At 35.9% G+C, this 251,691-nt stretch overlaps 3 protein-coding genes, 1 long non-coding RNA gene and 10 other non-coding genes across 14 annotated transcripts; 3 read left to right on the forward strand and 11 right to left on the reverse strand.

Annotated features, from left to right (window-relative positions):
• Positions 1 to 2,385: 2,385 nt before the first annotated feature.
• Positions 2,386 to 2,458, reverse strand: trnav-cac (transfer RNA valine (anticodon CAC)). The gene has a single exon. It is a non-coding gene; the product is annotated as a tRNA-Val (tRNA).
• Positions 2,459 to 3,519: 1,061 nt separating this feature from the next.
• trnav-aac (transfer RNA valine (anticodon AAC)) lies at positions 3,520 to 3,592 on the reverse strand. Its single transcript has one exon. It is a non-coding gene; the product is annotated as a tRNA-Val (tRNA).
• Positions 3,593 to 7,489: 3,897 nt separating this feature from the next.
• Positions 7,490 to 7,562, reverse strand: trnav-aac (transfer RNA valine (anticodon AAC)). The gene has a single exon. It is a non-coding gene; the product is annotated as a tRNA-Val (tRNA).
• Positions 7,563 to 7,906: 344 nt separating this feature from the next.
• On the reverse strand, positions 7,907 to 7,979 carry trnav-cac (transfer RNA valine (anticodon CAC)). Its single transcript has one exon. It is a non-coding gene; the product is annotated as a tRNA-Val (tRNA).
• A 515-nt stretch (positions 7,980 to 8,494) lies between these two features.
• trnav-cac (transfer RNA valine (anticodon CAC)) lies at positions 8,495 to 8,567 on the reverse strand. Its single transcript has one exon. It is a non-coding gene; the product is annotated as a tRNA-Val (tRNA).
• A 1,107-nt stretch (positions 8,568 to 9,674) lies between these two features.
• Positions 9,675 to 9,747, reverse strand: trnav-aac (transfer RNA valine (anticodon AAC)). The gene has a single exon. It is a non-coding gene; the product is annotated as a tRNA-Val (tRNA).
• A 344-nt stretch (positions 9,748 to 10,091) lies between these two features.
• Positions 10,092 to 10,164, reverse strand: trnav-cac (transfer RNA valine (anticodon CAC)). Its single transcript has one exon. It is a non-coding gene; the product is annotated as a tRNA-Val (tRNA).
• Positions 10,165 to 12,092: 1,928 nt separating this feature from the next.
• On the reverse strand, positions 12,093 to 12,165 carry trnav-aac (transfer RNA valine (anticodon AAC)). Its single transcript has one exon. It is a non-coding gene; the product is annotated as a tRNA-Val (tRNA).
• Positions 12,166 to 12,515: 350 nt separating this feature from the next.
• On the reverse strand, positions 12,516 to 12,588 carry trnav-cac (transfer RNA valine (anticodon CAC)). The gene has a single exon. It is a non-coding gene; the product is annotated as a tRNA-Val (tRNA).
• A 1,354-nt stretch (positions 12,589 to 13,942) lies between these two features.
• Positions 13,943 to 14,015, forward strand: trnav-aac (transfer RNA valine (anticodon AAC)). The gene has a single exon. It is a non-coding gene; the product is annotated as a tRNA-Val (tRNA).
• Positions 14,016 to 21,549: 7,534 nt separating this feature from the next.
• LOC141293278 (uncharacterized) lies at positions 21,550 to 28,658 on the forward strand. Its single transcript, XR_012340699.1, has 3 exons — positions 21,550 to 21,614; positions 21,877 to 21,904; positions 24,809 to 28,658. It is a non-coding gene; the product is annotated as an uncharacterized lncRNA (long non-coding RNA).
• Positions 28,659 to 29,001: 343 nt separating this feature from the next.
• Positions 29,002 to 62,164, reverse strand: adamts9 (ADAM metallopeptidase with thrombospondin type 1 motif, 9). The gene is made up of 28 exons (XM_073825306.1): positions 62,068 to 62,164; positions 61,055 to 61,437; positions 58,750 to 58,909; positions 57,240 to 57,529; positions 56,416 to 56,499; positions 56,171 to 56,295; positions 55,821 to 55,861; positions 54,764 to 54,869; positions 52,371 to 52,517; positions 51,956 to 52,097; positions 51,593 to 51,697; positions 49,576 to 49,721; positions 49,098 to 49,279; positions 47,528 to 47,664; positions 47,289 to 47,406; positions 47,027 to 47,122; positions 44,798 to 44,964; positions 44,549 to 44,678; positions 44,192 to 44,318; positions 43,064 to 43,274; positions 42,560 to 42,721; positions 42,257 to 42,418; positions 39,773 to 39,892; positions 36,735 to 36,842; positions 36,457 to 36,624; positions 33,220 to 33,495; positions 31,402 to 31,563; positions 29,002 to 29,780 (listed from the first exon to the last, which is right to left on the reverse strand). The coding sequence occupies exons 1-28, from the start codon at positions 62,162 to 62,164 to the stop codon at positions 29,592 to 29,594; spliced, it is 4,341 nt and encodes a 1,446-aa protein (XP_073681407.1). The 3' UTR covers positions 29,002 to 29,591.
• A 51,320-nt stretch (positions 62,165 to 113,484) lies between these two features.
• rhol (rhodopsin, like) lies at positions 113,485 to 116,283 on the forward strand. Its single transcript, XM_073826110.1, has one exon. It carries the CDS (start codon positions 113,528 to 113,530, stop codon positions 114,590 to 114,592), a length of 1,065 nt encoding a protein of 354 aa, XP_073682211.1. The 5' UTR covers positions 113,485 to 113,527; the 3' UTR covers positions 114,593 to 116,283.
• Positions 116,284 to 117,486: 1,203 nt separating this feature from the next.
• magi1b (membrane associated guanylate kinase, WW and PDZ domain containing 1b) lies at positions 117,487 to 243,017 on the reverse strand. The gene is made up of 23 exons (XM_073825504.1): positions 243,005 to 243,017; positions 242,113 to 242,229; positions 197,129 to 197,248; positions 193,245 to 193,451; positions 188,930 to 189,146; positions 185,038 to 185,120; positions 184,365 to 184,400; positions 177,328 to 177,385; positions 176,444 to 176,547; positions 173,442 to 173,558; positions 171,128 to 171,313; positions 170,409 to 171,044; positions 154,304 to 154,335; positions 150,253 to 150,496; positions 146,020 to 146,111; positions 143,835 to 144,027; positions 141,210 to 141,512; positions 137,096 to 137,299; positions 131,610 to 131,703; positions 128,577 to 128,664; positions 128,035 to 128,178; positions 125,539 to 125,677; positions 117,487 to 119,347 (listed from the first exon to the last, which is right to left on the reverse strand). The coding sequence occupies exons 1-23, from the start codon at positions 243,015 to 243,017 to the stop codon at positions 118,140 to 118,142; spliced, it is 4,635 nt and encodes a 1,544-aa protein (XP_073681605.1). The 3' UTR covers positions 117,487 to 118,139.
• Between the last annotated feature and the right edge of the window lie 8,674 nt (positions 243,018 to 251,691).

Raw genomic sequence — 251,691 nt, forward strand, 5'->3', positions numbered from 1 at the left:
AATGAAAGCCATGACATAATCCTCAATTGTCTGCTCACCCTGCTTGAGAAGCATGATCTGCACCGTGGGATTCATGCTGGAACCGAATGACACCATAAAGCCGCTGGATCCTTACTTGGCGAAGTCTTCTGTCACATGGAGAGTCAGACTGAGACGTTCGGATCCATTTGCAGCATTTATTGAGATGTGTCAACAGGCAAGTGTAAACACCAGAAAACAGGAACAACATAGGTAATCCGGGAAACAGTTCAATACTCAAGCAATGGTCGCAATGGCAGGCAGCAGGAATCAATAACGGGGTACACAGTCCAGAATCATACACGGGAAATCCAACACAGAAAGAAACGCTCAGAATTACGACCATAGGGAAACAATAAGACTTAGCAAGGTGGCTGTGTGTGTCTTTGGCTTAAATGCATGTGGGAAAATGTGAAACAGGTGTGTGCAGCAATCAGCTCAGTGGAAAACGAGGAACAGCTGTGTGCAGTGATTGGTGCAGTGGCTTATGGGGATTGCAGTCCAGAATGTGTAGTGCAAGAGTTCATGATGAGAAGACAGACCAGATACATGACACAAAGTATGTGACTAATATCTCACTAATTTTATGTTTTATTGTAATTTAATTTCATGTTTCATGATTTAGTTTTGGTTCCTGAGCTATTTTTAGTGAGGTGCTTATTTCAAATAGCTGCTAGGACACATTTCAAAACCAGGCTAAAACATGTAACTTGACAAAAAACTTGACACATTCTTGAGCTAAATCTTTCTTGAACTTGTTTCTGAAACCCTATCAAATAAACTCCCAGTTTAAAGAACTATATTCAATTAAGTTCTCATGTAAAATAACTGGTTGTTTCCGCGACCTTTCGCGTGTGAGGCGAACGTGATAACCACTACACTACGGAAACCTCGATACCATGATTTCTTGTCATTTGGGAAAATCCTGCAACATTACAGGTAAGCATTCTTCACCAATGTTACGAGCCCCTGCTCTTTCTCTCTTTGTTTCTGTCCTGAGTGCAGCTACTAATTGGATGGGGCGGAGACTAGCACACACACACCTGAAGCCTCTGCCTATTTAAGAGCTGCTGGTGGCACTTCAATGGCGGCTTGCCCTGGGAACTCTGTTTTGTGTTTGATTTTGGGTTTTGTTTTCCTTATTTTCTTTTGTAAAGGATGGTGAGTGATTGTTTGTTTAGTTATAACAGAGTACATAGAAAGCATAGGTAAATGAGCTGACCCGGAAGACTTTTGTTGTGTTTAATTTCTTTCTCGGGAGATAGGAAGTTTTTCTTAAGTCTTCAGTAAGTTGTAGTCTAAATTAGTTAGCTCACCAATCCTCATTTAGGATGTAAGTTCAAGTGCATTCCCTTTTGTTTTCTGTTTTGGTCATAGTCTCTTACTTTTAAAATAAAATGTTTAACTTTTTGCTCTGGCCACTGTTGTTTTTGTTGTTTTAGAATGGCTCTTATGTTGGTCCCTAAATGGGTTGTTGTAACCAATTTTAAAACTTTTTTGGCAGATAGCTGCAATGAAATTTTACTAGACATTTTAAGAAAAATGTAGCTGTGAGAATTTGTTTTGAACTATAAACTCATTTGATCTAAAATATTTACTTAAGAAGTATCCTCTAAATTTTACATTTATATTTAAATAATTCCCATTTTTGAACAGAGAATTCAAACTTAATTTTTTTTAAATTCATGAACGAAAACATTTTGTAATATGATTTTGATGACAATTTTCCATGTTAATGCAATGTCTGATTTTAAAATGTCTTTCAAAGGATGAATTTTGAGATTTAAAATTTTCAACTGATATATCATTTCTTATGATTTCTAAAGTGTAATAGGGAAAAAGGCAACAAAGAAGTCTGTTTGTGAATTCATTGCACTTTAAAAATGTTTAAAAATATTTGAGAATTTCAACAATTTAATGACGTAGATTTCCCATGTTCATGTAAGTGTTTTATTGTGATTTAGTTTCAAGTTTCATGATTTAGTTTTGGTTCCTGAGCTATTTTTAGTGAGGTGCTCATTTCAAATAGCTGCTAGGACCCGTTTCAAAACCTGGCGAAAACATGTAACTTTTTTTGAAAAGCAAACCAATTCAGTTTACCCAAACCAATTCATCAAGTGAAAAGACACATTGTTGAGATGAATCTTTCTTGAACTTGTTTCTGAGACCCTGAGAAATTCACGTATTGTTAAATATTGAAATATAACCTTGATGTAAATAATTGAGGTCAAATAAGTTTCAGGTCAAAAATTCTCATGGCTAAGTCTTTGTTGAAGTGTCTAGTAGAACTTGTTTGTGAAATCCTGTCAAATATACTCGCTGTTTGAAGAACTATATTCAATTACATGCTCATTTAAAATAACTTGCTGTTTCCGCCCGGTTTCGAACCGGGGACCTTTCGCGTGTGAGGCAAACGTGATAACCACTACACTACGGAAACCTCGATACCATATTTTCTTGTCATTTGGGAAAATCCTACAACATTACATGTAAGCGGTCCTCAGCAATTTTAACAAATTCTTGTCAAATAGCTGCAATTAAGTTTTACTAGACATTTTAAGAAAAATGTATCTGTGAGAATTTATTTTGAACTAAAAACTCATTTGACCGAAAATATTTACTTAAGAAGCACCCTTTAAAATTGTACATTTACAATGCTGTACATTTCAATAATTAAACAACATGCTCACATTTTTGATATGCAGGTAAATAAATACAATATTTTATTTTATATTGTTTATACTGTATTTATATTGTATATTGTTATTTTGTCACATGCAAAATGGTTAAAAATATCTGAGTTACACATTACAAATAAGTGCGTCTCACCAATTTGACAAGAATAGATTAGCTTGAAGTACCCTCTAAAAATGTAACATATGTTTAAACAATTTAATGACGTGGATTTCCCATGTTCATGTAAGTGTTTTACTGTGATTTAGTTTCATGAACTCACAAACCGCCTGCAGTTCCTGAGCTATTTTTAGTGAGGTGTTCATTTCAAACAGACTACTACTTTGCCCTGGGAGAGGATTTGCCAAGTACCCAAACCAATTTAGTAAGAGATAAGACACATTTTCCCCAAATCTCTGTAGTATGAACTTTTTGCCATAAAGAAGCGATTCGGTCCCACTTTACATTAGGTCGCCTTAACTACTATGTACTTACATTTAAATTAATCATTTGGTACAATGTACTTATTGTGTACATACATGTTTTTACATTGTACTTATATATTTTTTAAAACCTATATGTAATTACATTTGTAATTAATTTCTGTAATTACCACTGTTGAACCATGCCTTACACCCTAACCCACCCTTAAACCTACCCATACCACCAAACCTATCCCTAACCTTACCCATATCCCACCTTAATAGAAGCAAAAGTGTTTTGCAATGCAATATGACCACATTAAGTACATTGTACTTATTTTTTGATGTAAGTACATAATAGTTAAGGCCACCTAATATAAAGTGTGACCAGCGATTCTAAAAACTTTGTTTCCGCCCGGTCTCGAACCGGGGACCTTTCGCGTGTTAGGCGAACGTGATAACCACTACACTACGGAAACACCTCTTACAGCCTTTGACACTCCCCTTGGAAGGGAGCTTTGAAGAACTCAACAAGGCTCACAAAAATGAAACATTTGTAGTAGTAAAGAAAATATTTTATTTGTTTACTTGCACGTCATGTGACTATTGGAGAAATTTGAACATGTGAAATTCACATATTGTTAAATATTGAAATATTACCTTAAAAGTTTAGAGGGTACTTGAAGTAAATATTTGAGTTCAAATGAGTTTTGGGTGAAAACTTCTTATGGCTAAATCTTTCTTGAACTTGATTCTGAAACCCTGTCAAATAAACTCACAGTTTAAAGAACTATATTCAATTAGGTGCTCATTTAAAAAGTCAAATATTGTTTCCGCCCGGTTTCGAACCAGGGACCTTTCGCGTGGCAGCCGAAAATAGTTAAGCTTAACTTCCCTTAACTTTTCCCATTCATTCTCTATGGTAGTGCTTACTGTATTGTATATACATTATCATTTATATATTGTATCATTTAAATTGTATGTACATTATCGTTTAAAACAATTTTAACAGTGTAATGTGATATAATTATATTGTAATTAATATACATGCGCGCACACACACACACACACACACACACACACACACACACACATTACATTTAAACTGTAATACATTTCTTTAAAAATAATTTTAAAAATGTGTGTGCCATTTAATGGTATGAATTATAATGTGTATAAAACATTTTTACATTTTATATATACATTTTATATTACTTTGTTTAGATACATACACACACACATATTTTATGCAATTAAAATAATAAATATTAAATAATAACACCAATTTATGATGATGCTGAAGACTAAAGTAATAATGCTGAGAATTAAGTTTTCTACCACAGAAATAAATTACAAAACATTTCAAATATATTCAAATCTAAAACAGTTGCATATATATATCCTTATAAATATAATGTTACAATACTACTATGTACATAGTATTGTAATATTATATATATTAGGGCTGGGCGATTCTTTCGATTTTTTCGATTAATTCGAATTTACGTTTTAAGACGATTTAATTTTTTATTAAATCGAGGTATCGCGATTTTTTAATAAAAATATTAGATACATTGTAATTGCACCAATGGCAGAATAATTAAGAGGCGACCACATGATGGCGCGCCTAACTAACCGCTGTATTCAGAACGGAAAACAAATAACGCGTTCTGGTAAAATAGCGCGAGTCACTAAGTGGACATGATTAGCTTGCTAGCAAGTTAGCCTGTTATATTACATACAATTTCACTTATCACATAAACAGAGTAGAGAGGTGATTGAAGACAATAGCGAATTATTTGCATATCGAGTGCGGCCAGCATATTTGTATTTGCGCTGAGTGGAGCTTCAAAGGTTTCTATGTGTTTTGCACATTGACTAATGTATCTCAAGTGTAGAGAGAGTGTAAATAAGAGACTGAATGGGCAGTAGCTTCGTTTATTATAATAGAGCTTTGTGAGATTGCGAACTAAGATGAGTGACAGCTTTTAATCATTTTTAAGGGAGTTTGTAAACGAGATATTATAACAGTTAAATAAACAAGAAGTTATTATTAAGTGACTTACATTGTCTGACTATAACACTATTGCCTGATTTTGCTCTATTTTGTCGTCAAAAGTAATCTGAAACAAGTCACAGCTGAGCCGCAGCGCATCTCCACTCAAACACAGCGTGTTTCGTTTATGAATGAATGTGCGTTTTTAAATGAATCTAGTGAAATGATTCAATTTCCTGTTCATTAAGAGTCACTTGCTTTATTCTTGAATGAACCATCCGTTCAAACGAATCAAATGAATATGATTCAGTAATTAAATCAGTGTCTTACCACCACCTGCTGGCAGATCGTTTCAGGTATTTAAATCATTTAATATTTCTGTGTTCAAAATTGTATATTTTTGTATACGATATAAGTGCAAGAGAAAAGCATGGAAATAGATATTTTCCTCCCGTCTCATATTTATTTGTCTTACAAACATTTACTGTGTCTGGTATGATAAGAATGGGGCCTGGTGGAAAGCGATCACTGATGCAGTTGCAATGTATACTGCAAAATATATGGTGCTCATATATATTGTGGAAAAGCTGGGGTTTCTTTACATGCTAAAAGTAGTAGGGGGAAAAAATCGATTTAAATCGTAAATCGGTTTTTTTGTGAAAAAAATCGGGGATTTTATTTTTAGGCCATATCGCCCAGCCCTAATATATATATATATATATATATATATATATATATATATATATATATATACTGTGAATTTTAAAATACACTTGATATATTTTATTTCAATCTATATTTCAGGAATGGTTATTTGATGCATGCTCTGAAGACCCATCCTCCCATAGTACAGGCCACCAAAAGCCAAAACTATTGCACCTTAACATCACACAAGGCACTGTGACAGTAAAGGATCCAAAGACAGAAACATTTCTACCAGATTCAGGTAAATAAATTATTCATAAATGTCTCATGTATGTGCACACAAAGGCACATTTTTTTTAGCAAATTTATTAATATTTTAAGCAAATATTTTATTTCTGTTAATCTGTAGAACTGCTGAGCACAACACCTTTGCTCATGGCTGCCTCTCTCCGTGCAGCTTGCACCTCGACCCATCAAAATGTGATATTATTATTTATTTTAAAGTACACTACCAGTCAAAAGTTTTTGATTTTTAATGTTTTTTTTTAAAGAAGTCACTTTTGCTCAGCAAGCCTGCATTTATTTGATCCAAGTTACAGTAAAAGCAGTTCAATTTTGATATATTTCTATTTTTTACCATTTAAAATAACTGTTTTTGATTTAAAAAATATTTTAAAATGTAATTTATTCCTGTGATTTCAAGGTTTCTTTGATGAATATAAAGTTCATTAGAACAGCATTTATCTGAAATAGAAATCTTGTAACATTATAATGTCTTTATTATCATTTATTATATTATTTTGATCAATGTAAATCATCCTTGCTAGATAAAAGTATTTATTTCTATAATTTATTTCAATACCACAGGAATAAACTGCATTTTAAATATATTCAAATAGAAAGTAGTTATTTTAAATAGTAAAAATATTTCACAATACTAGTGCATTTGTTGTATTTGGGATCAAATATTATATAGATAGATAGATAGATAGATAGATAGATAGATAGATAGATAGATAGATAGATAGATAGATAGATAGATAGATAGATAGATTCAACAACAACAATAATTTTGCATTTTATTATATTTGTTGTTGTGGTTTATTCTATAAGTATTTAAGTATATTTATTTAATTATTATATATTTTGGTTAGTACTATACTGTACTAATGACCTTTTTTTTTTTTTTTTATTAGGGCCGGGACTCGATTAAAAAAATTAATCTAATTAATTAGAGGCTTTGTAATTAATTAATCGAAATTAATCGCATTTTAATTGCATATATACACATTACAAACAAGTGCTTCTCACTAATTTGACACTTTTAGCAGATACCTACAGTAAAGCTCTACTAGACATTTTAAGAAACAAGCCGAAAGCAGTTGTTTTGAAAACTAAAACTCATTTGACCAAACAGATTAGCTTAAAGTACCCTCTAAAAATGTAAGATATTTGAACAATTTAATGCCATGGATTTCCCATGTTAATGTAAGTGTTTTATTGTGATTTAGTTTCAAGTTTCATGATTTAGTTTTAGTATCTGAGCTATTTTTAGTGAGGTGCTCATTTCAATAGCTGCTAGGTCCCGTTTCAAAACCAGGTGAAAACATGTAACTTTTTTTGAAAAGCAAACCAATTCAGTTTACCCAAACTAAGTCATCAAGAGAAAAGACATATTTTCCCCAAATCTCTGTAATGCAAACTTTTTGCCCGAAAGAAGCGATTCTAAAAACTTTGTTTCCGCCCGGTCTCGAACCGGGGACCTTTCGCGTGTTAGGCGAACGTGATAACCACTACACTACGGAAACACTTCTTACAGCCTTTTTCACTGCCCTGGTGGGGATCTTTGAGGAACTCAACAGGGTTCACAAAAATAAAACAATTATAGTATTAAAGAAAATATTTTGTTTACTTGCATGTCATGTGACTAATGGCGAACACTAGAGAAATGTAAACGTGAAATTCACATATTGTTACATATTGAAATATAACCTTGATGTAAATAATTGAGGTCAAATAAGTTTCAGGTCAAAGCTTCTCATGGCTAAGTCTTTGTTGAAGTGTCTAGTAGAACTTGTTTCTGAAATCCTGGCAAATAAACTCGCTGTTTGAAGAACTATATTCAATTACGTGCTCATTTAAAATAACTTGCTGTTTCCGCCCGGTTTCGAACCGGGGACCTTTCGCGTGTGAGGCGAACGTGATAACCACTACACTACGGAAACCTTGGTACCATGCCTTCTTGTCATTTGGGAAAATCCTACAACATTACAGGTAAGCATTCTTCACCAATTTTAAAACTTTTTTGGCAGATAGCTGCAATGAAATTTTACTAGACATTTTAAGAAAAATGTAGCTGTGAGAATTTGTTTTTAACGTTTTAACGTTTTAAGAACATTTTAACGACGTGGACTTCCCATGTTCATGTAAGTGTTTTATTGTGATTTAGTTTCATGTTTCATGATTTAGTTTTGGTTCCTGAGCTATTTTTAGTGAGGTGCTCATTTCAAATAGCTGCTAGGACCCATTTCAAAACCAGGCGAAAACATGTAACTTTTTTTGAAAAGCAAACCAATTCAGTTTACCCAAACCAATTCATCAAGTGAAAAGACACATTGTTGAGATAAATCTTTCTTGAACTTGTTTCTGAGACCCTGAGAAATTCACGTATTGTTAAATATTGAAATATAACCTTGATGTAAATAATTATTCAATTACGTGCTCATTTAAAATAACTTGCTGTTTCCGCCCGGTTTCGAACCGGGGACCTTTCGCATGTGAGGCGAACGTGATAACCACTACACTACGGAAACACCTCTTACAGCCTTTTTCACTGCCCTGGTGGGGATATATATATATACACACACACACACACACACACACACACACACACACACACACACACACACACACACACACACAGACACAGACACACACACACACACACACACACACACACACACACACACACACACACACACACACACATATGTGCACACAAAAGCACATTTTTTTTAGCAAATTTATTAATATTTTAAGCAAATATTTTATTTCTGTTAATCTGTAGAACTGCTGAGCACAATACCTTTGCTCATGGCTGCCTCTCTCCGTGCAGCTTGCACCTCGACCCATCAAAATGGGATATAATTATTTACTTTAAAGTACACTACCAGTCAAAAGTTTTTGATTTTTAATGTTTTTTTTAAAGAAGTCACTTTTGCTCAGCAAGCCTGCATTTATTTGATCCAAGTTACAGTAAAAGCAGTTCAATTTTGATATATTTCTATTTTTTACCATTTAAAATAACTGTTTTTGATTTAAAAAATATTTTAAAATGTAATTTATTCCTGTGATTTCAAGGTTTCTTTGATGAATATAAAGTTCATTAGAACAGCATTTATCTGAAATAGAAATCTTGTAACATTATAATGTCTTTATTATCATTTATTATATTATTTTGATCAATGTAAATCATCCTTGCTAGATAAAAGTATTTATTTCTATAATTTATTTCAATACCACAGGAATAAACTGCATTTTAAATATATTCAAATAGAAAGTAGTTATTTTAAATAGTAAAAATATTTCACAATACTACTGCATTTGTTGTATTTCGGATCAAATATTATATATAGATATTTGAAGAGTTTAATGATGTGGATTTCCCATGTTCATGTAAGTCTTTTATTGTGATTTAGTTTCAAGTTTCATGATTTAGTTTTAGTATCTGAGCCATTTTTAGTGAGGTGCTCATTTCAAATAGCTGCTAGGTCCCGTTTCAAAACCAGTTGAAAACGTAAATTTTTTGAAAAGCAAACCAATTCAGTTTACCCAAACTAATTCATCAAGAGAAAAGACATATTTTCCCCAAATCTCTGTAATGCAAACTTTTTGCCCCAAAGAAGCGATTCGAAAAACTTTGTTTCCGCCCGGTCTCGAACCGGGGACCTTTCGCGTGTTAGGCGAACGTGATAACCACTACACTACGGAAACACCTCTTACAGCCTTTTTCACTGCCCTGGTGGGGAGCTTTGAGAAACTCAACAGGGTTCACAAAAATAAAACAATTATAGTATTAAAGAAAATATTTTGTTTACTTGCATGTCATGTGACTAATGGCTAACACTAGAGAAATGTAAACGTGAAATTCACATATTGTTACATATTGAAATATAACCTTGATGTAAATAATTGAGGTCAAATAAGTTTCAGGTCAAAACTTCTCATGGCTAAGTCTTTGTTGAAGTGTCTAGTAGAACTTGTTTCTGAAATCCTGGCAAATAAACTCGCTGTTTGAAGAACTAAATTCAACTAGGTGCTCATGTAAAATAATTTGCTGTTTCCGCCCGGTTTCGAACCGGGGACCTTTCGCGTGTGAGGCGAACGTGATAACCACTACACTACGGAAACCTTGATACCATGCCTTCTTGTCATTTGGGAAAATCCTGCAACATTACAGGTAAGCGTTCCTCATTAATTTAAAAAAAATTTTGGCAGATAGCTGCAATGAAATTTTACTAGACATTTTAAGAAAAATGTAGCTGTGAGAATTTGTTTTGAACTATAAACTCATTTGATCTAAAATATTTACTTAAGAAGTATCCTCTAAATTTTACATTTATATTTAAATAATTCCCATTTTTGAACAAAGAATTAAAACTTATTTTTTTTAATTTATGAACGAAAACATTTTGTAATATGATTTTGATGACAATTTTCCATGTTAATGCAATGTCTGATTTTAAAATGTCTTTCAAAGGATGAATTTTGAGATTTAAAATGTTCAACTGATATATCATTTCTTATGATTTCTAAAGTGTAATAGGGAAAAAGGCAACAAGGAAGTCTGTTTGTGAATTCATTGCACTTTAAAAATGTTTAAAAATATTTGAGAATTTCAACAATTTAATGACGTGGATTTCCCATGTTCATGTAAGTGTTTTATTGTGATTTAGTTTTGGTTCCTGAGCTATTTTTAGTGAGGTGCTCATTTCAAATAGCTGCTAGGACCCGTTTCAAAACCAGGCGAAAACATGTAACTTTTTTTGAAAAGCAAACCAATTCAGTTTACCCAAACCAATTCATCAAGAGAAAAGACACATTGAGTACGTTTACATGGACAACAATATTCCGATTTTAACGCGATTAAGTCAATACTCTGATTAAGAAGCAACCATGTAAACTGATATTTTTGATTAATTTAATCCGACTAAAGTCATAATCTGAGTAAACACAAATCGAATTAAGACAGGTGGAGTATTCCTATTTTAGTCGCATTATGGAAGACATGTACACACCTTAATCAGACTATTCCCCTTGTGTAGGACTTTTTGCCACATTTTGTGACAGGATACACACTAATGCTGCGTTCCAGGCAGGTTTTTGAGCTCGTAAATCACGTGTTCAAACCACGACTCAGGACTTTGTAGCGTTCCAGGCAAGCCACGCCAAGCATTTATTATTTTTATAGTATTAATAATTTGATTGCAACGTTATATTGTCCTAAACTCTATTTTTCCACCGTGTGCCACTAAAAACCGCACCCCTACAGGCTTTATTGTTGTTTCTCGGGCTATGTCACGTCAGAACTCGGAACTGGGAGTACGTCGTTGATCTAGTACGAGTTCACGGGTGGGAATTCACGGGTTTGAGTGCCGTTCCAGTGCACTTTCACGGGTAGAAGTTTGGAAAAACACGGGTAACGGGTTGTCTGGAACGCGGCATAATGCTCTCAGTTGGTCGCGCTTTGGTTTCATTTTTATTTATTTATTTTTTGCTACAACATGGGCTTAATCAATGCTCATTGCTGATAAATAGCCTAGTTTGTTATCATAATTTTTAGTTTTATGGAAACGTTTTTAACATTCAACCCCCTTTTTCATTAGTATTATTTGTAAGTATTTATTTTAATTTTGTGAACGGGATTTCCTCTATTGGAATGTCTTAGGATGCTTTTTACTTTTACTTTCAAATTCATGATCTTGGTTTTGCTTGCATATATAAGGCTACACCTATCAATTTTAAGATTAAAACAAATTCTTAAAAGATGGATTTGTTATTTTTAATTAAACAGCATAACAAAATAAATTAAAACTAGCTTATATAGCATTTATTAACAAAAACTAATAAGACGAGGCATGGACTCCATCACATGCTGTTATATGCTCATTTCAAATAGCTGCTAGGACCCATTTCAAAACCAGGCGAAAACATGTAACTTTTTTTGAAAAGCAAACCAATTCAGTTTACCCAAACTAATTCATCAAGAGAAAAGACATATTTTCCCCAAATCTCTGTAATGCAAACTTTTTGCCCCAAAGAAGCGATTCTAAAAACTTTGTTTCCGCCCGGTCTCGAACCGGGGACCTTTCGCGTGTTAGGCGAACGTGATAACCACTACACTACGGAAACACCTCTTACAGCCTTTTTCACTCCCCTGGTGGGGATCTTTGAGAAACTCAACAGGGTTCACAAAAATAAAACAATTATAGTATTAAAGAAAATATTTTGTTTACTTGCATGTCATGTGACTAATGGCTAACACTAGAGAAATGTAAACGTGAAATTCACATATTGTTACATATTGAAATATAACCTTGTAAATAATGTAAATAATTGAGGTCAAATAAGTTTCAGGTCAAAACTTCTCATGGCTAAGTCTTTGTTGAAGTGTCTAGTAGAACTTGTTTCTGAAATCCTGGCAAATAAACTCGCTGTTTGAAGAACTAAATTCAACTAGGTGCTCATGTAAAATAATTTGCTGTTTCCGCCCGGTTTCGAACCGGGGACCTTTCGCGTGTGAGGCGAACGTGATAACCACTACACTACGGAAACCTTGATACCATGCCTTCTTGTCATTTGGGAAAATCCTGCAACATTACAGGTAAGCGTTCCTCATTAATTTAAAAAAAATTTTGGCAGAAAGCTGCAATGAAGTTTTTACTAGACATTTTAAGAAAAATGTAGCTGTGAGAATTTGTTTTTAACTATAAACTCATTTGACCTAAATTATTTACTTAAGAAGTATCCTCTAAATTTTACATTTATATTTCTATAATTCCCATTTTTGAACAGAATTCAAACTTTTTTTTTTTACTTCATGAACTAAAACATTTTGTAATATGATTTATGACAATTGTCCATGTTAATGCAATGTCTGATTTTAAAATGACATCTGACTCGACATCTGTCTAAACCAACTTAGCAATAAGAGACACATTGTCTCCACACTTCTGTAACACTTCTTCTGTAGCCATTTTGCCCCAAAGAACCAAATCTAAAAATGTTGTTTCCACTCGGTTTCAAGCCAGTATATTTACAATATTTAATTTTATATTGTTTTATTTTGTGAGTTACACACATAGGACGTAGTGTCCGTGATGTCACCCGTAGGTTTCTAAAGAGTATTTTTGAAGCCCAAAGTGGGCGGAGCCAGCCATTGCCATCATGGCAGCACGTCACAAAGCATTACTCCTGAATAATCGAAAATGGGCAGAGTCAGGACGTGGGTGGATCTGGTCGCTAAAACCACATCCGCTTAGCTCGACAGTGGTGACAGCAGCGACAATCCACCTGTCACTCAAGTGGTCACGCTTCTAACTATGCAGAACTTTAAGGCTTAATATAATTTAAACAGATGAGTTATAAAAAAAAAATAAAAAAAAAACCCATTCACAGTTGTCATGAAGGGCAAAATTAGCTATATAGACCAAAACCACTTTTTGTACCAGGCTGTAAACATAATTATTTCTACTGTAAAGTTGGCCATTTGAACATGGGGTGTCTATGGGTTTGACTCCCTTTTGGAGTCAGTCTCTAGCGGCCAGTCAATGAATTGCAGTTTAAGTCACTTCTATGTTGGTTTCATGAGAGAGACAGGAAGGTTCCCGCTTGGTTACACATAAGTGCTTCCCACCAATTTGAGACTTTTGGCAGATATCTACAATAAAGTTCTACTAGATATTTTTAAGAAAGAAGCCGTATGAAGTTATTTTGACCTACAACTCATTTAACCTGTTAAATTTGCTTGATGTACCCTCTACAAATTAAGATAACAGTTCAACAATTTAACAATGTGGATTTCCTTTTCATGTTCATGTAAGTGTATTTTGATTTAGTTTCATGAACTCACAAACTGCTTGCATTTCCCCCACACACACCCAGGGCAGTGAAACGGAAAACAGCAGGTGTTTCCGTAGTGTAGTGGTTATCACGTTCGCCTAACACGCGAAAGGTCCCCGGTTCGAGACCGGGCGGAAACAAGGATTTTAGAATTGCTTCTTTAGACCTATTTATATGCTAATTGTTTCTCATGGTGATTTTTTTCAACATTTGCAGTGGCTATTCAGTGATTTTATTGCTGTCCAATTCCAAAACTTGTTTTGTAAATCAGCCAAGCACTGTTACTGTAACTGTTGAGCTTCACGGTAATGTGCATGCACTTAAAATATGGACACTTTCACGTGAACCAGAAGTTGGTACCTTTTTTACATCAGTATTGTGGCGTATTTAAGTATTTTGGGATCCACCAAAAGTTTAAAATTGGTGTGGAGTGCTGTTTATCACATAAGATTTTCTAAAAAATAAAAAAATAACATGAAGGTTTCCACAGTGTAATGGTTATCACGTTCACTTCACATTTTGTGTTTGCAAAAATGGTTAAACAACTCTTAACTTTTCCCATTCATTTTCTATGGTAGTGCTTACAAATACAGATGCAATATATTTTTGCCCACACAGATTTCAAGGCGCTGTTTCATCATTTCCCTGGCAGGGTGTTTAAGTACCACACAGTCATTTGTCAATCATTTACTGTGGAGCAAAGGACAGTCTGTCTGTGTTTGTCTTATCAGATTGCCACAGACATTCCTTGCACAAGCTTAAGTGTAAAGATAATGTTACACATTTAATATTTATTTAATTTTTTGTTAGTTTAATTTAGAGAAATAAAATGCAGCTTCATTTTCTCTACCTTTTGAAATTATGGACACTTTGCTTGTTTGTAGTTTTTAGGTTAACTGTTCTGACTATTTAAATGTTATCTTGCTCGCTTTTGTAAAACATTTTAATTTGTTCAATATTTACTAAAATACAAAAAAGTTAAAGTTTACAAAAAAGTTAGTTTAATAGTAACAATTAACTTTTTAAAAGTATTATATGTATTTACGAACCTAAGCAAGATAAAATATAAATTTACATATTGAAAATATGACAAATGTTACTAAACCAAGTTACCAAAACTTATTACAGTTTAAAATAATTGTGTTTTATATTACTATATTTTAAAATATAATTTATTCCTCTGATGCAAAGCTGAATTTTGAAATTATTATCAATGTTGGAAAAAGTTGTGCTGCTTAATATTTTTTGGGGGAATCTGTGATTCTTTTTTTTTCAGGATTGCTGCTGAATAAAATGTTAAAAAGAATAGAATTTACTCAAAATATAAATCTTTTCTAACAATATAAGTATTTGCTATCACCTTTTTTTCAATTTACCACATCCTTGCTGAATAAAAGTATTAATTTCTTTCAAAAAAGAAATAAGAAAAATGTACTGACCCCAAACTTTTAAATGGTATTATATATTGTTGTATTGGTCTATTTTAAATAAATGCTGTTCTTTTCAACTTTTTATTTGTTAAAGAATCACAGGTTCCAACAAAATATTAAGCAGCACAACTGTTTTCAACACTGATAATAAATCAGCATATTAGAATGATTTCTGAAGAATCATGTGACACTAAAGACTGGAGTAATGATGCTGAAAATTCAGCTTTGTATCACAGGAATAAATTACATTTTAAAATATATTCACATAGAAAACAGTTATTTTAAATTGATATAATATTTCACAATATTAATTTTTTTCTGTATTTGTGATCAAATAAATGCAGCCTTGATGTGCATAAGAAATGTCTTTAAAAAACATTAAAAACTAACTGATCCCAAACTTGAGTGTGTGTGTGTGTGTGTATGTGTAGGTGTATATATATATATATATATATATATATATATATATATATATATATATATATATATATATATATAGGTATAGACTATATGGGTAGCAATTAAACAGTAAGGAACTTTATTTTAATTAACTGTGCTGCTGCTGCTACAACTAATTCTTGTTACTCACAAGAAGAACTGATGCAGGATTTCCGTTCTTCAGGTTTGGAGGAGGAGGGACATTTTTCAGAAACATCACCCTCTGCTGATATACACTGGACTTGTCTTTCTGTCCAACCACTTCCACAGCTTGCAGAGCACTAATATGCAAAAAGGAGATATATGTGCAAACATCTATTTTAAACAGACATTATGGTTTGGTAAAAACATTTAGTAATTTATTAGAATTTTAAATATTGTATAATTATTCAGTTATGTATATATTAAGTCTTAAATTCAGCAAAACTGCATATCAACTTTTTCTTTTTTTAATCAAAAACTTTTTCTTATAAAAAATTACATATTTTAATTGCAGCCTGGACATTCTTGAAATATGCACATTTTAAAAGACAAATTCAGATCATGAATAATTACTTTAATAAACTCACAGGCCCCCATATACCCACTCTCCAAGTGTGTGGGGAGGGACAAAGCAGCCGAAAGCATGGCAAGATGTCCTCAGGAGGGGCGCCGGGGCAGTCTAATGAAGAGTTAAGACTGTACTCATAATTATCAATCCCAGCGTGAACCTCACTGCAGGACACCAACCTTCTCTGATATCCCTGACCGCAGGTGACTGAGCACTAAAATGGAAAACAGCCTTGATAGAAACAAAACCAAATCCACAGTCTAAAAATTTTAATTATCTTTGCCATTAGTGAATCATAAATGCACACTTTACAAATTGCATATATTAATTTGTTTAATAGTTATTCAAGATTTAAACCATCTTTTGGCACAGAACTTCAATTGTCAAATTATTTACAAATTAAATTTTTAAATAATTTTCTTCTCACCTCTGACCATTCTCCTGTAATCCAGATAAACTCACAGGGTTGTAAATTACAATGTTCCTTATCAGCCGGTTTTCTCTGGTTCATGCAGTACGTCTCATGCACCTCATCTTCATCCTTGTCCAAACACACAACTGCTCGAAACTTGTACCCAGAACCGCATGTTTTGCTGCACTAAAGTTAAGGAAATCCAGAAAAGAGTGCACCGATTTCAAACAACAGGATAACGAAATTACATTACAATTTAAGGGTTTTATGCGTGCACCTCTTTGAAAACTACTACTGAGATACACTTTGTATTTCGGTAGAGTTCAGCTTTAGCTATGAATATAATTCAGGGGTGCACATAGTGGTCCGCAGGTCCGCATGCACGACCAAAATAAGAAAATGCACCTTGTAAACAAGTTCAGAGCGCGCATTTGCGTACCGATATGGTTGCAGCTGTTAATGTACAATTACCATTTTAGATCGACAAACTTTAATACTGCATAATTTCTATTCGAACTAAAAGCATAACTTTAGGCTATTCGCTGCCGTTTTGCAAAAACGTGACATTTCATTCACTGACGCTTTTCACTGAACGCTCTTTAGCTCGTATACCGAAGGCCGTGCGCGTCCGCGATTCCGCTCACCTTTCGCATTACGTACCTCCCGGCAACCCGCCAAAATAAAAGCTTGCTAATTTAAGTTTGAAGTTTTATTTTTAAAGGATTACTCCAGAACAAAAAATTACAGATAATGTACTCACCCCCTTGTCATCCAAGATGCCCATGTCTTTCTTCTTCAGTCGTAAAGAAATTATGTTTTTTGAGGAAAACATTTCAGGATGTCTCTCCATATAATTAATTTGTATGTTGCCAAGTTTGAACTTCCAAAATGCAGATTAAACGGAACTACAAAGACCTCTAAACGACGCCAGCCGAGAAAGAAGGGACTTATCTAGCGAAACGATCGGTTATTTTCAAAACAAATTGACCATTTATATCATTTTAACCTTAAATGCTCGTCTTGTCTTGTCTCTGCAATGCGCATGCTTAGTCTGTGTAATCTGGGTCAATTAGGGTATGTCGAAAAACTCCCATCTCGTTTTCGTCTTTAATTTAATCATCCTACAACGCTGTTTTACCTTTTTTGCAAAGGGCGTTTTATGTTCTTTGTATGTTCACTTTTTAAACACTGGGTCGGTACTTTTGCAGTGATGTAGGATGATTTTGAAGTTGGGGGAGAAAACGAGATGGGAGTTTTTCCGACCCCTAACTGTATTGACCCGGATCACACAGACTACGCATGCGCGCATAGCAGAAACAAGACAAGATGAGCATTTGAGTTTGAAAAATACATAAATTGTCAATTTGTCTCGAAAATAACCGGTCGTTTCGCTAGATAAGACCCTTCTTCCTCGGCTGGGATTGTTTAGAGCCCTTTAAAGCTGCATTTAAACTGCATTTTGGAAGTTCAAACTTGGGGGCACAATACATATCCATTATATGGAGAGAAATCCTGAAATATTTTCCTTAAAAAACATAATTTCTTTACGACTGAAGAAAGAAAGACATGGACATTTTGAATGACAAGGGGGTGAGTACAATATCTGTACATTTTTGTTCTGAAAGTGAACGAATCCTTTTAAGTTTTCTGTAAAATAATTGTATTTTTATATAATATTCCCTTTTTATTTTACAACATAATACTACTACAACACTTTATTATTTTGTTTATTATTTTATATTAAAAAAACTAAATAAATAGAGTCCAATTATATTATTGTCACTATTATTAATTTTATATTTTATTATATTTGATGGGTCACACTATATGTAGAGTCCAATGATATTATTATCACTATTATTAATTTTATATTTAATTATATTTAATGGGTCCAATGATATTATAATCTCCAGGTACTCTTATGAGAACCAGGCTAAAAAACTTATGTGCACCTTAAAATATAATGTATGATGACTGCAAACCCAGGTTGGAATCCCCACTATAGGGTTAACTTCAAATGCAGAGAAAGTAAAGAAAGTGGGAAGCGAGGTACCTGTTTCTGGGAATCCTGTCATATGCTGTAAATTTTTGACAGTGAGCAGCACCAAGCTTTGTGCGAGGCAACTTGGCCCCTCAAGCATCCGACAGGCAAAGTGAGCTACTCTAATAGGCTCCAGCTGCCTGTGTCTGGTGTGAAGGGGGGAGAAGTGGAGGTGTTCTCCAGAGCAGTGCACTCAACTAATTACACTTCTTTTAAGTGCTTTGATTCCATGCTGCTAGATGACCCAGATATGAGGTTTACGGAACAGTTTTTGTTGTCTGAAAAGTTTTTCTGTAGACCAGTGCTTCTCAACCTTTTTGACTCAAAGAACCCCCAACTGTCCAACACAATATTCAAAGGCCCCTTTTTTAGAGGTTTTTATGAAAAGTTATACTTAGATATTTTAGCAGTTCTCTGTGTGTGATTGTGTGATACAAACTCGCAATTCTGCCTTTTTTCTCACAGTTGTGAATTTATATCTTGCAATTCTTATATTTTTTTAGAATTACATGATACAAACTTTTTTCTGAGAATTACATGCTACAAACTCGCAATTCTGACTTTTTTAAAATTATAAAATATAAAGTCAGAATTACGAGATATAAAGTCAGAATCGTGAGTGATAAAGTCGAAATTGCAGGATATAAACTCGCAATTCTGACTTTTTTCCTTGCAATTACAAGTTTATATTTCGCAAATCTGACTTTTTTTTTATTACGTGATACAAACTTGCAATTCTGACTTTTTTCTCAGAATTGTGAGTTATAAAATCAGAATTGCGAAATATAAAGTCAGAATTATGGGATATAAACTCGCAATTCTGACTTTTTTTCTTGCAATCGCAAGTTTATATATTGCAATTCTGATTCTTTTTAGAATTATGTGATACAAACTCGCAATTCTGACTTTTTTTTCTCAGAAATGCGAGTTATGAAGTCAGAATTGTGAGTTATAAAGTCAGAATTGTGAGTCATAAAATCAGAATAGTAAGATATAAAGTCAAAATTATGGGATATAAACTCGCAATTCGGACTTTTTTTCTTGCAATCGCAAGTTTATATATTGCGATTCTGATTCTTTTTAGAATTATGTGATACAAACTCACAATTCTGACTTTTTTTCTCAGAAATGCGAGTTATGAAGTCAGAATTGGGAGTTATAAAGTCATAATTGCAGGATATATAAACTCGCAATTGTGACTTTCTTTCTTATAATCACAAGTTTATATCTCACAATTCTGATTCTTTTTTTAGAATTGCATGATACAAACTCGCAATTCTGACATTTTTCTCAGAATTGTGAGTTATAAAATCAGAATTGCGAAATATAAAGTCAGAATTATGGGATATAAACTCGCAATTCTGACTTTTTTTTTCTTGCAATCGCAAGTTTATATATTGCAATTCTGATTCTTTTTAGAATTTTGTGATACAAACTCGCAATTCTGACTTTTTTTCTCAGAAATGCGAGTTATCAAGTCAGAATTGGGAGTTATAAAGTAAGAATTGCGAGTCATAAAATCAGAATAGCAAGATATAAAGTCAGAATTATGGGATATAAACTCGCAATTCTGACTTTTTTTCTTGCAATCGCAAGTTTATATATTGCAATTCTGATTATATCCCCCCTGAATTGTGGGATATAAACTCACAATTCTGACTTTTTATAATTACATCATACAAACTTGCAATTCTGACTTTTTTATTTTTAGAATTGTGAGATATAAACCTCCAATTGCGAGTTATAAAGTCAGAATTTCTAGATATAAAGTCAGAATTGCAGGATATAAACTTGCAATTCTGATTTTCTTTCTCGCAATTGCAAGTTTATATCTCACAATTCTGACATTTATTTTTGCAATTCAGACTTTTTTCGGAGAATTCCGATACTTTTCTTTTTAAGAACAAGCATTTGCGAGAGTATACCCTGCAATTCTGACTTTTTTCTTCCAATCGCAAGTTTGTATCTTGCAAATCAGATTTTTTTTTTGGAATTATGTGATACAAACTTGCAATTCTGACTTTTTTCTCAGAATTGTGAGTTGATATAACTTTGCAATTGCAAGAAAAAAAGTCAGAATTGCAAGTTTATATCTCACAATTCTCTTTTTTTTTTTTGTTGGTAGAATTACGTGATACAAACTTGCAATTCTGACTTTTTTCTCAGAATTAATTTTTTTCTCAATTCTGAGAAAAAAAGTCAGAATTGTAAGATAAAACAATCACAATTCATTCAGTGGAAGAAACCATTGTATCTAAAAGTATTCAAAAAAGTGCCTTAATTACTAGCCAAGTTCAACAAAACGGCACCAACAGAACTAGTAGACAAATGTTCTATGTGCATGCTTTTTGCTTTTATCATGATTTTTTTTCTGAAATCATCGTGGAGAAAATTTAAAGGCATAATTTGCCCCAAAAGGGATAGTTTTGGTTACCACTGACTTCCATTTTATGGACAGAAATTTATTTTCTGTTCCACAGTAGAAAGAACAGCCATACATGTTAAATTATGACAGAATTTTCATTTTTAGGTGAACTATCCCTTTAAAGAAAAAAAAAATACTTCTAAAACCAAAGACAGTGGTCACTATTGTGCTCTATTACAGTTTTCCCATACAATCTCTGAGATGCATTCTTATGCTTATGCACACTAATTTCACTCTCACATATTCACCTCTTTCCAGTCTCCTTTGTCCCACCTGTAGTGGGAGACACAATCAGTGACCCGACAAGGCTGGGTAGAGGGCGGGCGAATAAGTCGGGTACATTTAGACTCCTGCGTCTTGCGCTCGTCACCACTGACACAGGAAACCTCACGATGCTGCAGTCCATTTCCACACGATGATGAACACTATGGAGAACGACACAGGTGGGTTAATGGAGCTCATCAATTCTACATTTGTGTTTTCTGTTTACATACTTTAAGTCTTAACAAATCACAGCTGCTCTCTAGTTTGTTCAGATAGTAATTACTTCCACTGAACGTCATAAATCAAAATGTGATGACAGGTACGGATGGGATTACAATGAAGAGAATAAAGCTAGTATGTGAAGGGGTTTGAACAATCTTGCTCTGTTAAATCTCAAAAAAGTGATGTTGTACCTGAATGTTTTGAGTATTTGTTTTTCAGCTGGGGTCACTGGAAAACCAAGGATGAGGTAAAAATGAACTAATGTCTGTGGAATGCTTATTCTATTGTGTTTAACAGACAAAGTTGTGTAAACGTGATGTTTGGTGGGTTTTCCACAGCATGAATGCCATCCACATGCTTTTACTGTATCATTAAGTCTGCTTGTGGTAAACACAGAAGATGAATTTGAAATTTAGCCAAAATATAAGTGCAATCGAATGAAATGATACTGAGATTTGCATAATATCAGTATCTCCATTGGCTCTCCATTCATTTACATGGGTTTAAATATTGGTCATGGTGTGTAGATCATGCTGGGTTTGTTCATGTGTTTGGTTGTTGATTGAAATAACAGGCAGAGATCTTCTGTGTATTGAAGTAATTTTCATAGAAAAAAGAGATTTTGAGTGCTATGTGTATCCCATTGGGAAATATATTAAAACAGTGAGTGGACTCTGAGCACATCTTACACTCTAAATGTGTTTGCATTTGGAGAAACAGAACAATATTCTATATTCTAATATATTTGGTTTTGGTGGGGCAGTGCTCAAATGAATGAGCAAATGAGTAAGTATGCATAAATGAATGTGTAAAGTGAAGAATAAATAAGGGCTTTAATGGTTTTCTAACTCTGTGAAATTGGGACATGCTGTGCAATACAAATACACATATTTTTCTGCATATCTGCTTTCCTTCTCTTCAATTATTTACTACGCAGTCTGCTCATGTAAATCTCTAAATCTTGCTGCTTCTGATGATCTAGAATCAAAAGTTTGGTTTCATTTTTTTAAAGAAATGAATACCTTCATCCAACAAGGATGCATTACAGTATATTGATCAGAAGTGACAGGTTAGGTTTTATATTCTCACAAAATATTTCTATTTTGAAAAAAATGTTGTTGTTTTGAACTTGTTTTTAAAGATTCCTAAAAAGAAATGTATAAAGGTTTACACAAAAATATTAAGCAGCACAACTGTCCACAGCATTAATATTAAGATTAATATATGAATTAAAGGGATTAATTTTACTCATTTCAATATTAATATATAATCATATTATTCGACAGATTAAACTCAGTTACAAAGTCCAATAATGAGGGAGAAAAAAAAGGATATTTTCTCAAAAATAACTCACATTTTTGTGTTATAAATTCAGAATTGCAAGAAATAAACCTGCAATTCTGATTTCATTTATATTATTTATGAACTCACAATTTTGAAGTGCTAGTTTGTATCATGCAATTCTGACTTTATTTTTCTCAGAATTGTGACTTTGCAAGTTTATATTTTGCAATTTTGAGTTTTTTTTTTTTTTGAGGTCTTATCTTGCAATTCTGACTTTCTCACTTCTGACTTTTTTTCTCAGAATTGAGAGATAAGTCAGAAGTTTGAGTTTGTTTAATGCAATTCTGATTTTATTTCTCATAAATGTGACTTTTTTCTCAGAAATGTAAGTTTGTTTATCAGTATTGTGAGTTTATTTTGCAATTTTGAGTTTTTTTTTCTTGCAATTTTAAGTTTATATCTCGCAATTCTGAGGAAAAAAAAGTTTGTATACTGCAATTCAGATTTTTTGAGTTTATTTATCAGAATTGTGACTTTATTTCGAAATTTATATATTTTTTCTCACAATTTTGAGTTTTGTTCTCGCAATTTTCAGGTTGTATCTCGCTATTCTGATAAAAAAAAGTGCTGAGAAATTCAGATTTTCTCACTTCTGACTTTTTACTTGCAATTGTGAGTTTATGTCACTCAATTCTGAGAAAAAGTCAGAAGTGTGAGTTTGTATAATGCAATTCTGATTTTATTTCTCATAAATGTGACTTTTTTCTCAAAAAATATGAGGTTATTTCTCAGAATTGTGAGTTTATTTCGCAATTTTAAGTTTATGTCACTCAATTCTGAGAAAAAAAGTCAAAAATGCAAGTTTGTATAATGTGAAATGTGAGTTAATTTCTCAGAATTGTAAGAAATTGTGACTTCAATTTTGAGTTTATTTTCTTGCAATTTTAAGTTTATATCTCGCGTAAACTAGTTTGTATAATGCAATTCTGATTTTATTCCTCAGAAGTGTTTACTCATCAGAATTGTGACTTCATTTAGAAATTTTGAGGTTTTTTTCCCCTCACAATTTTTTTTTCTCGCAATTTTTTTCCACTATTCTGATAAAAAATTAGTCAAGTGACAAGAAATTCTGACTTTCTCACTTCTGACTTTTTTTTGTGAGTTTATATCACTCAGTTCTGAGAAAAAGTCATAAGCGTGAGTTTGTATAATGCAATTCTGATTATATTTCTCAGAAATGTGACTTTTTTTTTCTCAGAAATGTTTCGCAATTTTGAGATTATGTCACTTAATTCTAAGAAAAAAGGTCAAAAATGCAAGTTTGTAATATGCAATCCTGATTTTAATCTCAGAAATGTGAGTTTATTTATCAAAATTGTGACTTTATTTTGCAATTTTGAGGTCTTTTTTTCTCTCAATTTAAATTTTTTTCCTGGACAATTCTGAGAAAAAAGTCTGAATTGTGAGTTTATTTATATTTTACTGTATATAAACTTGCAACTCTGACTTTTTTTTTTTTTTTTTACAATTTCAACTTTATATCATGCAATTCTGAGAAAAAAGTCAAAAGTGTGAGTTTGTATAATGCAATTCTGACTTTATTTCGCAATTTTGAGTTTCATTCTCGCAATTTTGATTTTATATCTCGCAATTCTGATAAAGAAAGTCAGAAGTGCGCGTTTGTATCAAGCAGTTCTGAGAAAAAAACTCAGAATTGCAAGTTTATTTATATTATATATAAACTCACAATTCTGACTTTCTCACTTCTGACTTTTTTTTCCGCAATTTCGAGTTTCTATCACTAAATTTTGAGAAAACACACACACAGTGTAATATATAATAAAGTATGAGTTTTACCTCTCCCCAGCTTCCCGTCTTCCACTTCGGGCACCTCCCGCCTCTGCAACGCCTTTGCTTTTGTGGGAGGGGCAGGTGCAGACAGTTCTCTTCTGGGATTGGCTGCCCCGAGTGACTGACACAAGTCACATTACGGTACTTGTATCCTCTCCCACAGGACGCAGAGCACTGCAAAAAGGGGGGAAAAAGCTACAGTGAAATCCAACCGCTTGATAAACACAAGCTTAATTAGTGTATCATTTGAGGTGATTATGTTTGATTACGAACTGATTATGTGAATTTATGGGCATGTCAAAGTAAACAAAAGAACAGATCAATCCTGTGGTAATCATTGTAATTATGTTCAAATTTATTACCATTTTGACAGCACATCATGTTATGTGGAGAATTAGCATATGGACATTTACAGTGTAACATACTGACAACATAATACATGATATACAAATATTATTTACAGTATCAAAAGCGAAAGAAAGTGTCTTTGAATTACAATGAATGGCAGTCGCTACATCTGCTTGCTGAGCTGAAGAAACAGTGACATTTTCTGGCACCAGCCAATGAAGGGAAAAGAGAGAAAAAGGCTTCCCTAGACCCCAGGATGGAAGAGGAACGGATAATCAAAGGGCCCCATAGAGCGAGGATGGATATGATGCGACAAGTCCGAAGTTGAACGAGTCCATTCCCAGCATGCATTCACCAAATACAGGAACTAAGAGAACACAAACTCCCCAATTGGATAATGTGTTCCTGGGGATACTTTTTCAAGCAAGTCTAGCAAGTCACTGTGTCACAGTTGTATATAAAGTGATGGAATTCACGTGGAAAACAGAACAAAAAAGCCTTGGGCATTTGGGTTAACATTCATATATATATATTTGATTTTACAAATATTTACAGTACCAAAATATATACAGTTGGTTCAAATGAATACATATTATACAAAAGCGCCAGCAAAATAACAGAAAATCACAGAGAAAAAATATACAAAATACACATTTATCTTAAAAGCAAGACCTCCATGTACCATTGTTTAATAACTAATACAAATCCATAGATATCGATTCATAATAAATCATACACTTGATTACTCTGCTTTAGAATTTTACAGTGTGAAAATGTGGAATTTTATGCAAGTGTAAAAGATGCATACTTAGTTTTGTTGATATGAAACGTCAATAAAGATCTAATTATTGACATCTGAAAAGGTTTTTACAAATGTGTGAATATTTAGGGGCCATATCAATCATTTAGTTTGTTTTCATATGGCAAGACATGTATTTCAGTCGCAGTTAAAGTGAGGAATGCTGCTATACTGTTTACAGAATTTATGTACCTTGCTAAATGAATGCACCACTGATTTAATGAGCGCAAATGACTAAATTTTACACTTAAAAGGATTCCAATGTAGGGTCATTTACTTAAAAATTCCCTTGATCTAAAAACCACCCACAATCCTGAAATGCAGAAGCTTTGCATCCTAGAGTGAACTGTTTTGACATTTCATCAAATTCACAATCGAAAACATTCAAATGATAACTGTATATATGATATTTTTTTTTTGTCGTCAAAAATGTACATCTGTATATTTGTGATAATTATACAAATATTCCAATGCAATCAAAAACCATAAAAGTGTAACTGGCACTCCTCAGTTCATTGATCAGATTAAACCCACTTTTTTTGGCTGTTTGGACCAATTGCCTTGTTTTCCTTTCAAATGTTGCCATAAAAGCTCAGTCCAGGCATTGCAACGTACTTGGCCACGTGCCTCACTACATTCCAACGTGAGGACTTCCAAGTATCAAACTGCACACAGATATCCAGGCCGCAGAGGCCTCCATGTAATGTGGGGCCATCGCCCTTGCGGTTCATTTTTCCCATAAGAATAAAACTCTTTCTGAGAAGTGCGTCCATTCTGATTAGAAGGCTGGTAAAGACCTTCCGACAGATCAAAGGCCATCCTTGGCCCCCCATGACCTTGTCATTGTTATTTTGATGTATGCTCAGTCGGTTGACTGTGACCATATCACCGCCATCAGGGCTGGTTAATATCCTGTGCTGTCCAAAAGGAAATAGACAGCGGTTGTAGACTTCGTCTACAGGTGAGGTGAGTGAGCACCAAAAAAGATCCCAATTTATGGTTCATACAGATGTTCAATACTCAGACGAGAAATGAAATAAAGCAGCAGGATAATACAAAAGAAGTTACACAGAATTAGTTTGACATCATGAAACAGATATGCTCAGTGATTTTGTACCTTCTTTGATTCATTTCATATTGAGAACATATGCTCTTAAATGCTCTTTGAAAACCCCCCGGTTAACATTCAAAGTCATTTTCTTTCTAGACTAATTCACAAATCAACTAGTATTGTTAATTCCAAAACCTTGCCTACTTTTTCAAACCATATTATTATAATAATATAAAAAGAAATGAAAAAGAAAAGCTTGTTTAATTTGACCATCATCATCAACAGGTTCAAACAAATATACACAAACATATGGCAGCAGAAATAAATACAAATACATACAATAATATACAGAAATGTTCATGCACACCTTCATCAATACTGCCATTTGATTGAAACCGGTTCATTTTCAGTCTGGTTACATTAACAGACCATGTCGTGAAAGGGAATAGCACCATAGACACTAGCACCATGGTGTCTTTGTAAAAAAAATAATATTAAATTGTATAAATACAGTGCTGTGAAAAAGTAAGTAGGCCCCGTGAAAAGTATAGTTCTTAGGATGTTAATAGATAAAATCAATTATAATGTAATAAACAGACATTTTATGATTTTTTTGCGTTGGGAAACTTTTTTACATCACTGTATGTTTCTTTAAATCAAAAGTTCAAAAGTTTACATACACCTTGTTAATTATTTTACCAAAATAGGAGGGATCCTATTTTGAAAGATGTTTACATATAATCCACGAGAAGAAATAATACTTGAATTTATAAAAATTGAATTTTGTTTTTTTGGTTTAGTGGTAGTTGTTCATGAGTCCCTTGTTTGTCCTGAACAGTTAAACTGCTCGCTGTTCTTCAGAAAAGTCCTTCAGGTCCCACAAATTCTTTGTTTTGTTTTTTTACATTCTTGTGTATTTGACACACATTTATTTCATATGCAACTATTACAGCAGGTTCAAACGCTCACTGATGCTCCAGAAGGAAAGACGATGCATTAAGAGCTGGGGGTGAAAACTTTTGAACAGAACGAAGATGTGTACATTTTTCTTATTTTGCCTAAATATCATATTTTTATCATTTATCACTGCCCTTCAGAAGCTACAGAAGATACTTACATGTTTCCCAGAAGACAAAATAAGTTAAATTTACCCTGATATTCAAATTCCAAAAGTTTTCACCCCCCGGCTCTTAATGCATAATGTTTCCTTCTGAAGCATCAGTGAGCGTTTGAACCTTCTGTAATAGTTGTATATGAGTCATTGTCATGCAGAGATTGTTAGAAAAGGTTCAAATACACAGAAATGCTGAAAAACTAAAGAATTTGTGGAACCTGAAGGATTTTTTCCTGAAGAACAGCAGGCAGTTTAACTGTTCAGGACAAACAAGGAACTCATGAACAACTATCACTAAACAAACAAAAAACACAGCTGTGTATCATTCAGGTAACAACACAGTATTAAGAATCAAGTGTATGTAAACATTTGAATGGTAAAATAATTAACATTTTGCAGATTCTGCAAGGTGTATGTAAACTTTTGACCTTAACTGAATATACTATTATATCCATTAAAGGTTAGAGATCAAATTAAGCATTTAATGGTTGCTTATGGATGTTTTTAGGATAGCTTAGCATTATTATCACTATCCACAAATATAAAAAATGGATGGAAGACATATGTGGGGCTCTTCTTTAAGAATGAGGTAGACATAAGTAACTGGCCAACAAGCAAACTGACAAAAAAAAAAAAAAAAAAAAAAACTGGCCTTCCCTGGGTCTGAGGGAATGCAATGAGGAATTTTACACACTAGACTAAAACATGTTTTTGTTGCTTTATACAAAAAATACTGATTTTGTAAATAACCTAGATCATGTTACAATTGCAAATCAACAGACATAAAATGACACAAAACTACATTTGATTTCAGATTACATCACAACTTTTATATTTACTTAAAAATGTACTTCTGTTACCTTAAATATACAAAAATATAGCAACTATACACAGATTTTCACATAAAGTCTCCCTTGTACTGAAAAAGCACCATCATAAATTTATAAAAGGTCAATGGCTAGCTCATGTGAGGTATGGTTGAAATGAGAAATGAATTATGAGATAGTTTCAATATAATAAAGTAAACTGCTGTGGCCAGATGTTTCAGCTCTGTAGTGGAGCAATACAAGCGTTGCTGCCCTTGTATTCTAAATAATATATACAACTGTACTGTGTTTTGAACACAAGCCACAACAAAGGGCGTCACAATGATTTGTATTTATCCAAAGTACAGCTGCATTTGCAAAAGAAACCTAACATAGAAAATTAAACGGGGAAAAAATAGCATTCAAACCAAAACACATCGACCAAAAGAGATGCTCACTTTTTCAGTCAGGAAATAGAACTCTACAACAATATTTAACTGCATGTTTGGTAGATCTTTAAGTGCAACCGAAACTCGTTAAGAAGCAGCAAACGTTAAACCCAGCTATTTGCTTTCTCAAAGATCAAACCATCTGAGTTTCAGTTTTTCTTCATGTCTTGAGTGTAAAGAAACAACGCGTGGTGTGAGAATGAGAACTTATGAAGGGAAAAAGTTAAAATAGTTACGAGCGTACCGAGCTCCATTGGTCTGTGCTCCAGTGAGGGTTAATAGAGCAGGACTGAGTATTGCACTGTTCTCGGTCGGGTGGTTTGTCAAGAATTTCACAGCTCAGATCGTTAAAGCGCTCCCCGTTGGGCCGCTGACAAGCGACCAACCGGGTCTTTATCCCTCCTCCGCAGGATTTTGAACACTAGGGAGGCAGAAACAGAGTATGGGTGAGAGAAAAGAAAGAGTGAAAGTCTTGTTTCATTAACAGATTTCATTTTTCTGAAAGTACATTTTTAAAAGACGGCTTGGAGCACATATATGACGTCTAATTTTCATAGTGTTGACACTTCTAAAACATCATTCAAATAGACAAAATAAGATATTTTGGCCTATCTTACTCAAATCCCTTTGTACTTTTCTCTGAACAGCAAACACATGATCCTTCATACTCATTCTAATATGCTGATTTGGTGCTCAAGAGGCATTTCTTATGATCAATGTTGGAAACTGTTGTGCTGCTTAATATTTTTGTGGAAATAGAAAGTTTGGTGAATAGAAAGTTCAAAGAACATATTTGAAATAGATACAGTTGAGGTCAAAAGTTTACATACACCTTGCGGAATCTGCAAAATGTTAATTATTTTACCAAAATAAAAGGGATCATACAAAATGCATCTTATTTTTTATTTAGTATAGACCTGAATAAGATATTTCACATAAAAGACGTTTACATATAGTCCACACAATAAAAAATATTAGTTTATTAGTTAAATTAATTAAAATGACCCTGTTCAAAAGTTTACATACGCTTGATTCTTAATACTGTGTTGTTACCTGAATGATCCACAGCTGTGGTTTGTTTTTTTGTTTAGCAATAGTTGTTCATGAGTCCCTTGTTTGTCCTGAACAGTTAAACTGCCCGCTGTTTTTCAAAAAAAAACTTCAGGTCCCACAAATTCTTTGTTTTTTCTTTTAACACTCAGGACAACTGAGGGACTGCAACTATTACAGAAGGTTTAAACACTTACTGATGTAAGACCCTGGGGGTGAAAACTTATGAACAGAATGAAGATGTGTACATTTTTATCATTTTGCCCAAATATCATATTTTTTGCCCAGCTCTTAATGCATTATGTTTGAACCTTCAGTAATAGTTACATATGAGTCCCTCAGTTGTCTTCAGTGTGAAAAGATGGATCTCAAATCATACAGTCATTGTTGGCAAGGGATCAAAAACACAAAAATGCTAAAAAAAAAAAAACACTAAACTACTCTAAACTAAAGGACTCATGAACAACTATCACTAAACAAAACAAAAACAGCTGTGGATCATTCAGGTAAGAACACAGTATTAAGAATCAAGTGTATGTAAACTTGTAAACTGGTTATTTCTTGTGTACTATATGTAAACGTCTTTTATGTGAACTAAATAAAACTAATTAAAATCCCTCTTATTTTGGTAAAACAATTAACATTTTGCAGATTCTACAAGGTGTATGTAAACTTTTGACTTCAGCTGTATCTTTTGTAACATTATGCATGTCTTTTCTATCACTTTTAGTCATTTTAATGTGTTTTTAATAATAAATAAATATAATAATATATAATATAAAAAATAAAATAACATAAAATAAAAAAATGTCAATGATAAATTTATAAAATAATTCATTTTTAAAATATATAATTCACCAGAGAGTAAAACTAGGTGGTATGATAATATTGGAAGCAATATTTTTAAAAAATAATATTATAATAATATTTTCTATTGGTTTGTATCCACCAAAAAATCAAATCAAATCAAATAACAATTCAGCCCATCTTACCTCACCCCAGCTGCCATAGAACCACTGAGGGCAGGGGCCAGACTCACAAGAGCGTTGCTCGATGGGTTGAGTGCTTTCATCACAGCTGCTGGCAGGGTAGCCGTTCTCATCCTGACACACCACCACACGCCTCTGGAATCCTCCGGCACAGGTACTTGAACACTGAGAGATGTGAAAGAGAAACAGAAGCTACATAATGAGAGAAAGGCCACACAAGCACATTCTCAATAGACCAATTTCACATCCCATTAGCCTTGACAGAAAATATACATCAATGCATAAACACTAATCAACACTGACTCCTTTGATGAGAAAGATTATGACTGAGAATCAAGAAGCAGGTATTTCCATGTTGTTTGTCCTGTTTGCTATTTTAATATGTTTTCAAATGTAATTTATTCCTGTGATGGCAAAGTTGAATTTTCAGCAGCCATTACTCCAGTCTTCAGTGTCACATGATCCTTCAGAAATCATTCTAAATTGCCCCAACTTCTATAGATAGATAAATAAATACATAAATAGATAGTAGGGCTGGGTAAAAATATTGATTTCTCTTATTTACCAAAACGATATTGGTTCTTAAATCCCATGAATCAATCAGTCTAGGCTGTTTTCAGTTAATGAAAGGAACATTGTAGAGCGCCACCCATCCAATAAATAGCAATAAGCTTTGTGCTTTGTTACTTTTGATATGATTTCAAATTCTGTCAATTTTATTGCAATATTCAAACAATAAATGCCGTTTTGGCGCTGTTTAGTGTGAACTGTAGCTCCTCAGTTTAAAAGAAGCAACACTTGAACTGATCGTCTCTCCCGCTTTTTTAGTTTCAGCACGAAATAAACAAAGACGAGCGTCTGAAGGTATGTTAAAAGAAAGAGTACCAACTTACTGTAATCCACATCCTGTCACATGTAATTGCTCAATCAGTGTTTCAACCGCGAAAAGATGTCAATATAACAGCTTGTAAACAATATGTCAAATTTACCTCAGAAAAAACATTGATGGCCATGAACTTGTTAGTCAGCTAGAAAAATTAACTCTAGATATTAGCATATTACTAAATGTATACACCAATTGGAGTACAAATATAGTCAAAATATAATTATGCAATTGTGAAGTTAGTATTAGAACTTTATTTTGATAAAAACTTGTTTGTAATTTAAGTGTTTGTTCATTTTAAACTTCAGTATTATAGTAATGTAGCACCAACAGACTTTCATGTATATTTTACAGCATTAGTTAAGAGATGTTTATCCTTGAGAAAATTTGCCATGTTCTGTACCTGATATATACCCAAAATAATCAATATTTAATCAAACTGAATCAGAATTGAATCGAATTGCAAGCTTGTGAATCAAAATCTAATCGAATTGTGAAATTTGTGTCAAAACCCAGCCCAGATAGATAGATAGAGAGATGAATGATAGATGAACGGAATGTGATATTGCAATCATTCAATTCCTCAATTTTTCACTTGGAAGGACGCAAACTATATATAGCCATAAAGGAAGCACTTTTCGAAAGGTCTCCAAAAACCTACTTTAAGACAAAAAGGAAGAGCTTCCCAAATACTGCACAATATTTAGCTGTTCTTTGAATTCTACAGACTATTTAAAGCACGGATATCATGAAGGAAACAGCAGCATTTATCAGAAAGAGGAAATGCTCCTGTTTGGATGACTTAGAGACTTTATGTACTGGCGAGATCAACACCTTAGATGTCATTCTGTTCCTGGGTCTGTAACAGGACTAGTATTTGATGTAAAACATATATCTGAGACATGCAATGACATGATCACTTTTAGAGGTAGACTTACCGCTCCCCATGGTCCAGTCCTCCATTGATGCGACTGGGGTCTGCCAGCTCTGTTACGGTCAGTTCGTCCGGCGGGAACTGTTTTTTTTCGAGAATCAGAGTTAGGTAAAAAACCCCCATGGTCGCTGGAGCGAGACGGACACTGGGGCATGGCACACTCCTGCTCTGTTGCTGGTTGATCATCTGGGTCACACTCACTCAGGTCCACAACTTGATCGCTGATGTTCATGCACACTACTTGCCGCGTAGTCGTACCCTGACCACAGGATACGGAGCACTGTAAATACAGACAGATACAAACACCCACACACATGATTATACAGAAAACACACTGAATAATAACACCTTATATTAGGAAGATAACCTACAACACTTAATTTGAGGCTTAATTTAAAAGCTAAAAAGCAGGAGGACGTTGGGTAAAGCAATCCAGTTACTCTTTAGTAATTCTTGTCTTCCTGTATAAATGTGAGCAGTAGGCCCACCGAACCCCATCTGCACACAAAATGAACTCTCATCAGTTTCCAATTACAACTGAGCTCTAAACACCAGAATGAGAGCAGAATGATCAAGGTCAGTAGTCTAGGATGTTAGGCTGCAGAACAGCTGTGAATGAAAATACAAATACTTGCGCAGTGTTGAAAGAATGCTGGCTAACACAGTGGCATGTTAATATTGCACATATATACTTTGGGGTCCAAATGTCTGAGACCAAAAAATTGAAACTTGAAAATAAACAAAATATTTAAAGATTTTGAAATATGTATGTATGCATGTATAAATTAATTGTATAAATGTGCAATTTTAAACTATGCTGGATAAAATAATCAGCAGGTTCAGTTTTCAACACCTTATAAAATATTTATGCTAATAATACATTTAAAAAATGCATAAATGAAATAAAATAAACTTAAAAAAGGTATATTTTATAATAAAATAAAACGTAATTAAAAAATAAAATAGTTAATAAAAAAGATAAAATAAAATGGTATATTTTATAATAAAACAAAAATTAATAAATAAAAGATAGTTTCATAAAATTAAATTAAATAAAAAATAATAATAATAAATAAATAAATAAATAAAGGTATATTTTAATCACTGCAGTCCATTCCAAAACCTAGTTTGGCAAATAAAATAAAATAAAATAAAATAACTACTAAAATAATATAAAATAAATAAAAAAGTATATTTTATTTACCACAGTACAATCCAGGACCTAGTTAGGCTAATAAAATAAAAAGGTATATTTTAAAGTAAAATAAAAATAAATAAAAAATAAAATAGTTAGGCTAATACAATAAAATAAAAAAGATATTTTCATAGTAATTAAATAGTTTAAAATAAAAAGGTATATTTTACAGTAAAAATAATAATAATTATTAATTAAATAATAATAATTAGGCTAATAAAATAAAAAATGTAATTAATTAAAATAACATAAATTAAAACTAAAATAAAATAAAAAGGTATATTTTATTTACTGCAGTCCATTCCGAAACCTAGTTAGGAAAAAATAAAAAGGTATATTTAATTGATTTAACTGAGCACAGTCCAGTCCAGAATCTAGTTAGACTACTAAAATAAAATAAAACAAAACAAAATAAAATAAAATAAATAAAAAGTATATTTTATTTACCACAGTCCATTCCAGAACCTAGTTAGGCAAATAAAATAAAATAATTAGGCTAATAAAGTAAAAAAAGTAATTGATTAAAATAACATTAATAAAAAAAATAAAAAAAAAGGTATATTTTATTTACTGCAGTCCGTTCCAAAACCTAGTTAGGAAAAAATAACAAATAAAATAAAATAAAAAGGTATATTTCATTTACCGCAGTCCAGTCCAGAATCTAGTTAGACTACTAAAATAAAATAAAATAAATAAAAACATAATCAATAAAAAAAGTATATTTTATGCACCACAGTCCATTCCAGAACCTAGTTAGGCAAATAAAATAAAATAAAATAAAATAAAGTAAAATAAAATAAAATAAAATAAAATAAAATAAAATAAAATAAAAAAGTATATTTTATGTACCACAGTCCAATTCAGAACCTAGTTAGGCAAATAAAATAAAATAAAATAAAATAAAAAAGTATATTTTATGTACCACAGTCCATTCCAGAACCTAGTTAGGCAAATAAAATAAAATAAAATAAAATAAAATAAAATAAAATAAAATAAAATAAAATAAAATAATAAAATAAAATAAAATAAAATAAAATAAAATAAAATAAAATAAAATAAAATAAAATAAAAAAGTATATTTTATGTACCACAGTCCAATTCAGAACCTAGTTAGGCAAATAAAATAAAATAAAATAAAATAAAATAAAATAAAATAAAATAAAATAAAATAAAATAAAATAAAATAAAATAATAAAATAAAATAAAATAAAATAAAATAAAATAAAATAAAATAAAATAAAAAAGTATATTTTATGTACCACAGTCCATTCCAGAACCTAGTTAGGAAAATAAAATAAAATAAAATAAAATAAAATAAAATAAAATAAAATAAAATAGTATATTTTATGTACCACAGTCCATTCCAGAACCTAGTTAGGCAAATAAAATAAAATAAAATATAATAAAATAAAACAAAAAAGTATATTTTATGTACCACAGTCCATTCCAGAACCTAGTTAGGCAAATAAAATAAAATAAAATAAAATAAAATAAAATAAATTAAAATAAAATAAAATAAAATAAAATAAAATAAAATAAAATAAAATAAAATAAAATAAAATAAAATAAAATAAAATAAAATAAAATAAAATAAAATAAGTATATTTTATGTACCACAGTCCATTCCAGAATCTAGTTAGGCAAATAAAATAAAATAAAATAAAATAAAATAAAATAAAATAAAATAAAATAAAATAAAATAAAATAAAATAAAATAAAATAAAATAAAATAAAATAAAAGTATATTTTATTTACTGCAGTCCATTCCAGAACCTAGTTAGGCATAAAATAAAATAAGTATATTTTATGTACCACAGTCCATTCCAGAATCTAGTTAGGCAAATAAAATAAAATAAAATAAAATAAAATAAAATAAAATAAAATAAAATAAAATAAAATAAAATAAAATAAAATAAAATAAAATAAAATAAAATAAAATAAAATAAAATAAAATAAAATAAAATAAGTATATTTTATGTACCACAGTCCATTCCAGAATCTAGTTAGGCAAAAAAAAAAAAAAAAAAAAGGTATATTTTTATTTACCGCAGTCCATTCCAGAACCTTCCACTGTCCACATGCCACTGTGGAGCAAACCTCACTAGCAGGTGGTTTAGGAAGATGGGAGCAGGCTGATTCCTCTGCTACTCCACCCTGCTGGTCACGGCAACTGACGTAGCGCATCCTGGTGCCCTTTCCACAGGTGGCGCTGCACTGTTATAAAGAACAACCATTTTAGAACACAGATCTATAGATCCTACCACAGCATCTAACAGAATAACTACTAACAGTAATTCATACACATCACATTATCAATAACATACCTGTGTCCAAGATCCAAAGCGCCACTGTGTTTTATGCCCAGGATGTGACATCACTTTGGTCTCCGGAGCAACAGGATGAGTGACAGGGCACTGTGAGAGTTCACAGTCCTATGGAAGTGGAAGGAAGTGGGAAAGGACAATCAATTTTCAGTAATGAAGATCCGTGACTCTAGGGGTGAGGCCGGTAGGGCTTCATGGCTGGAGCCAGTGTGCTTGATTTATGCTTGACTGGCTGGAATCACTTGTTCCGGGTCACTGCGCCTTACAGCAAATAGAGGATTTAAAACCAGGGGGCCTCCCGCTTTCTCGTTCTGTCTGCTGTATCCCTCCTTTCGGTTCCTGACTCTCTCACACTCCTGCCTACCTCCACTTATTCCCCATCGGTTTCTGCCTTCGCCAATCATTTTATAAGTCTCTTTGAATTGCTTGACTCTGATTGGTCAATCACTGCATTCTGTGGTCAACTTACTTGTTTTTCACTAAATGAAACTAAATAATTCCAACTCAATCAAAATTTTACTTTGGTAAGTAGCTGTGTAATATGTGGGATAATGTACAGTCATCATATTATCGTCGAAAAAACTCCTTCAGGGTGATACAAGATCCTTCCACTTTGCGTCTGGGATTATTTAGCGATAATCCGGCTGACTGTACAATATCCCTTATTTATTAAATTCTTTTCTCTTACAGTGTATATTACAGTATACGTCTTTTGTGTACATTCTTAGACTTTTATCAACCTGGTAGGCTTGATGGTGGGAAAAGTGTCTCTTTCTTTCATCTCCTAAAAGCCTTGTGAAAACGAAGCTCTATAAAACCAATGCCTCAGGAAAGTTCATAAAATACTCTGTGAAACGCAGCATTCAGCCACTCCAGCTCTGCAGCACAATTACGCTGGGGGAGGGGGAATGGGGTAAATGTAATTTTGCAGGTATGTGAAGATTGTTAAGTAGATAAAATCAAGTTCCAGATGAGTGCAAATGAATTTAAATAACTACTAAATATAAACCTGTAGTGGAACTATATAGACATAAGCATAACAGTTCAACCTAAAAAAAAACTACACATGCAAACACGCAAATACACTATGAGTCAAAAGTTTTTGAACAGTTCGATTTTTAATGTTTTTTAAAGAAATCTGGTCTGCTCATCAAGCCTGCATTTATTTGATACAAAGTACAGCAAAAACAGTAACATTTAGAAATATTTTTATTATTTAAAAAAACTGTTTTCTATTTGAATATATTTTAAAATGTAATTTATTCCTGTGATTTCAAAGCTGAATTTTTAGCATCATTACTCCAGTCACAATATTCCAATTTGCTGTTTAAAAAAAACATTTATTATTATTATGTTGAAAACAGCTGAGTAGAATTTTTTCAGGTTTTTTTGATGAAGAGAAAGTTATCTAAAATAGAAATCTTTTGCGACATTATAAATGTCTTTATCATCACTTTTGTTCAATTTAAAGCATCCTTTCTAAATATAAATATTCATTTCTATAACTTCTTACCCAAAAAGAAATTAAAAAAATATACTCCAAGCGCTTGAATGGTATATTGTGTATAATATCACAAAAGCTTTTTATTTCAGATAAAACCTGGAAAACCATTTTTGGATTGTTTTATTAATCAAAGACTCCAGAAAAAATGTACTCAATTGTTTTAAATATTGATAATAATAATAATAATAAATGTTTCTTGAACAACAAATCAGCATATTAAAATGATTTCATGTGATCAAGGATCATGTGACACTAAAGACTGCAGTAATGATACTGAAACTGTAGCTTTGATCACAGAAAAAAAAAACATTTTAAAATATATTTAAATAGAAAGCAGTTATTTTAAATAGTAAAAATATTTCAAAATGTTACTGTTTTTGCTGTGCCTTGAATCAAATAAATGGAGGCTTGGTGACTAGAAGACAAATCTTACTGTTCAAAAACTTTTGACAGGTAGTGTACAGGGTTTCCACACTAGTGGGATCAGTGTATTTCTTTATTCTGTCCAGTCGTTTATGATTGCTAGTCAAGGATAAAAAAAAAGAAAAAAAAGAATTCAGATTAATTATCATTAATATAAATAATAAATCACTTTGTGTTTTGGTTCACTGATTGACTGATTTGCTTACAAAAAGTATAAAAACATCACTAAAACTATTCTTTCAAACTATGAGAATTATTACCATAAAATATTATATAATATATAATAATATTATAGCAATTGTCATGACATTTACAGCCCAAAAAAGCACAAATATAAAATGTCCTGATATTTTCTTATGTTCCAAACTGTGGGAATCCTCTTTAAGGTTCATTTCCTAATGACCTGATGCAGCATGTGTTTGTGTGTCTGTGTGTGACCCATGCTTTTCCTTCAGACAAGGCCTTATTGAGTGCAGGTGATAAATATGCTGGGTGGGAAACTTCCTTTCTGCCTTTCAGGCTGTACATGCACTTTCTTTTCTCTTTGCCACTTTCTCGTTCTCGGATGGTGTAAAACTACTAAATAATACATGACAACACCGCTCTTCAAATGACTGCATAGTTACCTCCAAAAATGACAAAGTAAATTAATAACAATGCAAACAAATCAAATTAAAGAAATAGTTCACCCAAAAATTAAAATTTAATCATGAATTATTTATAATTGATTGTTGTTAATTACCTTTGTCCATCTTCGGAACACAAATTATGATCTTTTTGATGAAATCCGAGAGCTTTCTGACCCTGAATAGACAGGAACACAACTGACATGTTCAAGGCCCAGAAAGGTAGAAAGGACATTGTGGTTCTAATGAACTATTTTAACGATTTCCTTACTACCTTTCTGGGCATTGAACAATGGTAGTTGCATTGCTGTCTATGGAGGGTCAGAAAGCTTTTTGATTTCATCAAAAATACTTAATTTGTCTTCGGAAGATGAGCAAAGGTCTTACGGGTTTGGAACAACATGAGGGTGATTAATTAATGTCAGACTTTACATTTTTAAGTGAACTATCCCTTTAATTGTGAATGTTAGACATCAAGCTCCTACCTGAGTGTCGGTTGGACGTGTTGCTGCATTGCATTCAGAGTCGTCCATGACAGAGCCGTATGAGCCAACCACGCACTTCACAGCTCTCATCTGATAGCCAGGGCCACATGTGGTGGTACACTACACACACAAATAAAAGGAAGGTCAGTTAGGGACAGTATCTTATTTAATGTTACACAGCAATGCCTGTGATTTACCCAAGAGAATAAGTTGAAATTTAAGACTGTAAACTATTCGCCTGCTGGCATCAGTCCAGCACTGATGTGATAAGCACCTGCAAGGGCAACCTGGGACGTGGGCCGGTAATTTGTCCACCTTTCTCCTTTTCTTTATCTCTTTTCCTCATCGCTGACTTGCCTGCAACAAGGTCAAGCTCGTGTGGCAGCATTTGCAGCTAGATCGCATATGCTTCAGTAAAGCACCTCAAACATGAATTTATCATGATTGCTTAATCTATGCAAGAGTGATGTCTAATCTCTATCATACTTTAGGACTTAAAGATAGTTTGCCCACACAAATGCTACAAATTGTTTGATTCCCCTCTGGGAGATCTCTGGAAAAACACTATTTGCTTTTCTGAAGACAGCCATAAACTGCTCAAGTGGATAGAAAACAGATTATCCACGAATGGACGGTATTCACATGGTTTAAGAATGAAGTTTTAAGAATGAAGATGAATTTTGTAACTAAAAGCTTAAAAACAATTTTGTATGATTGGCAATGGGCTAAAAAAAGACTTAATTATATCCAATACTTGGAAATTACTTGATTTACCTTTATTTTATTTTCAACTAAAAGCTGTTCTTTCAAACTTTCCATTCATCTAAGAATCCTGAGTCTCTACAAAAAAATAAGCAACTGTTTTCAACATTAATAATGATCATAATCATAAATATTTCTTAAGCACAAAATCAGCATGTTAGAATAATTTCTCAAGGGTCGTGTGACACTGAAGAGTGAAGAGTAATGATTCAGAGTTGACATTATGAAATTAATTACACTTTTAAATATATTAAAATAGAAAACTGTTACTTTAAATTGTAATACATTTTCATAATATTAGTGTTTTAACTATTTTTGGTCAAATAAATGTAGCTTTCGTCAAACAAAATGTTAAAAATCTTGCCGATCCCAAACTTTTGAATGGTAGTGTATATACAGTTAAGATCAAAGGTTTACAGAATCTGCAAAATGTTAATTATTTTATCAAAACAATAGGGTTCATACAAAATTATTTTTTTTCGTGTAGTACTGACCTGAATAAGATATTTCACCTAAAAGATGTTTACATATAGTCCACAAGATAAAATAAAAGTTAAATGTATAAAAATTACCCCAATCAAAAGTTTACATACACTTGATTCTTAATACTGTTTTTACCTGAATGATCCAAAGTTGTGTTTTTTTTGTTTAGTGATAGTTGTTCATGAGTCCCTTGTTTGTCCTGAACTGCCTGCTGTTCTTCAAAAAAACAATGACTGTATGATTTTGAGATCCATCTTTTCACACTGAGGACAACTGAGGGACTCATATGCAACTATTACAAAAGTTTAAAACGCTCACTGATGCTCCAGAAGGGAAAAACGATTCATTAAGAGCCGGGGAGTGAAAACTTTTGAACAGGATGAAGATGTGTACACTTTTCTTATTTTGCCTAAATATCATATTTTTTTCATTTAGTGCTGCCCTTCAGAAGCTACAGAGGATACTTACATGTTTCCCAGAAGACAAAATAAGTTAAATTTACCCTGATCTTCAAATTCAATTTTTATAAATTCAACTATTATTTTCTATTGTGGACTATATGCCACATCTTTTATGTGAAATATCTTATTCAGGTCAGTACTAAATAAAAAATAACATGTATTTTGTATGATCCCTCTTATTTTGGTAAAATAATTAACATTTTGTAGATTATGCAGGGTGTTTGTAAACTTTTGGCCTCAACTGTATTACTTCTTTAATATTCAACAACGGTTATTATTTAAATCAGAATGAAAAATAAAAAATCTGTTGATAATCGTCTTTGCAAAGCCAGTACAAGATCAAAAAATGGCGCATTCACACATACTTTTTTCTCTAAGATTTTTCAGACTTTTTTTGGCCTTGAATTTTGAAAAGTAAATGAAACACACTTTCAATACTTCTCAAGGATCCACAGACCTCATAAACAGCATAGTTATGTTTGTTTAGGATGTGTTCCAGATCGGCACAAAAGTACCAAATGCTGTTCTTTGTCTACTCCCTAACCTTGTTCAGTTTTTGTGCTCGACTTCCACCCACACCGCAGCTGTGATAATCTGTTTACAATATCTGACTGCACTGACTCCTGGAAATGACACTGCATTCATCACTATACACTCGAATTTTCATTTTACAGGCATAAGCATCAAATATACTTCATATAACACCTGACACACCTAAACATGACATGTTTCAAAATAATGTTTTATTCGCAGCAATGAAATAAGTAGTTTTTCTCACCTGTCCCCAGGGTCCCACCTGCCAGGATGCACATTCTTGCTGTTGGCAGGCTTGTACCGAATCTGGTTTGGACGAGTCACAGAAACGGTCATCCAAACGCTCCTCTCCAAACTGACACCAAGTCTGGCGGTGCTTATAGCCCTTGCCACACGTGACTAAACACTGCCAAATGAATTCCAAATTAGCATTAGGATAAGTCATTATGGACGATTCCTACTTTGAAGGTTTAAGAATAGTCTGTATAAACCCAAATTAAATTTGATGCTGCCCATGTTTTCAAGGGATGCAACGGTCGGTGTTTACCTCAGACCAGTCTCCAGTTTTCCACTGAGGACACTGGAAGTCATTACAAGGTTGGACTGTGAGCTTTTCTTGTGGGTTGCACTTGCTTTCGTCATCAGCTTCTGCTGACTTTCCACATACCGCACTCCTACGACGTGTTCCTCCTCCACAGCTCCTGGAGCACTAGATAACCAAGAAGAAAATCCTCATTGTAAGTCATATGTCAAATATATACAGTCCACATTCTTCCAAGTACATCAGTTTATTTCTGTCATGACAACTCTAGGAAGATTTTAGCATGGTAATAGATATGCCAATGTTGATTGCTGTTATAGCATATATGATAACCTATAGAAGATCTATACAGGTGGAGCTGGGGAGGTGGAGGGTTTTAGAGGAACTAGTAAATGCTAACTAGGCATTAAAATGTAAAGCAACAAGCTCATTGGCTGCACCATCTAGAGTTTCATGACAGAACTTGGCAGTTAACAAGAGCTGATTTGAGACCAAGGAGGTTTTTTGCACCTCAGTCCAGGAGGAGTACTCCCATCCACCAGGGTTGCAGTCTCCATGGCACACCTCCTTGTCTTCCGGTTTGCGCTGGCTGCTGCAATACCGGTCGTCAACCTTCTGGGTTTTCCCATCTAACCTGCTCTGTTTGATGCAGTAAATGTACAAAGTCCGGAAGCCCAGACCACATGTTGCTGTACACTCGCTTTTGCGAACAACCTGCCACCTGAAAAATGAAGAACTGGTTAAAACCATGGTTAAAGTTAAAGCCTTATTTCTAGTTTCATCACAAAATAAATAAATCAATCAAAATATATGTAAACTATCATTCAAAAGTTTAGGGTCTGTAAGATTGTTTACTGTTTTTTAAAGAAGCCTCTTATGCCCATCAAGGCTGCATTTATTTGATTAAAAAATACAGTAAAACCAGTAATATTATAGAACATTATATATATTTTTTATAACAATATATATGCCTTAAAGTAATAGTTCACCCAAGAAATACCCCATGATTTACTCGCCCTCAAGCCCTCCAAGATGTATATGACTTTCTTCTTTCAGACGAATACATTTGGAGTTACATAAAAAAATGTCCTGGCTCTTTAAAGCTTTATAATGGCAGTGAATGGGTGTTGAGATTTTAAAGTCCAATAAAGTGTATCCATTCATCATAAAAAGTACTCCACATGGCTCCCAGGGGTTAATAAAGGCCTTCTGAAGTGAATCGATGCATTTGTGTTAGAAAAATATCAATATTTAAAACTTTATTAACCGTAATTTTTAGCTTCCGCTAACTGCCGTATGCGTGTTCATCAAAACACCCGCGTTCCAGTGGATGATGTAGGATGTAGGCGTACCGCAAGTTCCGGTGAGAGTATGTGGAGCACTTTAATGATGGATGGATGCACTTTATTGAACTTTAACAGCCATTCACTGTCATTATAAAGCTCGGAAGAGCCAGGACATTTTTTAATATAACTCTGATCATATTCGTCTGAAAGAAGAAAGTCATATAGCCCTTTACCTGCCAATTTAGAACAATTTATTGTGCTGTCTAACTCCAAACTTTTAAACTTTGTTAGTGTATATTTTGGTTAAATAAGACACTAAAAGTTTCTAAAACTAGTGAATGTGGACATGTACCTGAGTTCACAGTCTGTGTTGCATGGCTCAGAGATCACAGCTGGTTTGGGAGAGCCATGGCACCGTTGATCAGACACCACCACTCGATCCGACTCACGACTGCACAGGATCTTCCTCTTGCGCTCTCCTGATGCACACAACAAACAGCACAAGAAATACACAAGTTCAAACACGTGTTTGTGATCTAGACAAAGAAAGAAGAAACAAAGTTCCTCATTGCATTCTCCAAATTTCTAAGAAACACTGAACTGGACGACCCCGCCAGCATTAAACGTCTGGTTCAAGTTTACCAAATTCTAAACTGACGTTCCTGGCAAATGCTTCACAAAAAATATTTGTTGCTTCTCTCACACCCACCTTGGCACAAAAGACTGCAATCCTGCCACGGGCCGTACGCATCCCAGAAAAACTGCTGAGGTTTGTCCTCTATGGGAATGTTGTAGGAATACCTGACGTCAGGGTTGTAGAGGTTACCTACGGATAGCACCTAGTTGGAAAAGATCACATATAGACCAAAAGTATGATGTTACAGAGAGTTTTAAAAATATTGACACATTGTTAAACTGTAAGATTTTACAATGTAAGGGTTAATTGAAGCAATATTACCTGGATAATAATCTCCTCGTCAATGCGGTCAGTGCAGTTGATTCTCTCAACAACATGGTCAGAGCCACTGTATTCAATAACAGCATTCCCTACTCTGACTTCCCTTTTAAACATACTGACCACAAAATCTCCATTGAGCAAATATTCTCCACGGCTGTTGGACAAGGCTGCAAAACAAAAATGAAACAACACGCATGCTTTATTTTTTTGTATGTTCAAGCACAAAAAGCAAATATATATTCAGGCACGCCACAGGATTAACAACTGAATAGCGTCCATTTGTTTTAAACACAAATCCATCTCACTACAAGACCTGCATGACCTAAAGAATAAAACATTTTCATTTACAATCAGATTTAGCAACAGTCAGGGCAGATTAGGCTAATCGGGGTAAAGAAATCCAGTATTCCGTGAAGAGGCCACGTCTTGCTCTACTGAAGTCAGTATGCTCCAAAAATGCACACTAATGTGATTATGTAGCTAATTTCCTGAGTTAGTTTCCTCACTACTTCACACATTACACCGGCCAACCCTTGTTCCCTGTACATAAACACACACAAATGTGCCAAGTACAGATAGGCATGCAGAGATATCAACAAACACACAAGCATAGCTCAGTAATTTGCTGAGAACAGCGCATATTTCCATAGGTTTGTAGAGTTCAGGAGCATTAACACAAAAAATGTTTATAAAAACATTTGCAAAAGGCTCTTGCAAAAAATCTTTACATGAGCTCACCTATGGCACATCAAACGCAAAGACATAGGATTCATATTAAATTAGAATTTTTTGTAGGGTTTCCAAGTTCATGTTTTTTCCACGGAATTAGGCTACTTATTAACTGTTGCCATTTGCTGATTTTTTCCCCGTTGGTTGAAGGTTTGATTGAAATGCTTGTATTGAAATATTTAGCATTCTACCTTTCTAATAACAAAACTGCGCTAGACGTTGAGTTTTGTGAATAGTAGGAAGCCGTTAAACTCTGTTTATGATCAATGTGTGTAACAGTGATCGTAAAGTGGTATTTTAGTTATGGAAATTACATATTTTTACTTTTGGTATTTGTGATATGGTCATTGCTCTACTTTTTTGCCAGGTATATGTGAGATTTGTAACAAACACCTGGCAACCCTGACTGTTCATGATTAATATGCAAATCAAATTGCCTTTTGACAATTGTCAATTTTAGAATGAATGATAAAAAAATCTGAATTATAGCACGCTCTATAGACTCCTGACAACAATATTACATTTTTACCAGGGATGCACAATATTTTGGTGCCATATTGTTGTCTGTTGATTTACGATTATTAAAATTTTACATTTTAAAATTATTAAAATGTTATTATATTAAATTATTATTAAATTATATGCTCATTTGGCATTACTTTTGCCAACATTTAATGTTCCTTTAAAGTTAATCTTTAAATACTTTAAAATTCAATATTATCCTAAAATCAAATCCTAGAATGAATATCCATTTTTCATACTTTACATTATAATGTTGTATGATGCACTTGTAGCATTAGGAATTTGATAGATTTGAAAATTTTATTTAAAAAAATACACAGGATTTTAGGTTTTATTTTTATTTAATTAGGCAAAATAGTATATAATTTTAAAGGAGGAGCTCACTTCCAGAACAAAAATTTACAGATAATTTACTCACCCCATCCAAGATGTCCATGTCTTTCTTTCTTCAGTCGTAAAGAAATTATGTTTCTTGAGGAAAACATTTCAGGATTTCTGTAAATATAGTGGACTTCTATGGTGCCCGTGAGTTTAAACTTCCAAAATGCAGTTTAAATGCAGCTTCAAAGGGCTCTAAATGATCCCAGCTAAAGAAGAAGGGCCTTATCTTACGTCATTTATTATATTATAATATATTTTTTAGAAAATAACAAATCGTTTCACTAGATAAGAAAGCTGCATTTAAACTGCACTTTGGAAGTTCAAACTTGTGGGCACCATAGAAGTCCACTATATGGACAGAAATCATAAAAACATAATTTCTTTACGACTGAAGAAAGAAAGACATGAACATCTTGGATGACAAGAGGGTGAGTAAATCATCTGTAAATTTTTGTTCTGAAAGTGAACTTCTCTTTTGATTTAATATAAATAAAATTATTTAAATTCTCTGAACTACTATTGAACTACAACTGAAAAAAACAAAAAAACAAATCATATGCTATTGTATTTAACCTCTATTATAATTTCTAGCCTTACCGAGGTAGTTGTCGTCCTCTGGTTTTCCTGAGTAGCTGTGTTGCCTCACATCTATGTTAGTAGCACCACTGGGTATTCGCACCACAACATTGTAACCTGAAAAAGCAGAAATCAATAAAATATTCCTATTATAGAGTATATATAATTGTTCTTTTAGTCTGTAATTGGGCTGAAGTGCATGCAACTAAAATGAATCCAGCTAAATTTGAATTAGGCTACAATGGGTTACTTCGAATAACATCAAACAAACATGGCAACTAACCATAATGCACTATGTTGAACGTTCCTGCCACAGTCTTGCAAGATGAGTTATCTCCACCACACACTCCACACTTATCTCTCCTGGCCTTGGAGTTCAACACGTGGTCGCATCCTGCTTGCTGCAGAAACAGAATGTGGAATTAATTGACTTGAACAGGATTATACAGGACTTTTGTTTTAGATTATGCAGGATATTTATTGATTTCAAGTGTATTTTCACAGACACACAAATGCACCCACCCTGCACAGGCCCTGCACACAGATGTCGTTGGTGTCAGGCCCACACTGCGTGCCATCAGTAACTCTGTCCCTGAGTTGGTAGTAAGCTGTACTGCCCGCCACACGACAGAATAGCTTACAGCGATCCTTCATCAGAACTACAGCAAACAGAGCCATGAGAAAGAGTTATTACAGTCTCACTTCAGCCTTACTGTATTTAGGTCATAATATGATAATACATTTCTCATCACAGCTATTCGCCATTGTACTACACAATTACCAGGGTAATTAAAATATAATTATGTTTGGTAATTTGATTTTGAAAGTATGGAGCGTTTGGAATTATTGAATCCATCATGTCTTAAATCATAAGGGAATTCTGGAGAATTGTTTAATATGGGTTATACATACTGAAAGCAATTTTATACTGGTTTAACAATAAATTTAAACTGAAACAATTAAGAAACTTATTCTATAGGGACATCCTCAACAAATACTAAGGGCATATGTGATCCAAGACCACAAAACCTGTCGTAAGTAGCATATGTATATTTGTAGCAACAGCCAACAATACACTGTATGGGTCAAAATTGCAAATGTTTCTTTTATGCCAGAAACCATTAGGATATTAAGTAAAGATCATGTTCCATGAAGATATTTTGTAAATTACCTAACATTAATATATCAAAACTTAAGTTTTGATTAGTAATATGCATTGCTAAGAACTTAATTTAGACAACTTTAAAGGCAATTTTCTCAATATATCCTCAGATTCCAGATTTTCAAATAGTATTTTGGCCAAATAGTGTCCTATCCTAACAAACCATACATCAATGGAAAGCATATTTATTCAGCTTTCAGATGATTTATAAATATGAATTTAAAAAATTTACCCTTATGGCTGGTTTTGTGGTCCAGGGTCACATATGAGTAGAAACTACTGTCACACATGAAGTGAGAAATCTGCAATGTTATTTTTGTATTATTTATATATTATTAAAGTATGTATTAATAATTATAAATAGCTTTTCTTTTCAGTTTTTTGTCATTCGTAGAATTTTTTAAAATATCTCTATTTATTATTGTTTATTTGCAAGTTGTTTAGGTGGAACACAAAATTATTAGGTGAAGATTCTTCAAGTGGCTCTTAAAATGATGTTTTTTATGCTCCCAAATGACAACAAAGCACCATAAATGTAGCTAAAACTACTTGTGAACATTAAAGGTTTGTGTGAGGGACAGACCAAGTCATTACTTAGTAAAAATCATCTTTTTTGGTGAGCTTTTAAATCAAAAACTGTTATTGTTCGATCACTGAATCTTTCAAATGATTCGGTTTTAACTTTTAAAGTCAGACTGAATGATTCGTTTACAAATCACATTTTGCAACAGAGTCATGACTGCTTTTTTTTATCATTTTTGAAGGTTAACAGACATCTATGATCTTTCATTGTTTGAAAAAGGCCTGCATAAATATTTTTCAAAACCTATTATTTGTGTTCCACAAAATAAAGTCATAAGGGTTTGAAATGACATCAAAAATTCACATTTGAATTCGTGCCATTTGTAATCATTGGACTAAATCCCTTACTTCCGCTATACTTTGGCACCCAGCGGACATTTGGAGGTAGACCATTGATGTTGAAGTGCCGCCCATCAAAGCTGGCACACTGTTCCTCCCTGAAGTCTTTCTTTTGCTTGGAGCATGGCTCAGAGTTACAGGAACGGAATTTCATTCTGCGTCCAACGCAATACTTCCCCCCATTCCTGGGCCTAAAAGTCATTAAAAACACAAACACATATTCACTTTGAGAAAAAGTAACTATAATTGGTTACTATAAATCCTTTCTTAGAAAGTGCTCTGTTTTCGTGATGACGTTTGTGTCTGACTGCAATTTAAATAGAGCAAAACCTGCTGTCTACCCATGTGCGTTAAGTACGCAGTCTCTTTTGAAGAATATTCTACTTCAGGATGGCTGTGCTGCTGTCATTTGTCAAGGAACATTGAGAAACCTGGTGCCAATTCACAGGCCAGTGAGGATGCAAGACTACAAAGAGCGGCAGCTTACACGGGTCGGTTGCACTCGCGCACAGCGATCTTGATTCCCCCTCCGCAGGTCCTTGAGCATGTGCCAAAGGGGCTCCAGACGCCCCAGGCCCCCTCTACTGGAACAGATTCATGCTCTTTATGGATGCACAGGCCATGTTTACAATGCTGCAAGCAAGGAGCAAACACAGAATAGATGAGATCATTGCAGAATCAGTCAACGCAGCCTGTTTGTTATAAAGTCCACCAACTAGACAAGGAATGATGTTGATACACAGACAGCATGACAAATTAAAATGTGTTTTGATTAACTCAAAACCCTTGTCAAGCATCTATTTTAATTTCACTAACTTTTTAGTAAACTCAAATGACAAAATGACAATTATCAAGATTTCTACATTGTTTTCTTAATCTTAAGACCCCTAAATACTTCAAGTGAAATTGAAGAATGAACTGTTGTGATGCCTTTCAAACAATCAGGCTAAAAGTAAGTTTGTTTCAGGAATTAAAAACAGCTTGCCAAAGCGAACTTTCCAGGAAAAGTCCATGGCGATTAAACGAACTGCTTTATAGCAGAAATTAAATTTGTAATTCTTAATTAAAGTCACACTTCCTTTTACCCCTCAGAGAAGAACAACGCTGTTAGTACATTGTTTCAGTGCAATGAACTTGAAGCGAATGGAGCAAAGCGCCAACCTACAGCACTATTCCGCATCAAACTGCACATAGGTCAAGCTTCGTGATGCAATGCTCAAATGTAAAACAGTTTTACCCAATGATTACCAGACAATCCGCATATCATGGGTGGTCCCAGTGTGAAAATCAAAACAAGCTGCAAGAGACCTTCCTGTGCATATCTAGATACATCAAGCTGCATGATACCACACCGAAAGCATATGATTTTCAGAGAAAAACAATGCATGGCAGCAATTCAATGTTGAGATAGCTAGCAACCATGATTCTATCTGCAACGCTTTTCAGATGTAGGTCATGAGGGATGCATTGCCATTCACAAACACTAACACTACGCAAGTCTGACTTGAGTTCACAATCTGGGAAAAATTGTAAAATGGAGAAAGGGGCAAAACCATATATCAGCGAGGACAAGTGTCACTGTGGAAGTGATTTGGTCGCTATTTGGAGGAAATATGTGTTTGAAGTTACACTGATGAATCTGCTTTTAATCGGCTTTACAACTGTAAAAAACTTCTATTGGACCTACATAAAACTAATCGCATATTGTACAGCAAACTCTCCACAAGCAACCAGCCAAGTGTATCATTGCTTCATAACAGAAAACACTACGTAAATCTCTTTAAAGGAACAGTTCATCCGAAAACCTCACCCTCATGTCATTTAAAGGGAGCATTGGATGCAAAATTCACTTTTACATAGTGTTTGCATATAATGTGTCTTAGCAACCAACCTACAATGATAAAAATCCATTCACATTGTTTTTTTAATCCCCACAAAGCCTAAACAGTCTCAATTTTCAAGCCGTTTTGATTTTTTCGAGCAGTATGACGTCATATTGCTCAGGCCCCGCCCACTACCACTGACAGACCATCCCGTATTAACATATCTCCGCCCTCAGCCGGTTGTACATTGTCCGCCATGTACTCCACGCTCGAGCCGCTGTAGTGACAACAATGTCTCGTAAGCAATGCAGGTGTTTTGTATTTGAATGTAAAAGTGAACTTAAGAGTCTTAATTTTCTCCCGACATAAGAGCCACTGAGGACACAGTGGATTACTTTTGTGTTTGATGGTAATGTGCCACCGAATACACAAAAAAATGGAAGAAGCAGTAGCTCATTATCATTTAAAGAAACATGCACTAAAACGGCTTGCTGTGAACAGCTGTTTTTGATAAGGTAAAAATAATGTCTTTTTACACAAACCATTAAGGAATTTTAACCAAAGCATGTTGCAGATATTTCATCAAGAACCTAAAGAATCATACCAACTTTGATATATTGGAGTTTGTTAGGGTCTAAAAAAAAACAAAGCCCAATGACATTTTTCTAAACATGTGCTTGCCTTTCCTGGAGAACACTCCGTCCCGTCGGCCCATGGCATGTGTTGCGTCCGGCAGCCACGCTGGACTCCTTCTGGACTGGTGCACCACAACCTTCTGCACTGTGTCTGCACAACATCCAAACGCTTACAGTTAGCTTAAACAACTCTTAAACACTCACATACAAAATCTGTACTGTCGTCTGTTTTTTCTGCACACGTAGCACACTTTGAATGTCACTTTGATATTACTAACAACTGTACTACAGAGTCTCCTCGTGGTTTTTTATTAAAAACATATCCATAAATAATGTTAGACAGCAGATAATACACAGTAGAAGATGTCCATGTCAGTATGTTGTGCAATTCCCTGAGGGATCTTCTCACCATATATGGGCACACCTGTGTCCCAGGCCCAAATATCAGCTCACATTGTTTATTGACGCTGTATATCTGTCCAGGCGATTGCTGGGACAAACTGTATGGCCTAGAAAACGGCTCATCGAGCAAGCACTCGCCATACCCTGTACTAATGAGAAATGATAAACAAATGAGTCAAAGAAAAACAAAACAAACAAGACACAAACAACAGAAATGTACTTAGCAAATGACAGAAGACAAAAAAATGAATCTGGTCCATTTGCTACAGATGACATTGTTTCCATCTCAATTGAGAATGTTTAGAAGAAAACAAATGAATGTTGACGCTAGACATGTTGGGCTCAACATCAAGAGTTCAAGCCAACATCACAGGTTGAATAACATCCTGTCACTGTATGGAGTGTCAAAGGGGTTTACATACTCGAGGAACTCTGTGATGTATTTCCGACTACATTTGGACCACATCCAAGGGTTGGTGTAATAGTTGAGAGTAGGGGCCATCACATGTTGCTGGTTCTTGACTCCGTCCTCCTTGCATTTGTTACTGTCATCGTGAGGCATGTTGAACCTGAGGACATGATTGAAAACACACGTTTTTATGACCCAAACTAGGAATTATCACATTTGTACCACAATCCTACTACTTTTTGTTTTGCCGAAAAAGGGAACAAAAAGAATTTTATAGAACATTTTACAAGAAAATACTATTTCAGTCTTTCTACTCAAAAAGTTCACATTAAATTCACTGTATTTCTTGATGTTTCTTTGTAATTATTGTGAGTTTTATTAGCAGCCTTTAAGTGAAAACTGTTTCAAAGCCACTATTTTTCAGTGAAAGCCAGTAGTGAGAACTAATGACAGTCATATATTTGGCAAGCTGATTAATTCATTGATTAATAGGCGAAATGACCAATCATAATGCCAAATCTGCCATGTTTGTCTAACAAACAACCCAGACAGGTGGGTACATTAACATTGGTGGACTTAAACTTGAAAATGGTGTGTATTTACATCTTTCCGCGATTTAAACAAGATACATTCTGATGTTCACTCATATTGGAGATACTCTGATGTAAACAACAGTATGTTTTGCATGACTAATATACAACTGAATACGTTATTCTGCTAATTTATTCTGTTTAAACCACTGAAAAAATGTGTGGAAGCTACTAAATCACATAGAAAAAGATTAGTACGCAGGAAAGGGCGCAATATTTTGACAAACTTTAGTTAATAGGTGGTAAAGATACATACAAGCAGTATTAATTAAGATATTAGCCTAATATTTCACCTACCTGACTGGAAATAATAAGAACAAACATGAATGCTGTCAAGATTTTTGCCCTGGAAATCCTGGTTCAGTTCAACGTCTTATGCGGTCTTCTACCTGATTTGTTATAACTTTTGGCAGTCTATAGTACTCCAAATGTTTTTCCAGGTCTAATCGATTAGTACAGCCCAAAACTTAACAATAATTGACCATTTTCAGCAGCAATAATCAGCTACATTTGCGAGTTTTGTTCAGTTCAGTGGCATTATTTACGTTCTATGCTGCCAATATGGCCGACTGATGACGTGTCGTGAAAACACTCCATAACTAGTAAAGAGGAAGAGATGCCACAAAATGGTATTTATTGTTTGAATTTCTTCGAAAATGACACATTTAAAAGCTGAGATGTTGTTTCATACCTAAAGTAACCTGCTCTGTCTTGTCTGTCGGCGTATTTTCAGTTTCCACTTTGCTTCGCGAGAGAGCTCATTTCAGTTCAGTAGCAGTTTTTTCATTTGTAATCAATAAATTGTATTATTTATATCAGCATTATATAGACAATTTGTCACCCTGCTCTCTAGATATTGCCAGCAATACTGGCAATGGCAATATTAAAAAACCTATATCAGTTGGCCACCAGTAAGGAAAGTAATAATCCCATGAGCAGCAGCACATATTAGATTCTGGGATGGCCATGGGGAGAAAGGTGGTACGCGCTGCATAGCACTGTACGGCACCAGACTAAATCCCCACTCAAGCGCACGGCACTGATGTCACCACCTGCCACCGGATAAGAATGGAATTCAAATAGGGAGATGATTTAAAGGAGGTAATTTCCATATGACTGTACATGCAAACTTAGGTGTAGATGCATTCGCTAAAATTGTGGCATAAACGTAGCCTTTAAATGAAGATTTTCACCAAGCTATGGCTGCAATAGGTACAAAGAGATACTGAAAGAATGTTTTTTTCTGTACTTGACCATCATGAGATTACTCATGATGTGCCATGACATCAATTAATTAGATAATTCACCTTCATGACTCTATTAAGCTAAAAACCCAAAGCTTATCTGAGTCACTTCTGCAGTGATAAACAGAAGACCTTGAGAAGTTTCATATCAGACACAGACACTGTTATCCAGCTGTACAAAAGGCAGTGACATCTTCCCAAAACACACCAAAATAAAAGAAACACATCCCTCCCAAAAAAATAGAAAAACGGCAGTGGAGAGGTCTGAGAAACTTGCAGACTGGTGGACCTTGAACAAGTGAAAAACATTGTGAAAACATTTTAAAAAAGCAGTACTTCAAAAAATAGTAAATAAAAGATTTAAAGACAACTTAGTTCTGGGTAGAATAAAAGCACCTCTCAAGTACAGCCAGAAAATGTAACAGGCCAAATTGTTTTGAGACACTTCAGCCACACTTTAAACTTAAAAATGCATGACTGTCATTGTGCTACATAGCAAAAAATCTACTCAAGCGGCTTTTATTTTAAAAGAGGAAAGTGTGCACACATTTATGAAGTGAAACAGTACTCACACATGGCCAAGCTCATGAGCGATGGTGAAAGCAGTACTGAGTCCATTATCCTCATTAATACTGCAACTTCTGTAGGGATCACAAACTGTACCCAGCTCAGCAAGACCTGAAAGTGCATGAGGGAACACAGTGGTTATAGTCCAAACTAAGGATGCAACGATATCAAAAGCTAACGATAGGATAATAACTTGATATGTCCATGATGCAATATTTATTGAGATATTTAAAAAAAAAGACATTTTGTACATTTTAAAGTTACATTTTCCTATCTAATGCACTTTGAGAGTTCAAAATTAAGAGCTCCTAATTTCCTAATTTCTACACTTGAAAGAGATATTTTGAAATTGGACTGCAGTAATGTTTTAATTGCATTTAAACCGCTAGCTGTCAGCAATTCAAACTGCACTTTTAAGCTTTTATTTTGACGGAAACGACAGTAGAGCTTTTATTTTGACGGAAAACTCCAGCTTCAGTGAAAACAGGCAGAAATGCTGTAATCTTCTGTCATAAAAATATAACATAACTGGTGGCCGTTGAGTTCCCAAATGTGCTAAACTCACATGCAATAAACGGATTCACTGCATTCACTGTAAACTGAGCCGTTCTGAGGCGCGGAAAACACCGGATTACAAGCTGATCGCCTGAATGAAGTGCGCGCTTCACTTTGAAACGCGGAGCGAAAACAGACTTGATAAAGGGATTAAGCCATATTGTGCTCGGTTTTAATTTGTTTGACAGATACTGTGCCAAAGCATAATGGCCCAAAAAACAACTTTTTTAAAAAACCTTTTATGTTAGAATAAGAAGTTTAAATATATTTTAAAAACTACACCTTTTGCTCGGAAGACCTATCGTTTCATAAAGTCATGTGACCACGATGATATCAAGATATCATAGTTTTGCTATCGCGATACCACAATATTGATAATACCATTACATCCCTAGTCAAAACTGAAAAAATATTAATCATAACTGCTGTTATTCTCATCACTGCCATCAACATCATTCTCATTGTCAACTTCATACAGCACACTTTTCAAACACAAAGATGATTTACCTAAAGTGTCACACTTGTCCCGTGCTCGACAGATGTCCTGCCTAAAAACAAAAAAAGGATAAGGTTTTACAAATTTGGATACCCTCTTATCTTGCATTTGTGTCTATGCTGTCCATTGCTTTCTTCTTTTTGCACTCATAGCCTTGAAAACCATAAATAATCACTTTGTTACTCAAATCATTTTGATTTCATTTTCAACAGATTTTTGAAATCATACTGCAGAAGGTAGACACAAAACATCACACGACTACACTTATCATTTGTTTTGCATTCTACAACACCTATGAGCTATTAAAACTAGGTAAAGAAATATCCAAAATCGAAACCACCCCTTAAAAAATTGCTCTTACCTTGTGATTAGGATGGCAGTGTCGTGATGTGAGTGATGGTTGTCATCCGGATGGTTCTGGCTTTGCTGCCATATGCAGAAATTTTTCAAACTGGCTTGTGCATTGAAAGAGATAGTGGGACCGTCCTATAGAAGAACAGAGATGAGAACATTTGAATACATTTAGCCATATGGAAATAATTAAAGCTTAACTGTAAATGCGTAAGTACACTGTAAAAGCATTAATTACCACACTATAACTCTTACCAGCTCATTCTTTATGATGACCAACTTCACAATAACAATGTTAATCAGGTTTCCAATGCTGGGATCCTTATAGATGGAGGAAACCTAAGTGAGAGAACACAGACAATTGGAATTCATTATCAGAGCTTCTAATTACTTTATGACAGGGGTCTCAAACTACTGGTTTGAGGGCGTTTCAGCTGTTATTACATTATACACTACTGTTTAAAACTATCAGTAAAATTGTAAGATGGTATACTTTTGATTTGTAAGGATGCAATACATTGATCAAAAGTGACAGTAAAGATATTTACAGTGTTACAGAAATACAAAAATATTAAGCAGCACAACCGTTTTCACCGCTGATAATAATAAATGTTTCTTAAGCACCACATCAGTATATTACAATGATTTCTGAAGGACCATGTGACAAAACAGTTGTTTAAAATTTAAATATTACTTCACAATTATACTGTTTTTACTGTATTTTGATCAAATATGCAGCTTTGGAGACCTTGTTGAACACGTGACATTAACCTCAGCTGTTGAAAAAATGTTTCTTGGCCATTGAGAACTAGCTTGTGCTGCCAGATCCTGCTGAGAATGCAGCCTTTGCCAAGATCAAAATATAGGTCATCTAACCTCCCTGTGAGCTCCAGCGAAAAAGCATGTAAAGCATGCAGCCCATGCAACATACCTGATTTTATTTGTTTTATATTCACATTCATCAAACCTGTCATCTGACACTTTCACCTCATGCTAATGATCTGTCCTGTAAGAGCACCTAAGGCAACGGACACAAACCCATCAAACCAGGAGACTGTCATTAACTGGGCGGAACTTACGATGGACATCAGTGTAAGAATGTAGTGCTGGAGGTTGCTTCCATGATGTTCCACCATCTTGCTGTCTGCCACAACCATGACTTCAACAAAACGGGGGTAGGAGAGGAAACGCTTTGATCTCCGGTGTGGCTTGGAGTCACTGCTTTCATTAGCGGAGTTGTGCTTGTTTTCTGAGGAGGGGAAGGGGGCAGAGAAGAGCCTGGAATTAAGAGTCTCCAGGTCGGACAACATGCTCAAGGGCGACTTTCTCTTCAGTCTGTTCTTGTGTCTTTGGTGTGGCTCTTTATGTCCTGTATTGAAAGAGGAAAACAATACATGTTAATGAAAGAATTATGCATCCAAGAAGGGTTCATCATGATCTATATTAGATGATAATATGGACTGTAGACAGGTGAGCTTCCATAAAAGTGAACCCATCAGCATATTAGAATGATTTCTGAAGGATCATGTGATACTGAAGACTGTAGTAAGGCCTGCTTAAGAATCCCAAGAATCTATTTTAAATCGTAATAATATTACAGTTTAACTGTATTTTAATAATAAATGCAGCCTTGGTGAGCATACAGACTTATGCTCAAACGTTATGGAATGGAAGCTTTATTGTAAACCTGGCAACCTGGTGTAAAAGTAAAAGTTGCATAATGGCTTCTCAACTATGGACAGTCGAAGCTTAGGTCACAATAGACGTTTATAAAGCTTCATTATGATTACAACTTAAATGCAATAACAGGATAGTCTTAATTTCCCCAAGCCTTAAATAGCACAAAAACGCAACACAACCCAGATCTTATACTCAGCGTCAAACAATGGGTATTGATTTTGCACAAAAACTGCTTTGCAATGGGAATTAAAATTAATTCCACTAGACAAAAAGAAAGCCACAATGGATTTAAAATAAGTTTTTCTTCCAGCACATTTGGGGGCCAAATGTTTCCTTGACATAACACAAATCCAAAGGAGTAGTTTAAAAAAGAAAGCTGGCGTTGAGTGCTATTGATAAGCATTAGCCCAGTGCACATTTATTTTTGTAACACTGAATTTACAAACACTTGAAACTGGCATTACTTCACTACAATGCATGTCACCACGTGGCTTTCATGGTATTGGGCCTCTTGAGTTTCCTTATCTTCAGGCCACAGGAAGTGCAAGAGTCAACAGGATTTTGTGGCAGTAAACTAAGACTGGAATGATACCAAGAACTTCCAAAATGATTTTTCCTGTTCCACTGACTTCTACTCAATGACATTTGAAAATAGAAAAGCAAAGGATGTAAAAGATACCACGAATAGCACTATGAGCATTTGAACGTCAATGATAGCATGTCCGTTTCCGTGCCTAGAGGCATTGTGCTGTGCTTATATTCATAATCGTATTTAGATTTACAGATTTAGAACTGGTTAAGATAGCTATACCATTTGCAGAACTATACAGAAGCAATGTGGTAAATGTGTGTAACTTTTCTAACCTCAAAACTTTTCCACTCAAAAGGTAGGTAACATGTTCTGCTTACCTGAAGTTTCACATGTAGTCGAATCATCGACAGTCTTTTTTGAGGCATCTCTTCTGTAGACGACATGAGGTTTGATGTGTTCTTCTTCGTAATGTTGATCACTGTAGCTATGAAGTGGCTCTACAAAGAACTCCCCTTCTTGTGACCTGAAAGTGCCAAGCTAAAACAATAAAACAACAATGTTTAAATTGGTCCGTGGCCAGTGAAGTCTATGCACACATTCGGTGTGTGACTGTAAATTGCCCTTACAACTTCCCCTAAGATTTTATTTACGTACAAATCCTAAGTGGCTGATGGAGTGATAAAGTAAACATACATCGCATGCATATCAGTGCACTAGCCTCTGGGGGGTAATGAATGCAGAATGTTGTTGATAACTATCAGAACATTCTGCTACACTTACAAAGCATAAAGTTATGAAATGTGAATTTCCTCAAAGCCAGCGAGAAGCACATTGGTAAATGCTGGCCTTATCTTCAAAAAGAAACATATTGAACAGGTTTGAGGCCGGTTATTATATTAGAGATAACAGACTTTAGACAAACTGTTTGTATACACCTGAGTATGAAGGGATACAAACCGCCATCACAAACAAGCCTGACTAATTTACTAAACATTGCCTGAGATTCTGCGTAAGAATACATGTGCAATAAATTTAACACTAAAATACCAGGCTACAGGCACTCTGTGCTAATGGGGGTGGCTCCATAGTGTTATTTAGGCAGGTAATCCAAACAAAATAGGTTCAAACCTGAGAGGAGCAATAAATGAATCATGTTGTGTCAGAATTTTTCCAGTTTCTTCAATATGTAGGTTAAAATGGAATAAAAGGTAAACATTAAATGTTTTCAATATTTTAGACTGATATATTCAGCTCAGTTCATATGTTCAGAGCAAACTTGACTGCAAATATCAGATTTATTGAAAAGACGGGTAATTAGGGACACAGATGCTTCCATATTTCAGTACATTCGATAAAAGCCTACAGCTCTCATGATTGCACATTTAAAACTTCTAATGCTTTCTGACAATATGTAACCCTGGACCACAAAACCAATCATAAGTGGCTTGGGTATATTTGTAGCAATAGTCAACAATACATTGTATGTGTCAAAAATTTTCTTTTATGACAAAAATCATTAGGATATCTAGTAAAGATCATGTTCCGTGAAGATATTTTGTAAATTTTCTATTGTACCTATATATATAAACTTAATTTTTAATAAGTAATATGCATTGCAAACAACTTTATTTGGACAACTTTAAAGGCGATTTTCTCTATATTTTGATTTTTCTTTGCACCCTCAGATTCCAGATTTTCAAATAGTTGTATCTCTGCCAAAATTGTCCTATGTTGACAAACCATACATCAATGAAAAACTTATTTATTCAGCTGATGTATAAATCTCAATATCAAAAAAACAGTGGTCCAGTGTTACATAATTTAAAATATGCAGGCCTAACTAATAGGTTTATTGGAGTTTGTGTCATCCATCGACATTCAGTCAGATATATTGCAAGTATTTGATTACTGCAGATGTTTTCCTAGCAACAAGTTTGGAGCAATCCTGATAGTGTGAAATTAATTTGTCCCTGTCTGCAGACTATGAAAAGCAGTCAGTCAAATCACAAATGTTACTAGAACTGAGACAATCTTCAGACTGTGTACAAGTTAAGTTTTAATTAAGCAGGCTAAAGCATGTTCAGATTCATTTTTGTAGGGTTTAATGGAAGTGTAAGTTATAGGTTTATAAATAACTGAATCATGGCTGCATGCAACAAACTGTATTTAAAAGTTTTAGACTTTGTGTGTCAAAAACCATGTGACAGAAATAGGTTTTGAATAGGCTCTTTAAAACAAATGATTCGAAAGAACCGATTCACTAGTTCCCATGACTGCTTTTGATCTGTGAGAAACGACGTTACATGGCGCGAACTCACGTTCACATCAACAGATGACATCTGAGTCCCATATATGGAGTGACATTGACGTCAGCACACTACTGCTGCTTATGCTACTGATAAGTGTGCGTCACCCTTTAATTCACACAGCGTAATTTTGTACGATCACAGACTTAATATGTTGAAAAAATACTTTCTAAGTGATCTGCCTCAAAATCGGTTCGCATGTATCCGACTAACTTGCGCCAAAGTTCTTTTTAAGTGTGTGAGCAATTATGTAATCGCATACGAAAGAACTGAAGTTCATAACATTTGGGAAGTTTCAAAATGTTTACTGCAATCTGTGTCGGATTAATTATAATTAAGATGATTGTTATTAATAATAAACATGTATTAGACTCACCAAACCGGAGCAGAGGCTGATTACTGCGGTGTGCTCCTGCCCAGCGTTCACATGTCCTTTATAAAAGCAGTGCTGATACTCCGTGTCCTCCTCCTCCCCCTCTTCTGAATTATGACCTTCACTGGATGCTCCGAGTATCGTGACAGTGTAAACTGGCGCAATAAATCCCGACTCCAGTGTAAGATTAAGGTAATAGTCCTGCCCAAAGGCAGATATTTGATAATAGACGTGCGGAGAGGTCCAATGATGGGAGATGTTGCCGGTTACTGGGTCGGTACTCCGCTTTCTCCTCTTGAAGTGCACGCCCGTTGGCAGTTTGTCACCGGCTTCATTCACTCTGGTCGGAGTTACAATCTCATACGAGCCAAACTGCGGTAATTTCGCTGTGGACGAAAACACAGAATAAATCGTAAAATCCAGAAAAAAAATTATATTCTATAAATATCGTTTGCGGTGCAATAAAGTAGCTTTTGTAACTTTTTGTGACTATGTAACAAGTGAGTAACAGGGTTGACAGTTTAACAATTTAATTTGACATTTCAAGAGAGCGAAACTTCACTTCATAGAAAATTTGTTTAAATACCTGCTTTTTAATTAACAATAATCATGGTAACAGGGTTGACACTTCAAGATCGTTACCTACAGCTAAACATCAAACAAAGTGATGAAAAAGAGAAGACTGGGGTGTTTACTCTAAAAAAAATCGTTACTAAAAATAAGTAAACATTGTGGTAACAGGATGGATGAATAACCTAGAAACACAACTTTTCTTTAATAATTCATTATGTCAGCCTAGACTACATGCAAAAATTGTTCAGAAAATCTTCATCAAAATAGTTGCTAACAGAGTTTTTCCACAAAACAAATCAGCTGTCAGTCAGTTAGTGTTACTCGAAGACTCTCCATACAGCGCGCTACGAGCTCTGAAGCAAGCAAGGAAAAGTCATTCATTCTCCGCGCCTCAAGGTACTGAGTTGAATGAGAGAGTAAAAGATCACGAAAAGAGCCCGTACCTTTCTCTGAACCTCGCGGTCTCCCTGCTGAAGCTAGTGCATTCATAAAGTCAGAGAGTAATACTAAAAAACTTAGTCCCCAGAAGAACAAAACCATGATTGTCCACGTTAAGAAAAATGAATGCAAGCAATCCCGAATTCAGTATTCCGCTGTTCCTTGAAGCCGCGCTCATCCGGGGGTTTCTGCCGTAAGGTTGCCACATCCAAAGCGTTTCTCCTCTACTTCATAGAAGTGACTTCCATGTCGCTAACAAGCGCTCGGTCGGAGCTCTCGGTTTGCATGCATAATACTAGAAAGGGGGTCGATGCAACTGTGGTGGTCTCCAGTTTGCTGATTACTTAGCCGAGACTTGGGCGTACTCTTAAGAGACACCCCTCTCTCAGAAAGCCACTCCTGCCATATGTGTCGCTAATGTAGCGTGCAGACTAAACTTCATTTTAAAATCACTGAACATGTTACTCATAATGCTCAATCACACGTGCATTATGTTCTCGTTCCTACTTCAGATTGTGCAGTTTAACTGTATGTACATTCAGATAGTTCAGCCTCTCTCTCTAGTAAGATGAGCTAGTTCTTAGTCAAATTGATGTTTACATTAAACGAACAACCTTGAGTCAATAAATAAGTAGTAAACTTAGACATTAGAATATGAATATGACATGAACCTACTGAGGTTTCTCTAGGAAAACTCTTGTGTATGGTAGTTTAAATCTTCTTAGTCTATTTTTTAGCATTTGTGTCTGTACCAACACCTGTGTCCCAGCAATGTGCATTTATATGACTGATAAGTGTTTTTCAGTGGCCAATGCCACTGATACTAGTTATTAGGCAGCAGGGTGGCCGAATATGCTAAGTTTACTAAAATATACGTTAATAACAAATGTTACTTCGCACTCTAATAGCTAACTATACAAGAATTTTAAGAATACTTTGATGAGCTGATTTTTAAATCACTGCATGTTCAGTATAAACATCTTGGGTCGGTACACATTGCTTCTTAAAGCCACAAACTCTTCCAGAAGTATTCTGTATTTACAGGTACATTATCTTCTCTGAAGTGACTATAAACCCGCCACTTCATGGGATTCATTGGGTTTTAGATTTGGACAGAGCAAAGTGGTCTACAAACAGTTTTACATTAGGTTTAGATGAAAAGAGTTTGAGATTCTATCTGTAAAAAGTCCTAGAGTGAATATGGATTTTACTGTGCACCGGGCTATAAGGATCCTGAATTGAAAGTATGAATGAGAGAGAGGCTGACTGTAGCGTGTTGGACTTGCAAACGTGTAACAAGGGTGACCTCAAGTCAGTGTAAACTTCACTTCCTCTTGGCTTTGATGAGTAGATAAGAACTAGAAAGCTTGAATGGATGCTGAAAGTTGGCTCGAGTGTTCAAAGAAGGGTCAAGATGAGTCACTGAATGTCCCTGCACCACTGCTGAACTTTACCTCACAATCAACTGGCAATCAGACGTATGTCTAAATTCCCAAGTTCTACACAAATTTACTTCTTCTTTCAAGCTTGATTTTTTTAACGGCGTAATATCCATCGCCAGGCTTCAAAAGAATTTCATTAGGTTCACTGAAGCAGAAGTTTGTGAATTCTCAAGAGAAAAAAAATGGGTTGAGAGAAGTACTTGCAGTTATGATCCAATAAAATAAAGGTTGATAATAGATTGCACACATACTGTACACACATTTGGATTTTTATGCTGGATAAATTCAACAAAAAGTATATAAGGTTGCAATTATGAGAAACAAATAAAAAATTCTGATACATAAAGTCACACTTTCAAAAAACAAATGATAAGAAACAAAACACTGTGTGATTTTAGGGATATAAAGGTGTAATTCTGAGAAACAAATTCACAATTGTCAGATATAAAGTCGCACTTACAAGTAACAAAGTAGCAATTACGAGAAACAACAAAACAATTTTGAAAAACAAATCCGCGATTGTCAGATTTAAAGTCGGACTTTATGGAAAAAAAAGTGGCAATTACAAGAAACAACAAACCATTGTGAGATATTAAGTCCCATTTGTTGGATATAAAGTTGCAGTCATTTGCAACTCATGTGACATGAACCAACCAATCAGCTTCATCCTTTCCATTAATAACATTGAAAGCAACAGATTGTCTGTATGATAGTGTGGTAAAGTTAGTTTTAGTTTCGATATTCGCCGTACTGGTTTCATTTGCCACTGTTCAAAGATATCACTATCACGATTAGTTTGAACAATTATATAGACATGAAAAAAAAATATTTTAAAACTGTTGTATTGCAAACTTAAACTGGAGAAAGCTTTGATGCGCTATCGCAGCGCTTGATGTATAAGGGTGTAAGGGACCATCTGACAATTCCACCGACTAGATTAAAACGTCTAATGTATTTCAATTAAAATGACGGAGATCGACACTTCTTGACTGACAAGACGGCTGCGAGCGGAAACTCAAACAGTGTAAGTGAGTTGTTCAAAACCTTTCTTTTTAGTAAACTCTGTGTACACAAACAATGTTCTCAATGCTCGAGTTCATGTGTAGAGACCCAGACGATACTTCGAGCAAAGTTTCATGGTGTGTCGAGCCTTCTTAGTGTTGTAAAAATATCGATTTTGATAAGCTCAAAGTTATGCCCTTAGTATTCCCGTTCACCGGCCATTGACCACAAAACGAAATCACGGTCAATCTCAAAAACGGCTCGTTTGTCGTAATTATGCTTTTAGATATAAGTTTGTCTCTTTTACAGTAAAAAAAACAGCCCAGGTTGCATTTTGGTAATAGTTACCCTTTAAGTCTTATAACTAGAAATAGCCTATGCTACAACCTTTGGAACATTAATAAAACCTTCAGTATTTATTTATTTATTTATTTATTTTTTTGAGCAAAATATGTGCTGTGTGCGTAGAGTAAGGAGATATTGGCAAAATCTCACCTGTAGTAAGTCAGTCTGGACACCTACAGCCTTTATGAACAGCCTTTTACGTACAGTAGATTTTATGAACATTGTGTAGTGTACATATATGAAGGAATACATTGGCAAAATCACACCTGTAGTAAACCATTAAAAGTAATACAATCTTTACAGTTTAACAATGTGCATTTCAATGTTAAATTTTTTTTTAAATTAAAATACATTAGACGTTTTAATCCAGTCGAAGGAATTGTCAGACGGTCTCTTACACATCAAAAGCTGCGAAAGAAATTTCCTGCTACAATACACCTGGGCAGTTTTGAAATATTTTTTTCATGTTTATATAAATTGGTTGCATATTATTAAAACTAATGTGATAGTGATATCTTTGAGCAGTGGTAAGCGAAAGTAATCCAGTGAATATCGAAACTAAAACTAACTTTACCACGCTATCATAAATGTGGCTGTTAACACGCACAATGCACATTTCCATTACATATTTGTGTAAAACTTTGGCAAATTTTTATACATTTTTAGCTGTGTTTACATTACCCTTTAAATTGCTTGAAACTGCGAATTGAAAATATGCTTAATGAAGACGCGCCTATAGTGTTACTGAGTTCTGACCAGTGGGTAGAATCCCTCGGTATAAATTATTCACTAGCTGGTTTAAGAAATTTCTTAAATTTCTTCCTCCCCTGACATGCTCTTGCGTATTATGAACACGCAGAATCTGGGGTGGAGGAGTGGACGGAGCGGGCGCAGGGTTAGGCGCAATCATGAATTAGCTATTCATGTGGTGCACCGTCATGATTTTTGGCTAATGCAGGGCACTACTGAATCATGCGCATGTGGATTTAGGAGTGGATATACGGAAAGGCACCTGATAAAGTGGGTATACGCGTATACCTATGTATACCCTGCACTACACCACTAGTTCTGAAGTATCCAATTATTGCATGGTCAAATCAATGAACCTCATTCCAATACATAAAGCGTCAGCGCTCTGGCTGTATAGGCTAATGGTCCGTGTGCTTTATCGTTCATTCATTATTCTATTTTGGAATGAAAGATGAAATTTAAAAAAGGGTGCAGCTTAGTTTTTTGTTTAAAAGAAAAAAAGCAGAAATGGCTGTATTTTGTTTTCCAAATGTATTGTTGTCATCAAATAATAGTATTAGAAAATTGGACGCATTTCCGATCGTTTTTTAATTTGTAATATTTATTTGTACATTTATTGTATTTCATTTGACTGATCCTATCTTTACCCGGAAGTAAATTACACCGTCGTGCGGGTATCAGTGATGCGCGGGTTGATCCGAAATGAGCGGGTGCCCGCGGTCACCCGCGGTTACGAGTCATCCAAAAATATTTTTAATGATATTTGGGTCGCGGTCGGTCGGGTCGTTTGAAATATAGATGCCAATTAAACCTTTGTAATTTATATAGTAGGCTACTAGACACACTTTTCTATGAAATACATAGACCTACACTTTATTGGCTGAATAATATTTACCTTTTGAATGTTGAGCGTTATTAACTGTTGAATAAATGCTGACGCGGGACAAAATGCCCGATTTCCCAACACGTTGAACTGAGCAATACTATTGTACCATTTTAATAGGCTACTTCTAAACGCATATAGCTCAGTAATGTCAGCTTTATGTATTTTCAGAGAGGGGATGGGATTTTTGTTGGGAAAGTCAGGGGAGTGAGAGACGCACACTTCAATTAGACTGGATAAACACATGCAGCATCAATCGTTAAGAAAATGGTATTCCTAATAAATGTCTCGAATATTTTGATTATGTCCAATGCTTCTCTTTCTTTTTGGAATTATTAGACACATTTCACTATGTCTTTTCAAATGCCTAGGTATGTTTAATTTCCTTAATTATAAAATTCAGCACTATTTTTTAACGTTTATTCAAGCAATAATATATAAATTATCTCATGTATATGCTTGTTTAAAACCAGGGATGAATTTCCGAATAAAAACGGTGTTTTTTCTTTACATTTCCAGAGAGCGAAACGAACGAAATTAAGCATTACTTAATAAATTCAAGGCACTATTGCAAAGTTGTGATTGCGAGAAATCATGAATTACAGTCACATTTTCTCATTTATGAGAATTTTGAGATTGAAGAAATAGTCCAGTTTGAGATATAGACATTTACATTTATTCATTTAGGAGAATTTAATTGCAATTATTTTTTTACTCTAAGACGAAAACAGGCTTCCAGAGCAATGCAACATGTTACACTCATTATCATGTTTTTTTTAATGTTGATCTCAGATAAAAACATTTTTAGACATTTTTAGGCCATACCCTCCTGCCACAGTGGTCTTTGGACTGTGCACTTGGTCATGTTTTTTTTCTCCAGAATAAATTCCCACAATCTTGCATTACAAAAATCTTTCTTGGGAACTATCTCAAAATAGAAAAGGGGCTGATTTCTAGGTATCGAAATATGCCTATATCAGCCACTCGATTTACATCTAGTGCTTAGAATTGCTGCATCTTGCATTACCCTGGAGAAAAATGTGTGCGTTTTGTTGTAATAAACTTTTAAATATCAAATGCATTGCCAGGTCAGAGTGCTGACTGTGCTAAAATGAACATGGACACTTTCCAAGATCTAGAGCAGCTGCTTGGGGTCTTTTCCAAATCCAAGCACTCTACAAATTTTATACTGTTCCATGGAATGGGAACACTAGAGATTAAGCAAAGCAGGGATCCATCAAGATTTGCAAACAGAGATTAGACACAAGAGATGAAACTTGTTAAGGTTGGAAAGACCTTTTCCATGCCACTTCGTAACAAAGCCCATCTGTGTTCCTAAAACTTCTCTGCTCTTTCAAAACGTTGTTTGTTTAGATGTGCTTTTGACCAAGAATGGCTGCGTTGAATCATTCTCATTGTGTAATGTTTGAGAGAGCATTTTACATATGGTATCACTGCTGTGACACTGACCATGGCGAGTACTTGGAAAAACGTGTGGGATTGGGCATCCAGATAGAGACAAACTTTGATTAATATGAAATGTGACAGATGGTTTAAGAAAAGTGGTTATATTGTTGATCTGAGCCTTCATGGCATTGCATTACGGCTGCCTGACCCATCTCCTCACATATCTTCTCGTGTCAAACATAAGGACAACATGGTGACCTAATCACTCTCAGCTGTGAGAGAAATTGAAAAAGATAACTCAATGCCCAAACTGCTTAAGCCTGCACGCTGATATGAAGCAGCTGGATGAAAAGAGAGAGAAGGAGGGGGAGCAAATGAATGAGGACCCATACCATTATCACTTGTCATGTCAGGAGAACTATTTTCTTTAGCTACACCTTGTGTTTTACCAAACATTTAGTATCTTCATGAAGGACGACACATGCAGAGAGTCACTGATAAAGGGCACATAATGACATCACTATCTGCATTGTGTGTTGTTATACTGAATGTAATGTTCTATCAGTACAGTCTTCATTTCCTTCTGGCATGTTCATATCTCATTATTACAATTTTTGCATTCATGCAAATGAACAAACCACTTCTTAGGGAAATATGGTCTTTGAAATATACAAGTAGCCGGAACTGAATATTATTAATTAACAACATATAGCCTACTTAAAGGAGAAGTTCACTTCCACAATAAAAATTTACAGATCATTTACTCACCCCCTTGTCATGCAAGATGTTAATGTCTTTCTTTCTTCAGCCGTAAAGAAATTATGTTTTTTGAGGAAAACATTTCAGGATTTCTCTCCATATAGTGGACTTCTATGGTGCCCACAAGTTTGAACTTCCAAAATGCAGTTTAAATGCAGCTTCAAATGTCTCTAAACGATCCCAGCTGAGGAAGAAGGGTCTTATCTAGCGAAAAGAGAAGTGGAAGACGATAAGGGTAGGTCGAAAAACTCATCCTACATCGACGCAGTACCAACCAAGAGTTTACAATGTGAACGTGCAAAGAGGATCAAACAGCATTTACAAAAAAAGGTAAAATGGCGCTGTAGGTCGTTTTTGAAGTTGGAGTAGAAAATTATATGAGAGTTTTCCTACATATCCTAACTGTCTTGAACCGGAATACACATGCAGAGCTAGACAAGATGAGCATTTGAGGTTAAAAAGTATATAAATTGCAATTTTTAAAAAAAATAACAGATTGTTTTGCTAAATAAGACCCTTCTTCCTCAGCTGGGATCGTTTAGAGCCCTTTGAAGCTGTATGTAAACTGCATTTTGGAAGTTCAAACTCGGGGGCACCATAGAAGTCCACTATATGGAGAGAAATCCTGAAATGTTTTCCTCCAAAAACATCATTTTCGCCACTGTGTCTATTTTTACAACCCGCCCCGCCCTGCACCCGCAACCATTAAATAGACATACTATGCATTGTAATGCAAATAAAAACAGCTTTTTTTTTTAGCCCGAAAGTGCTTGGAAACATCGCCCTTTAAACTGGCAACAACATACTGTACGATTGTGAATATGAACCATAAATCAAATCATATTAATAACAAGATAATCAGTGGTGTAACATTAGTGGTGCCGGAAGAAAAGTGGGTCTATACGCTTCATTTATGAATATCGTTTTGAACTTTCTATTTGAACGCATTCGTTTACTGGATCCTTGGACTGAAAGGTTTACAGGTTCACTGGTTTAAGGAAGCTCTGATCATAAAAATCTGCTTCTTTTTATTTGTAAGGTATTGTTTTCGTTATTATGTACTGTTTAAAATGACTAGGGTGCGGGAGACGCAGCGGGCGCACACGCATCAGGTGCAATCACCAAATACATTTCAAAGCAAGCCGGCGCCACGGTCCTGACTGCATCATTGCTGTCTTTATTGTGTGTTTTTAGCGAATATTTACATTCATTCACATATGACTGGATGTGGTTGACTGTCATGATTTTGGCTAATGCAGGATAATGCGCATCAGAGGAGATATAAATACGCATAGCACCAGGCCTGCAAAGCCGAATGAGCGTTCGCTTGATACGCTTGTGGCTGGCAGCGGGAGCTGCTTGGCGCTTTCGTGACGTGACGTGACGATAACCTTATTAAAGAACTTAATAAAATAGATAAATAGATATTCCCAAATATGTAATATAGGCTATAGGGAATTGCACGCAACATACATAGATTTTTTTAATTTATTTTGTTTTTAATGACCCGCCCCAACCCGCCCCGCAAATAAAGTGACAATTTCTTTACCCCCCCAACCCGACCCGCGGGTAATGAGACGACCCGCGCATCACTAGTAGACACGCATCGCAGAACTAGTGCAAGACGAGCATTTGTGGTTAAAATGTTGATCATTAAAAGTTTTTTTTTAGAAAATGTCAGATCATTTAGATAAGACCCTTATTTCATAGCTGGGATTGTATCGAGCCCTTGGAAGCTGCATTGAAATTGCAATTTGGACCTTCAACCCATTGATCCCCATTGAAGTCCACTATATGAAGAAAAATCTAAGAATGTTGTCCTCAAAAACCTTAATTTCTTTTTGATTGAAGAAAGAAAGACATGAACATTTTGAATAACAATTTGTGTTCAGGAGTGAAATAATCCTTTAATATAGAGGTAGGGCTCAGTTCAGGGGTTAGTTGCATTACTATAGTAAGCACATATAACGTGTAACAACGAGATCTGTGGCACACCATTGATTGCCAAAAAAAAAAAAAAAATCTGATTCGTACTTCATTTTCATGTTACAGTGAGTTATGCCAGCTCCTGCGTCAGCAGCACCACATGCATGCATCATGATATTCTCATGAAGACAAGTCGAGAACTGACACATAAGAAAATAAGTTGTCGAATAAAGTTGTTAATTTTGTTTTCTTTGCTCACAAAAAGTATTCACTGAGAACCACTGAAGTCACATGGACTATTTTTATGATGTCCTTACTACCTTTCTGGGCCTTAAACGTGTCAGTTGAGCTGTTGTCTGTGAAGAAAAGCTCAGAAAGCTCTTAGATTTGATCTAAATATATCTTAATTTGTGTTTCGAAGACGAACAAAGGTCTTTCTGATTTGGAACAAGATGAGGGTGAATAATTAACATTGTAAACTTGTCATGACAGCATAAAAATGTCATTTTGTGACAGTAAAAACATCTTAACATACACATAGGTTATGTCTTATGGCTAAACAGTGAGTATTTTCATATTTATAAATTGGTTTAAGAAGTGCCTCAATGTAAAAGAAAACAAGCTTACCTTGTATTGCATATTCCTTTAATCACAGTTTCTGAGAAGCCAATCAGATTATGCCTCCCCATTTTTTACACACAGAAAAATGCTTTCTCAAAACTGTACATCTTTACATCAAAGCCGTGTGCCTGTAGGAAGAGGAACCATGGGGAAATATGCTTGCCCTCTCCAGATGCAGTGGCCTGGCCTTTTGTCATATCATATATAGCTTAGAATTCTGGGTCACAAACTCCATTCTCTGGTTGTCACTGGGATGAGAATGGCCAGGCCAGAGTCCCGCTGGCAGGAGCTTGGAGAGCCGGGACTCACTGTGACTTCAGCCCCTCAGTGTCTGACAGGATCGCAGCGGTGTGCACTGGGGCCCCCGCTGGAGAAAAACAGCAGCCCAAATTACCTCTACGCTCCTGTGTGAACGTGGGCATTCACTGAAAAAAGACGAAAGGGTGGGGGGGAGCTTGAGATTCTGAAAGATCTGAAGAAAGAGTGAGAGAGACATGCTGAGTGAAATACTCTAGATTTATTACAAAAACTGCACCTTTCCAAAATGATACTTTAAGAATGCAGTCAAATGGACAACCTGGCTGAGCTTCAAGACATCATCAGTGATAATGATCATAAGCCTTCACTTTTCATTCTTTACAGACAGCATAAATTATAACTTGGCTGACTGAAACATGAGTGGATTATTCATCTTTTGTGAAATCGTGCAGAGGCAGTGCTTCTAATCACTATGATTGACAGCTTTTCAGTCTAAAACATCAGAAGCTGTTGTTGTGTGTCAGATGATCCAACAATCATAAATAGAAAGTTTGACAAACTTGAGAGAAACTAATTTATAATATCAGCGTGGCTCCTGGCACTATCTGAGTTAACTTGCCTCATTCATTTGCATCCACAACTGAAACAATTGCTATTACCTTAAAGCTTATGCTGTTTTTTGACAAGACCAAGAAAGATTTTAAGAGCATTAAATAAACCGAAAATGCCAAAACTTGGAATTTGCAGCAATGACATACTGGCCACTGATTGTCTTTTGTGTATGTTTCAGTTGTGAACTGGATGGCTGGAGAAGTACAGGAAATATCATATGACAACAAGCTGAAATTCCTATACTTGTATACCCTGAAACGCTCATTCCTCAGGAAACGGCAAGCAAAGCACAGCACTTTATTAAACAGCAAATCCTTTGAGGCCAAAAACATTATATGAAGCTCTAAATAACCTGTGTTTTTATAGTGTAAGCTGTGTCAGGTATAAAAGGAATGTTGCTCTGATTAAAAGAAGCAGAAGAGGGAGGATGTTATGCCCCAAAATTACTATTAGCATAATAAACTGCAATCAATCATACACCCCTACAGTCTCACCAGGAAACAAAGAGAGCCTACAGATAAAAAAAAAAAAACATGCTTTTAAGAATGGCACAATCATAAAGTCTAGAGAAAGAGTGCAAGATGCAGCAAGCTGAGTGTGCTTATAAATGCTGAATTTCAGAAGGAATGATCCGTGAAGTTCATATGTCAAAGGTCAGCATGCTGTGAGAGTCAACAGTGGCCAGAGGTTTAGAAACAAGTTACTACCACACTTTTTGCAGCATCTAGAACATAGTATATTGTTTCATCCATGGCAAAAAAAATGTATTTTAGAGCAACAATACTTCCAAGTCTGTTTCTCACATTTTCAACAACCTTCTAATTTTATTGAGAACTTTCACTGTTTGTATCACTGCGCTTGTCTTAAAGGGTTAGTTTACCCAAAAATGAAAATTCAATCATTAATTACTCACCCTCATGTCGTTCCAAGCCCGTAAGATCTTCGTTTATCTTCGGAACACAAATTAATATATTATTGATGAAATCCAAGAGCTTTCCACCCAAGGGTATCACCATGGTCAAGATCCAGAAAAGTCGTAAGGACATTGTTAAAATAGTCCATGTGACATCAGTGGTTCAATCATAATTTTAAGAAGCTACGAGAATACTTTTTGTGCACAAAGAAAACAAAAATAATGAATTTATTCAACAATTCTTCTCCTGCCTTGACCGTGGTAGTACCCTTGCTGTCTATGGAGGCTCAGATAGCTCTCAGATTTCATCAAAAATATTTTAATTTGTTCATTCTGTCCTAAAACGACCTGTTTTTAAGAGGCGGGTTCTTTAAAGGGATAGTTCACCCAAAAATGTTTATCTGCTTACGCCCAGGGCATCCGAGATGTAGGTGATGTTGTTTCTTCAGTAGAACACAAACAAAGACTTTTAACTCAAACCGTTGCAGTCTGTCAGTCACATAATGGAAGTCAATTGGACCCACAGCTTTGAGAGTTAAAAAAACACACAAATTAAACCCTGCGGCATGTGACGATACATTGAGGTCTTAAAGGTCCCATATTATCAAAATCGAAATTTCCTGGCTTTTTTCATGATAACTGAGGTCTAGGGGCTATGTAACTACCATATGAGTTTCAAAACAGTCAATCCACAGTAAACTGCACACAGCCTGGTTAAAGTAGCTGTTTCTTTTCACAAGCCGCTGTGACTTCCGTACAGATGTGACGTCCGATCTACTCAGTCACCGCCTTCAGTCACCACCCCGAAAGCCAACCACCGTCCCACCCTCCTTTTGTCAAACCCAGACAATATTGTGTCCATAACATTGCTAAGCAACAACAACACGAAAACAAGTCGAGAAAACCCTGTTCAGAACAACGTGAATATAAGAGACCAGAGGCACGTCAACTTCAGCCTCTTTCACACAGCGATTCCGGTAAATACACGGATAATGTTTCCCATGATTTGTTCCGGAGTTGTTTGATTTGGTTCATTCACAGTTGTTTTCCGGAATCTGTGCGTGCTTTACACACAACCCATAAAGACGTGACGTTTGGATGTGAGATGTAATGCGACGCTTACATTTCACTAAACTGAAACTAACCTGAACAATCTGTGCTTCAGAGCTGATAGTGAGGAGCTCCCTGATCGCCGCTTCATTCCACTTTGCATGTATTTTTTCGTTGTGAAGAGTCGCATGATAACGTGCATCATCACTACAACACTGCCTTTATGGTTCTGGCTTTTGTTCACACAGCGCTCGTTCCCGTAATTTTCCAGAATCAGCGCGCATTGTGAAAGGGGCTTTACTAAAGCAACAGTTATGTAGCTTACTGCATTCGGTGTTTGAAAAAGAAAAAACATTAATGATCATTCTGAAATATCCTGTTGAGTATCAGCAGGCTAGGCTCTCTCTATGGCTCTGGGCTCGGCTAAAGCATACATGACCGTAGTTAACTGTGGTTGGCCTGGCTGTGCGTCACTCAGAAAACAACAGGCCAATCAGAAGAGAGGCTCATGAATATTAATTAGATGGGCCAAAATCGACCTGTTTTTGACAGAGCTCCTAAAAAAGGAGCTGTAAAAATATATACTGAGATGGATTTTGGCACTTACACCGCAAATATATATTCTTAAGGACATCAACAACTAAAATAAACCTCCAGAAATGTGTACAATATGGGACCTTTAACACACAAAACAATTGGTCTGTGCAAGAAACTGAACAGTATTTATATCATTTTTTACCTCTGATCCACTGCAATGTCCAACTGTCCTGAGCGCATTCACAACAGCCGGCGCATAGCGAAGAGCAAGCAACCATCACTTCAGTCGATCAGGCTTAAAAGTTGGGAGTCTGTGAAAAGTCAACACTCCCGGATGAGTTCGCAAATGCAAATGTAATCTTTTAGTTTTTAACTGGCTTTAATGTCTTGCTCTGGAGGCAGTGTTTATGCCATCATTTGTGCTCTTGTGACGTCACATGCCACCTCAGATCCAAACGAGCAATTTTTAGAGCTTGTTTAAATAAATGTGTTGTTTATAATATGGATGTTTTAATGGTACAAAGACCTCTTTATATGTCAAAAGATCAAGGCAAATTTTATCATGATCATGACCCCTTTAAGTTCATTGACCTGTTGTATAAAACCAGTATTCCACTTTTAATGGAGTAACTGAGGTAAAGCATTCATTAAGACTGCAATAACCCAATATGGCAAGAATGCTTTTGTTTCAAGACAAAGGGATTTTTCCCTCCTAATTTGTTGTTACAGTCATTGCCCAACAAAGAGCACAGTTTAGGCATGTTGCATTCATGTGGCTATGTACCTATTCATTATTAGACTCCGCATCTGGCCTGAAGAAATTGTTTTGGACAGGTAATTATCAACGATCAGGCAAAGGAGAAATTCCACAAACAATGCTGTTCTAATGAGGCTTTGAAAACTTGGCAGGAAATCAAAGAGCAAATAGTTGCTTACCCCATAATTCAGATGACCCACCTAGTTCTTAAATAGTTCCTTAATAAATTCAGTCCTAAAGGTTTGCTGCTCATACACCATGATGCAAATCTTAGAAAAACAGCTTAAAAACCTTAAATTAAAGGCAGATTCTCTCTTGCAGCACACCGCATATATGAGACATCCTATATTCCCTCAATTTTATTTCAGCTTTATTTTAACTCTTTTACAAGGGTATGCTGGTGTTCCCCCTTTGTAGTTTGCACACCAAATGCTATGCCAAATCCCTTCTGGGCTTGCGGTTTCCTGCGACTATCCATCTGTACAAGCTCTGCAATGTACTCAAAAGGAAAGCAAAGATGAACTGATGTAAATTTGAGCTGCAACGATACGTTCTCCCATGGGCGTTTTACTTGATTGGGCTGCATGTCAGCCTCTGTGCATAATATCTTATCACATGCAATCATATTTTACTCTGTCTGAAGTCACAGAAAAACGTCATTTTGTGTCTTTAGAGAGGTAAAATGTTGCATAAGACAATCCCAACTACCCTAATGACCTACTTATCTTTGTTGGAAGGAGGGGACAGAAAATGAGAGGAGCGGTGAGCTCAACGGAAGCTACTGTAACTGATAAAAACATGAAAAGGAAACGTTCTGTTTTATTACTTGCTGCTATCAAAGCTGCACAGAGGAAGTTGTAGGATCTCATGGTCACAAAGAGTAGTCTTGATGGTTGGCTCTTTAACTATTTCAATTACAGTGACATGACCTAGAAAGGAGGAACAGCAATGAAACATAACATCATAACCGATACATATTTGCTTCTATAAGTCTTTCAACTAGATGTTGGATCACAGTTCAGGCACTGATGTTGGGTAAACTGGCTTGCAGTCAGCATTTGGGTTCACCCTGAAGGTGTGGAGTGGGGTTCAAGTGTGGGCTTTCAGCTGGCAAGCCAAGGTCTTTCAGATCAAACCACACAAAAGGCCCCATTCAACTAAAATGTTTGTCTAATGGGATTGTTTGGTTGTATGCTTGATTTTACGCACCTGTTAGTAATGAGTGTAGCTGGAAAAGCCCAAACCGTTAATTAGCATGGAGTGTTTACATACAGATGCCACAGAGGGGTATCGTCTTATTTCGAAGCAAATGAATTGCATTCGATGGAAGATCAGAGCAATGTAGAGTCTTCTTGTATGTCAAAATACTTATCCTAGATAATTGCGGTCATTTTGTTAATAAGTCAGTATACTAACTAGCTGCACATGCTTAAAGAGTTAGATAGATTTGACCAGCCTTGCTGTTTATGCATGCTGTGAAAGAGACAATGATGATTGTAAATGTCAGCCTTTGAACTCTGAATAGCCATTTCCGCATCAAGAACGCTGCACGTAAAAAGCTTGGTTTTTCTTCCTAAATTACATACCCCATCATTTTGTTATTCTAAATCTAAATTAAGAATTTATTTGAAAGCCACAGCAAAACAATCCCAGTTGAGAAGGAAAATAGCCTGAAATGTTTTGTAATGTAACTTTCCTTCCCATATATTCCTGCCTGGAAATAATGAGAAAGGGAAATTCATAAAAGTGTATAAATAAATGAAAAACATAAACTCTCTATTCATCAATAAATTTATCATGTTTTCTACAAAAACATTACAAAACCTTAAAGGGACTTCTATGGCTTAATATAATGTAAAAGATGTCTCTTACTGAAATATGTTGTAGAAAACCCATTAAAGATTTACATTATTTTAAAAATCAACATCATTTTATACATATTTTGGACTATGGGGGGCGCCATTATTTCGATGACGTGAAATAATTGCACTCTGTGAGCTACTGGTGCTGTCTGTTGCTATTTTTACCACAACACAACAATGGATATAAGTGTAGGCTTAAACCAAATGTCATACCATCGATTTTTTTCCCCCACAAAGAGTCTAAACACCCCAGGATATCGAGTGAAATCCGTGCTGAGAAACTCCCTCAGTGTCCTTGGCCTCATGACAAGTGTTGGCATGTTTACATCCTACCAGGATGGTATCTAGCATTTCCTGTCTCTGCCATTTGTAAGCTCTTTCAGTAGCTGTGGTCAACTAAAAGCCTTAAAGGCATTAGGGCTAAAGTGGAGAGAACAAAGACGCAGGTCTTTAGGAAGTTTTATTCATCCACAGGCATCTTCCAATTCTTTTCCCCTCTTCTTATCGCTAAAAAAGAAGTGAAAACTTATATCGCTTCTCTTGTTGTCCTTCGACCGAAAATTACAAACAAAAACCACACAATAGCTGCGTTTCCATTACAGATTTGCGCAAAACTTTGGTGCTATTTTATAAACGTTGATTAAAAAGTATTGCGAAATGACAGCGTTTCCATTAACCGATGTTATGCGACTGAAACGTAATTTCTTTCCTTTCGCGAAAAGTCATGGCAACGTATTTTTGTGGGATTCTGTGTAGATGCGGAAAAAAAAACATTTCCATTGCTGTTTTGTGTAATAGTCATTTTCGAATTCCCTGAAAAACCGCCTCACGCATTTTTTTGCAATATATGGGAGTTTTTACGCAACTGCCGTGTTTCCATTAGGCGTATTTTCAATTCAATTTCAATTTGAGTAATTTAAAGGATAATGGAAACGCAGATACTGTGGCATCATATCAGTATTTTATTTTCTGAGTTGTGTTGCAGTAAAAATAGCAACAGGTAGCACCAGTAGCTCACCTAATGCAGCCATTTCACATCATCAAAAATAATGGCGCCCTCCATAGTCCAAAATATGTATAAAATGATCTTTCATGGGTCAACTGCAATTGCTGTTTTCCTTTTGCACATGCAGTCTCCACAAAAAAGTGCTCAATATTTATCCTTCACAATCAGGATCATCATTATCATTGATGTTTATAGAACAGATTGGGATGTGATTTCCTAATGGGACTGTGACTACCACCCTCCCATCCTGCCGAATGAATGAGAGTCTAATGGGAGATTACAACAAACTCTGCAAACTTTCCAATTTTCGCTCATTACTTTTTGGCAGCGCTGCTTTGGTACTGTAGCGAGTGATTCTCAGTAGGTCATGAAGTGCATGTTTAATCTTGAGGGACTTCCAGATGTGCGACTGAGCTCTCGAGGAAGCAGCTTTAGATGTTTACAACTATTTGACTACTTTTTCATCTCATCCCCCAACATTTAAAATGTATATAAATATCATCCCAATGGTTTGAAAAAGTTGATCTTTGTGGTTTGTTTAAATAAACATACTAAATTAAAGCATGCAGTCCTTGAGACATACCTGAAGTCTCTTGCTGTCTGAATACTCAAATACTGCCAAGACACCAACACAGTTTTTATGAGAGCTGTTTTCCAAGAGCTTTTTAAATATAATGTACTGTGATCACTACCATTCGTGCAATTTTCAGTGAAACAAAGCTTTTTAGCAGTTTGGTCAAAGCATGGCTTTGTGCCTCATAAAATGTGAGCTGGGTAATAGTTATAGAGAAAAGAAAAGTGCATCATAAATAAAACAGAATTTGACCCATTTAACCTCTTTTAAACACACTGTTTCTTATTTTTCAAACAGAACAATCAAAAGCATCTGGCTGAGCACATTTCTGTAACCCTACAGAAAGCCAACCCGACTGTAACCTTTACAGAAGAGAAGGAAAAAGATAAGTGCTTAGTTCACAATCTCACAAAACAGTGTGTAATGTTGGCCTTGGACCAACTGCTCAAATTATCATCGTGTTGAAGAGAATCAACAAAACTGCTCTGAAATCAATATAAGACGGTAACGGTCCAAAATATGATTTGATACACCATATGCAGAGGTTCCAGATGAGAATTTCATAACATACAGTTCTTTGTGAGTCTGTACAGGCTTATCCATTACTACACTTGATTATGACATCAGCCTTTTCTCTTTAAGTATAAAGAGAGCTGATATACTGTGTCAACTTGCAGTCTAGACATGTTACAGTAAAAACACATGGCACAACAAGCACATCACAGATACACTGTACATTTCAATAGTCAGCTTAATGTTTTGTTTTTACAGCCATTTTTGCTAATTATGATCACCACAGTTGATCAGGGAGTATAAATTAAAAATTAATTTGCTCTTTTGATCCCCTGGTTCTGCAAAAAACAGTGGTTTCAGCTCAATTAAAAAGATATTTTGGTTTAAGGAGTCAGTGATAGTCTTGCACTTTTCAGAGATGTTAAAACAACTATATTGATTCATTATATTTATAAAAAAAAAAAAAAAGTTTTATTCCAGTCAACAAATTTTGCAATTATGCATTGCGGAGACTGACACGGAAGAGAAGAAATTGTTAAATAAATTCATTATTTTTGTTTTCTTTGTGCACAAAAAGTATTCCCATTGTAAAAAGTTTTTACCAGTTTCAACTTAAAAACTTAAGTTTAGCAGCTGCCTTAAGATTTTAAGTTAAATCAACTTAAGCCATTTAAATTTACAAGTTATATCAACTAATTTTTATTGTAATAAGTTAAAATGACTTAAGCCATTTAAATTTACAAGTTATATCAACTAATTTTTATTGTAATAAGTTAAAATGACTTGTGGTTTTAAGCTGATTTAACTTAAAAACTTAAGGCAGCTGCTGCTGTTGAATCTGGTGAAAACTTTTTACAGTGTAGCTTTTAAAATTATGGTTGACCACTAATGTCACATTAACTATTTTAGTAATGTACGTACTATCTTTCTGGGCTTTGAACCTGGTAGTTGTATTGCTGTCTATGGAGGGTCAAAAAGCTCTTGGATTTCATTGAAAATATCTTAATTTGTGTTTTGAAGATGAACGGAGGTCTTACATGTTTGGAACGACAAGAGGGTGAGTAATTAAAGACAGAATTTTCATTTTTGGGTGAACTATTTCTTTAACATGAGAAATAGTGAAAGTTTTCTGTCATAAAACATTTTTTTTTTAGCAATTAATGCTTTAATTTTCCTGTGTGCTACTATGACTCTACACTACATAAACTTCAATTAGCTGTGTTTTTTTTTCATTTTCCTAGGAACTATAATTTTAATGACGAGAAGCAATTAGTTTTACAGTAGTCCTCTACCCTATATACAGTACACCCATGCTGTTCATCTACTTTCTCACGGCAAAGGATGTGCGGAAGTTGTATGGCCTCCTGGGATCGAGTTATGTTAACATTTGGGTGCATCACATCAGTTTTTTGTTTGCTCATTACAGTAGCTCACAGATTTTTTGGTAGTAATCGGTTTTTAAGTAGTAATCAGTTATCATTTCAGGTTATTCAGGCAGAATCATGATTTTATTGAGCCATCAAAAGCAATTAAAAAATTATGCAGCACAGTGATGGTTGAGTCAACAAAAATTTACTCCATAATGTGTTTCTGAATGATTTATGCATTCCAGCATTAATGAAATGCAGATGTTCTGTATTTCATTCTCAATATCATAGAGAGGGGCTAAGAAGGAACAAAGAAAAACATTTTTAGATGCTATCTTCACCTTGATAGCCTAGCCCTCGCTAGATACGCAGCATACCGCACACAAATCTCAGCGCACCAGCACCTCATTTTGAACTTCAGATCAGATACAGACACTTCAAACAAAAATAGTATACTGAAGCACAGATATTTTGTCTCCATAATGAATCCCTCCTGTAGTGCCATTTAAAAATGTTGCTTTTATATCTATAATATATGCAGCTGTTGGGAAAGGAACTGTAAAATAAATAAATACATCAAATAAGTTACAATTTACAAAATTGTATCCACTTTTTTCTTGCTGTAAGACTGGGTGCGGCAATTTGTAAATTTTATGGGTTTTGCTCATCCACGTCCAGCTATTTTTATCTGTACAAAACAGCTTGTTTTGCTGCTTGATATTGCAAATTGGTGTGTCTTGCTATATTATTTTAATGTATTATCTCAATTATGAGCACACTGGTTTGTAGTGCAAACAGTTTTACCATTTACTGCATGTTGTTATTCTTCTCGCTATTTTCCTATAGTGGCTAATGAACCAGAAGTTTCACCAAACATACTTCTGCGTGGATAGAGGATATGTAAGGAATAATTGACAACAGGCCGTTGAATTTTTAGAAAGTAATGCACACCTGAGGTGGTGATTTTGCAGTGTCTCTATAGAGGGTTTGCACTTACATCACAGTTTGGTCAGTTACCCAGATGCGCGGCCATATTGGAGATACTCAAATGTAAAAAATAGCATGGATTGCGTGATTAATGTACTACTGAATATGTTGTTCTGCTAATTTATGCTGTGGAAAAATGTGTGGAAACTGCTAAATCATATAGAGAAGGACTGGAATGGGTGCAATGTTTTGACAAACTAAAGTTAATAGATGGTAAAGACATATACGAGCAGTATTAATTAAGATATAGCCTAATATTTCACCTGACTAGATATGATAAGAACAAACACAAATGTTGTCAAGATTAGAATGCAAAATGTTTCAATACAAGCATTTCAGTCAAATGTAATTTATGCAAAATTTCAAACCTTTAAACCATGGGAGATGATCAACATTCTGCAAAAGTTTAAATTCAGCTCAATTCTGTGGAAAAAATGAGGATTTGGCAACCCTACATCCAATACAAGCTGCATTCAAAGCGATTCAAATACTCTGCATATTGATAGAGACTCCCTAATGTGTGAAAATTATATTCAATATTACAATGTTATGGGAGCGAGATTAAGAAAAAAGTCCTGCACAAGACTTTAAAACAAAATGCACAAAATAAATAGTGACTGCAGAAAGCAAAAGCTGGATCCTGCATTTGAGGCAGTTTAGAAATCCCGGCTGGACACATTTTTTAGGTCCAAAAAGAGAACATGTATGGGGAAAAGAGAATGGTCACCCTAGAATAGTGCAGCCCAAAACATGACAATAATTGACCATTTTCTCTCATTTTCTATTTTCATTCTCTGTGTGTGTGTGTGTGTGTGTGTGTGTGTGTGTGTGTGTGTGTGTGTGTTTGTACAATGTTTGTATGTTTATGAGGGAGACAGCGTGGAGAAAGTGAGTACGCTATATGCTTTTCGTAAATAATAAAATTTAATTTTGTGGAAAAACATGAAAATAAATAGATTTTTTTTATCTTCGCTGCTGACCAGGTGGCTGGTCTTAGCTGGTTTAAGTTTGAAGTAGCTGGTTGTTTCAGCTGTTCTCCCAGCCTGACCAGCTAAGACCAGTTATGGAAGTGGCCAAAACCCTTCTGAAACCAGCCTGCTGACCAGCTAAGACCAGCCTGAATGACAAACTAAAACCAACCAACCAGCTTGTTTTTAGCTGGGTTTTTTTTCAGTAGGGTTGTTATTTGCTTGGTCAGTGTCTTGTGGGTTTTGGTTGTTTTGCTGTTGTAAATAGACTAACATGAAATCATTGGCGAAGTGATATGAACATGTAATGTGGTCAAGATTTGCCTGGAACTGCCTACTGAAAAGAATTGCACACCTTAGAACATTCGTCAGCCAGTCAGATTAAAACATTTAACAGCCCTGTATCCACTTTATTTTTCAATGTGGAAGTAAGCTGTTTTCTGGTAATGTGTTAGACTTTTGGTTCATAAGCCGCCGTAAAGACAATAACAAAGAGAAAAACAAAGTGCAGTAAATGATAAAACTCTTTCACTATATTCGAGGAAACAAATTATTTAACATTTAGGCCCAGTACAAAAATGGTAAAAATGTTTGTACTACTGTGTTCATAATTAAAAGAACACATTAAAAAAAAAAATGGTAAGGCACACCAGTTTGCAATATCAAGCAGCAAAACAGGCTGTTTTAACAGCTGGAAGTGAATGAGACCGGAAGCCAGACACATTAAATTTACAAATGGCTGTGCCCGCTCTTAAGGGGAAAAATAAAGTGGATAGTATAGCCTACATAAAATACAAATTGTTCTTCACAGTAGCTATAAAAATGGGTGTTTATACAGAAAAAAAAATATAGCTGAATTTATATTTTAGGAACAGAATCTTATTTACATGACCTTCAGAACCTTCTCTAGAGCTAAATAACATCAAAATATAAATTACTGCAAGTCTGGAATGCCCTTTTTTTCTTAAGCATATCATGCAGCATGCAGTTTTATGCACTTGTTTAATTGAAATCACTCTTCAGAGTGTCTTTAGATGAACAAAATGTTCCACAATGAGTGTGGAGGAGTGCATTTTATGGCTTGAAAACCGCCTTAGAGCCATTTGACATATTCTTCTTCATCTTGTTTTGTAATTAGGAGTTTTAATTAGAAGCCACCCTTAATTCTTAATCTCATAGCGTGTGACCACAGCCCTCAAACACTCAGACATCCAAACAGGCCTGGAATTCTGTTGTATGTGAAGGAATCATCAACTTCTCATTCACTGCAACAGATAATCTGTCTGCAACACCCAAAGCGGTCTCAAGACAAGAACTTTCGGGAAATATCAGATTACCAGTCGTGCTAAAACCATTACAGTCTATTTTAGTGGGTCACGGTGAATAAACATTCAGGAACTGCTTTAGAGACTGAGAAAGCAGCGTGAAACGATACAGCCTGATGAATAAAGTAGGGAAATTTGAATAAACGGATGTGTTCGCATACTGATCGGTTCCTCGCAATGTGTTCTTGATACGGATGCATTATTAATTCTTCCTTCCTGCCGTTTCCCGTTCTCTGCTCGCATTGTGTGAAAGTTTTCCCGATCAGCAGGGCTCGGCCCACAGGAGTGCATTAAGGTGGCGATGCAGTGAGTGTTCAACAGCGCTGGCTCAGGTTCAAGGCTGGCTGCCTGGGTCATTTTGAGTGTTGGTTAACCAATTTAAAAGAGCTGACATGCAGAAGGTTCAAAAAGCCTTTGCTGTGGGACTTGCTGACTTTCTAAAAAGTAAGACTTTTTTAAAACCCACTTCTCCAGGTGTATTTCCTGTCACTGTATGGGGCATGTTGAGTTTCCATGGCATCTTAAAAAGCTTGCACAGCACTAGTTCCTAAACGATAAGAAGCCACATACCAGTTTTCTTGAGAATTCAACGAATACTTTTGGTTCTTTTTGGAAGGCCACAGCAATACCAGAGCTGTCTCAAGAGATCAGATCTTTCTGAAACTATCAACTAAATAAGAAACTTTTCTTTGAATTCACAATCAAAATTGAAGAAATGCCTTAACAGTCACTTTGCATCATATTACCCTTTGCTAGGTTTTGATAAAGCGTTTTATGTCACTGTAAGACGGTTTAGAGGTGGTTGTTTTTGCTCGATTTGGGAGAAAATAATACCTCATCACACACAAGTGAGAACTGCAGAATTCATCGACTACATTGTGGCAGGAAAGATGAGGAATAACGGCATGTTTGCGGTAAGAGCAATTTTTCTCCATGCAAAATTGGTAAAAGATGGTTAACAGAATGCGCGTGTTCCTGTGCAGAAGGGTGATGTCAGAACGCAGCCACATTTCATGTCAAAAAGCGGTTAATCAAAAGAAGTGACACACATACACAAGTGTATAACATTCAGCAGAGTGGGAGACAAACCACAAACAAAACCGCTGAAAAGACAGTCACACTTTTACACACTAGACTACGTGTCCAAACGTGAGGCCAGATTATTCCCTGTGGCAAACACTAGAAATAATGGCTCAGATTTATGGATGAAGTGAAGACAGAATGGAAGAAAGGAGAAAGGAGGAGTCAAAATTTAGTGTCACATCATGTGTTTAGCATGTGTGATTTTTCCCCAAACCAATTATTTCCAAAGAAATAAGTCATACAGTTTTAGAACAACATAAGGGTGATTTATAAGCAGTTTATATTGCAGTATCCCTTTAAGCACAAACTCCATCCATCAGCCAATTCTAATTATTTCATTGGTCAGGCTGTGACTGGTCACCCCCATGTCACCCAAGATGTTCATGTCTTTCTTTCTTTAGTCGAAAAGAAATTAAGGTTTATGAGGAAAACATTCTAGGTTTTTTTCTTCCATATAGTGGACTTCAATGGCGATCAACAGCTTGAAGGTACAAATTACATTTCAATGCAGCTTCAAAGTGCTCGTTTCCATCTTAAAATCCATCTCATTTTCTCCTCCAACTTCAAAATCTTCTGACAGTTGTTTTACCTTTTCTTGTAAAGGGCATTTGACTTTCTTTGCATGTTCGCTTTGTAAACACAGGGTCGGTACTTCCACCTATGTCATGCATGACCGTTCCACCATGACTGCATAATGCTTAAGTCGAGCAAGTGCAAGATGCTACCTGATCTCATGACGAAAACGTACCTGTGGGAACTTTTTTACAGTAGTCTCTCTCGGCCATAGGACCTGCAAAGCTGCTCATCGCATCGCATGGCGTTGCGTTCTTCTACTGAGGTAAATTCTGGCTTATTCCTTTCAGCGCATCTTCTTCCAGAAACGGAAGTAGCTGAGATGAACTTGATGAATGTTCACATTTGTTTATGGAGATGATGTGGGAGTTTACCTACATGTCCACGTGTCTCACGTGGATGTTTAAAATTTGAAAAGCGGAGCCGCTCGTGGCCATGATTATATTAAAGATGAGTTTAGATGGGGAAAAACTGGAGCTTGTATTGGTATCATATGGATTACTTTATCGGAGAATATTTGTTTTCGACGTGACTTACTTATTAAGTAATTATATTTCTTATGTCTGTAAAGTAGGTATTTGCTGAGATTCAGGCTGTTTTATTTACGTGTCTGTGAAGAGAGGTGACAAAGACCAAGACGGCAGAGAGCACACCGTGTTTATTTTCTTTATTTTACAAAAGTACAATGTTTTGTTGTTATTATGACTATACACAAAGATAAGTAGAGCCTTCGCAGTTTCAAACGATACATTATTCTTATGTGGGATTTTTTCATGTCTGTGGGTTGAAGCAACCCCAATAATGTGATATTTAGCCCCTGGAAGGTGTCTCTCACACTGTCCCACAGCGACATTAAAATAGTGTAGATTAGTGTACAATGTTTAATTCATTTAACATATTTAATATTGGGGGAATCCAAGTTATTCGACATATTTTAACTTATTTTTTAAGTAACACAATAGTTCCCCTGGTAATTAGTTACTTTTATGATGATGTAACTCAGTTACTAACTCAGTTACTATTTGTAAGTAACTGAGAGTCAGTAAAACAGTGAACACTTGTAATAGTTTTCGTACACAGCTATGATTACAGCTCCATATGTTCCGCTTTCCAGATGTAACGCTGGCACAGAATTGGACTAAGGATGCGAAATACTTGGGTATGAATCCTGTGGAAAACATGACTCACGATGAAAGAGCTGAAAGATCGAAAAACAAGCTTGCTTGCGATTGCGTTTTTACGTCACATTCCCTTTTGTTTCGACTATTGGGGAGGTTTTGGTGTAGCTCAGATGGTACGTTATTTGAAAACATCATGGAGCATTAGAGTTATAGCGCCACTCAATGGACATATCAAGTTGGAACTGCGGTGACACATACAAAACCAACGTCACATAAAACGTACCATATGTATGTTCATCTGTTCTGGAGAAAATTTTCAAAAAGTTTAAAAAGTGGTTAAGTATATACAATTTTATTTTATTTTTTAGAAAATGACCGACCATTTCGCTAGATAAGACCCTTTTTCCTTAGCTGGGATCGTGTACAGCCATTTGAAGCTGCTTTAAAACTGCAATTTGGACCCGTTCATCCCCATTAAAGTCCACTATATGGAGAAAAATCCTGGAATGTTTTCCTCAAAAACCTTAATTTTTTTTCTTTTCCATCTTAGATGACATGGGGGTGAGTAAATTATCAGGAAATTTTAATTCTGGAGTGAACTAATGCTTTAACAGGTGCTTGTGTGATTATGTTAACAAATGAAATCTGCTGCAGGGCAGGGTTTGCATTTATCTTACTGAGAAAAATAAATCACACATTTAACATGGACCAAACAGACACAAACCAACAGAAAGCAAAATCCCAGATATGCATGCATTTCAACTGGGGTAAAGGTACACTTGTGAAAAGATGCCCATGGAGAACCGAAATGAGTAGAGTAGCTCACATTTAAGTCCACTCTTAATTTCACTTGCATCTAAAATCCCCCAAAAAATACTGACTTGCAAAATGTCTGCCTTGATATTTTCAAAAGCTTCTTGAGGCTGATGTATGTCATTCAACACCTCTAAATGATGTTCTTTGTTAAGAATGATGAGAATGAGGTTGTCTAAGAGCTTCAAGTAGAGTTTCTATGTATGTGTGTGTGTGATACGCACTGTGGGCCTCCAACAGCTGGTACCACTGAGGTGGCAAGCACTTGGAATATGTCACTGGCATCTGTCAGTATGTGACAACGTCTCTGGTAAATCCTACAAACAGATGTTTACCTCAACTTTTAGTCACATACTGAAAAATTAACCACATTTCATTATTCCATGACGTTGTGGAATATTAACTCTTTGCTGACATAATCAGTTCTAAACAACTTACAGAGTCATACAAGCATATTCTAGAAAAAAAATCTATTCAGCTCTACTCATACAGACTGTGTCTGTAAAGATTCCCTTTTAATTTGAACATAAATATTAAGAAATGAAACTGCACCAGTGCTATGGTAATATTAGTATAAAGCTGAGTGTGTGTGTCTCTCAGACCTCGATAGCAGTGTGATATTGCTTCTCTGTGGTTGCATCTGTGTGGTAAGTAGACGATTATTTCCAAAAATCTTTGAAGAAAAAACAGGAGACAGATGGAGAGAGAAAGACAGAGAGTGAGGGGGATGAAAAGAAGCAAATGAAACTGATAAGAGTAGCCAGATGCCCCACAGGGAATTTCAAAATAGTAATTCTGTTCCAAAACCTAGTGAGCTGCACCTACTAGCTCATAGTTATCACTCATAAGTGATTTGACGTGCTCTACATAGCATGTCACACAAATAGCACTGCACACTGGAGACTCAGTTGACAGTTGTTTACAGCAAAGTTTGATGATGGCATTTTGCTAACGACACTGATAAAGTACACAATGATACTTAAGCAAATCCACCGCAAACAAAAAATACTGAGTAAAACAAACTATTTTTAAACTATACTTTTAAATAGTAAACTACTGAACTAACCCAATCAAGGCTTATTGGGAAAATGTGACTTGGCATTCTGGCATTTATTCGAAATTACGATTCCCCTTCGAAAGGTAACTCTCGTTGCGTCATCATTTTTGACGACTGCTAATGGGGTAACTCCTGTTTACTCCGATACTGAAGCCTGATTTGTTAACGTTTGTGAAGTTGCACAAACCAATGGCACTTTCACCCGCCAGAAAGGGCGGAGCTGACTGCTTTATAGGTCAGCGAAAAGCACCATATCATCAGAATCTTCTCCTTCAGCGACGAGACCATCTCTTCGCTGACTCTGCTGCAAGAAGCCGAAGCCGAGGAAGAAGCTAAGAAGCTTACCTGCTGCCCGCTCAGCGCTCTGCCGTCCCGCCGTGGAACTCGCCACCTGCAGTGGACTCCGCCTCCCCTGCGGCTATCCGGCCAGGACCGAAAGAGCAAATTTGAGCAAATTTCCAAGCACGTTGTTGCAAATGTCGCTTCGCGAGTGTGGCTCATGCAAAGAGCCTTTGCATGAAATGGACGGTCACAGCGAGTGTGTCGCCTGTCTGGGGATTTCCCATGCGGAGGCTGCGCTCGTTGAGGCTTCATGTTCTCATTGCGAGGACATGCACCTCTCCCGTCTTCGCTCGCGGATCGCCTTTTTCCGAAAAGGCGATCCCCCTCGCCATGTTCTCCCGCCTCTCTCTCCACGAAGGAAGAAGCAGCGGAACAGTGGGTCTTCTCTTCACAGTGCGAGTGATGTGACATCGGCGCGGCGCCCACGCCCTTCGGCAGTTTTCGGCAGGGCAGAGGTCGACCTCTTCGCCTCCGAAGACAACTATCACTGCCCAATCTATTTTTCAAAAGCACGGGATGCTCTGGCCCACGATTGGCCCAACACCCGTCTGTATGCTTTTCCCCCAATCGCCCTGCTACCCCAGGTTATCAGGCGAGTCAGGGAGACGAGAGCCCTTAAAGGGGCCCCCTTTGAACCGCTCGCTTCGATCGGCTTAAGGGCCCTGACGTTGAAAACCGCTCTGCTTTTGGCCCTAGCGTCGGTCAAAAGAGTGACTTGCAAGCCCTGTCTGCCAGCGCTGCATGTCTCGAGTTTGGGCCTAATGACTGCAAAGTCATTCTTCAGCCACGCAGTGGCTATGTACCGAATGTGCTCTCAACACCGTTTAGAGCTCAGGTCATTTCCCTTCTGGCCCTCCCTACTGCGGACGGCGAACAGGGTCCCAACCTGCTGTGTCCTGTCAGGACACTCAGGGTCTACTTTGAGCGTTCTGCGTCTTTCAGACAATCAGAGCAGCTCTTTGTATGCTTTGGAGGTCGCTCTAAAGGGCTGCCAGTTACAAAGCAAGGATTGTCACTATGGATTGTTGACGCTATAGCCTTAGCTTATGCTTCGGCTGATGTACAGTGCCCTATCGGGGTGAAGGCCCACTCCACTAGAGGGATGGCCTATGCCTGGGCGTGGTCTAGCGGAATTTCTATTGGGTAGATCTGTGCGGCCGCTGGCTGGTCGTCGCCATCTACCTTTATTAGATTTTACCTTATCTCAGGGAACCGAGGTTACGTGAGTAACCGGAGCGTTTTGTTGCTTCTTGCATGTTTTGTGACACTTCCAAAGTGAAATTATGAATGTGACTCTTGCAACATTTTTATGTTGGTCGTAGTATGTAATACACCAACGCTAACACTATCCAATATGTAAACAAAAGCAAACATGAGCTAAAACGCATTTGCTAAAGCAACATTTTTGTTTGCTTCTTCAACTCTGAACTGTTTTATCATGACTCATTTCACTGGAGTTGTATCTGAGCGTTTCTCATCACAAGTGCAACGCTGTACCAGGTCAGTAAGTTTACTACGTCAAACAGCCATATACATGTGGAGGTGGTTATGTGATGCAGACGTCAAGTGTATTAGTTTACAAATCTTGCATTACAGGAAATTACATTTTGAGGTCATAACATAGTATTGGGCAAGAAATTGTACAAAAATGAGTCTTTGTTAATTGGATCAGCCTCCTAATCATAATTTGTATGAACATGAATAAAAGTTGTTGCTGTTTTACTACCATTTCCACTGTATACTGCAATGAACTGTACATATAGGTAGTTTTATATAAAAAAAGTAGGTAGAGGCATGTTTTTCAATTAGTTTTATTAAAGGGGGTATGGAAGCCAATTTCTGCAAATTAAAAAAAAAAAAAGGTAACTGCAACTTTATATTTTACAATTCTGACTTTTATCTTGCAATTGTAAGTTTACATCTCGCAATTTTGACCTTTTTTATCAGAATTGCATGATACAAACTTGCAATTCTGACTTTTTGTCTCAGAATTGTGATATAAACTTGCATATCTGAGAAATGAAGTCAGAATTGAATATAACCTTGCCATTGCAAATTATAAAGTCAGAATTGTGAGATGTAAACTCGCAATTCTGAGAAATGAAGTCAGATTTGCAAAACAATTGTTATTTATATAAAAAAGTCTGAATTGTTTATATAAAAAAACTCACAATTGCGAGAAATAAAGTCAGAATTGTGAGATAAAAACGCAATTCTGACGTTCTCTCCCAAATGCGAGTTTGTATCTCGTTATTCTGACTTTTTTCTCAGAATTGTTAGATAAAAACTTGTTATAAAGTCCAATTTTGAGGGGGGAAAAACTTATGTGTTATGAGAATCGTGAGTTTATATCTCACAATTCCAACTTAAAAACTTGCAATTGGGTGTTATAAACTCTTAGATTCTTAGAAATTCTTAGAAAAAAAGTCAGAATTACAAGTTTATTTCTCCGAATTGCGAATATGTTTCGCAATTCTGACTTTATAACTCGCAATTGCGAGTTTATATCTCACAATTTTTAGAAAAATGTCACAATTACAAGTTTATTTCTCCTAATTGTGAATATGTTTTGCAGTTATAACTCGCAATTGCAAGCTTATATCTCACAATTCTTAGAAAAAAGTCCAAATTACAAGTTTTTTTTTTCTCCGAATTGCAAATCTGTCTTGCAATTCTGTCTTTATAACTCGCAATTGTGAGTTTATATCTCACAATTCTTAGAAAAAAGTCAGAATTGCGAGTTTATTTTTCCGAATTGTGAGTTTGTTTCGCAATTCTGACTATAACTAGCAATTGCGAATTTATATCGCAATGAGAAATGAAGTCAGAACTGCAATACAAACTTGCAATTACTATTTATATAAAAAAGTCAGAATTGTTTTTTACAAAAAAGTCAGAATTGTGTGATAAAAACTCACAATTGCGAGAAATAAAGTCAGTATTGTGTGATAAAAACTTGCAATTCTGACTTTCTCAAATGCAAGTTTGTATCTTGCAATTCTGACTTTTTTTCTCAGAATTGTGAGATATAAACTCGCAATTGGTAGTTCTAAAGTCCAATTTTGAGGGGGAAAAACATATATGTTATGAGAATTGTGAGTTTATATGTCACAATTCCGACTTATAAAATTGCAGTTGGGTGTCATAAAGTCAGAACTGCAAGAAAAACTCTTATATTCTTAGAAGATAAAGTTTATTTCTCCGAATTGTGAGTTTGTCTCGCAATTCTGACTTTATAACTCACAATTGCGAGTTTATATCTCACAATTCTTAGAAAAAAGTCATAAATGCAAGTTTATTTCTCCGAATTGCGAGTCTGTCTTGCAATTCTGACTTTATAACTCGCAATTGCGAGTTTATATCTCACAATTCTTAGAAAAAATTCATAAATGCAAGTTTATTTCTCCGAATCGTGAGTATGTTTCGTAATTCTGACTATTAATCGCAATTGCGAGTTTATATCTCATAATTCTTAGGAAAAAAGTCAAAATTACGAGTTTATTTCTCCGAACTTCCAGTCTGTCTTGCAAAAAAATTCATAAATGCAAGTTTATTTCTCCGAATCGTGAGTATGTTTCGCAATTCTGACTATAACTCACAATTGCAAATTTATATCTCACAATTTTTAGAAAAAAAGTCAAAATTGTGAGAAAAAAATTGTAAGAATTGTGAGGAAAAAAGTCGCAACTACCTTTTTTTATTTTTTATTCAGTGGCAGAAGCAGACTTCCATAGGGAGGACTTAAGGCCTGTTTACACCAAGGATGATAACTTTAAACATAACGATAAAGATATAGTTCTAAAAATCATTCTCAGATTGATCATTCTCTTTCAGATTGATATTTTTTTTAGCTGATGAACGATAAAAACATTTGAAACCAAATCAGAATTAATCGTGGTTTAACAAGCTCGAAAATGTATAGCGGCAGATGCGTGTGTGCTTAAACATACAATATCGTCCTCTGGTGTGGACACTAATATAGTTGTCTTTAATAGTTATCATTCTTGGTGAGAACAGGCCTTTATTCTGCTATATTATGCATGGCACATTCTCCTATTCATAGTAATGAGAGAATTACAATGCATTCAGGGATTGCCGTCTCTGAGAAAGATACATGCAGTGCTGCTTAATGAGGCGTTTTCAAGCAGTTACGGTTGTATAAGTGACAAACAAAGTTGAATAAAGCTCAACTTCATTCAAATGTGCAGTGATATGACATGGTGACCATCTACACGAGTGCAAACAATGATCTGATACACAAGTGCACCTGATAGCAAGAATAACTACTAGCAAACAACAGCACAGCATATAGGCAGCACACTATGTTTTGGAACAGAGTGATAGTTTCCACTTGACATTGTATATATAGTACTACATATGAAGAATAGCAGTACCATACTGTGCACCACCTGTAATGTCAGAGTATTCTCTGTAACATAAACTATCTTCTGCCTCTTTGAGATGGCCTTTCCAGCTGGGCTGGCATATCTGTCTCCACTCAGTTCTATGCTCACACACACAAACAGTCATATGTCTGTGCTATTCACTCCATCGTACAGGCTGATAGTACTAACATTTAGGGAATGTGCTTTTACAACAACAGTCTCCCACTTACCTAATGGCAAAGAAGGAACAGTTGAGCAACGTCTCTTCGCATACCCTCTTTTTTCGTTCATCCTTTTCTTCTCAGTCTCCCTCCTATGACAGCCCTACAACCAGAGGAGATAATTGTAGAAGATGACATGCAGAACATGCAGGTGTTTGGAGGAATTCACAGAAAAAGTATCATTGAAAATAAGTAAACAAGCCCTTTCTGGCTCTTTTTATCTAGTTGTAAAAGTCTCATATTACCTACCGACATCTTCAGAATCAAGTTGACGATGAGGAGAATGTGAAGAAGATAAGAGAAACATGCCTATTCAAAGCTTTATGGGCGGTTATCTTATAATCTTTGGTAATGTTTAAAGTGGTTTGTGGTGAACTACAACAGTCTGGAAGACAATCCTTCAGGCTATGCAGATCACTTTGAGACACTCATCATGACACCTACCCTCTTATAAAACCTCAAACACAAGCTCACACACAGACCACAACGCAAAACAGACATTCCAGCTAATTATCCGCAAAAAGCCACTGTCTCACATTTCCTTAAATGCAACAGCAAAACTATTGAAAATGACTCGCTAGAGTTTACTGTTACTAGAGCTTGGCTGTATTTGAATAGACTTTTTCTAGAGTATAAAGACCAAGTTTGTTCAAGAGATTAAGCACTTGTGCATATGAGTAGCACAGACCTCCCACGCTACATTAATGTGAGTGTATTCATTTTTAATATTCCTCAGACACTCTGAAATTATCATGTCTGTTGTTGTTTTTATACAGCATATGTTCTGGTGCAGTTTTGTCACAATTGCCACTCTACAGCAAATCTCTCTATGAACTCATAATAATTCCTTTGGGTGCGATTCAGATTTTTAAAAAACGCCACATGTCGAACTTGGTTTGGGATAGAAAAACATTTTCTGAAACAGAATGCAATCTGTTCAGAAATATTGCATTGAGTCGTGCCTGTTCTTAAAGGAGTAGTTCACTTCCAGAACAAAGATACAGATAATTTACTCACCCCCTTGTCATCCAAGATGTTCATGTCTTTCTTTCTTCAGTTGATAAGAAATTATGTTTCTTGAGGGAAACATTTCAGGATTTCTCTCCATATAATGGACTTCGATAGTGCCCCCAAGTTTGAACTTCCAAAACGTAGTTTAAATGCAGCTTCAAAGGGCCCTAAATGATCCCAGTCGAGAAAGAAGGGTCTTATCTAGCGAAACGATCTGTCATTTTTGAAACAAAATGACAATTTATATTCCTTTTAACCTCAAATGCTCATCTTGTCTAGCCCTGTGTGTACTTCTGTGTATTCTGGTTCAAGACAGTTACGGTATATCGAAAAATTCCCATCTCGTTTTTTTCCCAACTTCAAAATCATCCTACATTGCTGCAGAAGTACCAACCCAGTGTTTACAAAGTGTGCATCGCAGAGACGAGACAAGACGAGCATTTGAGATTAAAAAGTATAGAAATTGTCAATTTGTTTTCAAAAATGACAGATCATTTTGCTAGATAAGTCCCTTCTTCCTCGGCTGGGATGGTTTAGATACATACAGTCAAGCCCGAAATTATTATTATTATTATTATTATTATTATTATTATACCCTTGGCAAATTCTGACTTAAAGTTACTTTTATTCAACCAGCAAAGTTTTTTTTTTTATTAGAAATGACACCCTATCATCTCCCAGAAGATAATAAGACGGTGTACAAGAGGCATCATTGTGAAAACAATTATTACTCATCTTTTATTTACATTTGAACAAAAAGTGGCATGTCCAAAATTATTCATACCCTTCTCAATAATCAATAGAAAAGCCTTTATTGGCTATTACAGGAATCAAACACTTCCTTTAATTGCTGACCAGCTTTTTCCACTGGTATTTTTGCCCATTCATCTTTAGCGATGAGCTCCAACTCTTTCAGGTTGGAGGGTCTCCTTGCCATCACCCTGATCTTTAGCTCCCTCCACAGATTCTCAATTGGATTTAGGTCAGGGCTCTGGCTGGGCCACTGCAAAACATTAATATTTTTGTCTGCTAACCATTTCTTCACCACTTTTGCTGTGTGTTTTGAGTCGTTGTCGTGCTGAAATGCTGAAAAAGTTTCTCTGCAGACTGCCTGATGTTGTTGTTGAGAATTTTGATGTGTTGCTCCTTTTTCATGGTGCCGTTTACGGTGATTAGGTTCCCTGGTCCACCATGATTGACAGTGGGATGGTGTTCTTAGGGTTGAAGGCTTCTCCTTTTTTACGCCAAATGAAGGCTACATCACTGTGGCCAATCAATTCAATTTTTGTTTCATCTGACCATAAAACAGAAGACCTGAAGTCTTCTTCTTTGTCCAGATGAGCATTTGCAAAGGCCAAGCAGGCTTTTGTGTGCCTTATCTGGAGAAGTGGTGTCCTCCTTGGTCTGCGTCCGTGGAACCCAGCGGTGTGCAGTGTTCATTGGACTGTCTGCCTTGAGATGTTTCCACCAGCAGAGCCCAGATTCATCAGGATGGCCTTGGTGGTGATCCTTGGATTCTTTTTTTACCTCTCTCACTATCCTCCTGGCCAGCACAGGTGCCACTTTTGGCTTCTGACCACGTCCTCTGAGATTTTTTACGTTGCGGAACTTCTTGTATTTTTTAATAATACTTTGCACTGTAGCCACTGGAACTTCAAAACATTTAGATATGGTCTTATAGCTCTTTCCTGACTTGTGAGCAGCCACAATGTACAGCCGCAGGTCCTCAGTGAGCTCCTTTGTCTTAGCCATGACTGTCCACAAACCAACAGCAGAGAGCTTTCTGTTTTTCACCTGTTGAGTTGATTAAAACAGCTGTTCCCAATGAATCAGAATAATTAGGATGCTTTAGAACAGCTTGGACTATTTGGAATGGTATAGAACTTTGGATTTTCCCATAGACTGTGACAGTCTGCAAAGGGTATGAATAATTTTGGACATGCCACTTTTTGTTCAAATGAGAGAAATATGAGAGAAAATATGAATTCTGTGAACAAGTGACCGATTTCAGCCACAGCTTCAGCATGTATTTATAGTGTAGGGGGACAGGACTCCGGATTCTAGAGAGCATTTGATTGGACAGAAACTTTGATGAGAAGCTGAAGTGCAGGGTGATATCATCAAAATCGTTGACCGATATTGACAGAAGTTAGGGACTGTAAGTTTTGAATGCTTATATCTTGTAAATGCAAATTTTGTCATTGTTTTGACACACACTAGCTTATAACTTTAAGGCTAACATATTCATACTAAAAGCCAAAAAACTTCCATTTTGACTTCATGGGGGCTTTAAACTGGGGCTGGGACTTTTCAACATAAACTTTTAGCAAAACATTACACACAAAGCTGATATTACGGTAATTCTCCTCAGACTTTATGGTCGCAAGATTTGGAAAAGTGAGTTGTGATTTATGCAACCTCATCTCAAGCCCCGTTATTCTGTCCTGCCCGAACTCCTCCCTTCACATCCCTTTCCTTTGCCATCGTCCTCCTCTCTGTTCGCTGGTCAGTTCCAAACACACTCAGTAACTGCAGACGTCACTGCGCTCATACGCATGCACAGAGATATGAGAGGACAACGTCATCGGGCTCTTCGGCATCTGGGAAACGACGTAGCTTGAGTGTTCTTACGAGGCACAGCTATAACTCTGATGAAACGACGTGGATTTTACAATAATCTGCATGGCGTCAGTTTAAAAGAACATTTGTTCACTAAAGAGGTATTTTATGGTAGTTATGTACTTCTGTGCAGTGTTACGTTGGTGAGGTAACAGTAACACTGAAACCATTGCACAAAGTAGTAGTAAACAGAATGTAGTAGCAAAACAACAATATAACACTGCCAGTTTAACTGCTTAGAAATTACACAACCAGTCAAAAGTTTTTGAACAGTGAGATTTTAATTGTTTTTTATTTAGCAAGGATGCTTTAAATTGATCAAAAGTGATAAAGACATTTATAATGTTACAAAATATTTCTATTTCAGATAAATGCTGTTCTTCATCAAAGAAACCTGAAAAAATGTTACAAAAAATTTCAACATAATAATAATAATAAATGTTTTTGAGCAGAAAATCAAAATATTAGAATGTTTTCTGAAGAATCATGTGACTAAAGTAATGGTGCTTTGAAATCACAGGAATAAATTACATTTTAAAATATATTCAAATAAAAAACTTTTATTTTAAATAGTAAAAATATTTCAAAAGTTTTCTGTTTTTGCTGTACTGGATTAAATAAATGCAGGCTTGGCGAGCAAAAGAGACTTTTTAAAAAAACATAAAAAAAATCTCACAGTTCAAAAACTTTTGACTGGTAGTGTACACACTGTTTAAAATATTGGAGTCGGAATAATATATTATATTTTTAAACATTTTTTCCCAAGCAAAAATGAACAATAACATAAAAATATTATAAAGTAAATTATATACATGTACATTTTCACTATATTATATTTATATTTTTTGCCATTATAATTTTTATTTTTTATTTTAATTGCATTTAAATTGTAATTACATTTTACAATATTATTGTTTTTAGTGTATTTTAGGTCAAATAAATGCAGCCATCACTACCACATATGACCACTACATGCAGAATTTTTTTTTACAGTACTAATATATATATATATATATTTAAATTACAAACATTATCCCCGTTTCACAGACAAGGCTTAAGCCTAATCCTAGACTAAAATGTAAATCTGAGCCGTTTCAACTGAAAGAAACTTGCACTGACCATTGACTAATCTTAAAATATATCAGTGCCTTTGTTTTGTCTCAAGACACATCGGTAATGTTTTTTTCTAAGCAAGTTTATAAAAAATTACTTAAATGTCCTAATTGAACTATGGCCTAATCCTGGCTTATTCTAAGCCCTGTCTGTGAAACCGGGCCTATAAGTATCATATTTGAGCAGAGGGTTGTTAAGTATTTGCTGTTGTAGAATAAAACCTCCCCCCCCCCCCTTTTTTTTAATGAAAATGTTTGCAATAAACTAATACTTTTGCAATCATGCAAATGCAAAAATAAACAAGTAGCCTATTAATAAATTAAATGCATGTACAAAATGCAGTTTTAGTCCCACTTTATTTTAGGTGGCCTCAACTACTATGTACTTATATCCAAATTAATTCAAATGATTTGATACAATGCATGCCTTCACATTGTACTTATATTTAAAAAAATACCTGTAATTAATTTCTGTTTTCGTTTATAATTACACTGTTAACTCATCCCTTACACCCTAACCCACTCGTAAACCTATCCAAACCACCAAACCTGTCCCTAATCTTACCCGTATCCCACTTCAACAGCAGCAAATGTGTTTTACAATACAGTCTGAACAATAAGTACATTGTACTTATTTTTTTAAGTATGTACATTGTATTCAAGGTCATCTAATATAAATTGGGACCACAGTTTTTTCTATTACAGCTCACCTGGTAAAAACTCTTCACAAAACTACTTCACCAAATAAAAAATGTTTTATAAAAGTTTGAATTCAATATTTCATACAAAACACTGAGTCACAGACAATGAAACATGTTACAACCATCCCTGGCCTTCCCTATATTACAGTAGTTCACAATTTTTGGCTTTACTCCTGAAATCATAGCTAGTCTACTCAGAAATGCTCTGTGTATTTTGGCCAAGGTTTGTGTGTATTAGCAAGTGTGTAATCGTTCTATTTTTTGCTCTCACAGCAGGCGTGCTGAATGAGATCTGCTGCTTGTCCCGAGAGACACAAGCAGTGGCCTTTGTTCTACAAGGCAGCTGAGCATGCTCACTTGGTTTTTCCCACAGAACTGGGCCGCTTCAGCACTCAAAACATTCGCACCGACTCCCCTCCCTTAGTGTGCAACGTCAGAAGCAAGTAGCCCTGTCACTTCCTTCTGTCAACCCAACCTATTATTGTTCAGGACATCCTGTGAACACCTCCATATCTAGCATCCTTTCCTACTTCTTAGATGGTTTAACAACGTGTCGGAAGGCCATGAATGGGATGTGACAGTGCCATCTTAACGTAAGTGACCCCACCTTGGTTTCATTGTGCAGGCCTTTCCATACGCCTCTCCCAGCAGTCTAGCATTGTCATATCGGAGATGTAATCATCCTGGGAGGATGCGACCTCCTCCCTACTAGTACTCCTTACTGTAATAGCTGAAACATAAAGCAGATTCATTAACTGAAACATGTAGACGAGCTTTGAGATGAATTTGTGGAAGGAAGTCCAGGCGGACGACGAGAAGAGAAAGATCCGAAAGGGAGAGACAAGCTGCCTTGCCAAATGTCCCGAAGCAGGAAAGGAGAGAAGCTGACCAAGTTTGATAGTGTTGAAGAAGATTAGATCAAGGGATGGAGCACAGAAATGCTGCGTCTTCTGGAAGATATTTCCTTTCCAAAAATGTTATCTTCGCCTTTTAAAGCTTGTGTGAAGACACCTACCTCTTTGAAAAAAACGTACTAAGCTGGTTGATAACATCCCTTTGATATCCGACTTTCAAACGCATGCTGTCGCAGATCTACAAAGATAAATGTGTGTTAAAGAACATTTACAGTGAGATCCAAATGTATGAGAGCATACTGAAAATCTAGGATTTTATTTACAATTAAACCTGGAAAGGTTGAATCACTGATGTTATTATTTTAACAATGTTCTTACTACTTTTCTGGGCCTGGAATGTGGTAGTTGCTTTGCTGTCTATGCAGGGTCAGAAAGCTCTTGGATTTCATCAAAAAATATCTTAATTTGTGTTCCGAAGATGAACAAAGGTCTTATGGGTTTGGAACCCATTTGGGGTTTGTGTCATGGAACGACATGAGGGTAATTAATGACAGAATTTTAATTTCTGGGTGAACTATCTCTTTAATATTTTGTGATTCACTTTGTAGCTGGAGTTTATAACTCCTAAACAAAGACTTCTTTAAAAAAAGAAAAGTTACTTCTGGAATCAAGGCCGTTGAAGGGAATTTTTGCACTCTAAGGAAATTCTGTTGAGTCAGTTGTAACTCTGAACAATACCTTTACCACACTGCCTAACTGCACAGTGAAATTAATTTATTATTGATAAGTTGTTTGTAAATGACAATGATAATGTCCCTGGAAGTAAGAATTCAGCTGACACCAGTATCTCCTGTGGACATCTTATGTAACTTATCTAATGACAGTCTCCAGATATCATTTTTGTTCTTCACTGCCAAGACGTTTTAGTCTGTTCTGCTCATATTTGCTCGCTTATCACTTGTTTTGAGTCCAAACACTCTGTCACTGTTTTACTGCGACTGATTAATCAACATTAGGGAGACCAGTTTAAATGACCCCTACAGGCAGGCCAGTGTTACAAATGAACTGTACAGTGAAAGCAGTCTGTCTGATGAATCTAGTGGAGGAGTGAGACTGTTCATATGCAAGGATTCACAGCAGACTCCAGGCTTGTAGCTCTTTTATCAACTTGACATCTAACACAAAGGCTGGCATAGCGCTTCTAGTTAATAGATTCCAGCTAAGGCAAGGTTACAGCTTGGATTAAAGTTACATGTAGTCAATCCAAACTGAATTTGAATGACTATAAAAAATCCATATTGTTATCTTTTTAACAACATCTCAGTCTAATTTAATTATGCCTACACTATAGTGAGTCAAAATGATCAATTTTTCTTTTATGCCAAAAATCATTAGGATATTAAGTAAAGATCATATTCCACATTCTATTTTGTAAATTTCCTACCATAAATATATCAAAACTTAATTTTTGATTAGTAATATGCATTACTAAGAACTTCATTTGGACAACTTTAAAGTTGATTTTTTTCAATATTTTGATTTTTTTTTGCCCCCTCAGATTGTAGATTTTCAAATAGTTGTATCTCAGGCCATACTGTCCCATCCTAACAAACCATACATCAATAGGTTGTTTGCACACAATTGCTGTGGCACGAAATGCAGCTGGAGAGCAGGAAGTAATTTTTCTCCATATGAATCAATAGCAGAAACTTAAAATGCCTATGTTTTGTGTTGTTTATAGGCACTCAAAATCGGTCAAACTGTGAAACCACACAGAGCTTTTGTCATGGTGTGAAAATCTGCTGTTCGTAACGGGCAAAAGGCAAGAAATTGACTGAAAAGCGCAGGAAAAAGTGGCTTGTAAACCTCCGTCTGCGGCCAGGAGGAGAGCCGGATAATGTGTGTGCAAATGGTTAAGAAAAGATATAATAATATGTTAAGATATTAATAAAGAAATATCTAAATAGATACAGGGTGAGACAGTGAGAATTTACTCAATGCTAAACGCCACATGTAGACACAATGTATATTTGTTTCGAGAGCTTAACGGTTATTGCAATAAATTGAAGTAAGTGACAGCTTTTTAGTGACTATAAATGAAAGGGCTACTTGCTCGCTTTCTGAGCTATAATCAGTTCCGAATTTGAATAAAAGTTTTGGTTTATGTGCGTGACTACAAAAGCAGAACGGATGAGATGGAGGAAAGTCTGTACTGTACTGGTTTAGATGCTATTACAAAAGGTATAAACAGAAAAATAACGAAATATGTTGGATGCGATCGTTATGTTATAAGGACGATTTTTTCAACCAAATTGAAATAGTTGCCTGCCATCAGGGCTGTTAATATAAGCTCAATAAGCCTGATTGCAAACAATTTCGAAAGTGATTCCCACATTTATATGAAGGATGCAGGATATGTCACTCCTGAAACTACTGCTGTACAGGGTTTTAGGCTATTGGTCCTGTTAGCAGCACCTAAAGCGAGCAAATATCACTTCCACAGTCAGTAAAAAGCTGTCACTGACTTCAATTTATCGCAATCTCATAAGACTTTGTTGTAATCAATCGCAAATATGTCTTATTTACATCATGTCTACATGTGGTATTTCTACATGAATTCTCACTGTCTCACCATGTATCTATTTATATATTTGCTTATATCTTAATAATATCTTTTATTAACCATTCGCACACACAAGCATTATCCGTAGACGCAGGTTTACAAGCCACTTTTCTCTGCGTTTTTCAGTCAATTTCTTGCGTTTTCCTCCTTATGAACAGCAAATTTTCACGCAGATACAAAATGAAATTTCTAGGTTTGACCAATTTCCATAAACAACTCAAAACATAGGCATTTCGAGTTTCTGCTAGTGATTCCTATGGAGAAAAATCACTTCCTGCTCTCCAGCTGCATTTCGCACGTCATTAGAACCACGTGGTTGTAAACAACCTATGGATAGCTTATTTATTCAGCTTTCAAATGATGCATAAATCTCAGTTTCGAAAAATTGACCTTTATGACTGGTTTTGTGGTCCAGGGTCAAATATATTATATAGCATATCTATATATATGCTGTACTGTAAATCTTATGTTTATTTATTTAGTTTTTGTGTATTAATATCAACCTCTAACCACATCTGACTGCATGGAGAATGACAAAAATGCAGTGATCTCAGATCATTAAGAAACGACATTTACCAGGCCCACAGATCTCACTCCAAAAATTAAAAAGCATTCCTAAATCCCTCTAAGCTAAGGAAGCCATTGTAAATAGACTGTGGAGACAAGCTGTTTCACTCTGAACTAATTATCCAAACTCAAATTTGCTGGAGTACGCTTGTTTGGAACACCTTACCAAAGGTCTGCACATTCTGTACTTCTTGTGTGCAGTTTATTAAATATCATGGCTAATGTAATTGTACGCTTTTTAAAAAGAAATTATTACACTTATGTCAGTTACGTAGATACACGGCCATATTGGTGATACTCAGATGTAAATATTTTGACAAACTAAGTTAATAGGTGGTAAAGATACGTATGAGTAGTATTAATTAAGATATTAGCCTAATTTTTCACCTACCTGACTGGAAATGATAAGAACAACATTCTTGCCCTTGAAATGCTGGTTCAGTTTGGCCAACCACAAACGCCTTTTGTTCCTCAGACAGTTTTTTTTGCACTCTTCTCCTTGATTTGTTGTTTTTTTCTGGTCTGAAAGATTAGTACAGCCCAAAACATGACAATAATGGACTATTTTCAGCAGCAATAATCAACATGCGAGTTTCGTTCGGTTCAGTGGCATTGTTTACGCTCAGTGACGCCAATATGGCCGATTGATGACGTATTTTTCTCTCGTATTGATCTCGTATTTATCTCCTTTAGGAGTTTCATAGTACAAGTCATTTCCTTTCTGAACAAGGGATTCGGATTTGGGAACATCCGTAATTTACACTGTTAAATGATTTCTGTTTTAAAAAAAAAAAGGCTGTTCTTTTGAGCTCTCTACTTATCAAAGAAACATTATAATGTTTTCAACATTAATAATCATAAAAAAATGCTTCTCAAGCACAAAATCAGCATATTAGAATGATTTCAGAAGGAGCGTGACAGTAAAGACTGGAGTAATGATGCTGAAAATTCAGTTTTGCCATCACAGGAATAAATTATATTTTAAAACAGAAAACAGTTTTGTAATGTAATAATATTTCATAATATGTTTTTACTGTGTTAAAAAAAAAAAAATCACCCAACCCAAAACTTTTGAACCGCAGTGTAATCAGCTCCATTTAACTGATTTCACCATGTTTGCATACATTATGCAGATTTTCTCTATCAGATCAGAAACTACACAATAAGTCTGTAGACTCAATCTAGGCCTGCTCATCACCTAAAGCAATTTTGACAGAAATGGATGTCAGATGGCTCAAGTCCTGGTTGGATTTGATTGCTGTTTCAAAATGGGCAAATGTGTTTCTGATACGTTGGTATTTCTCAACTGTATACAACTGAGGGCCCTCCAGCAGTAGGCATCTGTCTCATTTGTGTATTTTCCTTGGCATAGGACAGCTTGAGTCGCAATTGTGTTCCATAACCCCATGGTGCTTTTTTCAGCTTTCTGGACTTAAACTTGTGTAATTCTACAAACAACATGTTGCAACCACAATTATTTCATGTCAGCATTTCACTCATTTTTGTTTGTCTTACAGTATGAGTGAATACAGACAGAGAAAAAAAATCAAATTGAATAGATTTCAGTTAGCCTACAGTTTTCAACCTTCAATAACTACAAATTTGGCTTAGTGATGATTCTTTCTGGAACATTCCAGAACATTGTGGGACTAGAACAATTTTGAGAACATATCAGTCTTTTTTTCTGTCAAAACTGGACTTTATTTCTTGCAATTGTATGTTTATATCTCACAATACTGGGGGAAAAAAGTCAGAAAAAAGTCGCATTTGCGAGAAAACAAAATCAAAATTGCGACCTTATTTCTGGCAATTTTAAGTTTGTCACGCAATTCTGAGAAAAAGGTCAGAATTGTACATTTTTATCTCGCAATTCTGACTTTATAACTCACAATTGTGAGTTTATGTCACACAATTCTGAGTAAAAAAATCTGAATTGTAAGATTATATGTCGCAATTCTGACTTTATTTCTCGCAACTGTAAGTTTATATCAAGCAATTCTGAGAAAAGGTCAGAATTGTACATTTATTTTTCGCAATTGTGAGTTTATATCACGCAATTCTGTGAAAAAAGGTCAAAATTGTACATTTATATCTTGCAATTCTAACATTATAACTCGCAATTTTGAGTTTATATCAAGCAATTCTGAGAAAAAGGTCAGAATTGTAAGTTTATATCTCGCAATTGTGAGTTTATATCACAACCTGAGAAAAGAAAGTAAAAATTGTCAGTTTATATCTCGGAATTCTGACTTTAACTCACAAATGTGAGTTTTTATCACAATTCTTAGACAAAAATTCAGAACTGTAAGTTTATCTGTCGCAATTCTGACTTTATAACTTGTAATTGCGAGTTCTTATCTTGCAATTCTGTCTTTATAACTTGCAATTGTGAGTTTATATCACACAATTCTGTGAAAAATTAAAAAAGCATGTAACAAAATTGCAGCCAATATATATACAGTCAAGCCCGAAATTATTCATACCCCTGGCAAATTCTGACTTAAAGTTACTTTTATTCAACTAGCACATTTTTTTTTTGACCGGAAATGACACAGGCTTCTCCCAAAAGATAATATGGCGATGTAAAAGAGGCATCATTGTGGAAAAAAATATTTCTCAGCTTTTATTTACATTTGAACAAAAAGTGGCATGTCCAAAATTATTCATACCCTTTGCAGACTGTCACAGTCTATGGGAAAATCCAAAGTTCTATACCATTCCAAATAGTCCAAGCCATAATCTAAAGCATCCTAATTACCCTGATTTATTGGGAACAGCTGTTTTAATCAACTCAACAGGTGAAAAACAGAAGCTCTCTGCTGTTGGTTTGTGGACAGTCATGGCTAAGACAAAGGAGCTCACTGAGGACCTGCGGCTGTGCGTTGTGGCTGCTCACAAGTCAAAAAGAGGTAAAAAAGAATCCAAGGATCACCACCAAGGCCATCCTGATGAATCTGGGCTCTGCTGGTGGAACATCTCAAGGCAGACAGTCTAGCAGACACTGCACACCGCTGGGTTCAAAAACATTTTAATCGGTTTATCATTAGATTAACAGCTTGGAATATACGCTACTTTGACGAGAAACACAGGAGACCGGAAACGCAAAGCATTCTTATTCAAGTGTGAAAAAAAAAAAATACCAGTGACATGCAAAAAGCAGGTTAGCAATTATAAGAAGTGTTTGATTGCTGTAATAGCCAATAAAGGCTTTTCTATTGATTATTAAGAAGGGTATGAATAAGTTTGGACATGCCACTTTTTGTTCAAATGTAAATAAAAGATGAGTAATATTTTTTCCACAAAGATGCCTCTTGTACACCATTGTATTATCTTTTGGGAGAAGCCTGTGTCATTTCCGGTCAAAAAAAAAAAAAAAAAAAAAACTTTCTGGTGGTTGAATAATAAAAGTAACTTTAAGTCAGAATTTGCCAGGGGTATGAATAATTTCGGGCTTGACTGTATATGTATATGTATATGTATATGTATATGTGTGTGTGTGTGTGTGTGTGTGTGTGTGTGTGTGTGTGTGCGTGTGTGTGTGTGTGTGAATGAATACTATAATAATAATATATAAATAATACTAAAAAAAAATTAAAAGATGTTAAATTAAAACATAATAAAATGGGATGTTTGTTCAGATGATGCCTAATTCTGTAGGAATCAAATTACTTGACTGCTGTCATTTGTCACTGATATCAATTAGATAATGAAAACATTTCATTAGGCAAAAACTTGGAAAACCTTAAAAACTTCTAAGAAATGTTTTTGAGCTCCACTGTGGCGAGAGACAGAAACAACCCAGACAAATTGAGCAACTGGACAAGAAGAGCAATTGTCAGACTAAGAGGTCAGTTGCAACACTAACAGAGTTTCAGCGCTCTCTGGCTGAAACTGGAGAGACTATCCAGACACCAGTAGTTTCTTCAACACTGCTCTATGGGAGAGTGACTAGATGGAACCTGAAACCCTTCAAAAGAAAATACTGTAGCCTGACAACACTCAAGCTGACCTAAAAGCCAAATGTTATGTCTGGCACAAACCTGACACAAGTACCAGTAGTGGGGACATCAAGTGTGACAGAAACATATTCTGGAAATACATTTCAGCGGGAAGAAGTGGAAAGTTGTCATAAGCAGCAAACATTTCTTTTCAATCTAACTTATGATTCATTTCCACCAAGACAGTAATCCAATGCACATTATGTCCACATTTGAAAGGTCATGTGTTATGTGGAATCAGATCTAAATTGTTAAAATTGGAACTACCTGGAACAAATTACAGATGGATGGATGGTATATACATAATTACACTGTATCCAAATAAAGAAATGCCAAGGAAATAACTTTTAGTATTTATAAAAAAGTAACATTTTTGTTAAAAACAGAAGTACCAAAAGCATGTGGATAACTGTGGATATGAATATGAATGAATAAATGAATAGACTGAGAAATCCTCCTATATGGTTTACGTGTCAAACAAACAGCCTGTTATCATCAGTAAGCACAAAAAGCTTTTGATCATGACGTATTAATAACAGAATAATGTACAGTCCTGCAAGGTTTTTATCCAGAGAACCAGTACTAAAAGAGATAAGACTGCTGTTTAAGACACAGGAAGCTCTGCTGATGTGAGAAGACCTTTGTTTGGTCTTTCTGTGTCACAGGCACAGATAATTTAATACACCACTGGAATAAAATAATTCAACTCCCCAAGCCAGATCTCTTGTCAAAGTCAAGAAACCGATGCTATTAAGCAGCCAGTCCTTCAAAAGCTCCTGGAGAGTGAAGGATTGATGTTTGAGAAAATACTGCATTCATTTCAAAGAAATGCGCAGCTTTAAAAGAAAGCACAGTGGTTCACGCTTCACTTTTACAGTTTTAGGAGAGAGCGGGGTGATTTGACCACGCATTTTTTGAGTTTTTTATTTTACTAAACCTGTTTTTTTTTTTGTTCAAGGACTCATGCTTTTTGAGTCTGAACAATTAAAGACAAATCTGAAAAAATATCATCCGTGTTTGTGCTTTAGGGAGTTATATTGAGTTATATTATGGGGCTGTACTGTTGCATGATGTTAGCTCTAAATTGCTGCATACAAGCTGGTGGAAGTGGGGTCATTTGAGCCAAAAGTCCTGGGGTAAGTTGATTATAAAATCTGTGATTGTGATTATAAAATATTCTTTTACTGTAATTCTATGGGATATTTCATTAATTTTAGACTAAACATTTAAGATTGTATTCTTTGTTTTGAACTAGATTTTGTTCTAAAATATTTAAGCCTTGTTTATTAAATTTGGCCTTCGAAATTGTGAAATGTATCTTTATAATAAAACTTTTAAATTATCCATTCCATGCTATTGTCCAAACCTTTATCCTTATCAGTGTCGTACGGAGCTGGATCCTAATCCAATGTCTTGAGCCACAGGTGGGGAAACTCCTTGGATGGATGTCCAGTCCATCACAATGCTTACACATGGATTTTAAGTATCGTTTTATTGAATTTCTCCTCCTTTGATATAAAATAGCATGAGGTGAAAATGTTTTACATCAGCATACTCAGTGGCACAATTTAAAGGGGTCATCGGATGCCCATTTTCCACAAGTTCATATGATTCTTTAGGGTCTTAATGAAAAGTCTCTAATATACTTTGGTTAAAAATTTTCAATAGTAGTGTAAAAAAACACCCTTTTACCTTGTCAAAATCAGCTCTGCAAAATTTCAGCTCATTTTAAGACATGGCCCCTTTAAATGCCACCGAGCTTTGCTCGGCCCGCCCCTCTCTGGGACTATGCTTACTTTAGCCGCATTTAGCTGCATTTAGCCGCGTTTATCGGCGAAACTTGCCAACAAGCACATTATTAAGAAAGGCCATTTGCAAAGATGCATAAAAACCCTTATACTCACTTCTGCTGTGGGTGAAGCTGCATCACGAATGATTCACATGAACATAGATGCATATGTAGATCGGGATTGGCACTTTCCATTTAAAAACGAAAGTAAAGTTAAACCTCTGAGTCTTCAGCGGTTTAGATGTCGGTAGTAAATGACTACTGCTATGTTCATTATTACATCCAACAACAGAACATCTCAATCGCTCAATTAGAGTCTTCTCTGCACCTGAGTCACACAATGGCAATTGTATTTGGACTGTTTCAGCTCGGTGAGGGCGGGTCTAAGGTAAGACACTAATGTCAATCAAATGTGTTTCGTCACAACGACAAGAAGCTAAGAATGACCTGATTTTAAAAAGGGGATATTACTTTTAAAGATAAAAAAATACCACTGTGCGGATTTTTATCATTGTAGGGTGGTTGTGTACACAAACTACCAACACACATTAATGTTCAAACATGTAAAAGTTAGTTTTGCACCCGATGACCCCCTTTAAAGGGTTACCCCACCCCAAAATGCATTTTTGTCAATAATCACTTACTTCCATGTCGTCCCAAACCCGTAAAAGCTTCGTTCGTCTTCGGAAAACAAATTAAGATATTTCTGATGCAGCTCTCCGATCCTCTCATAGACAGCAATGTAATTAACACGATCAATGTCAACAAAAAAACTAAAATAACGACTTTATTCAACAATTTGTCTCCTCCGTGTCATCCTAGCTCCATTTTGGAGCGTATCCGTTGAACACAAACAGCGTACGCTGTTCAGTGTCGGCTGCGTCACACGGATACGCTGTTTACGTCGTTTACGCTTTGATTTGAACGGAAACAGCGTATCCGTGTAACGCAGCTGAGGGTGACGCGGATGAGACGAATTGTTAAATAAAGTCGTTATTTTTGTTTTCTTTGCGTACAAAAAGTATTCTTGTAGCTTCGTAAAATTACGGTTGAACCACTTATGTCATATAGATCATTTTACCGATCTCCTTGCAACGTTTCTGGACCGTGTTGATTACATTGCTGTCTATGAGAGGGTCCGAGAGCTGTCAGAATGCATAAAACATTTCTTAATTTGTGTTCCGAAGACGAACGAAGCTTTTACGGGATTGTAACGACATGGGGGTAAGTAATTAACACAAAATTTTCATTTTGGGGTGGAGTAACCCTTTAACTCCACGTGGCTCAACTTACCCTCTCCCTAGGCGCAATTTACCAAGGGACACAATTTTGAGCCAAGCGACAACTTTTTTTTTTTTTCTAAAGCCATATCTTGAAAGCAGTTTATTTTAGATCCAAAGCGATTATTTCTGTACTTTTTTACGTACATATTTAAGTTGGACCCATTACTGTCATGTGTTCACTTTAAGTAAAAACTGACTCCCCTACTTGCATTTGGAATATAAGTGCATGTACAAGTGCTCATCCAGTATTATATCTAAAATGGCATAAACTGACATAAATTCAGCTAATTAGAAACAGATAGAAATGGATAAAATATGACTACTAAAGCATATGGAATGATACAGTATTAAATCTAAGCAAAACAAAAACGTAATCTTACAATGCGACATTGTCTTGGCGCATCCTTCTTTGAAATCATAAATCCAAGTGTTTAATTATACCAGTTTAGAAATGTGACCGTATTAAATTGCATAATGATAGAGTTCATGACAAATTTACAGACTTCTGGGTTGAAGGGTTTCTTCACACTGCTGCAGGGTTGTGTGTCAGCAGTAGAGGGCGTGTCTACATTGTGCCAAAGGGGGACGTCTATAGGCTCCCATTGTTTTCCATTACACTAAAGCACTGTAGCTCATTACACTAAATATATCATTGCTGTAGTCTGTAAAACTGCCTGTTTTGTTCATACTTTAAATTATGTAGCTATAACAAAGACTAAAGGGACTTTGGCTATAAGTAACATTAATAGAAAAGTCATTATAGTCAATATTTAACATGATGATTTCAACTGGTTGCTGGATTTAAATGATGTTCATTACTAACTAAAATAAATAAGTAAACAAAATTGATGGAATTGCTGTTGTAAAGAAATTGCTATTTGAGATATTCACCACAAGATGGCGCGTGGGAAGTTGTTGACCAAGAAACGAGAGGGCTCATGCTGTCTCCTGACGTTTAACCTTTTTTCAGTCTCATCTTTTCATCGCTGTTGATGTAACATCATGTTTTCCTTGACTCTTCATGAAAAAGACATTAAAACATTTAAAAATATAAGCGTATTTTAAATTACTTTTTGGTTGAAATGAATTATAGCTTGTCTATGTCTCCAGTGCTGAATACCAAGTAGAACCATACTAGTTTTGTTCAATCAAATAATAATAATAATAATAAAAAATGAAACATCAGACATTACATCATTCTGGTCTACTGTTTTAAAAATTCATACATGCCTAAGCATCATTCATAAAAATATGCTATATGTAGTTATATATAAATTATAATTTAAAATCATCCCAACAGTCTACAAAGGCTAATGGTTAAAGAACAACTACAATTTGTTCAAGGCAATCTTGAAGTAAACTGAAGAAGAAAACTGTAAAAATAATAATAAATAAATAAATAATACTATATCATAAATAATATCTATATTTACTATATCAAGGTTCTTCGAGTTTTTATAACAATTTTATGTATTAGTGTTTTGGATTTTAGTGGATAATACATTAAGGTATGTTAGGATGGGTCCAAGGCTAGGGTCAAACTGTAATTGTTAGCGTTTAAGTTATAAAACATAAATCAAATCAAAAATCTGATTAAAGGAATAGTTCACTCTCCCAGCAAAAAAAAAAAAAAAAAAAAAAAAATCCTGATAATTTACTCACCCCCATGGCATCCAAGATGTTCATGTCTTTCTTTCTTCATTCAAAAAGAAATTAAGGTTTTTGGGGAAAACATTCCAGGATTTTTCTCAATATAGTGGACTTCAGTATGGATCAACGGGTTGAAGGTCCAAATTGCAGTTTCAATGCAGCTTCAAAGGGCTCTACATGATCCCAGCCAAGAAATATGGGTCTTATCTAGCAAAATTATCGGTTGTTTTCTAATTGTAAAATAAAAATGTAAATACTTTTTTAACCACAAATGCTCATCTTGCAATAGCTTGACTTCACACATTGAAAAGATCACATGTGTTGGACCTTCCATTTATCCCCATTTAAGTCCACTATATGGAGAAAAATCCTGGAATGTTTTCCTCAAAAACCTTAATTTCTTTTCGACTGAACTGAAGAAAGAAAGTTGAAGTCAAAAGTTTACATCGACCTTGCAGAATAAGAGGGATCATGCAAAATGCTTGTTATTGTTTATTTAGGACTGACCAGAATAAGATATTTCACATAAAATACGTTTACATATAGTCCACAAGATAAAATAATGGTTGAATTTATAAAAATGACCCGTTCAAAAGTTTACATACACTTGATTCTTAATATTGTGTTGTTACCTGAATGATCCACAGCTGTGTTTTTTTCTTTTTTTTTTGTTCAGTGATAGTTGTTCATGAGTCCCTAAACAGTCCTAAACAGTTAAACTGTCTGCTGTTCTTCAGAAAAATCCTTCAGGTCCCACAAATTCTTTGTTTTTTTAGCATTTTTGTGTATTTAAACTCTTTCCAGCAATGACTGTATGATTTTGAGATTAATCTTTTCACACCGAGGACAACTGAGGGACTCTTACTCTTACTATTACAGAAGGTTCAAACGCTCACTGATTCTCCAGAAGGAAACACGATGTATTAAGAATTTGAAGATCAGGGAAAATTTTACTTATTTTGTCTTCTGGGGAACATGTAAATGTCTTCTGTAGCTTCTGAAGGGCAGTACTAAATGGAGAAAAAAAAAAAAAAAAAAAGATATTTAGGCAAAATAAGAAAAATGCACACATCCTTATTCCGTTCAAAAGTTTACACCCCTGGTTCTTGATGCACAGTTTTTCCTTCTGAAGCATCAGTGAATGTTTGAACTTTCTGTAACCTTCACAAAATCATACAGTCATTGTTGGAAAGAGTTTAAATACACAGAAATGCGGAAAAAAACAAAGAATTTGTGGGACCTGAAGGATTTTTCTGAAGAACAGCAGGCAGTTTAACTTTTTAGGAAAAACAAGGGAATCATGAACAACTATCACTAAAAAAAAACAGTTGTGGATCATTCAGGTAGCAACACAGTATTAAGAATCAAGTTTGTGTAAACTTTTGAACAGGTTAATTTCACTTGTGGACTATATGTAAACATCTTTTATGTGAAATTGGTCAAATAATTAACATTTTGCAAATTCTGCAAGGTGTATGAAAACTTTTGACTTCAAGTAGATATTTTAAAGATGACACATACTAAATAAGGAGACAACGTGAGGTGTGTTGCTTTAGAAACCAGAATACATTGCTCTACACACCAGCTGATCTGTTTAACCCAACTGATGCAGACAGATTTAATCCAGATAACCTGAAGTGTAGGTCAGTGATTATAATAAGCATTGCCTGAACCACAATTCTGCTGACCAGTCATATGCTAATCTATAATCTGTCTTTTAAAGGCACCCAAGCGGAGTGTGCTCAATTTCCCAGACCAAACAAACCGACAACAAGGGGTGGAGAAACCAACTTTTCATCATGAATGGCACAGAGGGACCAGACTTTTACATTCCCATGTCCAATGTGACTGGCGTGGTGCGCAGCCCTTATGAATACCCACAATACTACCTGGCCTCACCGCTGGCATTCTACTGCGTCGCCGCATACATGTTCTTCCTCATCGTGACCTGCATTCCCGTCAACGGCCTCACGTTGTACGTGACCATTGAAAACAAAAAGCTGCGAACCCCCCTGAACTACATCCTTTTGAATTTAGCTGTGGCTGACCTCTTTATGGTGTTTGGTGGATTCACGACTACCTTCTACACCTCCTTACATGGATATTTCGTGCTGGGACGTGCCGGCTGCAACCTGGAGGGTCTCTTCGCTACTCTAGGTGGTGAGATTGCGCTCTGGTCTCTGGTTGTCTTGGCAGTTGAGAGATGGGTGGTTGTCTGCAAGCCCTTCACCAAATTTCGCTTCACGCAACTCCACGCCACCTTCGGTGTCGCTATTTCTTGGACAATGGCCTGTTCATGCGCCATACCGCCCCTCCTCGGATGGTCCCGCTACATTCCAGAGGGCCTGCAGTGTTCGTGCGGAGTGGACTATTACACGTTGAATCCTGAGACTGAGAATGAGTCTTTTGTGATCTACATGTTCGTCGTGCACTTTTCAATCCCTCTCACTATCATTTCTTTCTGCTACGGCCGTCTGCTTTGCACTGTCAAGGTCGCAGCCGCCCAGCAGCAAGAATCGGAGACAACCCAGAGGGCAGAGCGAGAAGTTACTCGAATGGTAGTCCTCATGGTCATTGCTTTCCTCATATGTTGGCTACCCTACGCCAGCGTCGCCTGGTATATCTTCACCCACCAGGGGAGTCAGTTCAGCCCCATTTTTATGACCATCCCAGCTTTTTTCGCCAAGAGCTCGGCACTCTATAACCCGCTCATTTACGTCTTCATGAATAAGCAGTTCCGTCACTCCATGATGCTAATACTGTGCTGTGGAAAAGATCCTTTCCATGATGAGGAGGAAGGAAGTTCCACCTCGAAGTCCAAGACGGAGACATCATCTGTCTCCAGCTCTGAATCTTCTGCCTGAGGGTCATCCTCTAGGCTATTTGCGGAATAAACAGTTCAGCTGTCTGCAAACTATGACAGCTACTTCCCTGTATGGACATATGGAAAATTCTGGCATGGCAGATAAAATTGTATACTAATATTTCAGCGGACAGACATTTCAGTACAGGTCAGATTGTGGATGGGAATATAAAATATATTAATATTATTACAATTATTATTATTATGTGACAAGAACAGCACTTTATTACTACTTCCAATTCTATTCATACTTGAGATTCTATATATATTTGAGTGCAGATTTTATTTTATTTTTGATTTAAAAAAATCCTTTATTAAGGATAGGGCTGGGTTTTGACACAAATTTCACGATTCGATTTTATTATGCTTTACAAGCTTGTAAATCGATTTGATTAAGTTTGATCAGTTATTTTGGATATATATCAGGAACAGTACACTGGACGTTTTCTCAAAGAAAAAAAATCTAATGCAGTAAAATATACAGTCAGTTGATACTTCATTACTATAAGTTAAAATGATAATACTAAACTAAGCTAAAAGTAGGAATATAGAAGAAATATAAACATTTAAATGGTGCCTGTCATAAAAGCTTGACGGATTTATTTAAACTTAAATATAAAGAACAGTAAAAATTATAATGAATATGTTATATGGTGCACATATATAGCAAAATGCTCCTCCCAGAGCTTACTAACGAGTTTATGGCCACCTAATGTTTTTTTTTTTATAAGGTAAATGTGACCTTACCTGACATTGTTTACAAGCCATTATATTGAGGTCTTAACGTGGTTGAAACACCGAATGAGCGATTACATCAGACAGAGTATGGATTTCGGTAAGTTGTACTCTTTCTTTTAACATATCTTTGGGTGTTTATTCAAGTTTATTTCGTGCTGTAACTGTATCAAAGCGGGAGGAGACGATCATTTGAGGTGTGCGGCTCTTAAACTGAGGCACTACAGCGATCTGTCACTCCTCATTAAACAGCGCCAGAACGATATTTATTCTTTTAATATTGGACTAAAATGAACAGAATTTGAAATCTGAGACTTTATTTCATATTAAAATTAACAAACCACAAAGCTTATTGCAATTTATTGGATGGAAGGCTCGCTACAATATTTTGGTCATTTACTGAAAACAGGCTCGTCTTTCGATTCTTGGGATTTAAGAATTTTAAGATAGTTTAGTAAAAATGAGAATCAATTCAAATCGAGAAATGGATATTTTTTACCCAGCCCCTTACGGTTTCTGCAAAAAATAAGCAGCACAAATTAACATTGATATCAGCATATTGATTTCTGAAGGATCGTGTGATGATGAAAATTCAGCTTTGACATCACATGAATAAATTACATTTTAAAACATATTAAAACTGTATAACTTAGTTTAATTTAGAATAATCTAGTTTCGTGAATTTGAGCAGAATAAAAACGCTACATACCGCCAATGTACTAGGTATATTAAGTAACATTATAGCTGAATATTGATTGTTGCAAAAATGTATCCGCAATGTTACCTTATACCAGCTGCAAGAGAATGTGCTAAATAGGATTGAGATAAATACAAGGGTATTCAATGAATGAAACAAAGAATCACTTTTTTATTAAATGTAACTGACTGCCAAATACAACTACAAACAAACTCACTGCCTGTCATGTTAGCAAGGAAAATTAAACATTTAAAGTTCAATCAATGTTTCCTTGATTTGTATTGCCGTTTTAAGGTTTTTGCACTATGCTCTCTGGAAACAAATGCCTATGAAACTCTGTAAAAATGACCTTGAGGTAACTATAGCAACCTAGAAACCTCCTACCCTCCCCCTGATGTACAGCAGAATAAAAATTCAAACCTGCATAAACAGAAGTAAAAGGCACAGGCGCTAGCCTAAGATAGATAGATAGATAGATAGATAGAAGTACTGTAGTGCACAGTACATTGGTTTTTGTTCGGATCTGGATGTTGGGAAGTCAGCATACTTTTTCACGGCAGGAAAGCAACAGTGTCTGTAGCTTACGTCACTCCAATGCTTTTTTCATTCTCCAAAATGTAGGCCTTCTATTCTTGGATGCAGCAGTGGGACTAAAATGAGGTCAAAATAACAGCCATTCATACCAGGTAGCTCAACTAACACTGTCATTCCAGGAATGAATCAACTACTTTTATTTCGTGCCAGATATTAGAGAGCTGTCAGTCGCACGTTGTTCTTCCGCAGAGTCACCTTTTCATGTGTTAAAATCATGAGTTCCACCTTTTCAATAGATTTCTGTAGACCAAATTGTACAAGCATTAGCTAAACAGTTTTAACCCCCAGATTTTGTTGTGCAAAGCTGAAAGTTGAATAAAAATGCATAAGGATAAAGGTCCTCAAAACACTTATCTTGGCCAGGAGTGTTTATTCTTATTCTATAAACTTATGTTGTTGAAGCAAGGACATACTAATTCCCTCTGATCCCTAACCACTTTATCCCTACTTTTGCTGCAGAGAACAAAGTACACCTGATGCATTTCTCGTTTTATGCATTCACATCATTCTCTTTAAGCTAGAGTGGAAGGCTCAGTCTCTTATTCATCTGATAACCCGAGAGAAGGAGTTCTCACTGGATTTTTAAAAAGCTGTCGACTCCGTGGGTAGTGTATTGAATCTCTTTTCCTTCACCTTTTGAACTGCCAAGAAGATAAAGAAGTCTTTGTTCTCTCCTCCTCTTTATTTTCCAGACATGTTGGCAAAGTGTTAGAGAAGAAGCTAGTGCAGTTAAACACAGTCTCTACCTCCCACACGCATCCATCTTGAATAAATTTTCGCAGTCCAAGTTATCCTCCGCTTGACCCGCTAACTAGCCTATTTCCTTTTTTGCGGAAAGCTTGAGAAGTATAAGAAAGACCATCAAGATGTGTATATATACTGTTTTTATTTTTTGAACATTATCATCATAGTTTTTATTTCATTATCCCTTCATTCTTTTTAAAATGATCACCTCTGAATGTACACATACTGCAAACTGTCAAAAATATACAAACGAATGCAGGCTTGTGCTATACTCTGGTCAAATGTCTAAAAAACAGTGGCACTGGGGAAGAGAAAGAAAATAAAAGAGAGAAAGGACATTGAAAGTGTAAAGACATGCACAGTATATGTCTGAGCACCACATTGACTGAGCTGCTCGGTGCATGAGAGGGCTCTCTGTAACAGAAGGTTTCGTAATCGGACAGTAGTCCAAAAGGCTGTCCTTCATAAAACCAAACGAAAGAAAAAACAAAAAAGAAAACACCAAGAATGGTACTGTTAGGCACATAATCGTTTTCTTTATACATAGTTGTCAAACTCTGTAGAACTGCTAGCAGATTTATAAAAAGGGTCATAAAAGAAACCAAAATGACACTTCGATGGAAAGAAACAAAATCATTCTTCTGCTGTTGAGAGTTGTAAAGATGTTCAACCATGAGAAAACACCGGATTTCAAATCAATAATTTAGTATCCAGGGTCTGCGCAGTCCTTGGACGAAGGCTCGTGTGGACAGTGGGTTCTGGGAATGGCGTCCTTCAATCAGATGCTGAGGTCTTTGGGGCTGTCTTTGTAGGCCGTCCTCTTCGGCTCAGGTACGTTGTTGTTGGCTCTACTGTAATTGGATCTGAGCGTGCCTGAATACTCACTCAGCTGGGATTCGTCCTCCTCTTCTTCCTCATCATCATCATCGCGGTACCCCCTAATGGGAGACAGGTCTCGACCTAGACTCCTTGTCCGGTACGAGTTTGAAACCGGAGACTCGTCTCTACGGTATCCGTCCTGTCTGCCCCCACTTCTCACAGGAGAGCGGCCCCTCAATAGAGAGTTGTAGTTCCGGAAGGCTGAATCCGAGTCGGGTGTCCGAACGCGGGGAAAGGTGCCGTCACGAGAAGCCCCGCGGAGAAGGGACGAGTCTTGGTAGGCTCGCTCCATCGGGGAAAGGTCGTCAAAGTAGCCAGGTGGCTCTCTCGGTAGGGTGCCTTCCAGATCGAGCCGGTCCAGGGACGCCGCCAAATGTGGAATGCTCTCAAATCGCGACTGAGGCTTTGGAGGAGGAGGCTCTTTTAAGGTCACATCCAGCCCCCTGTCGAACTCACCGTTGTAGGGTTTATCTGAGGAAGCCATGGGACGTCTCGAGGGAGACTGGTATCTGGATCGTTGAGGGGAACGGTAGGGGGATCTACGGCGGTAAGGAGAGCTGCGGCGATAACCGGATCGGTGGGGTGATCGCTGAGGTGAGCTGTGTCTGCGAGGAGAAGATTGGTGATGGTGGCGTCTATCCGGCGAGCGACCGTGCCTCCGGTCGTATCGACTGTCCAAGGTGTTCTCAGCGCTCCGAGCTCTGCGCCTCTCTGGGGAGCGGTGCTTCCGGTGGTGATGGTGGTTCTGGTTGTGACTGTGGTGGTGGTGGTGGTGGTGATGGTGTGAGTCATCAGTGCTGGACTTCTTCTTGTCGCCCTTCCTCTTGTGAGGCTTTGAGGTTCCACTGTCCTTGCTGTGCCCCTTGCTCCTGCTCTTTTTCTCAGGGGAGCGGTGTCGGTGGTTGTTGTGGCGGTGGTTTGACCGGTGGCCGTGCTCCCGTTGGCCCGACTCCCGCGCCCTTCTGTCGTCATTTCGTGATGGTTTGTGAAGATCTGGTGGATAGCTGGACTCCGATGGTGGGTGGGGCCGACTTTCGGGAGGAGCTGCGTTCACTTCCGAAACAGTTTGTGCACCGGCGCTGAGGCCGTTGCCGTCGTTGATGCCGTCTGTAAGATATGAGTAATCATGGGTGAACTCAGTTGTTACATACTGCCTGAACAAGTGTCATGTTTGTGATGGATCTTGAATGTGTCTTTATCATCACTATGTTTTCAAAGCTCATATTGGTTAAGCTCTTACCATGATTAGTTCACCTAAAAATTTTAATTCTGGCATTAATTACTCAACCTTCGGTCATCCACGGAACACAAACTAATATATTTTTGATGAAATCCGAGAGATTTCTGACCCTGCATAGACAGCAACGCAACTACGTTCAAGGCTCATAAAGGTTGTAAGGACATTGTTAAAATAGTCCATGTGACATCAGTGGTTCAACCTTAATTTTATGAAGCTACGAGAACACTTTTTTGTGTGCAAAGCAAGCAAAAAGAAAGACTTTATTCATTATTTTTGTTTCTTTGCATGCAAAAAGTATTTTCGTAGCTTCGTAAAATTAAGGTTGAACCACTGATGTCTCAAATACTTTTTAACAATGTCCTTTCTGACCATTTTGGGCCTTGAACGTGTCAGTTGAGTTGCTGTCTATCTAGAGTCAGAAAGCTCTCGAATTTCATCAAAAGTATCTTAATTTGTGTTTAGAAAATGAACAAAGGTCTTATGTGTTTGGAACGACATGAGGGTGAGTAATTAATGACAGCCTTTTTATTTTGGGGTCAACTATTCCTTTAAGTACGTTTACATGCACTTTAAAAGTCTGATTCCAGTCAGACTAAAACAACAGTCATAGCTGGAATCCACTACATGACTTTTGCTCAGATTTTTGCAGTCAGTGCTTGCTGACAAACGTTAAAGCCAGTCTACAGATTTTGGTCAGTCGGACTTGACAGATTTCACAGAAAATCATGTAATGCATGATTGGCACAGCTTCCGATTATAACTCCATCCAGTCGGAGGATATCAAACCGTATTTGATATGAGTCAATTGATTTTGAGTCCATTTTAAAACACATTGTTTTCATTTGTCATGCATCTAGCAACAAGCTGCATGTTTCTGGGTTTGTTGTACATGAAAGTCTGGTAATGTGAACATCAGTTCAGTGCATTCCAGCTTTCCATCCTATTTGTTTAACACTGTGTCCTAACCAGACGCGACAACGAAACACGATAGGATCCCTCAAATATCATAACCATTCAAAATGGACAAGTTAATAATTAATTTAATGAATATTAACCCCTTTTAAAAGTACTTACTGAGTGGCTGATGCCATCTTTGTCATGGAAAACACTTGTTGGTTCGCATTGAGTTCGCAGGTTTAACATACAAAACTCATTAGACATTTTAAATAAAGCACATAATGAGTAGCTGAGATTATCACTGTTTTAGGCTACAATTACAATAGTGCGTTTTCGTTTTAAAACATAACTTTTACTATGGTTACACCTGTCTCCGGGATTTTTAAACCTCGAAAACTGAGACTTTCAAAAACATTGCAGACCCCGTTTTAGTTTGAAAACATGCAGGTAGATGCCCTAATTTTTAGATGGTGGACGTGTCTACATGCTTGGAGCAGTCGAATTGGGAATCTACCTATACATATCTATGGGTACAACAATGAGTATGAAGGATATGCAGAGCGAATGTGGGCAGTCACGGCATCATTTTCAAAAGTCTTCCGCTTTGGTCCGTTTACACTGAAACGCAACCCCGGAGTTTTAAAACTAAGGGGCCGTTTACACAACGTTTTCAGCTAAAAAACGGGAAACTTTTTATGTGTTTTGCCCAAGTGTGCCACACGAGTCCCGAAAAGTGAAGCCAAAAGTTTTCGATTGCCCCCCAGTGGCCGGCTGCAGTATAGGTCATAAACCCCGCCCTCTCCATGTTATCTAATGGGACGTGAGACAAACTAAATAATCGAATTACACTTCAAATTATTTTTTTCCAAAGATGGTTTCCATCGTGTGAGGTAGTTCTTATAATGCTGATTCATGTTCAAGTGTTCATTTTTCTAAAAAGTTTGCTTTTAGGTAGTTATTTGATGCTATAAAAACGGGGTGTGGTGTCATAATTGTGATCTTGCGATTGCGTCTGCGGAAGTTTGGGCGGGACTTTGATACCGCGGCTCCACCTCACGACACTACTGCGCAGACTCTGGCTCCAAACGAATCTCTACTGCGCAGACTCTGGCTCCAAACGAATCTCTACTGCCCAGGCTCTGGCTCCAAACGAATCTCTACTGCGCAGACTCTGGCTCCAAACGAATCTCTACTGCCCAGGCTCTGGCTACAAACGAATCTCTACTGCCCAGGCTCTGGCTCCAAACGAATCTCTACTGCGCAGACTCTGGCTCCAAACGAATCTCTACTGCGCAGACTCTGGCTCCAAACGAATCTCTACTGCCCAGACTCTGGCTCCAAACGAATCTCTACTGCGCAGACTCTGGCTCCAAACAAATCTCTACTGCGCAGACTCTGGCTCCAAACGAATCTCTACTGCCCAGACTCTGGCTCCAAACGAATCTCTACTGCGCAGACTCTGGCTCCAAACGAATCTCTACTGCGCAGACTCTGGCTCCAAACGAATCTCTACTGCCCAGACTCTGGCTCCAAACAAATCTCTACTGCGCAGACTCTGGCTCCAAACGAATCTCTACTGCCCAGACTCTGGCTCCAAACGAATCTCTACTGCGCAGACTCTGGCTCCAAACGAATCTCTACTGCGCAGACTCTGGCTCCAAACGAATCTCTACTGCCCAGACTCTGGCTCCAAACGAATCTCTACTGTGCAGACTCTGGCTCCAAACAAATCTCTACTGCGCAGACTCTGGCTCCAAACGAATCTCTACTGCGCAGACTCTGGCTCCAAACGAATCTCTACTGCCCAGACTCTGGCTCCAAACGAATCTCTACTGCCCAGACTCTGGCTCCAAATGACGTAATTTCCCCTATGATGGCAGCGGCCATATTGAAACGCTTTGGCTTCACTTTTCTATATGGAATGGAGCGGAGATGCGTCGTCCATCTTTTTTTACAGTCTATGGTTTTGTCTGTTCGGCTTTTTGGCAACTGAAAACGCATAATTTTGAAAAAGGGGTTCAAAGTGCAAGTTTTTGAAAACGTCACCATTATCGTTTCCATGTAAACACCCAATACGGGAATCTTTGTGTAGTATGGACGGAGATAGTTTCTGAAACGCAGTGAAAATGCCAGTGTAGACAAGGATCGTTTTCATTTTAAAACACCATTAAAAAAAAAAAAAAACGCACTAGTGTAAACAGTGCCATAGATTGTTGTTATTGTTCCAGCCCCGATGTCAGAAAATGGAAACCGTTTCTAAAATAGAAACTTCGAGTGTCGTTGTTGCTTGGATTTACATGAACAACGCAAGTGAAAAACTTTCTAGTTTTTTTAAATGTAGCCTAAAACGGGGTCTGCAAGCGTTTTCAAAAGTCTCAGTTTTCGAGGGTCGAAAACACTTAAGTAATGTAAATCAAGTTACGAAAATGCACTAGTGTAAACGTAGCCTCAGTGTAAAAGGACCAAAACAAAGACTTTTAAAAATGATGGCATGACTGCCCACATATTCGCTCCGAGTATCCTTGACGACCTTGTAAACAATAACATTATGCTCATTATGAATAGTCAAGTGACATTTGTGTAGTGTGGACAGAGATAGTCAGAAAATGGAAACCGTTTCTAAAATAGAAAGTTTGCGCGTCACTGTTGCTCGGACTACCATAAAAAAAAATATCTTTTCTTGCATGTCATGGCATGGCATCGCATGTAGTTAGGACACGGTGAAACAGAAATAGCACTAGTTTGCTTCTGTGAAATTGGACTAACCAATCTGAATATTGCAACTGTAGCATGGCTTTGTCCAATATGTGTACATATTAACCTAATTACAATTGGCCTTGACATTGTGCTTCAAAAGGCAGAGGTTATGCACAACCATTTTTTTGAATTACTTAAAAGTATTTGAGTATTCTTTGCCATGTACTGTATACTTGGACGGACAAATGATGACTTCAGCTTGACTGTGCAGAAATCTGCTATAACTGTGCATGGTAGCGTACTTACTGATTCTGTTCCTACCCTGAATGTGTTCAGGCAACAATTAAGAATAGTTTAAGTGCTGAGGCAAATGATGAACTCATGCATTTGATGCTTTTACAATGCTGTTCAAAAGTTGAAATATCCAGATGGTCACTGGCTTGTGAGAGACATGTCTATATGATTAGAAAAATGGATGTAACAAACCTGAGTCAAAACTTGCAGGCAAACCTTTCTGTTCCCACGACTCTTTTCTGAAGTTCAAAACTAACATACCTAAATATTCTCTACTTTTTGTGAAAGAAACCTAACATGCTGAAGATAAGACAGGGATCCAGAGTCAAAAAAAAAGTTACCTGTACCAGTTAATGGCTTTGGTTGGTGGCAAACGTCGACAAAATAAAAACGCATGACAATAAAAAATAAACAACACCCACTAATAACAAAAAAGAAAAAGAAAAATTGCATTCACTGATGAGGTTCTCATTTCGTCTGTGGGGATGTCGACAAACTTTAAATGCAAGAATGAACCCACTCATTCAGGTCACAATGTCAGGAATGGCCAGAGCACTGGCAATGCATTCTGTGTAAATGAACTTGCAAGGGACAGTACAGTTGAGTGGAAGCCACAGCACAGAAAACTGCCAGATATGTGATGAGACGGAACACGGGATCTACAAACCGTGGTCTGATTTTGGTAGAAAGCAGGCTCTCCTGTCTTTTCAGATCTCATACAAGCAGCGACTTGGGGAGCAACCATCGCTAGGGGTGGAAGGAAGAGCCCAGAACAACAGAAAAAGATAGATAAACAAAAAAAAAAAAAAAAGAAGAGAGAGAAGCAGAGTATTTAGATCCCTTAAACAACAGTCGTGAGAGAGTTATGCTCTTTTGCAATGGAAACAGTGTTTATTTTATCAATTAGTCAAAGATAGAGATTGTCCATAAAACGCCCCCACCCTTGAGTGAAAAATCAACAGTAACAGAGAGAGAAAGCCGGAAACGCTCACACACACGTACGTACACACACGCACACATTCTCACCCAGCAGCAAACCAACCCAAAGACAGTGAGATGTGGATGCCGTAACAAGCTTATGTGCACAAACACACACACCATATGAAGCAGTTTACATTGCAAACAGAAAGTAAACCAAAAAGTGGTGAGACGTGGAAGAGAAAAATGAGAAAAACAAGTACAAAATGGTATAAAAATATACAACCTCACAGAGATATCATGTTGGTGCGGGAAAGGACACATTATATCACATTCTGAACTTGACAAAATACATGAATGAGCATCTTTAAATGGTCAAGACCGAAAACAAAGGCATATCAAATAAAAATAAAAAATAAAAAAAAAAACGGTGGCAAATTAGTACATGAATTTTCCATAAATATTATGGAAATTGACAAGAAAGAAAAAAACACATTTAGATATTCACTGACATCATGCGGCACTGACATTATGCTCAATAAGTGAGTTGCTTTCTGTCTGTAAATGAAAAAGATGTAACGTCCGATAACAATCCGTTAGATGCAACCCAAAAAAAACTGATTATGGAATGTGGAGTTTAGGAACCATTTGCATCGTTCGCAAAAAGAGGCAGTTGACATGTACAACGTGCAAAAAAAGATCCGTGAATATGTGGAATACAGTATTGTGAGTTCGGACCGAAACGGCTAATGATTTCAGAACGCGTTGTAGTCATGGAGTCTCCTTAAAGACTCTTCTCAGTAGCTTACATTCACCTTCAATAAATATCATAAATATGTTACAACTCACTGACATGGTCGTGCCACCTCAATGGAGGAGGGCACGACGGAGTTTATCATATTTTTTTTCTTTTTCCTCTGAAAAACAATAAACGTATATCCAGTTTTAGAAACGTTAATATTTCTGCTTCTTCGCTTTGCGCTTTTTTTAATCTTGTGAAGAATTACGAAAAGCATGTGCCACAACCACCACCCAAAAGCCACATATCCCATAGTCCCCTAGGCTAGCCCAGTGCACAGAGGCAAGGGGGGCAAGAGCAGCAAGTGGAAGGCCCATCACCCAGGAGGAGGTCAGAGGAGAGGGCCAGTGCGCAGAAAAGAAGAGGTGGTGGTGTTGCCGACCCCCGTTGGGGGGAGAACTCCTCAAGGGGTGAAGACAGGGGAGAAGGGGATGTTCTCGTAGATTGACCCACCATATTCTGGCACCGAGCCGTCCCCCCTCCTTAGGACCAGGTGGACTTTTCGGCCACCGTTTTTGATCAGTTCAATGGCACGGGCGTGCTTCATGCCCTTGGTGCTCTCCCCATTGATCTCCAGGATCTCGTCTCCAACCTAGAGAGATAAAGAGAGGAAGAAAGGACGTGGAGAGCATAAAAATAAGGCGGAGGAGCCTATATTTAGCGGTGACATCCAGTAAACACCGCCACGCATAGAGAAAGCTAAAGATGAAGAGGAAGGTAGAATTTCCTTTGTTCTATTTTCCTCTCTGCCTCTGGTTAGCTGTCAGAGCTTATCGTCAAGGGAATACCGTTTCCACAAAAATGGGTCTTCGGCTGACAACTCGCTGCGCTTCGCAGAGTCCCTGCGCTACCATCCTCTCATCTAACTTGCAGAGGCGGGTTCTGAATTTGATTTGTTAGCATGTGCTAATGGAAAGCTAATTTTTCTAATCTTATTTGTTTTAGAAAAATCCACAGTTTAAGAACACTTCTATGATGACTATGGTTATAGTCTGATTATAGAATTTGTTAGGGGAGCAAATGATCAAATAAATAATAACTTTAAAATAATTTAATTTAATTTAACCTATTTAATATAATATAATGTTGCAATTATTTAAATGATCAGTGTATTTTAATTAAATATAGAATCATTTGTTAAAAAATGTAAGTTAAAATTATTTCTTCTATTAAAATTTAACACTTAAAACATTCATAATATAATAATTATATTGTTATTGTTATTATTAATAATAATCTAATGTTTCATTTATTAAAATTCATAATATAATATTAAAATATATTTAAAAAAGATTAAAAAATATATATTTTTAAATTAAATAAAAAATCATTTAATATTTAAAATAAAATAAAAATATGAAGTTTCATCTATTAAAATTCATGTAACACTTAAAATATATTTAAAATTAATTCATAATATCAGTGTATTTATAAGTTAGTTTTTATCTATTACAATTCATCTAACGCTTAAAACATTCATAATATAATCAAATATAATATAATCAATAATAATAATTTAATGGTTTATTTATTCAAATTGATAATAAAACATAAAATAAAATATATTTAAAATCAATCATTTAATAAATAAATATATAATAATTTAATTTAATATTTAAAATTAAATATAAAATTCTGAATTTTCATCTATTAAAATTTATCTAACTTAAAATATACATAATAATATAATATAATAATGCTTATTAAAAATTATTATAATAGTTATTGTAATAATTAAATTATTATTAATAATATAATGTGGCATTTATTACAATTCATAATACAATATCAAAATATATTTAAAATCAATAAATATTTATATCCATTTCAATGAAGTATATAATCATTTAATTTAAAATTTACATTTTTAATGATGAATTTTCACTTAATAAACTAAATTCCAAATAAATAAATAATAATTACATTATTATTATTATTATTATTATTATTAATATAATGTTGCATTTATTAAGTCATAATATAATAATAAAATATATTTTAAATCAATAAATATTATTTATTTTATTTAAATATACAATAATTTAAAATGTAAAAGAAAAGATTTAAAAATGATGTATTTAATTTAAATTAATTATAAATAAATAATAATTATACTATTATTATTAATATAATGTTGCATTTATTAAAATTAATTAATTTAAATTACATGAAAATTATTATTATATATTATTTTAATATATAATCATATAATTTAATATTTTAATTAAAATTAACATTTCATCTATTAAAATTAATCGAACACTTAAGATATTAATAAATAAATAACTGAATTATTATTATTATTATTAATAATATTGTATTTGTTCAAATTCATAATATATTATTAAAATATACGTTAAATAAATAAATATCATATATTTTAATTAAATATACAATAATTTAATTAAAAATTTAAAGGAAAGTTTTAAAAATTATGAATTTTCATTCAAATTAACAATTATGAATAAATAATAATTATATTATTATTAATATTATAATGTTGCATTTATTAAAATTCATAATATAATATTAAAATATATTTACATTCAATTAATATTTTAATTAAATATAATATTTTATTTCACTTAAATATAATCATTTAATTTAATATTTTAATTAAAATTTAAATAAAAAGCATTTAATCTATTAATATTAATCTAACACTTAAAATATTCAATATAATATATTCTTAAAATTCTTATGTAATTTAAAATATAATATTAAAATATATTTAAATAAAACAATATAATAATTATTTCTTTATGTTTATTAGTTATACTTAAATAAAAATGAAACTAACAGCATTTTAAGACCACTCATACAAACGATAGCTACCTATCAAAACTAATCCTTGTGCAATCCTAGATGACATAAGTCAAAATCAATCAGTTTCAGATTCAAGTATGATTAAATCCTAACACGTGTGTCCTAATTCATAACTGCACATACCCTCATCTTCCCGTTTCGCACGGCTGCTCCGTCCTCTGCTAGTCTCAGCACATACAGGTCCATGTTGTACTCTCGACCCCCTCTAAGGCTGAAACCGAAGCCTTTGTTGTCCCTCTCCAGATCGACAGAGTAAAACTCAGCATCCTAAAACACAAACACATATTCGCCAAGGTCAGCGATGAATCTATAATCACATCATTTTTTTCATCTAGGCTCCTATTTCAACAGAGGAAATGAAAGCACCTGCAGGGAAGTCACATGTATTAGATAGCAGAAGCATCAGAGGAAGAGCTTAAATAATTGATCGGACGCTGAAGGTATTTTAGGTAGGAAAGGCTGGACAAAGCCATCGTGAGGTACTAACAAACACAATACCACCATAGAATCACGAAACCTCGGGTGTAAAATAAGTCATAATGTGAGTTTCACAAATTCGCTTCGATGTTTAGAACAGTTGGCCTTGTTTTGTTTTTGACAGTTTGTTTGACTACTGGCATGCCCTCTCTCGAAGGCCCAAACATCTGAAGGAGTGAGTGATGTACCTGATTTGAAGGCTGTGTTGGAGCTGGAGGGGGTGGAGCTTGTGGGGCTTTGAACTCAAAAGACTCCTGTTTTGGTTTGGTGTTGTTTCTGGGTAAAAAAGACAGCAACAAAACTTTTGTAAAATTATGAGCACTGACATATAGTAGCTCTAGTATCACCTGGTGACTCTGAATTGAGTTTGTAAAGAATTGCAAGATAAAAACTAAATTCTGAGTAAAAAAAAAATCACAATTGTGAGTTTATATTTTACAATTCGAAAGTAATAACTCACGATTTTGTGTTATAAAGTCAGAATTGCGAGATATAAACTCAATTCTGAGAAAAAAAAAATCACAAATGTGATATAAATGTGCAATTCTGAAAAAGATTGTGACTTTATATCCCACAATTCTCACAATCCTCGCAATTGTGAGTTATAAAGTCCAATTTTGAGGAAAAAAATAGACTTTTCAGAATTGAGTTTATATCTCACAATTCTGAAGTAATAACTCACGATTTTGTGTTATAAAGTCAGAATTGCGAGATATAAACTCAATTCTGAGAAAAAAAAAAATCACAAATGTGATATAAATTCGCAATTCTGAAAAAGATCCCAGTTGTGACTTTATATTTTTTTTCGCAATTCTGACTTTTTTCTCTGAATTGCGACAAACTCGCAATTGTGAGTTATAAAGTTCAATTTTGAGGTAAAAAAAATAGACTTTTCAGAATTGAATTTATATCTCACAATTCTGAAGTAATAACTCACAATTGCGTGTTATAGTGTCAGAATTGCATGATAAAAACTCAATTCTGATAAAAAAAACAACAACTGTGAGATACAAACTCACAATTCTGAAAAAAGTCACAATTGCGAGTTTATATCTCGCAATTCTGACTTTATAACTTGCAACTGTGAGTTTATATCTCGCAATTAGTTTTTTTTTCGCAACTGTGAGTTTATATTTTACAATTCTAAAGTAATAACTCCGATTTTGTGTTATAAAGTCAGAATTGCGAGATACAAACTCAATTCTGAGAAAAAAAAAATCACAAATGTGATATAAATTCGCAATTCTGAAAAAGATCCCAATTGTGACTTTATATCCCACAATTCTTACTTTTTTTTCGCAATTCTGACTTTTTTCTCTGAATTGCGACAAACTCGCAATTGTGAGTTATAAAGTTCAATTTTGAGGAAAAAAATAGACTTTTCAGAATTGAGTTTATATCTCACAATTCTGAAGTAATAACTCACAATTGCGTGTTATAGTGTCAGAATTGCATGATAAAAACTCAATTCTGATAAAAAAAAAAAACAACAACTGTGAGATACAAACTCACAATTCTGAAAAAAGTCACAATTGCGAGTTTATATCTCGCAATTCTGACTTTATAACTTGCAACTGTGAGTTTATATCTGGCAATTAGGTTTTTTTTTTTCGCAATTGTGAGTTTATATTTTACAATTCTAAAGTAATAACTCCGATTTTGTGTTATAAAGTCAGAATTGCGAGATATAAACTCAATTCTGAGAAAAAAAATCACAAATGTGATATAAATTCGCAATTCTGAAAAAGATCCCAATTGTGACTTTATAGCCCACAATTCTTATTTTTTTTCGCAATTCTGACTTTTTTCTCTGAATTGCGACAAACTCGCAATTGTGAGTTATAAAGTTAAATTTTGAGGAAAAAAATAGACTTTTCAGAATTGAGTTTATATCTCACAATTCTGAAGTAATAACTCACAATTGCGTGTTATAGTGTCAGAATTGCATGATTGTGACTCTACGAGTTTAAACTCTGCGAGTTTATATCTCGCAATTCTGACTTTATAACTTGCAACTGTGAGTTTATATCTCGCAATTAGTTTTTTCTCGAAATTGTGAGTTTATATCTCGCAATTCTTACTTTTTCCCTCACAATTCTGACTTTTTTCTCTGAATTGTGAAATATAAACTTGCAGTTGTGAGTTCTAAAGTCCAATTTTGAGGAAAAAAAATAGATAATATTCTCATAATTGAGTTTATATCTCACAATTCTGACTTAACTCACAACTGTATGTTATAAAGTTAGAATTGCTAGATAAAAACTCAATTCTGAGAAGAATAAAATCACAATTGTGAGATACAAGCTTACAATTCTGAAAAAAGTCACAATTGTGAGTTTGTCGCAATTCTGACTTTATAACATGCAATTGTGAGTTTATATCTCTCAATTAGTTTTTTCTCACAATTCTTACGTTTTCCTTGCAATTCTGACTTTCTTCTCTGAATTGTGAGATATAAACTCCCAATTGTGAGTTATAAAGTCTAATTTTGAGGAAGAAAAATTGACTGTTCTCAGAATTGACTTTTTTCCCCCCACAATTCTGACTTTTTTCTCTGAATTGTGAGATATAAACTCGCAATTGTGAGGAAAAAAAATTATATCTCACAATTCTAACTTAATAACTCACAATTACATGTTCTAAAGTCAGAATTGTGAGATAAAAACTCAATTCTGAGAATTTTTTTTTTTTTTACAATTGTGAGATATAAACTCGCAATTCTAAGAAGTCACAATTGTGAGTTTATATCTCGCAATTCTGACTTTATAACTTGCAATTGTAAGTTTATATCTCAAAATTCTTACTTTTTCCCCGCAATTCTGACTTTTTTCTCTGAATTGTGAGATATAAACTCAGAACTGCGTGTTATAAAGTCAGAATTGCGAGATAAAAACTCAATTCTGAAAAAAAAAAAATCTAAATTGTGAGATATAAACTCGCAAAGTTTATATCTCGCAATTCTTAGTTTTTTTTTTCTTGCAATTCTGACTTTTTGTTCTTTAAATTGCAAGATATAGTAGCTCTAGTATCACCTGGTTTAATATTTTGCTCTCAAATTAAGTTTATTAATTTTTAAGTGTGACTTAAAAGTCCAATAGATTTTGGAAGTGCTTTACATTTTTAATGTGATTTTCTTTCATGAATGAATAATGAGTATCCAATAAGAATGTAACATGAATTAAACAATTTCTTTAAATCCAGTTCAGGTGTGTGCTGTGTACCTTGGCTCAGGTGCAGTTTGCTGTTGAGGTGTGTGTGTGGTAGTTATGGTTGCAATCTTCTCAGCGTTGGTCAGCAGTGATGCATTGGAGGACTCTGCGGGAGGAACATCACAAATGGTAAGGAAGACAGAGAAGCCTCCACATTATTACCCATAATGCATCTGCAGTGTGTAAGTGTACCCTGCGGACCGAGTATCAGAGGCCCATTTTCCATACATCAAAACATTAGCACTAGTGCACCGTGTAAGCGCACTCCAGCTGGGTAGCAGGAACAACGGCACATTCATCATTCTGCTGTAGCCTTCGTCTCACAGATTACATTATAGCCTAATGCCCGAAAACCATGCAAAGCCGAACACCCAATTTCTTGTAATCGCATATTACCATCTATCCTCACATTAGCAATTACAACAGCTTGCGTTAAAGGAGTAATTCATCCACAAATGAATATTCACTATTATTTATTCACTCTCACATCTGTGTAATTTGAGAAATGTATACACTGTTGGTTTGTTTTACCTTATCAAGTGTACTGATTTATTATAGGTTACATATAATATCAAAGACTTATGTACTCTCTCTGTCTACGTTATTGGAAACTTGCACAACAAACTAAACTATTATAACAGTGAAATTCCTAATAGTAATTCCAATAATGCCAAACTGCAATAAAGTTTCTCTATTAAAAACAACAGCGGTTCAGACTTGCTGAATGACACTTTCATTTAAACCCAACATCTCACATGGAGATTGCTAAACTGCAGCTTAGTTGTTTGTCAGTGTTTTAAGATAATTGTCTGTGTTTGGTTGCCAGATTGCAAAAATCAAGCCAAACATTACCAGAAAAAAAATCCTTTTAATAGAAAAGCTCTGATTTGGGGACTTGGACTATTGATATCTGGCAACCGCGCACGAAAGCTTGCATAGTAGAGGAGCGTACAGCAGTCTGCAATAATATTTTATCTCCTTTTCATTTTTTGGATGAAAATAAAAAGAGATTTTGGTAAGTTTTAATTTTTAACATTTCAGTCTTGCCTTTATTGTTTATTGATCTAATTATTGCCTCGTCATCGTCTCATTTTAGTTATGGAAAAAACAGCTTGCCAACAAACGTGTCATAGTTTTCGTTAACGAAATGAACACGAAATAACTGCACTGTTATTTGTTAGAGTTTACATGTTTGAATTCAATTTAAGACCTCAAAAAGGTCAGATTTAGGAATTGATTTAATTTTTGAAGAAATAATGACGTTTTTTATTCTTCTGAAATAAGTCTCTTATGTATGGAAGCCCGTTTCTGGTAATTGCAACTTTTTATCTCACAATTTTGACTTTTTTCTCGCAATTGAGAGTTGACTTACTTTTTTTCCTCAGAATTGTGTAAAAATAAAAAAAAGTCACAATTCTGAGATATAAAGTTGCAATTCTAAGAAATAAAGTCGCAATACTGAGAAATAAAGTCGCAGTTCTGAGAAATTAAATTAGAATTGTAAGATAAACTCCAAATTGCGAGTTATAAAGTCAGAATTGTGAGATATGAAGTCAAGTTAGAAGTTTCTATCCAAGTGTTTGTATCTTGCAATTGTTTTCCTGCAGGACTTTTTTCCTGCAATTGCTAGTTTATATCTCGCAATTCGGACTTTTTTCCTCACAATTGTGAGTTTATATCTCGCAATTCTTACTTTTTTCTCGCAATTGCGAGTTATAAAGTCCAATTTTGAGGAAAAAAAGACTGTTCTCAGAACTGAGTTTATATCTCACAATTAACTCACAATTGCGTGTTATAAAGTCAGAATTGCGAGATATAAACTCACAATTCTGACTTTTTTTCCCTCACAATTGCTAGTTTATATCTCGCAATTCTTACTTTTTTTCTCACAATTGCGAGTTAGAAAGTCCAATTTTAATGAAAAACAAGACTGTTCTCAAGATTGAGTTTATATCTCTCAATTCTGACTTAACTTGCAATTGCGTGTTATAATTCAGAATTGCGAGATATAAACTCACAATTCTGACTTTTTTCCTCACAATTGCTAGTTTATATCTCGCAATTATTCCTTTTTTTCTCACAATTGCGAGTTATAAAGTCCAATTTTGAGGAAGAAAAGACTTGTGTTCTCAGAACACAACTCTGTTCTCAGAGTTTATATCTCACAATTCTGACTTAACTCACAATTGCGTGTTATAAAGTCAGAATTGTGAGACATAAACTCATAATTCTGAAAAAATAAGTCTCAAATGCGAGATGTACACTCGCAATTCGGAGTTTATTTCTCACAATTCTGACTTTTTTTCTCGCAATTGTGAGATTATATTGTGCAATTCTTACTTTTTGCTTGCAATTCTGACTTTTTTCTCTGAATTGTGAGATATAAACGTGCAAGTCCAATTTTGAGGATTTTTTTTTCTTAGAATTAAGTTTAATTACTAGCAATCACATTTTATAAAGTCATAATTGTGATATAAACAATTGAGAGTTTATAAAGTCCAATTTTGAGGAAAAACAAGACTGTTCTCAAAATTGAGTTTATATCTCACAATTCTGACTTAACTTGCAATTGCATGTTATAAAGTCAGAATTGCGAGATATAAACTCACAATTCTGAAAAAAAGTCAATTGTAAGACATAAAGTCACAATTGTAAGTTTTTATCTCTCAGAATTCTGACTTTTTCTCAATTGTGAGTTTATATTGTGCAATTCTTACTTTTTTCTCTGAATCGTGAAATATAAACTTGAAATTGCGAGTTATAAAGTCCAATTTTGAGGAAAACATTTTCTTAGAATTAAGTTTATATCTTACAATTCTGACTTAAAAACCTGCAATTATGTGTTATAAAGTCATAATATATAATATAAACAATTCTGGAAAAAAAGTCAATTGTAAGATATGAAGTCACAACTGTGAGTTTTTTTCTTGCAATTCTGACAATTTTCTTTGAATTGTGAGATATAAAGTCCAAAGAAAAAGTGTTCTTAAAATTGAGTTTATATCTCACAATTCTGTCTTAATGACTCACAATTATGTGTTATAAAGTTAGAATTGTGACATAAACTCACAATTTTAAGAAAAGTCACAATTGTGAGATTTAAACTCGCAATTATGAGAAAAAAGTCAGAATTCTTTATAACACAATTGCGAGTTTGTCACACAATTCTGACTTTATATCTGAGTTTATATCTCACAATTCTGACTTTATAACTTCCAATTCTGACTTTTATTTTCTCAGAAGTGATATAAAATCACAATTGCGAGAAAATAAGTCAGAATGGTGCGATTAAAAGTCGCAATTTCAATTTTTTCCCTCCAGAATTGTTAATGTTCAAAAAACAGCATTTTTAAACAATTAAGTGTGTTCTTGATGAATAAAAGTATTAATTTCCTTTTCTTTCTTTTTATTTGCCCAAAAACTTCATATCGTAGTACATCACAGTTTAACACTGATAATAATAAGAAATGACTTTTGAATGACTTGAACATCTCCTCTTGTCAATTTTTGTGTGAACTATCAGTTTAATTGATCTTGGATCATTTGCTTTGACTGCATCAGCCTAACTCTTAAGTCAGCTGTCACCAATGAAATGTGGGCTGCTGTTGCTTGCGCTCAAAGCTGCTTTAATTCCGCCCCACTGGGCAGTCACTGTGGGAGAGAGGGGGAACTTTGATGAGTGCACAGCCCGTGAATCCCACCGTCTTAAAATAGCCCTTCCCCATCACTCTGTTGGGAACAGACTTGCTGTTCTCTCTCTTTCCTCATCTCATGGTTTCATCTTATTCCTTCTTCTTTTCTCCACTCAGAAAGCACAAGAAATGATAAATTATGCATAAATTAAGCGTAGAAGGAAACCAAAAGACTACAGTTTAGTAACTAGAGTGAAGTAACATCCAAAATTAAAAAAAACCCACAACGAACCGTCTTCGCATTTCTGTAAACACAACCAGACGTACACACCCACAATCTGTCAATTTAGGAAATTTCCATAGTATGCCAGCACTTTCCTACTCTGTGATTAAAGAGTATGAAGAACTCTCAGACAGACCCCAGTGCATTTGGCATCACGCATTTGAGTGGAGCCGAGACTTCACTGGAAACAGCTTTCTCATTATTGCATGCCGCCTTCCCTCTGTGGAAAACACTCAATATAGTGCATAGACACAGTGGCACATTCAAGCACGCATATACCATGTGCTGTTTTACCATAGGCCAACACTTATGTTTCAGCTGGGTCTCAGTGTCAGTTCGGGCTCACTTACCAAGTGAGAAGAATACAGCTAATTGATATGGGTCAGAGGCAAAGGTTTATTTCTAATGTGAAAAGGGACCTGGGTTAAAAATCCAAACTGAATTTAATCAATTGAACTTGACAGTTAGTTTTCATCATGCAGTTTTGTTGTATGGGAAAAGGCAGCTCTGACATTTTGATCCAAAGGAAAATGAAATAAGTATGAAGCAAAATGAATGCTTGAATGGATAGAGGATGACAGTTGCAAATGATTTGCAGATTTGAAGTGGAACTTGATACACCTGAAAGTGTGATTCAATTTAGGCATGTGAATGTGAAGAAATAAAAAAATTACTGACCCCAAACTTTGAACGCTAGTGTATATTGTTACAAAAGATTTCTACTTTAAATAAATGCTGTTCTTTTTAATGTTTTAATAATCAAAGAAACTTGAAAAAAGTTCACAGGTTCCAACAACAAAATAAAAAAAAATAAGCAACACAACTGTTTGTAACATTGATAATAAATCAGCATATTAAAATACTGAAGACTGAAGCAATGATGCTGAAAATTAAGCTTTGCATCAAAGGAATAAATCTATTTTAAAGTATACTAAAATAGAAAAACACTATTTTAAACTGCAATAGTATTTCACAATATTACTGTTTTTTCGGTATTTTTAGTACGATTTTTAAACATTATAAAATCATCCTCAACCCAAACTTTTGAACAGCAGTGTGGTTTTTTTTTTTTTTATAAATACATGTTTTGCTTACTCAGGATATATATTTTTCTATAAATATATAAACACATTTTTGAACAAATAACTCCAGTACTATTCAGTTCTGACTTGACTTTCAAAATATGCCATTTTTCTTAAACTTTCATTTAAAAAACATTTGCCACTAAAATCTCTGGGGAAACATTTGAGTGTGTATGACGCTTCTGCACGACTGTCTTTGTTCCCCGATCAACCTTGTTGGTGTGCCATCTGTCATTATTACAACAGCACAATATGAAGGCGTTCTGCCTCTAAGGTTATAAGAGCGTGTTGAATATTTATTGTGTTGATCCCCTCGCAGGTTCCTGTTCATTATTCTTCTTCTAATAACGCTGAATGTATCGTCTACATTATTACTGCGAGGCTCGTGAGAGCAGTATGCTGAGAAGTCGTGCTATTACACATATTGCACACACCCACATGCACCAATATGTTCTCGCATCAGCTATGCTGGGAAAGAGAATGAGAAAGAGAGGAACTGACCGTCTCCTGGAATGATCCGCAGCGTCACCGTGTTTCCAGCCTCTTTGATCAGGTTGACGATATCCGAGTGGGACTTGTTGGTGATGGAGCAGCCGTTGACAGCCAGGATCCGGTCTCCCACTTTTAGTTTCCCACAGCGGTCAGCTGGGCTTCCCTCGATGATGCGACCTATTTTATGAGGCATTGCCACACATGCGTTTCCAGCTTTTGGCCAACAGTGATTGAGCATGTATGAGTTTAAATTAAGATGGTTACGTTTTTTTTTTTTTTTTTTGGTGGGGATGGAGAAAGGGAAATAGAAGGAGAAAAGGGAAAGAGAGAAGGTATAGGGGTTAATACACCAAGCCACCAAGCCAAAGTGCCAACATTTTCATAGAATGCCCACAGATTGTGCCCTGCAAGCAAAATACACCTTGTGAAAGACAAAAGCATGTTACTGAATGGACAGCAAAGGAGCAATAGCAAGAACGGACATAGGGAATCTGCTGAATTTAGCACTATTAAAAGGCATTTGCATGCTACAGTAGATCACCCTCAGCATCATTTCTGTAGCACCCTTCAGATCCTGTGAATAATCACCAGAGCTTGTGAATTATTCATTATGTTAAAAAAGGTGTAAACTCTTGAAATTCCCTCAGAAAACCGCATTGTGCTGTAAATCTGCCTATATGATGAATTATGAAAAACGACTGGGTATTGTTAGGATTATTCAAGTTTGCACTTTGTGGTGCCCTTTAACAGGTGATGTTAGCCATTTTGCTATTTTCTACCATTTTTCTGAGTTCAACCACACTCCCTCCATTCAGAATTCCACCATTCAAAGTGTGAAAAACAAACTCTTTTTCAGTCTGACTGGCTAGTTTACTGATGAAATGACTAGATATTATTAAGGCTGTACTTTGTGGTTCACTTAGTTTGGCATGAAAGATGCCTTCAGTCGTTTTGTAAATTTTTACCAAGTTGCTGAATTCAACCACATGACTTTCTTTTCAAAATCTTTCCAAAGTTCGCACTTTTCCTGTCCGACTGGCTAGTTTTCTGATAAAAATGACTAGATATTATTCAAGTTTGCACTTTGTGGTTCACTTAGCAAGGCACAAAAGTTGCTGTTAGCCATTTTTGCAAATGTCTGTCATTTTGTTCTATTCAACCACATGACCTTCTTTCAAAAACTTTCTAAAGTTTGCAAACAAACTATTTGTCAGTCTGACTGGCTAGTTTTCTGATATAATGACTAGACATTATTCAAGTTAGCACTATTGTGGTTCACTTAGCGTAGCACGAAAGTTGCTGTTAGCCGGTTTCGCAAATTTCTGTCATTTTGTTGAATTCAACCACATGACCTTCTTTCAAAATGTTTTGCAAAAAAACATTTTCCAGCCTGATTGGTTAGTTTTCTGATGAAATGACTAGATATTATTCAAGTTTGCACTTTGTGGTTCACTTAGCGTGGCATAAAATGTGCTGTTAGCCAGATTTTCTTTCAAAATCTTCCCAAAGTTCGCAAAAAACATTTTTCAGTCTGATTGGCTAGTTTTCTGATAAAAATGGCTAGATATTATTTAAGTTTGTGCTTTGTGGTTTACTTAGCATGGCACGAAATGAAAGGTGATGTTAGCCATTTTTTTTAGCCGTTTGTACTCATTTCTGTACATTTTGTTGAAATCAACCACTTGACTTTCTTTCAAAAATCTCTTCAAAGTTTGCAAATATAAAGTGTTTTTTAGTCTGATTGGCTAGATTTCTGATGAAGACGACTAGATAGTATTCAAGTTTGCGCTTTGTGGTATACTTAGCACGGCACAAAAGGTGGTGCAAGCCATTTTTGCTAATTTCTGTCACTTTCCTGAATTCAACCCCATGGCTTTATTTCAAAAACCTTTCCAAAATTCGCAAACAAACTGTTTTCCAGTCTGACTGGCTAGTTTTCTGGTGAAAATGACTAAATATTATTCAAGCTTGCACCCTGTAGTTCACTTAGCATGGCACAAAAGGTGCTGTTAGCCGCTTTTGTTAATTTCTGTCATTTTAGCACATTTTTTCCACATGCCCTTCTTTCAAAATCAAGTCTGCTAACAAATGTTTCCCAGTCAGACAATACCTTTCTAATTTAGCTAGTTTTCTGGCTTTCTGATGCACTTATTTGCCTGTTTTAGGACTTTTACAGAGACAGATCTCTCAGTTTCATCATAAAAAAATTCTACAGATGTGTACTTTTACATAAACACTGTCTTTTGTAACCAGAAAAAAATGGAAATACAGCAGAGTGGAATGCAAAAACCTGATATTTATGAACGTCCCCTAAAATGCTTTTTTATTGTGATAAATCATGGCTCAGCATGCTTTTTAAAAGTCTTTTTTTTTAACATTTGACCTTTCAGTCAACCAATTTTCAGTTGTCATATCTTGCAAAATATGCATTTTTGATCAGACTAAATGCTGTGATGGCAGTTTAACACAACTATCAAATATTCATTCAACCTGTCACACTTGTCACGCTGCTATGAAGATGATTTGTTGTTTGATTGTAATACTAATGACTGAACTCTGTTTATGCTCTGAGGTCCTCGTTCACAGTGACTCTGGCACAGGAACTCATGCGTTTCATGACTGTAGTAAACGAGTGCCAAGCACTGCTCCCTCGCTTTTATCCCTCTCAAACACGGATCTGTCATTCCACTCTTCCGTTCAACTCTCTGAACAAAACTCCCACGTGGAGTAATCACCAAGCCCGCTGGATGCAGTATACACTTACGTGAAGGCTGCCAACGGCACTATTGTGAGTTTAAAGAGTGGGAGCGTTCTGATGAACACGGCAAAGAAGGATCTAAGTCTGTAAACACGGGATGTCATACTTGATTTGCTTTTTTACGAACTTGATCTCTCTATCAATTACAATTGTTTAAAAATACTGATGGCTCGTGTTGCTGGCAACTGCTAGGATTAAATGATGAGATGTGGACAACCTAAATGCTGTTTCACTAACTCGACAGCCATCTTGTGTAATGGAGACTTGTCTAGTTTTTGGGAAGTAGAGCAGAAATAGAGCCCCACAGAGAGAAGGTGGATATCGACCCCTGCTTCAGGCAGGCATTGCCTTTTGCAATAAGAAAATCAAAGGACATGCAGATTGGCGTAAGGAGAATACGAAGAACCCACACCCACCAAAAATTCAAAAACCAACACCAAAGTGCCATTCAGAGGTAAAAAGCTTCCAGAAGAATGTGAACCTCTCAGTCATTTTCTCTTTTCATAATATAAAAGAAGTGAATATGCAAATATGGGATTAGTTTCCTTTCTCCCATTTATGCATTTGACAGACAATTTTATCCAAAATGATTTACAGTGCTTTCAAGTCACACATTTTGTCATTTTAAATGTTTTCTGGGATCAAACTCAAGTGTGTGCAGCAAATTTGATACTTTCTTTCAAATCTCTCAATTTTTTTCCTCATTTAAAAACACCATCATGCATTTTTCTTTTGCTGTTGGCACCAATGAGAATGCAAAATATTTGTAATATCTGTTGTAGTTTCCGTTCACTATAGAAGTTTATCCAACTATGACGACTCCTGGTTCTTGAGAACCTCAAAAATGTGACCCTGGACCACAAAACTAGTCATAAGGCTCAATTTTTTAAATTGAGATTTATACATCATCTAAAAGGCTGAATACATAAGCTTTTAATTGATGTATGGTTTGTTAAGATACAACGATATTTGAAAATCTGAGGGTGGAAAAAATCTAAATACTGAGAAAATCACCTATAGAGTTGTCCAAATGAAGTTCTTAGCAATGCATATTACTAATCCAAAATTAAGTTTTGATATATTTATGGTAGGAAATTGACCAAATATCTTGAGGGAACATGATCTTTACTTAATATCCTAATGATTTTTGGCATAAAAGAAAAATCTATGACCCATACAATGTGTTTTTGGTTATTGCTACAAATATAACCGTGCTATCTAAGACTGGTTTTGTGGTCCAGAGTCACAAATGTGAAAAAGGTCCATTCTGTTTATTTAATGTAAATGTAGACTAAAAAAAAAACCAATACAACAATTAAATGAAGCATATTAATTAATAATTAAATTTTTAAAAAACAGTCTTACCAAAAGTGGTGCCCGCTTCGGGTCTCGACACTGACGACACAATGACAAATCCGAATCCCTCATTCTCTCCACGTTGGATCTCCACATCATAGGGTTGGATGGCATTGGGGACCACTGTGTTGTTGCTGCCGCCCCCGCCTCCGCTGCCGATGCCACTGGTGGAGCCAGACCCGGAGCTGACCGTGTTGAGGGAGTTCTGGCTGCCCTGCGGCGTGCGCTTCTCCTCGGTCAGCGAAGGGGCCTGTGTGCTGCTGTGGTGAGAGGAGGCCGGGGAGGGAGGCATCTCACCATCCACCTTTGCCACTGAGGAAGAAAAGGGTTGGAGGAGGGTTAGCAAGGTCACTCTGAGAGATTTATTTTCGGCAGTTCAAGGAGAAACCGGCTCCTCATCAACAAGCTTGACACGTGCTTCTGAATAGCTTGAACTGGACATGTAATAACAAAGCAGCTGGTCTCAGATCATTAAAAATGAAGTAATCGCCATTTCCCTGCAAGTATGAAATATATTGCCCTGCTCTCTTACAATGGTTAGACTGGGACTTGTATTCAGGTAGGTGATCCTGGATGAGTGAAAAAGGGTAAGTTATACTCTGAGACCTGACATATGGGACCCAGAGCCCCGCATAGATTAATTAGCCAGAGTCAGCAGGCGTACCCTCATTATCATGTGCCATGAACTCTCATTTAAATAAAGCCTATCTGATAGGAATGGATAATCAGACCGCAAAATCCTGCATAATTTACAGTTCCACAAGTCACGCTGGTCATTACGTTCGGGTTGTAGAGTGCAATAAGTGCACGTTTAAGCTGCAATTAACACTTAGTCTGGAATTAACTCTACCTACTGAGATGAATGACATATGGCACTGATAGAAAAGCTTTGCATCTGCTTAAAATAAAATAAAATAAAATCTACAATATAACAGTTTGGTTGGTTCTTGAGCACACAATCAGCACTTTAGAATGATTTCTGTCATTGATTTCTGATTTCCGTGACCCTGTTTTGACTTTATTCTGACTTTATTTTTCAGAATTGCGAGTTTATGTCTCACAATTCTAATTTCACAATGAAATCAAAACTGCAAATTTAAAACTCATAATGCTGACTTTTTAGCAAAATTGCAATTGCGAATTAAGTCAGAATTGTGAGACATAAACTTTGCAATTCTTAAAAAAAGAAAGTCAGAATTACATGACAAACTCGCAATTGCAAGTTATAAAGTAAGAATTGCAAGTTATAAACTCACAATTCTGACTTTTTTTCTCAAATTTGCATGATGCAAACTCACAATTGTGAGTTATTAATTCAGAATTGCGAGATATAAACTCGCACTTCTCAGAAATAAATTCAGAATTACCTGACAAACTTGCAATTGTGTAATATAAACTCGCAATTGCAAGTTAAGTCAGAATTGTGAGACAAACTCGCAGTTCTGAGAAATAAAGTTAGAATTACGTGACAAACTCGCAATTGGGAGTCATAAAGTCAGAATTACAAGTTATAAACTCACAATTCAGACTTTTTTTTTCAGAGTTTATAACTTGCAATTCTGACTTTATAACTCGCAATTGCGAGTTTGTCACATAATTCTGACTTTATTTCTCAGAATTGTAAGTTTATGTCTTATAATTCTGACTTAACTTGCCATTCTGAGAGCATATCAGTCTTTTTCCCAACAAAAACTGGACTTTATAACTCGCAATTAAGTGAAAAGTGAAAAGAAGTCAGAATTGCGAGTTTATATCTTGCAATTTTGACTTTATATCTCACAATTCTGACTTTTTTTAACATGCAATTGGGAGTTTGCATCATGGAATTCTGCAATTTTGCAACAAGTTTCCATACAAATCCATGCAATACAGTATTAAATAATTTTTTAAGTGATTTTTTTAACAATATCAAGATGCTGGGTTTGATTGTATATGATTGTATGAAATATGACATAATATAATGTATGCAATGTATAATGTAAGAAATGGTTCTCGAGCACACAATCAGCACATTAGAATGATTTCTGAAGGATCATGTGACACTGAGGACTTGAGTAATGATGCTAAAAGTTTTGCTTTGCCATCAAAGCAATACATTACATTTTAAAATATATTAAATAGAAAACGGTTACTTCACAATATTACTGTTTTTACTGTATTTTGATCAAATAAATGAAGCATTGGGGTACTCAAGACACTTGTTTTAAAATTATTGACTCAAACCTTTAAACAGTAGTGTATGAAACAAAATCAATAAATGAATAGTCAGTGAGTAATGTTATAAGAAATGCATAGTTAGATTAAATGTTAGAGAATGCTATTTTTGCTAAATTGTTCAAATGCATGATCCAAATCAATGCTTTTTGTGATGATATACATTAAATATGAGCAACGAGATCTCAATGTGGCTTAATGTTTTTGTGACAGACACTGGTTTATCTCATCATTATCTTCGCAGGTGACACAATGACCTGTTTGCAACAATAATGCAAGAAAATAGCTATAATAATTATGTTGTCGTAAGGACGAAATATATTTTTCAATAAAAATGTAAAATACAGTTTCATGACTAGCAATAAATATTTATAGCCTGTAAATTTTCTGAACAATAATCATATTTTAAAGCCTGCTTACATCCATATCCAGTCTTGCGCCTGACGGTCAGGTTGACGTGACCCTGTTTTGCGGCTTGTTGCATGAGTTGAACGACTAGCTGATGGGATTTTCCCACGACAGCCGTTCCATCCACACAAATTAGCTCATCTCCTGATCGCAGACGCCCATCTTCATCGGCAGCTCCATATTTCACAATGTGGCCAATATAAATCTGTACAGCCAGAAAAGAGACAGTTAACAAAAAAAATCTTCACAACTAACAAATCTGTCTTGGGCAAACTGAACTTCATCCCTTGAGGTTCATCACTTCTCAAACTCAGTGTCAGCATTGTGTCAAGGGGTTGAACTTGACTGAAACGCTGAAATTTCTGCTTATTTTAAGACTAATGGTTGTGAAATGTTCTCCAAACAGTAAAAGCTCTATGGAATTTTTTACCAGCCGAAAAGAGCCGTATTGCAGGCAGTTCTGTTTTTCATTTTTCAAGGACTAGAGTCCGAGAAACCGACTCATCAGTTCAAAGATGTAACATGGCCTCATTAAAGGGAAGAACTGGTGGTCTGAGAGATATTTTCTGACTGATCGAGGCTGTACTGCGCAGATCAAAGCTTTTGTCAACCTACACACACAGGGCAGATGCTTTCACTGGGCACAAGTTTTGCCAAAAGCAGAGTGTTTGTAATATTTCACATAGAAATGGGTATCGTGCACAAGCTGTGAAGACTGAAACAGAGAACTCAGCCAAGCTTGGACTATTACATTTGGAAAATCTTCAAAGGCTCTATATTTGTTAGGCGCCTTTGGAACTATCAAACAGCGCAAGTGTATTTCTGTCTGGCATTATAACTAATTAATAGAAATGCATTAATAAGTAAAATCGTTACATTTTTATCAAATATTGACTTGACAAGCATAATAATGTGTTAAAGCAGTTTTGCTATCCTTATCTAAAACTATTAAAAAATGCCTCCTTTGATTGAATCAAGCTGGCATTAAATAAAATATAAATATTAGATGAAAAACTTGAAAACTTAAACTTTAAAATCTTAAATTTGAATTGTCTTTACAATTAAACTAAATTGACATGATATTTTTTTTTCTTTTTCTGTAAAGTAAAAGCTAATTTAAAATATTAATAAATACTATATTATTGACAACATACTATATACTACAATACTAAAATAACACTGCTGTTAACAGGCAAATATATGGAAGCCCATTATTTCAATTTAATTGTTACTTTTAAATCTAACAATTCGGACTTTTTTTCTTGCATTTTCAGGTTTACATCTCACAATTCTAAAGTCAGAATTGCAAGTAATAAACTTACAGTTCTGAGAAATAAAGTCAGAATTGCGTGACAAACTCGCAATTGCGAGTTATAAACTCACAATTCTGACTTTTCCTCAAAATCGTGTGATATAAACTCGCAACTGCGAGTTCAGTCAGAAATGTGAGATATAAACTCACAATTCTGAGAGCATATTAGTCTTTTTCCCATCAAAAATTGAACTTTATAACTTGCAATTGAGTAATAAAAAAAGGCAGAATTGCTCGTTTTTATCTTACAAATCTAACTTTATTTTTCAAAATTGTTTAAAGCATGCAATTCTGAGAAAAAAGTCAGAATTGCTCGTTTTTATCTTACAAATCTAACTTTATTTTTCAAAATTGTTTAAAGCATGCAATTCTGAGAAAAAAGTCAGAATTGCGAGTTTATATCTTACAATTCTGACTTTATATATCAGAATTCTGACTTTAAAAAAGCAACTGGGAGTTTGTATCATGGAATTCTGAGGGAAAAAAGTCAGAATTGCGTGATAAAAAGTCAAATTTCTTTATTTTATTCAGTGGTAGCAACAGGCTTCCATACAAATCCATGCAATACAGTACTAAATAATTTAAGTGATTTTTTTAACAATATTAAGATGCTGGGTTAGCCTGTATATGACTGTATGAGATATGACATAATATAATGTATGCAAGTATTTATTTGAGGTCCTCTAAATATATTATTTAATACAAATATTCCATGTAGACCGTACGCAAGCTGCATGTAATAACTGTAAAATATTTAGCAGAATGTATTTTAAAAAAAACATATCAGACTGATTAAATGAATAAATAACTAATAAAAATTAAATACAATAACCAACTGATTAGTACAATACTTGCAGAACTGGCTCGCAGAGCTTTTGCACTCACCGGCTCGCCAGGTTCATTGCCTCCCAGGATCCTGAATCCAAAGCCGGTATCTTTTCTCCACAGGAAAATATCCTGCTCCTGGTAATCAGGTACTAAAAAAGGAGGAAAAATAGCTTGAGACCATAATCAATCGACCTGCAGAATGACGCACAAGCTTTGATTTATAACCCAAACCTCCCCCTTTCAAGAATGGCTGCTGGTTCAAGGTGGCAGAAACACGAACAATGTCGCTTCAATGATTGCATCTCACATCTGGACTTTTTCCTAATTGGTTCACACCAATGAAGGTGTAATATAATGACTACTCTGCTCGAATGAATTCACATAGAACAATCTGATTAACAGGTATTCCCATCTGGATAAATGATAAGCACTGACACGTGCTTAAATCTAGATTACAGATCAAGTGAAGCGGAAGACAGAATACAGAGGTCTTTTGAAGCCGCTGTGCCCTTGAGCTTACACCACCACCTGAGCGCCGTCTCCACCACGGCACTTCCATGTCAAATCAGTCAGGACGAGGAACAGCAGAGCTTCCCCCTCTTTTAGACTCGAAGCCCTGCAGACATCAGCAATCTGTCAGGTTTTACATTATTGACCCTGTAGCTCTCCAAAGCATCACATGATGTTCTGTCGAGAGACATCTACGGCTGTTAAGTAAGAGAGAGCTGGAAACCGTGGATCTGGGCGGAAATTTCTTTTAAAACAAGCTTACTTTTAAGAATGCCCTCGGTTTGCGTAGGCAAACAACAAATGCTCTTCATTTGTGAATGTACTGCAAAGCTATTGTAATGCAGCTGGACGTGTGGAGCAGATGGCAGATACAAGGACCTCCATCTCCAGTCTAACCAGATGTACAGCAATTTATTGTAACAGAGACAGGAAGTCGAATGGCTCCAGAGCCATACAAAATGGCTGCTGCATGGGCAATTTTCCCATACTGTTTCGATCTCAATTAAGCAGCAAGGACGGTTGTGCCAGACTCTGCAAATTGTGCATTATGGCAAAGATAGACCTGCAACTTACATTCATTTGCGTTTAAGCCTCTCAATGCAGCTGCTCAATGAGTTTATTGGACTGAATGTTCTCAAGCTGGTCCAAAACTGTCAATCAAATGGCAACGATTTACCTTTCAATCTGTTCAAGGGCTGCAACAGCATAGTCTGATTATGGAACTGACTACCATGAGCTGGTTCTTTCAAGCAAATCAGACACGTACACCAGAACTAGTGGAAATCTCAAACAAATGACTCTAAAGATTTGCTTATTTTTAGCGAATCAAAAAGATAGTCTAGCAAGTGCAATCCAACTCCCAAATGAATTACTGCAATGAGTCGGTTCTTTTTTTAGTGAATCAAAAACATATAGCACAATCATAAGAGTCCAATTCCCAGATGAATGACTCCAAACAGCTAATTCTTTCGGAATAAATAAAAAACATAAAAACAATTTTTCAAGAATTGTTTAAACTTTAATATAACCAGTGAAATCTGATTCTCGAACCAATCACTCAAAATATTTGGTTCTTTTTTTAGTGAATCAAAAACATATAGCACAATCAGAGTAGTCCGGTTCAAAATGAATGACTCCAGAGAGTTGGTTCTTTTAAAATTATTTAAAAGCTTGTAAACATAAGTTGTGCAAAAATTGTTTAAACTTTAGTACAACCAGTGAAGTCTGATTCTTAAATAAATGATATTGAAGATTCAGTGCAAGTGCAATCTGACTCGAACAAATTACTCTAAAGATTTGGTTCTTTTTTTAGTGAATCAAAAACATATAGCACAATCAGGGTAGTCCAATTCTCTAATGAATGACTATAAAGAGCTTGAAAACACGTTTTGCAAGAATTGCTGAAACTTTAGTTTAACTAGTGAACTCTGATTCTCGAATAAATTATTCTAAAGATTTGGTTCTTTTTAGTGAATCAAAAACATACAGTCCAGCAAGTGTAATCTGACTCCCAAATGAATTATTGCAATGATTCAGTTCTTTTTTAGTGAATCAAAAACATATGGCACAATCAGAAGAGTCCAATTCCTGAATGAATGACTCAAAAGAGTCATTCTTTTCAAATCATTAAAAAGCTTGTAAACAAACGTTTAGCAAAAATTCTTTAAACTTTAGTATAATGAGTGAAGTCTGATTTTCGAATGAATGACTCTTAAGTTTTGGCTTATTTAAGTGAATCAAAAACATACAGTCGAACAACGAATAATACATTACTTTATTCAGTTAGTTTTTTAAGCGAATCAAACAATTCCTGAACAAATGACTTTAAAGGGTGTGTTCCTTTCAGGCAGTCATTCAAAAATTCGTAAACACATTTTGTAGGATTATTTTAACTTTGTTCATTATTTAAATTGTATTATTTTTTACTATGGAACTGAATCGTTTTAAAATAAATGTTAATAGAAGGAATAGCTAAGAGGCTGAACTGATAAACTCTTCATGATTTTTATCCCAAGTTCCAACATCCCCTTTAATGAGGGACCCTAACAAAAGCAGAAACAATAAACACACTCCAAGTTAGCAAAAATTCTCCAACCCAAACATTGGAGCGCTCCATTCCACAGCCTCTTAACATCCGCTGAAAGATATTTTCTGTTAATTAGCCCCTCTGCTCTGGCACACATGAAAGTAGTATTAGATTCACAGTCTTCCACCACTACCAATTATATGCACATTTGTCAAAAGATGTGTTCTAGAGCGTGCTGGAGCGTGTGAATGCACTGATTGCAGGGAGAAGTGTAATTGGTCAGAAGTGCCTCGCCGTTCACGTTAGATTCTCACTGGCGTTGAGTGAGTAGGCAAAAGCAAAGTGAAGCAAAGAAGGAATGGGAAAGGCTAATGAATAGCTTTGGAAGTACAGATGACAGGTTCATCCGAACACAGCTCTCTGATCACAACAGACACAGCAGATTCCAACTGACGGCTAATGGTTTATACTAGCTTTGGACAGTTATTTGAATACGGAAAGACTACAGCCAAGCTCAAAAGGACGTTTGATGTTAATGGACTGGTTTGGCGGTTTCGACACATTTGAAATACTTAAATTACTTAATGTCTACTACTTAATATTCACGGTTTCTCAATCCTCCATATTAAGTCTGGTTGAAAATGTTATTTTTGTATATGTATAGATCCACTCTTAAAGAGATAGTTCACCCAAAAATAAAATTCTGTCATTTATTACTCACCCACAACATCTTTGAACACAAATTAAGATATTTTTGATGAAATCCGAGAGCTTTCTGACCCTGAATAGACAGCAACGCAACTGACACGTTCAAGGCCCAGAAAGGTAGCAAGGACATCAATAAAATAGTCCATGTGACATTAGTGGTTCAACCTTGATTTTACAGAGCTACAAGAATACTTTTTGTGCACAAAAAAGCCCAAAAATAACAACTTTATTCTACAATTTCTTCTCTTCTGTGTCAGTTCTCATGTCTTCACAAAACTACCACGATGTATGCGAACATAAAAGGAAGTCTTTGGGTTTGGGACAACATGAGGGTGAGCAATTAATGACAGATTTTTTTTTTTTATTGGTGAACTATCCCTTTAAGGCAAGACACCCCAATTTTGTATTACAAGCTTTCTGCAATGCTATGTTTAAACATATAAAGGATGTATTATCTGGATAAAGCCATGTTTTTACAGAAGGGATTTTGATATCTCTGTTTATCACTCCAAAATGTGAAACCATGTTTTTAGGAATAAAATGTTGTATAAAATCAGATAAATGCTATATGAACAAACCCTACTTAAAAACCTTTAGAAAAGAGATAAAACGATAAAGTTTTGTGTATATAAGTTGTACTAAAGTGCAAAATTCTGAAAGTATGTATTGAAATGGAAATCTACAGATACAAATAGATACATAAACAGTAGATAAAGTTCAATTAAACAAACACTTTCTTTCCACTAGTCTGAAAAAACTGTTACGAAAAGCTAAATAGTCCAAAATCTCAAAGTGCATCAAAAAATATTGTTTTGCATTCAAATTAGTGGTTAGCGATAATCTTTTACACCAAGGTTAGATCATTTTTTCTCCAACGAAACCCCAAAATGTTAATGTTTAGCTAAATGGCAAAGCAGAATAATCAAACAGGAATCCATCCTGTTCCCAACCAACCAAACCTGATATCCCATTACCAACCAAATATAAGAGAGAAACCCAATGATCCGCCGCCATTGCACCCGCCACCAAAATCCCATATTACTTACGCCTACTTTCATACATGCTCCTGGACTGGGCCCAAATTTTAAAGGGATCTGGTTTCTTCTGGAGAGTTCCGTCTACTGGAGGGTCCTGGGGCAGGCTTGGCAGGGGCTGGGAGGGGGGTGGTGGGGCGGCCGACTCGTTGAGCAGGGCCTGGGAGGCGTGTAGGGGGGAGTCAGCGTGGATGCTGCGCTGACTGGACACGCTGTGCTGAGAGCTGCCCTGACTGTCCTTGCGCTCCAACTGTTGCTGTGGCGGGGGGAAAAGAAAAAAGAGGAAACATGAATAGAGAATAAAAAAGCACCACAACCTCCCCAGCGTCTTTAAGACGGACTGCAGGAACTGAATAAATGTAAAGCAGCAAGAAAAAAAAGAAACATGAATGAACGAGTTGAAGGACAGAATGACGCACAACTCTTCTTACCTCTCCGTCAGAATACATTTAAGCCGAGAATTATATTGGTACATTCAACTGCTATTTTAATATTCTGACTCAACTATCATTCAATCTATAATACCCTCTAAGCAACTCAACTCATTATTTTAGATTCAGTTATCATACTAAGTAAGCTTGTTTTATAAAATATGCATGGTTAATCTTCATTCTTTAAAAGAATCTTAAAAAATGGAGTTCATAAGTCTGAGATTTTAAAGAAAGCAATAGTAATATGATTAAGACATATTTCAGACTATTTCTGTCACTAATTAAATAAGCAAATTACAGTGACTGATCATGTGACTCTGTACAGATGGTCAGATTCTCAAATCGAGCCGGAAATAAATCTGGATAAAATCAGGTTTTGCTCAAACTAAAGTAAAAGCTAGTGAAAAATAAGAATACTAAAATGTATTTAAAAAAAAAAACATTTATTTCATGCTAAGTATACTACAAACACACGTACATATTATGTACTTAATAAAAATACCCTGCAACTGTACTTTTAGTATACAAAACTGGTATATTTTAAGATATACTTAATTATTTTTGATTGTGCTTAAGTGGAACTATTGCAAGTATACTTGGCCCACTTTAAATATTCTTATGGTGGCCGAGAGAGCTCAACGCGCTGCAAATAAAAAAAAAAAAAAAAAACACCTGCAAATTAAGAAACCATGTTCAACAGTTTGACAGCACATACCAAATACAGAAATACGCTGCGAAAACAGTATATACTTACAACACAAATAAAGAAAGAAATAGGCTGCAAAAACAGAAACGGGCTGCAAATAGTCACAACACAACCAAACACAAAAATGCACTACAAAAACAGAAACGCGCTACAAATACACACAGACCACATCGGAAATGTTTATGGAAACCGCAACTTAAGTGACAAATGTAAGTACAAAGTAGTTAAGGCCACCTAATGTAAAGTGGGACCAAATAAAGAATATCTATTTTATTATATATTTTATTATTATATAAAATAAATACAAATAAAAAATGGTTACTATAGTTAAACTACGGTAACTTAAACACTAACCATACTTTAACCATGGTATGTACACAAATGGAAATCAATATGTGAAAACAACAACAACAACAACATGGTTACTACAACCTTTCCCACCGTTGTGGTCTGTGTTTGCAGCGGGTTTTTGTGTTTGCAGCGGGTTTTTGTTTTTGCAGCACGTTTCTGTATTTGGTTGTGTTGTGAGTATTTGCAGCGCATTTTTGTGTTTGGTTGTGTTGTAACTTTTTGCAGCAAATTTTTTTGAGTTGTGAGTATTTGCAGCACATTTCTGTATTTGCAGCATATTTCTGTTTTTGCAGTGCATTTTTTTGTGTTTGGTTGTGTTGTGAGTATTTGCAGCGCATTTCTTCGAGTTGTCAGCATTTGCAGCGAATTTCTTTGAGTTGTGAGTATTTGCAGCACATTTCTGTTTTTGCAGTGCATTTCTTTGTTTGTGTTGAGTATTTGCAGCGCATTTCTTTGAGTTGTGAGTATTTGCAGTGCATTTCTTTGAGTTGCGAGTATTTGCAGTGCATTTCTTTGAGTTGTGAGTATTTGCAGTGCATTTCTTTGAGTTGTGAGTATTTGCAGCACATTTCTGTTTTTGCAGTGCATTTCTTTGTGTTGAGTATTTGCAGCGCAATTCTTTGAGTTGTGAGTATTTGCAGTGCATTTCTTTGAGTTGTGAGTATTTGCAGTGCATTTCTTTGAGTTGTGAGTATTTGCAGTGCATTTCTTTGAGTTGTGAATATTTGCAGCACATTTCTGTTTTTGCAGTGCATTTCTTTGTGTTGAGTATTTGCAGCGCAATTCTTTGAGTTGTGAGTATTTGCAGTGCATTTCTTTGAGTTGTGAGTATTTCCAGTGCATTTCTTTGAGTTGTGAGATTTGCAGTGCATTTCTTTGTGTTGTGAGTATTTGCAGCACATTTCTTTGAGTTGTGAGTTTCTTTGAGTTGCAGCGTGTTTTTGTTTTTGCAGCACATTTTTGTGTTTGGTTGTGTTGTGAATATTAGCAGCGCGTTTCTGTTTTTGCAGTGCGTTTTTGTGTTTGGTTGCGTTGTGACTATTTGCAGTGCATTTCTATGTTGTGAGTATTTGCAGTGTCTTTCAGTTTTTGCAGTGCATTTTTGTGTTGTGTTGTGACTATTTGCAGTGCTTTTCTGTTTTTGCAGTGCATTTCTATGTTTGAGGTGTGAGTGTATTTGCAGCGCATTTCTGCTTTTGCAGCACGTTTCTTTGTTTTTGTTGTGAGTATTTGCAGCGTGTTTCTTTGTTTGAGTTGTGACTATTTGGAGTGCATTTCTTTGTGTTGTGATTATTTGCAGTGTGTTTCTGTTTTTGCAGTGCGTTTGTATTTGGATGTGTTGCAAGTATTTGCAGCACATGTGCTGTCAAACTGATGAAGATGTTTTCTTAATTTGCTGGTGCTTTTGCTATTTGCATGCGTTTTCTTAAGTTGCAGCGGGTTGAGCTGTCTCAGCCACTGTAAATCTTGGTCAATCCTTATAAATAGTGATATTAAATCATATTTTAGGCTTAATATTAAAAATGTGCATTGTGCACAAATACTCCAAGCATTACAATTTTATATCAGTAAGCCTTAAGCGATATGTCAGTAAATATGTTTATTTTATTCTATACTTAGTATAAAATAAATGCCTTTTAAATCTATTACTTTTTTACTAGGGTTATGCTGACAGTTTAATTTTAAAATTGCACTTAAATAATTTAAAAATCTATATAGAAAGGCTAAAGAGAAGCATTTTCACTCCTATTTTTTTATCATTATATAAATAAATTATTTAAATTAATATTTTGTGTAAATATTACAAGTAATGCATCACAGTTTAATTATAAAATTCCACTAGTGGTAGGTTATGAGATTTTTAAGGCTCCCTCTTCTATTAAGTCATCTGAAGTTCTTTTTAAACCCACGCACCTCTGCATCCTTTTGCATCCCAGCACGACCTACGAATATGTGCATCACAGCAGACACCCATGAAGGAAATAAAGAAACCCAGCAATAAAAATGAAGCCCCAATTCAATAAGTAGCTAATAAATCCATCCAAATAAAACAGAGGCCATTTGAGAATTAAGAAACGCTCGTCTGGCATTGAGAAGTCATACAAGCATGGACTCCATTTCAACAAAGTAGACAAACCCAAGGCTGCCATTTTAACAGAAGAACACTGATTTCTTCTACTGTTCATAGACTCAGATATATCATCAACAGGCTTGTGGAACACAAAAGATTAAAAATAAAAACGCTTTATTGCTAGTCTGTCCCTGAAGCTCCTAACCTGCTGGTTTTGTTGTCTTTGGTAAATCATTAGAGGGCTATTACAGGGCGCCCATGTGACCAATAAAATCAGCCCTCTTCCCAGGGGTGAACACTGCCCCCTCCCAACCCTGACCACATGGTTTCCCCGTCCACCTCCGGAGAGTTTGCATTGAAGTGCATATCAGACTCTCTCTGGCAAAACAACTAGACTAATGACACGGATAACGAGCTAAAGCATTCAGAAACAATGTGGAAAACACTTTCAACAAAAAAGCCAGACAAAGTGAGGGAGAACGAGAATAAAACACCTGTACTCACCAGTTTGGGGCTCTTCTTCGCAGGTGCCACCCCTACAGAGAGCAAAAGAGACAGAAATATTAATTGTGTGCACACAAAGATTTCACCTTCCCCACAGGCACAAATCTGAAAGCAATCCCAAGACAGATGGATGACTCCAATCAGGTCGCGTGGTGCGGCGGCAGCCCCCTCTCTCTTCTCTCGTTCCTTTACTCCGACAGCATAAAGTGGGCAACATGGACCGTCCGCATCAGAAGACCGACCCCTATTACCCTGATTAAATTCTAAGCAGACCCTATAGACTTAAAGGGATGGTTCAACTGAAACACAAAAGGAGTTATTCAACAGAATGTCCTAGCTGCAACGCAATTTCGACTATTCACTTTCACTGTGAGGAACACAGCAGCTGGGACATTGTGCGAAATACTTCCTTTTACGTTCTACGTGAGCACATGAAGCTAGAGATGTGATTTCAGAGAGAACGATCCCTTCAAACCTACCAGGCGCTGCACGAGAGATGAAGACAGAAAAAGAGCAGAGCGACAGATAGGGAGAACGAACGAACGAGACACAGGAAGAGAAACAGAGAGGGGCTTATGCCCAGACAGGTGCTAAGCTATTACCCATGGAGAAGGAGTCCAAGATACTGAACATTAAATTATAGGCAACGGTCAGTTCCCCTCTTACTGAAACCATCTTCCAGCGTCCCTGCCCCTCGCGATGTTGTTGCCGAAGGATCCTGCATCTAGAGCCAGTCCTTGATTCTCCTGTCTTTTGAGCTTCTCTTTTTTCTCTCCCTCTCCCTCTCTCTCTCCTTCTTCTTTTTCGCCCTCCCCCTCCTTGTTTCGATGTGCATCACCCTCGCTCCGTCTTCATGTGTTTGCTCCTTCTCTCCCCGATGTGAGCGCGACCATCGTACTCCCTCCTCCGAACATCGTTTCCCTCCCACTTCTACATGCGTCGATGTGCCGTCGCCCCCTCCCACGCCTCCATCAGAAAGGCTGCATCTGACAGGCCGTGCATAAATTATGCATTCATGCATAAATAGATGTGTACGTCATTTATAGCAGAAAAAAAAAACAGGAAACGGATGCCTCGCAATGCTTCCACTACTGCGAGATTCATTACGGCAAACACGAGTCTGCTTGTGATTTCACAGCTGGGTGTGAGTGAGTGTTTCACGTGTGCGATCGGTTCTCTGATTCCAGTCTGGCCTGGAAAAAAAGACTGCTTATTGTGAAGCTGTTCCCTTGAGAGTGAGTCGTCTGCGTGCGAGCGTGCCCACGGTAACACACATGCGCATTTGCGTCCGTCTCGAAAAGCGCGCCTGCTCTTTATTCTGATACATCTCCAGGTATTCAATCTTCCGTCGTCCTTTCCGTTGCAAATTGACCTGCCCCATCAAGCCCTGCCTCCAACCTGACTCATTATCCCCAAAACAAACACCATCATCCTCTGCAGTCTGCTGCCTCCCTCCGTCTCCTCTCTTTGCCCGTCTCCACTACAGTCCATTAATTGTTAAAAGTTTCTGCAGCATCGCTACACGCCCTTTTGCAAACATACCCTCTTCATCTTCTTTATGTATTCAAACCCCGCATCACAGGGTTTTGTTTGGTAGTGCAATATTTCTGAAAATGCTGCAATCATTTGACCTCTGGCCTTAAAGTTGCGTCATTGCGGTATACTTCTTATCTATGCATTTTTTGTTTGAATAAGTGAAATAAGTTGAAAAAGTGAAAATTCTAATTCAACTGATTTAAAGAATTTAATTGATAATATTAAAGGAATAGTTGTGGGTTACTGCTATGTTTTTATCAGCTGTTTGGACTCATTCTGACGGCACCCATTTACTACAGAGGATCTATTGCTGAGCAAGTGATGTAATGCTAAATTTCTCCAAATCTGTTCTGAAGAAACAAACTCATCTACAGTACATTTCAGATGGCCTGAGGGTGAGTACATTTTCAGAAAGTTTTCATTTTTGTGAAGTATTCCTTTAATTCCCTTTATGAAACTGTAATTTTAAAAATAACATTGATTATATGATAAAGCTTGAACATCCATGAAACCTTTCAAATGCAGACAAGGTTCTTTATAGTCAAAATTTTTTTTAAATGTTCTTCAAAATGGTTCTTTTAGGAACTGTTCGCTGAAAGGTTCTTTAAGAAACCAAAATGGTTCTTCTATGACATCAGTGCAAAAATACCCTTTTGGAACCTTTATTTTTAACAGTGTAGGCTAGGAATAATCATTGTTTAATCATTAAAGACGTTCATCACTACAGAATCTCAGTTCAATTGAGTTCAATTTGTAATATTGATTCAGCTAAACGTTGACGATTCCTATGACCTTGAGTGTAATTTCTGTAATTTTTTCCCTGCTCAAACTATTCCACAGTTGCGCAGCAACAAGAAAGCATTTAAAAAAAGTCTGTGAGTTTAAGAGTGGGTCTGATTTTATAACCAAGGGAGTGTCTGGAGGTTGTTGCTTATAGAGGAGAGATGCTGCCTAATACCTTGTAATCAATCAATCCATTTCACTTTACTGGGCGCATAATGGCTTTATCTGAATCCCATAAAGCAGTGCTCCTTGCTGAATGAAAAGCAAACAAAGTGACCAATGCATTAAAAGTGGATGACTCTTATTGTGATTGCTTCTTAAGTCTTGGACCTGTTTCAAATCCTATAGTCGTGCAATTTGAGGTAGTTTCAAGACCACTGCTATCTCCGCTCCTCCTTCCTTAGTGCAGAACTGATACCATATGTATGGAAGCCTATCTTCACCACTGAATAAAACAAAAACAAAAAAAAAGGTAATTGCGAGTTTACATCTAGCACTTTTTTCTCCAAATTGTTTGGATGATTTTCTCATAATTGTGAGATATAAACTTGCAATTCTGAAAAATAATGAGAAATTATGAGAAATAATGTCAGAATTGCAAGATATAAACTCCAAATTTTTACATGTTTTTTCTCAAAATTACAAGTTTATATCTCACATTTCTGGCTATATAACACAGAATTGCAAGTTGTTAGGTCAGAACTGTGAGATATAAACTCGCAGTTCTGAAAGCAGTCTTTTTCCCCTCTCTAAATTGGACTTTATAACTCACAATTGTTTATTTCTCACAATTTTGAATGTGAAATTAAATGAATGAATGAAAAAAATGTCAAAATTGTGACTTTATATCTTGCAATACTGGCTTTATTTCTCAGAATTGCAAGTTTATATATCACAATTTTGACTTTATAACTCGAAATTGTGAGTCTCAGAATTGCAAGAAAAAAAGTCTGAATTGCGAAATATAAACTCGCAATTGCAAGAAAAGTCCGAATTGTGAGGTTGTGTGAGATAAAAAGTCGCAATAACCTTTTTTGATTTTTAAAATCAGAATTGTGTGATATAAACTCACAATTGCAAGTAATAAAGTCAGAATTGTGAGACATAAATGTAAAATTCTGAGAAGTAGTCACAATTCTGAGATTGTGAGATTTTTTTTTCTAAGTTAATAACACGCAGTTGCGAGCTAAGTCAGAATTGTGAGATATAAACTCTCAATTCTAAGAACAGAATATCAGTCTTTTTTCCCCTCAAAATTGGACGTTATAACTCATAATTTCAAGTTTATATCTTACAATTCTGAGAAAAAAGTCAGAATTGTGAGGAAAAAGTCTGAATTGCGAGACACAAATTTGCATTTGCAAGTAAGTCAGATTTGCGAGTGTTTAATCACACAATTTTGATAAAAAAGTCAGAGATGCGAATTTATCTCACAATTCTGACTTTATAACAATTGTGACTTTATCTAAATTCTGAGATAAAAAGTCAGAATTGCGAGATACAAATTTGCATTTGCAAGAAAGAATTGTGAGTTTTTAATCACAATTAAGAGATAAAAAATCATAATTGAGAGTTTATATTTTGCAATTCTGACTTTATAACTCAATTACGAATTCATATCTCACAATTCACAAAAAAAAAAAAACTGAATTGCAAGAAAAAAAGTCAGAATGGCAAGATACAAACTTGCATTTGCAAGAAAAAGTCTTTCTAGATTTTAATCACAAAATTCGGAGAAAAGTTTGCAATAACCTTTATTTATCCTTTATTTAGTGGTGGAAACAGGCTTTAATATATATATGAACATCTCCACCAATTCATTATTTAGATAAACAACAACTGACACTGGTTATATTCCAGATATCGCAAAAATTAGGTTAAATGATTCAGCTCACGCCTGAACTCAAATTACCAATATTGTTGGTGTGAGAGACTAAGAGCTTGCTCCATAACCGTGTTGCACATGCCATCGCAGGTCAGCAGGAACACTGGTGACAGGTCAGTGTGAACCACGTCAGGCACAGAGGAGACTAATAAGAAGGTTTAGCAGGAGAAGATTATGATGCACTGCATGTGCACATGCATGTGCATGGGGGCACGACGAGAGTGAAGGGTATACTGGACCCCCCTTCTCCCTTCCCCTTCTGATCGGAACAGATTCTGACGGTCAAGACCATCTGTCAGTGATGCAGTCTGACACACAGAGAAAATGAAAGACGGTCTCCCAGGAGCCGCCTCAACAGCTTATGAGTCTCTGGTGTGGAGAGTACGACAGCAGACACAAACCCATTTTCATGCAAGACTATTGTGCAGTTCCAACTTGTCAGATCCCTAAGCAGGCAGCATTCTAGGGCAGCACAAACACTCCCTAAGAAAAGCCTGTTACAACAGGTAGGCAACTTAGCTGTGCTGCCTTCTGTCTCAGAATTTCATGATACAAACTTGCAATTATGACTACGAATTGCGTGATATAAACTCACAATTGCGAGAAATAAAGTCAGAATTGCGAGATAAAAACTCATAGTACTGACTTTTTTTCTTAGAATTGGGTGATATAAACTCACAACTGCAAGAAATAATGTCAGAATTGTGAGAAAAAAACTCAAACTCTTGCAATTATGACTTTTTACTCAGAATTGTAAGATATAAACTCACAATTGCAAGTTAATAAAGTCAGAATTGCAAGATATAAATTCACAATTATGATTTTTTACTCAGAATTGCGTGATATAAACTCACAATTGCAAGAAATAGCCAGAAATGTAATTATTTTTCAGAATTGCTAGTTTGTATCTTGCAATTCTGACTTTTTTTTTTCTTAAAATTGACAGAAAAAAGTCAGAATTGCGTGATATAAACAAAATTTGCAAGATATAAACTCACAATTATGACTTTTTTCTCAGAATTGTGATATAAACTCACAATTCAGAGAAATAAAATCAGAATTGCGAGACAAAAACTCAAATTACTGACTTTTTTTTCTCAATTGCTAGTTTATGTCTCGCAATTCTGACTTTTCTAACTTTTTTCTGAGGATTTCATGATACAAACTTACAATTATGACTTTTTTTCTCAGAATTGTGAGATATAAACTCACAATTGCAAGTTAATAAAGTCAGAATTGCAAGATATAAACTCACAATTTTGACTTTTTACTCAGAATTGCGTGATATAAACTCACAATTCAATTCAGAATTTGCGAGAAAAAAAACATTTCTGACTTTTCTCAGAATTGCTAGTTTGTATCTCGCAATTCACTTTTTTTCAAAATTTAGATATAAACTCACAATTGCAAGTCATAAAGTTAGAATTGCATGATATAAACAAAATTTGCAAGATATAAACTCACAATTCTGACTTTTTTCTCAGAATTATGTGATATAAACTCACAATTGAGAGAAATAAAGTCAGAATTGCAAGAGAAAAACTTTCTTGCAATTGCGAGTTTGTATCTTGCAATTCAGACTTTTTTAAAATCAGAATTATGATATAAACTTGCAATTGCGAATTACAAATTCCAATTTTGAGGAAAAAAAGACTAATATGTTCTCAGAATTGCAAGTTTATGTCTCTCAATTCTGACTTATTAACCTGCAATTGCAAGTTAAAATTCAGAATTGCGAGATATGAACTCGCAAATAAGAAAACAGCTGGTTTTGCTGCTGATATTGCAAACTGGTGTGTCTTACCATATTATTTTAATGTATTATCTTAATTATGTATAAAACAAATTTTAGCCAAATTTTAAGGCAGGATCACATTTACAAAGGCAGCAGTGCATTTGTACAACCTCTATGAAACAATTTGGTGGACAAAACAGGATAAATACTGATTGTAAATATACTTAATTTAATACTAAAAAATTAATAAATAAATGAAATCAACGAAAATCGTTCCTCCATGTCATAACTATTCTCGTAGAATTACAATGATTATTAAAACTTTATCCACCTTATTTTTCCTGTAAAAACAGATGCGGCCATTTGTAAATTTTATGGGTCTGGCTTCCGGTGTCCGCTTCCAGCTATTTTTAGCTGTAGAAAACAGCTGGTTTTGCTGCTGATATTGCAAACTGGTGTGTCTTACCATATTATTTTAATGTATTATCTTAATTATGAACACAGTGGTTTGTAGTGCAAACAGTTTTACCGTTTACTGCCCTTTATTCTTCTCACAATGTCCCTACAGCGGCTAATGAACCAGACGTCTTGCACATTCACAGACAACGGCTTACTTTTGCGTTGCAAAATAAGGTGGATAGTTATCATTATAATTATCTGCCTTGGTGTGAACAGCCCTTAATTAAAATTGATTATTTTGCCCAATAATGAACTTTAATGACCAGCTTTGTGATAAATCCAAGTGGGGATATAAAGGGAGCGAGACATAAATTCTAAATGTACTTCAATCAATATTGTTAAGTTTCAGTAAAATTATTTAATGCAAGACAGTGGACAAAGAGAAATCTTGATTATAAATATAATTCACTCAATACTAAACAATATCAATTTTAATTCAATTGTGAGTCTCCCATCTGAACTACTATTTGTGTGTAATTGCTGGCAATATAGAGCATTTCAAATAGTCCTGACAGTTACAAAATGGCCTTAGAATACAACTGCATATGTAGGCTGCTCACTAGGTAGAACACAGCTTAAGTGTGCACAGTTGCGTGTACATTAGAATAGTTTTAAACTGACATGGCCTGCAACTGGAGGTGGCAGGGCATGAGGTGATGTTAAAATGGCCCTGTGCATACACACACACACACACACACACACACACACACACACAGATACAGCTCTGATGGCTATTGTACTACTTCCCCTCCATTACTTGTGTAGAATCAGTAGGTCTACACAAACATGTCAATCAGAATCATTCAAGGGTAACACGTAATGAAAGAATAAGATGCAGAGTGGACTTGAAAACACCTGTCTGTCTCTGTCTGTCCTCACTGCCTGCTGGCATTTGTTCCAGAATGTGATGCGCCTGCATGTTGTGTGCGAGACAGACCCCTCCGCTTTATCATTTTAACAGGAAACCCCACCGCAAAGTGCAGCAGAGCATCGTCATGGAAACAAGGTGTGAAATCGTGTGATTGGTGGGTTCTATGCTTCACCCCTTCAGCAAGCCAAAGGGTGAGCAGTTGGGGAGAAGATGCTCCTCACAACCATTATCTAAAAACATATTTTTCACTCTTGATTTGATTTAGAGCCAGGCCACCACTTCTTTTTGGACTGTTGATATCCTGAGTATGTGTCCGCAAGCCATTCATTTTTGCCGCTGGACAATTCAGCAAAAATTAATGCAAAAAGTAATGGAATCCTTCCTTTCAAACATTAAATCAAGTTGCTTTCGCACACATCACTAATCATGGTGGTTTATCTTCCCCTAGCAGTATTGGTCCAGCCAGAAAAGAATAACGAGACAGCAATGCTGTTCCATCCTGAAAAGACCAGCTTAGATTAATTTCTCTGCTGGTTTAAAGGCGGTTCACACCAAGGACAATGACTATAACGATAACTATATAAAGTTTTAATAATCCTTCTAATTCTAAGTAAAAAAGGAATTAAGGTTTTCGAGGAAAACATTACAGGATTTTTCTCCATATAGTGGACTTCAATGGGAGCCAACAGGTTGAACTCCAAACTGCAGCTTCAATGCAACAATCCCAGTCGAGATATTTAGTGCTTTGCGAAAGTATTCATACACCATTTTTTTCAAGTTTTGTTATGTTGCTGCCTTATGTTAAACTGCTTTAAACAACTTTTTCCCCACATCAAATCTACACTCCATACACCACTGATGTCAAAGCAAAAACACAATTGTTTTCCTAAATGTATTAAAAATTATAAACCTGAAATAAGTACATTGCATAAGTATTTAGCTGAAGCACCTTTACAGTCTCAAGTCATATGATGCGACAAGTTTTGCACATCAGCATTGGCAACTATCTGCCAACCTTCTCCTCACTTCTTCACCTCTCAAGCTCTGTTCAACTTGAATGGAGGTAGAAGCACATTTTCACTTTTCTCCAGAAACATTTGATTGGGTTCAAACCCTGGCTCTGGCTGGGCCACTCAAGGACATTCACAGAGTTGTCTATAAACCACTATTGCTGTGTGTTTAGGGTCATTGTCCTGTTGGAAGGTGAACCTTATGTACAGTCTTAGATTCTGAATGCTCTGGACTGGGTTTCTATTAAGGCTATTTCTATACATTTTGCTGTTCTGGGTTTTCCGTCTTCTCTGACGAGTCGTTCAGTCCCTGCCGCTGAAAAACAGCTCCACAACATAAGGCTGCTACCAGCACACTTTACTTTTGGGATGGTAGTCTGCATGTGATAAACAGTGCCTGGTTTCCTTCAAACATGATGCTTGGAATTGTTTCTCACGGTCTTTTTCATTTAGTCATTTAGGTGCAAATTCGTAATGTTTTCATGTGTCTTCACTGAGGAGTGGATTGAGTCTTGCCACATTGCCATAAAGACCAGACTGGTGGAGTATTGCAGTGATGTTCGTCCTTCTCTAGGTTTTTCCTATCTCCACATATAATCATGGAGCTCAACTAGAGTGACCATCAGGTTCTTGGTCAACTGTCTTACCAAAGCCCTTCTCCATCAATTGGTCAGTTTGGCCAGTTCTAGGAAGAGTGCTGGTTGTTCCAAACTTGTGTTTGAAAAATGTTCAACTGGATGAATACTTATGCAATGGAATAATTTAAGTTTTTTATTTTTAATAAATTTGCAAATGTGTTAAAAACCTGTTATTTTGTTTGCCATTATAGTGTATGGAGTGTGGACTGATGTGGAAAAAGTAATTTAAAGCAGTTTAACATAAGGCAGCAACATACTGTAAAATGCTGGCATGGTAAGGCTCTTATGTAGCAAAGCGATCTGTCATTACAAAAAAAAAAAAGACTTATTTTTAACCACAAATGATCATCTTCCACTACCTGGACTTGGACTCAAACTGGTAAACATGCAAAGAAAGTCAAACGACCTTTACAAAGAAAAGGTAAAACAACGATTTTCATGTTGGAGGAGAAAATTAGATTTTTTTTTAGATACCTTTTTGAAATGAACTACAAAGACGAAGAACTAACCATGCATGACCTTTTCATAGACGTGCATTACAGAGCTAGAGCATTTATTATATTTATGTAGAACCATTTGAAGCTGTCCACTATATGGCGAAAAATCCTGGAATGTTTTTCTCAAAAGCCTCATTCTTTTCAACTGAAGAAAGAAAGACATGCACATCTTGGATGACATGGGACAAATAAATTATCAGGAAATTTTCATTCAGAAGTGAACTAATCCTTTAAATCTGTAAAACGAGAGACTTTGTATGGAAAAACTGATTTCTATTAACCTATTTACAATGATTTTTAGTCCTCAAGGTTGATATTTTCCTTCATTCAGTAACAAAAACTCACGACTAAGGACAAGACAAAAGCTATTTTTCCTCTAAGAAGTCTGCAAAAACGTATCCGTTAGCATTCCCTGTCATCTCAATGACAGTCAGAGAGAACAACAGCCCAACAAATGCGTGTTTCGCTCTTGGTGCGAGTAGCTTAATGTTTTACGATTTGTTTTGTGTTTTCATTTCCCTCTTGGTGGTGAATAAGCCTTAACACACTCATTTGGATGCTTGGAGTAGCAGCTAATGAGACTAGACTAGCAGATGCCTGAGTAGAAGCCGGTTTTATATCTGCTAGGGAAATCGAGATGTATGCTGTCATTGCTGATTGATGACTCATAAAGGGAGCCGATCAGATAGTAGTATGCACCTTTTCATTTCATTACACTATCCATAGCCGGAGCATCCTTTACTCTCTTTCTCAAAGCGGCAGATTCTGACAAACACCAGCAGGAGGAATTGCAATGAGGCTAGAAACGGCCTTCTACATGTTGCAGCACTAGCGATTCCACACTGACGTAAATACATAAACATACACACACACCATTCAGACAGAATGGACCTCAGGGCCACTGACTCGCAGCCATGATGTATTCAGCTCGCAAGCACACATTGTGTTGAAATGATTACCCCGGGCGTAACAGATGCAGAAATCTCCTTTATATTGAGCATTTGCAAGCGTGACATTTAGACCTGAACAGCTGAGAAACATCTAGAGGAAAAAACTGACAGCGGTCAAGCCTCATGGGAGAAAAACGTCAACGATGGCAGCCCAACACTGGAAACCACAGGTTTGGTTTTATGCTCTGTCAAGCAGCACATAAGATCATAATTAATGCTTGGTTTTTGAAGGAATATTTCTGGGTTTAGTAGAGGTTAAGCTAAATTGACAGCACTTGTGGGATAATGTTGAGTATCAGAATGAAATATTAAAAAAATAAAAATAAAAATGAAGCTGTGAATGGAGCTTGATAGTTTTAAAGAATTATTTTTGGGTGGTACGTTATCAAATTATCCAAATATTTAAAAAACATCTCAAATTTGACCATTTAAATTCTTTAAATGTGACCCTTTACGACAAAATCAGTCTTAAGTAGGGCAGGTATGTTTGTCGCAATAGCCAAAAATATTTTTAATGCCAAAAATCATTAGGATATTAAGAAAATATCATGTTCCATGAAGATATTTTTTACATTTCCTACCGTAAATACATCAAAACTTAATTTTTGATTAGTAATATGCATTGCTAAGAACTTAATTTGGATTTTCGTCAGTGTTTTGATTTTTTTGCACCCTCAGATTCTAGATTTTCAAATAGTAGTATATCTGCTAAATATTGTCCTATCCTAAACCATATATCAAAGGAAAGCTTATTCATTCAGCTTCCAAATTATGTATAAAACAAAATTACCCTTATGACTGGTTTTGTGGTGCAGGGTCACCAATATTCCATTATTTTTGTGGTAATCAACATTATGCTGCAAAGGCTGTTGATTGAGCTTTAACCACAGTAAAACCACAGTATATGTGCAACAGCCTGCTTTCTAATGTGTAAGTAAAAAGTTCAAATAATGATGCAATAAAGCTTTTAGACCACCAACCTATCCTAGACTAGACTAGAGGCAGAAAAAGAGACACAAGCTAAGAAAGCTCAAGTGAAGTCGAACCATCTCATAGGATCTATATCTATATACGAGTCAATTATCCAGAGAACCAGCAGAGCCACACTGCACTTCCTACAATGAGAAATGTGTTTTAATAAGCTAAATATGCTGCAATTTCAACATTTGTGTGTATACGTGTGTGTATATATATATATATATATATATGTGTGTGTTTAAAGGAATGACATAATCACGCTTCTACCCATTAGATTTTTCTTTAGACTCTACTCTAATTGGTAGGGCAGTGATGGGTGAGTGTTGATGAAAAGGAATGGTGTGTACGTGTGTTTGTGTGTATGTGTCTGCTTATTTGTGTGGTGGGATCTGCTGCATGACATCAAGGCCAGCAATTAAAGGTGAGATGTGAGCATAGAGAATACTTAAAACATCCCATACACATTTTAGAGTCATTAAAGAACGTTTCTGGTGTAAACTTGGATTACTCCAATGACAATTAAAGTGTTTTTAACAAATATTTTTTATCTTTCTTTTTCCTGAGGATCACATATAATGTTAGTAAAGGTATTTTGCACCAAAGCAGTCATGGTTTAGTATTAAATTATCATTACCCATCCTCTCTCTGACTCTTACAATTATACAAGCAGTTTTTGGAGCTTTTAAGATTTTGTAAATGTTTGTTAAAAAAAATACAATCTTTTTTTTAAATTTTATATATATATTTATATATATTTAATGCAGTTCAGAAGTTTAGGATCAGTATGATTTTTCGAAGTTTTGCAAAGAAGTTTCTTATGCTCATCAATGCTGCATTTATTTGATCAAAAATACAGAAATACAGAATACAGAATTATTGGAATTTAACAGTTTTTTATTTTAATATACTTTTAAATACAATTTATTCTTGTGAAGCAAAGATGAATTTGTATTCACGATGATTCTTCAGAAATCATTCTAATATGCTGATTTATAATCAATGTTGGAAACAGTTGTGCTGCTTAATATTCGTAATAACCTGTGATACTTTTTTTAGAATTCTTTAATAAAACAAAGGTTAAAAGAAGAGTGTTTATTCAAAATAGAAAATTATTTTGTTTTGTTCTTTCTCTTTTTTTAAAGAAATTACAACTTTTTTCAGCAATGATGTGTTAAATGAATAAAAAGTGATAGTACACTGCAAAAAATGATTTTCTTACTTAGTGTTTTTGTCTTGTTTTCTAGTATGAATATCTAAACATTCTTAAATCAAGATGCATTTACATGACAAGTAAAATGACTTAAGATATTATGTCTTGTTTTCTGAAAAACAAAAATTCTAAATCTTGTTAGTTTTTGCTTGAAACAAGCGAAAATATCTGAAAATGGGTCAAAAAATGATCTTTAGATTAAGATTATTTTTCTCTTTTGCTTGTTTTAAGCAAAAACTAACACAATTTTGATCATTTTTTCATTAAACAAGACATAATATCTTAAGTCATTTTACTTGTAAAGAAAAGTCATCTTGATTCAAGAGTTTTTAGATATTTATACTAGAAAACAAGACAAAAATTACTAAAAAATACTAAGAAAATCATTTTTTTTGCAGTGTAAATACTTCTATTTTGAATTCATGCTTTTTATCTTTTTATTCATCAAAGAATAAAAAAAGGAAAAATAAATATTACGCAATAACTGTTTCAACATTGATAATAAAATCAGCCTATTAGAATGATTTCTAAAGGATCATGTGACACTGAAGACTGGAGTAATGATGCTGAAAATTCAGCTTTGCATCACAGAAATAAATTATATTTTAAAGTATATTAAAATGGGAAACCAATATTAGAAATTGCAATAATATTTCACAATATTACAGTTTTTTCTGTATTTTTGATCAAATAAATACAGCCTTAATGAGCAAAAGAGTCTCTATTAAAACACATTACAAATCTTACTGATCCCAAACTTTTGAATGTCAGTGTATATATAATTTTGCAATTATTTTTTATTTTTAAATCTGAACTAAAGCAGAAAAAATACTTTGGTTGATAGTGTTGGAATTGGAATAGAGTGTGTAAGCCACATAGACTAAAAAGAGGCCATTTCAGTCCTGCTATCTTATTCTGTGTAATTCATAAATTACACTGCAAGTTATGTGACGTCAGTTCAGTAGGCCGTCAAATCCTGGAGGACAATTTGGCTTTTTGCTTTACCGAAACAGCAAGGCGGCAGCTCTATTGATGAGCCATAAAAGATATAAGCACTGCACACACTTTTGTTTACATGCTGGTAACTGTCCCAAATGACAAATGGGGATGTTTTAATACAACAGGCTCTGGCCTTGCAATTGGCATGCAGCAATTTCCTGGCCCTGTTAAAAGCACTTACACAAGACAGATAAAAGTGCTTTCAATTCATCAAATTAATAATCCGAGTGCCAGGCTCTGACTGAATGCTCTGAGAACAGGCAAAACAGGATTTTAAAGCCGGTTCTGAAAGACCTGGGGATTTGTGTGCTCAAAAAACTCTTGGGGTAATTCTCTCAAACTGCAACTTTCTATGAGAAGCGACTTCTTTCTTTAACAGTCAGATGCTGGTATTCAATGTTTTCTCTCATTTTACACTCCCACACCCCCACACACACAAGTCTTTCCGTTCCTCTTGGTCTGTCTTTCTCGGTTTCTTTCAGTCACTTTTGCCATCTATAAGTCAGAGGTTTTCCACCAATAGCTGGTAACCTTGACATTTCTATCTCAACTTCCTCCCCTGAAATTCAAGACAAAGAGAGATAGCAGCGTGGACATGTCAGATGGGGGTTAACAGACAGCTGATTTTGGCAGCCCTCAAGGGAAAAGTAGTCGTCCCAGACTTCATATTCATGATCGGCACAGACCTCTCACCTAAATCTGTCTCTGTCTGGACACTTTCCTGTCATTCTCTCTTCATTCAAAAACACTGACTGAACAGCCTCTTTTCTCATTCCTCCGTTGTTTGTGGTATATATTATGTGCATTTCCTTTTCTAAACTCAAATAGCAAGGCTAAAAATATGCATAAAGTCAGATCCACATTGCGGGAATGTGTTCAACATCCCAGGTTTGGAACACAGAAGAAAAACAGCAGAGTAAGAAAAAGTGAGAAAGGAAGTTTTCTAGATTTATGAAAGCAGAAATATGTAATCAAAATGAGCTGAAAAGCACCTAAAAACAGAAGCCAACCACAGTTTGATGTTTAGAAGTGCAAAGATCTAAAACAGAATACAACTTGGATGACAAAATGTCATCAACAAAAAAAGTTACAAGTCAAAACAGTTTGCTTGATAAGGATGCATAATATACACTTAGGTTCAAAGTGTGGGGTCAGTAAGATTTTGAGGGTAAATAAAACTTTTAATCAGTAAAAACTTTTGACCAATAGGTGGCACTGTTATCAAATCAATGTGGTATATTCAGTGTGAGGTGACAATGACATACACATAGTTTGGTGTCAATATGTCAAAGCTTTGCAGAGATAAAGCCTTAAAGTCATTTTGCCATCATGGCTCAAATTTGTTGGATTGCTATACAAAAATGGTTTTGTCTAGTGACAAAGTTATGTGGCATGGTCAGTACAAAGTTTGGTGTAAATATGTCAAAGTTTTGCAGAGATACAGCCTCAGATGCATCTGATCAGTCAGAGTTTGTAAAAATTGGACCAACATTCTAGGAGGAGTTCAAAAAAGTTTTCAACATTAATCAAAATGGCAGTCAGGAAGTGCCAATTTTGGCATTATTGGTATCAATGTTCTCGACATGACCCAAGGAATATATTGAGATCACTTTCATTACAATAGGCCAATGTAATGTTATTAGCATTTTTTAGAAAAACCCTTTATAACTGCACCCAAGCTTTTTGAGTACTGTCATGGCCTGGTGCTGAAGAAACATACAGAGTTTTGTAATGATATGCCAATGCGTTCGTTAAATATAGCATTTTACAATAAAATTCTAAATGGTCCCCCGAATCTAAAGAGACCAGTTTTGCAATTTTTGGCCAAATAATTCAGAATTTATAAGCAAAAATAGCCATTTTCATACCTCCTGACCACTAGGTGGTGCTTGGGCGTTAACGGTTGTTATAACAGATAACAGCATACTAAGTTTGTCACTACGTCTCAATACGTCAAACCGGTGTGGAGATACGTTATTCGAAAATGGTTTGACTAATCAACTTATATTCCATAACTTTTTGCCAGCATGGTCTGAAGATGATCTGAGCCAATTTTGGTGAAAATCAGACAAACCGTCGAGAATGAGTTTTAAATAGTAGTTTTCACGAACTATTAAAAATAGCAAAAAAAAGAAACAAATTTTGTGTCCATTTGACTCGACATGAGCCAAGGAATCAGAAAAAAAATTCTTATAGACCTTAAGGCTTTAAAGTTATTAGCATAAACATGAGTGAAACTTTGGACAAGTGGTGGTGCTACAGAGAATGTTGAGACTGTCCTCTATCTGTGTGCCAAATTTCATAACTTTCCCGCAAGCGATTCTATAGATTCAAGAGTGGAAGAAACAGAAGAAGCAGCGGAAGAATAATAATAAGAAGAATGCCAACGGATACAATAAGTGCCTACGCACCTTCGTTGCTTGGCCCATAATAATTATTGCATAATCTAATGATGCTATAAACACTGTAAATTTGACAAACAAGTTAGGGGAAACATTCTTTTCTCACTTTTTCTCCATTTTTATAATATTTAAAAACATAATTGTGAGCTCACCTCTTTGCACCAGCATGGTCACCTCACTGCCTTTAGGACACTTGCTGAGGAGATCGACCACCTGATTGTGCGTCAGGTTCTGCACGTTCCTCTTGTTAACCTCCATGATGATGTCTCCCTCCCTCAGGCCTCTACATCGTGGGTAATCCACTATCTGCTTCACTCGCTGGCCTCCCCCAGATGGGCTGTCTGCTATTGTGAAGCCAAATCCTTTGTCACCCTTCTCCATGTGGACAGTAATGAGCTCGGGCTGGGTTGCGATTGAAGACGCCAACGTCACCACGTCACTGGGATAACCATGAGAGCCATTAGAAGCCACCTCTGCTGAAGGGCTGTGGGGGCGAGGAGGGTCGCTGGAGCCATTTAAACTACCACCGCCACCTGTAGTTTCGCTTCCGTGGCTGGATGGCGAGTCGTAGCTTTCTTTTCCATTGACGATGATGGGCTCCTTGTCTAGAATGGCCACAGAAGTCACCAGGCTGGTGTTGGGATCATCAGGGTCAAAGGGTAAGGGGTAGCCACGGCAAAGTTCAAGGTCGACCATAGAGCCGATAGGGATGGACTGGAAGATCTTCACGACTTGGGCATGTGTGTAACCCAACACGCAAGTGTCGTTCACACTCACGATAACGTCCCCTGTGGAAAGAAAACATGTGTTGGTCCAAGAACAAAGACTATGGCTCAAAGATGTGTTATCATTTTGCCACAGTTTTCAGTACCTGTTTCCATCTTTCCATCCAGAGCAGCTGGTCCATCAAGCACCAGACTCTTAATCTGCAGAAACTCGTCTGGTTCATCTCCTCCTACTACAGTGAAGCCAAACCCACGCCTACTCTTCTTCAGCTTGGTGTTAATGAATGTCCCCTTCAGTTCTGCAGGGTTCCTTGTGAAAAATGGCTTGCCTCCTGCAGTAAGAAAAGCATTGCACTATTTGTGAGCTATGGGAATATGTGAGAGTAAATCTGTTGGCCCCTCTGTATGAGATGATTATGGATACCTCAGTGTGTTACAACATAGCAAATCTTAAGAACATTTTGAGTTTCAAAAGAAGCTGTACAACAAAGTTAACTTTACCGACCATAGTAAAATTAAACTGGCTTGACAACTGTCTACCTATCTACTAACTAACCAACTGTCTTTCTGTCTGTAAACTACAGTTGAGGTCAAAAGTTTACACCCCCTCTCAGAATCTGCAAAATGTTACTTTACCAAAAGAAGAGGGATTATACAAAATACATGTTCTTGCTTATTTAGTACTGACCTGAATAATACATTTCACATAAAAGATGTTTACATATAGTGCACAGGAGAAAATAATAGCTAAATTTATAAAAATGGCCCATTCAAAAGTTTACATCCCCTTGATTCTGAATACTGTGTTGTTACCTGAATGATCACAGCTGTGTTTTTTTTTGTCTGTAGTTTTTGAGTCCTATTGCTTGTAATAAATTTCTTATTCTTATTTTAATTGCTGGCTGTTTATTTGTCTTCAGTGAGCTGTTTTTTGTAATTTAGGCTAGTATTAGTTTTTTGTAATATTGACACTGGTGACAAGAACTATTAAATTTCTGTTAACAAAAATGCTGATATCATAAAAACCTAATTTAAGGCAAAAATAACTATATTGTGATATATATTTTCACATTGAAATAAAGTTACTCATATCATAATAAAATTATCTATCTATTGATATATCTATCTATCTGTCTGTCTACTAAGTTACTGTTAGTATGTCTATCCATCCATCTTAACACTACAGATTTTACAGTATACAAACTACATAGTCTAAATAACCTTTAACCATTTAAAACTTCTGGTATGTCAACATCGAAAGATGAACTTTTCTTTTTTTTTTTTTTTAGTTGACATCACTGTCAGAAATGTCAGAATTATCATTGTGTACTTCTGAGAATAATTTTGGGAAATAACTGTTGTGTAATAACTGTGTTGTGCATTATCATAGTTATACATCAAAATGGTAAAATGAATGTTAGTAGATGCATCAGCTGGTAATCAGTCCTAGATCAGAGCAAAAGTGCTGTTAGTACAAGATACAAGAGAGGAAACAATGGAGGAGTGAGCACAGAAGAACAATGTGATTGGCTAGGATGATATATGATCTGTTCATCACGGTCTGTCATGACAGAAGGATCAGAGAAAACTGCAGAGACACCCTGAGGAGAGAGACACACTGTACACTGAATGCAAATGACTGGAGATGATAAGGATATACACATGTATGCAAGAGGGAGAACGTGACAGACAGAGAAACAGAGCTGTCCGTAACAGAATAAAATCTAAATGTACACAAAATGAATATACAATGGGGTCCAAAAGTCTGAGAAAAGTCTGATAATTGTTCATAACAATTATATTGTGGCCATACAAAATTTGAGTGAAACAAACAATTAATTTGAGAATGTCTTAGAACAGAAGTAACACAATATTTTTAATAGTTTAAATTTGATTTTGATTTTGAATCCCAGACTTTCAATATGAACTATTATAAGCCCACTGTATATAATCCCTAATGTGTATGTGTGTACATATATATAAATTTTAGTCCAAGGTCAATTTTTTTTCAAACATATTCATGTTCTTTAGCACATAAGCCTTGGCTGGATTTTCATGCGTCAAATCATTACAGATACAATCTTTTGAAACGACAGCATTTCTCTTCACTAATTCAATCCATCCTTGACTTTGACCATAATGCATCTTTTGTATCTGACATTATAGAAAGCACCAAAAACTGAACGAGTGCCCACATGAAGACACCAGAGAGAAATGGCAAATGGTGTGAGGGACAATGCAACATCTCCCATTAAAAAAAAAAAAGAACGTTTGCTAAATCTTTAAATAAGCAGCTTATCGTCATTCAAACAACACAGGGACGAAAGAGACAGAGAGCTGAGGGAAGGAAGATTCGGAAAAAGTGAACAGGAGTGAGTGAGATGTCCACAGAGGAATACGCCACACACGGGTGTGTATGTATTTGTGTCACAAACAAAAAAAAAAGGAGGCAGCACATACGTTTAGCCCCCAGTTGGGGTGCTAGTGGAGGGGCGGTGCCGGGTTCTCTGTAAGTCTCTTGGTGGTTAGCAGCATAGCTCGCTAGCGGTGCTCCTGACGAATGCTCCTCTATCCATTCTGAAAGAGTGAAGGGTGCACTTCCTTTTTTGTGTGTCTCTCAAGCCAGTCACATTTCTTGTCTATTCAAACTGCTGTAATACGTAGGCTGTGTATCCGCCAGCTTTAGAGCCCCCTACGGTGTCCTAACTTGCTCTAGGTGTAAAACTTGCATATTGTCAGTACTGTATCACAATCAGTGGCAGAATATGAGATACTTGAACTTGAGGGAGAAGAAGTTAGGTAATCAAAAAAACAATGTTCAGCTGAGTTGGCTGGGAACAAGATCAAGGGCATGTCCCAGCATGGCAACCTGCATTTCAGTAGAACTTTCTAAACCATTTATAGAATGAGTAGCCTTTAAAGTCAACATGAGCTTGTAATTGAGCCAATTTGTTTTCTTAAAGGTAAAGATCTAAACTTGTATGACTTTCAGAATCAAAATGAGTTTATTGGCCACAGTTTGTTGTAGCATAGGAAATTAATTTATTTTTTTGTCCAAGAGTGACACCAGCTGAGAGTCCTCATCTCTCTCGCCCTCCCCTGAGCCCATTGAGTTTTAACAGACATCCTAAAGCATGCGGTGAGTTTATTGGGGGGTAATTGAGAATGAATGGGAAAAAGTCAGAGGAGGCAATGCCTTCATCGCAATATAATTATGTTTATCTGTGATTGGTTGAATTCAAAAGTTTACATCCCCCTTTTTAGATTCTGCAAAATGTTACTTATTTTACCAAAGTAAGAGGGATCATACAAAATGTTATTGTTTATTTAGTACTGACCTGAATAAGATATTTCACATAACAGATGTTTACATATAGTCCACGAGAAAAAAATAATTGTTTAATTTATAAAATCAACCCCATTCAAAAGTTTACATACACTTGATTCTTAATAATGTGTTGCTACCTGAATGATCCACAGCTGTGTTTTTTTGATTAGTGATAGTTTTTCATGAGTCCCTTGTTTGTCCTGAACAGTTAAACTGCTTACTGTTCTTCAAAAACAACCTTCAGGTCCCACAAATTCTTTGGCTTTTCAGCATTTTTATGTATTTGAACCCTTTCCAGCAATGACTGTATGATTTTAAGATCTATCTTTTCACACTGGGGACAACTGAGGGACTCATATGCAACTATTACAAAAGCTTCAAACACTCACTGATGCTCCAGATCATGCAAATCATGCATTAAGAGCTGGGAGTGAAAACCTTTGAACATAAGGATTTGTGTACATTTTTCTTATTTTGCCTAAATATCTTTTTTTTCTTCATTTAGTACTGCCCCTCAGTGGATAGTTACAAAAGATAGTTACATGTTTCCCAAAAGACAAAATAAGTTAAATGTACCCTGATCTTCAAATTAAGAAACATTTCACCCCTTGGCTTTTAATGCATCGTTCTTCCTTCTGGAGCTTCAGTGAGCGTTCTTTAATAGAACCTTCTTTAATAGTTGCATATGAGTCCCTCAGTTGTCATCAGTTTGAAAAGATGGATCTCAAAATCATACAGTCATTGTTGGAAAAGATTCAAATACACAAAAATGCTGGAAAACCAAAGAATTTGTGGGAACTGCAGGAACAACTATCACTAAACAAAAAAAAACAAAAAAACAACAACAAACAAAAAAAAAAAAAACAGTTGTGGATCATTCAAGTAACAACACAGTATTAAGAATCAAAGGTGATGTAAACTTTTGACCTGGCTCATTTTTATAAATTCAACTAATATTTTCTCTCGTGGACTATATGTAAACATCTTTTATGTGAAATATCTTATTCAGGTCAATAATAAACAAACAATAACAAGCATTTTCAATTATCCCTCTTATTTTGATAAAATGTAACATTTTGCAGATTCTGAAAGGGGATGTAAACATTTGACCTCAACTGTAAATCCTGCCTCTTGGCTTTTAAGCGCATTCGTGAAGTCTGAATGAAGAATATAATAGCGCTAATGGCAAAACTAATTAAAAAAAGTAAGTAAACAACTCACAAACTGAGATATAACCACTTTGTTATGTCAAAATAATACTTCAAATGGCCTGAAAACATGACCTGTGTGTTTTAGTGAGTAATCAGCTTGCTGAAATTTAAAATAAATCTCTGTCTGTGACCAGTGTTTACCGAGCTTTTATGACTGAGGATCTGAATAATTCAGAATTAGTTAAAAGTTAACTAATAAAAGAATAGCTGAACATAAGTTCACAAATAAAATATATTGTTTAAATGGTTACTGCCTTGAGTTATTATTTTTCAATAAATGTAAAATGCTTAAGAACACTAACTTACAGAAGAAAGAAGGTTAAACAGGTTTGGAACAACACGAGTGAGTTACAATTTGTTATTTTCAGAAATGATGACAATTATCGGTTGAACGTTGAATCTTTTTTAGAAAGTAAATGAAGTTGATAAGTTAATTTTGACTTTAAAGGCTACTTTTTTAATATTTAATATTAACATTGTGAAAGTAAAATGGGTTGCAAATGGCATTTCATGTTGACTTTAATACTGGTTTCTGCTGTTGTTAACTAAGAATATCCTTATTTATATATTTAAAAAAACAGGTTTAACAGAAGACAGATGACAGTTTTTTATTAAAAAGCATCAAGTCATGTGTACTGAAATTAAAAAACACCTGTATCCGCTTGATGTTAGACTTCTCTTTTTGTTAACTTTCAAGAACTAAATAGTACACTGATGAAAAAACCCAAAGCACTGTTTTCAGCTGTAATGAATCGGTGATAGCAAAATTAAATAGCAAAATTAAATAAATTAAAAATTTAAGTCATGAAAAGATTAACCATAATCCCACCACTCCAAAACAAAAGCTGCAACAAAACTTTAAATGACAAACACAAACGTATAAGAAAAGAAAGAAATGGCGGCATGTTAGGCCTGAAACGAACCTTGGATATACCGCTCACCTTCAGCGGGCTGAGACTGCTCCAGTTGCTTCTTTCTTTTAGCCTCCAGAATTGGGTTTTCATACTGCGTTTTCCTGTTAATATGGCTGGGAGGTGAAGAAAGAGGGAAAGAGTGAGCGAGAGTGAGAGCGTGAGCGAGAGAGGAAGAGAGAGAGGTGATGAAGATGAGTGAGCAGAGGACACAGTCAATAACAGAACCAGAGGGAGAAACAGGAAATAGAATGAGAGGGCAGGTAAAGGTTGAGCATAAGGAGAGCAGGTAAGCGGACGAGAAATAAAGTGAATTAATTCAGAGAAAAGACAATAAAGGCAGCTTAAAGTATGGCTGAAACCCTCAGCATTCATTTAAAATTCATTTAAAATGGAGAGGGGAAAAAAGTGTGCTAATCTCTCTCAACTTATGTGCTTAAAATCTCTCCACCAGACTAGACAAGTTCAATAAACACAGATCAAAAGCCAAAAATAAAAGCCCATCACCACATTTACCAAAAAACACAGATCGCACCCAGCTGCGATCCAGGCCACTTTCCAAATGGCCTGCACAATTTACTAGGCAAATACAGCTCAAAACGTAAGTAAACATCTCCAAAGACAAAAACCGGAAGGCTTCCTGCCTCAGAGGTATTGCTTTGAAACAACATCAAAACATATGAATGCATTCATATTTATGCGCTACAAACCCAAGGGTCCCTCTGAAGGGGAGGGAAAGCGAGAGAACAAGATTTCAAAATGGTAACAGTAACAAAGGGTGTATACAGCCGAAACAGAACAGGCCCAATCAAAAAGATGGCGGCTGTTTCTTTCATGTTCCGGGACGATGTCATAAAATAAAGATGATTTGAAGGTAATATTGATGAGTCACTTACTCAACATAATACACCCCGTACACTGGATCATCAATCTTCTCCCAGCCTGTGGGCAGCTCTGGAAAAGGAGCAAAACAGAAGACACTTTCAGCTCATTATAACTAATTTAAAAAGGCTTTTATCAAGTTCTTTGTAATATGATGTCTTGATTTTTCGGCCAATTAAAATTCAAGAGGTTTCACACTAACAAGCTAGACGTTTTAAAACTAATTTAACCATGCTGAGCAGATTATATAATTATCATGCAAACGGCATCGTTGTTATTTTTATTTTTTATTTTTATTTTTTACATTTATACAACTATACTACAGAATGCTTGGTTGCCAGATGTTCTAAGGCAGCGGTTTTCAATCCTGGTCCTGGGGACCCACTGCTCTGCATATTTTGTGTGTCTCTCTTATTTAATACACCTGATTCAGATAATCAGCTCATTAGTGCTCATGAGTGTGTCAGATAAGGGATACATACAAAATGTGCAGAGCAGTGGGTCCCCAGGACCAGGATTGAAAACCACTGTTCTAAGGTGTTGGTTATTGTCATATCATTTTACTAAATTACTAATTTATTTAAGTGATGTTTAAAGGTGTAGTTTACTTACAGAAAATTTCCTGATAATTTAATCACCCCCATGTTATCAACAAAAAAGAAAAAGAAATGAAGGTTTTTGAGGAAAACATTCCAGGAGTTTTCACCATATAGTGGACTTCAATGGGAGCCAATTGGTTAAAGGTCCAAATTGCCATATTATATGCCTCTACATGATCCCAGCCGAGGAATAATTGTCTTATCTAGTTAAACGATCGATCATCTATCAAAATGTATGTACTTTTTAACCACAAATGCTTGTTTTGCACTAGCTGGACTTGAAAAGGTCACATGTGATGTAGACAAAGTACCGACCCAGTTTTTACGAAGCGAATGCACAAAGAAAGTCAACCCTGTTCAGAAAAAAAGATAAAAAACGATGTTGGACAATTTTGAAGTTGAAGGAGATAACGTTTTTTGTCCTACCCTACCTGTTTGAATCAAAGTACACAGACTTTTAGGGTGTGTTCACACTTGTCATGCTTGGTTCGATTAAAACGAACTCTGGTGCGATTGCTCTTTTAGTGCGGTTCATTTGAGTAAGTGTGAACGCTGCCATCCGAACCCTGGTGCATACCAAACAAGCAGATCGAGACCACTAAAAAGATGGGTCTCAGTCTGCTTCCAAATGAACTCTGGTGCAATTGCTCTTTTAGTGTGGTTCATTTGAGTAAGTGTGAACACTGCCATCCAAACACTGGTGTGCACCAAACAAGCGGGCCGAGACCACTAAGGGTGCTTTCACATCTGTGGTTCAGTTTATTCGGTCCGGACCACGGGCAACAAATGATACATTGTAGCATTTTTCTGCCGTTTTGGGAACCAAAATGCAGTCATGTGACAACATCCACATCACTCGTTGGCCAAATCGTGTTATTGAAATATTTTCTAAACTGCTAAACAATGAGAAGATTGCGGTGTTCTTGTGAGTTTTCGAACGTTGGGTACTAATATGATCATCAGACCAAATTTATGAGGCTCCTCACAACTCCAAGTTTGTCCGCGAGCTGCCATGGGGCTATGTTGCTAAAGTGCTAACTGTCAGCAAATATTGTCCTCATCCCATAATGAACAGCGCAGCAGACTACGGTAGTTGGATTAGTCCAAAAAGGTGCAGTACTTTTTGCGGTTGGGTCTGTTCGAGTTTGGTTCTCACCACAACGAACTGCTCCAGTGTTTGTTTGAAAGCACCAAAAGCGGACCAAAGAAGTCTCGGTACGCTTCTTTGGTCTGCTTTTGGTGCGCACTCAAGTGAGACTGATACATTCACACCTGCCCAAACGAACCGCACCAAAAGGGAAAACAAACTCTAGTGCGATTCAGCTAAACTAAATGAAGCAGGTGTGAAAACACCCTAAAAAGATGGGTCTCAGTCTGATTCCAAATGAACTCTGGTGCGATTGCTTTGTTAGTGCGGTTCATTTGAGTAAGTGTGAACACTGCCATCCGAACCCTGGTGCGCACCAAACAAGTGGACCGAGACCACAAAAAGATGGGTCCCGTTCTGCTTCCAAATGAACTCTGGTGCGATTGCTCTGTTCCCGGTCTGCTTCCAAATGAACTCTGGTGCAATTGCTCTGTTAGTGCGGTTTATTTGAGTAAGTGTGAAGACTGCCATCCGAACCCTGGTGCGCACCAAACAAGCGAGCCGAGACCACAAAAAGATGGGTCCCGTTCTGCCTCCAAATGAACTCTGGTGCAATTGCTCTGTTAGTGCGGTTTATTTGAGTAAGTGTGAACACTGCCATCCGAACCCTGGTACGCACCAAACAAGCGGGTCGAGACCACAAAAAGATGGGTCCCGTTCTGCCTCCAAATGAACTCTGGTGCAATTGCTTTGTTAGTGCGGTTTATTTGAGTAAGTGTGAACACTGCCATCCGAACCCTGGTGCGCACCAAACAAGCAAACAGAGTCCACTAAAAAGATGAGTCTTGGTCTGCTTCCAAACAAACTCTGGTGCAGTTCGAATGAAATATGAACGCAACATGGACCAAACAGTTCTAAACTAACCAAAAACATGAAGTAATGACAAGATGCAACGCTACGCGACATGATTTTACAAAGAGAACAAGCGGTGTATCCAAAACAAAATGAGCAGAGGGCAAACATGGAGCAACAAGGAGGTAAAGTGCCTTTTATGAGGTCTTTGTGAGTTCGCAGGCGGTGAAAAAATCATATACACGCAACAATGAGCGCGCTTAGTCCAGCAGACGGCATTAGGTGTATTCGACTTAAAGCTCTTTAGGTTGAACGCACCTTTTCCTTTTGTTTGGAGGGTTCCATGAGTTCCTCAAAATATACATCATTCAACCTGACCAATCAGGTTGTGGACGTATTTAGGTTGGCTGACAAAAATGCCAGTGTGAACGCTAAGCGGACCAGGACCAAATGTATCATTTTCCTTTTTGGTCTAGACCAAATGAACCAAACGAACCGAGCTAGTGCTAGATGAGCACTGTGGCTGAAAAACACATCAATTTTTTTTTTTTTTTTAGAAAATTACCCTCATTCATCAGCTGGGATTGTGTGAAGCCGTTTGAAGCTGCACTGAAACTGCAATTTGGACCTTCAACCCATTGATCCCTATTGAAGTCCACTAACACCTGGAATATTTTCAACAAAAAAACTTAATTTCTTAATTAGATGAGATGGGGGTGACTAAATTATAAGGACATTTTTATTCTGGAAGTGAACTAATCATTTAAAGAGATACCACATCAAAAGAAAAAAAAAAAAAAAAAAGGCAATTTCTTTCTTTGCGTGTTAAATAACATAAAAACAACCCCCGACTGTTAAAGTGATGCTTGAGTGTGTAACAGAGCCCTGACTCATTCAAACAAGTAATGACGACTTGATACTAAATCAGTGTTCTACACACAGAAGTGTTTAAGATAAACACATGTACATGAGGTAACCACTCAGAAGAATAAATGTTGAATAGAACAAGCTTTTAAAAAAGTAATGCACATTCGCGGCACTACCACCATTAGAAATAATTCAACAGCCTCCCATCAATTCTTTCACAAAGACACTGCTACAATATCCAAGGAATTCCATATTAATTGAGACATCCAACTAGAGATGCAGGATATGCTAAAACAGTATAAAGTTTGTACACAGATCTGTCATTTGTCTCCAAAGACACAGCTCTCTGACAAATCCTCCTTGTGATGTTTACATAAACAGCAGATATGTTCCCTGGCATTTCCAAATCTATTGACCTGGTGCACAACAAAAATACGAACCGCTCCAAATATTTCAGGCAAAGGTTGACAAGTGTACCAAAAAACAACACAAGACGTTCAGAGATTTGATCGTGACACTGTTAAGGCGAAAAGATTCACAACATGTCTTGTCTAGCATAATAGAATAATCATGAAAAGGCTCAGCTGCGTTTGACATTGAAATGTGCTTTCATGCAAATGAAAATATTGCTTTCTTTACCATGGTTTAGATAGAAATGTCAAAGCGCTCGGGACACAGAGATGTTGTATTAGCATAGTGCCTGCAGCACACAGGAAATTCATCACAACACCTCCCATAGAGAAGATTTCTATATTGTGCCAGTTTTTAATTGGCCAATGAAAGTGGCACACATTTATAATTTTTTTGAGAAAGCAAGGATTCATTATCTCTCCCAAGCAGCGATAGAAAATACGTCCGACTCCTGTACTGTTTTAATGAATCTATAAATGTCAACCAACACTAATTACTTACAAATAACGATCTACCGGTGAACGATTCTGTCAGCAGCCTCTGCCTCATATATCTTCACCCTTCGTGATCTTTCATGAGTTTAACATAATTAATCAACGAGTGTTTTTGTTGAGTGAAATTCACACCGTAGGATTTGCGCAAATGTGTAATAGACAAGCTGTCGCAAAGTCATTGTGGTGAAGGTGAAGTGTGTCATGTTTTTAGATGTTAAAATAACTGGCTAGGGAAAAAATAAATGCCTATAGCTAAGCCATTTCTATGTTGATTTAACCAGAACTGTAAACACTGCAATTCTGTGTTGAGATTTTGAAGCCCAATAAACTGCATCTATCCATCATAAAAAGTATTCCACACAGCTCCAGGGGGTTAATAAAGGCCTTCTGAAGCAAACAGATGCGTTTAAGTAAGAAAAATGTCCATTTTCACAACTTTAGAAACTGTAATCTCTAGCTTCTGCTTACTGCTGTACAAATGTTCACGAAAAAGTGGCGCTCACCAGAAAATGACGCAGGACATAGGCGTAACGTAAACTCTGACGAGAATATGCTACCAAGTTTTGTTTACAGCAAAGGAAAACCAGTCTCCTCTTGGCTTATATCAGAATCATCCGACATTTTTCTTTACAAATTCTTGTTTTGTACTTCTAATTCATGACTGGTGTTTTGTTTTGCTCTCTCTACAAATGCATCGATTCACTTCAGAAGGCCTTTATTAATCCCCCAGAGTTGTGTGGAGTACTTTTATGATGGATGAATGCACTTTATCGAACTTCAAAATCTCAACACCCATTCACTGCCATTATAAAGCTTGGAAGAGCCAGGACATTTTTTAATATAACTCTAATTGTCTTCGTCTAAAGGAAGAAAGGCATATACATCTGGAATGGCTTGAGGGTGAGTAAATCATGAGGTTATTTTCATTTTTGGGTAAACTATCCTCAATTTTACTAATGTCTACAACAGTGTTGAGATATTGTCAGTGTCAAATATTAGTTTATCTTCATTTTTGCTTATTAGTATGGTTGAATTGGATCATCGAAGGTGAGCAGCAAAGACACTGGTTAATAAAACGGGATTAAACACATTAAGGATATTTGTATTATTTAATATTTGTGACCCTGGACCACAAAACCAGTCTTAAGTAGTACAGGTATATTTGTAGCACTAGCCAAAAAGACATTGAATGGGTCAAAATTATCGATTTTTCTTTTATGCCAAAAATCATTAGGATATTAAGTAAAAAATAATGTTCCACGAAAACATTTTGTAAATTTCCTACCATAAATATTAAAACTTAATTTTTGATTAGTAATCTGCATTGCTAAGAACTTCATTTGGACGATTTTTTTTTTTTCAATATTTCGATTTTTTGCACCCTCAGATTTCAAATAGTTGTATCTCAGCCAAACATTGTCATATCCTATCAAACCATACATCAATGGACAGATGATGTATTTCAATTTCAAAAAATTGACACTTATGACTGGTTTTGTGGTTCAGGGTCACATTTAATTATTGCAGGTTTGCGTCATATTCTAAGTCTGTTTTTATTGATTTTAAGGAATGCTAGATCTGTTTTTTTTTTCCATTTATTCTAGAATCCAAAGTAACGTTATTCCCGATTTCTCTCAACATGTGGACAGGAGAGCTTCCAGCTAATAAATTGGAAAAAAATTTAACTGGTGTTACTAATTTGAAAAAATAAAAATAAAAAGCAAATGAAAAAGTAATGCGTTACTTGACTAGATACTTAGAGTAGTAATCTGATTACCTTTTTTGTACTTTCTTTTTTGTGATGTAAACGTTAATTTCACTCAACAATATATAATTTACATTTTTTTTTTATGTTGACTGGTGAAGAATCGAGCATAACTGTCTACCAAAAGCAACTGCTGGACAGTACGTCCTGTCCTTCCCCCACATCATTACTGCGACTCTACTGACAAATTGGCCATTAATCTGTTTGCATCCCATCTTCCCTCTCCACAGGATCAGGTCTCTACCGTGCGACCGGATACTCTCGTACCTACTGCCCACATCCCGCAGTCACGGCATCTATTTAATGGCTCCGATTTCTCGAATCAATAGCTATTGACCGTGCTCTTCCAATCAGCCCGGACGCAAACACAGGGTATCTCAAGGCCACTGCCTGCATCACCTAATCCGTTACTAATGACGAATCAGCCCTTCAATTACAAAGGCACATTGAACAGCAGAGAGAGCTCTGCGTGCTGATATAGTGTGCTCTGACGACGGTAAAACTGATTAAAGCAACAAATTATTCAATGATTTGACTGTCACCGTTAGCCCGACATAATAGTTTCGGATCTCTCCAGCTATTTGCATGCTTAATGAAAACGGAAACCACTCCCAGCCGCGAGAGTCCCGAGTTAAACTGCAAACGCTTCAGCGGTAGAAATAGAAACAATGAATATTTTATATCATGCAGTGCCAATGACAACACAAATGAACCTTGTTTGAAAGTAACGAAATGTGTTTCACGGTCATTCCGAAAACAACTAGATGACAGCAGGACTGAAACACGGCGCTGTTGGGAAGACGTTAACCTTTGCACTGATCTGGGATCAACTGTGAGGTCAATTAGTCTCAGGATTCGAAAGAAAACATCTGGTCCCAAAGCAGCACAGAAGGATCGATCTACCCCAACAAAAAACAAAAACAAAAAAAACATGCAGGTTGTGTGTCTACAGCTTCCCTGTGGAATTGTGGCCTACCTAGCTCATTGTCCAGTTCCTCTGTATGTACCCCTTCTTCTCAAGAGGGAGTAAAAGGGGAGCAGGTGTGCACAAAGTGGGGCGAGAAAAAGAAAGGGTGTCAGAGAGGCAGAGAAGGTTAGTTGATATATAAAAAAGCAAAATTACAGCTCAAAGCTTTACAATTAAGCCACTATATTTCTTATATGTTTTTTTTTTCAAATCATAGAATGCAAAATTAGAAGCATTTATTAATAGCAAAATGATCTGGATTGATAGTTAATGCAGTTGATTATCAAGCAATTAAAATCATATTGCGATTTTAAATATATATATGCACATATAATCATAAAACTGCTCTGGCTATAGAGGTCCAAGGGAGTTGTTTAGTCCTTATAGCATTATAGAGGCTGTCTTAGTCATTCTGTCACAAGGTGAGAGTTACTGTTATGTCTATGACAGCTCAAGGGCGCCATCTACAGGCTATCATGAGATTACAATGGATGAGGTGAGGGCTGAAATTGTGAATCTGCTATTTGTGACACAGATATTATTAAAATTTTTGATTCACAACACTTAAAGCTTACGGCACAATGGTACAAAAACACTCACAAACAAGCATCAAAAACACACCATGACAGTGATATTTTTACAAGCACATCGGCCAGAAAAAACCTCAAGTGCATGTCCATACCATCATCTTCACATTCCTCCAGGGGTTTCTGAGGTTTGTCCAGGCATCGGGGGTCTATCCAGGATGTTGTCTTTGTGTTGTGGCTATGAATAGATGTAGAACACAGACAGTGAGGCATTGTTCGAAAAGACGCCTGCAGAACAACATCCTGTGGTCTCTTTTCTGCATCCCAGCAGGCAGGAAAACATATACTAAAGATACCGCAGTGTTTGATACTTCCTGTCTTGATATCTGAAAAAACTGCCAGGAGCCATATATAAACTTCAAATAAACAAAACTACTGTAACCTGTAAGGTATTTATAGCACAGGCTGTGTCTATACATAAAAATAACTGAACATACTGATATTCAGCATTCAGCAGTTTTGGGTGATACAGTTAGAGTTTAACATGTATTTCATTGCATTAGATTTTAAAGATCAAACCAAGTAGTGTCTGCAATCAAAAGGTCTTTGAATTTTTCTTAGATCTACTTTCGTTTTTGTATGCAGGCCCAATTGACACACATTTGAGAAATGAGTAACTCTTTGGGAGGGAAAACAAAACATAAATCAACATGTTTAATATCTACAAGCAATTATCAGCATGTTGACAAAAATATTGATATAAAATATTAATGTAATACATTTTGATATTAATAAATATTGCATATTAAAGATAAAAAACGTTAAAAATTCACAACTTCATAAATGATAACAATATTAGGTTTTTCTATGTTAATGAACAATTATTGAAATAAAATTATGATTATTATAATTTGAGAACTAAGCAAAACTAAATTTGTTAAATAAAAAAATGTGTTCAACACCAAAGCAATTATCAACATGTTGACAAAAATATTTATATAAAATTTAATGTTTTGAATTTAATATTATAATTATAATAATTATGATTTGAGAAATTACTAAATCCTTGAAAAGAAAAAAAACAAATCAACATGTTCAATATCAAAAAGCAATTATCAACATGTTGAAAAAAATATTTATATAAAATATTAATCATGTTTTGAATTTAATAGTATATTTATAATAATTATGATTTGAGAAATTACTAAATCCTTGGAAAGAAAATCAACAATTATATATATATATATATATATATATATGTGTGTGTGTGTGTGTGTGTGTGTGTGTGTGTGTGTGTGTGTGTGTGTGTGTGTGTGTGTGTGTGTGTGTGTGTGTGTGTGTGTGTGTGTGTGTGTGAAAGAATTCAGAACGTTATAAATAATTACAGTGGGTTTTATGTTAAACAATAATATTATGATAATTATGAATTGAGGTATTACTAAATCTTTGAAACATCTTTGAAAACAAATCAATAACATGTTGACAAAAATATTAATACAAAATATTAATTTAATATGGTTTTATAATTACATATTAAAATAAAAAATATTAAAGAATTCAGAACTTTATAAATAATAATGCGTTTTCTATGACTAAGACGTTTCTATTTAACTTATATATATATTAGTGGTGTGCATAGATTAATTTTTTAAATCTAGATTAATCTCACTGTAATCTTGGAATTAATCTAGATTAATCTAGATTAAAATGGCTAATTTGAATTCTGCCGAAGGCATTCAGAATATGTGTGCTACCCAAATAATGACTAAAAGTAAGTCTTTGAGAACGGGTTTCTCAAGCCAGGTGGCACATTAGACCAGGGGCTCATCTCCTGTTTCCAAAATGCATATAAACGGCTATATTTATTTTTTATCATATATATTGTTTTATGTCAATTATTTAATTAGGAATATATAAACACCTACATTATACTGTACAAAAGTAATACAGGACTAATGTTCTGTTATATGTTACACCGTACTTTTATTTTGACAGGTTGCCGTGAAGTTTCTGTGTGTACAGTATGATATGATGCTAATTTTCACAAATGAAAAGGTAAAAGTGACTCTCACAGCAGCTTTGGAGATGAGTTTTTCTGTTCATGTGAGATGCAAATGCCAAAAATTAACGGGAACATACATACAGAGGCAAACGGAACATGCAGGATTCATATTGAAACGGTCTTTTTGCATTTCAGTTTTCACAGACACTAGTCCATATCGCGATTTGAATTAAGTGGCAGACCAACTTTTGATTAATGAATCCAAAAATCGACGAATTTACGTGGCATTCGCGCTATAGTAGATTCGGTTTTTATGAATGGAGACCGCGATCCAATCCGTGTTTTCGCGGAGGAGACATTATAAACGCGCGACCATGTAGAGACAGAAATGACATGCCTTCATGTAAATAAGGCTCCGTCCACACGAAGCCGGTGCGTTCCCTATCCGATCATTTTTTTTCCTCGTTCTAAAAAAAAATTCCGTAAACACGAAACCACTGAAAACGGTGTAGTATATATGCCAGACCAGTGTGGGGTGCTGTAATTCTGCCATAGAGATACGCTATACACGGAGAAGAAGACTTTGAGCATGCGCATAACCTTGCACGCTGTATACGAACTAAGGGCCTGTCCACACGGAGACGCGTTTCGCTGTATACGTATACATTTTTTATCGTATTGGCGTTTCATCCACACGGATCCGGCGTTTTACGAGACTGAATCCGCTATTTTTTGAAACCGGGTCCAAAAGTGGATAAATCTGAAAACGACACCCTCGCGGTTTCGTGTGTACAGCCAATCCGTATATTTTGTGAAACGATGATGTCATCACATCACGTGTCGGCTGCGTCACACGTAACAGCAACAACAATAATGGCGGACTACATGATTGCGTTCGTGTTGCTACCATGGTTGCTACTAAGCCTAATAGCTTTATTGCAGCAAAATCTATTGCTTCTATGCAACTGTTATGAGCAACAAGCGATAATGTTCGCATCTTCGTCTTCTTCCTCTTAACCCAACTTTGACAATAGATTAACGGCGATATTTTTTTTATCGTCCGATAAGAGTCTCACGTTAACGCAGCACGTTAACGCCGATAACGGCCCACCACTAATATATATATATATATATATTTTTTTTTTCCAATACTTCATAGAAAAAAATGATATTGTTATTGTTTATGTTAATAAACAATTATTAACACAAAAATTATAATAATTATGATTTGAAAAATTACTAAATCTTTGAGGGAAAAAAATCAAGTCAACATGTTTTCAAAAATATTCATATAAATTATTCATTTAATATGTTTTGATATTAATATATATAATATTCTATATATATATATATATATATATATATATATATATATATATATATATATATATATATATATAATATTTTTTAAAGCATTCACAACTTCATAAAAAAACATAATACTGTTTTTATGTTAATAATTATTAACAAAAAGTATATTATGATTGAAAAATGGCTAAATCTTTGAGGAAAACACCAATGTTCAACACCAATAAGCAATTATCAACATGTTGACAAAAATATTAATATACAATATTATATTAATGTTTTGATATTAATACATATTAATGTTGCATTTAAAAAAAAATAGTAAAGAATTCACAACTTCATAATCAATAATATTACATTGTTCTATGTTAAAGTTATTACCATAAAAACTATGATCAAATGAAAATACAGTTATTCTCCTTTCTGAGAATGAAGAGAATGGATTTATTCATTTTTTTAATTGATTATTATCAATTTCAAAATTCTCTATTGATTTTTGCATCATCTATTGCCTCATCTTTCTTATTCTTATATTTTTGTTTTTAGGCCAACATAATTATATGTCATAATCATGAAAAAATAATGAAAAAAAAAAAATAGATCTTCTACTTGGATTGATATTTTGCATTATTTATGCAAACATTCATGCATTTTTCAAGTCTGCAGAGTCCAGAAATGTTCACAGCCACTATAAATGTCTACCTAATAAGAGTATAAAGACAGCATTTGGTTCTTACTCTATAAAGTAGACCTCTCCGTTCTCAGTGTAGGCCATCTCCCAGTTTTCGGGCAGAGGGCCCAGAGGGTCCTCTTCCGTGGGATAGCCGGGGTGTGTGTGTGTATTCTGAGAGCTCTCCGTGGTTGACGCCGAGGTGTTGTTGAGCCCGTAGGGTTGAACGTGGTCGCGGGCGAAGGGCCGCACGGAGGGGTGGTCGTCCGGTTCACTCGAGTCTCCTGCAAGATCAGTACACAAATACAGACCCTCTTAGTTCAACAACTGCATCCTAAATGAACATGGCAGTGTACTTTGGCTAAGGCTAATAGTTTGGAGAGTGCCACCAAACTTCCTCCCTCTCACTTCCTGTGAAGTGATCAAACACCATTCACACTCTACTATACACAAACACGCATACCGACACCTGGCTGTCTGACACTTTCCCACCCACACCAAAAAATGAAATCACCAACATCCCCTCGAATCAATAAGAGTGTAAACAGTTAACACTTAACCTTCTCGAAGAGGTGAGGAATCTAAACAAACTGACTCTCAACTACATTGCATGGCACGCCTGACTGAATTAGCTGCTTTAAATCAAACCACTCTGCCAAATGAAAGGCGTGATTCTGTATGAATAGGACAGCTTATTGCCCTTTTTAAATGAAGGGCCCTAGAGTTAACTTGGATATTGAACATGTGCAATATAAAATATTATAATACAGACGAATATACTCTTGAACAAAATATGCGATTACAGACTTGAGTATGGATTAGGAGAACGTCATAATGCAAACACAGACCAAGATGTTTATGTCTTTCTTTTTGAGGAAAACATTTCAGGATTTTTCTCTATATAGTGGACTTCAATGGGGATCAATGGGTTGAACGTCCAAATTGCAGTTTCAAGGCAGCTTTAAATGGCTCAACGATCAATCATTTTCTAAAAAAAAATATACAAATTCATATGCTTTTTACCACAAATGCTTGTATTACACCAGCTTTGTGTCCACGACTTCACGCATTATGTAATCATGCTGGAAAGGTCACGCATGGTTAGTTATTTGTCTGTGTACTCTGGTTCTAAAAGGTAGAGTAGGGCGAAAAACTGTTCTCTTTGTAAACATTGGGTTGGTATTTCCACCTATGTCAAATATGACCTTTCCAACTTGACTACTTAATGCGTGAAGTTGAGCTAGTGCAAGACGAGCATTTGTGGTTAAAAAGTACATAAATTAATTTTTATTTTAGAAAATGGCCGATCATTTTGCTAGATAAGACCCTTATTCCTCAGTTGGGATCGTGTAGAGCCCAATGAAGCTGCATTGAAACTGCAGTTTGGACCTTCAACCTGTTGATCCCCTTTGAAGTCCACTATATGGAGAAAAATCCTTAAATGTTTTCCTCAAAAACCTCAAATTCTTTACGACTGATGAAAGAAAGACATGAGCATCTTGGATGACATGGGTGTGAGTAAATTATCAGGAAATTTTCATCTGGAGTGAATCAATCCTTTAACGCCTAGTACTAGTAACATGTCTCAAAATTAATTTTTTTAATCTAGATTAATCTCACTGTAATCTTGGAATTAATCTAGATTAATCTAGATTAAAATGGCTAATTTGAATTCTGCCGAAGGCATTCAGAATATGTGTGCTACCCAAATAATGACTAAAAGTAAGTCTTTGAGAACGGGTTTCTCAAGCCAGGTGGCGAATTAGACCAGGGGCTCATCTCCTGTTTCCAAAATGCATCACAAACTGCTTGACAATTGCATATACGACACAATTAACTATACAAACTTGTGTAACCAGCTATTCCTACACGCGTTGCAGTTAAATACACAGACGCGCACGGGCATGGATATCTGCGTGCATAGTCTTCGGTTAAACTGCGTTGCTTTTAGAAGCGTCAATTCAGTTGTTGCATATAGTTTAATGTCTTTATTTCGGGATTATGAAAGTAAATTATAACTCAAATTTGAGATTTTACTGGGGCACAGCAGATTTTCACTGGGGCACGCGCCCCAGTAAAAAGGGTCTAGCAACGCGCCTGCCCTGAAGCAAACCCGGAGGCTTCATAGCTGCATCCATGTTAGCACGTCTCGTTTGATGTGGTAATTTCACAGTAGGCATACACACAGGTTCGAAGACTCGTTCTCGCCCCCTACAGAGCAATTCGGCTAGGTATACATCCGCACTAAAATATCAAGGTGAAAGTCATCATATCTTGCGTAGTTTAGACCCAGCTCCCAACCCAACTTTGAGAATAGATTAACAGCGATATTTTTTTTATCGCCCGATAAGAGTCTTACGTTAACGCAGCACGTTAACACCGATAACGGCCCACCACTACTCAAAATGCTCAAATGTGTCTCTATTGTTTAAAAGTTTGAGATCAGTAAGATTTTATGTTTATGTATTTTTAATAAATTAATACTTTTATTCAGCAAGGATGGATTAAATTGCTTAAAAGTGACAGTAAAGATATTTATAACTTTACAAAAAATAAACTGAAAACTGAAGCAATGAATGCTAAAAATTTAGCTTTGCCATTACGAGATTTTTTTTTTGTAAATCTATTAAATTTTTTAATAAAATACTTAATTTAATTGTAAACGTATTTAAAATTTTTATATAAAACATTTACATGTACAATATAATTATATTTTACATAATCATAAAATTTAGAAAATAAAATTGCTACTTAGTTTGATATTTATGTTTGATATTTAAGTTCACTTCCAGAACAAAAAATTACAGGTAATTTACTCACCCCCTTGTCATCCAAGATGTCCATGTCTTTCTTTCTTCAGTTGTAAAGAAATTATGTGGGTTTTTTTTGAGGAAAATATTTCAGGATTTCTCACCATATAGTGGACTTCTATGGTGCCCGTGAGTTTGAACTTCCAAAATGCAGTTTAAATGCAGCTTCAAAGGGCTCTAAAGGACCCCAGCTGAGGAAGAAGTGTCTTATCTAGTGAAACGATCGTTTTTTTTCTTCTTCTTCTAAAAAATTGACAATTTATATACTGTTTAACCGTAAATGCTCATCTTGTCTTGCTCTGCATGTACTCTGTGTATTCCGGTTCAAGGCAGTTTACAACGTCAACATGCAAAGAAGATCAAATGACCTTTACCAAAAAAAAATAAACAGCGATGTAGGACGATTTTGAAGTTGGAGGAGAAAATGAGGTGGAAGTTTTTCGACATACCCTAACTGTCTTGAACCAGAATACACAGAGTTCACGTAGAGCTAGCCAATATGAGTGTTTGAGGTTAAAAACTTAGTTTTGCTAGACCCTTCTTACTCAGCTGTAATCCTTTAGGGCCCTTTGTAGCTGCATTTTTGATGTTAAAACTAGCAGGCACCAAAGAAGTCCACTATATGCAAAGAAATCCTAAAATGTTTTATTAAAAAACAATTTCTTTACGACTGAAGAAAGAACGCCGTGCACATCTTGGATGACAAGGGTGTGAGTAGATTATCTGTAAACTTTTGTTCTGGAAGTGAACCTCTCCTTTAACAATATTACAGAATTGAATGTATTTTTTTTAAAACAATAGTGTATAAACATAATTCACTGTCAGTGTGTTACTTCATGTTCATAAAGTACAAAAAGTTTTAAAAAAACATATTTGCACAAAAGCACCGCTTTCAAATATACTCCTACTTTTATAATCACACAGCAAACATGACATTTAAAATGCTGAACGTTACTGTAGTTGAGCAGATGCATTATTCGAACTTTAGATGTGTGAACCTCCTACCTACTCAGATGAGGAAAATGTCTTTTGGTGAAGTTTCAAACCTTTCTTTTAGCATAACTAGTGATTGACAAGTGAACAACCAGTGCTTCGTTGTTGTCCAGCATATAACAGAATAGATTTACATTTATAATACAATGCAATGTGCATCTCTGAATATGATTCAAGCAATATAATCACATCACAAAACTGCTGACACCTGTAATTAGTGCTGTCCACTTGAGATCAGATTACAAGGATGTCAATACCTCTCATCAATCAGCAGCTATAGCATACGGGAATCTATCTCACAGGCAGATGTCTTCGAAGAACGCCACAAAATGCAACCCATTCAATCGAGAGTGTGAAAGTTGGCAGCGCATAACTGTCAGATCAATAAATAAAGACTGGGAGAGTCCATCTTGGTGCTTTCTAACACAAACAAACCCTTCTACCGCAGCCAGATGGCGCTCTTTCCCCCTTCCTTCCTGAATCGTAATGGCAAAGGAAGAGGAAAGCAACAAAGAGGCATCACTCATCCCTTCTCCCATGTGCCAGACAGAAACGCAAACAAATGGGCTCGCTGCTGACCTGTGAAGCTACTGTTCATTTCAGGAACCTCATCATCATCCTCAGTCTCTGTAGGCACTATTCCAGCATTTTGCATCTCATTGTAGGACTTGGTGCGGCGTGGGGTTGACTGCTGGGAACCAGGAAGGCTGTCTTGCAGAGCATCGCCAGTAATCACTTTCCCACTAGGGGGCTGGCTGGGCGGCTTGGGTGTTCCATAATAGTTACCTAGGCAACAAGAGGATATTACCAGCATTCAGAACAGGAGGGTTAAAGGAAATGCAAGACATGATGATGTGGGGTTTCGAAAATGCTCGATTATGAAAATGACTGCTTGTCTTCATGAAGTTTATGCCAGGGAGATAATGGTATCAGTGTTGTCTGGACAATCAGGCAGTATTGTTTAAGGGCAATGAGCGTACACAATGGACAGAGCTGGCTGGCTGAAAGAAAAGCACTCCACATCATTAAATGAAAGCAATACATTTAGAATTCAACCAAGCCAGGCTGAGTGATAAACCTTCATATTAATTAAGAGATTTATTTTGACGAAACACAACATCAGGATAGAGTAAAAATAAGTTAAGATTTTAACTATTCACAAAAGTGTCATTTAATAGGTAATAGGTGCATGTGTGCCCAGTAGTGATGCGCGGGTCGGGGTTTTTTTCAACCCGCGGGTCCCGCAATTATGAAATTATTTGGCCCGCCCCAGCCCGCCCCGCAGTACTGTGTCTATTTTTACAACCCGCCCCGCCCCGCACCCGCGACAATTAAATAGACATACTATGCATTGTAATGCAAATGAAAACCGAAAGTGCTTTTCGCCCTTTAAACTGGCAACAATACTGTACGATTATGAATATGAACCATAAATCAAATCATATTAATAACAAGATAATCAGTGGTGTAACGTTAGTGGTGCCGGAAGAAATGTGGGTATATATGCTTCATTTATGAATATCGGTTTGAACTTTCTATTTGAACGCATTCGTTTACTGGATCCTTGGACTGAAAGGTTTAAAGGTTCACTGGTTTAAGGAAGTTCTGATCATGAAAATCTGCTTCTTTTTATTTGTAAGATATTGTGTTCGTTATTATGTACTGTTTAAAATGACTAGGGTGCAGGACGCAGCGGGCGCAATACATTTCAAAGCAAGCCGGCGCCACAGTCCTGACTACATCATTGCTGTCTTGTGTGTTTTTAGCGAATATTTACATTCATTCACATATGACTGGATGTGGTTGACTGTCATGATTTTGGCTAATGCAGGATAATGCGCATCAGAGGAGATTTAAATACGCATAGCACCAGGCCAGCAGAGCTGAATGTGAGTTCGCTTGATGCGCTTGTGGCTGGCAGCGGGAGCTGCTTGGCGCTTTCGTGACGTGACGTGTTGATAACCTTATTAAAGAACTTAATAAAATATGAAAATAGATATTCCCAAATATGTAATATAGGTTATAGGGGATTGCACGCAACATACATTGATTTTTTTAAATTTTATTTTGTTTTTAATGACCCGCCCCAACCCGCCCCGCAAATAAAGTGACAGTTTCTTTACCCGCCCCAACCCGACCCGCGGGTTACCCGCGGGGCCCGCGGGTTATGAGACGACCCGCGCATCACTAGTGCCCAGTACTACCAAAGAATTCACACATATATAGAGTGCAGTAAAAATAAATTTAATATAAACACTACCAGTCAAAAGTTTTTGAACAGTAAGATTTTTTATGTTTTTTATGTTAAAGAAGTCTCTTCTGCTCACCAAGCCTGCATTTATTTGATCCAAAGTACAGCTAAATCAGTAACATTTTAAAATATATTACTTTTTAAAAAAACTGCTTTCTGTTTGAATATATATTTTAAAATGTAATTTATTCCTGTGATTTCAAAGCTGAATTTTAGCATCATTACTCCAGGCTTCAGTGTCAAATGATCCTTTAGAAATCATTCTAATATTCTGATTTGCTGCTTAAAAAAACATTTATTATTTTTATTATGTTGAAGACAGCAGAATTCATTTTAGGATTCTTTGCTGATTGGAAAGTTCAGATGAACCGCATTATATTATGTAACATTACAAATGTCTTTATCATCACTTTTTATCAGTTTGAAGCATCCTTGCTAAATAAAAGTATTAATTTTTATCATTTCTTTCCCAAAAAAGAAAAAAAAAATATATACTGACACTCATATAAGCTTTTGTAGGGTATAGCGTATATGTTTCAAAAGCTTTTTTATTTCAGATAAATGCTGATCTTTGGATCTTTCTATTAATCAAAGCATCCTGAAAAACATTTACTCAACTGTTTTAAATTAATAATGTTTCTTGAACAGCAAATTAGCATATTAGAATTATTTCTGAAGGATCATGTGATGCTGAAGATTGTAAGACTAATGTTGAAAATGCTGAAAATGTTACTGTTTTTGCTGTACTTTGGATCAAATAAATGCAGGCTTGGTGAGCAGAAGAGACTTCTTTAAAAACATTAAAAATCTTACTGTTCAAAAACGTTTGACTGGTAGTTTATCTAAATTATAATAAAATTAGATTATAAATATGCAAAGAAATAAATTAGGCTTAATTCTAAATCTTATTTTTTTAATTCTAAGAAAGTTTGAGGAATAAAAAAAAGTTAAACAAATAAAATAAATAAGAACAACTATTAGGGTTTTACACTATTTCTGGGTCACTAAAAAAATAAAGAAATTTGATCATGTAACTGTGTACGAAAGGTCAGATTTTCACCAGATTTACCATCCCATAATCCAGAGCTATTGTGAGTTGACCTTGATCTATGAGCACTGCCTTAGTTTATTATAACTAAACCTTTATATCGTTTAGCATGAGCTACAAAAGGCAAATCCCAAGTTATGCAATGGATAAAAGTAACTACTGCATGTATTTATATAAGAAAAGATTTATAGTTTGATGTTTGTCTGCACGGAGAGAAAACACTTAAAACACTGTGTGTGTGTGTGTGTGTGTGTGTGTGTGTGTGTGTGTACAGTTGAGGTCAAAAGTTTACATACACCTTGCAGAATCTCCAAAATGTTAATCATTTTACCAAAATAAGATGGATCATTCAAAATGCATGTTATTTTTCTCAATAGAGTCTCAAATGTTTACATACACTTGATTCTTATTCTGCGTTGTTACCTGAATGATCCACAGCTGTTTTATTTTTTTGTTTAGTGATAGTTGTTCATAAATCCCTTGTTTGTCCTGAGCAGTTAAACCGCCCACTTTTCTTCAGAAAAAACTTTCACGTTCCACAAATTCTTTCAGCATTTTTGTGTATTTAAACCTATTCCAACAATGATGATTTAGAGATCCATCTTTTCACACTGAAGACAACTGAGGGACTCATGCAACTATTAAAGAAGGTTCAAAAACTCACCGATGCTTCAAAAGAAAACGATGCATTAAGATTATATTTTTGCATTAATATAATATTTTTTTCATTTAGTACTAGTGCTACAGAAGGTATTTACATGTTTTCCAGAAGACAAAATAAGTTAAATTTACCCTAATCTTCAAACTCAAAAAGTTTTCACCCCCCAGCTCTTAATGCATAGTTTTTTTTTTTCTGGAGCATCAATGAGCGTTTGAACCTTTTGTAATAGTTGCATATGAGACCCTCAGTTATCCTCAGTGTGAAAAGATGTATCTCAAAATCATACAGTCATGGTTGGAAAGAGTTCAAATACACAGAAATGCTGAAAAGCCAAAGAATTTGTGGGATTTTTCTGAAGAATAGCGGGCAGTTCGCCCAGAACTCTTTAGGACAAACAAGGGACTCATGAACAACTATCACTAAATATCCTATATTGTTTAAATTGTTAATTGCAACATTGTAAAATACAAAGGCTAATCAAAAATATGTGTGTTTAAACTTACCTTCGTAAGATCCGATCTCCAACAGTGTCCCACTCTGTTCAAGCTTCAGAAACTCATCCACTGACAAAAAATTATAATCTATTCCTGGCACCTCTCCGTCACGAGGGTTGCGGGTCGTACCTGTGACAAGCAAAAAAAGAGAGAGCACCCATAAGATTCTGACAACATGAAACTGCTAATTTATGCATAAAACCACATATACACCACGTCTATGATTACCACCTACATCAGGGCCAACAACAACCACATGCTACAGTCTACAGGCTCCTGGAAGCCAATCGCTGGGTGTGAAATCAGTGTGAGAGAGCTTTGCACAGCTAAAAGTGAAGATGTTGTAACACCTTGATGATAATTGGTTGTAGGAGAGCAAAGTGTGGCTCCAACCCCCACTGTATTGCTCTAACTACATATTAGATTAAAGCAGCTTTAGGGATCAAAGAGTCCATCCGGCTGCTCTGCCTCCACTATCACATTCCCTTACACCCCGTTAAGGCCTTGTATTAAAATCCGTCTCAGGTGATCCGATCACAAATGGTCAGTACAAAATCCAGGTGTAAATAGGGTTCCCAGACAACAGTAAAAGACCGGCTAACCTGTCAATCAACCACACGCTTAAAGGGACAGTCCACCCAAAAATGAAAATTTTGTCATTATTTACTCACCCTCATGTTATTCCAAACCCGCAAGAACTTGGTTCATTTTCAGAACACAAATGAAGATATTTTTGATGAAATCCGACAGTTTTCTGACCCTGCTTAGACAGCAACACAACTGACACGCTCAAGGCCCAGAAAGGTAGTAAGGACATCAATAAAATCCTTTTCTATCTTTCTCCACTCACTATACTCAAATGGACTCTGATAACCCAAGAGCATGTTTATTAGACACCATGATCAATCATAATATCATCCACACACATAACGCTCATACAGATGTGAAGTGCATTTGCCCCTTGCGTTGTACTCGTAATCAATATCTCAGCTGTCATAAATCACGTCTTATCACCACAACTGTATTCATTTGCACTTGGACACTGGGGTCTTCTGCAGCTATTTGCGACGCTGAAGGTTAAGACGGTGGCCTGGCAGTCACCACGTGTCTCACACGCTCGTCCTGCTGTGTGCTGTATCTCCCCATCACTTGATGGAGCTGATGAATAGCTGATATAAATAGCACCCCGCGATGGGAGATGCTCTTTGGCAGCCATCTTAGTGACACTGGTGATAAATCAAAGATGTGATGATAACTCAGTTTTCTCAACAACCTCACAATGTAATATTCTCTTTGGTTCACAGACCCTCTCGGCAGCGTCTGGTGTAAGACACAAGCCCCAAAATGGATGCTCTGCAAAGCTTGTGTGTCACTTTTAATAGGACTCAGATCTTTTTAGCTGTTTCGTTCAGATGTAAACATCTGTGAAATGTGTTTTCAAGCTTGTGGTTTATAGGAGCACAACAATTCTGAGATGATTCTAGGTTTCTCAAAAACAGAAAACTATGGAAGCCTGTTTCCACCACTGAATAAAAACAAAACAAAACAAAAAACGTCAATTGTGACTTTTTCTCTGACAATTCTGACGTTTTTTTCTTGCAATTGCGAGTTTACATCTTGCAATTATATAAACTTAATATAAATGAGAATGAGATTTCCATTTAGTACTGCCCTTCAGAAGCTACAAAAGATACTTACATGTTTCCCAGAAGACAAAATAGGTTAAATTTACCCTGATCTTCAAACACAAAAAGTTTTCACCCCCAGCTCTTAATGCATAGTCTTTTTTCTGGAGCATCAGTGAGCATTTGAACCTTCTGTAATAGTTGCATATGAGTCCCTCAGTTGTCCTCAGTGTGAAAAGATGGATCTCAAAATCATACAGTCATTGTTGAAAAGAGTTCAAATACACAGAAATGCTGAAAACCCAAAGAATTTGTGGGATTTTTCTGAAGAATACCAGGCAGTTCACCCAGAAGTCTTCAGGACAAACAAGGGACTAATGAACAACTATCACTATATACTATATTGTAAAACACAAAGGCTAATCAACAATGTGTGTTTAAACTCTATAGATTGCTGTTTACCTTCGAGAACATTTCAGTCTTTGTCAGAATTAAAGTCAGAATTGTGAGGAAAGAAATGTCAGAACTGGAGTTTATATCACACAATTTAGAAAAACAAATTATGAGTTTATATCTTGCAATTCTGACTTTATAACTTGCATTTGAGAGTTTACATCACACAATTCTGAATTTATAAAAAAAAAGTCAGAATCGCAAGATATAAATTCAATATAAATGCAATTCTGAAAACATCAGTATTTTTATAGCTTAGTTTATAGCTCACAATTCTGAGAAAAAAGTCAGAATTGGAAGAAAAAAGTCAGAACTGGGAGAAAAAAAGTCAGAATTGGCAGTTGATATCTTGCGATTCCAACTTTTTAACTCAAAATTGTAAGTTTATATCACGCAATTCTGAGAAAAAAGTCTGAATTGTGAGTTTATATCTTGCAATTGTGAGTGTATATCACTCAATGCTAACTTTATAACTCGCAATTGCAAGTTTCTATCAAACAATTCTGGGAAAAAAAATCTGAATTTTAATCTCACAGCTGTGAGTTTATAACATGCAATTTTAGGGAAAAAGTCAGAATTGTGAAAAAAAATTGTGATTTTAAATCTCACTTTTCTGAGAAAAAGTCAGAACTGCGAGTTTATATCATGCAATTCTAAAAAAAAAAAGTCAGAATTGTAAGATTAAAAGTTGCAATAATCTTTTTTTTTATTCTTCAGTGGCAGGAAACGGGCTTCCATAGAAAACAGCCACAATCTGCTAGGAATATGATTTCAGAGGGTACAAGTATGAGAATCATTTAGTTTCTCCAGTGGTCACAAAATGTCATCAAAGGGGACATTGCATACCCATTTGTTGGTAAAAGTTGGTATGATTTTTTAGGGTCTTCATGAAATGTCAGCAAACATAGTTTGGTTAAACATTTGCGAGAAATTGACTCGTGTTCACTTTTACATTCAAATACAAAACACCTGCATTGCTTAAGAGACTTTGTTGTCGCTACAGCTGCTCGAGCATGGAGAAAATGAAAGCATACAGCTGGCTGAGGGTGGAAATATGCTAATACGGGACAGTCAGTAGTTGTAGGCGGGGCTTGAGCAATATGACATCATACTGCTCACAAAATCAAAACGGCTTGATAATTGAGAGCGTTTAGGTTTTTTGTGGATTAGATAAAAAGGAGCAAATAGCGTTTTATCATTATAGGGTGGTTGTGTCCACACATTTAAGACACATTTATATGCTAACACCATGTAAAAGTGAATTTTGCATCTGGTGTCCCCTTTAATGCTGGCATTGATCTAATGATGAAAATCTTAAAATATCTTACCAAATATATACCCACAATTAGAGCCAAATGGCTCTACGTCTTGTAAACGACAATATAACAATAGATGATTCTTCTACAGTACATCCTATTAGTCAAGCCAGAATTGGCATCTCAGACCGCTCAAATAAAACAGCAACACACAGTTTTAAAAGCAATGCAGAGATTTGAATATCATTTTAGAAGAAGTCAACCAACAAATAGTTTACTTATATCTTTAGATGCTCAAGAAGCATCACACACATCATCATTATGCAATGTCTCAAAGTATCAGTGACAAATGATAGATGATACATTAGAAACATTATAGATGATACATTTTTACTTCAACAAACAAAGCATGCAATACTACACCCTAGTACCTCTCCTATGAACAATACATAGAAAAAAAACACGTATGTGCATTTATAGTATACACTTTACACAGCATGCACAAATGTGAACCAATGGCACTACTAAGTAGAAAAACATATCCAGAAATATATAAATAGCATGACTGTCACATGATGATATATTTTCTTGTTGCTAGGGACAACCCTTGAAGGATACAATCCCTGAGAGCTTCATCTCTCATTTCTGAGGGGATCAAACCATTTCATATCACATCACACACTGTGCCACACAGTGAAGATTGGGTGCAAAACAACAGCCTCAAGAATGAACATTGCAAAGGTAGTGGTCTTTGTTTTTCAAGTCAAGCACCTGTATGAACTTTTAGCCTAGATCAGGAATCAGTTTTCTTGACTCTGAGAGTATTTGCTAAATAGCTTTTATTGTTATGTATTAGTCACTGATGCATCTTGTATGCTTAAAATCAAATGTTTACCATTGAAGGGATAGTTTATCCTAAAATGAAAAACATTTCCATATTATCATACCAAAATTGTAACCTGTGACAAATAACTTTTCTTTTCTCTCTTTTTTTTTTGAATGATATGTTGAATGATGTTGGCAATTAAACATTTGCTTATCACTGACTTCCACTGTGTGACAAATAAAATACAATAAAATAAAATAAAAACTTCTTTAATTCTTTCAAAGGTTTCTTTTTTTATTTTTATTTTTAACTATTCCTATTTTATTTAAATAAAATAACTTCTTTAATTTTCGCCAAATTTTCTCAAAAAATTTTTTTCGGATAAACTGGTAACCAAACATTTGGTTATCACTGACTTCCACTGTGTGATGAATAAAATAAAATAATAAAACAAATAAAACAAATAAATAAAATAAAATATTTATTTTGGGGGGGGGGGGGTGAACTATTCCCGTTTTATTTAAAATAAAAATAAAAAATTATTCTCAGTTTTTAGTTTTTTTGGGTGAACTATCCCTTTAACTCTGTACACTTTCCCATGACCGTTCATGAATTCTAAATGCCCTTAATTATCCCTGGATACGCATGTGACATACAAGAACACTGTGTTCGGCAAGCAAGAGTAGATTAAAGTACACTTCTCTACACAGACATTTTTTGAAGAAGTCACCTTAATCAGTCTTGATTCTCCTGTTAATATACTTATGCTAGACCACTGAAAGCTCACCAGGCGCCCAAGTGCTAAATGAAGCAAAGGTGAGGAGCAGTGACAACAAACATCACAATCTGCAGCTGTTCGATCCCGGCCTACACACACTCATCAGTTGTGGGTCAGTGACTGCGAACAGAAGGGGTTACTGTCGCCAAATGGCATGATCCAGGGCCCAAAAGAGAAACAATTACCTAATGGGGGTTTACAACCCTCTGCTAAATGATAACCCCCTCACTGACACACAGCCGTCACAGACTGGAGCTGCTTGCTGTATTTCCAAGCAGTAAAGTGTATGTGTATGTGCGGCTGGAGACATTCTCTCTCCGGAAAAGAACAGTGGTGCTTCACAATGAATCAGCATCAGGAGTTCCCACAATGCAGCCTGGGAACATGCAACATGTGCATGCATCCACACACAAACTCAATATAACTATTTTGCTATATTATGTATAATGTGGACAATGTTTTTAATGAAAGCCTATTTTATTGAAGCCTGTTTCCACCACTGAATAAAAATGATAATTGAGACTCTTTATCTATAAACTCACAGTTGTGACATTTTTTACTTTATAACACGCAGTTGTGTTAAGTTAGAATTGTGAGATATAAACTGCAAAAAAATATACCAATATAAATCCCAATCCTGAGAACATATCAGTCTTTTTTCCCCCTCAAAATTGGACTTTATAACTCGCAGTTGTGAGTGTATCTCACACAATTCTGAGAAAAACAAGTCAGAATTGCGAGTTTGTATCAGAATTCTGAGAAAGAAAAAAATCAGCAGTCCCAATAACCTTTTTTTAATTTTTATTCAGTGGGAGAAACTGGCTTCCATACATTTTTCATCTCAGAGTAAAAAAAAAAAAAAAAAAAAAAAAGTAATTGTGACTTTATATCTCATAATTTTTACGGAAGCTTGTTTATGCAACAAGAAAAAAAAAAGGTAACTGTGCCTTTTTAATCTAAACTTTCACAATTCTGAGTTTATCTGACGTAATTCTGAATTATGAGTCCGAATTAAAGTTAAACTCAGAATTTTGAGATACACACTGCGAATTAACATCTTGCAGTTCTCAACTTTTTCTCAGAATTGTGAGATGTTTATAATTTGCAATCCCAAGATTTCATTTCAAACTTGCAATTCTGAGAGAAAAAAGTCAAAATTCTGATATTCAAACTTGCAATTGTAAGATAAAAATCAAATTGTGAAAAAAAAAACCTTATTTTAACCTTTTTTAATTTAGAGGCAGAAACAAAAACAACTGTGTGATGCAAACTCAGATTTCTGAGGAAAAAAAAGTCAAAATTGCAAAATATAAATTTAAGACGTAAATCCGAAAATTGTAAGAAAAAATAATTATGAGTTTATATTTTGCAATGCTGGGTTTATGTATAGAAGTGTGAAATGAAAAGTCACAATTGTGAGATAAAAAGTCAGAATTGTGAATAAAAAAAAAATCCAATTTCTTTGCATAAACAAAAAACAACTGCGTAATTCTGATGTAAGCTCAGAATTCTGAGGGGAAAAAAGTCAAAATTGTGAAATATAAACTATATAAAACTACACAAAAGAATATACATAAAAGATATAAATTTGCAATTGTGAGGAAAAAAAAGTTAAAGACTGAGATATAAACTTGCAATTGTGAAAAAAAGAATGCAATAACCTTATTATATTTCATGGCAGAAACAAAAAATAACTGAGATGTAAACTCAGATTTCTGTGGAAAAAAAGTAAAAACTGTGAAATGTACTTAAAATTGCGAGATGAAAATCTGAAAATTGCAAGAAAAAAAATTCAGAGTTCACATCTCGCAATGCTGGGTTTATGCCCAATCAAAAAAATCACAATTATGATATAAAAAGTCATAAATAAAATGAATAAATCGCAATAACCTTATTTTTTGATTCGTGGCAAATAAAAAAACAACAACTGCATGATGTAAAAAAAATTACAAAATATATACTTAGAATTGTGAGATGTAAATTAGAAAATTGCCAGAAAAAAAAATTCTGAGTTTACATATCGCAATGCTGGGTTTATGTCTGGAATTGTGAGATAAAAGGCTGGAATTGTGAGATAAAAAGTCAGAATTATGGAGAAAAAAAAAAAAAAAAAAAAAACGCAATACCCTTATTTTTTATTTCATGGGAGAAAAAAAACCAACAACTGCGTGATGTAAAGTCAAAATTTTGAAGGGAAAAAAAGCCAAAATTGCGAAATATAAAATAGATTTAAATTAAAATTACAAAAAGCGAGACGTCAATCTGAAAAATTATTTTGTTTTAGTTTTTGTTTTTGTTCCTGTTCAATGTCATTTGTTTTCGTTTTTCGTTTTCGTTCCTTGAACCGGTTCAGAGCCCTTCGGCCAGCAACGCAGTGCTCGTTCCGTATCTCAGGGAACCGAGGTTACGGAAGTAACCGAGTACGTTCCCTCTCGATACTTCACTCGTACTGCGTCTGAAAGACACTTTGGGGAACCAGTACAATCCCGCCGTAGCTATGGTAGAGGAACGACTAATAATGGCCCTAGCACCTAGGGGCTAGTCAGGGCCATCCTATTCAATCGGGAAATCCAATAAACGACCGTTCCAGGGAGATAACGGAGGTTACGGAAGTAACCGAGTACGTTCCCTCTCGATACTTCACTCGTACTGCGTCTGAAAGACACTTTGGGGAACCAGTACAATCCCGCCGTAGCTATGGTAGAGGAACGACTAATAATGGCCCTAGCACCTAGGGGCTAGTCAGGGCCATCCTATTCAATCGGGAAATCCAATAAACGACCGTTCCAGGGAGATAATACAGTTTGGAGCTCGCAAGAGGGCCAAGACATACATCATTTAACTAAATACTGGTTAAATGTTTATCCATTTATGCAGAAAAAATCCGAGCCTGTAAGGTCGGAACCTCTAGATTATAAAATCTAGCACCGCACAAATTTCTGCAATAGAAACTCCACTGGACCAGGCCCAGGATGAGGCAATGCCTCTAGTCGAATGGGCTCTAACTCCCATGGGGCATTGTAGACCCAAAGAAGAGTATGCCAGTATGATAGCTTCTACTATCCATTTGGATAACCTCTGTTTCGTAACCGAAGACCCTTTGGTGCGGCCACCGAAACATACAAACAGCTGCTCCGACTGTCTTAAGGAAGCAGATATCTCCACATAGCTCCTCAATGCCCTAACAGGACAAAGAGGGTTGAAGTCTTGGTCTTGCTCCGAGGGAGGAAGCGCCAGAGTGATAACTTGATCTCTGAAAGGGGTTGAGAGACACTTTGGTATATAACCAAGCCTTGGCTTCAGGATGACTTTGGAGTCATTAGGCCCGAATTCCAGGCATACAGGGTTCACTGAGAGAGCCTGTAGGTCACCCATGCGTTTTACTGATGTGGTCAGGACCGTGGCGCCAGCTTCCTTTTAAATATATTTTGATGATTGCACCTGACCGCGCCGTCCTCTCCGTCACCTCAGATACTGCGAGTTTATAACTGTGGTCACATTCAGATGTCAGTAAACGTTAATTTTTTTTTCAGCACGTGCGGTTTGCTAAATCTGAGAAAAATATAAGTGCGGGTGGGTGGCAGGCAGATTACACTATTGCCTGATTTTGCTTTATTTCATCGTCAAAAGTAAGATTTTGCTCTCTTTTGTCATCAAAAGTATTCTGAAACAAGTCACAACTGAGCCGATGTGCATCTCCATTTAAACAGCGGTGTTTCGTTTATGAATGAACGTGCGTTTTTAAACGAATCTAGTGAAATGATGATTCAATTTTTCATTCATAAAGACAGTCATTTGCTTTATTCAGGAATGAATCAGCTGTTCAAACGAATCAAATTAATGATATGATTCACTAATTAAATCAGTGTCTTGCCGCCATCTGCTGGCAGGTCCTCTCAGTTATGTATATATATCATTTAAAGTTTAACATTAATCTCAGCTCTTAAACTTTTATGACCACTGACCCGCCAATCGCCTGTGCCGTCATCTTCGTGGCGTGTAACGCCAAATAGGTTGTGCTGCGAAGCTCTCTGAAGGCGGGGTCGTCCAGACCTGCCTCATCCAATCCGCGGAGGAGTTTGGCCTGGTAAACCTGAAGGACAGCCATAGAGTGAAGCGCTGAAGCTGCCTGTCCAGCCGACGAGTATGCTCGTCCAGCGAGGGCCGAAGTGGTCCTGCAGGGCTTGGATGGGTGCGCAGCCTTAGCCTTCCATCTAATGGCAGTGGGCGGTCAGAGATGCACGGCCAGAGACTCATCCAGTGGAGGCAGTTTGTCATAGCCCTTCTCTTCAGCGCCGTCGACCGTAGTGAGGCCGGAGGAAGAGGAGGTGCGTAGGTGGGCTGAGTAAGGAGCGCGCTAAGACTTTGTTATCTCGTCGTGGACTTCTGGGAAGAACGGCAAGGCTCTTTGACGAGGCGACGCCCCGGCAGAAACCATTCGTCCAGACGACTGCGTGAGGGACCCTCAGGTGGAGACCAGTCCAAACCCAGCTCTTCAACAGCTTTAATCAGGACGCGGAAAAATTTGGCGTCCATGCCAGTGCCGGTCGCGCTGGGTTGTGTAGATGGAAAGGGGGCAGGGTCATGTGATGAGCCCGACAGCTCCTCCCCATCCGATGCAGCCAATGACATGTTGTCATCCATTGCTTCGCACTCGCTCCCTCCAAACGAGACCAGATCGCTCGCAGCCACAGAGGGACGCTGGTCTTGGTGAGCGAAGAGAACGGGCGAGTCTTCCCTATGGGGTGAGAGTGAGGCACGAGGGGGCTCAGCCGGCGTGGGCTCATCTAACACCGTGAGCTGTGATCCTCTGCCCCGCTGCTTTTTTCTCACAGGCTCCTGTGAGGAAGGAAGCGGGAGGGCGCGAGGGGCGGAGTCACTTTCTGAAAAGAAAGTTATCCGCAAGCGCAGATATATGAGACTCATATTCCCGCAATGGGAACATTCCGTCTCGGTGAGCGCAGCCTCAGCGTGGGCGGGGCCCAAACATGAGACGCACTCGCCGTGACCATCAGCGGCGTGCAGAGGGGCTCTGCACGAGCAACAGAAACGGCGCGGCATTTGCAACAATGGCAAATATAGAAATTTGCTCTTTGGACCTTGGTAGTCGTAGAACGCCGGATAGCGGCAGGGAATCCGGACCGCAGCTGCTGCAGGCAGGACAGACGCGAGAGCGGAGAGTCAGCCGAGCAGGAGGAGGATCCGCTGCGAGGGCTCGTTCTACTGCGAACGGCTTCTTCCAAGGCTTGAAGGTATCTTCCTTATTGAGAGCGAAGTCAGTCTCTGCGAGCTGTAATCGTCGCTGAAGGAGAAGGATCTGAGATCCCATGGCGAAACGCGCGCTTATATAGCCAGTTACTCCGCCTATTCTGGCGGAATTTGGCGCGAGGTTTCACCATAGGTTCGTGCAGCTCCGCTGACGAGCCATAGGTTCGTTTTTTACTCACTGCACGAACCAATGGCCGTGCAGTAACACTGCGTTATTGAAATGCTTCAGTCTCGGAGAAAAAGGAGTTTTCCCCAAAGCGTCTTTCAGACGCAGTACGAGTGAAGTGTCGAGAGGGAAGTCAGAACTCTTAAGGGAAAAAAAAGTAAAAATTGCGAAATATAAAGAATAGCGATACTTAAATCCGAAAAACTGTAATAACAAATAATTTTGAGTTTACATCTCGCAATGCTGTATTTATGTCTGGAATTGTGAAATAAAAAGTCAGAACTGTGAGGAAAAAAAACATGTAATGTAAACGTGATGTAAACTCAGAATTCTGAGGGAAAAAGTCAAAACTGTGAAATATAAACTAAGAATTGCGAGATATTAATCCAGAAATTGCTAGAAAAAATTATTATGAGTTTACATCCCACAATTCTGGGGTTATGTCTGAAACCTGTGAGAAACAAGTTGCAATTACCTTTCCATTTCCACAATTGCCACCTTATTTCTCACAAAGTGACAGTTTTGCATATTCGAAACTTTATATATTTGAGAATATTTGCATTGCAAAACCATTCTAAAATGTCTTAAATTTACCTTTTTGTTTTTACACAGAGGTGAAAAAGGGCTCCTATCATTTTCAACAACCTCCTTCCCAGTAGGGAAGTCTTAAATATCCATCAGATTTCACATTTTTCACATGCTTTCCTCAAAGAGGTGGATTGTAAACCATCTTCAAAAGGGTCATTTCATGGAAAACAGGATTTTCCCTGCTCTTTTGATATAAAAGACCTCAACTGACTAGAAAGACTTACTTTCACAACACAAAGACCATTTATGGAAACTAAGTTGCAAAAACAGGTCATTCTGTAATCGTCACAGTTTTGATGTAAGAACTGTGAGGGCATTAACATATTTCCGCCCACATTTACACATCAACAGCTATTCAGTATTCAACAAGATGGCCTGTCCTGATGAATGACAGTGTGAACTACACCAGTAGTTTTCATATGCAAAGAAGTTAGCCAATCAAAGCAAAGGTCATTTACATTTAGATGTCTTACATAAAGGTAGAGTCACTTAAAACAGCCTGTTTAATTCTAAAGGTCACAGAGAGGGTGTAAAATGGTTTTGCAAAATAAAATATAGACTTATAAGCGGAATTCATTGAAAATATACTTCAATGCTTCAAAGGTGGAGATAAAATGCACAGCATCTGTTTCACCACATTTTGATAAATGTTTTCAGTGCAAACGACACACAGTCTCTTCTTGTCCTACGTGTAGTCAAGGTCTGGCAGGTCTGGCTGAAATGTTGTCATGCAGTCTGATTCTGGATCAGTCTGTCAGGCAGTAATCCCCTTTAGACTCCATGTAGCTTAAACCTGGCTGAGCTGTTGACTCAGCTTATGACTGATTCTGGATCTGTCTGTCAGGTTGAATGGCATTTCCTCCTCTCACCTGTGAGCTAGCATCAATCCGTCCTCTCTACAGGAGAAAATCTAGATAAATACTGCCTCTGCATAGGGATTTAAAGGAATAGGCCTTATAATATCTCTTCAATCCAAAAATTGCAAGAAAAAAGTAATCCTGAGTTTCCATCTCGTAATTCTGGGTTTATGTCTAGAATTGTAAAAAAAAATTGCAATAACTTTGTTTATGTGGCAGAAACAAAAAATAACTGTGATGTAAACTCAAACATTTGAGAAAAAAGAATTCTATATTGCAAAATAAACTTATAAACCAAATATAAACAAACAATTGCCACCTTATTTCTCACAATGTGACAGTTTTGCATCTGAAAACAAAAATAACAACTTCATTCAACAATTTTTCAGTTTTTCATGTCCTCAACGTGCGTACACGAGAGTACAGCGATGCATAAGAAAGCTTTCGAGTTTCATCAAATATATCTTAATTTCTGCTCTGAAGATGAACGTAAATCCAAAAATTGCAAGAAAAAATGCATCTCGTAAATCTGGGTTTATGTCTGGAATTGTGAGATAAAAAGTCAGAATTGTAAAAAAAAATTGCAATAACCTTATTTTTTATTTCGTGGCAGAAACGAAAAATAATTGTGTGATGTAAACTCAGAATTACAGAAAGAAAAACGACTTCATTCAACAATTTCTACGTTTTTCCATGTCCTCAACGCGCGTTCACGAATGTACAGCGATGCATAAGAAAGCTCTCGAGTTTCATCAAATATGTCTTAATTTCTGCTCTGAAGATGAACGTAAATCCAAAAATTGCAAGAAAAAATGCATCTCGTAAATCTTTTAAAAAAATTCTGTTGTGAAGATGAACAAAGCTCTTAAGGGTTTGGAACGACATGAGGTTGAGTAATTAATAGGGATGCACCAAAAGGAAATTCTTGGCCGAAGCTGAAGCTGAACAAAATTAAACACTTGTCCGAAGCGCAATTACAGAACACGGTTTTTCGTGTTTTTCCCCCATGTTTTTTTTTCACCACTGAATAAATTAAATTTAAATTGCCAAAATGTGCTTTTTACAGTTTTGTCTTGCTATTCAAAAAATAAATAAATAAATAAATTACAAAACGACAATTTAAAAATATTTACTTAACACTGAAAATTTTTTACATTCTAGCAGACATTATAGCCTACCAACAAAGCACAATTTAACTTAAAATTAAAATAATATTCTTTGTCCATTTTTAGGACGCCCTTCTTGAATCAGGTGCGTATATTAGATAACAATGTTCTGTAGTTTATTTACTAATGGTTTAAGGCCATTTCGCGATTTCAGTCATCATTCAGTAACCAGCAACAACTACCCTTTCTCTGTCTTTGACAGTTTTTAATGCCAAAAGAGCTTTTTTTGCTATTTTCGGCCAAACATTCGGCGCATCCCTAATAATTAATGACAGAATTTTCATTTTTTGATTGATATATATCCCACAACAAAAAAAACTCATCTGTATTATATGCACATAATCCATATGATTTTGATATATCATGCATTCCTATGTACAATGGACTGGGACTGAATCATTCAAGCTTCAAAAAGGACACATAAGTATAATAAAATGATCATAAGATTTCTTTAGAAGACTTGTGCACTATATTCCAAGTGTTCTGACGCAACATAGTAGTTTTGTGTGACAAACTGACCAAAATCTATCACCAGATCACAGTCAGCGAATTAAACAGGTTCAGTCTGTTTTGTGAACGACTGTTTCTGTTAACTGGATCAAATGTTTCATTGATTTATTGAACGCACCAAAATGAGTCATTGAAAATCTTGTTCGGTCTGTCATACGAGTACAGCAGTCTTGGAATTGTTGGAACTATTTGCTTTTGGAAATTACATCTTAAGTATTCCATGGAAGAACCAAAGTCATATGGATTTGGAACGACACGAGAGTAAATCATGACAGAATTTTAATTTTGGGGATGATTTAATCCTTTAAGTGAACATGTAGTTAAGGACAAGGACAGGATCTGAGAGCTGTGAACGGAATTGAAATGAGTGCAGTGATTTGGCAGCGAAAACAGAGGCTCATTCATTCTTAATGAACGACTGGTCCCTATTTTAAGGGTCTCAAATGGCAGATTTCTATGCCCCAAAAAGTCATAAATAAATATATAACTCATTCCAGGATGTGGCAGATTACTGTAAAAGGTAATATTACAATTCAGAGTTTCCACGCCAGGTCTGTCTTATTTTCCACAAAATGGAGCCTGATCTCTCTCTCTACACATCTTTGCATATGACATAAATACATGCAGCGGGTAAAAAATAGCTGCATTGTGAAGTGCAAAGCCAGCAAGGAACCTGAAAGCACCAAAGACAGACATATTTAACATCACACGTTCTAAAATACATCAGAAAAACAACAATGCCATGTGCACATCCAACACACAAACGGCCTCTAAAAATAGCCGTGTCTGATAAATCAGTTTATTTTTGTGGCTGAGGTTCCAGCAGCACTGCAGCACCAAGTGTTGTGTTCCTGAAGCCCCTAGTTCAGGTTTCTAATATGACCTACATTCGAACTTCACCACATCAGGTCATACAGGTTTGGAACGACATGAATAATAATGCATTTTGGTTTTTCAACGTATTGTCTGGCAAGACCTGTTCATAAGTTTTACAGAATTGCTTTTCTGAAGTCAGGAGAAGACCTGCAGAGTTCTGCTCAGTCAAGCTTCAACTTTCTTTGAAAACATCTCCTAGGCATCAAGCTTCACTGACTCACATGCCTAGAAAAGACTCCTTCAACTTTGTTGTCACAAAACAAGCTGCTAAACCCATTACTCTTTTGAAAAACTATGTTTTTTTTACAATTTCATGGGTTTCGGTTTTCAAGGGACAGCAGCCCAATTTAGTTGCTTGGTGTGTCACAGCCTTAAAGGGATGGTTCACCTAAAAATGAAATGCCCGGAAAAAAGCGTTACAACTTGGTCCTACATCAACTTCTGGAACGCCACTCTCATCTCAGCATACGTGAGCATACGACAGTTGGCGAAAGCTAAAAATGACGGTTTATAAAGTTTTAAAATTAATATTTTTCTTACACAACTGCATCTATTTGCTTTAAAGGACCTTTATTAACCCCCCGAAGGCGTGTGGAGTATTTTTTATGATGGATAGATGCACTTTATTGGACTTCAACATCTCAACACCCATTAACTTGTATTATTGGAAGAGCTGGGACATTTTATAATATAACTCTGATTGTATTCGTCTAAAAGAAGAAAGTCATATACAAATAGGATGGCTTGAGGGTGATTAACTCATTGGGTAATTTTAATTTTTAGGTGAACCATCCATTTAAGGCTGCGACACACCAAGCCAATGAACGTCTGTGAACGTCACGCCATCACTGAGTGTCTGTCAGCTCAGTTTTTGTGATTTTATCAATCTTCGGAACACAAATGTAGATATTTTTGATGAAATCCAAGAGCTTTCTGACCCTGCATAGACAGCAACGCAACTGAAAAGTTCAAGGCCCAGAAATGTAGTTAGAACATTGTTAAAAAATCCATGTGGTTCAACTACAGTTATGAAGTGTTATGCGTTGTGGTACTCTCATAAATGTGCGTCGGAAGACTGATTTGGAAGAGAGGAATTGCTTTTCTCTGATTTGGAAGAGAGGAATTGCTTTTTTTTTTAATTGTTAAATAAAGCAGTGTTCATTTTGACAGCAAATGTAGATTTAGTCTTAGTCATTGTCTTTTGGCTAAAACGACATTTAGTTTCAGTCACCTGAGTTGTTTTAGTTTTAGTTTCCTAAATATAAGATTTTAGTCGACGAAATCTCCAGTAGATTTAGTCGGCTAAAATTGAATGGGTTTATTTACAGTGTAATGCATTTATTAAGCATTTCTCTAAAATGATCAAACTCATTGTAGGTTTAATATTAAGATTTTATCATGATAAACACAGATTTAACTGCTGTGACATGCAACATGCCTTCACAACAATGAAATGCCAAAGGCTAATTATGCATTCTATATAACAACTTGTTTTCCACATTCTTCATTCTTTCAAGCAGACATATTTATTTATTTATAAGTAAATTTTGATCAATCTTTTTTTAGGGCAACTAAAGCGATTCTGTCAAGAATTCTTGTTGCTTGATTAACATCAATGCCGCAGACAGTAGCAACTAAATTAGGCTGCTGTCCCTTTATAACCGAATGCCCAGATACAATGCACTGATACACGTCCCATAGTCTGCCAAGTGTTTACATTAACCTAAGATGTAACCGAGTGTGAATACTCGTCAAAACGGACAATGGACAGCATTTTGTGTGTATTTCTCAGCTTATGGGACATGAAAGAGTACCCATGCCATTTCCAAATTGTCCCTCCCTAACATTTTCATCTTGTTTTTATTCATTGACAAAAATTTCAAAAACAACATCAAAATCTCATTTTCGTCAGAAAATTATTCTTAAATGAAATTAACACTGGAATAAAGTTGTAATTTTTGTTTTATTCTTGTAGCTTTTCAAAATTAAGGTTGAACCACTGATGTCGCTTGGACTATTTTAACAGTGGCCTTACTAACTTTCTAGGCCTTAAACATGGTAGTTGCATTGCTGTCTATACAGGGTCAGAAAGCTCATAGATTTCATCAAAAATATCTTCATGTGTGTTCCAAAGATGAACAAAGGTCTTATGGGTTTGAAATGACATGAGAGTGAGTAATTATTGACAGAATTTTCATTTTTGGGTGAACTATCCATTTAACAACAAGCAAATAATTGCTCAAAGTTGTGAAGTAAACTAAGAAATATTGGCTTGTATGTCAATAAAGGAAATGCCAATAAAAAATATTTACTATTCATAACACAAACAGTGTAGGAAAGGTTACAAATCAAACCAAAACCCTCCAGATTAGGAGTTTGTTCAAATCTCTAAACCCAAGTATGAGCAAAAGAAACAGCTTCAGCAAAACATTGGCAAATGGCACTGGCAGACACACAATGGCACAATGCTAACTCACAGATGATAAATGCCATGGAATAAACACACACACAAAGACACAAAATTAAAAAGCAGGCAGCTTTGAATCATAAAGCTAGTTGTCGGCTTAAGATTCACCTGAGTGTAACAAGGCTTTGACTTCAAAACTCTCAAAACTTTTGACTTAACTCTTGGTATGTGTGTATGCGCATACTAATACCTCAATGGGGGGGGGAGGGGAATCGCAGTTGCAAAGTGGACAGAAATAGTAAGCCTGTATGATTCAGCAGTGTCTGATGACTCTTATACATAATAAGTTTCAAAATTAGCATGTATCCATATTCAAATCCTTAAAGGTCAAGCAAAGGTGTGAAACTAGCGCCACATCAGAAGCCTTGGTGCATTAAATACTTCCACTGTGTCTTTGTTCAAATGGCTGACAAAGACTAATCCTTCACTAATTAAAAAAAAATCTGAAAGTGTAGTAAATCATGTACGGTAAATATTAAATGTTAATGCTATTACTTATACAGGTGCATCTCAATAAATTAGAATGTCATTGAAAAGTTCATTTATTTCAGTAATTCAAGTCAAAATTGTGAAACTCGTGTATTAAATACTCAATGCACAATACTCAACAAATTAGAATATGGTAACATGCCAATCAGCTAATCAACTCAAAAGACCTGCAAAGGTTTCCTGAGCCTTCAAAATAATCTCTCAGTCTGGTTCACTAGGCTACACAATCATGGGGAAGACTGCTGATCTGACAGTTGTCTAGAAGACAATCACTGACACCCTTCACAAGGAGGGTAAGCTACAAACATTCATTGCTAAATAAGCTGGCTGTTCACAGAGTGCTGTATCCAAGCATGTTAACAGAAAATTGAATGGAAGGAAAAAGTGTGGAAGAAAACGATGCACAACCAACCGAGAGAACTGCAGCCTTGAGAGGCTTGTCAAGCTAAATTGATCTAAGAATTTGGGTGAACTTCACAAGGAATGGACTGAGGCTAGGGTCAAGAGTCACCACACACAGACAAGGAATTTGGCTACAGTTATCGTATTTCTCTGGTTAAGCCACTCCTCAACCACAGACAACGTCAGAGGCATCTTACCTGGGCTAAGGAGAAAAAGAAATTGACTGTTGCCAAGTGGTCCAAAGTCCTCTTTTCAGATGAGAGCAAGTTTTGTATTTCATTTGCAAACAAAGGTCCTAGAGCCTGAAGGAAGGGTGGAGAAGCTCATAGCCAAAGTTGCTTGAAGTCTAATGTTAAGATTCCACAGTCTGTGATGATTTGGGGTGCAATGTCATCTATTGGTGTTGGTCCACTGTGCTTTTTGTTGTCATTGAACCCATTTACCAAGAAACTTCATGCTTTTTTCTGCTGACCAGCTGAAGATGCTGATTTCATTTTCCAGCAGGATTTGGCATCTGCCCACACTGCCAAAAGCACCAAAAGTTGGTTAAATGACCATGGTGTTGGTGTGCTTGACTGGCCAGCAAGCAAACTCACCAGACCTGAATCCCATAGAGAATCTATGGGGTATTGTCAAGAGGAAAATGAGAAACAAGAGACAAAAAAAATGCAGATGAGCTGAAGGCCACTGTCAACGAAGCCGAATTGAGGCAGTAATTAAAGCAAAAGGAGCTCCTACCAAGTATTGAGTAAATATACAGTAAATGAACATACTTTCCAGTAGGGCTGTGCAATTAATCGAAATTCGGTTTCGATTTCTGCTTCAAACGATCATGAAAATGCAGTAATCGAGATGAAACGATTATTGCCCCCATTCTGCCCTTTTACCAGTGGTGCGCTTTCGCTCCTCCATAAAATCCAAATTTCACATGCAAATCAGCTAAATCGTGTAAGGTGGCTTTCATAAAATGGGACGTCATTGATTTATTAATGTTTCTTTGATGTTGTGTTTTTAATAGCACGTTAGAAAACTTGCGCTGTCCTTTGTTAATGCGCTCAGAGACGGAGCGGAACACGGACATGAAAGTTATCTTTTAGCTCTAGGTGCGTACCTAAACGGTCAAATACACGCAAAAATATTTCAAAATGAGGGGCTTGGTGATTATTCATGTAAACCCTTGTCAGTTATGTCTTAAATGAACATAAACAGTTGAGAATGAAAATCCGTGCGTAACAGTATAATGGGTCCGTGTGGTTAAAGCAGCAACACATAATATTCCTTTTGGCGTCTCTGTGCCTAATATGAATAAAACGTAAAAATACGTTTTATACGAGAAACATCACTCACTGCTCTTGAATGAAGGACGTTTTTAGTTTTAATAAGAAACAAAGCATGTTTAACTATTAGAGTGAAGACATTGTTTTATTTTACATTCAAATTCAATTTCTGTAGTATTGTTAGACTACTTTTGACTTGCATAAAAGTATTCAGTATTTTTAAAGCACTGTTTGTTTTATTTGTATCTTTTTCTAGATGTATTGCTATCTTTAAATTAATCACTGTGTAAAGATTTGGAGCCTGTCATAATCGTTTAAATAATCGTGATTACAATATTGACCAAAATAATCGTGATTATGATTTTTGCCAAAATCGAGCAGCCCTACTTTCCAGAAGGCCAACAATTTACTAAAAATGTTTTTTTAATTGGTCTTATGAAGTATTCTAATTTGTTGAGATAGTGAATAGGTTGTTTTTTGTTAAATGTGAGCCAAATCATCACAATTAAAAGAACCAAAGACACTACTTTTACGTTTGTGTGCATTGAATTTATTTAATACACAAGTTTCACAATTTGAGTTGAATTACTGAAATAAATAAACTTTTCCACGACATTCTAATTTATTGTGATGCACCTATATATCCAGGTGTCCGAAATGCCCACAAAAGTTAGTCAAACCAAAAATTATTCAGACAGCTTCAACATTTCTCAAATGATCAGAGTTGATTCGCTATAGATTAGAAAATGGTAATAAAATAGAACTCAGAGTTAAACTGTGTCAGAACAAATTCAATTTGATAATGTCAGATAAAACATGGTCAGGTCAAAGTGTCAAATCAAAATTTTGGTCCCAATTTTTTTTTTTTTATCTTTTATTTATTTTAATAGTCCACTGTATAAATTTTTGGGTATAATATTTTGCTATCTTATATCTGGTGTCTGAATATGTTTTGGTTTGACTGTATTTTTCATACTCAATCCAGACACAAAGAAGTTTCAGAGCTTCTTTGTTTTCTTTCATAGTAGGTCAGTGTCACCTCTCACAGCCACAACACAAATGTTACCTGGCATTGTGAAATCGGACATAGCAACATATTGTCCAGTTATAAAGCAGATCGAGGCATTTAAGGGGAGGGTATTGCATTCCTGGAGAGCAATACTGCAGTAACTGGAGAGGCAATCAATCAGACGCAACGCTTTAAGTGACTCTGAGCCTCACCGCCGAGATTCAGTTAGCGGTGTAGCGTAGGCTGTTGTTAACGCATTTGGAAACGACTCATTATCATCATCATTCTAATAATAGTCAAGACTCTTACTATACCAGCATTCGGATGTTTGTGCATTTCCAAAGTTATTAAAGGGCCTGTGGTTTTTGGCTCGAAATAAAAGCATGATTACAATATCTCGACAAGAAAAAACTGGGTTAGTTCGAGATGCTAAGTCTTCAGCGCTCTTCTCACAGAAGCAATTTCATGCGTTTTCTGATGCCCTTCCAGTTAAATACATAAAAACTAATTGAAAAATGCTCTCGTACAATGGGATGTGTTTGTTCTGAGCTGAAGCTGTTATCTGCATGGCTTGATTAAATTTTTCATGAGCCTGACCCAGTGAGTAATACAGGCTGCTCTCTCTCTCTCTCTCTTTTTCTGTCGTTCTTCTCTTGCCTTCTTTTTGCGCTCTTGTCATCTCTGTTTTTTTCCTGCATGTGCTTCTCTCTATAATCTATAAATGAAAAGCACTGACATGCCCGGAAAGATGATGAAACAAATCAAATGGGTGGCAAAACTTCAAACTTGCTAGTGCATGTTTGCTTTGAGACCATCTTGAACATTGTATATATCATATACTGGTGCACTAATAAAAGTTGGTGTTTTAGCAGATGTACGAATTTAAAATTGACTACAAAATTTCTCCTATGAAACAGCACTGAATTAAAAAAATGTGATGCAGAAAACACGAACGGAATTGCGGAATCCAATCATAAAAATTGAATTCACTGTAAGCCTCTAAGATGGAATGTCATGGAATTTGACAAATTTTGGATGTATGAATCAAAAGTGGGTCAGTACACTTAAATCAAAATGAGTGGATGAGTGTCTGTGAATATTAAGCCACAAAATACTATTTAAATGTGAATCCTGCATGTTCTGCATATTTATGTGTGAATGAATGGCACAGATGCAGTTTTGTTTATTACACATATACTGAAGCATGCTTTACGCTTGCTGTGTTTTCAGCTTCTGCCGCCTCAATATATGAGTACATGAACACATAAACGATCTTTACACTGTAAAAAGTTTTCACCAGTTTCAACTTAAAAACTTAAGTTAAGCAGCTGCCTTAAAATTTTAGGTTAAATCAACTTAAGTCATTTCAACTCACAAGTTAAATCAACTCATTTTATTATAATAAGTTAAAATGACTTTTTGTTTTCAGCTGATTTAACTTAAAAATTTAAAGCAGCTGCTGAACGTAGGTTTTTAAGTTAAATCTGGTGAAAACTTTTTAGTGTAGAACTGCTCTGAGAGTCACTTCAAGAGCATTTTACCATTTCATGTGAGAAAACCCAAAACTACCGTCATATCTTTTACAAACAGAAACTTAAAGGTTTTGACATCAACCCGTCAAAATAAAAATTTGGTTTTACTCGAAGAAACTCTGACAGAAATATATTACTTAATGGGTAACACTTTACAATAAGGTTCATTAGTTAAACATTAGTTAATGTATTAACTAACATGAACTAACCATGAGCAATACATTAGTTACTGTATTTACTAATCTTCATTAACGTTAGTTAACGGAAATACAGTTGTTCATTGTTTGTTCATGTTAGTTCACACTGCATTAACTAATGTTAACAAGATTTTAATAATGTATTAGTAAATGTTGAAATTAACATTAACAAAGATTAATAAATGCTGTATAAGTGCAGTTCATTATTAGTTCATGTTAACTAATGTGGTTAACTAATGTTAACTAATGAACCTTATTGTAAAGTGTTACCACTTAATGTAATCATATTACTACTAGTAGTAATAAAATCATTATTAAAACATTATTTTTAAGGAATATTTACCAGAAAAATTATTTACCATTTAAAAATGTAAATACACAACACAGTATTTCTAAAAATGCAAAATAAAATAAAAATAAATTAGTTTCTTTATAAAAATAATTATTTAGAAATGCTTTTAATACAAATAAACATTCGGTTTAACTTGAAGAAACTCTGACAAAAATATATTACTTAATATAACCATATTACTACTTCTACTAACAAAATGATTATTACATTATTTTAAAGGAATATTTAGCAGAAAAATTATTTACCAGAATTTATTTAGCAGAAAAATTTAACTACACAAGACAGTATTTCTGAAAAAGTAAAATAAAATCATAATAAATTAGTTTTTTATAATAAATTAATTATTTAGAGATGCTTTTGTTTATTAAAATTTAATGAAACCATTAAAATGGAATCCAGACAATTCTCAAAAACTACATTTGAGAACAAAATTTAAACGTGTTTCATAGAGCCTTAAAAAGTTTTGTTAAACTTTTAATAAACTGATTAAAATTGTTTCAGCTGTGTTTTTTCAATTAATTAGACATGCTTTTTGACTAATACAATTTAATTTAACCATTAAAACACAGTCTAGAAAAATTTAAATGGAAGAATTAAGACAGAAAAACAGAATAAGAAAAAAAAAATGGATTTCATAGGGCCTTAAAATGTTTGTCCAATTAAATGCTCTTTAAATTAAAATGTCCCTCCACATTTACTGCCTACTTTACCATTAACAACAAGCACATCATGGTTTACAGAACAAAAAAACAATGGCTTTTTTAAAAAGGGTAGGAGCCCTTTAATATGTCCCACCACAACTTCAAAAGGATATTCAATGGATTCGACTGATAGTGTTATCAAACGATTAATTGTGATTAAATAAAAATAAAAGTTTTTGTTTACATAATATATGTCTGTACTGTGCATATTTATTATGTATACATAAATACACACATGCATATATACATTTAAGAAATATTTAAGAAAAATATGTTGTTTATATATTAAAAATATATGAATATAAATATATATTTCAAAATATATACTGTGTGTATTTATATATAAATAATAAATACACAATATACACATATTATGTAAACAAAAACAATTGTAAATGCGATTAATCACAATTAATCGTTTGACAGCACTAATACATAACTATAATGTTCATTTACAGATAACATGCGGCAATAGAGAAAAAGTACAAGCAGTTACTAGGGCTGTCCCCGACTATGAATTTTCATAGTCGAATCAGAATTTTCGAATCTTTCTATAGTCGACCGATAGTCGAATCATCTAGGCCTAACGTTATGTGTGTGTGTGTGAATGGGTTTGGAGGGGCACGACACTATAGTCAGCAGGAGGGTAAAACAGTTTTTATTTTATTTTACACACTGCACACAGCAACAACTTTTAATAAAGCGACCAAAACTGCCTGCCAACTGACAGATGAACTTATTTAGGTTTAAATAAAAACACAGAACGCGTCTTTTAGTTCTAAAAACGCGAGGCGCACAGCACTGCCTTTTTTGCTAAGCAACGACCAAAACAGCTGTCCTGTCAGTCAAATCAAAGGATTATAGCGCGAACGCTCTAAAATCTTAGTTTTTTGCTGTTAAGTAAACTGTCATATTAGCAGAAACCCTAAATAATACAGCTCCTGGTTACCCACGATAGACACCAAAGGTTTCTCCATTTCTTGCAGTCTCCGGACTTTTTAAGCAACGGTAAACTTTCGCCATCACAACAGAAGGCCCGCCTCTCCATTCATTCGATTGGACAATGGAAAAGAACGCGAATGACGTTGGGCGTTTTTCCGCTCAGAGTTGATTTTTTTTTTTTTCAACTTCAGGCGCTCGGAGCGCTCCTGCAAAAACTCGAGGCGCGGGGGGCGCATAAACAGAGCGCAGAACGCTCACTGCCATCAGAAAACCATTCAAAAGAGGCGCCTCCAATTGCAAAAACGCGTTCGGTGTGATCGCCGCCTCCCTGCCGTCAAGATGGTCCGCATCTCATCATGGATCAGGGCAAGTGAAAATTAAATCTGTCACAGGGGTGGTTAGATTTATTCACAAACACGTTAAAAATATTTATTGAACGCTTCTTTCTTTTAACTTTTGTTTTTACTGCATTATCATAATCAAAGGCTGTATATAACGTAATATAACCGTACAAAACCAGTAGTTCTGTGTGCAATTAGACATTGAGCACCCCCATATTGCCAAAATGGTATGATGCTCGTTTCACCCGCGAAGATTCGACTGTGAGATCGGTGGTCGAATCAGGCTCCGCATATCGATGCATCGAATCTTCGACTATTCGGGGACAGCCCTAGCAGTTACAATAACTTTTTTGTTTACAGCAGGCCTAAAAATAGTTTTTCTTTTAAAATGTAATATATTACCATCACAGCTGGCATTAACACCTGTCTCTGGTGATCTGACTGTGGTCAGCTGGGACAAATTGTCATTTACACCTGGTAAAACATGTATCTTTGGTGAACCTCCAGTGATTTCTTTTTTGTGTGTATGTGTGTGTGAGTAAAAGAAGGTCTAAATATAAACTTCCACAAGATAGCAAGTGTAAATGGATCTGAAGTTGACCTGCACCATTGTATAGTCTACTTTATCAACAAACTTAACATCACCAGACTGACACCAAGAGCCATAGCTCTATTTTCTAAACAAAGAAAGACTTTTAGTTAAAAAAGGCACAAGTATAATTAGTGAATAATGTATACTTCATGTGTAAATTACAGCATCAAGTATTTTCTAACTTAACTTTGCTTCAGACAGAACTACTAGAGCAGTTTTTCCCCACACTGGAGTGAAGTGCAGCTCTGGATTCACATGGCATGAAGCATGTTTACTTGATGCATTTTTGCAAGGCCACAGTTTCCACTAAGATTGAAACCATGAGCAGGGCTACACATACATTGTGGCTAGAGTTTCTCTGTAAAGTAATGAAACAAACACAAGTGAATTACACTAATCACCCAAACCCAAAAATCACTCACTCACAAGTTATTATTACACCATCTGTTGCTTATCCTGACTGACATGGACTAGAAGAAAGAATTTCTGAAGTACAAAAATGAAGAGCAAACTGAAAGCACCTATACTTTGTCAGAAGCATTAATCAAAAGGCAAAGCACCAATAAATGGCATGTCCAGGCTGGAGGCGACGTCAGTAGAGTTCAAAGGGATATAAGATATTGACAGTCTTGTCACAGCAGAGGCGTTTGAGAGCCTCGATTTTCTCTTCTGTCTGACTGATGCCCACAAACTGTTGACAAATCACTACAGATTTATCAAAACACACCGAATGGCACAATAGTTTGCACTTGTAGTGCTAATGGCGCTTCACATTACACATACACAAACCGATCATTGGTTAATCAGCATATCTGGACAACGAAATATAACTAAAGCTGGGTTAAATGCCTTTGTTAAAGCAATACGCAATGACAGACATTGCATTACAGCAAATTTACCATGGTAAAAAGGTAAATTGGTGAGCAAAAACCACTTTTTTGGTAACATAAGGCTTTAAGTAAATGCAATATTATGCAATAGCATAATCAACAGCAATATTATGATAAGACACTGTTCAATATATAGTATGAACAACATGTACATGTACACTGCCGTTCAAAAGTTTGGAATTAGTATTCATGTTTTTTTTTAAAAAAGAAGTATCTTATGCTTATCAAAGTTCCATTTATTTGATCAAAAATACAAAAACATTTTAATTTAAAACAAAAGTTTTCCATTTTAATATAGTTTAAATTATATTTTATTTCAGTGATGCAAAGCTGAATTTTCAGCATCATTACTCCAGTCTTTAGTGTCACATGATCCTTCAGAAATCATTCTAATATGCTGATTTATTACCAATGTTGGAAACAGTTGTGCTGCTTAATATTTTTTTGGAAACTGTGATACTTTTTTCAGGATTCTTTGATGAATAAAAAGTTAAAAACAGCAGCATTAATTCAACAATACAAGTCTTTACTATCACTTTTTACTAATTTAAAGGTGCCATAGAATGCATTGAGAGAATATTTTAAATTGTCCTCTGATATCTACATAGGTATATGGCATAGGAAAGGGCAAAAAATCTCCAGAAATGGTTTTACAGGTCTATTTACAACCCTAGGATTTGCCCCTACAATGAAATGCTCTGTTTTTGCCTTATTTGGAAGCTACATGAATATTAATGAGCTCTGCTCTGATTGGATGTTTCACAAAGCTGGCTCGTGAATAAAAATATATGTTTAATTAGGAGCTCTAGCCACTTTTAATATGCGGTTTGTTGAATCTGCCGTTTTGAATCGCGGACATTTTAGTCTGTTTAGTGTGATGCATGCGCTCTGTGTAAAGTTATAATGCAGAGGGAGTGCTTCTTACCACACAAGTTGAGCTGCTCGTCAGTGATACTCGGGATCTGTAAATCATTCGCCATCATCAGGCAATTATTTCTCTGTTTATGTGGTAAGTGAAATCCTATGTATTGCAATGTAACAGGCTAGCGCTAGCATTAAGCTAACCGTGTCCCTTCTGTGGCTTGCCTTGTTTAACTGACGTACTGACGTTACCGATGATCGGGCGATGCAAATGCTGGAGGCGTAACTATTAACGATCTCGGGAAAGTTTCGTAACAGTCGGTGTTATGTTGGAATTGACCTATTTTTCGCTGGTCTTTTGCAAATACTATATTTATGTAAGAAGGAGGAAACGATGGTGTTTGAGACTCATGGTATGTCATGTCCATGTACTGAACTGTTATTATTTAACTATGCCAAGGTAAATTCAGTTTTCCATTCTATGGCACCTTTAACACATCCTTGCTGAATCAAAGTATTAATTTATTTCAAATAAAGAACGAAAAAAAATGACAGACCCCAAACTTTGAACGGTAGTGTATATTGTTAAAAAAAGATTCTTTTTAACATTTTATTCATCAAAGAATCCTGAAAAATATCACAGGTTCCAAATCAGAATCATGTGACACTGAAGACTGGAATAATGATGCTGAAAATTCAGCTTTGCATCACAGGAATAAATTTTATTTTAAAGTATATTAAAATAGAAAAGAGATATTTGAAATTGCAATAATAATTCACAATTTATTTATTTTTTCTACATTTTTAATCAAATAAACAGCCTTAACAAGCAAAAAAGACTTCTTTAAAAAAACATACCGATCCTACATTTTTGAACGGAAGTGTAATCTCTCTACAAAAACAAGCTAGAGTATTTTTAAAAAAAATTCTATTATGTTTTGCCAGTATGTTAGTAAACGATTTTGCGCCAGCATGAATTATACTAGGCAAAGCAGAAGGTTGAAGAGAGAAAGAGATCAGAGAAGAAACTTGGCATCCCATGCTACCCATTTTTGGGAGATCTGGAAGCGGGAGACACTGGGAAAGGGAAGACTCACGATCAGGAAAGGCTCGGGGATGTGCGCCCATGTTGATGTTGACAACCAGCCCTTCCGGCTCAGTGGGAGAGAGAACCATCTGTCCCAGCAAAGGGTTAATCCACAACACAGATCCCCGATTCGAGCGTTTTCCACCCCACGTATTCCCATTAACAAAATGGAGTTGATTTCTGAAAGCAGATCCCCCCAAAAAGACCTCCACTTCAAAACAAAGCATGATTTCCAAGCATGACCAAATCCAATCAACTCAGCGAATGATCAATGCATCAAGACCTGGCAAATAATGCTTTGCCGAAAATATCGATCAATGCTTAGATGAGCTGAATTGATAGAGCCTGAACACCAAAACCGAGCTGGGAAACGCCATGCTATACAAACAGACACAGCAGGCCTATTCCTGGCTTCAGATTCACTTGGCTCAAATCTTCATCTTCATCAAATGATCTACAGCTCTGTAGATGTGTCATTTACAAGCCAGAGAACCAATAAAGAGACATAGAAGCCTTCAAAACAGGCATCTTTTCTGAGCTTACATGAAAGGGCGAGAGGAAAGACAGCCTTTCAGACAGAGATACAGATACGGCTGGAGACAGCGGCTGCAGCGGAGAGACAGACATAGGGCTGGTGTGGATGTGGGAGGGGGGCTGGGAGAGAGACGCCTGCCACACTGCTCAACTCCAAACATAATGGTCTCCAACACGTCAAGTGACCACAGCTTAATTCAACCTCCACTCGCTCAAGCAGACGGGCACGTACGCGCACGCTCCAGCGGCTAACACAGACCGCGGCATCTCTGGTGCACCATTTTGCCATCCTCAACAAATCACATCCGCTCACATCCCTCACATATTCAGCTGCTCCTTCAATCTCTTTGCATCCCTCATTCCCCCAGCCACCGCCAGACCCCGGAAGCCGAAGAGTCCAGGTGACATTTCGGGGAAATAAAAAACAGCTAAATTACCTTGGCGGAGAACCTCGCAGCTGCTACCTCCAATCCACTCAAGATCTTGCAAGACCGAAATCCAACGGAAAAGAGCATAGAAAATCCCAGAATCCTGTTCCGGTGAGCATCAGACGCTTGTATCTCAGCTAGCGCTGCCCAGTCTGTCGTCCCTCCTCCTCCTCTTCCTCTCAATCTCTTTCTCTGTAAAGCAGTCGTCCAGCCCAGCGTTGAAGCTCAGCCAATGTGAGGGGCTCGCACAGCAAACACCATCTGAGCTAAACGTCTTCAGGCTCACACTCATCCACCTCCGCCCGCCCACCTCTCTCTCTCTCTCTCTCTCTCTCTCTCACTCGCACGCTCGCTCCACCACATCCCCCCTCCTTCTTTTCCAACACACACTTGCAGACAGATACACACATGGCTCCCCCTGCAAACAAGACGTTTGCACACTCTCTCTCGCTACGTACACAAATACGACGTGACTAAGGCAATCGAATGGTGGGCTAGGATGGGGATTAGAGGCTGAATGAGATTGAAGAGATAAAAAATCAGGCTGGTCAGGCCAGCCATGTGCATGCATACAATACTATTGTTTAACTCCTGCAGGCCACTGGGGCTTACGGCAGGGGTGGAGGTGGGGAGAGAGGGCTTCTGTGTGTGACCACATTTTGGCTAGTGTCATTTCTCTTTATTTATAAGCCTCCACAAAAAGAAGACAAAGTATACTCTAAAAAATGCTGGGTTATTTTTTTAACTCAAATGCTGGGTTGAGCTTGTTGGGTCATTGGGTTATTATTTATATTTTTACTCAGGTGCTGGGTCGTTTTTCTGTAACTAAGCTGCTGGGTTATTTATTTCTACCCAACCGCTGGGTTGAGCCTGTCTCAGACAAAACCACCCAGCTGCTGAGTTACAGCCAAAAGCGTTGGCTTTTTGCGTCCTCTACAAGAGAGAGCGGTTCTCAGCGCTGTCATGCACTTCTTCAGTTAAAAATAAAGGTTTACATACATTTTATTTAAAGGTTCCATAGAATACATTGATACAATATTTTAATTGTTCTCTGATATCTACATAGAAGGTAGAAGGCTTAGGTAAGGGCAAAAATAAAATAAAAAACAGAAACGGTTTTACAACCCTAGAATTTGTCCCTAGAATGACATGGTCTGTTACTATCTTATTTGGAAGGTTCATGAATAATAATGATAAGCTCTGCTCTGATTGGCTGTTTCACAGAGCGGCTCATTTAGCTCTCACACAGCAGGAACACATGAAGAAAAATATATTTAATTTCGGAGCTTGTGCCGCTATTAATATGCGGGGCATTGAAACTGCCGTTTTGAATGCATGATAACTTTTTACTTTCACTTTTGAGATTTGTGATCGCACATGCTCTGTACTTAGCACAGTTGACAAGTTTAGATGCTTGTCAGTGGTGATCAGGATCTGCAAATCATTCGCCATCATCCGCGCAGTCATCTCTCCTTACTCTGTTTATGTGGTAAGTGAAATTTTATGTATTGCAATGTAACAGGCTAGTGCTAGCAAGAAGCTAACCGTGTCCCTTTAGTGGCTCGCCTTATTTCATCAGAACGCATTATTTTTTCCGTGCCTTTCTGAGTACAGACACCAACCCATCTCTGCACTTAACATCTCCTGCACAACCTGGAACATAACATTTATTTCTGTGATCTGCCATTTTTGCTATTGTCCCCGCTTTGTTTTAGCCTACCCGCAGAACTTCTGATGATTCGGCTAAATGTTGGGTGCATAACTATTAATGATCTCGAGACTATAACATCATAGTCTGTGTTATGTTGGAATTGGCCTCTTTTTCAGTGGTCTTTTGCAAACACCAGATTTATATAAGGAGGAACAAACAATGGTGTTTAAGACTCACGGTATGTCAACTGTTACTCAACTATGCCAAGGTAAATACAGTTTTCAATTCTATGGCACCTTTAATATATAAAGTGTATATTATTTTATGCAACGCAACATACAAGGATGAGCAGCGGTCGTTTTGTATGATGGAAATGCCTTTTGCCTTACGTAAACTGCAGGTTATGGAGTCAGTCACAGCATTTTCAGCTATGAGTGAACTGCGAGGTAGCGGTCTAAAGTCCACAGTTCCCTACACAAACAGTTGCCATTACAGCTTAGATTTCGGCAACACATTAGCACGAGTGATTTCGGTGAAAAGTGACTACAGAGAATAGTTGAATACACTTAAATTAAAATGCTACTTTTAGATAATTGTTGAACGAGTATAAAGGTGTGTAATGTTGTAAACTATGCTGTACTCACCCAACTAAATTCAATTTATCTTATATTTTTGACCATGGGTGTTCTTGTTTAATAATATTTTTTTATTATTATTATTGCTGCTGTCTCTAAAATTCTGTGTGATTTTTTTTATATCCAGCTCATTTTAAGCCAGCAATATAATAATTTTTAAACAACAGTTGACTTAAATAAAACAACCCAGCAAGTTGGGTAAAAACATTTAACCCAATAAGCTAGGTCAAAATAACCCAGCATGTGTTCTGTCCAATATTTACCGAGCGCTGGGTTGCCAAATAACCCAAGTACTTTAGGTCTAAAGAATTAAGACTATCATTGGTCTGTACACTCTAAAAAATGCTGGGTTAAAAACAACTCAACTTGGGTTATTTGGCAACCCAGCACTGGGCAAATATTGGACAAAACACAAGCTGGGTTAGTTTGACCCAGCTTGTTGGGTTAAATGTTTTCATACCCAACATGCTGGGTTGTTTAAAAATGTAAAAATTGTTTTAAAGATTATTATATTACTGGTTTAAGATGGGTTGAAAATTAAAAATCACACAGAGAATTATAGAGGCAACAGCAGTAATCAAAAGATTAACATTTATTATTTAGTCTTAAAGCACCTAGAGAACAATTTGAAATAAAAAAAGATTTATATTTTCTAAATAAATGTTTGTGTTGATAATGTAAACACTTTATCAGACAAATATATTATAAAAGGGAAAAAAACAAGTTCCTACAGAGTCATCAGCAAGCATCAAACATTAAACATTTATTAATAAGCAATTCAATTTTTTTATTTAATTATTAATCATTATTTATTTAACATATTAATAAATGTTCATCTATTGATTTAACCCATTCTAGGTTTATTTCACGCAAGAAATATAGTAATTTTTAAGCAAACATTTAACCCAACTGCTGGGTCAAAACAATTCAATTGCAGGGTTTGTCCATTTTTCACCCAGTGCTTTTTTTGTGTGTGTGTGTGTGTGTGTAGGGTTTTTAAAAATGTAAAATGTTTTGCCCCAAAATCTCTTTTCTGATGATGTAATTGTGTCCAAGTATAGCCAGAGAAATAAAATATAAACCAAATATAAGAGAAGACAATCCATGATTCTTAAATAAAGACAAAACCCACCCTATATAATTTTCTACTGAATATTGTTTCATTTAGAAATGATGTCCTATTATGGAAGTTAAAGGGGTTTACTGTCCTCAGTGGAACACAAAATAAACTACTTTTGTCTGTACAATGAACATTAAGGGTCCAAAACAGCACTGAAGCTCATTGACTTTTGTATGGACAAAACATTTTTCTCAATTTTTTTAACATACCACAGAAGGAAGTAAGTCATACCGGTTTGGAACAACATTAGGGGGTAAGTAAATGATGGCAGAATTTCCATTTTTGGATTAACTGTCCTTTTAAATGTTTCTCTTAGGTGTTTAGTTATACTTGAAGGGTCAGAAAGCTCTCAAATTCAATTTCTGTTCTGAAGATGAACGAAGGTCTTGCAGGTTTGGAACGACACGAGGGTGAGTAATCAATGACAGAATTATCATTTTTGGGTAAACCATCCCTTTAAAATGTGCATGTGAACTTGAACCTAAATTAAATCAAAAGAATCTGGTTCTGAATAGCCGTTTGACCACTAATAGCCACTCAACGAAATTACCTCCCTCATCCATCAAGCAAGTCCCATAATTCTCAAGCAAATCTTTCAATCTTCCTGTGTTGCCCTCAGAGTTGAATGATTACAGTGGCAAAACGACAAACACGCATCTCCAGATGAAACCCTGAGGAAATAGGCCAGAGGTAATAACAGAAACACATTGTGTCACGTAGCCTGTGTATGAGGCTTCTATTTCTGGGTGGAGCTCAGCGTGAATCATCTTCTCAGCCCCGTGGAGCAGTGATTTGGATTTAAAGCTCACCTTTTACGTAACATCAAACTATCAGCCGCTGAAGAAAAGAAGGAACGCTTTGTTGTGTGGAAAAATGGAGGTGAAGGCCTTAGTATGCATATACTGTAGAGCTGCATCTTTAGAGCATTTCTGAAGGGAGAGTTTGCCTAAATATGGATGTTCTGTCATTATTTATTGAGCCTCCAATGTTTTTCCAGTTTCTTTCTTCAGTGGAACATAAAAGATGTAGATAGTTCCCATTGACTTTCATTATTTGGACATAGCATTCTTCAAAATAACTTCTCTCACAGATTTGGATGAGTATGAGGATAAGTAAATGGTGACAGAACTATGCCTTATTAGGAGTATGTTTAGAAAGGTAACTATGTGTAGATGGCATTCCATTGAGGTGAAGGACAACTGAACACTAGGCTACAGATACTTAAAGGAGAAGTTCACTTTCAGAACAAAAATGTACAGATAATTTAATCACCCCCTTGTCATCCAAGATGTTCATGTCTTTATTCCTTCAGTCATTTCTTTCCATATAGCGGACTTCTATGGTACCCCCCGAGTTTGAACTTCCAAAATGCAGTTTAAATGCAGCTTTAAAGGACTCTAAACGATCCCAGCCAAAGAAGAAGGGTCTTATCTAGCGAAAATTGTTTATTTTCTAAAAAATTGACAATTTATAAGCTTTAAACCTCAAATGCTCATTTTGTCTAGCTCTGCGTGAACTCCGGCTCATGACAGTTAGGGTATGTCGACAAACTCCCATCTCATTTTCTCCTCCAACTTCAAAATCGCCCTACATCGCTGCAGAAGTACCGACTCAGTGTTTACAAAGTGAACATGCAAAGAATATCAAATGCGAAAATGAAAATGAGATGGGAGTTTTCGACATACCCTAACTGTCTTTAACCGGAATACAGAGAATACACGCAGAGCTAGACAAGATGAGCATTTGGGGTTAAAAAGTATATAAACTGTCAATTTGTTTAGAAAATAACCAATCGTTTCACTAGATAAGACCCCTCTTCCTCAACTGGGATAGTTTAGAGCTCTTTGAAGCTGCATTTAAACTGCATTTTGGAAGTTCAAACTCGCAGGCACCATAGAAGTCCACTATATGGAGAATCTTGAAATGTTTTCCTCAAAAAAAAAAATTCTTATTGACTGTAGAAAGAAAGACATGAACATCTTGGATGACAAGGAGGTGAGTAAATTATCTGTGAATTTTTCTTCTGGAAGTAAACTTCTCTTCTAAGCTTTCCCAGAGTAATTCTGAAGAAAATCTAAAGAAAAATGGCCAACTTGCTGCAGATCCCCAGTCCTGGTCTTTCTTGTTCTGATGGAGCACATGAATGGAGTGTTTTCTGAAGAGGCATTCTTCTCCTTTTGTTCCTCAAACCTCTTTTAAAATCCGCCCATCCAAAGTAGTAGTGCCCCCTGGACAGGCCTGATGCTGGTCTCTAGTTTGTCCACTCTCACGGTGATCAACACTTTCTGAGGGCGCTTTTGACTTGCAAATGAACTAACGAATGCTTTCGAATTCAGAATGTCAAGGGCTGTGAACGAATGGGCATTTCAGGCCTGGTCTACACCAAACAAGGTGTTAGCCAACAACAAAAAAACACGGAAAGGGATTCAGATTCCAAACATGTCCAGATTTAGTGGAATTTCTCTATAGTTGTATGCCGCCCACATATGCTTGCTCAGTGATATCAAGCTTGAGCTGACATATCAAAATGGAGCCTGGAAACATAGGACGAACCCAAACAGAGAGGACCAGATCTAGAATAACGGCACAAAAACGCATTTTGGATTAAACCAACACTAAAACTCACCCGAACGTTCACGCTCCCTACTGAGAGCCCTCAGCTCCCTGCAGGTATTATCTCTCTTCTGTCTGCTAATCGTAGCTGACTTGCGACCGGGGCGCTCTTCAGATCTCCAAGCCTGCGGTTGAAGCGTGTCGCTCGTCGGCAGACAGAGTAGCACACATGCTAAATGCTAATTAGCTAGCTCTTCGACATGGGTGGCTAAAACAAATTCAAATTAGTTTTTTCACATATTTGACTCGAAAACATCTGCTTTTTAGTGAAACCGCGAAAGCTGCGAGTCACATGCATTCTCTCAGATGCAGAGATCTACCTAGCAACAATGTTTGTGATGTCTAACATGAGAAGACAGCATATGACTGGGCAGTAACCTGTCTGAGGCAGCATATGAGGGATCCGTAGCGCACGCCGTGGTGCGAAGGGCAGTGACAAATTGAATTTCACTGCGCCGCTTCGACGCTGGGCGCTTTTGTTCAGGTGGCGAGTTGATCATTGCTCATTACATCAAGGGTGATGGCCCTTCAGTGCACCGTACTCGCTCTGCCACATCATCATTCCATCACACACACTCATATACATGCGTACACACGCATACACACGAGAAAAATGAGGTTCGTGCCCCAAAGGGACTGTGGACAATGGCTTGAGAATAAATCATATTGATGAGAAAGTTCCTCAGCTAGGAGCCATCTGTCCCTGTGAACGAGATGTGACTGAAGGGTTCGATCTTTGGCTCTTTTTTCGTATTCTTTCCCCTGACTCAACCCCACTACAACCCCGACCCCACCCCCACAACAACCCCACCCCCAATCCAACCCTTTAGCCTATATATGAGGCATCCACGGCACGCACTAAGCCCCATACATCACCCACAAACCCTGTAATCCGTCGGCCGCATCTCGCGAAAGGCGACGGAAGGCGTGCAGAAAAAACAAGACGGACTTGCCTCGGCGCGGCGCAGCCTCCGGACGGTAATCCTTTCTTTCTTTCTGGCGAGAGAACGCAGCGGCAACCTGTCTTCAGCTGCAATCCTGCTGTCTGCTACCGAGCAGAAAAACAAATGGAGGGATGGAGGGAGCGAGAGAGCCAAAGAGGGGGTGTGGAGGAGGAGGGGGGGTGTGGGGATGCAGGAAAGAGGAGGGGAGCAAGAGAGGGCAAGCAGGGGCTGGCTAACCACAGGGAGGCTTAAATAGACTGATAGATGAAGACGAGAACAGAGGGACCGAGAAGGAAATGTGAAAACACTGAGGGAGGGAGCGGCGTTCCAGTGGCATCTGTTATGTTGACGGTGTCGGCGATGTGAAAAGCTGGAGCGCGAAATGAGGAGACGACTGGAATGAACAAAGGGCACAGCCTTTTGTTCCTCGCTATTACATCACAGGACGGCAATCGGAGAAATCAGATGTACTCGGGGCCGCAAAACAACATTTCATATGCACCTGTTTCTAGATGCTTGAGTGGAGGGTTGGAAGAAAAATGAGAGAAGCAGAAGGGGATAAACAGCATTTCAGACACACACTCTGAGATACAGAAGCAGAATGAATTGTGCGCTGGGCATCTGGCTTCATAGCTCACATCAGGACATTTTACATTAGTAGCAGTTCATTTTGCATCCACCTGTCTCAACAAATGCATATTTGTGTGCCTTCTCATAAAGAAAGGTTACTAGGTACACTTGGTCAAGTTTTATCGCAGACGCCATGTCTGTAGGCTTTGTAAATACACTGCGTTTTTGTACATGAATTGAGTAACTTGGCCTGACAGAAATGTTCTATTATATATAATCAAATAAATAAATAACAACAATATTTAATAATAATCATAATTAACAAATAATTAGGCTGAACATAAATGTTCTATTATATACAGCACATATGCAATAATTGATATAATAATAATAATAATAAAATAAATAATAATAATAAAATAATAATTTACAAATATAATAATAATACATTTTATTATTTTTATTAAAAACATTATTATAAATTATAATATAAATATAATAACTGGAATAAATATTAATAATATTAAAATAATAATTTACAAATAATTTGACCGGGCAGATTATTTTTTAAATAATAATAATAATAATAATAATAATAATAATAATAATAATAATAATAATAATAATAATAATAAAAACATTTTTTTTAAAGTATAAATATAATAATATTAATATATTTTACTAATTTATAAATAATTTGGTTGTGCATACAATTTAAATTTATAATAATAATAATAATAATAATAATAATAGCTGTTGTTGTTGTTGTTGTTGTTGTTATAATAATAATAATAATAATTAAAAACAATTATAAATTGTAATATTAATATAATAATTTTAATAAATATGATTAATATTAAAATAATAATTTACAAATAATTTGGCTGGGTGGAAAATTCAATTGTATACAATAGTAATAATTTTAATATATAAATAAATATTAATAATAATACAAAATTATAAATAATTGGTAATTAAATTTAATTATATAACAATAATAATAATAATTTAAATAAATATATATTATATATATTTTTAAATATAGACAAATATTTATAGAAATATAAAAAATACTGATATATATATATATTATTATTATTATTATTATTATTAATAATAATAATAATAATAATAATAATAATAAGCATACAATTTAAATATGTAATAAAAATAATAATTATTATTATTATTATCATCATCATGAAAACATTATTATAAATCATAAAGTAAATATAACAATTGTAATAAATATTAATAATATTAAAATAATAATTGGCAAAATTAATAATATAATACATAAATAAATCATATTCTTTTTTTATATACAAATAATTTTTTCAAAATATATACATTTAATTATATTAACAGAGTAATTTACAAATAATTTGCCCGGGTATTCAATTCAATTATATGATAATAGTACTATAAATAAACTAATAAATGAATAAATAATATATATTTTTTTATATAAATATAATAATATTAATATATATTAATAATATTAAAATAATACTTTACCAATAATTTGGCCGGGATTAAATTCAATAATATAATATTAATAATAAAAAATAATTTACATATACATATGTATATATATGTAAATATATATATTAGTGGTGGGCCGTTATCGGCGTTAACGTGCTGCGTTAACGTGAGACTCATATCGCGCGATAAAAAAAAATATCGCCGTTAATCTATTCTCAAAGTTGGGTTGGGAGCTGGGTCTCAACTACGCAAGATATGATGACTTTCACCTTGATATTTTAGCGCGGATGACGTATATCTAGTTGAATTGCACTGTAGGGGGCGAGAACGAGTCTTCAACTTCTGTGAAATTACCACATCAAATGAGACGTGCAAAGTCTGCAAACATGGATGCAGTTATGAAGCCGCTTCAGGGCAGGGGCGTTGCTAGACCCTTTTTACTGGGGCACGTGCCCCAGTGAAAATCTGCTGTGCCCCAGTAAAATCTCAAGTTTGAGTTATAATTTACTTTGATAATCCCGAAATAAAGACATTAAACTATATGCAACAACTGAATTGACGCTTCTAAAAGCAACGCAGTTTATTGGAAGACTATGCACGCAGATAGGCTATCCATACCCGCGCGCCTGTGTATTTTACGGGAACGCGCACGTCGTACAGCCTTTTGCGCAGAAGTACTTGGTTACACAAGTTTGTATAGTTAATTGTGTTGTAAATGCAATTGTCAAGCAGTTTGTAATGCATTTTGGAAACAGGAGATGAGCGCCTGGTCTAATGCGCCACCTGGCTTGAGAAACCCGTTCTCAAAGACTTACTTTTAGTCATTATTTGGGTAGCACACATATTCTGAATGCCTTCGGCAGAATTCAAATTAGCCATTTTAATCTAGATTAATCTAGATTCATTTCAAGATTTAATCTAGATTAAAAAAATTAATCTATGCCCACCACTAATATATATGTATATATGTATATATATATGTATGTATGTATGTATGTATGTGTATATATATATGTATATATATATTACTACTAAAATTGGTAATCAATCATATATTTAATATGTTCACAAACAATAATTATACAATTATAATGAAACAAGCATAGCTATGTTGTCAATGGAGAACATTTGACCCCAGAATGTCACGACTGATTAATCAGAATCACGAATTCCAGAGAACTGTGAAAAAATAAAAATAAATAAATCAGTGTTACTGATCAAGTAACACTCTGACTCACAGCAGTGTTCACAGTAACACAGACTCAAAACCTTAATCAGGGCAGACGCGCATAATGACAGCTGAATCTGCATCTGTAGCTATAATTGCATTAGTGACACACAGTCCTATCTCAGGGTCACATGCCTTTATTGTCACTCTCCTCCAGCCGGCCATTACACCCCCAACACAAACATACACAACACACACACATTTTTATACACACACTCCCAGCCACTGGCCACCTGGTGAGGCAACTAGCTGCTCGGGCCATCAGTGCACAAAAGAGACAGCTGCACCCCTCCGAATTCCTCATGCATAAGCACCAACTGACCCTCACATGCATCCAAAACACCCACCCTCCTCACATTCACAAGCTCTGATCAATCTTGACTCATTGCTGTCATGTTCACCAGCATCACGTCATGTAAAATTAACAGGTAATTGACAGCAAGACACCAACTGCTCCATTAAACCAGATATTAAAGACATCAAGACATGTTTGCATTTTACTGGAATTAAAAAATGCAAGGTCAAAGCCACATTGTGTGTAATGTAGTGACCTAAAATCATCTCTAGCCACTCCTATCATCTTGTTTATCAAGATGTTCATTTGAACAGTCCCAAACGTTGCTTTAGAAGTTGATTCTAGAGCATTCGGACACATCCCCCTGCTCTAGTTTCACATAGATGGCCTCACATCTCATCTGTCCTCAATGTCCACGATCTACATAGCATGTCTTTAAAGATGAAGTTTGCAATGAATTTTCTAAACAAATAGTGATGGGATTTATGGCTCTTTGAGGGGATCCGACACTTTGTACTAAAGGTAAATCCAAAATAGTGATGCAACTGTCTAAGCAGAGGGATGTTGTGCAACCCTATGGAATATAGTCCACACATGACAAATGAGGTAATAATCAATATTTCAGAATAATTCAAACTCAGATATTGGTGTGTGACATCTGAGTTTTAATTATTTGACTACCTCACCTCACGTTCCTTTCAAAAAGAACGGCTCTTTTGGCTCTTTTTAAATATTCAGTCAGTTTTAAGAAGCCAGCTTGCGGGCATCTCAGTTTATCCTGGAAATAATCACTGGGAGGAATGATGAGGTGAGGTAGTCAAATAATTAAAACTCAGATGTCACACACCAATATCTGAGTTTGAATTATTCTGAAATATTGATTATTACCTCATTTGTCATGTGTGGACTATATTCCATAGGGTTGCACAACATCCCTCTGCTTAGACAGTTGCATCACTATTTTGGATTTACCTTTAGTACAAAGTGTGTGTATGTGTAAAGCTACGTTATGTTATTCATACAATACCTACTCACAAATAAACATAAAAAACAAAGCCGGCTGCAATGAATTTCTGTGCAAAACAGCTTTTACTACAAACACTTCCACATAAGAACATTGTTATCACACAAGAACATTTTGATAGAAAACAAAAAATATTTAAAGTTTTAAATATATACTGTAGATAAAATTAGAATAAATAAAATGGAAATGTCTACATACAGTCCACTATTACTACTATTACTACTGTAAACTTTGCAAATAGGACATCAGCCCCTTCAAGTCTTAAATGAACAATAACAAAGTGGGCTGCAATGAATGTCTGTGTAAAACAGTTTTTAGTGAAAAATTTCTATACAAGAACAGTATCACAAAAGAACATTTTGATAGATAACAAAAACTGCAAATAGGAGGGGCTCTTCAAGTTTTAAATGAACACAAAATGCAATGTAAATAAATACAAAGCAGTTCCTTACTTTAACTCCCCTCCCCCTATAACTGTTCTGTCTCGCGGAGGAGCTAATTTGTGTGCATCTGTGTGAAACACGCATAGGAAAAAAAGAACGACAGAAAGAACGGTAAGAATCGGTTCGTTCGCGAACGTCACAACTCTATAAACAGATCCCAAATGCTCTCCCTGTCTCCCATTGTTCAACCAAACCAATTCTGTTTGTGTCACTACTGGCAAAAATGACTCACTTCATGTTTTTTATTTTTCAAGTTGCACACATATGGATGGCTATGATTTCTGGAGGCCACTGCTATGTTTTTGTATCCACAAAACAGTGATGGAGTTAAGAAGAGAGATGGAGCCCACTACTCTGATCAGTCCTTCCTTCCCATCTGTCCCTCCAGCTGTCTCATGTCTACAGTATCAATCACTCTCAAACACACACACACACACACACACACACACACACACACACACACACACACACACACACACACACACACACACACACACACACACACACACACACACACACAGAGCCACTCACTTTCTGTCACATCAGCTAATGGATCAGACTGTTTACTCTGAGACAGCTCTATTAACTGGAGAAAGATACAAAACTCGCCATTCAAACAATTTAAAGCATAGACAGCATTGGAAGTGCTGCTACAAATGTTATGACTTATCAAAACTATTTCATGCACAAAGCAAACCGTCAGCAAAGCTGTAGCGAAAATTCGGCGAGCTGCCTCGCTGTTTCTTGCCTCGTGGAGAGCTAGAGTTTTGTTGGCTTTGTTACATGCTAACATCTAACTCTACTCTTTACCTCTTTGTTTAAAAAAAAATGCAAAAACATACTATGAAGCGCTGTCAAGAGCAACCAACAACCAACAGGTGGCAATATGACCCATGTTGGCCAATCAGAAACCTGAAAAAAGTCTGCACTCCGACATCACAAGCCAAAATCTGTGGTTTCACTGGCTAACCAATAACACTGCAATCTTCTCCCTGGACGAAGTTTTTTAAAAAAAGTTTGGTTTTAGTGACTCGATACTGCATTTTCGAACGGACGAATGGCTAAACTACAGAGAAAAAGCTGTGGTTTTGAAAATACCCATGTTTTTGTGGACAGCGCCCAAGTCTCCTGTGCAGAAGAGTTTGATGTTAGCATGTTGCCAAGTTAATCAAGCAAAACTTGAACTCAAAACTGTACATGAAAAACACAAATGTGATGGTGGACTCAAGAAAACAGTCTTAAGTGGCACTGTTTTTATTTATTTGTAGAAATAGCCAAAAATACATTGTATGGGTCAAAATGATCATTTTTTCTTTTATGCCAAAAATCATTTGGATATTAAGTAAAGTCACGAAAGTAAAAACTTCATGTTCCATGAAGATACTTGAAATTTCCTACTGTAAATATATCAAAACTTAATTTTTGATTAGTAGTATTCATCACTGAGAACTTAATTTGGACGACTTTAAAGGTGTTGTTTTTTTGTTTGCTTTTTTGCACCCTCAGATTCCAGAATTTCAAGTAATAGTCTTTTTTATTATTTTTTGTATTGAATTCTCATTCAATATTGGTATTAAAAAACTTTACAATAAAGATTCATTTTGTTAACACTCTTTACACTAGTTAGGTATAATACAATGAACTGAAGTTTTTTAAAAAGGTAATTCAATCCTGTGATGGCAAAACTGGATTTTCAGCAGTTATTACTGTAGTCTTCACATAATCTTAAGAAATTATTCCAAAATTGTTTGCCGTTCAAAAAACATTGTTATTGATATCGTATTGAAAACAGTTGTGATGCTTAATATTCATGATTTCTATGATGCCTTAAAAGGATAGTTCACCCAAAAATGAAGATTCTGTCATTTATTGCTCATCCTCATTGTTGTTCCAAACCTGTAAGGCCTTTGTTCATCTTCTGAATACAAATTAAGATATTTTGATGAAATCTGAGAGCTTTCTGACTATGGTTGGGAATCGTTTGAATTTTATTGATTCCGATTCTGCTTATTGATTCCTAGTTTAGATTCCAATAAGATACAATTTTTTTTTAAATCAAACATTTAGATGTCAAACATATTTATTCTGTCTTTTTTACAAATTGTTTTGTTTCAGCTAAAAGACACAAGTAAAAAGCAGCAATCTACAAGAGAAACTTTGCTTATGGTTTAACAAAAACTACCAAAGCAAAAACAACTAGACATATATATAAAATTTAAACATCAAATTGTTAAACAAAAGTAAACAATCAGTAATAAAATAGGAAGAAAGAAATCAATTAGCAATAGTTTACATAAATACACAGAAATAAAAAAGAAATCAAAAGTTTAAAAACACTAGCCTTTAGTTTTCTTTTCATAATTAAAATATAGATTAATCCTCATTAAAGTTAGATATTCAGTCAAGGATCTTTGAACGATTTTCTTATGCTGATGCTTTGATTAACATTAGGCTGCTGTTTCTTTAATACCAAACACACTTGGATCTAAAAAAAATAAAAATACTGTTACACATGCGTTTTCTTTCAAAACTGTTTACGTTCAAGACAAAAACCGGCTGTGCTTGATGATATAGCCAACTGCCGCATTTTTGGGCATATTGGTCAGTAAATCTGAAACAGAAATCAGTTCCCAGAACAACCATTTCTGCAGTGAAAATGCATGGAACGGCTTCAGATGTGTGCGCTGCACGCATTTCCCTTCATGTGCTTAAATCACATTAAAATGTGAACGCAGAAATCGTTGAAGGAGTAGTTCACTTTCAGAACAAAATTTACAGATAATGTACTCACCCCCTTGTCATCCAAGATGTTCATGTCTTTCTTTCTTCAGTTGTAAGGAAATTATGTTTTTTTTGAGTAAAACATTTCAGGATTTCTCTCCATACAATGGCCTTCTATGTGAACTTGCGAAATGCAGCTTCAAAGAGCTCTAAATTATCCCAGCCGAGGAAAAAAAAGAGTCTTATCTAGCGAAACGTTCGGTTATTTTTTAAAAGGTTTCGCTATATAAGACAGTTCTTCCGCGGCCGGGATCATTTAGAGCCCTTTGAAGCTGCATTTAAACTGCATTTTGGAAGTTTAAACTGGGGGGCACCATAGAAGTCCACTATATGGAGAGAAATCCCAAAATGTTTTCCTCAAAAAAACACCATTTCTTTACGACTGAAGAAAGACATGAACATCTTGGATGACAAGGGGTACATTATGAGTACAGTATCTGCAAATTTTTGCTCTGAAAGTGAACTACTCCTTTAAGTGGAATGAAATGTGTCTTGACGAATAGCCGGTACTGGAAAATTTAAAACCGGTTTTAAAATGGAACTGTTTTCGATATCCAACCATAGCTATTAAGTGCTGTCAAACCAACAGGTTGTGATATAACCCATGTTGGCCAATCAGAAACCTGAAAAAAGTGTGCACTCCGATGTCACAAGCCAAAATCTCTGCAAAACACTGCAACCGGAGATTCTAAAAATCTTTACCCTGGCAGAAGTTTTCAAAAAGATTAGGTTTTAGTGACCCAATACTGCGTTTGCGTGTGGACAAACAGCCAAACCGCATAGAAAAACCTTCGGAACACAAATTAAGATATTTTGAAAGAAATCTAAGAGCTTTCTGACCCTCCACTGACAGCAATGCAACTGACATGTTCAAGGCCCAGAAAAGTATTAAGGACATTGTTAAAATAGTCCATGTGACATCAGTGTTTCAACTGTAATTTTAAAAAGCTACGAAAATACTTTTTGGTCCACAAATAAATGACTTAATTTAACAATTTCTTCCACGTCGCATTGAACCTTGGGCCTTGAATGTATCAGTTGTGTTTCTGTTTATGCAGGGTCAGAAAGCTCTCGGATATCTTAATATAAAAATATCTTAAGTTGTGTTCCAAAGATAAACAAAGGTCTTACAACTTTGGAACAACATGAGGCTAAGTAAATAATGACCGAATTTTCATTTTTGAGTGAACTGTCCCTTTAAAATACTGTAAAATACTGTCTATATAGGCAGCTCACGTTTTGAGTGTCAAATCATTTAAATGCACCAGGTGGCAAGTCAATTTTCTATACACACATATCTTAAAAATTGTGTAAATCCACAAAACTACAGCAATACCGGTTTAAAATACATACACGCTTCTGAACAGGCACACACAAGGGAAAATCTATCTGGACTTCTAGAATCAAAGCACGTCCACTCAACCTCACACGTCCAATACTCTCTTTCTCTACACAAATACTTAAACATACACAATTTCATCACACCTCTTCAAGAACGTGGCTGCGACCTACTCAATCGAAAAGAGGATTTCTGTGAATATTGATGGCCTCCTCCCCTCCACTGCCTCAGAACAAACAGTCCAGCCATCACTTTGTTGCGCACACAGCTTCTGCATTTGAACTTCAGTTAAAGAATGCAACAGAAAGACAGAGCAACATACAGCGGAGTACAGTATAGAGAACAGACCGTACACTGGAGAGTCAGAGAAAAGTAGAAACAATAAGAGTACTCACAAGGCACAGCGTGGCGGTAGAGGTTGTCACGTATGGTTTGCTGAAGCTCATAGTCAGCAGAGGATTTCTGAAACCTTTGGCTCAGGTAGTGCTTCAGGTCCTTATTGAGTTTATTTCCTGCAAAACAAAGGGAAACACACATTATTGATGCTGAATCATATGCAAACTCAGCAGATATCTGTAGTAGTGTAGATTGCTTCTGACTCATTGTTTCACTAGCAAAGGATAAAAGTTCCTGCTAGCGGCTAATGGTACTAACAGTTGCTAAAATGACTAATATGACCAGAGCAGGTATATAGTCGTGGTTGGAAGAACATTCTGGAAGTCAGAATTTGGGATGTTCATATAGCATGGCGCGATAGTCTCAAATAGTAGTAGCTTAAAACATTTTTGAGAGCAAACGGAAGAAGTGGACAGCTTTGGGATATATTAGATGCTAATAAGTGCATCCATATAGAGAACAGCAGTAAAACAACAGTAAAAACAACATTAAAAACTAGTATAGTAACATATAATTCAAACAAAGTAATTTTCTATTCATTAAAAAAATCCTGAAAAGTATCAGTTTCTACAAAAATACTCAGTAGTGCAACCATTTTTAACATTAATAATAAGAAGAAATGTTTCTCAATCATCAAATCAGCATATTAGAATGATTTCTGAAGGATTGTGTGACACTGAAGACTGAAGTAATGTTGCTGAAAATTCAGCTTTACCATCACAGGAATGAATTACATTTAAAGATATATTCAAATAGAATTATAGTTATGTTTTCAAATCGATTAATCACGATTAATCGCATTCAAACTTAAAGTTTATGTTCGCATAATATCTGTGTGTACTGTAAATGCTGTAAATAACTACACACAAATACATAGAATATGCACAGTACCATGTGTAGCCATTTAGCCATATTATGTAAACACAAACTTTTATTTTGTACATGATTAATCGCGATTAATCGATTTGACAGCTCTAAATTTAAGCATTTTACAATATTAGAGTTTTTACTATATTTTTGATCAAATAAATGCAGTCTTGGTGAGCATAAGAGACTTATTTAAAAAAATATTTTTTTTTAAAAATACCCCCAAACTTTTGAACGGTACTGCAATAAATATTTAGAATAGTACAATTACATTATCAATTGTGGGTACAATTATGTTATCAAAGTTGTGTGTGTACTGTGCATATGTGTATATTTGTGCATTTATTTACAGTATTTACAGTGCACACATTTTATGTAAACAAACTTATTTTTGGATGCGATTAATCGTGATTAATCGATTTGACAGCACCAAATTATTGCATTTTACAATATTAAATTGTTTACTATAATGCTGTTCAAATGCAGTTTTGAGCATAAGAGTAAAATATTTTTAAAAAAACACCTCAACTTTCTAACAGTACTGTACAAATGCTTAGAATGGTACAATTATCGATTAATCACAATTATTGCATCCAAAATAAAAGTCTGTGTTTACAGTATTTAAAATATAAGTACTGTGCATATTTATATGCATTTTGTGTTTATTTTCTTACAGTATTTACAGTACACAGATTCTATGTAAACAAACTTTTATTTAACTTCTGACACGTTAAATGATAGCATTTTACTATTTTACAGTTTTCGCTATATTTTTGATCAAATAAATGCAGCCTTGTGAGCATAAGAGACTTCTTTTTTTTTAAATGTACGAATGGTACTGCATAAATGGTTAGAATGGTACAATTATATTATCGATTAATTGCAATTAATCGCATCCAAAATAAAAATTTGTGTTTACATAATATACGTGTGTACTGTGCATTTTTATATTTATTTGTGTGTATTTATTTACAGTACACGTTCATTTTATGTAAACACAAACCCTTATTTTTGGATGTGATTAATCGCGATTAATCGATTTAACAGCACTAACCTATAGCATTTTACAATATCACGGTTTGCATTTTTGCTCAAATGCAGCCTTGGTGAGCGTAAGAGACTTCTTAAAAAAACATAATAAAAAAAGTTTGTTTACATAATATGTGTGTGTACTGTACATCTTTATATGTATATGTATTTGTGTTTATTTATTTACAGTATTTACAGTACACACATTTTATGTCAACACAAACTCTTATTTTTAGATGCGCTTAATCGATTTGAAAACAATTAAATTATAGCGTTTCACAATATTACAGTTTTTACTATATTTTTGATCAAATTAATGCAGTCTTGTTGAGCATAATTTCTTTTAAAAAAGTATTTTTATAAAATACACCCCCAAACTTTTTAACGGTACTGTATAAATGCTTAGAATGTTACAATTATATTATTGGATGTATGCATCAAGTTTGTCTGGCAGCTATGTTTCTCGAATCCTACTCAATAACAAATGAAACACATTTGTAAACATATTAATTGTGGACATGGGTGTGAAACTGTAATCCACGAGACATTAACACATAGTAGCACACCTCCATTCACACTCGTGGGGATACCTGGCTGCCACCTCAACCCAGTGCAAGCAATATAGTGGGCCATGTGAAACATTTCCCACCCTCAGCTCCACCATCTGTTTAGAAGACACAGATCGCTTACCCAGCACCATTTCAAAAAGATGCCAATAGCCAAAAGCTGTTTATGTGTTAATGTGGTTCCGCTGGGTGCCCGCACCAATGCCAGATCACTCGCCGGCACTGCCTTCCCACAAAGTCTCAATTTCTCACACGCACAAGTGACTCAAGGGACTTCCCTTTACCGGATTAATGGGAATATAGCATTTCTGGAGAATTCTTTTGAATGGATAGACTCATTAAGGCCTAATGATGTATTCAGTTTCTCTCTTGCTAGCTCTGTAGTCTGTCGTTGATCAAATGAAACCGCATTTTTTAAGTTTATGAACATACATAATTGGTTGCCATGGTAATACTTAGTGCTGCAAGTCCCAAATGCCGCCCTCTGCCCCTGAAATTCTCCTACGAATGCAAACTTGGGCAACATAAACCAGCATAGACTGTCAGGTAATAATCCACTGTAAAGTTCACAACAATCTGGGTTCTTGGTTTGCATAATAGATGCAAAACCTTCCTGCATTTTAAAAGAATGTTTTTTTTTTGTTTTTGTTTTTTACAGTAAATTCTAAATCTAAAGCTCAATGCTAGTTTAGAATCATCTAGAGAAACGGGATCACCTTTGAACCGAAGACTGACTAAGATGAGTGTGGACTGGAGGAGTCTGAAACTACATCAGCACTTCTGTGTTGAACTCAGGCTAAGAAATGGAACAAAAAGTCCAAATTATCCAACCGAAGAGGGCACTTATGAGATCAAAACAGTTTAACGACTCAAAAATCTGCTTCACAGAATGAAACCAGCCTATTTGAGATGGACAAAGCAAACTCAAACACATGCTTTTAAAAATGAGCACTCACAGCAATTTTCCCTGAAACAGATAACCATTTTGCAAACGTTAAAAACTATTTTCATTTTCCTTTTATGTTTGGAGAATGAGTTTTGGGAGAACCTGAATCTCTTTGTTCTTTTCTACGAAATAATTCAATACTCCTTTATTTTTACTCTCATCATAGTGTGTTCAAACTAATAACAATAATCACAAAATGATTTCAGTGTTGTTTGTTAAAAAAATAGATTTAATATTGTCTGCAAATCCAGAGCCTTTGTATCTTTGATATCAGCATGAAACTCAAATTCTCTGTCTCAATTTCCTAAATGCATGTTATTGATCATTTTGTGAATGACCCATACATTCCTACTTTTAATTTTTCAATTTTGACCTAATATTTAATCAAAACAACAGGCTTTTTCTCTTGTGCTGGACTTTTCTGATCATTTACTCCCTCTATTACAAATCGACTGCATCCATTAGCATCCCCCGACAAATAGAACCAAGACCCAAACATACATTTTTTTCTTTATCAGTAATTTGTTTCACTCAAATGCAAGTCACAACACAGAATAATCTGTTGCTACCTTTGTTACATTTTCAGTTTTAGGGAAAACACATAGGAAAACAACAACAAAAAATGCTCACAAAAGTTACAAGGATAGTTCACTCAAAAATGAAAATGAACTCTTGATTTGCTCACCCTCAAGCCATCCTAGGTGTAAATGACTTTCTTCTTTCACAAAAGAGTTACATTCAAAAATGTCCTTGCTCTTCTAAGCATTATAATTAATGAATGGGTGTAAAGATTTTGAAGTCCAATAAAGTGCATCCATCCATCATAAAAAGTACTCCACACATCTCCAGGAGGTTAATAAAAACCTTCTGAAGTGAATCAATGTGTTTTGTTAGTAAAATATCCATATGAAAAACTAATCTCTAGTAATCTCTCATTTTTGAGAGATCATCGTCTCTTTAAATATATATGATATATCGATCATTACAGAGAAAGTTTTTTCATAAGAAAATTAGATCCGAAACACAGCAGACATAGTTGCACACATCGCATTGAGGTAAAAATGTACATTTAACACACAGTTCGTGTTACAGCCACCATGTTGAGCAGGCTGTAAAATTAGCTGTAGAACAAGTAACAGCTCTGCCAGGCAATGTTCAAGCTAGAAGGTCAGAAAAGAGCTCTTCTCTTCTAATTGAACCTCTGGAGGATCGTTTCTTAATCTAGCCACATCCAATGCTAAAAATACACTTGGATGTGAAACCCATTAGACTGCCTTTTCAGAACTAAAACGGGAATAATATGAGAGTGTGAAATTCCTGTTGAGTTGGTGTGTGCAGTCTGGCATTGATGTTAGCGCCGCGGCATACCGCTGTGAATTAATCCCTGCAACAGGTTGCGAGTCATTACTCAAACCTACAGCAGCCAGACTACACACCCACCCCCATCCATCATCCCAAACTCACTTTATTCCAATTAGCCGCTTACTAGTCCGACTCAATGCCAACAATGGACTCCTGGTCAACCAACAAAAAACCTGAGGAGATCGAAGATTTTGCCCTGCAGAGATGAAGCCAAGAGAGAGATTTGAAAACAATGAAGATGCCAGGGGGTAGATGGTTTACTTCATGAATTTTGGGAGGGTATTACAGTAGCTTACGCCATTACTACCAAGGTAATGTCATGGCTAGAAGTTTGTGTGGATATTCACAATTAACACAGGCTGTTGAGTACAAAATGTCTTACTAGTATGCAGAAGACAAAAGTTCTACCACAATCTTCACATCTACATCTATAACAATGCATTTCAAATTGAATGTAATGAATATATTAGTAAAATTAGGACCCTATGACTTCCTATGACTTTTTTTTGGAATGAATAAATCAAAAGTAGGTCTGCACACTTAAAGGAACACTCCACTTTTTTTGGAAATAGGCTCATTCTCCAACTCCCCTCGAGTTAATAAGTTGAGTTTTACCGTTTTGAAATCCATTCAGCCGTTCTCCTGTTCTGGCGATATCACTTTTAGCATAGCTTAGCATAGATCATTGAATCCTATTAGACCAGTAGCATCGTGTTCAAAAATGACCAACGAGTTTCGATATTTGTCCTATTTAAAACTTGACTCTTCTGTAGTTATATCGTGTACTAAGACCGGTGGAAATGCAAAGCTTCAATTTTCTAGGCCGATAAGATTAGGAACTACACTCCCATTCCGGCATAATAGTCAAGGAAGTTTGCTGCCGTAATAAGGCTGAAGCAGGAGCAGTAATATCACGCAGCACATGTGCAAATGCTAAACTAGCTGGGAACTCATTTCTGATAATACTCCGCCTGCTTCGGCCATATTACGGCAGCAAACTTCCTTGACTATTACGCCGGAATGGAAGTGTAGTTCCTAATCTTATCAGCCTAGAAACTCGCAGCTTTGCATTTCCACCGGTCTTAGTACACGATATAACTACAGAAGAGTCAAGTTTTAAATACAACAAATATGGAAACTCGTTGGTCATTTTTGAACGTGATGCTATTGGTCTAATAGGATTCAATGATCTATGCTAAGCTATGCTAAAAGTGATATCGCCAGAACAGGAGAACGGCTGAATGGATTTCAAAACGGTAAAACTCAACTTATTAACTCGGGGGGAGTTGGAGAATGAGCCTATTTCCAAAAAAAGTGGAGTGTTCCTTTAAAGGAACCGTATGTAGAATGGTGTATCCCCTCCCCCTCCCCCCTGACTCGAGGTTGCCAGCTAAGCTGCAGGATCCAGCAGGAACCTAGGCTGCTACAAGGAGCTTCCAATGGCAAGTGACGAGTCCTACACAGTAATTTTTTTTCTTCTGTTAATTATGTTTATGCTTCACGAGAGATGTTTTGCGAAGTAATTATGTATCGCAAAAATGTACTAATGGCGATTATTATGACCACATTTCAGTCGGAACATAGATTGTTTTCATACACTGCTAGTGCTGCGATATAAAGCTTTTTATGAACGCCGTCTCCATCTTTCAAAGGCATCTCCTATACAAATCCTTGTTTTATTTCGGACTTTGTCGTGACGTATTTCGGATTCATAACGAGGCTTTTAGGTTTCGTAACGTTATACATGTTTTATCCGACACATTCATAGCTGCAGCTGGAACAGAGCTGGCAACCCGGAGGACGAAACTCTACTGACTTCGTGATTAGTCGATAGCTGGAGGGTGGAGCCTCAGACCAAAACACAAAATGACAACAATAACATCAGTCGTGGGCTGCAACTCTCACTTTTAAATGACAATATCCTGGCCGGACCACTGTTGTCAGTGATATAAGTATTTGAAATGAACATGATTTCTTAATGTCTAGTGACATGTCAGGGCCATTCTATGATTAACTGAAATAAATTTCTTACATACAGTTCCTTTAAATCAAATTGGGATATGGATTAGTGTCTGTGAATATAAATGGCAAAAATACCATTTAAACATGAATCCTGTATGTTCTGCATGTCTCTGTGTGAATGAATGGTGCAGACACACGGTTTTGTTTACGACAAACATACTGAAGCCCGGGTGATGCTCGGATTTCTGCCTATGCCCCCTCAATATATGAGTACATGAACACAAACTATAGAACTGCTCTGAGAGTCACTGGGCACTTCAGTTTCTTTTGAGAAAGAACTATCAAGAACTCTCTATGTATACACACAGAAACTTAAAGCCCTTCTTTGCAAATAGTCAAAATAAAAGTTTAGTTTAACTTGAGAAAACTGTGACAGAAATGTATGATTTAATGTAATAGTACTATTATTACTACTACTAATAAAATTAATATTAAAACATTATTTTTTAAGGAATATCAACCAGAAAAAAAATATTTACCGTAAAATATATTTAATTAAAAAAAAAAACAGTATTTCTGGGGGAAAATAAATAAATAGATAAATAAATAAAATAATAATAATTAAAAAAAATAATGAAAAAAATATATAGCAATAAATTAGAGATGCTTTTGTTTATTACAATTTAATGAAACCATTAAAAAAATTCAGAAAATTAATGGAAAATTTTGAATAAATAAAACTGCATTTGAAAAAAATAAAAAATAAAAACAATTCATAGGGCCTTAAAGTGTCATTTTTGTCACTTTTTATTAAATTGCTATTAAATTGTGCAAGTTTCAGTATTTCAATTAATTTGATTTTTGGATTAATACAATTTAATTTAAGCAATTTAGTACCAAAAAAAAAAAAATTCTCATTTCCCCTCTCTCTCAAACTTACTGTCCTAACAAAAAAAGGCAAAAAACTCAAAATATAAATCTTCAAATAAATAAATAAAAATGACAATGAACTAAATAATAAAAAGAATATACAGATGTTTTACTCACTGAAAATAACAATATACAACTGAACCAATAACAATAGGTAGATATTTCTCAGCTAAGTAGGCCTGAAGTTTGGAGGAAAACAAACTCAGGTTATGACAAAAAAAACTCGAAATGAATAGAAATAAAATAACAAACAAAATATAGAGAAATAAATAAGAGATAAAATAGGAAATAAAAAGATTTTTTAAAATACATTCAATAATGACTACAATTATATATAACATTAATTACTTTACGCTATTTTATACTAAATTATTTACCTTTCTTATAACTTAAAAGAAAAAACAAATACAAAAACTTTTTTTACTGGAATTTCAAGTTCATCATACATGCGTATGCATTTTCTTTTATGAATATTATCAGAGGTAAAATGGTAAAAAAAAAAAAAAAAAAAAAGTAGTTAATATATCTGTTTGGCCTGATGAGAATGTTAGTGATCATCAAAGTCTTCCAAAGCGCAAAACCATAATGCAAGCAAGAATGAGGCCCACTGCTTCTGGAATATAGCCTTGAATTTGCTCTGCTGAATAAAAATGGGTAAAAAACGTAGTGTACTAAAATGTTTAGGGTCTCATGTTACACAGACCATGCACTTTTTACACACAGCGAGTAGATTACACAAGATCTAATGTTATTATGTGTATTGTGAGCGATATGGAAATGGATTTAGTGCAACACTCTAAAAGCACCTTTTCAAGGAAACAAGTATTCTGTGAAAAAAAAAAAATACGATTACAAGATATTTTTCAAACGGGGGAGCAGCATAACTTAAAACCGATAATAACTTCATTATTCACACAAAAAGAGAAGCATATAGAGAATCACGAAATCAAAATAAAATACCAAACATGGCAAAATAACTCCTGAACATAAATGAATTATCAGTGTTTTTTAAAGTGGATCGTTACTGAATGTTCATGTTTCACCCAACTCATCCAACAGCTGTATGAGATCCGTCGTGAGGCCGGCGGTTCTGCTTCATTTTGCTGACTCTCTGCTGATTTATGCAGACCCTCTAGACAGAAATTACAACGGCCCAATGGTGCACATCTTATCTTACAAGGCTGACTGGTTTCTTTTTGCTTAGCGTGTCTATAATCCTGTGTGAAGTTGAACAAGTAGCAGCAGAGTTTTTATTTGTATTTTACTCCACCATTTCCAAAAACAGACCAAGCACTGGCGGCTCAGAGGAAAAGATAAGTCACTCTTTGAGTCTGAGTATATTAATGCATGTGGATCTGTGTATTGGGGTATGGGGGACACCATTTGGTGTCCGAGCCCCAAATCCCTCCTAAAACAGATAATTAGAGAACAAATTGCTACCGAACCAACTGCACCTGGCAGAGATACCGATAAGCTCCCAACTGCGAGCGCCCACTTAACACGACAGCCAAAGCACACTGGATTAATTCCAGTAAGTGTGTATCTGCATTTATGCAAGTGTGTAAGACAACTGTCTCAGTATCTTCAATTACCTGCTGGATCTCAATGCCCATCAGAATAAGCTAAAGCACAGTGTGTTTAGAAGAGATTACCGGATCAAACAAAGCATCCGGCATTCAGAACGGCGACACGAGAGCGAGCGAGTGAGCGTGCATGTGTGCGTGTGAATACAGGACCTCGTAGCACTCAGAAACATCAGTGCCAGCTGACGCCAGCCCCTAAGTTCTAGGAAAAAAATAATCCAGTAACTGAACGGAGTCTTGTTTTACTCACTTGGCTTTGGAGATGGAAAATGAAAGAACTGTCAGATTTGCAAATTTCTTTGGAGTCAAGCTACTTTCTGAACATTTTCCTCT

Source organism: Garra rufa, chromosome 20 (genome assembly GCF_049309525.1).
Source record: "Garra rufa chromosome 20, GarRuf1.0, whole genome shotgun sequence".
Taxonomy (NCBI): domain Eukaryota; kingdom Metazoa; phylum Chordata; class Actinopteri; order Cypriniformes; family Cyprinidae; genus Garra; species Garra rufa.

Bases quoted from the DNA above. Each gene is read 5' to 3' on its own strand.
- adamts9 (XM_073825306.1), bottom strand. From the start codon at position 62,164: ATGGTTTTGTTCTTCTGGGGACTAAGTTTTTTAGTATTACTCTCTGAC. The intron at 47,665-49,097 runs GTAAGGGATTTA...TGTTTGCTGTAG, and splicing joins GGTGCCAAAGTATAGCGGAA to TTCTGATGAAGGATCGCTGT. The intron at 31,564-33,219 runs GTAAGTCTACCT...CACATCTCTCAG, and splicing joins GGACTGGACCATGGGGAGCG to TGTTCAAGTACCTGTGCCGG.
- rhol (XM_073826110.1), top strand. From the start codon at position 113,528: ATGAATGGCACAGAGGGACCAGACTTTTACATTCCCATGTCCAATGTG.
- magi1b (XM_073825504.1), bottom strand. The intron at 150,497-154,303 runs GTGAGTACAGGT...CCCCCGCCACAG, and splicing joins CGAAGAAGAGCCCCAAACTG to CAACAGTTGGAGCGCAAGGA. The intron at 125,678-128,034 runs GTATGTGCAGTT...TTATCTCTCTAG, and splicing joins TGCGAAACGGGAAGATGAGG to GTTGGAGACGAGATCCTGGA.